The sequence below is a fragment of the Orcinus orca genome, chromosome 5, assembly GCF_937001465.1.
Source record: "Orcinus orca chromosome 5, mOrcOrc1.1, whole genome shotgun sequence".
NCBI lineage: Eukaryota > Metazoa > Chordata > Mammalia > Artiodactyla > Delphinidae > Orcinus > Orcinus orca.
Genome location: NC_064563.1, coordinates 78,280,226 through 78,504,747, shown reverse-complemented (window position 1 = coordinate 78,504,747; position 224,522 = coordinate 78,280,226). Strand labels below are relative to the sequence as shown.

Here is a 224,522-nt window from a genome sequence, read left to right as displayed (position 1 = left end):
TGGCGCAGTGGTTGAGAGTCCGCCTGCCGATGCAGGGGACACGGGTTCGTGCCCCGGTCCGGGAAGATCCCACATGCCACGGAGTGGCTGGGCCCGTGAGCCATGGCCGCTTAGCCTGCACGTCCGGAGCCTGTGCTCCGCAACGGGAAAGGCCACAACAGAGAGACGCCCGCGTACCTCAAAAAAAAAAAAAAAAAAGTGCATATATATATATATATATATATATATATATATATATGTATAACTGAGTCACTTTGCTATACAGAAGAAATTAACACAACATTGTAAATCAACTATACTTCAATGAAAAAAAAGAAACAGACTCACAGATATAGAGAACAAACTAGTGGTTACCAGTGGGGAGAGGTAAGATACAGGTAGGGGATTAAGAGGCACAACTATTAAGTATAAAATAAATAAGCTACAAGGATATATTGTACAGCACAGGGAATATAGCCAGTATTAATAACTTTAAATGGAGTATAATCTTTAAAAATTGTGAATCACTATATTGTACACCTGAAACTTTCATAATATGGTAAATCAACTATACTCAATAAAAAAGAAAAGGAGAAACAAAACAAAAATTTGTTAGTTGGTTTTTGAAAAAAAATTCTCTTTAACTTTAGATATAATAGTAGTCCTTATAAAAATTTACTTCATTGTATTAACACATATTCAAATTATCAGATAAATATTTCTTATAGAATGTGGCCTGAACAGAAAAGAATGAAGCCTAAGTTGTGATGGGACAGCTACTTCTGGTTTTGTCACGTAATGCAGGTTGTCATGGAGGGTCTATCAGATTCAGCGGGAAGTGGAAGGTCAAGGGGCACCGCTGTCAGGCTGCATTCTTTCTTATTTCACCCAAGAAGTCATAGGTCTGCTCTGAAATGCCGAAAGGTTCATGGAGCCCGGCTGGCGACAGCAGAGCCTGGAGGGCGCCCTCGTTTTCTTGGTTTTGCTTGAGGAAGTTGGCGATGACCTTCCAACCAGGCAGCCTCTGTCTCCTCCTCTGCCCACCTGAACGGGGGCAGGACCACGGAGTGGAGGAGGGGGTCGTGGTAAACCAGGAGGAACACGGTCTTCAGTAGCTCCTTGTCTCTCTTCTCTGATCTTTTTAATGTACTCTCTTTCTCAGCCCAGGAACTGCTGAGTGCATCCATTATGTCAGGCTGCTCCAAGAGCTTGGGGAAGGTGGCCAGCACTGGATTACTAATTAAATCAGCACTGCGCATGCTCATCCTGTCTTTCAGGAGCACATCTCCAAGAATCTGGCGATAAAATATCAACAAATGAACGGAGCACATACTTCCCATTAATGTTTCCGGCAGTAGACTTAGCATGTTCCTTGATCTTCTGTTCAAAGATCTCAGTTTTACTAGAAGTTGAGGCTGCCTTCTCACTGTCATCATCTGATGGAAAACACTACCATGTGCCCTTCTGGATACTGAAGGGTCCACTTCAACACCTTTTTCATATGGGGTGCCTCCATTCAAGAAGAGTTCATAAGGTTTTGCTGGAATAGGAATTCCACTGGCATGAAAAAGTTTAAGAAACACCCAGCCACAACTTAATTCTCCTCTTTCACCAGTTGAATTGTGAATATAAGAAATTCCAAGTTCAAATAATATTCCAAGATCTGGAGAAGAAGAATTGGACCTGATGAAACAGTCACCATCAAGCAAGCAGGGCAAGATGCCAGTAACCTGGGAGAAAAGGTCCATGTTTTGGGTTTCTTAGGTTGCCACGTGGCCCTGACTGTATGAATGTTGCTCAGAACCTTATTGCCGTCAAACAGACAGAAGCGCACGTGTCTGCTCAGAACCTGGATGCTCACTCCTGGGAGAGGAATCATCTTACAGCTCCAGAGGGTCAGAATCAAAGAAACACAACTTGGTCTTGACCTAATAGAGCCTGTTTTAGCATCCCACATTAGATCTCTGAAGGCCAGTTGTGAAGTAGTGAGCTCTGGTTGTAAGAAGTAACTTGCTCGAAATTGATCCCCTTGCTCTAGAAGCTGGAAGGGGGTGGAAGGCCTGAACCCGGCAGGAATAGCTCCCATCGTGGTCAATACGTCGACGGTGTTAATCTGCTCTGAGATGGCTTTTCGGACTGCACTCCGATGAGAATCGGTTCTTTGTTTAACTTCTGCTCCTTCTGCCATTTCTACCTCTACATCTTCTTCACTGCCTTCTTCACTAGACTCCTGGCCTTATTCTTTATTACAGGGCTCCAAGTCTGTTCTGGGAATAAGACCTTTGTTTCCTTTGGCATTCTAGCCATCCACCAACCATCAGGGTTTTTTTCAATTATAAGGAGAATTTCCCCTTTCTTAAATGTAAGGTCTCCGACTTGCTGAGCCATAAAATCTCCAACAGCAATGTATTCTCCACTTGTGGCCTCTTCTTCTTCTTCTTCTTCATCTTCTTCAGCAGAATTGTCATCGTCCTCTCCTTCAGTAAGCGCCCCAGTTTCAGCGACATTTTCTCTACTTATGGACACAGCAAGTTCCTGCAGTTGGTGGGTAAGCTTATCCAAAAGATTGTGTTCCTCCTCTTTCGTCTGATTGTAACTCCCAACAGGGGCAGGTTCATCAGCCTGTGAGAGAATATAAGTTTTGCTTAATTTTTGAAGAGCATTTTTATTTTCATCTATTGCCTGTTTTAATTGGATACATCTTTGGTAAATATCTCGCCTTTTACTGGCTTCTAGAGCTCCTTTCAGTCGGCTCTCAGAAAGCAAATCATCAAGCTGCTGCTTCAGCTCCTGACTGCGACGCTGCAGGAACTGGAGGGGATCGCGCTGCCGCCTCGCCAGCATCTCCTTCGCCTCGGCCTCAGTCCCTTTTTGACCAGTGCTGCAGCAGGAGGCTCAGCCAGAGCCGCTACATGAAAATCCTCACAGGGCAACCCTTTCATAGATAACCAAGAGCTGACTTTTCCTTGTGAAGCACATGCTCAAACTGGAATTAGAACATGAAGTTCACTCAACGTCATTGGAAATACACTATGTACCATTTTATGTAGGATATAAAACTTTATTTTGAAAAATTCCCACCAAGTTTATCTTACAGACGTACTCTTACATGAGCATAAAGATGAGGAAATTCATTGCATCATTTATAATGGTCCCAGACTGGAACCCACTCTCATTTCCACCAATGTGAGGCTAATAAATTATGGTCTATGTGGAATACCACATGGCCAAAAAGAGATAAAGGTATATGTATTGACATGGAGCCCTCTTCGAGCTATAGTAAGTATGCGTGGTATGCTCCCCTTTGTGTGTGTGCAGGGGTGTATGCACATGCGTGTGACAATTTCTGGAAGGATACACAGGAACCCAACAAGAGTGGTTACCTCTGTGGAGAAGAACAGGGAGACTGAGGGATGGGAAATGAGAGAGAACGACCCAACTTTTCATGTATAGGCCTTTAGCACCATTCTAAAAAATTTTTTAACCATCTCCATATATTAACTTAAAAAAACATTTTAACATTCTCTTGAAATGTCAAATATGAATTTCACAATCTACAAGAAACTTTGATATGTCCTTTAACATTTACATTTATAATACTATGGGATCCTTGATTTTAATACAGTCTTTGATTTGACCTCTTTTACTTCCCTGAGTGGGGATGGGGAAACAGAATTTGGCTTTTTTTTTTGCCTTTATGTGCCTATTGTGTATTCTCTGCCTTTTTCTCTGCTTATTATATATTAGGAGGAAGAAGGAATTATTTTTACATTTTTATTACACATATTCTGAATTAGCTACTGCCTCACACTATTTCTCCTTTCTTCATCTTGTCACATAAAGGAGCACAGCATTTACACCCCATGCAGTGTTCCTCACTGTGGTTACTGGAAACCATCACTTTAAGACATTATCTATTAATAAGTGGTGAAGGGCAGATGTGGACACTGCCCTTTCATTTCAGTATGCTGTAGCCATATTTTGCTGATAGCCTAATTCCTGATACTTATTTGTTTTAATCTTCTGACTTTTAGTTAAAATTCTTTTGGGAGCCACATTTGGAGGGAAGATGTGTGCTTCTGTCCATATTCATTCCCAGTGTATTGTGCTGTCTAGTACATGTACCAACTTTTTTAAAAAAATTGGTGTATAGTTGATTTACTATGCTATGCCAATCTCTGCTGTACAGCAAAGTGGCTCAGTTATACACATACATTCTTTTTTCTAATATTCTTTCCCATTACGGTTTATCCCAGGAGACTGGATATAGTTCCCTGTGCTGTACAGTAGGACCTTGTTTATCCATTCTAAATGTAATAGTTTGCACCTACCAACCCCAAACTCCCAGTTCATCCTTCTCCATCCTCCCCTCCCCCTTGGCAACCACAAGTCTGATCTGTGTGTCTGTGAGCCTGTTTCTGTTTTGTAGGTAGATTCATTTGTGCCATATTTTAGACTCCACATAAAAGTGATATCATACGGTATTTGTCTTTCTCTTTCTGACTTACTTCACTTAGTATGATAATCTCCAGTTGCATCCGTGTTGCTGCAAATGGCATTATTTTGTTCTATTTTATAGCTGAGTAGTATTCCATTGTATATCTGTAGTACATGTACCAACTTTGATAAAGTTCCTATTGGGCCATGTTGTCTGAGGTAGTGATTACTGTTATTTTTCTTTTGGTTGCAAAGCAGTTTGGTGTATAGTGATATCTTTTCACAAATATTATTCCTATCATCTGCAGGTATTTAATTAACAATTAAAAATTAAATAGTATATACTTACATTCAATTTCCTGTGATAAACCATAATGGAAAAGAATATGAAAAAGAATGTATATATAACTGAATCACTTTGCTGTACAGTACAAACTAATACAACATTGTAAACTATACTTCAATAAAATAAATTTTAAAAAAATTAAATAGTACTTAAAGGTTCATGGTATAAAATAAAATAAGATGGGATAGTGAGTGAGAGTATGGATGAAATGCGATTGGCCATGTCAGTAATTGTTGGGGCTGGAGGAGGGGTACATGGAGATTCGTTGTATTTTTCTCTACACTTTTGAATATGTTTGAGAATTTCCATAATAAAATGTTAAAAGATTTATCGTATAAAATAGCTGCCCCTTGCCTCACTTCCACCTATTCCCCATTCCTCAGTCCCTTCAATTCTTTTTGCCATTTCTTTGGACATTTATCTTCCTATTTCTTAACAATGCTTCTGGTAGTATGTTGTGATTTATCAAGACATAATAGATGAGTATTGGCTCTCTTAACCTGCCCTCCCAAACAACTGCTATAGTTGTTAGCACCATGTTTGGATAAGCTGAGTGTCCTATTTCCATTATTATAATCATGTAAATATTTTAACTTCAGAGCCAGGTAGTATATTGATTATGATTCTCTTCTTACAAAACATTTCTTTTTCTCCTGAATATTACAATAGACTTGTTTTTATTGCTTAGTTTTCTTTCTAGCTATGGCTAAAACATCCCACTCCAGTAGCCTCCAAATACAACACTCCACACTTGCCAAATCTATACAGAAGCCTACAATTCCAACTTTTCTCAGGTGTTCTGCCTCCTGGAGCTCCCCATCTCTAGCTCACCTTTGGACACTGCCTTCCCAGGACTCCTTCTGACCTTATCCTGGGTGTACCTGGCATCTCCCTTCTATGCTGGATCTTCTTTTTCTGTATCCCATGTTGTCCTGATTTTTCATCAATGCTCCTGCTTTGGTGAACCACATCCTTCAATAGCTTCTTTTTTTTTTCACATCTTGATTGGACTATAAATGCTTTACAATGTTGTGTTAGTTTCTGCTTTATAACAAAGTGAATCAGCTATATATATACATATATCCCATTATCCCCTCGCTCTTGCGCCTCCCTCCCACCCTCCCTACCCCACCCCTCTAGGTGGTCACAAAGCACCGAGCTGATCTCCCTGTGCTATGCAGCAGTTTCCCACTGTTTTACATTTGGTAGTATAGATACGTCAATGCTACTCTCTCACTTCATCCCAGCTTCCCCGTCCCCCCCCGCCACCCCGTGCCCTCAAATCTGTTCTCTACATCTGCATCTTTATTCCTGCCCTGCCACTAAGTTCATCAGTACCGCTTTTTAAAATTCCATATATATGTGTTAGCATATGGTATTTGTTTTTCTCTTTCTGACTTACTTCACTCTGTATGACAGATTCTAGGCCCATCCACCTCACTACAAATAACTCAATTTCATTCCTTTTTATGGCTGAGTAATATTCCATTGTATGTATGTGCCACATCTTCTTTATTCATTCATCTGTCAATGGACACTTAGGTTGCTTCCATGTCCTGGCTATTGCAAATAGACCTGCAATGAACATTGTCCTACATGTATTTTTTGAATTATGGTTTTCTCAGGGTATATGCCCCGTAGTGGGATTGCTGGGTCATATGGTAGTTCTATTTTTAGTTTTTTAAGGAACCTCCATACTGTTCTCCAGAGTGGCTGTATCAATCTACATTCCCACCAACAGTGCAGGACGGCTGCCTTTTCTCCACACCCTCCCCAGCATTTGTTGTTTGTAGATTTTTTGATGATGGCCATTCTGACCTGTGTGAGCTGATACCTCACTGTGGTTTTGATTTGCATTTCTCTAATGATTAGTGATGTTGAGCATCTTTTCATGCATTTGTTGGCCATCTGTATATCTTCTTTGGAGAAATGTCTATTTAGGTCTTCTGCCCATTTTTGGATTGCGTTGTTTGTTTTCTTGATATTGAGCTGCATGAGCTGTTTGTATATTTTGGAGATTAACCCTTTGTCAGTTGCTTCATTTGCAAATATTTTCTCCTATTTGTAGGGTTGTCATTTCATCTTGTTTATGGTTTTCGTTACTGTGCAAAAGCTTTTAAGTTTCATTAGGTCCCATTTGTTCATTTTTGTTTTTATTTCCCTTACTCTAGGAGCTGGGTCAAAAAGGATCTTGCTGTGATTTATGTCATAGAGTGTTCTGCCTATGTTTTCCTCTAAGAGTTTTATAGTGTCTGGCCTTACATTTAGGTCTTTAATCCATTTTGAGTTTATTTTTGTGTATGGTGTTAGAGAGTGTTCTAATTTCATTCTTTTACATGTAGCTGTCCAGTTTTCCCAGCACCACTATTGAAGAGACAGTCTTTTCTCCATTGTATATCCTTGCCTCCTTTGTCATAGATTAGTTGACCATAGGTGCGTGGGTTTATATCTGGGCTTTCTATCTTGTTCCATTGATCTATGTTTCTGTTTTTGTGCCAGTACCATATTGTCTTGATTACTGTAGCTTTGTAGTATAGTCAGAAGTCAGGGAGCTGGATTCCTCCAGCTCCGTGTTTTTCCCTCAAGACTGCTTTGGCTATTTGGGGTCTTTTGTGTCTCCATACACATTTTAAGATTTTTTGTTCTAGTTCTGTAAAAAATGCCATTGGTAATTTGATAGGGATTGCATTGAACCTGTAGATTGCTTTGGGTAGTATAGTCATTTTTACAATAGTGATTCTTCCAATTCAAGAACGTGGTATATCTCTCCATCTGTTGGTACCATCTTTAATTTCTTTCATCAGTGTCTTATAGTTTTCTGCATACAGTTCTTTTTTCTCCCTAGGTAGGTTTATTCCTAGGTATTTTATTCTTTTTGTTGCAGTGGTAAATGGGAGTGTTTCCTTAATTTCTCTTTCAGATTTTTCATCATTAGTGTATAGGAATGCAAGAGATTTCTGTGCATTAATTTTGTATCCTGCAACTTTGCCAAATTCATTGATTAGCTCTAGTAGTTTTCTGGTGGCATCTTTAGGATTCTCTATGTATAGTATCCTGTCATCTGCAAACAGTGAGAGTTTTACTTCTTCTTTTCCAATTTGTATACCTTTTATTTCTTTTTCTTCTCTGATTGCCATGGCTAGGACTTCCAAAACTATGTTGAATAATAGTGATGAGAGTGGACATCCTTGTCTTGTTCCTGATCTTAGGGGAAATGTTTTCAGTTTTTCACCATTGAGAATGTTTGCTGTGGGTTTATCGTATATGGCCTTTATTATGTTGAGGTAGGTTCCCTCTATGCCCGCTTTCTGGAGAGATTTTATCATAAATGGGTGTTGAATTTTGTCAAAAGCTTCTTCTGCATCTATTGAGATGATCATATGGTTTTTATTCTTCAATTTGTTAACATGGTGTATCACATTGATTGATTTGCATATATTGAAGAATCCTTGCATCCCTGGGATAAATCCCACTTGATCGTGGTGTATGATCCTTTTAATGTGTTGCTGTATTCTGTTTGCTAATATTTTGTTGAGGATTTTTGTATCTATATTCATCAGTGATATTGGTCTGTCATTTTCTTTTTTTGTAGTATCTTTGTCTGGTTTGGCTATCAGGGTGATGGTGGCCTCATAGAATGAGTTTGGGAGTGGTCCTTCCTCTGCAGTTTTTGGAAGAGTTTGAGAAGGATGGGTGTTAACTCTTCTCTAAATGTTTGATAGAATTCGCCTGTGAAGCCATCTGGTCCTGGACTTTTGTTGGAAGCTTTTTAATCACAGTTTCAATTTCATTACTTGTGATTGGTCTGTTCATATTTTCTATTTCTTCCTGGTTCAGTCTTGGAAGGTTATACCTTTCTCAGAATTTGTCCATTTCTTCCAGGTTGTCCATTTTATTGGCATAGAGTTGCTTGTAGTAGTCTCTTAGGATGCTTTGTATTTGTGGTGTCCGTTGTAACTTCTCCTTTTTCACTTCTAATTTTACTGATTTGAGTCCTCTCCCTCTTTTTCTTGATGAGTCTGGCTAATGGTTTATCAGTTTTGTTTATCTTCTCAAAGAACCAGCTTTTAGTTTTATTGATCTTTGCTATTGTTTTTTTTTGTTTCTATTTCATTTATTTCTGATCTGATCTTTATGATTTCTTTCCTTCTGCTAACTTTGGGTTTTGTTTGTTCTTCTTTCTCTAGTTCCTTTAGGTGTAAGGTTAGATTGTTTATTTGAGATTTTTCTTGTTTCTTGAGGTAGGCTTGTATAGCTATAATCTTCCCTCTTAGAACTACTTTTGCTGCATCCCATAGGTTTTGGATCGTCGTGTTTTTGTTGTCATTTGTCCTTCTAGAGAACTTTTAATTTCAGTTATTGTGTTGTTCATCAGTTTGTTTGCTCTTTAGTTCTTCTAGATCCTTGTTAAATGTTTCTTGTATTTTCTCCATTCTGTTTCTGAGATTTTGGATCATCTTTACTAACATTACTCTGAATTCTTTTTCAGGTAGGTTGCCTATTTCGTCTTCATTTATTTGGTCTTGTAGGTTTTTACCTTGCTGCTTCGTCTGTAACATATTTTTTTGTCATTGCATTTTTTTTTTTTTTTTGATGGATGGGGCTGTATTCCTGTCTTACTGGTTCTTTGGCCTGAGGCATCCAGCACTGGAGTTTGCAGACAGTTGGATAGAGCTGGGTCTTGGTGCTGAGATGAGGACCTCTGGGAGGCCTCACTCTAATTAATATTCCCTGGGGTCTGAGGTTCTCAGTCCAGCAGTTTGGACTCAGAGCTCCCACCACAGAAGCTCAGGCCCAATCTCTGGCCTGGGAACCAAGACCCCACAAACCGTGTGGCATGGAAAAAAAAAAAAAGACCCCACAAACCGTGTGGCATGGAAAAAAGAAAAGAAGAAAAAAGGAACAATACAATAACAAGAATAAAAAACAAAATTAGAAAGCTAAAAAAAAATTAGGAAAAATAAAAATATAATTGAAACAACTGCAACAAGGTAAAATAAAACCAGAACAGAAAAAAAAAATGGGGGGTGCGGGAACAAGCCAAAAGGATCAGAAATATAACAAATTATAAAGAATAAAATAAAATTAGAATAAAAGATTAGAAAAAATAAAAATATAAATGAGTCAACAACAATGAATCAACAAGGTAAAACAGAACCCCAGTCTAAAAGAGGAAAAAAGAAAAAAAGAAAAAAAGAAAAAGAAAAGTTTTGGCTATGGGGGGTGGAGTTTAGGTGGGGGGAGGGAACAGGCAGGGGCAGGGTTTATGATGGGTGGGACCTAGGCGGGTGGGGGGTGACGTTGGAGCATGGGGCGGGGCCTAGGCTCAGGACCTAAGCAGCCGGAAAAGGCCTTGGGGCTGGGGGCTTAGGCAGGGCAATGTTTAAGTGTGGGGCGGGGCCTCTGTTTAGGACCTACGCCAAAGCAGATAGGCAGCACTAGGCAGCACGTCCAAAGGAGGGCCTCTGGAGTGTGGAGTTCTGGAGTTTGGACGTAGGGCCCTGCCTGAGGGTGTGTGGGTGGGGTTTAGGGCCAGCACGGTTGGAGGGGGTCTCCGAGGGGGTCTCCGAGTGTAGAGGTAGGGCTCTGGGTGCGGGTGTAGGGGTGGAGCTTGGGCTCTGCGCAGCAGGAGGGAGGCTCCAAGGGTAGAGCATTAGGCCCAGGAGCCCAACAGGCTCCCCAGTGCCTAAGGGGACAGGGAAAGCACTGGCCCCGTTCCCTTCCATTCCTTCGCACCCCTCCCCCACTGTCTCCCCATCCCCACTGGACCCCTAACCGTGGGTGGGTCCCGCTGGGTGTAGGAACTCCTCCTCTCCCCCAGCCACCTGTCAGGGTGCCAGTCCCGTAGGTCCGGCCTTTACTTTTGCTCCCCATCCCTCCCTCTCCTTCAGGACCCGTGGGCAGAGGATCAGGCCCGGGATCTCAGCAGACTCCCGGGGGCCCAAGTGGGCAGGGGAAACCTGGCCACGCTCCCTTTTGATCCTCTGCCCTCCCAATGGTCCCCCAATTTCCCCCTTTGGACGTGGGATCCCTTCCCCTCCCCCAGCCACCCCTCAGGGGCGCCAGTCCTGTCCTGCCTCCACTTCGCCTCCCCCTCACTCCGCCCCACCCCACCCATCCTACCCAGTTGCTAGGGGTTCCTCCCGTCCCCTTAGGTGTCTGTGGTCCCCCGCCGGTGCCTGGTAGGTGCCCTAGTTGTGCCGAGAGGCGAATTCCGCGTCCTCCTAGTCTGCCATCTTGACTCCGCCCCTCCAATAGCTTCTTGAGACAGAGTGTATAGGAAGAGAAATTTTTGAGACTGCATATCCAAAAAAGTCTTTGTTCTGCCTCACACTTGATTGACAGTTTGGCTGTCAAGTTGGAAATAATTTTTCTCCAGAATTCTGAAGGGATTACTCTATTCTCTTCTGGCATCCAAGAAATTTTGCTATTGAGAAGCCTAATGCTGTTCTGATGGCAATTTTCTGTATATTAAATGTTTTCCTGACGACTTTTATTCATCTGAAATTTCATGGTAATGTGCAATGGTGGTCTCCTAAGCATATGGAGAAAGGGTCAGGACCCGGGCATCTAACTGCTCTTGGTATAGACTTTCCACCAGCCCCTCCCCACACCCAACTCCACACTTGCTCCTTCTTACCAGTGTACCTGTTTCCTCTAATTCCTGAGTCTTTCTTGGATTCTGCTGTGCAAATTTGCTTTCTCATTAGTAGCCCCAGCTATAGGCACGTAAGTTTGAGCTGCCACCGTGTTGCTTACTCAATTAATACTCCTCCATCTTTTTATCTTCCAAAATTTTGTGAACATTTCTTGTACACAGTGTCTCTTGTTTCCTTTGTCCTTAATGGTACTCAAAAAAATATTTTTTTCCTTACTGCCATTTTAGAGGAATTTTGAGAAGGTACAAAGATAAACCCAAAGCACTGTCTAAATCACTATAGTATTTAATAGGAAATCTTCTACAATATTTGATGAAAGCCTCATTAATGCTATTTTTGTTATTACCATATTATTGAATTTCCATCTTAATTTCTGCATAATTATCCATATACTCATCTTTATATTAAAGCTTAACATAAAATTTGCTTTTGATATAAACTTGCAAACTTGAAATTGTACTAAGAAATTGGTATTACCTAATTCCCTCCCTTCCTTCCCTTTTTTTGTGTAACTGCTGAATTTTTGTATATTTTCTAAATAACTGTACCAAAATAGATGTTTGGCCAGGCCACTGGCTTAATAGCTAGTAATATTCCACATTATATAAATATATATATTTCGTTAACACCTCACTACTCAAAGTGTAACCAGTAGCAGTGACAGTATCTGGGAACTAGTTAGAAATGCAGACTCTGAGGCTCCACTCTATCAAACCAGAATCTGTGTTTTAACTAGATCTCCACGTGATTCACAAACACATTAAAGTTGGAAAACTAATCTAGTATTTCACCATAGCGTGCCCCTCTCTCAGGTTTCCCCTTCTTACTCCCATTCCCAGAAGTACCCAAGACATTTTCCTTTCAAATGTCTTACAACTTGAGTATGATGAAAGTTACCTTTTCTATCCCTCCCCCATCCTCACGGGTCTGTCCCAGAGGGTCTCCTCCAGGTCTCTGCTCCTCCGAAAGGGAAAAGCCTCGAAAAGTACACGCTCTAGAGCCATGTTACTTGGGTTCATTTAAACTCCAGCTCTAGTTAGTTACAAGCTGTGGGACCTTGGGCAAGCACATCACTGCACTGTACCTCAGTTTCAGGTGTAGTAGTAATAAGGATTTAATGCATGTTAGCTACCATCCTCTGAAATCAAGGCCTTAACAACTGAATATTTAGGAATTTCTCCGTATCTTCTGCTGATGGTGCTTCTATCACACAGGTGTGTGAAAGGATGTTTTATTCATTTGGACTTTTGCTACTGAATCAACTGGTTCCACCTTCATCTGGGTATGATTTTATAATATTTGCTGAATCAACAGATTCCCCAAACCTTTTGGACTTGTGGAGTGCCCAGGAAGTGAACATACTTCCTGTTAGAGCTTTAAGAATGAGGGATCCATCTTCTTCAAGGTTCAACAAATATTCTGAGAAAAATGAGCACAGGGAACAATAGGGGAGGGAGATAGGTGAAGGGAGAAAGCCAGAGGAATTTCAGCATTGGTGGGAGGAGAGGGGGAAATGGGGACAGATATTGTCTAGAGGGCAATTGTCTAGTGATGGACTTAACTTTCCCAACTTTAAGTATGATGATGGCTGGAGGTTTTCCACAGATGCCCTTCATCAGACTGTTTCCTTCCATTCCTAGTTTCCTGAGTTTTATCATGAATCAGTGTTGAATCTTGTCAAATGCTTTGTCTACATGTATTGAAATGATCATGAAGTATTTCCTTTATTCTGTTAATATGGTGCTTATAGTTATTGACTTTTAATTTTAAACTAACCTTTCATTCTGCAATAAACTCTACTTGCTCATAAGGTATTATGCTCTTTACATACTGCTGGATTCAATTAGCTAATAGTTTAATGATTTTTGCATCTATGTTCATGATATATATTGATACGTCACTTTCTTTCCTTGAAATGTCTTTCACCAGTTTTGGTATTAGAGTAATACTTGTTCTCATTTTTTCAAAAAGTTGGGAAAAGTATTCCCTTTTCCCTATTTTCTGAAAAGTTATGTAGAATTAAAGCTTTTCTTCCTTAAATATTTGATAGAATTCACCAATAAAGCCATGTGGACCTGAAGTTCTTTTGCAGGAAAATTTCTGATAATAAATTTCTTTGATATAAGGCTATTTACATTTTCTGTCTCATATCAGTTTTAGAAAGCTATTATTTTCCAAGAAATTTGATGACTTCATCCAATTTATTGGTTAAAATTTGTCCATTATTATCCTTTTAACGACTGTAAGATCTATAATAACATCCCCAATTTCATTCCTGATAGGGATAATCTGTGCTTTTTCTTTTTCCACTGAGTTTTGCTAGAGGTTTAACTTTATTACTCTTCTCAAAGAACGAACTTTTGGCTGTGTTAACTCTATGATTTACCTGTTTTCAGTATCACTGATTTTTGCTCTTACTTTTAATATTTCTTTCTTCTACTTACTTTGAATTTATTTATTTATTTAATTTTGGCTGCGTCGGGTCTTCATTGCTGTGCGCAGGCGCTCTCTAGCTGTGGCGAGCAGGGGCTACTCTTCGTTGAGGTGTGTGGGCTTATTGCAGTGGCTTCTCGTTGCAAATCATGGGTTCTAAGCGTTTGGGCTTCAGTAGCTGTGATGTGTGAGCTCGGTAGTTGTGGCTCGCGGGCTCTAGAGCGCAGGCCCAGTAGTTGTGGCACACGGGCTTAGCTGCTCCGCGGCATGTGGGATCTTCCCAGACCAGGGATCGAAACCTGTGTCCCCTGCATTGGCAGGTGGATTCTTAACCACTGCACCACCAGGGAAGTCCTTACTTTGAATTTAATTTGCTCCTTTCCCCCCTAGTCCCTATATAGTTTAGGAAGCAAGTACAATTTTTCTGATTTGGTCTTTTGTTATTTTAATTTTCGGGGTTACTAAACCTTGAAAGAAACTCCTAAATTTTTTCAGGGAAAAATTTTCAGGAGAATCAGTAAATTCTACCCTGGAGGAGAGTAAGCATATATATCTAAAAAATGATTATAAGGCTATAAAAAGCCTAGCATTCCTCTTACATAACTCTTGGTTTTTCATTCCATTCCAAGCTGGGTGTGTGTTTATTCTAAAGACGCTTGAATTTTAAGAACCCCCAGTTCCTTTGTTGGATGCTACGCTGTAATTACCAGTGACTCATTCATCAAGTTTTTGGATGTAAATGAAGGCTAGGTATAACTTCAGTTAATTTTAATGCTTTGACCACACTAACTGCATCACTAGTACACCGTCAAGATGAAATTTTCCTCTGTTACTAAGTATTTACATTTATGTAATGAGTCTTCTTTCTTTAGTTATTGCTTATATTATCTTTTTATAGTTATCTTTGGAGATCTAACTCACCCTTTAAATAATTCATTTTGAGTTCTGGTTTTTAAATACAGAAAAGGGTTAATGCATATAGATTTTCTTTATACTTATTATGAATAGTACTAAAAATGATTTCCATCATAAAATTTCATTAAGAGTTCTTTTTTAAGGAATTATTGTGCTATCAAATGAAACTTTTTCAAAATCAACCCATCAAGAAATTCCTACTTAAATATACATACAACCAAGTGAATATTTGTATATTTCAGAGAAGATCATCTTTTAAAACATAGGTATCAGTGGCCTTTTCAAATTAAGTTAGCTAGTAGAAAAAAAATCTAATACATTTTATACTTAGTCTAAGGTTAGGCTGGAGGAAAAGGCTTTTGATTTTTAAAGGCCAAGCTACTTTATTTCATGAGCCAAGAGATGATACAATTCAATGGAATGAAATGTGTACCTATCAAGATGACTTTTGCTTCTAACAATTTTATCTTTTTTTTGAAAAAAAAAAGGTAGAATTTTAAAAATCATACATCATTTCAGCATCTTATTTTTAAAAAACCCAACACTTTGGCATAAGACAAATTTATACAATTAAACACTTCAAAATATAATATGGCATATATTATTTTTCCATAGGGCATCAGATACTAATAGGTACAGGCCACTTTGTTAAAATAACAAAAATCATATGAAAATCAACACAATACTTCATTTATTTATTGTATAAGTTTGGCAAAGAGCACAAAACTTCAGCAACATTTTAAACATGTAAAAAAGTCAAATGCTGAACAGTACTGGAAATCTTTTTTTACATAATTAGTAATAATGAGTACACATGTAGGGTTCTGCAAAGCTAGCAAAATACCAAGGGTGCTTGGCTTCTAAACATATACCACAAAAACACACACACAAAAGCAATATAATTTATCTTTACAAAAATTACAGCCAAGCAATAAAAAAGGATGTTAATAATGAAGATACTAACACGTATGTTCACTACATATATCTTATACAATGAAATGCTACACTTTGTACCCTGAAATGCCATGTGTAGAGAGCCAAGCAGAGTCAATCAATTTAGGCTCATCACTGAGGTTAAGAATTATCTGAGAATTTAATGCTTGTATGTAACATACTCAATGAAACCTTGCTATATACCAATTCCTAGATCACAACAATGTATTTTACTATGTATCTGAGAAGTTGTGTCTTCTTTGTTGGCAGTGTAAAATTTTTGACTAGTATCAAAATTCTGGTAAAACACACATTGAAGGCATTTTCTAGTGTATGCAATGTTTGGGGGCATTAAAGAATGTGGAAGAAATTCTTAGATTACACACTAAGTTTCTGCTGAGGTTTGTCAAACCAAACAGCTCAACTATAAGGCAAGGAAAATTAACCCCCTATAACAGATTAGTGGGTCTTACCAAATAAAGATAAGAATTCAATCTTAGGAAAAAACTCCCTACATAAGCAGATCTGAAACAGTGGGCACTAAAACGAACATCTAAAAATTACCTAACATCTTAATATTCAGTCATTGGTTCAGAAGCCTGACAATTTGTTGGTGTATTTTATCTAATTAACATTTTTAGAATCAGCACCAGTCCCCAAAACCTCAAATTATAATATTTAATCTTCACTAAAATACACCCTTTTGTGCTATATTAACACTACAATCAAATTAAAGAAAGCTGAATTTACTCAACTTATTATATATTTTTGTGTATACTGGTAGCAACTTAAATTTTTTTATTTACTTGTGCTTCTGTTTTGGGGCACTTTGATTGAAGAGAAACTCATTTCACAGGATTACATCTTGCTAAAGCATTCCTTAGCATTGGTCCAAACTTGAATTCCCTTTAAAAACAAACAAATCAAAAAAAACAAAAACAAAAAAAAAACTTTTAAAATGTGATTTTGGAAGGATTCTGAAAGCCCAAGTATTTGGCTTACTGGTATGCTAAGTTTTACTTTTTGGGATAATTAACAAGTCCAGCAAATAGGACACTTCTTCTGGCAATAGCTAATATAAGTCAATGTCAAATACTTTTGAAAAAAGTAATAGAATCATTTGTTTGAGCCTATCTTCAAAACAGAAAGAACTCCTACAACTTCTTTTTGAAAAACTCATTTACTCTATTCATATCATTTCTATTTATAAACCAAACAAGTTCTGTAATATTTGAAACAAAAGAAAAAACTTATTAGTCTAACAATTAAATATAAATTAATGAATTATTAATTTATTAGTCTAATAATCAATATTTTGATAATTAAGTACTAAGTTATCAACTCCCTTTCAATGGTTATAGCAGGCAATTTAGCAAAAAACTAATATGCTATAATATAACTAACATGCTTAAACAAAAATGCATGTTTGAAACTGGGAAAAAGTGCATGTTCGTAAAAATGTAACAGTAAAATCTAGAAAGTGGTAGAAATAAAGGTATGTTTTCAATAAACAAGATATATATTTGCCAATAACTGCTAATTCATGAAGAAAGAATATTTTCTTTAATATTAAAGTTTGTCAATATTTATTGAGGCTTCAAACAATAGGAAAAAAAATTAATCTTTTTAGCTTTTCTTCCTCCCTGATGGAACATTAAAAAAAAAAAAAAACCCACAAAAATCTTTTAAAATGTCCCAGATTGCCTGGATAAAGTAGTATCTAATGGAGTATTCGTTGGTAGAATGGATAAGATAGATCTCATATGCACTGTCCTAGTAAGACATCCATAAGACAGCAAATGAAAAAACAAAAGCTACACACTAGCACATATAATGCAATCCTGTTTTTGTGGGAAAGGAAAGTGTATATTTTCTAAATGACTGTATATGTACAAATGAGTCTGAAAAGATAAACATGAAGATGTAACAGTGTTGGGTTTTCAAAAAGGGATTTGGGGAAGGAGGAGGAGAATTTTTACTTAATATGCTTCTGGCTTATTTGAAATTTTTATAATGAGCATATATGTTATTTTTATAATTTTTTTAATTTAAAAAGATAAAATAACGTGAAATATATAGATACCCACATTTACCAAAAAAAGATGACTTGACTTCTCGTACTTAATTTTAAGTTTCTAAAGAAAATAGCACTGTAGATTTTCAAATATAAGAATCTACTCCACTTAGGCAAGAAAATAAAACATGAAACACTGTTCCTAAGAAATAAGGTAAACATACACTCTTACTAATCTCATGTGAGTAAACTCTTGTTTACTCTAGTTATTATCTTAGGATACACCAGATACCCAACAGTGTGTCCGCACATACCTACAGTAATATCTTGTTTATCCAGAGATTACTTTTTAGCACCCCTCAACCCGCTCACCCTAAGCAAAGTGGCAGGGGGAAAGTCCTTTGAGCCATTACACAAAATCTGCCTTCTTGGAAAAGAAGCAAATGGGAGATCACAGGAACCTATTAATGAATCTTTTATAGGAATAAAACAAAACAAAACCAACTCTAAAAACCTTTGTTTTCTGATCTTTCAGACCACCAAAGAGTTAAAAAGGCAGATTAGAAAGACGGTAAACGTGAAGCAGCAGAAGGAGCTGATGGGATGACAGCAGCAGAGACAAAAACACCCCAAACTACAATATATTCAACCATCAGCATTTGCAGATTGATCAGTCATGGTTTTAACTTCTCTCAAGTGACCCCAAAGATCTACAACATGAAGTAACTTACAATTTCGTTGAGGCATAACTATAAATTTGGCCCAATGACTAATGTGTGAGTCTGTTGTTTCTGTCTCAAAACATCTTTGTTGTCTACTGCTATTTCTCGTCATACAAGTAAAAAGGGCTAAGAAAGTGACGGTTCCAAGCCAGAAAATACAAACTTTGGACAAATTAAAGCATAAGAGTGTTTGTATGAGTGTGATTTTTTTCCCTCTAAGAATGTCTTAATAAATATGGGAATCCATCTTACTATGTGATATACTGAGATAAAGCATGTTAAATCAATCAATAAATTGCGAAGTGCTAGAGAAATGCAAAGCGCGGGAATGACTGGTGGTCGCACAGGCAGATCCTGGGTTATGAAGAAGAGGTTAAGGAATATTTTGTATTTTGTTCTTACAACAGCGTTTTAGAAAGATCTCCATCACTGCCAAAACATTTATTTTAACCAGAATAAGCTTCAACGTCCTTGCCTTCTACTGAGATGTCAACTACGTGAAGGGTTTACTCTGACAACAAACCATAACGCAGCCACGGTTTCCCAAAATAATGCTGAAACCATTTTCCAGTCGAAGTATCTATCACTGTTAGGAATGGTACTGTACTGCCCTGTCCAAGGGCAGTAACCCTGGGACATATAACCAAAGTACTGTTGTTAGTACATATTTTCACATACAAGTTATAAACGGGGCATACAAATTTGGAACTTTAGATGAGTAGAGACTCGGTAATTGATATTTTGATTATGACCCTTCTTTCAAAATTAAGTAGAGAAACTGGGAAACATTCTGGAAGAGGAGAAGAATGGACTTAAAAATGAAAATGATAAATACGTTGGTCCAAATAAGAAATCAAGTTTAAAGAAATTTGCAGGCACTTCTGAATATACTTGCACCGTCACTGAAACCAAAACCTACCTTTTTGCACATACTGATCTGCATGACTGCATAGCTTATGAGGGCCTCCTTTAAATCATGGTTCTTTTGTTCTTTGAAGCGTTCAATATCAGCCCAAGCATTTTTGACAAATTCTCTGAAATAAAAGGTACAGTCATTATTATTATTCTTATTTAAATTAAGTAAACTACATATTATAAATTTGAATAACCACTTCTCATTTGAGTTGGGTTTTTGTCTATATAGAGGAAAAAGCTATTGCGTGTATAAGATAGTTCTATTTTTTCTCGTCCTAAAAATTACAGTGGGAGAAAAAGCATACAGTCATACACTCATCTACATTTTAATAATCTCTATTTTGCCACAAGAATTCCAGCTTCAAATTATACCCATAAAACAGATGTAAATGGCTCCCTGAACCAGCTCATAAGCTAACAGATGCCACATGAAGTTGCCTTCCTGGGGTCACTGGAAAACATACATTCTTTTCAACAAGATGGATTATGTATCACATTTATCATGTGCTTACTTTAAATGACAACTAGAGTTTTTAAAATTCTGAGAGCAATTTGTCTTTTTTTTTTTTTTTTTTTTGGCTGCACCGCCTGGCATGCAAAACTTCCCTGACCAGGGATCAAACCCACACACCCTGCAGTGGAAGTGTGGAATCTTAACCACTGTCTCTTTAACTCTATTCATGAGAGTTTAGTTTGACTTACTTGATGCCGGAAGTTCTAAAAATTAAGAAAATCACCTCCAAATCAGTGACACACTCTTGGTCTGCCTTGGTCTACTCAACAACTATCAGATGAAAACAACAATATGAAAAATGAGCCCAACAGTCATGGCAGACCTTTGAGAACTGAATTTCTAAAAATATTTATGGAATAATTACATTCCAAGCCCTATGCAAGGTGTTGGGACATAAAGATGAAAGAGACATAGTCACTGACTTTGAAGGGTTTGTAATTTAGCCAGGGACAGTCACACTGTACAACCAACCACCCAATACAAAACTGCCATGCAATAGTGGCATGAACCAAGTGCTATGACAGCCTGTGAGGATAAGAGAAAGCTTCACAAGAGAAGTAATGCAAAAGCTTGGCACTGGAGAATGATCAGGCTTTTAACTGACAGAAAAGGGCAGAGGGAATGTGCAAAGGATAGAAATCATGAAAAGTACAGGAAAATAATATTATGAAGCTTAGATACTTTCTTCTTCCTCTTTCCCTGACACTAAAACAACTGTTTCTATGCAACATGATCTTAGAAATACTCAATCACTGCATTTTAGAAGAACAGGCTACATCCAGGGACACTGGTGAAGCTGGGAATGGTTATAAACAATCTGTCACAGAGTCTACATGTCTAGCCATGTTAAAACACCACAGCATTTTTACCTGCCTTCCTGATTTTTAGACTTAAGTTGTTGTTCTCCTTCATTTATTTGTTCTTCTAGCACCTTTATTCTGGCTTCTCTCTGCTCTGGAGTTTCTTGACCAAAGAGCTTGGTAGTCATTCCCTTCAAAGAAAATGTTCTTACGGTCTAAAATGAAATAGAAACAGATGAATGGATAAACTACACACATACACCGAAATATTTTTCAGCCTTAAAAAGGAAGAAAATTCTGACACATGCTACACAACATAGATGAACCTTGAGGACATTGTGGTAAGTGAAATAAGCCAGTCACAAAAAGACAAATACTGTATGAGTCTACTTATATGAGGTATCCAAAGTAGTGAAATTCACAGAGACAGAAAGTAGAATGGTGACTGCCAGGGGCTGGGTGGAGAGGGAAACTGAGTTGATATTTAATAGGTACAGAGTTTCAATCTTGCAAGATGAAACAGTTCTGCAGGTTGGTTACACAACAACGTAAATGTACTTACTACTACTGAACTTTACCATTAAAAATGGTTAAGATAAAGATCTTATGTTCTGGATATGTTACCACAATTATTATTTTTTTTTAAAAGAGGAAATAGCCATTTCCTCCCTAGCTCGGACAGAAAACACCACAAGCCTTACAACCAGGGGGCTACTAATAAGATTTCTAACACTGGAAAATATGGAAGAATCAAAAAGGGAAAAATTTTAACTGAGCTTCTTCATCATATGGAAAACTTCTAGGTGACGTATTAGGCAAGTTACTTCTTTATGTTAGTGATCATATTTTTTCTAATTACTCTGTGATATAAAAAATAGATAAAATTCAACAGGCAACACTGAAAAAAAACTAAATAAACTTTAAAATCTGTGTAACTCACACTAAAACTTGGTATCTATTAATAAAACAGGATGCCTAAATCCAAGCCTCAAGCTTCACTGCTTTACCATTTCCTTATTCTCCAGAGTTTACTGAGGGAAACACATTTAGGAGTAGAGAACCAAGCTCCCTGAAAATGGACTGGGAATTTCCCCTGGATTTTAAAAATAAATCAAGACAGTGTCTACCTGTTTCATGGTCAGAGATCTTTTCCCACATATCTCTATGTGAGTAGCCCACAAGCACTTTCACAAGTAAAGTACTTGTTAACTATGAAATGATTCATAAATGGTGGCATTGTAACTGCTTTTTTTTTTTTTTGCGGTATGTGGGCCCCTCACCGCTGTGGCCTCTCCCGCTGCGGAGCACAGGCTCCGGACGCGCAGGCCCAGAGCGGCCATGGCCCACGGGCCCAGCCGCTCTGCGGCATGTGGGATCTTCCCGGACCAGGGGCACGAACCCATGTGCCCTGCATCGGCAGGCGGACTCTCAACCACTGCGCCACCAGGGAAGCCCTGTAACTGCTTCTTTACTTCCAGATTGTGTGCTCTCACCATGACAGCTTTCTTATTCCAATGAAATAGCTGGGCAGTAGAAAGCTGATTATAAAAATGATCTAAGTCCAATACAATAAGATAAGGAATTTTCTTCACAAGTATTCACTGTAAGCATTCAAGAATAAAGTACACAAAAAGCTCCCTGTTAGGAGAGAGGCACTGATTCTAAAACGGCAAAGTTAACTAAAATTTCTATAATATACCAGGTAAAATTAAACCTGGCAAAGGTTATTATTTCAATCCCAAAGAATAATGTTTTTTCACTTGGACTTAATCAGAGAAGAGATGGTTCTTATTACACACAGCAATGTTGGCAAAATTTCTTACAACACTATATAATACGTGTTTTAATGGCTTACATCCTTTTATATCAAGATCACAAACAAAAGAATTATAAAGTTGCCCACAAATTATTTCCCTGTAAAAGCTACGGGCATCCTGCAGCCCATTCCACTTAAGGTTTGCTGTAATAATACCAGAGACCTAAATGGAAAACCACTCACCCCAGTTGCCAGTTCCTCACACTGCTGCTTCTTGGATGCTAAGTCCTGAGCAGCCATCTCCAAATCATACTGCATAAGTTCATGTTTCCTGCACACAGCCCTAGGGATGAAAGAAAGTGCTGCCATTTAATTTTTGTGGCTTCTCCATTAATATGTTAAAAAAATTTTTTTCAAGGGTAAAGGGGAGGCATTCACGTCTTACTACAGTCGGAACTTTTATATACAGAATTTTCAAGTTTAAAATGTAGTAGCCCAACATTAAAAATTTAATCTAGCAGAACCTAAACATAAAAACTTTATATATACTTAAAACAAAAAAGGTTGTTTTCCAGATACTTGCAACATTTTTTTCAATAAACGTACCATTATCACATACATTTAAAAAAAGCTTTTGTATAACATAGGAACTAATGCTATAATCTCACATTACAACTGAGTATTGTTTAAAAAGACATTATCTCAAAGCTTTCTTCTTTTTATTTAGAAACCTCTATTAGTTTTTATTTTCCTAAAAGTAATCCATGCTCACTGAAAAGAAAAAAAAGGATTCTAATACAGGAATGCACAAAATAAGTTTCAAGAACGCTCTCTTTTCCCCAGTTCCACTATCCAGACATAATTCATGTTAATAGATAGTATATATCATTCCAGACTTTACCTAGGAATTTACAAATACACATATCCACCCACCCCCAGTAATTCTACATCTTTTCTGTCTCAACTATTTATATACCAAAGACACATATGTTTCTGTATCAATACACATTAACCTTTTCTATAACTTAAGAGCTGCAGAGAATTCCACTGTGTTCAGCAACTTTCTTTTGGTCTGTAACTTGAAAACACCTTGTTGTAACGTCTTCTTTTTTTATTTAATTATTTATTTATTTTATTTATTATTTATTTTTGGCTGCGCTGGGTCTTCATTGCTGCATGCAGGCTTTCTCTAGTTGCGGTGAGCGGAGACTACTCTTCGTTGCGGTGCATGGGCTTCAGTAGTTGTGGCACGTGGGCTTAGTTGCTCTGTGGCATGTGGGATCTTCCCGGACCAGGGCTTGAACCTATGTCCCCTGCATTGGCAGGCGGATTCTTAACCACTGCGCCACCAGGGAAGTCCTTAGTGTAACTTCTTACTACTCAAAACTCTAGAAGGAAAAAGGCTAACAATGTGATGTTTTCATACCAGCTACTGAACAACTAAAGGAATATTGCTCCTCTGTTTTATTAACAGAATTCTTAGGCTGATTTTAAAAGTGATAGGGGACCGTTGGTAGTGCCAAGACTCGTCAGGACATGCATACGGTCTCTCGCTGTCTGGTGTGGGGTTTGCCATGGGCTGGCAGCCGCCCACTTCCAGTTGGCTTTTTACTGAGTTATGAGGTGCCCGGTGTGGGGCGCCAGTCCAACTGGGGCGCTGCTCCTCGCCGGGCCAACCTACTTAGCTGTACTTTTCAACTTCGAAAGTTGGCAGGAGCGACAGCAGAGCTGTTGCCTCTTTGAAGCGATAACTTCTCTGTGCTAGTCTATCAGATGAACGGCATTTACTGTTTAACTATTCCCACTGTATACTGTGCCAGGCTTTCTTAATGGAGGGTAGTTTTATTACTTGTGTCCAGAATGATGAAGTTTTCGAAAGAAAAGTTACCAATTGAATTGATGACATGCTGCCCAGTTGCTACTGGACTAGAATAAAACTGATTAAAACTTAAACCGTACTAAGTCACTATATTACTTAAAGTAACCTTTATATCAAAATAAAACATTTTGACTTTAATTTCAAAAACCTTCATAATACTAGTGAAAATAAGTTACTGACATCTGTTGAAAGAATAATGGTTTGAGAGATTTGCAGCTTATCTAGCTGTGCCTTGCAAAAAATTAAATTTGTCCACCATGATTACTTAAATTTTGTATAGATTCCTTTCAATTCCATGGCTCTCCTGTAATATTAGTGATAATGTAAAAGCGAGCTTTTGTACTTGTTTCCTAGTAAGGTTCCTTTATTTTCTAGAACTTTATTAAAACCAGGGAGCTGTGTTGGCAGTTACCCTTTTTGACATGGATTATGTTACCTTGTGCTCTGGCTTTCTATTTGTGTCCTGCTTCCCTACCATATTACAAGTGTTGAAAGGGCAGTGATCTAATAGATTACCTTGCCTTTCCATCTCCTCATGGCTTCCTATAAGGATCACTTGAGCTAGGAAAGTGACTGGAATTAAGGCAGTAAAGTTCTTGAAGCAGTTGTTAAAACAAAGTAGGGGGCAGGCAGAAACCATTTTCTTCTATGTATTATATGTATAACTGGACAAGATGATAGAAAGTACTTTTAAAATCAAAGAAGGGAAAATCGGAGAAAACTGCCATTCCCCACAGCCAGTTTGTTCATGGTATACACTTGTGTGAACAACCAAAGATAAACAGACAGAAAAGCAAATGTAACTTACCACTTACCAAGATCACCTCTGCAAAAAGAAATGAAAATAACTTTTGGCAGGATTCTGTTTCATCTGATATAATTCAGAAGCAGGAAAAAAAAAGCCTTTTAAAAATACTGAGAATATTAAAAATAAGCATTTGAAGAAAGCATCATTTCTAACTGAAGTGAGCCAAAAGGAGAATTATGCTGGGGTAAAGTTTAGTGATCCACTTTCTCCTAGTGTTCTTCCACAGCCTCCTAGTCACTGGATGGGAAGCACCATTGAAAATTCCAACCAAAATAGGGAGTTGATGGCAGTACACTTTAAAACTCTTCTAAAAGTTCAAACTTACATCTCAGATTCCAGTACGTATGTAAAACATAGCTTTTCCAAAATCCCTGGACTCTTGAAAAGCAGTGGTACAGAAATGGAAAATTACCTTGTTGCAATATACAAGGGCAAAAGATGAGTTTAAAAAGTTACAGCTTGTATTATATTTTATATTTTGTAAATACTGTATACCATGTATTACGTGTATATTGTTCATACTTGAGAGGTACATTATAGTTTTGTTATGAAAGTATGCATTTTGCCCTGCCCAAATGGTAGGTGTTCTGTATATATACAATGGAGAAATTTTAAGCGTGCTAAGGCACATGAAAGGCCAATTTATTTGCAGAAGGTACTGAGATATTTTTTCAAGAAACAGCTGTCAAATCTCAAGGTGAAGATCTCAGTGTGAACAGTTTACTAATGCACTACTGCAGTTTAAATCTGTGGCACAATCATTGTAAACATGGGGTTTGTCTATGTTCCTCTAAATTGATTTCTGCCTTCTAATCTGTAATTACCGGAAAACTCCTATTCCCATTTTTACCAAACTTAATTTCTGGTTTTTGGTTTATATCCATTCAAATTTAAAATTTTAATGCCAACAAAATCGGTTGTAATCAAATTTTAAAATAATAATAATTTGGCCCCCCAAAAAAGTGATAGGAAAACAATTCATTTTTCTAAACTGGACTATCTCCCAGAGAATTGTTTGGCTCTGTAGAAGATACTATAAAAAGAGAAGACAAAGTCCTGACATTAAGAAGTTTTACAACCTTACTAAGGAGATAAAATATGCAGGTATGGAAAAAATTACAGAATTTAAATGGTAATATACAACCTAGCGACAGATTATGCTACACACTCTCAATCTGTACTTTGCTTCCAATCTTCAAACTGGAAAAAGCAGAACAACATACAGACAGACCTGAAGTCTGAGACTAACAGGTTTTATCAACATAATGCTTCAAGCAGAGGGCTCATCTCAGCTATGTCTAGCACTCTGTAACACACAGGAATACAATGAGACCTCATTCAATATCTGGGGGAATTAACTCATTTAAAAATCTTTATTTTAGAGTAGTATATGAGTGGTGTCCAGTCACAGGGCTGCATCTGGAACATGTATTATACTTACCTCAGTGCTTCTGCATAAAAAAGATACTCCTTTAACTGATCTGCATAATGTTCTTCATCTTCTAAAATATCATCAATAGAAGACGCATACCTATTTAAAAAACATTGCAAATGTATATCTCAGAAATAACTAAATTTCCTTGTCAATTGCATTATTATGAACTTTCATCAAATCTTTAACTGTGGTCACTTTTAAGTCTTTTGTCATTTACAGATAGTTCTGGGTGTATTCTGATGCTTTTGCAAAAATGTTCCCATAAAAGGGTTTCATCTTCAAGGAATTCATGGAAAAGACTGACAAGTACAGGTTTCTGGTAACTGACTATACTACTGAACTGAATGAATAAGCATTTTCAGAACTCTAATGGAAAACTGATGAATTCATAAAATTGCTAACAAAAGATCAAGATAAAAAAATTAATTACATGGGACTGAGTGAACTGATCAGGATGATTATAATTTTTTTGACTTTCTGTTTGAATAAAAAAAATGTGATGTAAAAAAAAATTTTTAATAAATAAATAAAAATAAAAAACATTGCATAGAGTAACCTTTATCAGGACACAAAGTATTGAAGTTCTAAAGAAGGGCTATTCAAAGCGTGGTCCACAGACCATTTGCTACCCATGAGTGACAAAAGCAAGTACAGAAAGTGAGAATAAGCATTTAGAAACATTTAACAACTTTTTAAAATTGAAGTACAGTTGATTTACAATATTATGTTAGTTAGTTTCAGGTGTACAGCAAAGTGATTCAGTTATATATATATATTTCTTTCAGATTTTCCATTATAGATTATTATAAGATACTGAATATAGTTCCCTGTGCTATACAGTAAACCCTTGTTGCTTACCTATTTTATGTACAGTAGTTTGTATCTGTTAATCCCACACTCCTAATTTATCCCTCCCCCCACAGCAATCTTTAACTACCATGACAATGTTATTTTATTTACCTAATGTTCTGATCAGCAAGGTCTTAGAAATAGAAAAACAAAGCAAACAAAAAACGGTCCTTCTTAAGGTAGCTTAAGAAGCACTGCAATATCTTTTGTTCAAATATATTACAAAAAGGGCTACAAAATCTGTAGAAAGAGTAAGAGTTTAGTATAATTGGTACATTAGTGTTCCTGGTAGCAACTACATACAGTAATGCCAAAAAGTTACAAAAGGAAAAGTCGAGCAAATAAAGATTACAGAAAATTTTACAAGCCTTATTTTATTCTAATTCTCAATAGCAACCTCTGCTTTGATCTGGACAAGCCCTTCACGGTTGTGCCACTCGTTCCTGGCCTTGAGTCTTTCGTTGCACAGAAATGTGATGGCTTTCCACACTACTTCTCCAAATCCTACCATACGTATCTCAACACCTCTAGAAATCTTCCCAGACTTCTTTAGTCCTAGTCATCACTCTACTTCTGATCTCTTATCAAAAATTGAGGACTTAAATTTTATCAAAGAAATGTCTCTTGTGTTGGTTTTCTCTGATCACATTATAAATTCCCTAATGACATGGGCTATGTCATTTCCTACTTCTGTATGGTATAAGAAGCATCCTTTTTTCAAATTAATTCTGATTCCCTAGCATGGGCATAAAAGAAAAATATATTTTATGTCTCCAAGTCCACTTCCTGTAGACAAGTAAACAAGTTTACTGAATTCTAAAAACAAACAAAAATCTACCTTAATGCTCACTGAAAAGTGATGTGTTTACAGTATTTATAAAAGTAGGCAAAATATGTATTCTGTAAATATAAATTTACATTTGTTAGAGTGTGGAATTTCCCCTATGTGACTGAAAGACATCTTGAGAATCATTGTTAACAGTAGGAAAAACTGCCTTTAGTTCATAAATCTACAATTCTGGAAAAGTTAATGTTAAGAAAACAAAAAAGAAGATAGGTAGCTGGTGGCTTGAAGATAGGAAACATAGTGTAGGGATAAGCAGCACATCTTTGGGTAGAAAAGGGTAAATGGTAAAGATTTTTTAGATATCATTACTAAAATTAATTTTATTTAACATTTTAAATAAACCAAGTAAAGGGATAATCCCAAATTCTTGCAAATACTAAAAATATCCAGTCAACAGAATGCAGGAAGACTTAACAAAATGGTTGAAAAGCAGCTGGTCAGCTTATATAACAGCCCCCCAAAAAATAATACTTAGATAAAATAAATATATTTTTGTCTTTTTATTATTCAGTTATAGGAGTTCTTTATATATTATGGTTGGAAATGTTTACTCCCAGTGTGTGGCCTGCCTCTTCATTATCTTAATGGTGCATTTGTGTGTGTTTGTGGTAAAATATAATGTAAAATTCACCTTTTTAACAATTTATTGATGTACAGTTCAGCGGCAGTAAGTACATTCATATGGTTGTGCAACCATTACCACCATTCATCTCCAGAACTTTTTATCTTCCCCAACTGAAACTGTACTCCCACATTCCTTCCACCTCCAATGGTGTCTTTTGACAAGCAAAATTTTTAATTTTGATGAAGAACAATTTATCATTTTAAAAATATTTTTTCTTTTCATATCCGCTTTAAAAAATCTTTGCTTACTCGAAGGTTGCAACAATATTCTCCTATGTTTTCTACTAAAACCTGCAATTTTAGCTTTTACACTTATGTGTATCATCCAAACTGAATTAGTTTTTACATAAGGTGTGAGATATAGCTCAAGGTTCATTTTTTTCCATGAAGATATCCAGTTATTCCAGAACCATTTCTTGAAATGAACTATGTAAATGTGGATCTATTTCTGGACTCCACCCTATTCCACTGATCTCTTTATCTCAATACCTCCTGGTAACTATAGCTGTATACTAAGTCTTGAAATCAGGTAATATATTCCAGGCTTGTCCTTTTTCAAGACTGTTTTGGCTATTCTACGTTCTTTGAATTTACATATAAATTTTAGAATCAGCTTATCAATTTCTATTAAAAAGTCACTGGAGTTTTGATTGGGACTGTGATTTAGGAAGAATGGTCATATTAACACTACTGAGTCTTCCAATCAATCTATGAACATGGTTTAGTCTCGCCATTTATTTAGGTCTTTACTTTCTCTCAGCAATGTTTATACATAAAGTTTTCAGTGTAGAGGTCTTTCACATATTTCATTAAATTAATCTGTAAGTATTCTGTTTTGATGCTATCATAAATGGCATTTTTAAGTTTTTATTTTCCAATTGTTACTAGTATGTAAAAACAACTTTTTATATATATTCATTGCATATCATGCATTCTCATTAAATTCAGCTATTCCATAATATTTTTGGTTGATTCTTTATGATTTTCTACATAAAAGATCCTGTTAACTGCAAATAAAGAGAGTTTTACTTCTTCCTTTCTAGGATGTATGCCCCTTATTTGATTTTCTTGTCTTACTGCACTGACCAGGACCTCTACTACCATTTTTACTAGTTGTGGTGGAAGCAGACAACCTCGCCTTGATCCTAATGTTAGGAGAAAACACCAATATTTCACTATTAAGTACAGTATTACCTGTAAGTTTTAGACTGAGGAAATTCTTTATATTCCTAGTTTGATGAAAATTTTTACTGTGAGTAGATGTTGATATGCTTTTTCTACATGTACTGAAATGAACACATGGGTTTTCTTCTTTACTCTGCTAATATGTGAATTGAACGGAAAGATTTTTGAATGTTAAATTAATCTTGCATTCCTGAGATAAACTTCTTTAAGTCAAATCTATATACAGAGAGTACAATATAAATGCCAGCAAACTTTATAAAAACAGAAGAACAGAAGAATCACTAACACTTCACCACTAATGTCACCTCAGGTTCTACCTTAAATTCTCTGGGTACTTACACATCCATATGATGACCAGCACTCTGCAGTCCATCACCCATTTCTTTTTCTATGGCACTCCACTCACTAAGAAGAAAAAGATAAAACCAAAAACATCATGAATTAGATATGGAATATTATTAAATGGACTCTTTTACAAGGTTGTTTTCTAGCTAGCTTTTAAACAATGTATAGTATCTATTTTGGATTTATTTTCTGTGACTCAAATATGCTCCTTTCCCCGAAGTTTAACAACTAAATGCAAGTGAAGGCTTTAAAATATTAGTTCAAAAGTTTGTATCTGCTGCTGTTAAACGTGCAAAGAAAGTATCATACAAAACAGTTTCTGCTTACAGACAACTTTCTCAGCTAGGGTGCCTATTTAAATCAACTGTGGCGCTTTTAGAAACTATGAATGCTTACCCTGCTCTTGATCTACTTAATTAGAATCTCAGGGACAGAGCTGAGGCGTGCATATTTTTAATTACTACATGGATGAGTCTGATAAACACACATGATTACATGTCACTAACTTAATAGGTAACAGAAAAAGACAACTGTACAGAAATAGTAGGTGTACCATAAAACTTTGATAACTTGCACTAAAGTTGCATGACAGTCTACTTAAAACCACAGATCATTTTGTTGTCATTTCAGTGAAAATTCTTGAAATAAAAATTCCTTTTTATGGAAGATACATATGTATATTATAATAAAGGGGGAAATAAATCTATAATCCTAAATACTAAGAGATGACATAATTTGATATATTTCCTTCTAGTTCTTTTTATTTGCTCATTTTAATATGGCTAAGATCATGCAGTATATGCAATTTTGTATTATGCTTTTTCTATTAATAGTATTTCCCCACATTATTAAAATAACTTGTTCTCAGCATTATTTCAGATGGCAACTCATAATTTTTTAACATTTTCCTGACCATTCAAGATTGTTTCCAATTTTTCTGCTATGTATAATAAACACCTTCAATTGCATATATCATAAAAGGGAAAAAATTAAAACACTATGATTCTGTTAATCTGTAGTTTTTATACACTGTTCTTGAAATATCAGATTATACGCTTATAATACTAGAAGGGTAAAACCGTACATGGTTTTTAAAACTGTCAAGGAAGGAAAACAAACATAAATAAACATATCTCCTTCCGACAATTTTTACTCATATGTTTACCCTCAAAATAGTAATAGCAACAGTTAACCTTTTTTTAGTGCTTTGCTGTTTATAAAATGAATTTTTAACATCTCTAGCTATATTATCTAAAGCCACACTTCCAATGCCTACAAGACAATTCTGCTTTTATATACCTCTGTCACTTCAAATTCAACATACCTAAAGCCCAGCCTTCACATGAAAAACAAAGTCTAGGGGTTTTGGCAGATTACAGGCATAACCAGCCAAATCTGTAATGTAGCAATCACAGTTAACGCAGCTATAGGTCACGTCAACAGAATTAATGGACAGTCCAGATCAACTATCTATTGGATGTTCCACAGGTACTTCATCCATCTAATCTTTGAGCACCTTTTAATGTGCTACCAACTCAAGGTCAATATAACCAAATTTAATTCTTTTGTTTACCAAACAAGACTAAAAACTAGTTCAAGAAAGGTAAGACTTACACTTAATCATCTATTTACTCCTATTAAGTCATTTAGTGCCTGATAAATACTTGGCATTTATAGGTTGTCGGTAAAATGAAAGAATGAACCCATAAATGAATAAATGTGAGGAGGGAAACATGTACTGGGTTCTATGTATCAGCCACTACTACTAGGCACAAGACCTCTCCCCTCAAGATATACATAGTCTAGCCCTTGACTACTCAAACTGTGGTCTATGAACAGCATCACACCTGGAACTTGTTGGAAATGCATACTTGCAGGACTCATTCCAGATCTACTGACTCAGAATATTCATTTTAACAGTTCTCCAGGTGACTTGTATGCCTATTACAATTTAAGAAGCATCTGCTAAACAAAAGGTTCTAACTGGGGTCCAGGTATATGCCGAGGATTGGAACTAGAAAATGTTAACCAGTTTAGGGAGGGAGAGGAGGGAGAGGAGGGAGAGGAGGGAGAGGAGGGAGAGGAGGGAGAGGAGGGAGAGGAGGGAGAGGAGGGAGAGGAGGGAGAGGAGGGTGAGGAGGGAGAGGAGGGAGAGGAGGGAGAGGAGGGAGAGGAGGGAGAGGAGGGAGAGGAGGGAGAGGAGGGTGAGGAGGGAGAGGAGGGTGAGGAGGGAGAGGAGGGTGAGGAGGGAGAGGAGGGATCCATTAACAAGGAACTATTAAAGTATAGAAGGAGGGACTTCCCTGGTAGCGCAGTGGTTAATAACCCTCCTGCCAATGCAGGGGACATGGATTCAATCCCTGATCCGGGAAGATTCCACACACTGCAGAGCAACTAAGCCCGTGCACCACAACTACTGAGCCTGAGCTCTAGAGCCCGCATGCCACAACTACTGAAGCCCGCGTGCCCTAAAGCCTGCAAGCCACAACTACTGAGACCATAAGCCACAACTACTGAAGCCCGCATGCTCTAGGGCCTGCATACCTCCAACTACTGAAGCCTGCATGCCTAGAGCCCATGCTCCGCAACAAGAGAAGCCACAGCAATGAGGAGCCTGCGCACCACAATGAAGAGTAGCCCCTGCTCACCGGAACTAGAGAAAAGCCCGTGCACAGCAACAAAGACCCAACACAGCCAAAAAATAAAATAAATAAAATAAAAAGTATAGCAGGATTTAACATCAACTTTAGAAGAGGCATTACTGCTATCATAAAGTACTTAATGGATGGATAACTGTCACAGATGAACCAGCTCCAAGAGGGTAATAAATCTTTTGTAGCATCTGATGAAGACTATGGACCTTTTCCACTAAGGAGGGAAAATCACAAACAAAATTTTGCATGTAATTTCAGAGACTTCATGGATTAAAGACCTAAATGTAAGACAGGAAATCATAAAACTTCTAGAAGAAAATATAGGCAGAGCACTGACATAAATGGTAGCAATATTTTTTTGGATCTGTCTCCTAAAGCAATGGAAACAAAAGCAAAAATAAACAAATGAGATCTAATTCAACTTAAAAGCTTTTGCACAGCAAACGAAACCATCAGCAAAATGAAAAGACAGCCCATGCAATGGGAGAAAATAGCTGCAAATGATATGACTGATAATATCCAAAATATATAAATAGCTCATACAACTCAATATCAAAAAACCCGAACTCAATTAAAAAATGGACTGAAGACCTGAATAGACATTTTTCCAAAGACATAAAGATGCTCAGTATGCAAATCAAAACCACAATGAGGGACTTCCCTGGTGGTACAGTGGTTAAGAATCTACCTGCCAATGCAGGGGACACAGGTTCGAGCCCTGGTCCCACATGCCGTGGAGCAACTAAGCCCGTGTGCCACAACTACTGAAGCCCGCGTGCCTAGAGCCTGTGCTCCGCAACAAGAGAAGCCACTACAATGAGAAGCCTGCGCACCGCAACAAAGAGTAGCCCCCACTCACCACAACTAGAGAAAGCCACATGCAGCAACGAAGACCCAACACAGCCAAAAATAAATAAACTTATTTTTTTAAAAAAGATTATTAAAAAAAAAAACCCCACAATGAGATACCACCTCACACCTGTCAGAATGGCTATCATCAAAAAGAGCACAAACACCCAATGTTGGCAAGGATGTGGAGAAAGGGAAACCTTGTACACTTGTTGGTGGGAATGTAAACTGGTGCAGCCACCGTGGAAAACAATATGGAGAGCCCTCAAAAAACTAAAAACAAAACTACCATATGATCCAGCAATTCTGTTGCCGGAGGGTAGGTTCTTGTTTTGTCACAGAAATAATTCAGAGACGAGACACAGAGGCCAAGTAAGCGACGTGAAGATTCACTGAGCAACAGTATACTCTCAGGAGGGAGAGCTGGCAAGCTCAGAAGAGCAGCTGCCCCGAGCTCCTTTTGGCAAGCTGGTTATATGGGGTGTGAAAACGTGTGGAATATTCATCAAGGAGGGAGGGACTTTGGGGTAACTTCCTGGCTTTCACCCAAGTTCCACCTTTCTGAGAGGAGGGGCTGTTTTTGTCCTTGGTCTTCTCGGATCTGCCATGGTGTCAGGTGCAAGATGGGTACTGCTCTGGCTGCAATGTTAATTCTATTGTAATGAGGGTATAATGAGCAAAAAGTTACATTCAGACATAAGAGGTTCCCACCTTTCTTTGCCTCTAGGACCCTGTCATTGCAAGATGTATGGTTTCCTGTCATATGACCCATGCCTCTCTTCTCTGCTCATATCTGGCTAACTGCCTGCTCTAACAATTCCACTCCTGGGTTATAAATATGAAGAAAATGAAAACACTGACTCGAAAAGATACATGCACCCCAATGTTCACAGCAGCATTATTTACAATTTCCAAGATATGGAAGAAACCTAACAGACGTCAACAGGTGAATGGATAAAGAAGTGTGGTATATATATGTGCATGTATACACATACACACACACACACACACACACACACACACACACACACACACAAAATGGAATATTACTCAGCCACAAAAAAGAAATTTTGCCATCTGCAACAACATGGATGGACTTGGAAAGTATTATGCTTAGTGAAATAAATCAGACAGAGAACTGTATGTTATCACTTATACATGGAATCTAAAAAAAAACAAACTAGTGAATATAATAAAAAGAAACAAACTCACAGATATAGAGAACGAATAAGTGGTTACCAGTGGGAAGAGGGAAGGAGGGAGGGGCAAGATAGGGATAGGAAATTAAGAGGTACAAACTATTATGTGTAAAATAAACAAGCTATAAGGATACATTGTACAGCACAGGGAATATAGCCAATATTTCATAATAACTTTAAGTAATTTCAGAGACTTCAGAGAATCTGAAGTCCATCCTTATCTCCTAGCTTAAGGAATCTGAACTATAAAACCACAAAGGTCCCTCCTGCTCTAGTATTTTACAGTTCCATTAAGAAAGAAAGGAAAGAACTCCAAGAATGCCCAAGGGTCAAGACTCTGGAAAGGAATAAAAATATTATTACAACAAAAATAGAGGTACAGGTTCAGCCACTATGGAGAACAGTATGGAGGTTCCTTAAAAAACTACAAATAGAACTACCATATGACCCAGCAATCCCACTACTGGGCATATACCCCGAGAAAACCGAAATTCAAAAAGAGTCATGTACCAAAATGTTCATTGCAGCTCTATTTACAATAGCCCGGAGATGGAAACAACCTAAGTGCCCATCATCGGATGAATGGATAAAGAAGATGTGGCACATATATACAATGGAATATTACTCAGCCATAAAAAGAAACGAAATTGAGCTATTTGTAATGAGGTGGATAGACCTAGAGTCTGTCATACACAGTGAAGTAAGTCAGAAAGAAAAAGACAAATACCGTATGCTAACACATATATATGGAATTTAAGAAAAAAAAAAATGTCATGAAGAACCTAGGGGTAAGGCAGGAATAAAGACGCAGACCTCCTAGAGAACGGACTTGAGGTTATGGGGAGGGGGAGGGGTGAGCTGTGACAGGGCGAGAGAGAGTCATGGACATATACACACTAACAAACGTAGTAAGGTAGATAGCTAGTGGGAAGCAGCCGCATGGCACAGGGATATTGGCTCGGTGCTTTGTGACAGCCTGGAGGGGTGGGATAGGGAGGGTGGGAGGGAGGGAGACGCAAGAGGGAAGAGATATGGGAACATATGTATATGTATAACTGATTCACTTTGTTATAAAGCAGAAACTAACACACCATTGTAAAGCAATTATACCCCAATAAAGATACTAAAAAAAAAAAAAAAAAATAGAGGTACAGAACTAAATTTAGCTGCCCAATCTGGTGTTCATCAGGGATAGAGGCATGGGAGGCAAAGTCTCCAGCCCCAAGCAAGTCTGTAGTAATAAGTTTTATTTGTTTATACTTCCGTATATCGTTTCATTTAAACAAAGTTCCATGCTAAAAAAGGGTTTGGAAACCACTCTCCCCATTTAACCCCACAATTGAACAGATATTTAAAATCGGGCTCAGAGATCTAACGTGGTTTACTCAAAAGTCAGGCATCCAATGAGAGGCAGAGCTGAGATTAGAATCAACTGCCATCAGAGTATTCTACCTACTAATCCCAACCTTCACTTCCTTTTTTTGGCTTTCTTCATCAAATGAGCTCTTTAGGGAATTCCCTGGCGGTCTAGTGGTTAGGGTTCCGCACTTCTACTGCAGGGTACACGGGTTCAGTCCCTGGTCACGGAACTAAGATCCCACAAGCTGCATGTTACGGCCAAAAGAAAAAAAAAAAAAAAAAAGAGCTCTTCACCGCCACTCATCAACCATATGACCAAAAAATAAAAAATAAATTACAGAATCCTTCAGCAAAATACATCCTGTGCGTCTTTGAGCTCTGAGGTATATGACAAGGTTTGTATACCCCTGATCATGTTTACACATGACTCTGAAAAAATTTTCTTTTGCAGTTTCCTGGAATCCCTTGAAAGGAATTATACCATCTGAATCTGGGAAAGATGTTTTTCCTTGGTTGCTTCTATATGGATTCACAATCTATGAATTAAGATGAGTATTTTAAAATGTTCAATTAACAGAATATAACATTTTAGGCTATTAGCTCCTGACAGCTTTCATTCGCTTCAAAAACTTTAGTTACTGGCACTTAAAACTCTCTTTTTTCTAAGTCTTTTGCAGAGTGAATCCTGCCTGTGTATTGTAAAAAATAAACAGAAACCTCAATTAAATAGAGTTGGAAGACCAAAAGGGGGAGCTCTCATGCCCTGTGTCCACAGCAGAGCCCAAGAAGAAAGATTCCTCTTCTTTCCTGGCCAGGTCTCAGCCAATGAAAAGCCACGGAGACTGTTTACTCTAGCCCTCCCAACTTCCTTTTCCTCTCTATGAAAGCCTTCTCCTTCCCCTGCCCTGTGGGAACTTGCATGAGCCTTGCCATTGTTGCAGCCTGGAACTGCAATTCTCTGCTAAACTTTGCTGGAGAAATATCTGGCAGTCTATTTGTTTCAAGTCAACAGTGTTTGGTCCAATTCTTGACAGGCAGATCTTAAAAGTTCCTGAAACTAGTGAACATATAGACAAGTCCTATAAGCACCTACATGGAATGACCCTTTGGCCTGTCCTAAATTGAATCAGGTGCTATATCCAGGAGGAAGCTGCAAAAAGCCTAGGAACTCAAGAAGAGCAAAAAATGAACTCCCATACTTTAAAAAACAAAAACAAAAAACCCCAGCAACACGCAACATGAACATATTACAAAAATCTTCCCTGTTTCTTCTCTGTGCATCTAATTCCTGCTAATTTCTTACTTACAAGTAAGTTTAAGTCTTGTCACCTTTCCTTCCCTCTTTGACAGTCTTTTTCTACTCATAGCTCAATCATTTTCTTAATCCATTCTCTCACTTCAATCTCTCATTTAGCAAAAAGGCATAATTTTACAAAGTTATTGGATATATATAGAAAACATTTAAATTAAGAGACAAAGCTGATAAAATCAGCTTTATATTTCTTCCCCTCTCAAATTCCAAACCAAAGAACAGAAACACATTGAACTTTTTTCCAGTTATGTGACTCTCAAGCTCTGGATTTTTTCATTACTCTTTTTTTTGGCTGCGCCGCGAGGCTTGCGGGATCTTAATCCCCAGGCCCCGGCAGTGAAAATGCGAGTCCTAACCACTGGACCACCAGGGAATTCCCTGGATTTTTTCATTACTCTTATGGTCAGTGTAGTGCCACTGACCATAAGAGTAATGAAAAAATAAAAAGGAAACAAAAAGAAAAGATAAAAAACACTCATTACCAATTGGTACTACTCTGCAATCCTTTCCCACATTCCTAAATGATACCCTCATCAGTGCTTCTCAAACTGGGATACTTCATCTTGGATATCTGAAGCCATCTAAGCATGGCACAGTTTTTCTGAAGAACGAATTTTAAGTTTGAGGCAGGGAAAGTTATATATATGCTTAAATAACCATGGATGCTCTACAGAGTAAAATGTAAAATTTGAATAAACTGACAGAACTCAAGTCTTCAAAGAGATTCTGCACTTGCCACAGCTGCTTCCAGCCAATCCCCCAGGGAGTTGGTAAGGGGAGATAAAGGAGGATATGCAGTAGGATCAGTTTAAGAACTCTCTTCTCCATTAGTTTGAGACAGACTGCCCTATATCACTCCCCTCAAGCTTCCTAACCACAGAATCACCCCACCTGTTCTCAGCAGAGACACCTGCTTTACTAAGACAGGGGCCAGCTAAAGTGGCCTCCTGCCACATACTGCTCCTCTCCTTTAAGACAGCTCTGTGCCTTCCTCTCTATCTTCTCTCCCATCCACCCTCCTACCCTTGCTCCCCCTGCAAAAAGCCACCACCACCACCACAAAGAGGCCCTATACCCCTTCAAGAATAACCTCAGAGACTTTTCTTAACAGACTTATCAGTAACTTGCTGTCTTTCCTTCCTTAACCCTTTCCTGTCATCCCTAGGACCACTGCATTATATCACTCAAACCAAACTGCTCTCCAAATTAACACCGAAGATTTACCCACCCATTTCCCCTCGTTTCGACTAAATTCAATTCCTCTACAGTATAACTCCAACTTCTTGAAGTGCTCCCTTCACTTGCTTGACACTGCGCACTCCTCATCAATTTCCCAATGTCTCCCTCACGTTCTTTTTCTTTGCCTGACCCCTGAACACAGATATTCCCCAAGGTTCCGCCCTTGAGTCTCTCACAGACTTACCCTAACCCTCTAACATTATCACCTTAACCCTACATTAAATATCATTCTATTAGGATGTAACTTTTATATACAACTCATATTCTCACCAGCCTCTTACACTGCAGATCCAAATTTCCAATTGCTTAATAAAAATCTTTAAATCAAATGCAATCTATTCAAAACAGAACCCTTTAATTCATTCCTCAAACCTGTTATTTTTCCTACATTCTCTATCACAATCCTCCTAATCATTCAGCTGCCTGCAAATTAAATTTTGGTATCTTTAGCACCTACCATGGTAGCAGGAGATCAGCAAATGTGTGCTGAATGACTGAAAGAATCAATTGATAAATCTTGTCATTTATGTCTCCTTAATAGTCCCTACTGGCAATTGCTCTGGTTCAGGCTCTTGATTACCTGCTTAAATTACTTCAACCACCTGTGGTCTCCTTGGCTCACTTTTTATGAAATATTTTAGATGTAAAATGGCTTTCTGTTAATTTACTGAGTTAGCAGAAAGGCGAATCTGTATAATACTTATCATGAGACATTAATGCAAATAATTTTCTTTACAATTTGATTCAGCCAAGTGACCTTTCATCCACTTGCCTCTCAAATTAACACAAGTCCATTTATTATTTACAATAAATGTACTACTTTTGAGAGTGTCTGATTTACGTTAATTATCATATGAGCATATTCCCAAGCTTAACTAGAGTTCCAGTTTGAGTAGTAGTCTTAAAATCAGGGCTGACTCACGCATAGATCTAAAAGCAGGTAAGTCGCTCTTCATGCAGCTGACTTGAATTTGCCTTTCTTCCCATTATTCCTGTTTAGACATATACTCCTATCGTAGTTATGAAGAGTCTACATGTTTACAATATTAATAGGCTTCTCTTCATTAAAAACATCATATAATGCTGATATTGTCCCATCTTCCATTTGATCGACCAAGACATATAGATAACCTGTTACTCAAATTAAGTAAATATGTAGCCATATCTCGCACCTGACATTCAAATAAATTTCATATGAATCAAAAATTTATAAAACCACAAAAATGTAGAAGAAATGAAAAATCTATTTTTTTATAATCCATAGTGGGGAAGACCTTATTAAGATATACACAAAAGTCAGAGGCTATTACTTTATAAAGGAGAAAATCTAACCACTTACATGTTAACTGAATTTAACAAATTGAGTATTTCTGTATATCAAAAACCACCAGAAGGGCTTCGCTGGAGGTGCGGTGGTTAAGAATCCACCTGCCAATGCAGGGGACACGGGTTCGAGCCCTGGTCCAAATGCCATGGAACAACTAAGCCCATGTGCCACAACTACTGTGCCTGCGCTCTAGAGCCCATGAGCCACAACTACTGAGCCCACGCTCTAGAGCCCATGAGCCACAACTACTGAGCCCACGTGCTGCAACTACTGAAGCCCGCACACCTAGAGCCCATGCTCCTCAACAAGAGAAGCCACCGCAGTGAGAAGCCCATGCACCACAACAGGGAGAAGCTCACGCACCACCGCAGTGAGAAGCCGGCTCACCGCAACTAGAGAAAGGCCGCACATAGCAATGAAGATCCAATGCAGCCAAAAAATTAAAAAAAAAAAAAAAAAAAAGCCCCATACAGTTATTTACTGATAACAATATATATTGGAGAGCTGTTTTTAAGTAAGAAAAAAGCAAAGTAAAACAAGTGAACATAGCAATGTATAAAACATGCTCCCTTTCCATGTTTAAAAAAATGGGGGTGGGGGGGACTTCTCTGGTGGTCCAGTGGTTAAGAATCCATCTTGCAATGCAGGGGACACCTGCTCGATCCCTGGTCAAGGAACTAAGATCCCACATACCAAGGGGCAACTGAGCCCGTCCGCTGCAACTACTGAGCCCATGCGCCACAACTACAGAGCCCATACGCTCTGGAGCCTGTGTGCCACAACTAGAGAGAAGCCCACGTGCCACAACTAGAGAGAGAAGCCCGCACGCCGCAATGAAAGATCCCGTGTGCCACAACTAAGACCCGATGCAGCCGAAAAATAAATAAATAAATATTTTTTTAGAAAGGGGGGAGGGAGAAATGAATTTGTTTGTGTGTTAATATATACATTAATGGTGCTACATGTTACTAGAAGGATACACAAGTAACTCAGAAACTGCTATTAGTTGCCTCAGAGGAGGAGACCGGGGTGGTTGGCAGGCAGGAGGGAAGAGACTTTTCACTATATAAGCTTTTGTTCCTGTTGAATTTTGTGCTATATGAATGTCTTACCTATTCAAATATGTTAAATGAATTATTTTGATTAATTCAATCAAAAGGACTTAGAACATTAGCAAGGACATTTTTCTTACAAGAAGATTTGGATAATTAACTTCTAAAATGTCACAACTAAAATAATTAACACACACAAAAATTCACAAAAGAAAAAGCTCAAAAATAACCAAGATATGCAAGTTATCTACACAAGTAAATATTCTAATTTACACTAATATTACCTCAAGACTGAAAAATTCATCTTGCAAAAGCCTTCAGAAATTATAAAGTGACACAAAGAAAGAAAAGAAAAAGAAAATCGCTAACTCTATATGACAGTGATTTCCAAAGGAATCTTCTTGGGCATTCTGCCAAGAAAGTAAAAGACACCGCTCACTGCTTCAGAGCAGTTTATCTTTTATCTGCTCAATATACTGGACTCCCTTATTATTTTTTATTTAAACAAAGGCTTTACAGTGAAAAGTCTGAAGACTGCTACTACAGGACATCATTTAAAAATTAATCTTTTGCTTTCCAGAATCATATATTTTCAAGAATTATAGTTCTTAGGCAAAAAGCTAATTAGAGCTAGTTGTTGTTTATTATAAAAGTTTGCATAATGCTTACCTGAAAACTCGCCCATAATTCCCATGTACTTTATATACACCATACAGTCGGTCTGCTACTCTCTGGAATAAACAGTCGAAAGAAATTGCTATGAAGTCAAAGTTACATAAAGATTACTTAAAAAAAAGATTTTATCCTCATTTAAAATACATATATATATATATATATATGTATATATATATATACATGCTTAGCACAATAACCTTGAAAAATATGGAAAAGAAGCTTAAATCTCCCAAAGTTTCATCATGGGAGATAATTGTATTTTTTTAATTAACGTTTTAAAATTTCCTATACCAAGAGTGCTAATATTTTTAACCAGCAGGTTATTATTACTTTTATTTTATAAATTTATTTATTTATTTATTATTTATGGCTGTGTTGGGTCTTTGTTGCTGCACGTGGGCTTTCTCTAGTTGTGGCGAGCAGGGGCTACTCTTTGCTGTGGTGCACGGGTTTCTCATTGCGGTGGCTTCTCTTGTTGTAGAGCATGGGCTCTAGGCACGTGTGCTTCATTAGTTGCAGCACCCGGGTTCTAGGGCACGTAGGCTCAGTAGTTATGACTCGCGGGTTCTAGAGCGCAGCCTCAGTAGTTGTGGTGCACAGGCTTAGTTGCTCATGCGGGATCTTCCCAGACCAGGGTTTGAACCTGTGTCCCCTGAATTGGCAGGAGGATTCTTAACCCCTGCACCACCAGGGAAGTTCCCAGGCAATATACCTCTGTGCTACTTTATCAAGTTAATGCCTTCTAACCAACTAACATTAGATATTTCAGTAACAGTAGAATTACAATTTAGGTCACTGAGATAAAATATGTACTGCCTAGAGACTTCCCTCATGATCCAGTGGTAAAGAATCTGCCTTCCAATGAAGGGGACGTGGGTTCTATCCCTGGTTGGGAAACTAAGATCCCATGTGCCGTGGGGCAACTAAGCCCACGCGCCACAACTACTGAGCCCAAGTGCCTCAACTAGAGAGCCTGCATGCCGCAAACTACAGAGCCCACGCACCACAACTAGAGAAAGAAAAAAAAAAAACCCACGCGCCACAACTAGAGAGAAGCCCACGTGCCACAACAATGAGCCCAAGTGCTGCAACTAAGACCCGACGCAGCCAAACATTAAAATAAATGAAATAAATATTTTTAAAAACTACAAAAACAAAATAATGTACTGCCTAGCCATTCACACAAATTTTACAAAAGACAAAACAAAACACCATATGCAGTAATCTCCTTTACTTTCCCCCAAAGTATTATGGACATGAACTAGAAGATCAAAAGTCAATCCCACATAAAACCCTAAAAAAGAATTCCTAGTATATAATTTCCAAATGTAAACCCTGAATTTACATTCAACCCCTCTAGTTCCTTACTCAAACATGAGTAATTTGAGGAATTAGGCATTAACCATACAATAATTCTTAAACCTTTCAATACTTCAGCTTAAACTGAATGAACCACATTGTAAAAACCTGGAGCAGGCGTAGGAGGATCATAAAATGTTTTCCATCTCTCCTTGACCTGCTAGACTAGAGGGTAGCACACTACAGGTCCGCAGCTTGTTTTTGTAGTCTTACTGGAACACAGTCATACTCACTCATATTAGCACTGTCTATGGCTGCTTTCATAGCAGGGTTGAATAGCTTCAACAGGGACCATATGACCCAAACAGCTGAAAATATTTACTATCTGGCCTTCAGAAAAAGTTTGCCGACCCCTGTACTAGACTCCAATTTCAGGACAAAGTTCATAGTCTTTACTATGCTTGAAACTTTCCAGGGCTGTCCACAGACCTCTAAACTAATTTCTCTGGGATGTTATTTCCCAATTATTTTTTGAGAGCCCTACAGAGTGTCAAAGGTTGGTTGGTTGTTTAAAGTGGTTCCATTGTCAAGTAAGTCTGGGAAATACTGAGATTAAAATGTTTAACAGGTTTTTTTTCTGCAGGACTTTTTTGAACTTTAACACTATATACGAATCAGGACTATTGAGAGAGAGTTGGTTTGCAGTAGGGAACATGTTACAGGAATGGCATTCCAAAGAATATAAAATGGAAAATGTCACTCTAGAGTACTAACTTTTGCAGATCCTCGTACTTTTTTTTTTTTTTTTTTTGCGGTATGCGGGCCTCTCACTGTTGTGGCCTCTCCCATTGCAGAGCACAGGCTCCGGACGCACAGGCTCAGCGGCCATGGCTCACAGGCCCAGCCACTCCGTGGCATGTGGGATCTTCCCAGACCGGGGCACGAACCCGCGTCCCCTGCATCGGCAGGCGGACTCTCAACCACTGCGCCACCAGGGAAGCCCCGTACCTTTTTTTTTTGGCCGCGCTGCATGGCATGCAGGATCTTAGTTCCCCAAACAGGGAGTGAACCCCGCCCCCTGCAGTGGAAATGCGGAGTCTTAACCACTGGACCGCCAGGGAAATCCCTAGATCCTCATACTTTTAAAGATCAAACGTTCTCCTGACAGCTGAGCATTTTATCATCTACCTACGATATTAAGTATAGAAGAGAGGGAAAGAACTTGTTAAATAACCACATAAGAATAAAAACTAGAACAACTTAAATACAAAATGCATACACAAAATAAATGTTCAAAGAAAGTTTCTGAATCACCGGTATTTAAGTGGTTTTTTTTTCTTTAAATTTTATCACTCCTGGCAGCTGATACAAAAGGAACTTTTACCATGATAATTAGAGTTCTGGAAAATACTTTGGTCCATAGAACATGACAAAAAGAGGCAAGAGTTCTCATACTCCAGAAAGGTGAGCAACCACACAAGGAACTACTCTATTGGTGAATGAGGCAACAAAGAGCCACTCAGCAGTTGTTACTGGACCAGCAATGTTTCTGGCATGAACTACTCATGGAAACAAATTGTTCTAGCCAACCGAGACATGAGATGATTAGTATCTAGATCATCAGGCAGTGAGAGAAAAGATGAAGTGAGGAAAAATTATAAACTATAGACCAAAAAATATCATTTCTAGAGAAAAGTAAAGACAAAAATGGCAGGTAAATAAATCATGAATTATTAAAACCTGAAACCAGATTAATTCAGTGGTCATTGGTAAGCAAGAATCATGGTTCCAGGTAAAGGGGGCTATACACAATGATTTAGTCTACACTGCCACTCAATTTCAATTCTGTTGACAAGCCTTTCTTTTTGAAAAGTGATCGTCTGACAACTGACAGGGGAGGACTGACACCTAGCAAATAATATGACAACAGAAGAAATTTGACAGACTCATCTTATCATCCTCCCCAGTTCTGAATCATTTGCAACTATGGTAAGAATGTCTTCTCTATCCTCACTGAAGCAGTAGGGGATTAAATGTTAAAAAGGACACAAAGTCTTATGACAGTCTATTAGATAATCTTATTTGAAAAATCTGGACACATAGCTTTTCTTTTGAAGTATCTCCTAAGGAGGCAATGATTATGAGATTTAGGACTCCTGATACTACTGCCAAATTCTTTCCCAAAGGACCTGTATGTAATACTTTACACAATGCCACTGTCACCAAATATTTCACAAACACTAGATATTACCATCTTTATATATGACTACAAATTAAATGTTAAATAGTGCCTCAATAATTTCAATTTACATTTTTTGAGTATTAGCAAAGTTAAACACTCCTCCCTCCCTTTTAAATTTGATTTCCCCTAGAGAGGCAGCAAATATGGTTGTAGGAAGTAAGGGATTTGGAGTAAGACAAATGTGAATTCAAATTCCAGCCCCTGGGACTTCCCTGGTGGTCCCGTGGTTAAGAATATGCCTTCCAATGCAGGGGACGTGGGTTCAATCCCAGGTCAGGGAACTAAGATCCCACATGCCAAGGGACCACACATAGAAAGAAGCCCATGAGCCACAACAAAGAGCCAGCATGCCACAACAAAAGATTCCACGTGCCGCAACGAAGACCAGTGCTGCAACTAAGACCCAGTGCAGCCAAAATAAATAAATAAATATTAAAAAAAAAAAGATTCAGCTCCTTCTTACTTTAGGGTTTGACTTTTGAGAATTTATTAAACTACTCTTAGCCTTAGTATTATATCATTCTCTTGGAAATGTGGAAATGAACCTCATCATATGACTGAGGATTAAAGAAGATGACATTTGTAAGGTACCTGGCAATAAGCAAGGTGGCTCAATGAAAATCAATTCTCTTCTCCCTCAATCTACCTGAATTCACGTCCTCTGTCAATATACCATTTGTAGGTGGTTAAGAGCATGGGTTCTGGAGTCAGACAAAGGTTTGAATTCTGGCTTCATCATATCTATTTATAGTATAATATGAGGCAAGTTACTTAATTCATTTGCCTCTGCTTCCTAATCTATAAAATGGGGACAGTTAGAGCACCTACCTTCAAAGGGCTACTATCGGAATTAGTTAAGAATAACACAATATGTTTGGCTGATATACAACAGTAAATAAATATTAGATTAGCATTATTTTCCTTTTGTCTTCGTTTACGAAACATAGATTATCTCATCTGAGTCTCACAACTCTATGAATAACACACTCATTCATATAACAAATATTTATGTAGTACCTACTATGTGCCAGGCAGATATTCCCATTTTCCAGCAAAGAAAACAAACTCTGAAAGGTTAGTGGATTTGCCTGAAGGACCTGGTAAATGCCAGAGACAAGTTCTAAATCCAGCTCCTCTCAGTTTAAGGCCACCTGCCCTTTCTGGTTGTTCTGTTTTGACGTCTTAAATATTAACTCTTTAACCTGTTAGTCATTTATTTTTTGCCTTTTCTACTTTCAAAAGAATTCTCCTTGTCAGAAAAGATAGCCAAATAATTCTATTTTCTCTTCGTCTGTTAACAATTCATCATCTGTATCAAACAGTGTCTAAGCCTTCTTCTCCTGACACTCTGAATGCTACAAAAAAGCCCTCACTGTGGTGATTTCTGTGTTGCTCGCAGGCTTCTGTCAGTGTTGGGCTATAACCTTCCATTTTTAACTGTTATGTCACTGTCTATGACTAAACAGCCTTTCTCCTAATTTTAGAACAATCAAGATTTTAGCTATTCTGTATTTTCCATTGGCATTTATCTCATTTATACAGTCAGAATTTCAATTTCACTCACAGAACAAGTGCTGCCTTTCCTTTGAAGAGCTCAAACTGTCTTTTATGTCAATTAAGTTTCTGAAGCCTGTTTTCATAAAGTTTAGGGTAAATATATCAATACCCAGAATTCTCTTGTGTATTGTAAGCTCTCTGATGACAAGGTCATTTTTCTTTAAAGGTCATATTTCTTGTCAAATATACATTACTAACCAGTTCTCCCTGGCTGGTTATAATTAAATTCAAGAAGTAATTTATGTTACTGCTTTTTAAGATTTTTTAAACATAAAACTGTCAGCACGTACATCCATTTATTCATCCATTCAGTGAATATGTAGTGGGTGCCTACTCTGAGTCAGGCATTATTCTAGGGATTTGACAGTGAGAAAACAAACTCCTGCTCTTGGGAGCTCACATACACTAGTAGAGGAGATAATTAACAAATGAGTACAGAATACAATGTCAGTGTTGCTATAAAGACAACAGTGATGACAGAAAATGACAGACCGCTGAGCCTGCGCGTCCGGAGCCTGTGCTCCGCAACGGGAGAGGCCACAACAGTGAGAGGCCCGTGTACCACAAAAAAGAAAAAAACAAAAAACAAAAACCTTGAAAGAATAGGATATTATATGTAGATCTAAAATCCCACACTTAATTATATTCCAACAGTGAAATGGTAGGCCCTTCAATAAGATGTCAAAACAACCATATACAGACTACAGAGAAAACTATAGGCTAAAATTCTTCAAGTTATTTACACCAGAAAACATTTCACGTTTTTTTAAAAAATGCAATTTAGGTGATGAACACACCAAATTTGAATATAAAAATCAGTTATTCATCATAAATATCTTCCATTACTTAAAAACATAACGATTAAATGAGAAGCACTTCCTTTTTTTTTTTTTTTTTTTTTGTGGTACGTGGGCCTCTCACCACTGTGGCATCTCCCGCCGCAGAGCACAGGCTCCGGACGCGCAGGCCCAGCGGCCATGGCTCACGGGTCCAGCCACTCCGCGGCATGTGGGATCTTCCCAGACTGGGGCACGAACCTGTGTCCCCTGCATCGGTAGGCGGACTCTCAACCACTGTGCCACCAGGGAAGCCCAAGCACTTCCTTTTTAATGTCTGTCAAAAAGTTCTTGGGGACCACTTACAGCTCTGACTCGAAGAAGATGTGAGATGACAGACTGTAGTTCATCACTGTAGTGTTTTAGTTCTGTAAATCTCCTGAAACAGGAAACAAAACATCATTTTTCTCATGAAAAGTCAAAAACTGAAAGACAAAATAGCAGTTCCTGAGAATAATAAAACTGATTCTATTTAAATATTTGCTAGCCTTAAACATTTACACACCGATGCAAACTCAGAAAGTTCTAAAACAAAATAACCATATTTTCTCTAAATATTTTTAAAGCCAAGAAAAGACTTTATAATTTACACTGTGGAAATGAGATAGAGATAATATTTGTTAGTTTGAAAACAAAAAAACAGGAAAAAATTTATGGTGCTAAGAAAATCTTATGGTGCAACCATAAACTCATTGTCTCTAACAATCTTCATGCTGCTCAGTAATCTTTGTTTCTATAATCTGATGTCTGCCGTTCTCCATAAGACCTGAAACTTCTATTACCACCGTTCTTCCAGCAATGTAACACCTGACCTCACCCTCCTCAAAAATTTGTTTCCCTGACATCAGTGTTAATTTCTCATGATTTTCCTTTTACTCTCTGGTCATTCCTAAAGTCTCCTTTGCAGGACTCACTCCCTTCACTCATCTCTTATACCGCCAACTTTAGTGTGCAAAGGACTCCTGAAGTGTTTGCTAAGAGCACTACTGAGGGCCTCTCAGTAAAAGAGGGCATGAGTAACCACCACAACTGTACACAGGAATAAATTCAGGAATCTGAATTTATAACAAACGCATTCACAGGATTCAGATGCTGGCAATCCTCAGATTACACTTTGGAAAACGCCCTTCAAGCACTGGCTTCTTTAGGATTCAGCCCTAGGTCCTCAACCATTTTACAACCAATCTTGCAATCTACACACTCTGTGTGACTTATTCACAAAGCTTCACAATTATGATCTACATGCTGCTGAACTCCAAATATGTAACTCCAGCCCAAATCTCTCCTAAAAGCCATATCTGTGAAGCCAACTAACTAGCAGACATTTGTACCTGTTTACATATCCAAAGCTCAACTTATCTTCCCCTATCCCATCAAATCTCTCTCCTCTATTCCCTAGCAGTTTAAACAATGAAACCTAGGTGCCACCTGTATTTCCTTCTCCTCTCTTTCATCCCATACATTCTACCACTCACTCAGTCTACCTCCTAAATATTAGCCAAGTATTGCCACAAAAAGTAGAGACTCAAGGTCCTCCTCCTCACTGCTTTTAACAGTCTAGTTTGAACAAAAATAAACATGCATGAAGAGGTATCTTTGAAACCTCTGAAACAATCTTTCTGGTTTTCTACATTTTAAGAAAGAATGGAATTAAAGTATTTTAGTGATATAAACTATTTCAGTAATGGTATGAATAATAATTAGTCTATTGGGCCAGACAGACCTAGAACAGGGATTCTGTATATTAAAAATCTGTTACAACAATGACTGATATAGATAATTCTCTTATCTAAAACTTAAGGCAAACAAATTCTATTACCAATTATACATTAATTATATACTTGAACAAGAACTTAGGAGCAAAAAATTACCTTGTTTATGTTATTGGTCATATCACATTTAAAATTCTATATATAATGTAGAATATTAAACAAAATTTAGCAATCTAGAAAAGCTGGTAGGTCAGAAAAGGGAAGACAAACATTCAGTTGACAAAATATTTTTCATTAAATTAAAAAACATTCAACTGACAAAACAATAATATTAAATATTAATTTAAAAACTGTCTCATCTACATGCTCCTCTAATGAATGTACATTCACCAATGTCATAAACTTTGCTGCTTAGGTTTTCCAAAGCTTTTTTTGGAGGGTGACATAATTTAGTTCTTAACCTAGAGAACATCTCATATACCATGGATGTCATTATAGCCCTTATAAAAACTGCAGTGGAACCTTAAATGCATATTACAAAGCAAAAGCCTTTCTGAGAATGCTCCGTATTGTATGATACAACATTCTGGAAAAGGCAAAACTATGGGAACAGTAAAAAGATCAGTGGTTGCCAGGGCTATGGGGAGGGAAGGATAAATAGGCAGAGCAAAGAGGATTTTTAGGGCAGTGAAAATACTTTTTATGATACTGTAATGACACATACATGTCATTATACATTAGTCAAAACCCATAGAACATATAACACCAAGAGTAAACCCTAATGTAAACTATGGACTTCGAGAGGGTAACAATGAGTCAATGTAGGTTCGTCAATCATAACAAATGTACCACTTTGGTAAGGGATAATGGGGGCGGCTCTGTATCTCTAGGGGCAGCTGTGTAAGTGTAGGGGCAGAGGGTACCTGGGAGCTCTGTCCTTTCCACTTAATTTTGCTAGGAACCTAAAACTACTCTAAGAAATAAAGTCTATTAAAAAAATAAAATAAAAACCTCAATGGTTACCATCACTATTTCTTAATTACCAAACTTTAAAATATTTATTTATATTTTATATTCAAAATGTATAATAAAAACCAGAGGCACAATGTTAATGTGTTATGGTTTATAAAGTCCAGCACAATAGGCTATCAGACTATGCAGACTTGGCCTTTGTCTGCTAAGAATTTACACTATGTAGAAGTTAACGCTGAAGGCCTGACTAGAGAAATTCTAACAGACCTCATAAACTTGGTCACCAAATATGGAAAAGCCTCATCTACCTAAGCACATTTCTACCTGGAAAGTATAGCTGAAGCAAGCTTCAGGTAAAGGTCCATATAATGAAGAGCCTGAATTATCCACCAAATTCAGAGAATGAACAAAACCAAATGTTAAATACCTAGATCCCACCCTAAGGAAAGTTATTTCTGAATACACCAGTTTTCTTTAATACAGAAATGCTCTCACAAACACCAAAGTGACACTGATGAAGTCAGGTAACTGTCATATAAATACATCTCCACGAAATTATTATACTAGTATGCAACTATCAAGTTTTTTTGCTATTCAAAGTAGATAGTTTATTATTAAAATAAATAATATATTATCTTGAGTTTTGTACATATCTGACAAGCAAAGTCTAATAAGAAAAACTATTTTATATGAAATTAAAATTATTTTTCTCATTTTTCTGATACCTTAAGCAACACTCAATAAATCCTTCTAGGAAAAAGCAGTGGTTTAATTTTCTAAAACTTCAGTTACTTACAACCTTAATCCCAATTAAATTACCAAATTTCAAAATCAGTTTTAGACTGTAAAAGGATTTCACTAACGTGAATTACTATTTAAAATATTTAGCAAATAAAGTGCATACATTCAGAAATGAAAAATTAAATAGATTGATAGGCACCATTCAAAACAACATTGTAACTGTTATTAAAACAAAACCTTACTTGTCTGGGTTTTTCACTCTGAATGTTGCATTAAGCGCTTTTAACCTGGAGTCTGCCTGGAAAAAATAATTTATTCACTTAATACAATTACATTTCAGGGTTTAAATCCAAACAGTTTTATTTTCCCTTTAGAATTAAGATGCTCAAGTACAGTTTTCTTCGTATCATTTGTGTCAAACACATTAAACATACCCCAAAAAACAGCTTAGTAGTTATTTTTTAAAACACTACAAAAATATTTATAAATTAAACTGAACACATGGCATTCAGTAATACCAAAGTAAAACAACTGTAAACACCAATACACTAGCAACCATATACCTCTGCATTATTATAACAAAATAGGTCTCATGTGAAAAAAGTAGTTTACTTTTTCTCTAAATCAAGAAAAACAATGATCTATATATATAAACTAAATAAAACTACTGCTTTGAAGCCTGTGCATTACTGAGAGTCGTTCTCAGATGGAATGTAAACCAAATGTACATTGGTTTTTCTCATTTTCATAATCAGTATTTTAGAAAATAAAGAAATATGGAAATGCCTGTACTAAATTAAAACTAGCTAGATGAGGACTTCCCTGGTGGTACAGGTTTGATCCCTGGTCAGGGAACTAAGATCCCACATACTTGAGGTACGGCCAAAAAAAAACAAGCTAGATGACATCAAATTAATTCCTTTCTAGCTGGCAGGAAATGTTACAACTTTTTAACTACCTTTACTTATTTCTAGATATTTCAACACAACTATTTAACTACCTTTACTTATTTCTACCCTAACTTATTTCAAAGGAGAGACAGAAGGATCAACATGAAATAATAATTTCATTGTATAAATTTATACTTAATATAGCCAAATCCTCTCCTCTTATCATATGTTCTCATTAAAATAAAAAAATTATAAATAAATAAATATATATATATATTTTTTTTTTCTGACCAAGGCACAAAAATGATACAGTTCATAAAAGGTAGCTCAATCAGTAATCAATTTCATGATGTGGTTTGGTTTTGAAAATCCCAATCAGCTTGAATATTTTATATTATTCCAACTTATAAGCCCTAATTACAAATACTCCCAAAATAATAAACAAACAAAAGCAAAACTACTAGGGCTCCCCAGATTACATGGCTGAAGAAATAAAAACAAATGCAACAAATACACCACTCCATAAACCCAGCCTCCTAAACCTTCAGACCAAAAGCAATTCAAACAGCTATCAAGAATATCTAAAGCTTAATTTGTCATTGAATTCAGGGGATTCTCTTATTTCTAAAATGGGTATTTTATCAATTCTTGACCCTTCTTACATCTCAAGGGCAAAGGAGCTAATGCATGTGAAAGTCCTTACAATTAAAGCAACTATGAATTTAAGGCATATAATATTACTCCCTTATGTTCTTTAAGTGAATTCAAATCACGCAACATCAACGTGTTAATGACTTTATAGTCACATGCAAATGAGATTCTTTAAATAAGGATGAAATTACATAAAAACCATCAGTAAAAAAAGAAAATTTTCATGTGTATCTTTTTCTGAATCTCATACTTAATACTACAAATTATTTTTTACTTTTAATATTACCATCTTACCACTATAGAAGGCATATAAAATGTAAACCATCACCATCCTAACCTTTGCTTACCAAGCATTCTGTCAGGTCAGTCCATCATAACACCCCACTCAACCTGCTCATCATTTCACAAGATTCCATAATAAGAGAAATTGCTTAAAATGTCATCAAATCAGAAACTTCTCCCCAAAGCTAGATCTCTAAACACCTACCTAGGCTGTTCCAAATCTGACGGTTACCATTCATCCATCTTATCAGGTTCCTCACTAAATATCTAAAGAAGCCCTTATATAATTGTTTCATACCACCCTACTTTATCTCCTTTAATACAGCACTATCTGAAATCCGCTGAGTTGTTTTCTTGTTTCCTAGCTGTCCACTAGAATATAAGAGCCACAAGAAAAGCACAATGTGAATGGGGCTCCTAGAGTTGCACAATGGCTGCCACGGCAATACTTTAATCTTCTTTGTTCATTCCTGTAACCCCAATGCCTCCCAATGCCTGGCACAAGAAAAACATGCGATAAGTATTGGCTGAATGAAAAAAATAACCCCGACTATTCTACAGCCCCAACTTAACTTCCTTTCCCATGTTCTTTAATCCCCACCTCTCCTTCCCTTTCCAATTACTATTACATACTTTACTTTCCTTGTCCTAGACCTTGTCTTTCCTTTATTTCATTTTCAGGTTCTTCCCCCAAACCTTGCCTAGTAAACCATTACCAGCTTGCCCTCTCTCTAACATTCTTCCTTTACCCGCTAGGTTGACTCCACTGCAGGTTCCTCACTATTCAGGTCTCAGCTCAAATGTTCTCTCTTCAACCATGTGATGCAGTTTGCCCAGGACAGTCCTGGCTTACACCTGTTGTCCCTAATCTAATTATTAGCAGACCCCCTTTTTATTCTCAAAAGTGTCCCCATTTGAACAATAAATTTTATTGTCACCTATCTCAAAATAACCCCTAGAAAAAAATCCCTGCTGTCATAATCTCTCACAGTAATGTTTCACTTTATATCACCTATAACTTTCAAAGTATCTTAAATAAATGTTAACTTAAAGTCTCCAACTACTTACAATACAAACTCCATAAGAACATGGGGATAATGAATGTTTCCAGCGTATTCGCTGTTGTATCCACAGCACCTAGAAGGGTACCTGACAGTCTGTAGGCACCCAGCATTTGGAATCTCCAGGATTAGCAGAGATCCTAAAGGCCCAGATCTCTCTGGCAGTCCCTGCTCCAAGCAACAGACAGGGTTCTGGATTCTTCTGAGTCAGCCTAAAATCATTTAAGGTTTGGGCATACGGATGACACTTACTTTCATGTAAGTAACTTACTGAGAGAATTGAGTTAAAATGATATTACTTTAAACTAAAGTATTGGGTGGAGGACTTCCCTGGTGGCACAGTGATTAAGAATCCGCCTGCCAATGCAGGAGACATGGGTTCGAGCCCTGGTCTGGGAAGATCCCACATGCCACAGAGCAACTAAGCCTGTGTGCCACAACTACTGAGCCTGTGCTCTAGAGCCCGACGAGCGACAACTACTGAGCCCGCGAGCCACAACTACTGAAGCCTGCATGCCTAGAGCCCATTCTGTGCAACAAAGAGAAGCCACCACAATGAGAAGCCCTCACACTGCAACGAAGAGTAGCCCCTGCTTGCCGCAATTAGAGAAAGCCTGCGCACAGCAACAAAGACCCAACGCAGCCAAAAATAAAATTAATTAATTTTTTTAAAAAGAGGGAACTGAAAACAGACAAATACCATATGATTTTTTAAAATACATAAATAAATAATAAAGTACTGGGTGGGCCAAAAGTTTTCTTCGGTCTTTTCCGTAAGATGGCTCTAGTAGCACTTAGCAGTCTTTTAACTTCATTCGAAACAATTTTGTTAGACTGTATGTGACGGCTGTCATATCAGCAAGCATTTAAAAAAAGACTTAACAAAATTGGTGAATTTTTGTGTAGCAATTTTAATACTGAAGATGGAAGAAAAAAAGCATTTTCGGCATATTATGCTTTATTATTTCAAGAAAGGTAAAAACGCAACTGAAACGCACAGAAAGTTTTGTGCAGTGTATGGAGAAGGTGCTGTGACTAATCGAACATGTCAAAAGTGGTTTGTGAAGTTGTGTGCTGGAGATTTCTTGCTGGACAGTGCTCCACGGTCGGGCAGACCAGTTCAAGTAGACAGCAATCAAATTGAAACGATAATTGACAACAATCAACATCATACCACCATGAAGTCACTTTCTCGAGTTCCTCATCTAAAAAACTGGAATAATATTAAACTAACCTCAAAGGTACTGAGGCAACTGTCAGCAAAAAAACATGACCGTGTATTAGAGTACAGTGCTTAAGCACATAGTAAACATTTAATGTTAATGATATTCAGATAAGATACTGCTTTAGGTTCTAACTTTCTTTTTCTTTTTTTTTTTTACCAATTTTGATAATCTTCTAAAATTATCTTCCCTAAAAATATTCTTATCTGTCATCTTACAGCAATGGTTCTTAAGTTTTAGGCTCGTGGGAATCATATGTCTGGAATGAACTCTAGGATTCAGTATTTTGAACAAACAATCCCAGCAAATTGAGACTCATGAAGCCAACTGACCACATTTTAAGAAACACTGAATTAAAAAAAATTTTTTTTAATCAAAAAACTAGTTCCACGCTAAAAAAAAGAAGAAAGAAACACTGAATTATGAGTACTCAGCCAGCAATTCAACCTTTTCTTGAAGCCTCAAGGTAACCACTATAAACAACTAATACTGAATCCACCTGTGACACAGTGAAGCCCTAGGGGTTACATAGGTGTGTGGGGATTTGGCCCCATGCCAGAGGCCTCCATACTGCAGTGTCTGACTCTCAGATCACTGTTATCCTTTACTAGCAGGCTCAGCTGTCAATTTCACTATCGTAACAGTGTGCCTGTCTCCGGCAGTATTCACTTTTAGACCTCTTAAATTTTCTTCTAATATGCTGTAGCCTAGAAAACAGATAGCCAAGTTTATTTGAATAACTATAATAAAATTAAGTGGGGGGCTTCCCTGGTGGCGCAGTGGTTGAGAGTCCGCCTGCCGATGCAGGGGACACGGGTTCGTGCCCCGGTCTGGGAGGATCCCGCATGCAGTGGAGCAGCTGGGCCCGTGAGCCATGGCCGCTGAGCCTGCGCGTCTGGAGCCTGTGCTCCGCAGTGGGAGAGGCCACAGCAGTGAGAGGCCCGTGTTCGGCAAAAAAAAAAAAAAAAAAAAAAAAAAAAAAAAAAAGTGGGTACTATCTGAAAGGACCAAAGTATATCTGTAAGTACTATAGTAAGTTATGTTACATCCATTTGAACATCTCAGAAGTCAGTTCTAAATACCCCCTTTCAACTGTGATTGGGTTAGTTGTAACTGCCAAATACATGACCTCCAGATAAGTGAAGTGTGTGTCTTTCTCTCTCTATCTCTCGGACACCCTCACATACGTTTGTATGTATGCATGCACGTACGGGTGTGTATGTGTAGTCCTAAAAGGTCCCATTTCACTTCCCTGGTGCCGCAGTGGTTAAGACTCCATGCTCCCAACGCAGGGGCCACAAGTTTATTCCCTGGTCAGGGAACTAGATCCCACATGCATGCCACAACTAACAGTTCACATGACACAACTAAGGGGCCGGCGAGCCACAATTGAGGAGCCCGTGAGACACAACTAAGGAGCCCACGGTCCACAACTAAGGAGCCCATGTGCCACAACTAAGACCCAGCACAACCAAATAAATAAATAAATATTTTTTTTAAAAACCCTGCTTCTTTAAAAATAAGTCCCAATTCCTTGCATGGGTCTCCGAATTCTCCCCATACATTTTATGTCTGGTTCATTTCATTTAAATTCTGACTTTTCAAATTATTGTGTACAGAGTATTACCTTTCAAAGATTTTATGAAAGTGAAACTAAGATTTCACCGTAAGGCTACCCAAATACAAAACATTGTATCTAAACACTTAAATAGCACCTACACACAAGATTCAAAGCACTCTGTAAAGAGCATAGTCTATATGGATGGAGAAATTTAGGAGTTTTCTCAAGGCCACCCAAGTTATGGCCAAAAACTGAGTTAAGGACAAACAACTGATAACTAGTTACTAAACTAATGACTAAATCAACGACGAAAATTTTTAAAATTTTCTTTTTATATAAAGAGATATCACTAAAAAATATATATTTTAGTTTGCTCTTTTCTTTATTACTGGCTCCTAAGAAATCTTGGACTAGTTCTCAGAAAATTCTATCAAAATATAAATAATTTTTTAAAGTTTAGAGTTATTTCAAACCATCTCTAAACCAAAATTCCAGCATTCTCTCTGAGCACCATAATGAATTATAGCCAAGAAAATACTAATTTTTTCATGTTATCTGCCAACAATATATTTATAAGTTAAAATTGGTTTATGACAGAATTAGATACTTGATTATATTTTTTGTGCAGACAAAAAATTTTCTCTTTTTTATGTTAAAATTAAAATACCTATATACCAATGCATAAATCTCTAGGGGGTGTTCTTAAAATTACTGTAAAGACATTTTGTTCTTGTTGCCTAGACCTACTGAATTTTGTTACTGCATTATCATGTGAATTGTTTATCAATTTATATATTATATCAATTTATATTACTTTTTCTTCTTACCTATTCAGTTTACACAAGAGATGAAAACTTTAAAAAATTTGCAAGCACCAGTGTTAAATTACTTTTGGGAACAAGAGGGAGAGCAGACTGGAGTTAGAGTGGCCATCTTATGACCAACATGCTCTTTAATTTTTAGATAACAGTTCCATTCCCAGACACTAATTCTAATGAACGAATATGAAAAGCTGTCAAAATCTAATTAGGCCTGTATTACTAACAGATGCTAATACAAAATGAATCCTATGCCCACTCAAAACTGGCCATGTCCCAGTAGACAGAAGAAGCATGACTGATGGTTCATCTTCTAGTCTGCTAAGACTGGAAAACCCAAGATCAATTCTTCAGAAGTGTCTTTCCTATTTAATAGAGTGAGCAATTTTGGGGGCACCACCGATAGTGGCAGTGATAAGGACAGAGGGAAGAAAAAAATATACAATGTATAACATGACTAAACTGTGGGAAAAATCTATAGCCTGTATCTAAATTACTGCTTCAAAATCTTCTTTCCCAATAGAATTAAACTCATAAATATGCCCATTACAGTCTCACTATTAACAAAAATTACACCAATCAAAAATACACTGCATTGTTTCTTTAAAAACTTTACCAATGATATTAGATGCAAGGCCAATTTCCAACATTCGCTCATTCAATAAACAGCAAGTACCCATTAAGTGCATGGCACTAGGAACTGTAAAGCAATGTAACAAATTATTTCAGGCAATTATCCTTACCTTCAGCTGAAATCCGGTTTCATTCACAGTCTCCTTCCAGTTACCTTCCTAAAAATTAAAGTTAATTTTAGATATCATAGCAAAATAGCCCGTAAGGAATATTCCAAATTAAATATCTATCGTTCTGTTCTTCTTTCAGGGGAGATGGGAGAGAAAGGTTAAAAAAGAATTCCTTTCACTGCAAAATTAAACATACAATCCAGATTCCAAAAGATTACCAAAGATGGACTCAAGATTTTATAGACCTGGGCTTCAAAAAACTAAAGGCTAATTCTGATACCATTTAAGTGATACCAAAAAGTACCATCTTTAGTATCTTTAAGTATAAAAACATTAGCCAAAAGAATGATGTAGTTTACTTTGGAAATTCAAAACAGAACAAACCACGAAATGCATATAAATTAACAAAGCTGCTCCAAAAGGATCCTTAAGAATAAGCATTCCACAATTTAAAAGATCCCAAGTCAAATGAATTTTTTTAGAAGACTAAATAAAAGAAAAATACCTGTGTTAAAAACAAATAGAAGATTTTGTCTCTACAAAGGATGGGATGTGAAGCAACTCTCAAGAGGAAGTTTTCTAAACCAATTCGACGTCTTTCCACAAAATCCGGGTCCATGTTGTCAGCAGAGAGTTTATGCCAAACAAATTCTGCCTAGATAAACAAAACAACCATGAAGAATAGTCTCAATGCTAAATACTTCTGAACTATACTGCCATTTCACTTCTTACCCTTTTTTCTGGTAAAGGTGGCACAACAATATGCGGATAGTAAACTAAAAGGTAGTTTCTCAACAACTCAAATTCACTATACCGCCTCCATAGTGAGTCTGTTAGGACACTCTGACCATCAATATGTTCAACTGACCTGAAAAAGACAGAATAAGATTTCTAGTGTTTTTTAAAAATACAAATGCATGCACACGACCTCCTTTAAAACTGATAACTCCATTCCTTTAAAACTGATAACTCCCTTTACTGAATGAACCAGACACTGAGTAGAGAATTTTTCATGTATTATTTAATCCCTACAACAAACCTGGTGAAGCAGGGATTACTGTCCCCATTTCGCAGATGAGGAAGCAGCTGCACAGTATATGCTCTTCCTACAATCACAAAGATCTGTGGGTAGAGCACTCAGATCCATCTGATTACCAAGCTTTCACTCCTAACCACTTTCTTCTATTATAGAAAACCTATTTGAACTCAAGAGAAATAGTCATATTAGGAACATTCTAAAAGCCTCAATATAAAATAATTTGGTTAATGTATAACAGCTGGCTTTCTAATATAGTAAAGTCTGGCTTAGCCAGTGTTTCATTAAAGAAAAAGTATTTTTCACTGCCACAATGAGAACAACTCCTGCCACAATGAGGGAATAATATTCATGTCAAAGACGATGACACCAAAAAAACCCTCGATTCAACGTTATAAATGAATCAGATGCATCCAAGTACCTGAAAAAACCCACAAAAGCAAAATGTCAGTTAACTCTGAAACAGTGGGGAGAAGGGATGTAAAAATCCAATTCTAGTCTTATCTTTAATATAAAGAGCTGCAGGCAACGCCATGTCTCATCCATATAAAAGTTCAAGTTGGGGGAAAGCTGGGTACAATCATATAAAGAATATTTGAAATTATTTTGACTATTTACAATTTCTGCTAGCATAATCACTGTTAGAAAACATTAGTCTTCTAAACATTATCAGAACCTTCCCATTTTCTAATTGTTTGCTTGAAAATAACTTATAGGCCCTCCAAGAAACACGCATATAACCAAAGTGTGCATCTGTACATTATGGCATAAAGGCACAGAGGCTAAATCAGTCTTAGAATAAAGTAAAGTCTTGAGAAGATATATATACTGTGTCATGCTCCACAGAAGCATTTTAATAATAAATAAATAAAATTATTTATTATAATTAAAAAATAATTTTTATATTAAGTTTGCCACTAAATTTATTCATTGCATTATATATTAGAAAAGGAAACATAATAGAAAGGAAACAGAAAAGGAAGCATAATATGAAATTCAAAATGTACAAATGGCTCCCATGGCAAAGATATAGGATTATTAAATCATAATTCATTTTAAAGAGTTGACCTAACCATTAGCTATGACTAATACTATTCTAATTCAGATGTTCAACTTCAGCTGAAAAAATATCTTAGGTTAATATCAAGTTTCAAATTATTTAAAATCATGACCAACAGAACCCACATCTTGCTAATAAGCAAATAAATACAGCCTATAAGCAGTACACCTAAAGGCTGTTAGAAGATCTTTTACAAGTTGATTTTGGTTTTTGTTTTGTTTTAAAGGCCACAAAAGGCAGGGTCTAACAACTGGAAACCACCTAAAAGCATAGGGAAGACTTTCTTTGGACCACAAAACTACCCCATTTATCCAATCATTTAACAAATACTTAATAGCACATAATTGGTTTTACATGCAACATTTAATTTAACCCTCACAATAAAGTAGATAGGATCATCAGCCCTGTTTTACAAATTAGAGGAATTAAGCGAAGACATCACATAGCCTCCCAAGACAATGAGGAATTCTTACCTATTACTATGTACAGTATATTTTAAAAGGGTTCATACTCTATGAACAGGAAAGCATAAAAACCTCTGGAGAAATTAAAATCAATGACTTTAGCTTCATTCATTCTTAGCCTATTAAACTGTAACACTATAGGCAATTGCTAAATGGACTTTCTACTTGTGTCCAAAGAGTAGGTAGATAAGCTATATGTTAAAGTTCAACTTTTAGTCAATATCAAGGCTCAATAATACTCATATTGTCCAAGACTATCGGAATAATACTGAATTACAGCAAGAATCCTACATGATTAAATTAATAAATTCCAGGGTTCTGTGGTTGTTGAATGAAAGTTAGCCTTAGGGGTACAGTACTTTCAAAATAATCTATCTAAAAGCAGTGTTTCTCAAAGTGGATATGTACACGATGTGGGGTAGGCAAGAATTTAAGAGAGGGAAAACACAAATCATAAAAGAAAAAAGACAGATAAATATAACTATCTTAAAATGTAAAGCCTTTATACTTGATAAAACTATGGTCCATGGTCCATCTGCTTCAAAAACACCTGGAATTTTGCTTAAAATGTGTCAATTCCTGGACCCCATCCAAAACTCTGCAGCTTAACAAAATTTCCAAGTGATTCCTATACATTTTAAAGTTTGAGAATCACTGTTTTAAAATAAATGAAATACAATTGTGAAAGTCAACTCAATAATCCTTTTGTGCACCACACATTTACTGATGATCCACTTAAATATTTATCCAGAGTCTAGCTATATTACTCGTGTATGGTCACTTCTAACTCCAAGTTTCAAATTATAATACTCTCTTCATTTCAGTCAAGAGTAAACTATAAATCATTCCAGATTATTCAAATCAAGTCTCTTCCAGCAGTAAAACGAGTCAACAGCTAATTTCATTGTTCAATTGGGTGAAGAAATAGGCACATACTAAAAATGTCCTTTTTCGGCGAGCCACAACTAAGAAGCCCAACGAGCCGCAACTAAGGAGCCTGCTTCCCACAACTCAGGAGCCTGCCTGCCGCAACTAAGAGACCTGGGGCAACCAAATAAATAAATAAAATAGAATAAAATAAAAATATCCTTTACAGTTTTAAATTTAAGAATTTACTTAGAAAGCTAGAGCCATGAATTTCTGAAGTATGATTTATTTATTTATTTATTTAGGCTGCACTGGGTCTTAGTTGCGGCATGCAGCCTCTTTAGTTGCGGCATGCAGAATCTTTAGTTGTGGCATGTAAACTCTTAGTTGCAGCATGACTGTGGGATCTAGGTCTCTGACCAGGGATCAAACCTGGGCCCCCTGCATTGGGAGCTCAGAGTGTTAGCCACTAGACCACCAGGGCAGTCCCCTAAAGTATGATTTTTTAAAGTGGCTAATTTAACTTAAAAAAAAAACTCTCTCATGGGACCATAATTTTTTTTAATTACCTTAAAAAATCTCTCTGATACATACATGTATATATGCATGCCCCAAAACAACCTATTTTTTAAAAGACCCACCTTAGCTCTTTTCCCCAAATTCCTATCGTACACAAATTTTCTCTTCTTTTTAGAAGATTCTTTTTTTCTTTTCTTGTTTTGTTTTCTTTGCTTGTTGTGTGTGTATGTGTGTGTGTGTAAGAAGGAAGACTATAGTTAAAGAAAGGATTATCAGAATTATTTGTAAACTAAATAACCTTCACCATGACTTTAACTTTCATTTTGGGTAGAACCACAGATCTAGAGAAAACCCTGAAAATGGAACAGGGTTCAGCCCTAAGGCTAGTTTGGTGACAGTGTGGTAAAGCCAATGAAAATGACTAAAAAAACTTTTAATGTATTCATATTAAAACATGGTTGTAACACTTTATCAACTAGGTCTGGTAGTTCTATTGTTTTATTTTAGAAGTTATCAGAAAGTTCTCTCATATCTACTTGTTATTTATTTATTTTATTTATTTATTTTTTTCTGCTGTGCCACACAGCATGCAGGATCTTAGTTCCCTGACCAGGGTTCAAACCCACACCCCCTGCACCAGAAGCAGGGAGTCTTAACCACTGGACTGCCAGGGAAGTCCCTCTACTTGTTTTATTTATTTATTTAAATAGATTTATTTATTTATTTATTTTTGGCTGTGTTGGGTCTTCATTGCTACACACAGGCTTTCTTTAGTTGAGGCGAGCGGGGGCTACTCTTCATCGCGGTGCGCAGGCTTCTCATTGTGGTGGCTTCTCTTTGTTGTGGAGCAAGAGCTCCAGGCATGCAGGCTTCAGGAGTTGTGGCACACAGGCTCAGTAGCTGTGGCTCGCAGGCTCTAGAGCACAGGCTCAGTAGTTATGGCACATGGGTCCAGCCGCTCCACGGCGTGTGGGATCTTCCCGAACCAGAGCTCGAACCCATGTCTCCTGCACCGGCAGGTGGATTCTTAACCACTGCACCACCAGGCAAGATCCCCCTCTACTTGCTTTAATTGAAAGTATTTCTGCTCAGTCCACAGAGAGAAAAGAACTTGTCAGTATAGTCTTTACATAAACTGTTTATAATTGGCAAAATAAATTGACTCTTCCCTTGCTTTGCTCTAGACAAAACAATCTAATTCCTTTAACTTCTTCCTTATGAGGTAAGACTTTTCTGGTGAGTTGTGATTATACCATGAGCTACTTTATCTTCTTCCTTTTTTTTTTTTTTGATTACACCATGATTTATTTTATCTTTTCAATTTTACCCCAAGGTCTAAAGCTCCAGTCTCAATCAATTTTTAACTGACTTTAATTTCTTGCCAAAAAAAAAAAAAAGATTAAAAATGGGGAATTCCTTGGGAGTCCAGTGGTTAGGACTCCATGCTTCCACTGCAGGGGTCATGGGTTCCATCCCTGGTCAGGGAACTAAGGTCCTGCATGCTGCACAGCTGGCAGGGGCAAAGGGGGGATTTTAATTTCTCTGTAACTCCCAACTCTCCTAAACTGACTTAGACTGTATTCTCTCCTCCTAGACTTCTTTGTTACCCATCTCCACTTACTTAAGTCCGCTTAATACTTCATACACCTCTGAGAACCTGGTATCTTTTCCCCAAATCACAAAAGGGCTGTATCTAACAAGAACTCCACTAAAGCATGTGTCAAGTAACATTCCAGATCCCAAAAGTATTCCAATAACCTTCCCTCTCCCTCCAAAACAAGTACATTAGAACTTAGCTACTAAGAGTACCAGAGTAAAAGACACACCTGTTAACTTGTTAAAAAGTAAAACAGCAAAAATCCCTAAAAAGACAATGACCTGTAAACAATTCCATTATACAACAGAATTTGCATCAATAGCTACCAAAGCTTTTTCTATCTAAACCTAGACCTAATTCTCGTCACTCACCTTGTTTCAATGAGGTAAGCAGTATATGTTTCTTGCATGTTCATGGCATTCCTCCCAGTTCGCTTTTCTGCTTCTGAAACACTAATTTCTATCTTCTTCAACCAAAAATTATTTTCCATCATCTGAATAAAAACAATGGAAGAACAACAACAAAAAACCTTTAAAATTATATTGAAAACACCCTAGCTATTTTAATAAAATCCATTATTAGTACATATTTCGGGCTACTTTTTTATATCTCTTAAGTTGCTAGGGGCTGCTAAATGATATCAGCAAATGCCATGCCTCTTTTTATCAGCATACTGTAGCACATTAAACTTTTCCAGAAGCTATTTTAACAAGTGCCATATTAATTATTAAAATGTAGGCAAGATTATAAGAAAAAAAATTAAGATAAAATGTAGACATTTCACACAGTAACCAAGAATAAACCTATATAGAAATACACATGAAAAAAATCTAAAAACACTATATACAAAGACAAGTGATGCTCAATACGGATATCTAATCTTTTTTTTAATATTTATTTATTTATTTGGCTGCGTCGGGTCTTCATTGAGCCATGTGGGATCTTTTGTTGAGGTGCTCATTGTGGTGTGTGGGCCCTTCCTTGAGGTGCATGGGCTCTTCCTTGCGATGCACAGGCTTCTCTCTAGTTTTGCTCTCTCGTTGTTGCGTGGGCTCCAGAGCACGTGGGCTCTGTAGTTTGCAGCATGCAGGCTAAGTTGAGGCGCGCAAGCTCAGCAGTTGTGGCGCACAGACTTAGTTGCCCTGCGTCCCCGGTACTGGAAGGCAGACTCTTTACCACTGGACCACCAGGGAAGTCCCTGATATCTAATCTTTTTATTTTACCAAAGTCAAATCTCTATCTCAAATATAAAATACTACATATATGGCAAAATGTGAGATTTTTAGCAGGCAGCTTAAAAAAAAAAGCAGGAGTCGTCACATATTTAACCATAAATTTGCCTAAACTTTTTTTTTTTTTAATTTATTTTTGGCTGTATTGGGTCTTCATTGTTGCGTGCGGGCTTTCTCTAGTTGCAGCGAGCAGGCGCTACTCTTTGTTGCAGTGCCCGGGCTTCTCACTGAGGTGGCTTCTCTTTGTTGCGGAGCATGGGCTCTAGGTGCGCGGGCTTCAGCAGTTGTAGCATACAGGCTCAGTAGTTGGGGCGCACGGGCTTAGTTGCTCCATGGCATGTGGGAGCTTCCTGGACCAGGGCTCGAACCCGTGTCCCCTGCATTGGCAGGTGGATTCTTAACCACTGCACCACCAGGGAAGTCCCTGCCTAAACTTCTTGGCAGTGATTAACAGGCTCCACTGTGAGAAAGCAGGTTTTCCTATTTTTTTTTAAATATTGCTTTTATTTATTTATTCATTTTTTTATTGAAGTATAGTTGATTCACAAACTTGTTTTAGTTTCTGGTGTACAGCAAAGTGATTCAGTTATATATATATTCTTTTTCATACTCTTTTCCACTATGGTTTATTAGAGAATAATGAATATAGTTCCCTGTGCTATATACAGTAGGACCTTGTTTAGCTGAGACAGCAGGTTTTAAGAACAGGAGACTTCTTTCTTTTCTGCTAGATCATCCCAAGGTCTGTATCAAAGCACCGAAGAAAATGACAAAGACATCACAGGTGGTTCACAGGCTCTTTCTGTAGGAAGTGTGCCACTGAAGAAGGGTCTTGAATATATCCAAAGTAACTCCAAATTAAACAAGAAAGACACAGTGAGACCATGCGATAACTGCTATGCTTTGGTTTTTTTCTCCCTTGCTCACTTTTAAAGTTCAGTTGGTTTTCACTAAAAACTCTGTACTATATTATAACTGGGGTTAGTCTGTGAAGAAGAAATATAAGTAAAAAGATGGATACAGCAAAAGTTTAAAGAAAAAGATGCATGCAGTAAAACCCATGATGATACTCTATACAGAAAATTAAACCTGTGTACTATGAAGAGAAAATAAGCTATGTGACAGTACACAAAATTAAATCAGTGATGAATAAAGATGACACACTTAGGACGTACCGCCAAAAATGTTAAAGAAAAATGGAGGAGGTAAAAATGCTAAAATTAGGACAGAGAAGAGCCAACCCAAAACAGAACAAAAATGAAAACAAAAACCACTCTGCTGTCAAACAAGACACTTTTATAAAATATAAGTTTTATGTTTATGTACTAAAGGAGAAAATAAGACAGGAGAAAATCATTCAATTAAAAGAAAGCTCAAAAAAATTACATAAGCACAAACCACTCAACGTCAGGGTTATGAAGCCCTCACTGGTTGAGATTATACATATAAAAAATTGGGGCCCACAGCCAAGCACTCATTTACCATCACGTGCTCCAGTGAAAAATTCTCTGAATTCTGGAAGCACATAACTGATAAAGCAAATTATTTCCCAGCCAAACATATAATGCATATGAGTCATAAATTTACCCCATTATGCCATCCAATTACACAGAAGGAAAAAATAAAAGAATAAAATCAACTATCATAAAAACTAAAGACTGGCATACGAAAATACCAGCACAGTTTGGGAGATGATATAAAACTGCTTATCCTGTCATACTAAAGTACAAACAATGCCAAGAATAACACAACTAATACCATAATTGTTAAAAGGGCACATTCAAAATATTGAGAAATGGATAAACTTGGTAACTGGAAGATGGGACCAGGAGTGTGTTTTAAAGAGAGACATAATATATTATTTTTTTTAATTGAAGTATAGTTGATTTACAATGTGTGCTAGTGAGACATGACATTTTAGATGTATTAAAAGTGGACTTCTCATTAAAGAACATCACTAAAGAGTGATGCTACACTCACATCCTTACACTTACATTCAAAGGAATAACATCCCAAATGTAGATGCTTGATATGTGAATCACTACTTTCTACCTAACTTAAGACCAAATAAATATAGAAGAGGGAGATATTTAAAAGGCTGATGAAATTCTTTACTTTCAATTCAGTGAGTAAAAATGAATATAATCTACTTTAAGTTTTAAAAATGTTGCAAACAGTGAAACAGTACAAGCAAGCATAAAACAGATAACAGTGATAAAAGGAACAATAAGAAATTATTAATTCAATAACTGAATATTTACTGAGTATCTATCAATACAATGACAGTCCTTAGGAATGGGAAGATAACTGAGAAAAGGTGCCTGAGTTCAGTGGTTCACTGCTTGCCTGAGGAATTCTCACCATCTAGTAGCTAATGTTCATCTGTGGCGTCCTTTAGGATTAAAGACAAAATGAAGACAAATGACAACCTTAATATAACAACTTTCAGGACTGTAGATGAAAAGAGTTGGTGTATCTATAGCACTCATTTAGTTAATCTTATTTAAATCACACAAGAAAGAAAATATATCACATTCATTGTTATACTACAAATTATGGGGAAAAGATAAAATTAAAACAGTCCAAAAAACAAAAAACAGGCAGATGGAGATGAGCATGGAGCTAACTCAGACGAATAAGAATGCAAAGAAAGAAAAATAAATAGCAAAAAATAAAATAGAATTCTAGGCTGTAAGACTGACACTGCAAAAAAATCAAAACAGTAAGATGGTAAGCTCTCCCAAAATGGTAATGAAGAAAAGACCCACAAAAAGTGAAAATGATGAAAGATGATCTTAAAAAAAGGAAAACTAAGAACCAATGCTTAAATAATAGAAGTTCTTGAAGAAGAAATCAGAAGAAACAGAACAGAGATAATAATCTGTATAACTAAAAAGGAAACCAACAAAAATCCTTTCTGGATTGAAAAAATTTTTTCTACAGCTCCAAACTGAAAGGCATGTGGTCCACGTATAATGATTTAGAAAATTAAATATCTTCAGCATACAGAAAAAAATCCTAGATCATTCCAATAGATGCAGAAAAAGCTGTCAACAAAATTCAATACCCACTTATGATAAAAACCCTCCAGAAAGTAGGCAGAGAGGGAACCTCCCTCAACATAATAAAGGCCATATATGACAAAGCCACAGCAAACATCGTTCTCAATGGTGAAAAACTGAAAGCATTTCCTCTAAGATCAGGAAAAAGACAAGGTTGCCCACTCTCACCACTATTATTCAACATAGTTTTGGAAGTTTTAGCCACAGCAATCAGAGAAGAAAAAGAAATAAAAGGAATCCAAATCGGAAAAGAAGAAGTAAAACTGTCACTGTTTGCAGATGACAGGATACCATACATAGAGAATCCTAAAGATGCTACCAGAAAACTACTAGAGCTAATCAATGAATTTGGTAAAGTAGCAGGATATAAAATTAATGCACAGAAATCTCTTGCATTCCTATACACTAATGATGAAAAATCTGAAAGAGAAATTAAGGAAACACTCCCATTTATCACTGCAACAAAAAGAATAAAATACCTAGGAATAAAACTACCTAAGGAGACAAAAGACCTGTATGCAGAAAATGATAAGACACTGATGAAAGAAATTAAAGATGATACAAACAGATGGAGAGATATACCATGTTCTTGGATTGGAAGAATCAATATTGTGAAAATGACTATACTACCCAAAGCAATCTACAGATTCAATGCAATCCCTATCAAACTACCAATGGCATTTTTCACAGAACTAGAATCAAAAAATTTCACAATTTGTATGGAAACACAAAAGACCCCGAATAGCCAAAGCAATCTTGAGAAAGAAAAACAGAGCTGGAGGAATCAGGCTCTCTGACTTCAGACTATACTACAAAGCTACAGTAATCAAGACAGTATGGTACTGGCAGAAAAACAGAAATGTAGATCAATGGAACAAGACAGAAAGCCCAGAGATAAACCCACGCACATATGGTCACTTTATTTTTCATAAAGGAGGCAAGAATATACAATGGAGACAAGACAGCCTCTTCAGTAAGTGGTGCTGGGAAAACTGGACAGCTACATGTAAAAGAATGAAATTAGAACACTCCCTAACACCATACACAAAAAAAAACTTCAAATGGATTAAAGACCTAAATATAAGGCCAGACACTATAAAACTCTTAGAGGAAAACATAGGCAGAACACTCTGACATAAATCACAGCGAGATACTTTTTGACCCACCTCCTAGAGAAATGGAAATAAAAACAAAAATAAACAAATGGGACCTAATGAAACTTACAAGCTTTTGCACAGCAAAGGAAACCATAAACAAGACAAAAAGACAACCCTCAGAATGGGAGAAAATATTTGCAAACAAAGCAACTGACAAAGGATTAATCTCCAAAATTTACAAGCAGCTCATGCAGCTCAATATCAAAAAAAAAAAAAACACCCAATCCAAAAATGGGCAGAAGACCTAAACAGATATTTCTCCAAAGAAGATATACAGATTGCCAACAAACACATGAAAGGATGCTCAACATCACTAACCATTGGAGAAATGCAAAATCAAAACTACAATGAGGTATCACCTCACACCGGTCAGAATGGCTATCATCAAAAAATCTACAAACAATAAATGCTGGAGAGGGTGTGGAGAAAAGGGAACCCTCTAGCACTGTTGGTGGGAATGTAAATTGATACAGCCACTATGGAGAACAGTATGAAGCTTCTTTAAAAAACTAAAAATATGGGCTTCCCCGGTGGCGCAGTGGTTCAGAGTCCGCCTGCCGATGCAGGGGACACGGGTTCGTGCCCTGGTCCGGGAAGATCCCACATGCCGCGGAGCGGCTGGGCCCATGAGCCATGGCCACTGAGCCTGCGCGTCCGGAGCCTGTGCTCCACAACAGGAGAGGCCACCACAGCAGTGAGAGGCCCGCGTACCGCAAAAATCAAAACAAACAAACAAAAAACTAAAAATAGAACTACCACACGGCCCAGCAATCCTAGTACTGGGCATATACCCTGAGAAAACCATAATTAAATAAGAGTCATGTACCACAATGTTCACTGCAGCTCTATTTACAATAGCCAGGACATGGAAGCAACCTAAGTGTCCATCGACAGATGAATGGATAAAGAAGATGTGGCACACATATACAATGGAATATTACTCGGCCATAAAAGGAAACGAAACTGAGTTATTTGTAGTGAGGTGGATGAACCTAGAGTCTGTCATACAGAGTGAAGTAAGTCAGAAAGAGAAAAACAAATTCCATATGCTAACACATATATATGGAATCTAAAAAAAAAAAATTGTTCTGACGAGCCTAGGGGCAGGACAGGAATAAAGACGCAGACATAGAGAATGGACTTGAGGACATGGGGAGGGGGAAGGGTAAGCTGGGACAAAGTGAGAGAGTGGTATGGACATATATACACTACCAAATGTAAAATAGCTAGCTAGTGGGAAGCAGTTTCATAGCACAGGGAGATCAGCTTGGTGCTTTGTGACCACCTAGAGGGGAAGGATAGGGAGGGTGGGAGGGAGACGCAAGAGGGAGGGGATATGGGGATATATGTATACGTATAGCTGATTTACTCTGTTATACAGCAGAAACTAACACAACATTGTAAAGCAATTATACTCCAATAAAGATGTTAAAAAAAATCCTAAGAAGATTAAGGCAGAAAAATAAAAAACAAGACCACTATAAAAGAATAAAGACCAGATTTGTCCTAGATTTCACAGTAATAAAGTCCAAATGACAAAGAAGCATCACGCATACAGGACATGCTTGAAATATTACAAAACACACTAACATATTGTTCCTTTAAAAATACTTTACCCCAGCAGGGGTTTTTTTTGTAGAAGCTGATACTGTTCCTAAAACTTATAAGGAAATACAAAGGACCTAGAATAGTCAAAACAATTTTGAACAATAACAAGTTGCAGGACCTACACTATTCAAAATTTATTAAAAAGCTAAACTAATCAAGACAGTGAGGTATTGGCAGGACAGACATAGAGATCAATGGGTCAATGCAACAGAACTGAGAATCCAGAAATAAACCCTTACATTTAAGATCAACTGATTTTAATAAACACACCAAGGCAAGTCAACAGCGAATGGAGAGTCTTTTCAACATACAGTGCAGGGACAACTGAATAGCCACAGGCAAAAAAAAAAAAAAAGTAGACCCTTTACTCACACAGTACACAGAAATTAACTCAAAATGGCTTACATACTCAGATATAAAAGCTAAAACTGGGCAATTCCCTGGTGGTCCAGTGGTTAGGACTCTGCACTTTCGCTGTTGAGGGCCCAGGTTCAATCCCTGGTCGGGGAACTAAGATCCTGCAAGCTGCTCGGCATGGCCAAAAAGCTAAAACTGAAATTTCTAGAAGAAAACAAAGGAGAAAATCATCATGATCTTGGGATAAGCAAAGAGTTCTCAGATACAATACCAAAACAACAACCTATAAAAGAAAAAAAATTGATATACTGGACTTTGTCAAAATTAAAAATTTTTGCTCTTGTAAAGACACCATTAAGAAAAAGAAAAAAGCCACAGCCTAGGGGGGAAAAGAATCTCATTAGCAGATTAAAAAAAGAAAAAACTTGTATCCAGAATACCTGAACAACACGTATATACAACTCAGTAAAAAGGAAAACCACCCAATTTTAAAATAAGCAAAAGATCTGAATAGAATTTCACCAGAGAAGATATACAAATGGCAATAAGCACATGAGAAGATGCTCAACACCAGGAGTCATTAGAAAAATGCAAATTAAAACCACTTCACACCCACTAAAATGGCCATAATCAGAAAGATAGACAATGCCAAGTGCTGGCAAGGATGTGGAGAAATGTGAGCCTCATAATTGCTGGTGGTAATGTTAAATGGTACAGCCACTTTGGAAAACAGTGGCAGTTTCTTAAAAAGTAAACATAAACTTACCATATAACCCAGCAATTACGCTCCTACAAGTCTAACTCAAGAGAACTGTAAACATATATCCCCACAAAGACTTGCAAAGGAATAAATATTCATCATAGCAGTAATATTCATAATAGCTAAAAACTGAAAATAACCCCACTTCCATCAAATGGTGAATACACAAAATGTGATGTATCTATACAATCGACTATTATTCAGTAACAAAAAGAAATGACTAATACATGCTATAATATGGATGAACCTCAAAAACATTATAAGAAGGCAGACTCAAAAGACAACAGAGTGTATGATTCCATTTATATGAAATACCCAAAAGACAAACTGATAAAGAAAGCAGACAGTGGTTGCCTAGGGCTAAGGGTGGTAAGGGGGATTAACTACAAAGGGGAACGAAGGAATTTGGGGGAATGACAGAAATGTTCTAAAACTAGGTTGCAGTGATGGTTGTGCAACTCTGCAAATTTACTAAAAATTACTGAATTTATATACTTATAATGACTGAATTTTACGGTATATAAACTATACCTTAATAAAGTTTAAAAAATAAAATAAAATCCATGAGTCCATAATGAAACAGACAAATAAACAGAAATTTTGATGAGGAACAAGATATTTTCATAGTTTCAAAGTATGTCCCCACAAAAAGAGATCAGATTTGTGGTACCAGAGGCGAGGTATGGGGGGAAAAAGAACTGGATGAAAGCAGTCAAAAGGTACAAACTTCCAGTTATAAGATAAATAAGTACTACAGATGGAATATACAACATGATAAATATAATTAACACTGCTGTATGTTATTTATGAGGGTTGTTTTCTTTTTTTGGTTGCGTTGGGTCTTCCTTGCTGCACGTGGGCTTTCCCTAGTTGCTGCAAGCAGCGGCTTCTCTTGTTGCGGAGCACAGCCTCTAAGCACACGGGCTTCTGTAATTGCAGCACGCAGGCTCAGTAGTTGCGGCATGCGGGTCCCTAGAGTGCATGGGCTTCAGTAGTTGCGGCGGGTGGGCTCAGTAGCTGTGGCTCACGGGCTTACTTGCTCTGCGGCATGTGGGATCTTCCCAGACCAGGGCTCAAACCCGGGTCCCTTGCATTGGCAGGCAGATCCTTAACCACTGCACCACCAGAGAAGCCCCTATGAGAGTCGTTAAGAGAGTAAATCCTATGAGTTCTCATCACAAGAAAAAAAAATTCTTTTCTATTTATTAAATTTTCTATCTATATGAGCTGATCGATGTTCATTTCATGAATACTGCAAGTCAAATCATTATGCTGTATGCCTTAAACATATATAGTGCTGTATGCCAATTATATCTCAATAAAACTGGAAGAAAATAAATTATGTCCACAAAAAATTAATTACAAAGGGAAAAAGAGTAAGTTTATATTGGAGAAGACTGGCAGAAAAAGTGACCAAATCTAATAGTGTACAAACTGGTAAGAAGCAATTAGAAGAACACAGCATCACTTTAGTGGCAATTTCTGCCAAAGAAGCATAACCTGAATTTAATCATGAGAAAACATCAGGCAAACCCAAACTGAAGGGACTTCCCTAGTGGCGCAGTGGTTGAGAATCCGCCTGCCAATGCAAGAGACACGGGTTCGAGCCCTGGTCCGGGAAGATCCCATATGCCGCGGAGCAACTAAGCCCATGTGCCACAAATACTGAGCCTGCGTTCTAGAGCACACAAGCCACAACTACTGAGCCCATGCGCCACAACTACTGAAGCCTGCGTGCCTAGAGCCCATGTTCCGCAACAAGAGAAGCCACTGCACTGCAACGAAGAGTAGCCCCCACTTGCCACAACTTGAGAAAGCCCACACACAGCAACGAAGACCCAATGCAGCCAAAAATAATAATAATAATAATTAATTAATTTAAAGAAGAAAAAGAAGAGAGAAATGTAAGAGGGCACTACATGAAGCAATGGTTAAGTATTGTTTCCTGAAACAACGCTTATGTATATAAGTATATGTATACTGACTATGACTAAAAATGTATTTTGTACTGTGAGTTGCCTTCAAAAAAAAATCTGAGAGCGCTGAGGTAGAAAATGAGGAAAACATTCTTGAGAATGACTTAATTATCTGCTACTAAACTGATAAATTCTGTAACTATGCCTATACATTTTCTTTTCCTTTTTCATGTTATCTTCACCCACAAACGCTTATCTTCACCCACAAACGCCTCAAACCTTCCCCACAGTTCTGGCCTCCTCCACTCAGCTCTGTGCTGCCAATCTGTGAAGGTGCTAATTGTGTATAGGCATTTTCAAGCATCGGTTGCTCCAGCAGTCTTAGCCGCGACCAGCACTGCTAGGCCTAGACCCCTCTCCCTACAAAAATCATTATGCATCCCTCAGGCAGTGGTTCTTCTCTGAGCAAATACTGTTAACTGCCAACTCAATGGAATCTTCCAGCCTAAAAAAGTATTTTTACGTCCATTCCCTTGCTATTTCCTCTCTCTTCTGCCAGGACTAATTACTACTCTCTTGGAGACTGAATTCATCTCTCATTTTTCATATTCTAAACTACTTTAAATAAAACTGACAATACTTAAAAAAAAATACACTCTTCCTTATAAGGAAAAAGTATGAAAAGAAAGGAGACTTCTAATTAGACAATGGAAAGAAAGAGGATGAAGACTCACAGAAAGAAAAATAAGAGAATACAGAAAAAGAGTTTACAACAGAATTTAAAGAACCTTAATTAGTGACATTTAAAACCAGAAAAGATTTGCAACCCTTAGACAGTGCTTGTTTCCACTACCCCTAGGTGTAGGGCAACTGGTACAATTTCCTCTCCAACCAAAATGTGCAGTCAAAAGTAAGGCTGATGAGGCTTTTTGCCATCTCTGCCCACTATCTGCATAGGTATCTTTGTGGTGAAAAACTGATTGATAAATCAACACTTCGTTCAGGCCTCTTTTTCTTAACATAACAACTTAACCTTAACTAAAGGAAAAAATTTTAAGTACAGTATTTTACAATTTACAAGACTATTTTTAACTTTTTTTTTTGGAATGAAGCTGCATGCCATAATGAACAAAGCACTGATATCAACGCCAGGCAGACCTGGTCTCAAATCCCAGCCATGCCAGTGACTAGCTTGTGACTTTGGCCAAATCACTTCTCTCTGAGCCTCTGCTTCCTCATCTTTATATGTCTTTTGGGGGTAATTCTGAAAATTAAATGAAAAGTAGAGCCTTACTGTGCCTAGCACAAACAACAAATGTAACTTACATGTCTGCCCAGACCACATTCCTATCTACCAGTAACAGTAGCAGCCTGGCTGTGGTTACTGCAATACTTCTCAACTGGGGATGGACTGGAGTGGAAGAGAGGATACGAAGAGGGACCAGCAGACCTTCTAAGGAGGAGACTGGGGAATCTTTTAGGAGGAGGGGACAACGTACACAGTGCACAACGTACACACATGTGAATGTGTGTTTTTAAACTCCTGGTGATTCTGAAATATTTGTCCAAATGGCTTCTATCTCTATAAATTACAGAGTTGTTTGAGGAAAACTCTTAAGTTTGGGCAATAACGAATGGTCTCCTGCAACACATATTTACTGAAGAGTCAGGTAATACTGTGTAACTACAGCTTTTACTGTACGATGGCATATTTGGGTTTTCAAATATCTTAAACTGAACACATAGGAGTATTTTTAATGAGATATTTATAATCACTTTTAAATAAACATAAATGGATTTTATATTATAGTTGCAACTTCATATTAGTTATTAAGTATCCAAAGGCTTTCACAAAAAAATTACCAAAATGTTCATCGTCATAATCAAAACTAAACTCATGATGTAGATAACAAAAGATATGACTCTTACCTTTTGAAACAATCTAAAATTGCTTTAACACATATCCACAAGACTGGCAAATAATTTAAAGTCTGAAAATATTAAGTGTTGATAAGGACAGAGAGCATGAGGCACTACCAATGGGAATACAAATTGGTATACTCACTCTAAAAAACAATTTGGCACTACCTACTACCCTATATCCTATGCTACCACCCTATAATCCAGCAATTCCACTGTTAAGTTTATATGAGACATTTGCGCCAAGAATATGCAGGAAGAAGTTCATGGTAGTAATAACTTTTAGAAATAGCAAGAATCTTGTAACAACACCAGTGTCTGTAAACAGAAGAAAAGAGAAATCAACTGTATAATATCTATAAAATGGCATACTATAGAGCCATGAGTATAAATGAACTAAACTACATTTTCAATGAATCCCCAAAACATTATAGAGCAAAGAAAGGAAGTCATAGTAAAACTAGTCCACTTATGTAAATTTCAAAATCAAGTAAAACTAAACAACATATTGTTTAGGGACACTTACCATAAGATTGTTTTTAAAAATCTAGAGAATTGATAATACAAAATTCAGAATATAGATTACTTCTGTGGTGGAGGGAGTGGATGTAACACAGGAGAATATATGGAGGCTTCAAAGGAACTGATAATTATTTTGTGAGACCGTTCTCTGCATTAAAGGTATACTTCACGATAAAAGTTCCTTCCTTCCTTCCTCCCTCCCTCCCTCCCTTCCTTTCTTTTTAAGAGAACAGAAAAACTAAGTCACAGATGGGAACCTTCATTAAAAAAGCAAATCATTTAAGAGCCAAGTTTATGCACTACAGAATACACACACTTTTCTCACATTTCGTATGAGATACTGACTTCTCCACAAATAATTCTAGAATTTGGGAAGAAATTAAATGAAAAAGTTAAAATTCACCCATAAAAGTCTTCATGCTATCCTATATATCTCGACATTTCCCCCAAGTAGGCAAAACGTTCAACTCCAATGTTGAAGTTCCTAGCCAGTTAAGTCTTTCTAGCTTCAGTCAGCAAACAACTTTAACTTTTCTTTATCCATTGATCATAAGGATGGGCAGTTTTGCATTAGCACTAACACCTGTTTCAGAAAAAAAAGCAAAATGGACGAGCAATGCACACTCTGATTAGGGTGGTCTGATGAGAAGTATTCCACTGAGTTTCTGAATCGCTTCAGTTCAACCTGGTCTACCCATCCTGCATTATGCATGAAAATACTTCGGAATGAAAGCAATTACAAATATAAAATGATGCATTTTCTCCTTTCCTCAAGCAAATGAAAATCACTAATTACCAAAGGAGCTTCGCAAAGCAGATACATGGGATATCCACGTCACGTCTCCACTGGGAGATACAGCACCGACCCCAAATAAAGAAATTACAGTCAAACAAGGAGGTTTTTTTTTAATCTTCTTCACTTGTACTTTTTCATGACTCTAACACTTTGCTCCATCTCCTGATGGTGACACCAAGCCAACCACCCTTACTGCCCCAGACTTGTTCTGCAAGTCCCCCATTCTCTTCCTTCTCAAACACCGCTGCCACTGCCCACGGTGCCTCCGTTAAGCCTTCTACTCCGCACACCCCCTTACAAGATGCCAGAAACATCAGCGTTCCTCTTCAGGTCCAAACTCCCAGGCTCCCCGACCCTGAAAACCGCACCTACGCCAGTCTGGCGCTTCCCGGGCCCCATCTCCACGCCCGCCGAGCCGCACCCACAGAAAGCCCTCCGCTCCCTTCGCCGCGCCCCCTCCACCCTTCCCGTAGTCCTGCAGCGCCCGGCGCTCGCCCCCTACTCAGAACCCTCATTTTCCACTGAGCCTGCCCCCCGCTCTGCACCTGTGGCCCGGTCCTTCCACCCCGCTTCCCAGTCACCGCGGGGCCTCTCGGCCGAGCCCACCAGCCCCGGCCAGGCTAGACCAGCCCAGCCTTGCCCGCTAGGCCCCGACCCAGGCCGGGCGACCTCTGCCGCCTCTTCTCCTCACCGTGCCGTCCCCGGGGCCCTCGTTCCGGGCCCCCTCCGCTTCCTCACCGACCGCAGACTCCAGCCCAGCGTCAGGGTGGCCCAGCGGCTCTAGGGGCGCAGGCTGCAAACGCCGCTCGGGGTCGGGAAGCGCCTGCTCCATAGCTGCGGTTCGGTACGGCGGACACAGTGCGCCTGCGCCGCCTCGCCCAGCTGAGCCCGCCCCTCCACCCGCGGCCGCTGCCAGGCCCCGCCCCCTGGGCCTGCTGCCTCCCCACCTGGCCTGGCCTCGCTCGCGGCTGCTGCTGAGGCAGAGAGGGCTCCTGGGCGAGGGCTGAAATTGGGGATGGGGCTAGGAAAGAAGGGCGGACCTACAAGGGAAGTGGTCAGCTGCTAAGCCAGGAGACCCAGGAATCCGGGAGAACTGGTTGAGAGAGAGAAAGAGAGAAAGGCAAGAGGAAGGTTAAGATCAGAGTAGGTACTGGAACTATTCAGGTCGGTGATCACATAAAGAAAAATTGAAACTCAAAAGAAATAGGAGGTTGGGACTTCCCTGGTGGCGCAGTGGTTAAGAATCCGCCTGCCAGCGCAGGGGACACGGGTTTGAGCCCTGGTCCGAGCAACTAAGTCCGTGAGCCACAACTACTGAGTCTGCGTTCTAGAGCCTGTAGCCACAACTACTTAGACCTTGTGCCACTACTACTGAAGCCCGCCTGCCTAGAGCCGGGGCTGGGCAACAAGAGAAGCCACTGCAATGAGAAGCCCGCACTCCGCAAGGAAGAGTAGCCCCTGATCGTGGCAACTAGAGAAAGCCCAGGCAGCAGGAAAGACGCAACGCAGCCAAAAATAAATAAATAAATAAAAAGAAATTGGAGGTCGCAATCAGACGTCTCCCTCTTGGCCTCTATCTTGCCTGCCATTATTGGTTCCATTCCTCGCCCCACCTACCCCCACACACACCCGGAAAGATCCGAGCCGCATAAATTATCATCAGCAGGTTGAGTAACACAATTAGCAAAAGGTAACACTTTTAAGTGTTTGAGAAAAGTTAAGCGCTTGGCTGAAGCCGTACTTGAGTTCTATCTTAAGTGTTTCTTGAAGCCCTGGAGATATCTGATAATTTTCTACAAACACCTCAGTTGAATTTTCGAACGTGCTTCCTAGACAAGCATTCACTATGGTACCCTGATGGGAAGCGCTCACTGGGTGTACCAGACTGTGGTACCTTGAAGTACCCTGTACACAAAGTCTGGTCATCAATTTTTCAAGGAGAGAAACTGATCTTTCTGCCCAAATAACTTGGCCGTTCAAAGCTGTGATACACAATTTTCTCCTCCTCCTGATACTTCCTCTGGCTTGGTAGCGATTTTTCCCATTCATCCCTAAAACCTCAAGTTATCATGTCCAAGTGCTATTATCACTTTGTTCAAAAATCGGTTATGACCTTTCTCATATTTTTTTTTACAGTTATTTACTTATATGTCGGTCTGCCCCAACTAGGCTTCAGACTCCTTTAAGGTAAGGATCCTATTTTATTATTTTTTTTCTTACCAAACCTAGGACATTTACTCAATAAATGTTTAAAGGCATTTAATCAGTTTTTCAGGGAATATCCGTGCTAGGCAAATTCTCAGGAATTTTTTTTTTTCTTAGTTCCCCCACCAGGGATTGAACCCGGGTCCTCGGCAGTGAGAGTACAGAGTCCTAACCACTAGACCATCAGGTAATTCCCAGGAACCATTTTTAAATCAGAAGACTATTTTATTAATTTACTATAGGAGAAATAGATATCTTCTTTCCAGGGACAGATATGTTATCTGTTATCCTGTGCCCTTTTCCCAGTTTTGAGATACCCAGGAAACTAAGTCCTAGAGCCATTGGGATAAGTGCTCTGTGCTGGTGACGTGAGCATCTCACCCTGCAGTGAGTAGTGTTAGAAAACAATATTCAACTGAGTAAACTTTGAAGATCTTGTTGGCTTTATTCAACAATTCATGGAGCAGGCAGCATCCCATGTAGCAGATAGAAAGGCATTCCAATGAGCTGTACAAAATGAAAAACATTTATAGGAGGGAATGGGGGCAAGGAAGTTATACTAGCAAAAAGTGGATTGGCTGTGGCAAGGACACTTTCCTTTAGGGGACGGCAGGGCTCTAACGAACAGATTACCTCACTAGTGCTGACCAAGTAGTTCCTGGTTGACTGGTTTAAGATTCCATTTCGGGGAGAGCTGAAACTATAATTAAGTTAAATATTAAGTCCCGGTTTGGTGATGTGTGGTTAGCATAAGTGACTCCATTTGGGGCCTGTTGTCTTGTTTTAAACAACTGGAACAAGGAAAAGGACTCGGGGCTTTACAAAGCAATCACCTGAGGGGAGGCCACAGTGCTATCTGTGGTTTCTAAAAAAAACCAAACAAACAAAATACTGAAAGAGTAGGGACATCTGTTTCCCCTTCATTCACACCTCTTTTTTTGTGTGAAAAAAAAATTCAAGACTGCCTTTGAGGGGCTTCCCTGGTGGCGCAGGGGTTAAGAATCCACCTGCCAATGCAGGGGACACAGGTTCAAGCCCTGGTCCGGGAAGATCCCACATGCCGCGGAGCAACTAAGCCCATGCGCCACAACTACTGAGCCTGCGCTGCAGAGCCCACGAGCCACAACTACTGAAGGCTGCGTGCTTAGAGCCCGTGCCCTGCAACAAGAGAAGCCACTTTAGTGAGAAGCCCATGCACCACAACGAATAGCCCCTGCTCGGCACAACTAGAGAAAGCCCACGTGCAGCAACAAAGACCCAACACAGCCAGAAATAAATAAATAAATAAGTTAAAAAAAAAAAAATACAGTGCTTCCCTGGTGGCGCAGTGGTTGAGAGTCCGCAGGCTGATGCAGGGAACATGGGTTCGTGCCCCGGTCCGGGAGGATCCCACATGCCGCGGAGCGGCTGGGCCCGTGAGCCATGGCCGCTGAGCCTGCGCGTCTGGAGCCTGTGCTCCGCAACGGGAGAGGCCACAACGGTGAGAGGCCTGCGTACCGCAAAAAAAAAAAACAAAAAAAACAATATCTAACAAGATATTTTTTTAAAAAGACTGCCTTTGATATCCATTTTAAGTCGTTCACCTAGATATAACTTTGTTCCTGTATCTTCTTAAGAGATGGCCTTGAAGAAACCAAATTTGAAAACTCAAAAGGGTGTTGAAGTGTCTAAAATAAGGATAAAAAGGATTGCATGTTCATTTTCCCTTATCTCATATACATATAATACATGTTCATTGTGGGAAAATTAGAAGATAGTTATGCATAAAAATAAAAGCTATCCATGCTCCCACACCCAGAGATAAACACTTCACATTTAACATATATCCATTCAAATATCATGCACACATATAATAAAAATGGAACCACACTACAATGCTAATTTATAATTTATTTTATCCACTTAGTACAGTAAGAACACCTTTCCATACAATTAAATATATTTCTACAGAATCTTCTTAAAGGCTACACTTTTGTAAAAAATTGTAAAAAATTTTGTATTGTAAAAAATTACTATAACTTATTTAATCTTATAATCCTCAATAGTTATAATTTGATTCTAAGCTTGACTTTTACAAACAACACTGCAGTGACCATCCTTTTATATAACACCTTTGAGTACCCAACCAGTTATTTCCTTAGGCTAAATAGGCATTGGAAGATTTAAAGAAAATTTCATTTAAGCTCTGATAGTACCTGAGGAATTATCTCTGCTCTATTACAAAATAATATATTTCTTAAAAATTGATATTTGTGGGACTTCCCTGGTGGTCCAGTGGTTGGGACTCCTCGCTCCCAATGCAGGGGGACCAGGTTCGATCCCTGGTCAGGGAACTAGATCCTGCATGCTGCAACTAAAAAAAAGAGATCCCAAACGCGGCAGCAAGGATCCCACATGCCGCAGCTAAGACCTGGCATAGGCAAATATTTTTTTTAATTATTAAAAAAATTGATATTTGTATCCACTAGATAATACATCTTACCCTTGGGGCTGCCTATAAGCTAACTTTTTTTTTTTTTCCTGGCCGGCTGCTCTGCCCAGCTTGCAGGATCTTAGTCCTCCGACCAGGGACTGAACCTGGGCCCCTGGCAGTGAGAGCACCAAGTCCTAATCAGTGGACCACCATGGAATTCCCAAGAAATTCTTTTTAATAAAGAGACAAAACTAGTGTTTATGTTAAGAGCCTGGGGTGGGAGAAGAAATGGTATCTCGAGCTTTTTAATGGGTCCATCTTTTGGACACCCTATCTTGAAGTTTTTATGTGCTTGGCACTTTACATACATTTTCATGAAATGCCCCTGCAAGGCAGGCATTATTTTCCCCATTTCACAGAGGAAGAAGCAGGCTTGGGTAATATTTGACAAGGTCACATAGCCAGCAAATAAGGGGAAGACCTGAGATTCAAACCCAGATTTACAGGATACCCAGTATCCAAGCTCTTGGGCCATGCTGCTCTGGATGGGGGAGAGGAAAAAGAGAGATTCTTCTGGAAAAGGAGGCAATTGGCAGAAATCGAGGGTTCATTCCTCACCTGAAAACCCAGAGAAGCACATTTCCTTGGATTATGAAGGCAAAGTCACTTCACTGGCTAAAGTCTGGGAAAGCCCAAAGCCAACTCCATGGAGATTTCCAATAGATGCTCTCTGTTCTTCTGATTCAGACAGGAGAAGGATACCCACTCCAGCATCCCCCTGGGGGAGGGCCTCGATGGGAAAAAATCTCAGGAGCAGGGGTGACCGGCCAGGGCGGCTCTAAGGCTGAGTCGCCTTCTGGGTGGACACTTTCCCCACCTCATCCAGCCAGAGGAACTTCAGTCTCTTATATATGAATAGCATGATTTAGGCTTCCATTTTGTCATGAGTTTAACAAATATTTACTGAGCTCCTGTGTTAGCCTAGAAACTCCATGTAACACCCATTCTCTGCTCTCCATCACCCAGGTTCTGTCTCCCCTCCCCAGGATTCTCCTCCTGTGTCTGGCCGGCCCCCCAGGGTCTGGGAAGGTCACGTTCTTGCTCTGAAACTACACCCTTCGCCGTGACCAGCAACCAGCCCCAACCCCACCCCGTCTCTCATTTTAGTGTCGGTGTGGGTGACATCTGCTTCATGTATTTTGAAGATGTATATTAGGTACATACACACTCATGACTGTTAAGACTTTCTAATGGAATTGGTATTTTATCATTGTGAAGCGTCTCGGTCTGTCTGCTGATACTTTTTTTCTTAAAGCCCATTTTGTCTGATATCAATATGGCCACACCAGCTATATAGTGCTTATTGTTTTGTTCGCATGGTAGATCTTTTTCCATTTTGTTATCTTCAACCTATCTGTGTCTTTATTTAAAGTTTCTCTTATAGACAGTATAAGTGGAGGGGGGAGAGGAAGGCTGCATTTGTGAGAAAATTGAAATTACCATCAATCAGTTTAAAACATTTATGTCTTGCGTGGAATCTTCTACTTGGAACTTCTGGTATCATTTGCCCCATGCTGTGTGGACTGCCACACGGGAACGCTTTGCTGTCACTTAGCAGAGGCACAGCCCTCCTAAGGGGGATCCTATTCTTCTTCAGCCAACTGGCCAACCACCCCTCAGAGAGCAGCGGTTCCCAGGGTAGCAAAGCAAGGGGAGGGGCATGGCTGTGAATGCGGACACTCAGGAGCAGAATTAAGGGAGGGCAGGACACAGGAGACAGGGAGCAGCATCTGGGATCTTCCCTCTGCCTGAGAAGCATCCTGTCCAACACACGTTCAGAAAGGTGAGCAAGAAACAGGCAAGAGATGTAAGCTTTTGTGACTGATGACCTTTGGGTAGCTTTTAAATTGTTTCTCCCTAAACTATTTTGCCCTTTTTATTGAATCTACAGAACAATAAAGGACCTTCCAAATACGAGAAATAACTGTAAGTAAGTAAATTTATACTGAATGTACTTTGCCCTGTGTTTAGACTGGTTGTTTTCTCGACTTGGGATTTTTCCATGACCTCCTTCCCACATACTCATTAACCCTCTTCATCGAAGGCTGTCTTTTTTCTGTTCTGGCACGTCTCATCTTGTTTACTAGCTCTGTCTCCTCTTCTGGGCTAATGAACTCAGCAGTAAGAATGGGGTGGGACATGCCTCACGTCTCTGTGTCCCCTGCACTCAGCATATAGGTCTGCTGAACTAGTGAATGAGTGGGAGGGGCGCAGCATACAAGGCAAAACAAGCAAACAAATAATAGCCAAGCACACTTTTACTTATGAAAGCCAGCCAGGCCTGCCTACCCTAGCTCTCACTGTACCCAGCAGGCCAAAAGAAAGCCCATCCAGCTTCTGCAGGCAACTCCTCACACAGGAATTCTCCCTGAAACCGCAAGGAAGGGGGGAGGTAAGAATGGTAGAATGGTTACGGTGGAATGCTGGCCAGTGCTGTCTCCTCTTGCATCCCTTCCCCAATCCCAAGGTGGGCCCTCCTCCCTAGCCCCTTCCCCACGGGCTTGGTCCTGTGAGGACCCCAGCTTGGACCCTGAGAATCATTTCCTTGAGATTGAGAGGCAAGCAGCAGGAGTCACTGTGTCCCTGTCTGCAGCTGGGCCCTAATCAGTCAGATCTCTGCTTCTACCAGGAGTGTCTCTGAGCCGCCCTACCATCCTCACCTCTCCCCTTTGTTAGGAAGGAAAAGCGCTGACACTGCAGAGATCTGAGTCAACTGATTAATCCCAGAAACCACCAACTTCAGCCCTGAGGGGAATGGCAGAGGAGGGTTTTTTTTTTTTCTTTTTTTTCTGTGTAAATAACCCAAACTGGAGATCATAGGTAAGATATTATCTCAGAGATCCTCTAATCCAACCCCATCATTTTTCTGATGAGGACAGAGAAGCCCAGAGAAGCAGTTCAACTTGCCCACAGTCACTGCTAACAACCAGTTAGTAGCAGAAGGTGGTTGGGACACAGCTCTGGTCCCAAACTCTGATTGAGGGGCAGAGAGTGCCTGATTCAGCTTCTTCTGAAGGCCAGGTGAACTCTCTCACAGGAATAGCCATTTCCTTGCCTGGAGGGGTGGAGGAGGGGGGAGTTTTTTCTTTTCCACTTGAGGAGGGATGAGGTGCTGGGGACACAGCCACAGGTATCTATCAGCCAGTGAATGAATGAACAAATTGTGGTATATTCCAAACAATGAATTCCTATTCAGCAATAAAAAAGAATAAACTATTGATACACGAATCAACATGGATAAATCGCAGAATAATTATATTGAATGGAATAAGCCAGACGCCCTCCCAAAAGACCATATTGTTTGATTGTTTATATAAAATTCTAGAAAACTCGAATTAATTTATGTGACATAAAGCAGATTAGTGAGGTAGTGGGTTGAATGGTGATCTCCAAAAATCACCACTGGTGATTGGTGACGTCCTGATTTCTGGAACCTGTGAATGTTACTTTACTTAGAAAAAGCGTCTTTGCAAATGTAATTAAGGATATTGAGATGAGATCATTGTCTTGGATTATCCTGGTGGGCCTTAAATCCAGTGTCAAGTGTCCTTATAAGAGGATACCAATACAAGTAGTCCCTGGAAATGGGAAAGAGGTGGAGAGAGGGGAGAGGTGGGAAGGAGAGATTACAAAGGTGTAAGAGTAAACTTTTGGGAATGATAAATATTTTCATTATCATGATTGTGATGATGTTTCATGGATGGAGACGTATGTCAAAACTTGTCAAATTGTATACTTTAAGTCCATTATACATTAACAAAACTGTTAAAAAGATGAAAGATCCATGGGTCTAAAACAAGATTCCACTCGCAATATTCTGGCTTTTTGGAAGTAGTCCACATAACGTTGATATGTGGTGCATTCTCAGAAAACTGATCATGAGATGAAACACCAACATATGAAGAACAGCTGAATAACCCCAGAATATTAAAATTCGGATAACTGATATATATATTAATATATAAAGTAATCAAATATATTAAGTATTGCAATGTACAAAACATTCTCATCTTATATGGACTTCATTAGAACTGAGACCAATGACATCCTTGTAGTGAGATAGATTTTGATGCCCCTCTTTGACTTCTTCTGTTGGATCTTCTGTTTTTCATGATCTCTTATCTTCTCCAATTCCTGTTGTTGTTGCTTTTTTTCTCCCTCTTCTTATGTTTTGCTGGAGCATGTACTTTAATAGCTTCCAGAAAAGGAAATGCTGGCATAAACGTTTTTTGAAATCTTGCATGTCAGATTTGTCTTTTGGCTGGGGACAAAATGCTAGGCAAAATTGCTCTTTTGTCTTTTAGCTTTCAGGGATATTATTGAGAAGGCTGATGCCATTCTCTTTTTAGAATCTTCTCTTTATCTCTAGTGTTATGAAATTTCACCATGATGTGCTTTGGCTTGGGCTTTTATTTTTTCTCTGTTGTGCAGGGTATTCATGGCATTTCAAATGGATTCACATCATTTACTCTGGGAAATTTTCATAAATATATACATACACATCATACACACATATACATATATCAAAATAGTATCATCCCTTCCATTGGTTTTCTTTCCCTGGAATCCCCACTAGTTACATGTCAAGACTTCCTGGATTGCTTCTCTCATTTCCGTATCATTTCTCTCCTATTGTCCATTGTTCATTCTTTTGTTCTGTTTGCTGAGAGCTTTTTCTCACTTAACTTCTAGACCATGTATTAAGTATTTAATTTGAACTATCATATTTTAAATTTCCAAGACCTGTGCTTGTTCTCTGAACAGTCCATTTTAAAAATAGCATTTTGTTCATGTTTCGTGGAAACAATATCATCTCATCTGCCTGAAGATTTAATTTTTTCTGAAGTTACTTCCCCTGACTTCCTGAATTATCTGCTTCCTCTAATTTCTTTTCTCCTGTTTGTTTTGCTCTCTCTTTTATTTATGTTGGAAGCTTTCCTCAAATGTCTGCTGATCCTTAGCTATTAAAACGAGCCATGATATGTTGTCTATATATACAGTGTGGTGGACGATGGATATGTGTAATGTATTGGTGAGAGGGTGGAGGGTTATGTTGGAGGAACTGCTGACTTGGCTTTACTGTAAAGTACTTAACAGGGTTGTCAGCTGAGCTTTTTGCTGGTGGACCCTTCAAATATATTCTAGGACTTTTTTTTTTCTGGAGTTGTTCTCCTAAAAGGGATCTTTTAATCTCTCACCTAAGGGTATAAGTCTGACTGCCAATATTTTGGGAATGGGATAGGGGAAGGGGCTGAAAGATCTGAATTGGTTCAATCAGAACCAGTTTGTTCTGGTTCAATCTCTCCAGAGTCTCTTGTAGGGTGGAACAAGGGTTAGTCACCTGGATGCATTGTTTGGGGCTTCTTATGCAGACTTTGAACCAACCCTGTTGTTTTCAGCTCACTGCTCAACTCTGCCTTCCACATTACCTAGGTACACTGCTGCTTTTCTGGGATTTGGAAAGGCCAATAGCCTTGCCTGTGTCAACATCCCATTCTCAGGAATTAAGTTTTAGCTTCTTCCCTCATCCAAGTCTCTGAGGATAGGGAGAGTATTTGCCACCTCAGAGTCCAATGCACCACCCAGCCCCAAAGGAATACTCAGCAGATACCTGTTGAATGAATGAAGGTCTAGCTAAGTGACTTGAAGTGAGCACTAAACTTTCTGAGCAATAATTTCTTCATCTGTAAAGTTTGAACAGCCATCCGTGACTTTCCAATTTCACAGGGCTGTTGTGGAGTGAAGGGACTCAATACTTTTCTTCTTCTTCTTCTTCTTATTTTTGGCGACAAGTAGGTATTAGAGGTGATGTTGGTTACAACTTGCAGAATTCAGTGAATCAATATGTAGATCCCATACCTTTCCCAAAACACAATCTAAAGGTCAGAATTTTCTCTTCTTTTCACTTCTAGTCTTGGACTTCTTAACATACAATTCCTAATAGCCAGAAGGAAAGTGTACATTTAAAACTTTGGCCCAAAAGAGAGAGATACAATTGCTACAAAGACTTGTTTCCCTGGCCAAATATTAACAAGGTGTAGATTAAAAAACAAAACGAAACAAAAACAAAAACAAAAACCAGAAAAGGCCTGTACCTTTTGTTAAGTGAATAAGCTGCAGCAGATGTCAAGAAGAGGACAAGGTAAAACAGTTACCCTAAAGTGGTATTATTTCACTCCTGTCAAGGGGGGGGGAGATTTCAATTACTCAGAAATATACTTTTAATAAGAATTTAAAAAAATCATATTTCAGTAATTCTTAAAATGGTTCAAAAATTCAAAGAAATAAATGGGCATTCAAACGGTTCAAAGAACAAAACAAAAACCTCTAGTTTCATTTCATATTCTTGCTCTATTTCCAGTTTATTTAAAAGTCGTAAAATTATAACATTTTAATTTTAAAAAATTGTTATTAAATTTACTCCCTTATTTCCCTAAGAGATTCCTGAAGGTAAGGATTTAAAATCAATGTCCTTCTCGAATGAACAGGGCAACAACTCGGCTAAATATAAACTTTCTGTTTCTCTCCATTCACAAAACAGACAAAGGCATCATTGTTCTCTAGTTTTATTATTTTTGAATCTTCCCAACACATGAACTATAACTCATTTTGAGATTTTTCAGTGCATTTCACAGCAAAAATGAACAAGGGAATCATTAAAATGGTTGTACATTAACCAATTAGCTTCTTATAATTTACAATTTGTTGAAAAAAATTATTATTTTGCTGTTTTCATCCTATTAGCCCCCTTCAATAAAATACAGTTTATCAGAGCACAAAGCTTAAGCTTCTTATGATGATGCAACAGATACAGCCACTTACAATGGCTGATGAATAACAGGTATATGTTACACACACCGATTGGAAGACCACATCAGAAGAAACAGAGTAAGGCACCACTCTTGGAAAATTAAGGTAGCTTGAAGTAACAAGTGTTGAGCACCATAAGTAGGTGCTAAATAAATACTTGAATGAATGACGAAAGCCATAATTAGCACTATTCTTTTAATTGCCAGCAATTCTTCAACCTCAATAAAATACTTATTTAAAAAAAAGACTGTACCTGAATATAACTTCCTGATATCTTTTTTCCTGACACCTTTTTATTTCATACTGTTTCTTCAGCATTTGCGTTTCCTTGAAAAAACAAAACATACCATACATGCACTTAGTCACATATATAACTTCTGAATTACTGACAAATATGAATAGTTGTTTTAAATTTTGAGTGAACAGAGGTAAGATAAAGCATACTTATCCAGAGGGATAGCACGTAATATTGAATATTAACCTACAAGTGAAAAAAAGGTAAGGAAAACAGTAAGTCTTATTTTTTAATATTTGCTTGTTCTTTAATGCCTCAGTTCTTGAGAAGGGCCAAAATCTCATCATACTGACATGACCACATTTTAAAAAACTGTCTCTCAAGTATAATATTTAATAAAACTAGGTATTGAAAAAATGCTCTGAAATTTTTCAAGTCAATGTTGTTTTCAAGTATATTAAAACGCTCAGAAGAAAAAATTCTCCATGGTTATAATTCTAATCAATTTATAAATATACTTTTTAAAAGAGAGTTCTAACAGAGGTGGATAATGGATAAGTTCCTCAGACACAGGCACACAGTCTCTTTGAAGGAACAGAATGCCTTGTTATGACAACCTGGTTGACTTTTTTTTTAACACTGATTTCAGGCACAATGGCTGAAGCCACTTCTGGGTCATCTTCTTCCTCCTCTTGATTTGTTGTAAGAGTAGTGAATACTTCAGTTACTGACAGAAAGCAAAGCACAAACTCTGAAAGAGACTTCAATTTTCACTACAAAGAAATCAAAATCACTGAGTTCTCACTGTTGTGTTTATCTGCTGCCCCCATGCAAAAAGAGGGGATTCAAACTTAGCTTTTGGAGCAGGAACTGGATAAAAGATTAATCATCTAATAATTCAGGTGAAAGGGCTTCAGATGATATTGCTCACATCACATGAACGGCTTGGTGAGAGGTCCATCGTGCTTCTTCAACACTTTGGTCTTGCTGCAGTTCTATGGTGCCCTAATTGGTACATTCGTGTGTAGTTAGTTTCAGTCTGTGCAATCAGGAAGCAGGTCACTCAGTGCAATGACTCCATTCTGAGAGAGTTTAGGGTAAATAGAGAAGTTCATTTGGTCGAGTCTTAGATAGTGTGTGTCACTCTGCGGGTTGTACTGTTGGAATTGTTTTCCAAAGCGGTTTGTGATAAACCCAGGCATCTCCCTGAAACAAGTAGAAAAATAAATTAAAGAACCATTCCTTTATTATTTTCAGAATCAGTAACCAAAACTAGATGCAATGCCTTCATTGAAATGGAATTCTGTTCTCACATTTAAAAACAAGAGTTTGTGAAGAAAAAGCCTCGGTGCTTAAGACACCAAAAAATATGTGTGGTTTAGCTAGGATTAGGTGAGAAGTTCTGGTCTGGGAAGACCTAGTTTGTGCTCCACGAATATTTTACTTTGCAGAAGTCATTTGTAGCAATTCTGCCAATTTTGCCAAGATGCTGCAGATTGAGCCCCACTGATGGAGTGACAGGCAGCAGGTGGAGCATAGGAAATGGTCACCAAGGTACGAACTGTTCTCTGCATCTCAGCTGGCATCTCTAGGATCTGAGTATTGTTTCCTAGTTCTTTTCTGACTCTACCCTATTAGTTTTCCCTGGTTCCTGTGAATAGAAGGATACCAAAAGGAGATAAAGTCAGTCAAAGAGTGAAAGAAAGAAAGGAGAAGACCCAGTGAGGAAAAAAGTGCTGCAGCAAATGCATGAAGCAGCATACTGGGGTGAGATCTTGGCAGAGCTGAGGTCACAGTAGCTAAGACTGTAGTTCGGTGTTTATGTGACTAGGTGAAGGAAGTCAGGTTTGAACCTCTGTCCATAACCCCTATATCGCCCTCAATTGATTTGCATTAAAAAAATTTTTTTAGGGACTTCCCTGGTGGTCCAGTGGTTAAGACTTCACCTTCCAATGTAGGGGGTGTGGGTTCAATCCCTGGTCAGGGAGCTAAGATCCCACATGCTTCATGGCCAAAAAACCAAAACATAAAACAGAAGCAATATTGTAACAAATTCAATAAAGACTTTAAAAATGGTCCACATCAAAAAAAAAATCTTCAAATAAATATTTAAAAATATATATTTACCCTACCTTACTCCAAAAATGGCTTACACCCAGCAATTATGTGGGTCATAGTGACGAGGACTCTCTCCTTGACCAAACTTTAAAAGTTAGACTCCTCTGTCTCTCTTCTTGACTAAGTCTCATCCTAGGCCTGCTAAACTCAGTTTTAGCAAAAAAAAATCCTGATGAACTAGTTTATCAAGAATTCTCTCATCTTTGATATCCAATGAAACTCTTCTCCTCACACTTTTGATCTAATCATGTGCCTCCCCTGACCCACCATCCTTGACATCTGACCAAGTTCCTCTTAGTAATCTTCCATCTACTCCCTCATCCTGCCCATTGGCTATAAATTCCCACTTATCAACACATACAGAGTTGAATTCAATCTTTTTCCTCTACTGCAATATTCTTGAATAAAGTCGTCCTTTTCATTTTTAATAAGTGTCAGAATAATTTCTCTTTAACAACAGAAACCATTATGTTGTTTAAATTAAATCACCTGGTTGATAATTATCACAAAACACAAAAGATGTCTCCTAACCACATTACAGAATGCTAGGTTTAGAAGTTAAGATGTGCCACCTGACCATCTCACTTCACAGATGAAGAAACTGAGGCTCCGAGAAGTGAAATGAGTTGTCCAACTTCACCCAGGAAGGGGCAGAGTTCTTTTCAGTGCACCTTCTATATAATTACCTACATTTTACAGATGAGGAAACCGAAGTTAGAAGTGGTAAATAAACTATCCAAGGTATGACTGAGGTTCAAGCTTAGCACATCTGACTCCAATGTGGTCCACTATTCTGCAAAAGCCTTCCTGATTGCATTTATATACATCTTAAGCAATTTTAAACATCCACTCAAGAGGATATGACCAATAGATCCTGATGGACCAATTATCCTGATGGATAATCGCAAAAGGGAGGAAATGGAAGATCTAATAAATTAAACGTCAATGAGAAATGGTCAGGAAAAGAAGGTAGGTATTATCAAATGATACTAGAAACACTTTAAGTTCATCTATACTTTCTCAGGTTACTCCTCTTTTTATATCAAGTGACTCTACTCCTCCATCTAACTAAAGCCAACTCCAAACTGGTCTGTTGGTTTGACAGCAATAATGAAAGTACCAAACAAGTGGAAAAGCTCTTGTCACTCATAACAATATGTATGAAATATCTACTAAGTGCCCAGCACTGTGTTCAGGACCACAGGGGAGACAAAATTGACTTTTCAATAACATATGATTCTTCTTAGCAAAGAGCCATACCTGATGGCAATAGCGCCAAAGTTGTTATGAACTTCGTGGTACCAGTGTCAGCTAACTACCATCCTCGTCAGCCTCACCTCTACTCTGTAGTGCTTCTTACAGCACAGTCCATGGTCCTGCCACACACAGGATGTGACGCGACGGCCCCATGGGCTTAGGCAATCAGTATATGACACAAATCTAACCCATCTATTGTTGTACCACTGTGTCATGGCACACCATTTAGAAAGCCATCTTACATCTTACCAACTAAAGAGGCCCAAACCTGAGCCAGCATCTCCAATCTACTGTTTCATCAGGCAGTTAGTGAAGACTATCTAGGCAGAAAGAAATTCACTACTTTATTAGACAACTGCCATGTCTTGCTATCACTTTCTACATCTGTCTATCCAACATCACAAAGTATAATAAAGGGATTAAGTGGTAGGTTCTTAATAATATCTGTCAAATAAAGAATACACGAGAAGTAGCATGTTTACATGTCATGTTAGTTGCAAGAAACAGGGGGCCTATCTTTTAAAATTGGTTGCATCTTTTACCCATTACAGCTTCTTGCTCTCAGCCCCTAGAGTTCATTTTTAATGATTTATAGAAGCCTTCCCTTAGAAAAATTCTCCTCTTTAGAATCTGCTTCTGGTATACTATCTTAGTGAGCTTGAAATGAAAAAAAATCTAAGGTTACAAGACTATAATTTCGCATAGTAGTTACAAAGGTTTATCTTTTCATATAAAAATGAAGAGATGTAAAGTACTTTTCCTTGAATTCCTATCCATGTAAACATTTGGGGGACTTCCCTGGTGGTGCAGTGGTTAAAAATCCACCTGCCAATGCAGGCGACACGTGTTTAAGCCGTGGTCCGGGAAGATCCCACATGCCGCGGAGCAACTAAGCCCGTGTGCCACAACTACTGAGCCTGTGCTCCAGAGCCTGTGAGCCACAACTACTGAGCCCATGTGCCACAACTACTGAAGCCCATGCGCCTAGAGCCCATGCTCCAAAACAAGAGAAGCCATCGCAATGAGAAGCCCGTGCACCACAACAAAGAGTAGCCCCCGCTCACTACAACTAGAGAAAGCCCGCATGCAGCAACGAAGACCCAATGCAGCCAAAAAGAAAGAAAGAAAGAAAGAAAAAGAAAGAAAGAAAGGAGGGAGGGAGGGAGGGAGGGAGGGAAGGAAGGAAGGAAGAAAGAAAGAAAACAGTTGGCATTTTATATTTCATACCCAAAGATGAGAAAAATTAAAGCAATGAAACTACTACAATAAACTGTGGGCTTTTAAGGGTAATAACTATGCAAAATTCACAAACTGTTTTTCTAGATTCTTCCTGACAGACCAATATTAAAATTCAATGAGTTTCCTTAGACTTGGCTATGGACAAGAAAACTTTTCTTGGCATCAGCTCTGGTCCATTATTCACCTTACTCTGAGTTCTATCAGAAATTAATAAACAAAATAAAACAAAACCTTTAAATTTAGAAAAGACTTTTAGGAATCATTTTGTCTTACCTGTAAAACTAGTGAATTAAACACTTCTACATAAGCCATGGTCTCTTACATGAGTCTAGTGATGGGGAACACATTACTATAAAATGTACACTGGTCATTATTGGATTTTTAAAAAATTTTTATTGTTTTATTTATTTATTTTTTTGCGGTACACAGGCCTCTCACTGTTGTGGCTCTTCCGTTGCAGAGCACAGGCTCCGGACGCGCAGGCTCAGCAGCCATGGCTCACAGGCCTAGCCGCTCTGTGGCATGTGGGATATTCCCGGACCGGGACATGAACCCGAATATTTTTTATTGTTATACATTCCTTCTTATGTTAAGCTCAAAATGCTTCCTGGTAGTCTGGGCCTAGCTCAAGTCTGCTATTGGAGCTGATAAGAAACTTCTATGTGATAAGCCTAACCTATATTTGAAGAAAGTTATAATGAATGGCTCCAATTATCTGTTTTCCAGCCTAAGTACCCCCCACATCACCCTCTTTTCCTTAAACAATGCAAAGATTCTAGTCACTTCTCACTATCCTCTGTGTAGCCATTTAAGTTTTTCATGCATCCTTAAAATGTGGTCTCTGGAAGTGAACAAAGAGTTTCACTGTGGTACAAAAGGCAACAAATTGTCAATTGCATATTCTGTTATTGAGATTAAAGATTAATGTCGGTATTTTGTGGCCAATTTAAATCCCCAAATCTATTTCATCTGAACTGCTGGTAAACTATTCTACTTTGACAAACTGTGAAAAGCTCATGAAAAAGCTCATGGTTAAGCTGGACTATTTTTAGAAATAAAGCTATATAAGTGATAATTCAAGAAAGCCTACTAAGCTAAAGTTTTCACTAAGTAGATAATGAGTTTTAGTCTGAAGACATGTAGGACATGTACCTCTTTAATAAAATATTTGGTTTTCCAAGGTGTGCCTGTTTCAGTACGATGCCTTTCTTCAGTCCTCTGGCGTTCTTCCAGGGTACGTTTATGCTCTGTGGCCTTATCAATATCAGATTCCCTCAGAGAGTCTGTCACATTTCTCCACAATCGCCTGAAATCCGAAAACCACACATTTTACATTCTTCAAAAAAGATAATTAAATAGAACAGATACCCTCAAAATTAACAGTAATTTTAATAAATTACATTTCCTGAATCAGATCTAGAATTTCATGCCTATGAGTTACAAGAATGCTGACACTATGTTGCTGATGTTAATGTCCAAGATGCTGCTGCTTCTACTTCTTTTTAAATTAAAAATAATTGATATTTTCCCAAGTTATATAACCAAGATTTTTATTTTTAAGAAACTTAGGAAACAATACGCAAAAGGAGAAATAAATTTTTTTAAAATAAATTTATTTATTTATTTTTGGCTGTGCTGGGTCTTCGTTTCTGTGCGAGGGCTTTCTCCAGTTGCGGCGAGCGGGGGCCACTCTTCATCGCAGTGCGCGGGGCTCTCACTGTCGTGGACTCTCCCGTTGCGGAGCACAGGCTCCAGACGCACAGGCTCAGTAGTTGTGGCTCATGGGCTTAGTGGTTCCGCGACATGTGGGATCTTCCCAGACCAGGGCTCAAACCCGTGTCCCCTGCATTGGCAGGCAGATTCCCAACCACTGCGCCACCAGGGAAGCCCGAGAAATAAATTTTTAAAAAGCTGAAATAGAAGAGACCACTTGTGCTTCTGGACGTGATTCAATAATGGGCACCAGATTTACCCTCCTGCTTTTAATCAACTATAGAACCAGACAAAATATAATGAAACAATGGTTTTCAGATGTCAAACAAAAGGCAGCACAGGACAGTGACTCCTGAGAGCAGGCAAACAAATGAGGGGGTCCTATGAGTGCTCCAACTGACGAGTTAGAGAGCTTGCAGGCACAGCACGGGGGCAGGGCGGGGGGAGCTCAACAAACACCAAGCCAAAGAAATCTGCCAAGACAATTCTTTGGGGAAAGTATAGTCTGTTCAACAAATGGTGCTGGGACAGCTGGATATCCACGTGCAAAAAGGTGACTTTAGGCTCTCACCTCACAATAAAACTTAGAAGAAGATAAAAAAACACTGATAATCTCACCTCATCAAATAAAAACTGATCACTGAAATAAACACCATTAAGAAAATGAAAAGATGAGCAAGAGACCAGGAGACAATATTTATGAAACACATACCCAATAAAGGATCTGTGTCCAGAATTTACAAAGAACTCCTATAACACAATAAGACAACAAACAATTCAATTTAAAAAATGGGTGAAATTTATAAGCAAACATTTTAACAAAGAAGATATACATTTGGCTAATTAGAACATAAAAACATGCTCAACATCACTAGCCATTAGGGAAATGCAAATTAAAATCACAATGAGATACTATTTCACACCAGCTAGAATGGGCATACTAAGTAAGACAGGCAATAACAAACGTTGATGAAGATGAAGAGAACTGGAACTTTCATAGGTTTCTGGCAGGAATGTAAAATGGTGCAGCCAGTTTTGAAAATAGTTTGGCAGTTTCTTGAAAAGTTAGACATAAAACTACCACACAAACCAGGAATCCCACTCGTAGGTATTTACCCAAGAGAAGTGAAAACATGTCCACACAAAGATCTGCACAAGAATGTTCACTGCAGTATTAATCATCATAGTCCAATACTGCAAATGTCCATCAGTTGGTGAAGGGATATAGACAAAATGTAGTATCACATAATGGAGTACTATTCAGTAATAAAAAGGAATGAAATATTGATACATGTTGTACCACGAATGAACCTCAAAAACGTGCTAAGTGAAAAAAGCTAGGCATAAGGGATCACATACTGTATGATTCCATTTATCTGAAATGTCCAGACAAAGTAAAATTATAGAGACAGAAAGTAGGTTCCCTGGGACTGGGGGCAGGAACAGGGATTAACTATCAATGGGCATGAAGGATCTTATGGGAGGATCAAAGGATTCTAAAACTAATTAATGGTAAAAACTGTAGCACTAAGGAAAGCTACCAAAAATCACTGAACTGTACACTTAAAACAGGTGAATTTTATGATATGTAAAATATATCTCAATAATATGTTTAAGTGGCAATTTTAATATTAAAGTAGAATTCAAAGCAAGAACTATGACCACGGATGGAGGATCATCTCATAATGGCCAAGGGCTGGGGGCAATGCAGCAAGAGGATGTGCAATCTTTTCAGGGTCAGCATTCTGGAGAAACAGAGTGTTGTTCCTATTTGCCAGGAAGCTTGAGGATGTTTCCAACAACTGTGTTACCATTCCTGAGAAAAGGACATATAATCTTAAATGTGTATGGCCCAAACAACAGAGGTCCAAATAACATGACACAAAAACTTATCGAACTATAAAGAGAAATATTCCATTAAAATTGGTAATTTCAGTAACTGATCTCAATACCTCTTCTCAACTGATAGAGTGCACAGAAAATCAGTAAAGATACAGAGGACTAGAAAAATACTATTAATCCACTTGATCTAATTGACATTTACAGAATACTCTCACCTAACATCAACAGAATACACATTCCTGTCAAGTGCACACAAAACATTTACCAAGATAGAATGCATTCAGTGCTATAAAACAAATATCAATAAATTTAAAGGATTAAAACCACACAAAGCATATTCTTTTACCAAAATGAAATTAAATTAGAAATGAATACTGAGAAGATATCTGGAAAAGCTCCAAATATTTGGAAATTAAACAACACATTACTAAATAAGTTCAAGTCCAAAAAAAAAAAAAGAGAGAAAGAAAAAAGAAAAACCCACAAGGGAAATCAGAAAACACATATCAAAAAGTTCAAAAGGTAGAGGCCAGATCAAGATGGCAGAAAAGAAGGACATGGAGGTCACCTCCCCCGACAAAGACATCAAAAATACACCTATATGTGGAGAAATTCTCACAAAATACCTGTTGAATGCTGGCAGAGATCTCATACAACCAAAGCTGCAAAAAAGATCACTAAGTAGTTGGGATTGACATGTATACACTGATGTGTATAAAATTGATGACTAATAAGAACCTGCTGTATAAAAAAATAAAATAAAATTTAAAAATTAAAAAAAAAAAGGATCATTAAGTAACTGGGCAGGACGAAAGGAAAAAAAAAAAAAAAAAAGGAATCAGGACAAGACCTGTGCCCCTGGGAGGGAGTTGTGAAACAGGAAATGTTCCCTCACCCTGGGAAACTTCTTCACTGGCAGGGAGATCAGCCGGGATGAAAAGAGAGTTTCAGAGGCTTGAAGGAGAGTGCAGTAGCCAGCTTGTGGCATGCAGAACAGAGAGAGACCTGCACAGAAGGTCCTGGCCAACTCCATGCACTCCCTAGCCCAAGACGCATGGCTGCTGGTGTGTGCAGGGGCTGGGTGCTGAAACTCAGGCTTCAGAGGACAGACCAGGGGAGCGGATTGCGGATGGCTACACGGAGACAGCGTGAAGGGGCAGGAGTGAGGCCCGAGCCACAACCAGGGGTGTGCAGAGGAAGGACCCTGGGTCTGCCACTGAAGTCCCATTGTTAACATATGCGTGCAAAGGAAGGGGTGGGGCCCGTCATAGCAGCCTCATTCTCAGTGTGCTCACAGCAGGATGGATCTGCCTCTATGAGTTCTGGGAGCACATAAACACACACGGAGGTGGGGCTGAAATCTGAGCCAATCCCCAGGGACTGCATGACTTTAGAAGCAGAGCTGAGATCTGAGCGTCCCAGCAGCTGTGTGATCTGCAGATTTATGTGCTATGGGTAGCTTTGTAAACTCAGTGCCTGTGGGACATCTGAGAAGATTACTGGTGCACCCATGGCCAGGGTGGGTCTGGTGACAGCAGCTGCAGGCTCTGCAGGTACACACCAGGGGTGGGGCCAGGGATCTGGGCTGACTCAGTAGCTCCCACGGTGGGTCTAGGTGTGCGACTATGGCAGTGCTGGTGCCTGACTTCAGCAGTTCTGCACCAATGGATCTGTGCTAGTGGCTTTGTGAGCACAGAGCCTGAGGGACCGACTGGCCTGGATGGCCGACTGCCTGAATCCCCATGGTTAAGGCAGGGCTTGAGGGCAGTGCCAAAAACAGTGTACTCTGTGAGCCTGCACAATGGGTGACAGGCAACACCACAGAGCTCACTTCCTAGTGGACAGCTCCAACGGAGGAATTCAGTGGCTCCTCTCCCAGAGGAAGTGCTCCAGTCCTTCCTACCTCATAACACAGATCAGAAACAGATATGGGGGTGTCTACTCCAACAACTGGGGAGCAGGCCCTGCCCCCAACAGGGCTGTGACAAAGAGGAGACCCTGCTCAACGTCCACTGCAGGCTCTGGTCACCACAACAATCACACACCCTATCAATGGGAAACAGCCAACGCACGCTGAGGAAAGATGTGGCAGTCATACATACTAAAGACAGCCCTTATCCCCAAAATATTAGACTCACAGAGGCTACACCAGGACACTCCCACATAAAAACAGCCCTTCAAGACCACAGTTGATTAACTGTTTCTCCTAAACTCACAGTCAGAGAAATACAAGTAAAATGAAGAAGCAGAGGAACCGCTCTCAATTAAAAGATCAAGGGAATTCCCCTAAAGATGACCGACATCTCCAGTACACCCGATTCTGAATTCAAAAAGGAGATAATGAAAATACTGAAGGAATTAAGAAAGGCTATAGATAGAAGTGCAGATTACTGTAAGAAGGAGCTAGAAACTATTAAAGAGGTACCAATTAAAATTAGAAAACTCATTTGCCAAGACAAAAGCTGAGCTTAAAGGCAATGAATAGCAAACTGGATAACTCAGAAGAACGAATAAGTGATCTGGAGGGTAGAATAATGGAAATCACCCAATCAGAAGAGCAGACAGAAAGACAAATTAAAAAAAAAAATGAAAGCAATATACGAGACCTATAGGATAATATAAAGCATGCCAATCTACGCGTAATAAGGATCCCAGAAGGAGAAGAAAGAGAAAAGGGGATCGAGTGCAATTTCAGTGCAATCCCTATCAAACTACCAATGGCATTTTTCACAGAACTAGAACAAAAAACTTTACAATTCGTATGGAAACACAAAAGACCCCAAATAGCCAAAGCAATTTTGAGAAAGAAAAACGGAGCTGGGGGAATCAGGCTACCTGACTTGAAACTATATTACAAAGCTACAGTAATCAAGACAATATGATATTGGCACAAAAACAGAAATATAGATCAATGGTACAGGATAGAAAGCCCAGAGATAAACCCATGCACATATGGTCACCTAATTTATGACAAATGAGGCAAGAACATACAATGGAGAAAAGACAGCCTCTTCAATAAGTGATGTTGGGGGACTTCCCTGGTGGCACAGTGCTTAAGAATCTGCCTGCCAATGCAGGGGACATGGGTTCGAGCCTTGGTCCGGGAAGATCCCACATGTTATGGAGCAACTAAGCCCGTGAGCCACAACTACTGAGCCTGCGCTCTAGAGCCCATGAGCCACAAGTACTGGGCCTGTGTGCCGCACCTACTGAAACCCGTGCGCCTAGAGCCCGTGCTCCACAACAAGACAAGCCACCGCAATGAGAAGCCCGTGCACTGCAATGAAGAGTAGGCCCTGCTTGCCACAACTAGATAAAGCCCGTGCACATAAACGAAGCCCCAACGCAGCCAAAAAAAAAAAAAGTGGTGCTGGACAAGCTGGGCAGCTACATGTAAAAGAATGAAATTAGAACACCACCTAACACCACACACAAAAATATACTCCAAATGGATTAAAGACCTAAATGTAAGACTGGACACTATAAAACCCTTAGAGGAAAACAGGAAAAATACTCGTTGACATAAACCACAGCAAGATCTTTTTTGACCCACCTCCTAATGAAAATAAAACCAAAAATAAACAAATGGGATCTAATTAAACTTAAAAGCTTTTGCAGAGCAAAGGAAACCATAAACAAGATGAAAAGACAGCCCTCAGAGTGGGAGAAAATATTTGCAAATAAAGCAATGGACAAAGGATTAATCTCCAAAATATACAAACAGCTCATGGAGCACAATATCAAAACAACAAACAACCCAATTAAAAAATGGGCAGAAGACCTAAATAGACATTTCACCAAAGAAGAAATACAGATGGCTAAGAAGCACATGAAAAGATGCTCAGCATCACTAATTATTAGAGAACTGTAAATCAAAACTACAACGAGGTATCACCTCACACTGGTCAGAATGCCCATCAAGAAAAAATCTACAAACAGGACTTCCCTGGTGGAGCAGTGGTTAAAAATCTGCTTGCCAATGCAGGGGACATGGGTTTGATCCCTGGTCCGGGAATATCCCACATGCTGTGGAGCAATCAAGCCTGTGCACCACAACTACCGTGCCTGAGCTCTAGAGCCCACAAGCCAAAACTACTGAGCGCACATGTCACAACTACTGAAGCCCGCGCACCTAGAGCCCATGCTCCGCAACAAGAGAAGCCACTGCAATGAGAAGCCCGCACACTGCAACAAAGAGTAGCCCTTGCTCACTGCAACTAGAGAAAGCCCGCATGAAGCAACGAAGACCAAACGCAGCCAAAAATAAATAAATAAATTTCTTTTAAAAAAATCTACAAACAATAAATGCTGGAGAGGGTGTGGAGGAAAGTGAACCATTCTGCACTGTTGGTGGGAATATAAATTGATACAGCCATTATGGAGAACAGTATGGACGTTCCTTAAAAAACTAAAAATAGAACTACCATATGACCCAGCAATCCCACTACTGGGCATATACCCTAAGAAAACCATAATTCAAAGGGACACATGTACCCCAATGTTCACTGCAGCACTATTTACAATAACCAGGACATGGAAACAACCTAAATGTCCAACAGTAGATGAATGGATAAAGAAGATGTGCTACATATATACAGTAGAGTATTACTCAGCCATAAAGAGGAGTGAAATTGGGTCATTTGTAGAGATGTGGATGGACAAAGAGTCTGTCATAGAGAGTGAAGTAAGCCAGAAAGAAAAACAAATGTTGTATATTAACACATATATGTGGAATCTAGAAAAATGGTACAGATGAACCTATTTTTAGGGCAGGAATAGAGACAGAGATGTAGAGAATGGACATGTGGACACAGTGGGGGAAGGGGAGGGTAGGACGAACTGGGAGATTAGGTTTGACATAAATACACTACCATGTGCAAAATAGATAGCTAGTGGGAACCTGCTGTAAAGCACAGGGAGCTCAGCTCAGTGCTCTGTGATGACCTAGATGTGGAGGAAGGCGGGGACGGAGGTCCAAGAGGGAGGGGATATAGGTATACACATAGCTGATTCACTTCATTGCACAGCAGAAACTAACACAACATTGTAAAGCAATTTTACTCCAATAAAAAAGAAAAAGAAAAAAGAAACCAATGGGTCAATGATGAAATCAGAGAGGAAATTAAAAAACACCTTGAGACAAATGACAATAAAAACACAACCATACAAAATCTATGGGACGCAGCAAAAGCAGTTCTTAGAGGGAAGTTCACAGTAATAGAGGACTTCCTCAAAAAACAAGAAAAATCTCAAATAAATAACCTAACCTACTATCTAAAGAATTAGAAAAAGAACAAACAAAACCTAAAATCAGCAGAAGGAAGGAAATAATAAAGGTCAGAGCAGAAATAAACAAAATAGAGATTAAAAAAACAATAGAGAAAAATCAATAAAACCAAGAGCTGGCTCTTTGAAAGGGCAAACAAACTCGACAATCCTCTGGCCAGGCTCACCAAGAAGAAAAGAGAGAGGACCCAAATAAACAAAATAAGAAATGAAAGAGGAGAAATAACAACTGATACCACAGAATAAAAAAAACCATAAGAGAATACCATAAATAATTATATGCCAACAAACTGGACAACCTAGAAAAAACAGACAAGTTTCTTTTTTTTTTATTCAAACAGAAAGTCACAAAAATTATAATCATCCTCATCAGTTCACTCAGTCCCATGTAATTAATTTTTTTTTCATCTTGATGTTTTGTTAGTACTTTTATGAATTCATCAGTTTTCCATTAGAGTTCTGAAAATGCTTATTCATTCAGTTCAGCAGTATCAGACAAGTTTCTAAAAACATTCAGCCCACCAAAACTGAATCAAGAAACAGATAATTTGAACACAGCAATCACTAGAAGTAAAATAGAGTCTGTAATTTAAAAAAAAAAAATCCCAGCAAACGAAAGTCCAGGGCCAGATGGCTTCACTGGGAAATTCCACCAAACATTCAAAGAAGAACTTATACTGATCCTTCTCAAACTCTTCCAAAAGATGGAAGAGGAGGGAACACTCCCAGTCATTCTATGAAGTCACCATCACCCTGATACCAAAACCAGACAAAACTAACAAAAAAGAAAATTACAAGCCAGGCCAGTATCTTTGATGAAGACCTAAACAGACATTTCTCCAAAGACAAACAGATGGCCAATAGGGACATGAAAAGATGCTCAACATCACTAATTATTAGAGAAATGAAAATCAAAACTACAATGAGGTATCACCTCACACTGGTCAGAATGGCCATCATCAAAAAGTCTACAAATAATAAATGTTGGAGAGGGTGTAGAGAAAAGGGAACCCTCCTATACTGTTGGTCGGAATGTAAACTGGTGCTGCAACTATGGAAAACAATATCAAGGGTTTTTTTTATGTGGACCATTTTTAAAGTCTTTATTGAATTTGTTACAATATTGCTTCTGTTTTATGTTTTGGTTTTTTGGCCCCAAGGCACGTGGGATATTAGCTCCCTGACCAGGGACCGAACCTCTGCCCCCTGCATTGGAATGTGAAGTCTTACCACTAGACCACCAGGGAAGTCCCCTGAGATCTTAAAAAACAAAAAATAGAGTTGTCATATGTTCCAGCAATCTTACTCCTGGGCATATATCCAGAGAAAACTATAATTCAAAAATTGGATGCACTCCAATGTTCATAGCAGCACTATATACAGTAGCCAAGACATGGAAGCAGGGGACTTCCCTGGTGGTCCAGTGGTTAAGACTCCATGCTCCCAGTGCAGGGGGCACGGGTTCAATTCCTGGTCGGGGATCTAAGATCCCGCACGCCGCAGGGCATGGCCAAAAAACAAAAAAACCCACAAGTGTGAATAAAAAAAAAAAAAGACATGGAAGCAACTTAAATGTCATCTACAGATGAATGGATAAAGAAGATGTAGTATGTATATACAATGGAATACTACTTAGCCATAAAAAAGCATGAAACAATGCCATTTGCAACAACATGGATGGGCCTAGAGATTATCATACTAAGTGAAACAAGTCAGACAGAGAAAGACAAATACCACATGGTATCACTTATACGTGGAATCTAAATAAAAAATGATACAAATGAACTTATTTACAAAACAGAAACAGACTCACAAACTTAGAGAACTACTTATGGTTACCAAAGGGGAAAAGGAATGGAGGAGGGATAAATTAAGAGTTTGGGATTAGCAGATGAAATTAATATATAGGGCTTCCCTGGTGGCACAGTGGTTGGGAGTCCGCCTGCCGATGCAGGGGACGTGGGTTTGTGCCCCAGTCCGGGAGGATCCCACATGACGCGGAGCGAGCCATGGCCGCTGGGCCTGTGCGTCCGGGGCCTGTGCTCCGCAGCGGGGTAGGCCACAGCGGTGAGAGGCCCGTGTACCGCAAAAAAAAACCCCAAAAAAACAAAAAAACAGAAAAACCCCTAATATATATAAGATAGATACAAGGTCCTACTGTCTAGCACAGGGAACTATATTTGATATCCTGTAATAATCCATAATGGAGAAAAATATGAAAAACAATATGTATATACTATATGTATAAACTGAATCACTCTGCTGTACACCAGAAACTAACACAACACCGTATATCAACTATACTTCAATAAACAAATAAATAAATAAATGTTCAAAAGTTGCAGGATATAGATAAAGCAGACCTAGAGGGAAATATATAGCATTAAACATTTATATTATGAATGAAGAAAAATCAGTGATGTAAACCAGGGGTCAAACTATGGTCTGATGCTCATTTTTGTAAATAGGCTTTTATTTTAATATAACAACATCTATCCGTTTCCTGTCTGGCTGTTTTCACATTACAAAGGCTGAATTGAGTAGCTGTGGTAGAGACTATCTGGCCCATTAAACTTAAGATATTTATTCTCTGGCCTTTTACAAAAAGAAGTTTGCTGACTCTGACCTAACTTCTATTTTAAATTTGTTTATTTTAGGCTGTGTTGAGTCTTTGCTGCTGAGCGTAGGCTTTCTCTAGTTGCGATTAGCAGGGGCTACTCTTCGTTGTGTTGCACAGGCTTCTCATTGTGGTGGCTTCTCTTGTTGCGGAGCATGGGCTCTAGGTATGCAGGCTTCAGTAGTTGTGGCACGCGGGCTCAAGAGCACAGGCTCAGTAGTTGTGGCGCACAGGCTTAGTTGTTCTGCGGCATGTGGGATCTTCCCGGACCAGGGATCGAACCCGTGTCTCTGCATTGGCAGGCGGATTCTTAACCACTGTGCCACCAGGGAAGTCCCTAACTGCTATTTTAAGAAACTAGAGGAAGGAATAGCAAATGATGCAAAAAATAAGCAGAGAAAAGGAATTAAGAACAGAAATCAATGGAAAAGAAAACAGAAATATAGAGAAAAGTCAATGAAACCAAAAACTAGTTCTTTAAGTAAAATTAATAAACCTTTAATCACACTGATCAGGAAAAGAAGTTATCACCAATACAAGGAATGAGTGTGGGGCAACTACAGATCCTACACATATTAAAAGAATAAGGAAATATTATGAAATACACACCAATAAATTTGAAAAATTAAAGGAACCAACTCCTTGAAAGACACAAACTACCAAAACTTGCTCAAGAAGAAACCGATAGGGCTTCCCTGGTGGCACAGTGGTTAAGAATCTGCCTGCCAATGCAGGGGACACGGGTTCGAGCCCTGGTCCGGGAAGATCCCACATGCCGCGGAGCAATTAAGCCCGTGTGCCACAACTACTGAGTCTGTGCTCTAGAGCCTGAGAGCCACAACTACTGAGCCTGTGTGCCAAGAGCCCGCACACTGCAACGAAGAGTAGCCCCCGCTCGCCGCAACTAGAGAAAGCCCGCGTGCAGCAACAAAGACCCAACGCAGCCAAAAATAAATAAATAAAATAAATTTATTTAAAAAAAAAAGAAGAAACCGATAACATCAATAGCCCTAGGTACTACAGATACTAAATTTGTGGTTAAAAACTTTCTTCCAAAGAAAACAAAACACCAATAACCCCCAGGAATGTAGACAAAAATCTATAATAAAAGTTTAGCAAAGAGAATACAGCAGCATCTCTTAAACATCTGATTCAATAATAGCCAGATTCTTATATCTGCTTCTACATTCAATCTATTGTGATACATATTGTTTTAGTTAAAGTATATAAGGAAAATATGGCTTCACACAGACATATAGCTGGAAAGTGGAAGAATATTTTAATAGATATTTCAAATAACTCAGTTCTTTGATACCATATTAAAACTCAGCAAATGGTAGTTTTTAAAAGATTAGCTGCAATGTGGAAACTGAAAAATGTCAATGAATTTTTCATGCTCTGCGACATGGAAATCCATTGGTCTAATTTGCACCTTGAATGGAATTTTTACCCATGCATAATTTTGTAATAACATGCATTGGTCATCTGAAAAATGATCTTCCAGATGTTGACATATTTTATCATATTTTAAAGATCACATTAATTAGTTTCACCAATTTCATCAGAAAACTCTTTACTAGGGAAGTTTTCAGTTTATTGTGACAGATACAAGTTTTCCAAAATTTTGATTTCTGTCTTTAAACCTCCACTTTTTTCTCCAGTTTTTTTTTTTTTTTGGGCCGCGTCAGGTGGCACTTGAGATCTTAGCTTCCCAACCAGGGATTGAACCCGCACCCCCCTGCATTGGAAGCGCAGAGTCCTAACCTCTGGACCTCTGGACCACCAGCGAAGTCTCTTTTTCTCCAGTTTTACTGAGATATAATCGACATACAGCTCTGTGTAAGTTTCAGGTGTACAGCATAATGACCTGACTTACATATATTGTGAAATGATTACCACAGTAAGTTTAGTTAATCATCATTCATCCTCTCATATAGATGCAAAATTAAAGAAATAAAAAAAAAATTCTTTTCCTTGTGATGAGAACTCTTAAGATCTACTCCCTCAACAAATTTCAAACATACCATACAGTAGTGTTAACTACAATCATCATGTTGTACATTACAACCCCAGCACTTATTTATCTTATAACTGGAAGTTCATTCAATTCCTTCACTCCTTACCCCACACTTCTGGTAACCACATTCCGATCTCCTTTTCTGTGAATTTTTTAAATTAATTTTTTTGTTAAGGTATAGTTGACATGTAACATTATATTAGTTTCAGGTGTACAACATAATGATTTAATATTTGTATTACTGTGAAATGATCATCACAATAAGACTAGTCAACATCCATCACCGTACATAATTACCAAAAAAGTTCTTTTTCTTGTGATGAAGAATTTTAAGAACTACTCTCTGAGCAACTTTCAATTATGCAATACAGTATTATTAACTATAGCCACCATGCTGTACATTACATCCCCATGACATTTATTTTAAAACTGGAAGTCTGCACCTTTTGACCTACTTCATTCATTTCACCCACTCCCCAGCTGCCCACCTCTGGCATTTCAGAAATACACCAATCTCTGTTCTCTGTATCTATGAGCTGTTTGGTTTTGGTTTTGGTTTTTTTAAGATTCCATATATAAGTGAGGTCATACAGTATTTGTCTTTATCTGTCTGACTTAATTCACTTGGTATAATGCTCTCAAGGTCCATCCATGTTGTCTCAAATGGCAAGATTTCATTCTTTTTATGGCTGAGTAATATTCCATTGTGTGTGTGTGTGTGTGTGTGTATATATATATATATACATACATATATACATATATATATATATATATATGACATTTCCTTTATTCATTAATCCATTTATGGACATAAATGGATTATGGCATTAATCCTTAATTCATTAATCCATTTATGGACACTTAGGTTGTTTCCATATCTTGGCTATTATAAATAATGCTGCAGTGAACATAGGAGTACATAGTTTTTTGAGGAACCTCCATACTATTTTCCATAGCAGCTGCACCAATTTATATTCCCATCAACAGTGCAGTGTTTTTTATTTTTCCCTTGGATTCCATATGTAAATGAGATCATACAGTATTTGTTCTTTCTCTGAGACTTGACTTCACATAAAGCATCCATCCATGTTATCACAAATGGCAGGATTTCCATCTTTTTTTTTTTTTTTTTTTGCGGTACGCGGGCCTCTCTCTGTTGTGGCCTTTCCCTTTGCGGAGCACAGGCTCCGGACGTGCAGGCCCAGCGGCCATGGCTCATGGGCCTAGCTGCTCCGCAGCATGTGGGATCTTCCCGGACCAGGGCACGAACCCGTGTCCCCTGCATCGGCAGGCGGACTCTCAACCACTGTGCCACCAGGGAAGCCCAGGATTTCCATCTTTTTAAGGACTGGATAATAGTCCATTATACATATATATATATATAAAATATATACCTCACAACTTCCTTATCCATTTATCTGTGAATGGGCACTTAGGTTGTTTCCGTTTAAATTTTATTATTAGCAAAAACTACTGCCAGGCTTCCCTGGTGGCGCAGTGGTTGAGAATCTGCCTGCTAATGCAGGGGACACGGGTTCGAGCCCTGGTCTGGGAGGATCCCACATGCCGCGGAGCAACTAAGCCCGTGAGCCACAACGACTGAGCCTGCGCGTCTGGAGCCTGTGCTCTGCAACAAGAGAGGCCGCGATGGTGAGAGGCCCGCGCACCGCGATGAAGAGTGGTCCCCGCTTGCCACAACTAGAGAAAGCACTTGCACAGAAACGAAAGACGCAGCACAGCAAAAATAAATAAATTAATAAACTCCTACCCCCAACATCTTAGAAAAAAAAAATACTGCCAATTGTTTTCCTTGAAGTGCCATGTTCACATCGTTCATTTATAAGGAAAATGTCTGCCCAATATTAAAATTAGGACAGCCTTACTTTGTCGATCATTTAAGTAAAAATAGTGTTTCAAGAAAGGGTAATTTGCTTGTAACTCAAACAACTGAACAAGTGCTCTTCCTCCAGATAACCACTGTACTTCTTTATTATCTAACACAAGTGCTTTATGTATACTCCAAATCTGTCATGCAGAATATTAAAAAAGACAGGTAATCAATGTTCCAGATTTAATAAAACTAATAATCTGTACTGCTTTTCAAGCAGATTTTTAAAAGAAAATGGTATTTAAAAAAATTGCAAGGCCGAAAAGAAAAAAATTGCATGGCAGTGAGGAATACCACGACTACTTGTACAGTTTGGTGCCACTGCTTGATTGGTGCTAAGGCCCAGCAGTGCCACCCACCATTGCTTTTGTATCACCAATGCACGTGCAAACAGAGAGAAAAAGACAAATAATATCTTAGCATTATTATGAAAGTTTTTTCAACTTGAAGACCCCCTGTACAGGTCTCAAGGGCCCCAGGGGTCCACAGACCAAACCTTGACAAACTCTCCTAAATAAATCCTAAATACACCCATAGAAGAATTTTTTTCAATCATTGCTGTTTTATTTTTTGACTGAACCTGAGTTTTTGGTTAAAAGGTATTAAATCCCTTTACACATCTACTTATAAATTGTTTGGTTTCATTTATGTGTTCTTAAGATGTTTAATGCTTCCTTGTATTTGATACAGTAATACTTCCATGTGACATAAAATTTAAACAGTACAAAAGGGCATTCTGTGAAGAGTAAGTCTCTTTGTTTTTTTTTTGCGGTACGCAGGCCTCTCACTGTTGTGGCCTCTCCCACTGCGGAGCACAGGCTCCGGACGCGCAGGCTCAGCGGCCATGGCTCACGGGCCCAGCTGCTCTGCGGCATGTGGGATCTTCCCGGACCGGGGCACGAACCCGTGTCCCCTGCATCGGCAGGCGGACTCTTAACCACTGCGCCACCAGGGAAGCCCGTTAAGTCTCTTTCTTATCCCAGACCCCAGTATTCCTCTCTGGAAGCAACCACTGCCAATACATTTTGGAGACTACCTTGTTAACACATATAGATCCACTTCATTTACTTTTAAAGGCCTATGACATATATTGACAAAATACCCTCTAGGAAGGCTGTAGCAATTTACCTCTCTAACCAGCAATGTGAAAATGTCTATTCGCTCATACTTTTTCCAAAAGAGATACCATTTTAAAAAATGAATTTGTCTTATTGTTTAATTTACATTTCTTTAAATTCTAATTACACTAAACAATTTTTCATTTTCTTAGTGGGCATTTCTTTTTTTCTATTTTTGTGAACTACCTCTTTGTGTCTTTGCCTATTTTTCTACTGGGGTACCCATCTTTTTGTTAATAATTTGGAAGAGTTTTTATGATAAGGATAGTAATCCTTTGACTACAAAATGTTAATATTTTTGCCCAGTTAATGTTTTATTTTTACTAAAATGTGACTATGTATCACATAATGTCATAGCTGGTACGGGGTTTAAGAGCATCAGATCAGACCAATACTTTCAATTTATAGATGAGGAAGCTGATGCAAAGCAGTGAAGTGACTTGCCCAGGGCTGGAAGTTAGTGAAAAGGCTTAGATTAAGATCCAGAGTTTCTGACTCTTTCCTGGATGGATGCAAGGATGACATACCTGGATTCAAATGGGTCCTGCTTCTCCAGAGGTCTTACTCTTTTCTTTGTCACTACCAATTTAGTCAAGTCCACACACTTTGTCTCTCCATTGCTGTAAGTGAACTCAAGAACACTATTCCATTCCCCTTGTACTCTGCATACAACAGTGTTGGTGATGTTGTGCTTTACTTCACCTGTAACCCTAGAAGCAGACAGAAAAAAAAAAAAGATATGCTCTAGTAAGTAATATTGCTTATTTCTTAGGAATTCTGAAACCCAGAATGTACTTTGTGAATTCTGTTTAAATTAGTTACACATATCACTTCAATTTGTCAGCGCCAAATTCAGCTACAATTACAAGTCAATTTGTCAGTTACAAAGTCTTTGTAAATCCCTGGTAGTTTCTTAGATAATTTTTTCAAATAACATCAATTTAATCTGAGAAAGAATACTAGGAATCAAACTGGAGACTCAGTTACCATATGTGATCACAAAGTGTGGTATTTTAAATGCTTGCTATAAACAACCATTATAATATTAAAACTAGGAATATGAAAAATATTAACATTTCTTTTTTATTGCAGAATAAAAATGTTACAACACTACAGTCTATTCAACTTTTTTTTCAAACTAGTCCTATTTAAAAGTTTAGAGTCCCTATATTTTAAATTCTGGATATACAGATTCTGTATAAAACCACATAAGCTTAATTTTAAATTAAATATAGAAACCAGACAAATCAGTAAGAGGTAGAAAAAAATAAAAGATACATTAAACATTTGTTAATTCTCTTGACAAAAAGAGCACTGGTATACAAAAATTATCACTATCTACACAAAACTCAGAGAACTCAAGCACTAATGTTGTTGAAAGTTTAATGAAGAGTTATCTGGCTGGACACAGACAGGATGCAGCTCAAATGAAGGCTGGAATAGAAACAGGTCTAATTATTTTTAATGAAGTACTTTATGTTCACTGTCGGACACAAGCAACAACAGGGTCAGATTCGACAGAGGTTCAGAACTCAAAGAATAGTGGGCAAATGTTAGGTTCTGGTCAGTGTGCCAGAGATTACGGTTTATCTGGATTCAAAAGAGAATCCAGGGACTTCCCTGGTAGTCCAGTGGGTAAGACTCCATGCTCTCAATGCAAGGGACCCAGGTTCGATACTTGGTCAGGGAACTAGATCCCACCCACATGCAAGCCGCAACTAAGAAGTCCGCATGCCACAACTAAAACGAGGCTCAGCCAAAATAAAAATGAATGAATGAATATTTAAAAAGCTGGGGGGGGGGCGGAATCCAAAGGACCAAAGCCCAGGTTCAGGTGACAGCTCAGGAACCATAAATAGCATTTGCCAGATATAAGCCAAGGGCCTGGGAACCAGAAGGTTGTAGTTGAATTTAGGGAGTCCGTAGTTTTTAAGCAGGAGAAGTGAATGGTCTACAAATTCAGAGTTCAAGGCAGAGGTGTAGGAGCCAATAAGCAAATGAGCCAGATCTTAAAGATCAAGGTGTACGAGGGTTTGGAATCAAGAGCACACCAAACATCCCAAATTAAACGTTAGGCATAATTGTAGCTCACTGGACACAAAGAACAGCGTGACTACAAGTCTGCTTGATTACAGCAGGAGTGGGAACTCTAGGTTATACCTCAAAGCGTTTGAACTTAAATAACTACACTGCTAAGGGTTTTTGCCTGACTGAATGTTTTTTGTGACATCCATGTTTCCTCTCTGATCCCACTTGCCAACATTGTTTCCTTCCTTGAAAATTTATCTGTAACCAAACATGATATGAAGAGATGACACTGAACACTTACCTCTTCCATCTTCCAACCACATATACCCAGAACTATATTCTGTGAACTGAGGAATAATAATCCGTTTCTCACTTGATCTTTCTTTTACTGCCACAATCTCTCAAGTTATCATTATCTCCTTCACAAGCCTTTCCACTTAAAAAGTAACAAACCCTAGGTCCCTGTCCATGCATGCTGGGTTACACGGGGTCTTTGCTGCTTAGTGCAGCTACACACAGCAAGAGCATCGTGATGAGAACTGGGGCAGGGAACAAGAATTGCACATGCTAGAGGCAGGCCATGAGGAACTTGCAAAAGGAGCATAAGGAGGAAGAAGGGCCTCGCCTCATTTTGCTTATAACAATTCTTCTTAACAGTCTAATGCAGGGTTAGTGAACGTCTATAAAGGACCGGAAAGTAAATATCTTAGGATTCGTGGGCCAGGCTGTCTCTGTCACAACTTGACTCTTTCACTGTAGCAGGAAAGCAATCACAGACAATATGTAAATGAATATCTAAATATCTAAAGCATATAAATCTAGGTCTTGTATCAAATAATGATATGGAATACGCTGCCTTTAAAATACTTACCAAAGAGTTAAATTTTAAGTTGCCATCCTACTCATCTCTAAAGTGAGGATAACTGATAACCGATAAGGCATTTACTGTCTCACTTTCTAAGAATGACATCAAGTTTTTTTTTTTTCCATATTTACTTATTTATTTGGCTACGCAAAGTAAGTCCTAGTTGCAGCACGCAGGATCTTTGTTGCCGCGTGCAGGATCTTCGTTTCGACATGCAGGATCTAGTTCCCTGACTAGGGATCGAACCTGGGCCCCCTGCATCGGGAGCGTGGAGTCTATCCACTGGACCACGAGGGAAGTCCTCAAGTTGACTTTTTAGATTATCTAGACCCTGTCTCTATAGCTATTTAGAATACCAGAAAATCACTGGATATATTAACTTGGCTTCATACAGAAAAATTTTATTTAAAGATTGAAAGTTAAGACTTCAGCTTTGGATTTTACTGATGTATATGTAAGAAATACCACATGAAGGGAATTACATCTTATGCAGAACTAAAGACATTGTTCTATTATGTTACTCAATGCCACTACATAAGAATACTTGATACAAATCCCTTCAAAATTTAATACCAGGAAAGTAGTTTATCTCTCCTGAAAAAAGTGATAGGCGTCCTTTATCAGACAATAAGAAGTACGTTGAGTATCATGTTGCTCTTTTTACTTTAGCAGAAGAGTATTTTCGGGTACAATAATTACCTAATCCCAGGTTCACAGCATTATTGTCCTTTTCCATCACTATGGTTACTATAATAACAGACTTTATTTTTAATTGTCTATTATACATGAGTTTTTCCTAAAAGCCTTATAAATGCTTTCCAAAGATAGGGTCCTGCATTCTAATATTAGACTAAAACCTTAAGCAGAGATCGTCTTTTTACTTTTCTATATCTTCAGTGTGCAGAAAAGTATGCCACTTAGCAGTTAGTTAACATAAATCTTAATGACATTATACTGCTACATATATTTAAAAAATCACCATCCTAAAGTGAGTGTGGAAAATGGGATCAGGAGATGGACAAGGACATGAGGAATAGTTAACTAGGCCTGTTTGGCTCCATCAGAGAGAGTTGTGGAAAATGAGGGAGTAAGGAAAGACAAGTGGAAGATAATATATTTATATCAAATGCAGACAGCAGATAATGTGTCTGGCTTGATTGCAGACAGCAGTGGAAAAACTAGGCTATGTCTGAGGAGGGAGGCATGGTTATTAATAAAGACATGAAAGAGAGTCTTAGTTAAAATATTCTGTAAAATTGAAAAAGAAAAGATATCAAAATAGAGAAGTCTGTTTCAAATATGAATCTTTTAAACGAGAAATTAGGTAAAACCATTGGTCTTAAGGGAAATCAGAGTGGAAAAAATGAGGAAACTTTGGAGTCAACCAAAAGTATACTTCCAAGTAACAAAAAGATCCAATACTTGTGGCCTTATGGATAGGTAAAAAAGTATGAAGGGAGAAAAGAAGCCAATTTAAATAAGAAATTCAAAGAAATAAGATGGCAAATATAATGACTGATCACTAACAAACCAAGGATATCTATCTAAAATTATTAGGAGTCTTAAAAAAGTCAAAGTATGAAAACCAAGAGAAAATTTCTATGCAGGATATTTGCAGCAAGGAACCATCTAAATGTCATGGCAACGGTAAGATTTGGAGGATGAATTTTGATTCTCTAAATTAAGGTAGTCCTGGCAGTATGATAAATTATAGCTTATATTTATTATTATAATTTAAGGCAAGATAAAGCACTGATTCAGGACAAAGGTTTGGATATTTTGCATTTGACAAAAAAATTAACCTGAGCTCAAAACTATAATGAGCTTTTATAAAAGGACATTTGAAACTTAATCAAGACTTAAAAATTAATCAGAATAGCTATCATATAGTTGAGCTGTTACAAAATTTGAAGAAAATTCTGAACATGCAAGTGAGGTAACATTATGTGTACTAGATACGAAATAGGTGTTAACTGAAAACTCAGAAAATTCATATGTAGAAATACAAATGAACGTTATGTGGGAAAGCCTTTAACAGCCTCTTATTTCCTTCTAGGTAGCAAAGATTTAATAATGGAAAGGAACCCACTGAATCATAATAAATATGGGAAAGTTCCCACTCATGGCTCAACATGTGATAACGCATATGGATAGAATAAATATGGGAAATCCTTAAAAGGGATTTTATCTCTTAATCAACCCAAGAAAGTTCACAGAGGAGAGGAACCTTATGATGAATAATAATGATTTCAAAAAAGTCCACAGTCGTGGACTTCCCTGGTGGCCCAGTGGGTAAGACTCCACGCTCCCAATACAGGGGGCCAAGGTTTGATCCCTGGTTGGGGAACTAGATCCTACGTGCATGCTGCAACTAAGAGTTTGCATGCCACAACTAAGAGTCTGCATGACGCAACGAAGATCCCACATGCCACAACTAAGACCCGGAGCAGCCAAATAAATAAATATATATATATATATATTTTTTTTTTTTTAAAAAGATGTGATATATATCTTTAAAAAACAGAATATTACTCAGCCATAAAAAAGAATGAAATATTTCCATTTGCAACAACATGGATGGACCTAGAGAATATTATGCTTAGTGAAGTAAGTCAGATAAAGACCAATACTATATGATATCACTTATATGTGGAATCTAAGAAATAATATAAATGAATGTATATGCAAAACAGAAACAAGACTCACAGATATAGAAAACAAACTTGTAGTTAAAAGGGAGAAGGAGGGGGGAGGGGCAAATTAGGGGTATGGGATTAACAAACTATTGATACTACATATAAAATAGATAAGCAACAAAGATATATTATATAGCACAGGGAATTATACCCATTATCTTGTAATAACCTATAACGGAATATAATCTGCAAAAATACTGAATTACTATGCTATATAGCTGAAACACAATATTGTAAATCAAATATACTTCATTTAAAAAAAAGAAAAGAAATTCATCAATATCATTGTCAATAAAAAGTGCTGGACTTGGCAAATTTTTCACTGTAGTTGTGTCCCCTAAGCATTTGACTCAATTATATACTTTGAAGAATGGTTTCACCAATGCAGGAATGTTACAGGGATATAGATTTCAACTTTAACTTCATATAAATAAGGGGTGTCTGAAAATGGAATAGGCTGCCTCATGCATTATGAGTTCTGTACTAATGATAAGGTACCAACACAATGAACAAATCAGTTATCGGGTATGATGCAAAAGGATTTAGACACCTAGCAAATGTTGGTGTAGTGACTTCTAAAGTCCCTTCTAAATGTAAAGTTTGAATCCTGTGATCACTATGGTGAGAGGAGTAAGTAGAAGCACATATAACAAAGTGTGAACCATATTAAAACCTTCTCTAAGGATAAAAGGCGACTATTCTGACAATCTCCAGTGATTCTGTTTGGGTGATCTGTAATTTTTTTTTTAATTCTCTGCTTCAGTGTTTTTGAAATCTGTGTTTTTTAAGGCCATTCAATGCCTGGGAGCCAATAAATCTTTCTTTCCACTTCTAAGATTGTTGAGTACCAGTTGTCCGGTGAAGAAGTAAAATAGCTATATGCACTGAAAGTCTCATACGTGACTGAAGAGAGTGCATTTTGGTATAACCACGTAAGAAAACTGTTTGGCAGTAATAAAGTTAAAGTTTCATTCCCTACAGCCCAGCAATTCCACTCCTAGGTATCTACCAAACAGAAATTCATACATACATTCACAATGTTCTAGCAGCACTATTTGAAATGGCCCCAAATCAACTTCTATACTTTTGTATGTATGTTATTCTTCAATAAAAGCTCTGTAGAAAAAGAAAACTATCCCTACTTCAGGACAGACAGAATAGACATCAAAAGCTTAAGGAAAGAGTCAGTATCCTTTTGAGGATCCTATTAGAAAACTTATCTTCATGGAGTTGGGTGATCTGGACGAGTGCTGAAAAGACCAACAAGCCACTAAAGGGGTATAATAACTGGCCGATTCATAGATGGAATTAGAACAAAGCCACATTCAATACTGGTGCCTAAAGATATTGGCTTCCATCATTGTGCTTCTTGAACTATTTCTTAATGATTAGATGTATTTTCATCCTAACTTGTAGCGACACTACCTCTACTGAGGTCTGGATCCAAGTCTGAGTCCCTTTAAAGGCAGAAATTGGGCCAGAAGCTACATGTCCATTTGTTAGGAGTTCTAGTTTACAAGAGAAGATAGATCTGTCACTATTTTAAAACCAGATCGTGATTTCCAGAATGCCTTCAAAGATCAAATATATTAAACAAAAAATAAACATGAATAAAAATCCAATCCCATTTCACATAAAACAAAGCAGAAAAAGAATAAAGAGTTATAATACAAGATCAAACTGATAGAATAAGAGCCAGGTATCACTAAAATATTCTTACCGGTGCAGTTTGCCTCCATAAAATGGCTTAGTATGAAAAGTGATGCTGGCTGAATACCCAGTTTTTGCACAGTTGACACTGACTTTGCCACCCAGTTCTACCCAAGGAACAGTTAAAATTGACCGGGCATATGCACAAGGTAGAGAAAACGTATACTCTTCTCCATGCTCTAGTAGACTGAGGATTCCTGAATGTGAAAACATAAAAGTGGTTAATATCTTTTAAAAAAAAAAAAAAAAGACAGCTATGAAAAATCCATATTAAGTTTTTCTCCTGCCTGGTAAATGAACATCATAATTTTGCTTAATTTTCTTTTAGCTTTGGATGAAATTGGCTTCATTTACAATTGTATTTGACAACAATTCCTAGTAATAGTGAATCGAGGTTACTTTCATTATGACTTTATTATCCCTTTGGGGTTCATGGGACCAGAAAATGTTGCAGTGGAAACTGTTTAAGAGTTCTCTCTAATGCTCCTAAAAGTAAAATAAAACCTTAAGTCAGAATTTAAGTCCATGCTATACTGTATCATCATAAGATCTGATCATTAGTTAGTACTAATAATTTAAGCAGTTTTTGGAATAACTAAATATCTAACATTATAGAGTCACAGACCTTAATCTCAGATGGTATGATGGGGGGGCGAGGGCGGGGAGAAAGTGTTCTTCATTCTATTCTATGCATATTAAGAAAGAAAAAAAGTAATTTTATGATATAAACTAAGGTCCTCATAATAATTTTGTTTGCCAAATTCTGAAGTATTTAAGGTGAAGCTACAAGAGTTAGAAGTGGTAGTTTTCAAACAAATATTATTCTGATGGGGCTTGTTCCATATTAAGTGATGCTATAAAGATGGCTTTAAAAAACATATAAAAAAGGGAATTACAAAAAAAAGGGGAATTACATAAATGAATAATCAATCTATCCTAGATAATTAAGAGACATTAAGGAGACTTGAGCTACATTACTAACCTAAGCTCATTACCTAGTTCACCATAAAAACAAATACCAAACTGGATGTGTACTACTAGTCTGAACTATGATGGCATGTCTCTCTTAATGAATGCTCGTTAACTACTGTGTTCTTAATGTTCACAAATAAGGGCAAAAATTATGATAAATATTTTAATATAGTCTATTTTTAGGATAAACAAATAGACAGACTGAGATTCTAAAGTAGTCTACTTTACATAAAGCAACGCCAACTATTAATTTGTATTGCCCTTAACAGTTTTCACAATGGGCAACAATTAATATTGAGCCATTTGAAAAGGAACATGGCTCTGTATGTGATATATTTATATATAATGGGAGCTGTCAGAAGACATACATAACATACTTGGTTATATTTCAAGTATTTAATAATAACTGTTGATTAATTCTAAGTTGGAAAGGATATCACATACTTTTCTAAAAACATTTGGCCTTATAAACTAGATTCATGATCTTTGATTTCTAGGAAGATAGTTACCATAAGTAATATTCACTATGGAATTTAACGTTTAATAAATATATAATCAGTTTCTACTGAATGGGAAAATAAGACTAGTTAGGATAACTGAGATTCAAAGTATTCTAAAATCTCATTTATCTGATAATTAAACAGAATTTTCCCCTACTTTTCAATAAAAACATGGCTGCTGACAGAAGCAAAATAAACTCTCAGAAGTTCCATTCTCTGATTTAATTTACTTTCTGTTGAGAGTGTCAATAGCAATTTAATTTAAAAAAGACAAATCCATGAATATATAACTAGCAAATCAAAAAATAACTACCATATACATCCTTCTCAATGCATGGTTAAGATATTAATGCTTTTCCTCATTTCTTGAGGTATTTCCTTTCTTGGAGTGGGAGAGGATACTATCACCAGATATTCTCTGTTCCATGAACTGTTAAGAGTAACTGTCCTCAGGGAGAGTGTGTCAAAGAATGAGGGTCTAAATCCGACTATGCCTTAACCTCTATGATCCTGGACACATCCCATCACCTCTAGGCTTCAGGTTTTTCATTTCTAAAGTAAGTAAACTGATTTGTGAAGAGCCTAGGGTTAATGTGATGCAGCTTATAACTGGAGATAACAAACTTTTTTTTTTAACTAATAAAATATCTTCTAATGTTATAAAAGTTTTGATTAGTTTGAAACATTTGGAAATTGGTAAGACAGCACAACAGGAGTTAAAGATGAGGAAAGCTTAAAAAGGGGATAATATATTTTCTTCAAGGCTAAAATAACACAATTTCAAAATGTTAGGGTCATAAGCTTAATTATGCCATGCTTACACTGTAAGTTTATATTTAGAACAAATTTTCCTATGCACGAGAGTGTTCCTTAACATTAAAATGGCAGACCATTATATTTTCATTAACTCTGCAATGATTTCTGTGGAGATATTTTTGTTATTGTTAATTTGTTTTTTCTATTCTTAGCCAAAAAATATTGTATTTCCTTAAATTGTTTTTTCATAATCATTTGCTGGAGTAGATATAAAGTTTGGCAATATATTTTAAAATATTCTATGAATATCTCCTATGAAATACAAAAGATGTAGATATAGATTTACCTAGAAAATATTTCTTGAGTGCTGTTTATAATAACAAAAACATGTTTTAAAGCATTATTAATAACTTGGGAAAATGAATATTCAGTGCAAAAAAGGAGGACAAAAAACTACATAGAGAGAATCCTAATTTTATAAAACTAAAAGTATGAACATACACACATAGAAAAAATACAAAATACTAGTTAAATTTATCTATCTCTGGATGAAGAGATTAGAGATACTTGTAGTTTCTCCTTGATACTTCTAAGTTTTCTAAATTTTCTATAATAAAAATAATTTACATTTAAAATCAGAAAAAAAAGTTAAAAAAAAAGAATTCATATTTGTTGACAGATATGCCCCCTCCCCCCGCCACCAGTATTCTGAAACATACTAGGAGTTGGGGAAAAAAGTAGTACACATAGCAGTTCAAATTTATAACTAATATTTCTCTAGCTTCCCCAAATTTAAGGTTATAGTTTGATAATAAAAATTGGAGAATAATTTTTCTACTTACCTTCCCCAACCATTGTCACACCTATCGACATGCCTAAGAATTTGCTCTTAGTCCAGACGTGCACATTTACACACATCTTCTTCTCTGCACATTCTGCATAAAATCCTGAGACTGGAGGATGATGGGAAACCTGCTCAGCAACAAATCTGACTGTGTAACAGTCTGATCCCACCTGGCTCAAAGCCTCCTCTGATGGAGGAGCATGATTTGTGACAGCCTGGGTGGAAGAGCTGCTAATGACACTGGATGCTACATCGCGTTTTGGTATCCTCCAGGAACAGTGAAACGTTTCTCCAATAATAGGATTGTATGGTTTCTTAGCAATGGCTCCCTTACGGCCTTCATGAAATGAGGTAAGGTAGTATTCAACAAAACGAATCATTCTGTCCTCAGCTGTAGCTCCATTAGAGATGGCTATAAACAGGTCTGGATGAGACATAAAGTCTGCATACATTTCCAACAGGGAACGCTTCTCTAGGATAAATGTAGGCAGCACCACCTAAAACAACAACCACAACAACAACAACAAATCAACCAGAGAGAGCAATACAAAAAAACAGTAATTAGTATCTTCAGATAATTGAGGGGCTACTCTTTGTTTCGGTGCACAGGCTTCTCATTGCGGTGGCTTCTCTTGTGGTGGAGCACGGACTCTAGGCACACGGGCTTCAGTAGTTGTGGCACGTGGGCTCAGCAGTTGTGGCTCACAGGCTCTAGAGCGCAGGCTCAGTAGTTGCAGCACACGGGCTTTGTTGCTCCGCGGCATGTGGGATCTTCCCGGACCAGGGATTAAACCTGTGTCCCCTGCATTAACAGGGGAATTCTTAACCACTGCATCACCAGGGAAGTCCCTATAATATTACTTTTAAAAGAACAAAATAATGGGGAAAATGGCTATTACTTATTCACAACATGCAAGCCAGGACCACAATTACCTTCTTGGTTGCTGTAGCCCCAGCACCTAGCACAGTGTCTGGAATATAAGAGGGGCTTAATAAACATCTGTTGTATCAGTGTCATTGTTAGACAGGAGGTATATGTGACTGCAGTTTAGTCACCAGGTTCTTAAATGTTGCTCAGAAAGTACCATTCTTTTAAATGTTATACGGCTGTTCATAATTTGTGATCAGTTAATGCTAATGATTTTATATATAAACACAATACATATGTATTTCTTCAATTAACAATGCACAAATGTGGGGAAACGATATTAAATTCATTATTCATGTCAAGAGAGACTTTACCATCTGGATTATTATCACAGAACATTCTTTTCAAATGTTCTTATGCCTCATAAACCCCAACACTGTTCTTATGCCTTACAAACCTAAATCTACTAAGGGACAGCAAATACCATAATAACCAAATAAACTCCTTACCTGACTGCTCATTTTAACCTATTTTACAACTAATAGTCTTTTCTGAAACACTAATATAAAAAATATTTCTAGAATAAAAATGATACCTGGGCTTTCCTGGTGGCGTCCGCCTGCCGATGCAGGGGACACGGGTTCGTGTCCCAGTCTGGGAAGATCCCACATGCCACGGAGCGGCTGGGCCCATGAGCCATGGCCGCTGAGCCCGCGCATCCGGAGCCTGTGCTCCGCAACGGGAGAGGCCACAACAGTGAGAAGCCCACGTACCGCAAAAAAAAAAAAAAAAAAAAAAAAAAAGATACCCAGTTGAATACTAAGTTTAGATGAAATATGAATGTTTAAATGGGTTTCTTTATTCCTAAAACGTCTGCTTCTTAGTAGGCTATTAATTCAATCAATTTACTTAAAAACCCTCCTATAATTACTATAAGTCAAAGTAAAGAAAGAACTGTGTTTTTGATTTTGAAATGCTTCAAAGTGAATGCTAAAGGAAAAATGCTTTCTATATTTAAGTTGCATTTTCAGGTGAGTAACTCACTGGAATCAAACAACCTTTTAATATACACTTCCACTACCTTCAAAAACCTCAATTTGAAATATACCTTGTGAAGTCAATTTTGAAATCCCACACTAATGCAAAGTAGTGTCAATAGTAACTCAAAGTATGTAATTCCACAGTAGTAAATGTTTGACATACATAGGTTTTAAACCTTACTGGCTTTTTAAATCAATGTCATGGATTAATTGTTAAAACAAATTAAGGCACACTAATTTGATAAACTGGGAATGGAGAAGATGGGCCTAAAATTAAAAACTATAGATCAGTGCTTCTCAAACTTTAATGTATATATACATATTACTGAAATGAAGATTCTGGTTCTCTAACTTTGAGATTGGGGGCCGAGATTATGCGTTTCTAACAAGTTCTCAGGTGATGGTGATGCTACTGATCTTCAGACCACACTTTTTTCTTCTTTCAGTTTTATTAAGGCATAATTGACAAATAAAACTAAGATATTTAAAGTGTACACTGTAGTGATTTGATATACACATATATAGTGAAAGGGCTCTCACTATCAAATTAATTCAGGCCACACTTTTAAAGTAGCAAGGCTGTAGACCAGGGGTTTGCAAACTATGGCCTTTGGGCCAAATCTGGCATCCTGTTTGTGTAAATAAACTTTTGCTGAAATACATCCATGCCCATCCAACATATTATCTATGGCTGCTTTCACACTACAAAGGCTGAGTTGAGTACTGCTGATCCTTAAACAATATGGGTTTGAACTGCAGGTCCACTTATACATGGATTTTTTCCAATAAATATACAGAAATATACATGTAGAACATCATGTGCAAGACTTGTATTGAAGTGGATAGTCTATTCTTACACAGGATTAAGGTGAGTAGTATGTAATATAAAATGAATAATATGTTAGTTTTCTTACTGTTTTATAACCTCGTTTTCTTACTGTTTTACAACCTCGCTCTCAAAGAATTACATTAAAGTACTGTACCTCTCTCACAATGAGAGAAAAACTGTGTATTATCACAGGTATGTGGGTTTTTTTAAAAAATGTAACAATGTTTCCAATATTGTTTTATGAATATGACTGCAATACTGTATGTCATAAAAATTTTATAACAATTCATTCATTAGTGTATAGGCTAGGCTACCATGAAGCTGATTACACTAGGCTACCATAAAGCAATCATATTGCTGCTTCTTCATTATCAATGCATGAATCATTATATCTGTAAAAAAATTTTTTCACATTATCTTTTCATTTTTGATATCTAGTATATACTAGTAATACATATACATAGAAACAAAATTTGCATTAATTGAGTGTTTATGTTATTGATAAGGCTTCCAGTCAACAACAGATTATTAGTAGTTAAGTTTTGGGGGAGTCAAAAGTAATATGCGGATTTTCAACTACATGGGGGGTTGGCTACCCTAACCCCTACATTGTTCAAGAGTCAAGTATAGTTCCAACAGAGATCTATGTCCACATAGCTAAAAATATCTACTATCTGGTCCTTTACAGAAAATGTTTGCTGATCTCTGTTATAGATTAATACCCAAAACACTATCCAAAATGGGAAGTAAGAATAAAGTAGAAGTATCAATGACTTTAATGGTTTTGTGGGATTATATCCTTTTCTTTAGATTTTCCAATTCTGTATCCCAATGGATCCCTTTTATTTTGTACAGAAACAAGACTATAGGTCTTTATTTGCCATGTGACTTAATGCTGCACAAAAAACCTATCACATTTTTTATGAAAATAAATGCTGATCAAGCAACTAAGAAACCAACTCATAAAGATTAAAAAGCCCTGACAACATTAACAATCATAGGTATAGTCCTAATCGAATGATCTCCTTAGACTGTTTATCCCATTACTTACTCTTGTTAAGTCCATGCCCAGCTTGAGCTGTGATAAGAGATGTAGAATAACACTGCGTTGCTCTTCCACAGCTCCCAGGTCATCCTCCTTGTTGTCACAAGTATCCTGCACCTCATCATCTGCATTTATTTCTTCAGGTTCCTTGATGCAAAATAAAGCAAAAGTCTATTGTTACTAGTGCTTATTGAGAGAGTTGCATGGACATATATACACTACCAAATGTAAAATAGATAGCTAGTGGGAAGCAGCCGCATAGCACAGGCAGATCAGCTCGGTGCTTTGTGACCACCTGGAGGGGTGGGATAGGGAGGGTGGGAGGGAGACGCAAGAGGGAAGAGATATGGGAACATATGTATATGTATAACTGATTCACTTTGTTATAAAGCAGAAACTAACACACCATTGTAAAGCAATTATACTCCAATAATGATGTTAAAAAAAGAATAAAAGTATAAACATCAGATGAAGACATTTATATTGGGCCTAAATGAATCTGAGAACAGACAAAAATCTTTCTGAAAATACAACTTCCATCACTTGGCCATGGAACAGATTTCCTTCAATGAACCCATTATCACTGACATTGAACATATTGTGGTTTTGTCATAAATATCACACATAAAACACACAATATTTTGTGAAAACAGGATTTTTCAGAAAGAGTGAAAATGTCTCACCTGAAACTTAGGCTTTGCAGGCTTTGACTACCTGCCAGGGGACCCTACCACTACCTATATTTAAGATGTTTTGAGAATTAAATATTTGCCCTATTTCTAAGCTAACACTATAAAAGTAAAATTTTAAAGTGACTATACATGTCAAGTCTAACTTCTGTAATCTATATTTAGATATTCACGCATCCTTGGAGTTGTCAGGAAGAAACTTTGGGGATGAAGAGAATTCTAGGTGCAGGTACAGAAAACTTGTGGTTGTTTATGCAGTCTTAATGCCACAAAATGTTCTCTGCATAGTTCTTCAATCAATAAAACAACTCCTTGATAAACCAAAAATGTTTACTCTCATCTCAATAGGGTCTTCGCTCCAAATAACTGGTTAAGAGAAACCTAATTTCTTATTTCTATTTAAGCAACAAATAAAAGTTTCAAATCCCAAGATTCTATAATCTTATCAGATGTCACTTTCTGGGCTTCCCTGGTGGCGCAGTGGTTGAGAGTCCACCTGCCGATGCAGGGGACGCGGGTTTGTGCCCCGGTCCGGGAGGATCCCACATGCCACGGAGCGGCTGGGCCCGTGAGCCATGGCCGCTGAGCCTGCGCGTCCGAGCCTGTGCTCCGCGGCGGGAGAGGCCACAGCAGTGAGAGGCCCGCGTACCGCAAAAAAAAAAAAAAAAAAAAGATGTGACTTTCCATGTTTATGTGGGGATGGTGTCCCATCTCTCTCAGTGGTACCTCTTTTCATTACCTTTGTGCAAGACAGACTTCATGAGTATATTATCTTTGGTATTGTATCAAATTTTAAGTTATGAGGATTTTAAAAAGAAAATGGTTCTTCTAATGTCTCTGCCTTTAACTTTCTCTTCCCATAACCAAATCCTGTCAAACAAGAAGCCCATCTGTTCTATATAGCTAGGCAAAGAAAACCAATCCTAATCAGGTATAAAATCAAGAACTTAATGTTCCCAAAATATTAAAAACAAAGTACAAAACTTGGTGACACAGTTAAAGAATAATGGGTTTCTGGTTATTCTTTTGCCTTTGTTTTTCTCCTTTTTCTTCTCTCTCCTTCGAACAAAGAAATCTTTACTAGCTCAAATTCTGATAAATCAATTAATGGTCTAGTTCATTTCTTCAGAGACCAAACACAACAACTGTGTATATCAGAATTATTTCCGTTTTTATGACCTTGAAGAAAGATCCCAAAGGCAAGTTTTTCAATTCCCCTTTTCAATGGCTAGTAAGTCTGTCAGGAACTATTTCCTGTTTTCTACCCTAAGTCAGATGCACAATATAGTTTAAGTATACCAGTGAATGTTTACTCATTATGAAACAGGGGAAAACCTGATCATCCCTCTTTATATATATGAATTCCAAATATAACAATTTTTCATTTGAGAAATGTTGAGGGGAAAAAAACTAACAGATCTTAATTAAATAATGTTCTCCAACCTTCTGAAAGGTACCATTACATTTGAGGTCAGAACCTAGGACACAGATTAATAATGCAAATACAGCCTTAAATATTATTATACACAAAGTTATACACAAAGTTTACTTTGTGGTTTCCTCTAATGAAAATAATATTAAACTAATGAGATAAAATATAATCTGGTATGGGGATGTATGTATACGTATAGCTGATTCACTTTGTTAAAAAGCAGAAACTAACACACCATTGTAAAGCAATTATACTCCAATAAAGATGTTAAAAAAAAATCTGGTAGAAAAACTGAAAGAATACAGTTTTTGTTGTTTTTATAAAAATAGTCAAACCACTTACTAAAATAGAAAAAAAAGGAATTCTATTCACTATTAAATACTGATTCTAAAGCATGATGTGAATGGAAGAATTTGGAAGCTCTCTTTTCTTTTTGAAATGGCCCTCCTTAGAGATTGTCATACCTTTCTTAAAGAAAAGCTTAAGGTTAGGGCTTCCCTGGTGGCGCAGTGGTTGAGAATCTGCCTGCTAATGCAGGGGACATGGGTTCAAGCCCTGGTCTGGGAGGATCTCACATGCCGCGGAGCAACTAGGCCCATGAGCCACAACTACTGAGCCTGCGCGTCTGGAGCCTGTGCTCCGCAACAAGAGAGGCCGCGATAGTGACAGGCCTGTGCCCCACGATGAAGAGTGGCCCCCGCATGCTACAACTAGAGAAAGCCCTCACACAGAAATGAAGACCCAACACAGCAGAAATTAATTAATTAATTAATAAACTCCTACCCCCAACATCTTCTTAAAAAAAAAAATCTGGCAGAAAAACTAAAAGAATAGTTTTTGTTGTTTTTATAAAAATAGTCAAACCACTTACTAAAATAGAAAAAAAAGGAATTCTATTCACGATTAAATACTGATTCTAAAGCATGATGTGAACGGAAGAATTTGGAAGCTCTCTTTTCTTTTTGAAATGGCCCTTCTTAGAGATTGTCATGCCTTTCTTAAAGAAAAGCTTAATAAGGTAGGGCTTCCCTGGTGGCGCAGTGGTTAAGAATCTGCCTGCCAATGCAGGGGACACAGGTTCGAGCCCTGATCTGGGAAGATCCCACATGCTGCAAAGCAACTAAGCCCGTGTGCCACAACTACTGAGCCTGCGCTCTAGAGCCCGTGAGCCACAACTACTGAGCCCACGTGCCACAACTACTGAAGCCCGCTCCTAGAGCCTGTGCTCCGCAACAAAAGAAGACACCGCAATGAGAAGCCTGCGCACCACAACAAAGAGTAGCCCCCGCTCACCACGACTATAGAAAGCCCATGTGCAGCAATGAAGACCCAATGCAGCCAAAAATAAATAAAATATAAAATAAAATAAGGAAAGCTTAAGGTTAAAAAAAAAGCATTACAAAAATTCAAATAAACATGCTCAAACATATAAAATCCCTAAAAACCCAGAATGCTTAGCAAATACAGTGGCAAGGCCTGTTGAATTTCTAGGAATTCATACTATTTGGAGATTGCATGGCAGAGGGAAACCCCAATATTCTGCAAAACTCATACTAATCCCATTTTTTTGTCTTCCTGATTTCTGACTTGGACACTAAGGAACTGTGAGCTTCATTCTAGCCTCACTGAGGTTTACCTCCTCTATCACTTGACAGCAAAATTTCCACTACTGTAATGTACGTTTCGAGCTTGCATTGACACTCATATTCCAAAGAAGGCATATGTGAAATTTTTGAAAAATTCAGGTCTTTTCTGGTATGCTTGAGTGGAGTCTAATGTCTTTTGTAATTTAAAAAATAAAAAAATCTATGCACTTATTTTTTTCTATTTGCACTAGGTCATATACTTGGTCTACTCAACATTTCAAAAGATTTGGAAATTCAACGATCTTCTCCTCCCCACCTCTGTGCCCCATCTCTAACATATGCCTCTATCCTGACCTCCAACATGCTTTGTACTCTCATTTAGAAGTATGAAAATGTTGGAGTGTATGACCTATAGTTTATAACTTTTCACTTGTAAATTACATCTCTAGTCCTGATCTCTCTCCAAAGCTTTGGTTACATCATTTCCAGTTGCTTTTCATATACATTAACAATCATATGTCCTCTTCTCAAATAAAATTCAACATGTTCATAAACCATACTAAACCTTTTCTTGCAAAAAGCTCTTTCTTCCTAATTTTGCTAGCTTTGCGAATGGCACCACAATTTTAATCATTTAGTCTCAAAAACTTGGAGTCATCTTTGATCCAACCCTATATCCAGTCAATCACAAGCTCAATTGATTTTTCGTTTGAAATGCACATTACCTATTCATTTGTCTTCATTTCTACTTCCATAGCTTTCTATCCACACTTTAATTCCAAGTCATATCTATAACAATCTTTTTAAAAATATCGCATCCCTCTCCATGCTCATGATCTCATTATGTATCACATTAAGACTAAATTCTTCTGCATGGGTTTTATGTTCCTTGGGGGCACAGTTTACACTGTATTCTATGGAGCAGTGCTCAGGGGATTATCATTCCACACAGCATGCAACATGAATGGTCATTTGGATTTGTAAAATCCAACAACCCTGGGGTCATTTTCCATAAACCCGGTACTCTGCTGAATTTATTTTATCTAAATAACAATCTTATAAGGTATTACTACCCCTGCTTTACAGATGAGGAAGCTAAGCATGGTTAATCAATTGGCCCACATGTTAGTAAATGACAGGACCTGGGTTCAAAATCATCAGGCAAGCCTTTTCTGCAATAAGTACACACGCCTTAGTATCCCTGCTTGTGTTACTCCCCCATCTTGAGATTCCCTTACTACTATTCTTCTCTTCAAACCTTGTCTCCTTTCAAAGCCCAGTTTCAATTCCACTTTCTCTCCAAAGCATTCCTCATCCACTCTACTCATATACCTCTCTTCTTTCCCTGAATGCCCACATCCCAAGAATCTAAGTGATATCTATTAAGATGAAAAAAAATAAAAAATACTGCTTTATGTTATCATCTCATTGTTTCAGTATATATGTGTTGTGACTCTAAATAGATTTTAAGTCTCTTCAGTGAAAGAACTGTCTTCTATTTTTGTGTCTCCTCTAATTCTTAATGTTGGACTTGTCACATATTAGCTAACTTAATGAATACTTACTACCTTCTTGACTCCACAGATGAATTAGTCAAAAAGCTATAGGAAAAAAAGGATTTTTTTTCTTTCTTCTCCCCCACCCACCCTACTGCTACTGCCTGCCTCACTGAGTCAAGACCTTTGCCAGCTTTGGAAGTCCCTGTGTCATATGTTTCTCTTAAGAAGTAATTTGCTGTTATAAAAATAACCATAAACCGTGCATTACTCTTGACTCAGTAATTCTAGTTGGGAATATAACCTAAAGAAATAATCCAAATAAAGGGGAGAAAAAAAAATAAAGCAGTAGACAAAATGATAGAGCATTATTTATAAGAACAAAAAATAACAAACAACCTAGACATTCAATAGCCTACTTCAACCTAAAAACTTTTATTATATAGGCCAGAATAACATATAAGAATACCTATGAGAAGTAGCAAGTAAAAAGAGCTTAAAACAAAACTATCTATGTAATTATGATAACCTAAATATAACAGATGTAAACTCAAAAGGCAAAAAACCAGTATGATTTGTTACAGTGGTGGAACTATGAATAGAAGAAAACACTGTTTAGCTTCTGAGAAATGTGGACTTAATATTACTTTATAAAAATATTAAACCCTAAGACTGTGTGCTATTTTAAGTAGACTAACACTTTTAAAAATTGGTTTGGTAAAGTGCTTACTATCAACAAAACCTTAATGTTAAACTTTTAAACTTATGAACTTAATAGTAAACACCTAGTAAATAATGTTAAATTAAGAAATGTAAGAGATAAATATCATGCGAATAATTTTCTATTAGAAAAGCGATTTTCCAGAAAAAGAAAAACATGCAAATTTCATTTTTTAAATACATTTATATGAAGCAAAAGTAAACTAAAACTAAAAAGGCCACATAATTTAACCTGGAAAACTATGTACAAGTTTTACACAATAGACCCCTTCCAAAGCCAGTGCAGTTTAAAGTAGAACAACGTCTAGAGTATGCTCTCATTATGTTGATTTACATGTCCTGACAATGAAAAGATGCTTTTCAGTGATTTCTAATTTTTACTCCAAAACTCTATGTTCATATTACCTTACCCTTGCTAATAGTCCAGATTCTGCAACGCACTGCTCTTCTGGGACTGCCACTGGTTTACTCTGCTCAGTTGCAAAGGGCTGATCAGCTCCATTTTTATAGTGGTTTGATAAAGGTATCTTTGGTTCTAACCACTCGATTGTCGTTCCTGATGAAGTAAGAGAAAACTTTCGCTGAAACTTGCTCATAATCTGGAAAGTTCAGCAAATGTGGATTTTATTAAACAATTTTCTTTTGAGCCTACAAGACTAAAAGCAATTCAACCTGTTAAGAGACTCTGCAAGACAGTGACTTGTAGCTCATTAGCATGAGCATCACGATTGGGTATTTCACAACACAGCAACCTGCAACTTGAAATCAGATACCATTTAAATGAATCAACCCTGAATAGGACTAAACTCACTTCTTATGCAAATCTATGAATCATAAAGTGTATTCCTACCCTAACAGTTGATTTGCTGGCCTTTCTGCATGAACCCTGTCCCTCTAGTATGACTACGCAGTTAGGCTAAAGGAAGTCACCATTACAGGAGGAACCTGGGACTGTGAAACAATAAAATCTGCTTCAATTTGGGGTTGAACCTTACTCTCAGTAGCAATTTTCTAACTAATCAAGATCTTGATCTAATTTAAGAATTGCAAATACATGCCCATTATGTTTTTTCCAATCATATAAAAAAGCTCCATATACTTTTAAACTGAAAGGCTCTCCTACTGAATAAATAATAGCTGACCTAGTGAAAGATAGTGGTCACATTTAGAGACCTGTCATCTTCTCAATTAATGACTCAATGTCTCTTATTACCCTCAACTAGTTTAACAAAGTGGATTCTATGCCTAATCAATAATGGAAAATGTTCCATTTGATTTCAGAGGCTGATCTAGGTTTCACAGGAAACTTGGTTATATAGTGCTACGTTAAGGGATGCTCAGACTACCACAGCAGAAATTAAAAGGAGTATGGAATTTACTTAGTCTATAACAAAATCCCAGACTTGAGTAGAGGAATTAATTACAAAGTACCTATCAGGCTACCAGAGCATCTTGCCTTGCCACTCAGTTCAGTTTCACTTGGCACTGGCGGGGGGATTCATAATTAGGGGAATGCCCTCATGGGGTCTCTTTCAAAATTCCAAAGAAATGAAACCACTTTGTTCCTACCTTGAAATGTTTATTTTTAATATCAATATCTAGATTTCCTTACTTCTCGAAATAAAATGCACACAAACACCAGACTTAAGAGATCTGTTTTAAGAGATCACTCAACTGATAAACCATAACAAAACTCTTAATCAAACCAATCATTTGGTCTCAGGACCCTTCTACATCAATAATCACTGCTGTGCTTTTGTATAATATACATTAAGACCTCATGGGACTAAACACTAATTTTTATTCAGATTTCATTGCTTGGATCATTTCAAAATTTGAGTGGGAAGGTAATTCAGTTTTTTTTCTTCACAGTTTTATCTTCATTCTCAACTGACAAGAATAAATTTCTACCTACTTAATTTGGAAAATATGACAATTTATGGTGAGAAATACCAGTATTAGTTAATTCTCTCAAATACCCATAAATCTGTGCTCCAAAAAATAGTGATATGGGAGAATACCTTTTATTTCAAACACTTCTATAAAGTTTACAGTGTGTTTCGCATTTTTAATTAAAAAAATACAAATTTATATTGGGCATGCTTCATTAATCACAAAGCAATCATTTAAAAAATAAGACTATTAATTTAAACTACACAAATGAAATTCTAAGAATTTTAAAAATTACACAGTATTTAATTAATCAAGTATTTATTTTTTTAACTGAAGTATAGTTGATTTACAATATTATATTAGTTTCAGGTGTACAGCATAGTGATTCAGTATTTTTATAGCTTATACTCCATTAAGAGTCATTATAAGATAATGGCTATAATTCCCTGTGCTATACAATATATCCTTGTTGGTTATCTATTTTACAAACACCTATCTTCAAACAACTATGAGGTAAAACAAAAATTAAAAAGAAAGAAAGAAAAGCCTGGTGGGGAATGTACTAATATATTCACGGGGGCAACTTCTGCTTGGTAAGATAACATATGATTTTTCTTTCAATTGCATGGTAGTTTCTAAATTTTTTATAATGAGTGCTTTATAACAGGAGAAAATTTATATTGGACTACTTATAATTCCTCTAAGACAACAGTCCATGCTCACAATGCACAATTTAGGCTTTTCTATCTCTTTGGAATGCCCTCTCCCCTACCTCCCACTCCTGAACTAATTGGTTTTCTTAGCTTTTCTGTGCCTTTCCCAGACTTTTTTTCTACCAGAAGTGTTAGTCCATTCACATGTTCTCCCACAGTACTTTGTTCCCATTGTAAGTGGCACTTTACATATTATAGTTAACTATTTACATGTTTCTTCCCCAAGTGGACCATGAGTTCCTTAAGTGGAACATACATAACTTATTGGCCTCTGTAATACTGCCCTGACCTATATCTACAATTGCCATTAGCTTGTTATTGTTAGCTTGAAATATTGAATTTAGGCACACGTGAGGATGGGATTCATACCCTATCCATATCAAGATCTGACTTGGTAAACTTTTTCCTGCACAAAGTCTCAACATCTTCCTCAAATATCTTTCTTCCACAAGCAAGGGGAGTTCCTTGGATAAGAAAACAATGAGTATTGGGAAATACTAAGTTACTACTATTAATACAATGTGATGGGAGTGGGGGAGTTGGGGAGATGTTGTTAAAAGGGTACAAACCTGCAACTAGAAGATGAATAAGTCCTGGAGATCTAATGCACAGCACAGAGAATGTAGTCAACAATACTATATTAAATATTTCAAAGCTGCTAAGAGACTAGATCCTAAATGTTCTCACTACAAAAATGACAGGAAATTCCCTGGTGGTCCAGTGGTTAGAACTTGGCACTTTTACTGCCCAGCCCTGGGAAACTAAGGTCCCGCAAGCTTCACGACATGGCCAAGGAAAAAAAGGAAGAAATAAATAACAATTATGCGATGTGACTGAGGCATTGTGTACCACTTTGGTGGTACACAAATATATAAATGTATTAAATCAACATTTTAAACTTACACAATGTTATATGTCAATTATATCTCAATTTTTTAAATGATGAGCTTATTCATCTCACTTAATAGAAAAACTCATTTTTTGTTATCCCATGCAATAACATTCTTTTCCCCAGTAAATTAATTTCAACAAATAGGTGCTCTCAAATACTAGATGTACATCTTATTTTTCAAACTGAAAGGTGACTGACAGACTTTATTTTTTAAAATTATTTATTTATTTTTGGCTGCGTTGGGTCTTCGTTGCTGTGCGCAGGCTTTTCACTGCGGTGGTTTCTCTTGTTGCAGAGCATGGGCTCTAGGCGTCCGGGCTTCAGTAGTTGTGTCTCACAGGCTCTAGAGCGCAGGCTCAGTAGTTGTGGCACACGGGCTTAGCTGCTCCGCGGCATGTGGGATCTTCCCGGACCAGGGCTTGAATCCGTGTCCCCTGCATTGGCAGGTGGATTCTTAACCACCGTGCCACCAGGGAAGTTCTAGACTTTAATATATATATATCTCAATATGGAAATAATGAATAGTGGACTAAAGCAAAACTCAAGGAATCATTCCAACGTTTCTACTTTGATTGTCAAGAGAGAGTGATGCCACCAACTTTAACAGAAATATAGAAGACGTGAGTTTTGAGTTCAGTTTTTGACATGTTGAGTTTGAGGTTTCTAAAGGGATATGTAATTATATGAGACCTAAAATGGTTTTAGATTTGAAAAAGGACACAGTTAAAAAGACTTTGTATAACATTAGTGATAATTAAAAACCCAAGAGGCTTGCTGGTTTTCTATTCGTTTCGTTTTGATTAAGATTTTCTGGAGTAGAATTACAAAGGATACAGTTGGTCCTTTCCATGTTTTGACCTGCAATGTTAAGTCCTACCTTTAAGCAATAACTTACCTGAAGGCAATGAGCCCTTCTGATGTGATGCATGCTGCAACTGGAGAATATGAAAGCAGTCGTTTAAGCAGTTCATAGTTGCCATGGAAGTAGCCTTGAGCATTAAGAGATCCTGGTCCAAGGAACTAAGATGGCCAGAAGCAGGAAGGCATTCAATTCCTCTAATTAAGTCTCTTTGTTGTCCTTCAGCATGAGACATCATCTAAGGAAAACAACAATTCTGTGTGTCCCACTCAATTTCTGTGTAACATGTATACATACAGTTGCCATTTTAATAACAATATTCTGTATAACATGTAAACATACAGTTGCCATTTTTAGGGCATATTATGCCTAGAAATCTATTTTCAATTTGTTTGGCATTTAATAGTGCTTCTCAAAAGATGGTAACTTTTGTTGGCAGCTACACTTTTTCTTTGGCAGAAACAAAGATCAAAAGACTTCCACCTTTATATAAATTTCTTTAACAGTATACATTTATATAAGTCATCAGAAAGAACATTCCAGATCATTTTTCATAGCAGCATTAGATATTTCACTCCAAAGTAAAAATAATTCCCAGTCTGGGCTCTCAACCACTTTATTCACAGCACATCTGGACAGGCTCAATTTGAACCTACAGTGAAATCATGATAGTTTACATGCTTCTGCTTTCCCAGTCTAACTTTCTGGTCCCATTAGGTTGATTTTAAGCAAATACTGGATATAAGCTTTTCAAGTTAAAAGAGTTCAATACGCTTTTTGATAGGAGGCCTATCTATACAGTTCCTAACAGAGTCAGTGGAATAACAACGACGATGAGCAACCCAATTTTTAAAAATGAAAACTGAATTTAGGGGCTTCCCTGGTGGTCCAGTGGTTACGATTCCATGCTTCCACTGCAGGGGGTTCAGGTTTGATCCCTGGTGGGGGAACTAAGATCCCGCATGCTGCCACATGGTGCGGCAAAACAAACAAACAAACAAACAAAACCCCGGAATTTATTATGCTTAATTATTTTCAATTGTGAGCAGGAGGTTCTCAGATTGTCCACCCTTTGGAAATTATTTTAACTCAAGAAACTCTATAGTGGAGAGACTCCTTTAGATTTCAGAGACTCTGTTCCAGACAATTTTTAATACAGTTCACTGGAGGGCTAGTGAAAGAGAGATGTGAAATGATCCTACCAAGCAAATTAAATGTGTCATATATGAAACAGCCCCTGAAAACACATGCGTAATACTGGATCAAACAGTCACCCTTACCAGAAAAAAGGGTTGTTAAATGAAAAGTGTGGGTATGAAGGTATCTATACAGATCTTCCTCCACTTACAATGGTGTTACACCCCAATAAACCCATTATTAAGTTGAAAATATCGTATGTTGAAAATATCTTAAGTCAAAAATACATTTAATACACTTAACCTACAGAACATCATAGCTTAGCCTAGCCTAGCCTACCTTAAGTATGCTCAGAACTTTTACATTAGTCTACAGTTGGGCAAAATCATCTAACATAAAGCCTATTTTATAATAAAGTCTTCAATATCTCATTTAATTTATTGACTATTGTGCTGAAAGTGAAAAACGAATGGCTATATGGGTACAGGAAGGTTACAAGTGTATTAGTTATTTACCCTCATGATCACATGCCTGATGGAGAGCTGTGGCTTGCTGCCTAGCATCAGGAGACAATATCCTACCACACATCACTAGCCCAAGAAAAGATCAAAATTCAAAGACCGGTTTCTACCGAATGTGTATCACTTTCGCACCATTGTAAAGTCAAAAAATCGTACGTTGAACTATGGTAAGTTGGGGACTGTTTGTGTGTGTGTAAATGTTTTTGTATATAAATGCTAGGACTAACTCCCAATAATCCAAAATTATGAATAAGTACAAACACTTTGGAAAATAGTTTGGTAATATCTACTAGAGTTAAATATATAGAGCTAAATAAATATAATCCATGATCCAACATTCTTAGTTACATAACCAACAGATATGTATGTATATATGTTCATCAACTCAAATGTCTATCAACACTGGAACGAATTAAAAATGTTAAAGTATATCCATATAATAAATACCGTGCAGCAGTGAAAAGAAAGGAACTGCTACACTCAATACGTAAGTAAATCTCCAACATATGCTGACTAAAAAGAAGTCATACCCAAAGGAGCACATACTTTTTTTTTTCCATCTTTTTTTTTCATCTTTTTTTCATCTTTATTTTTCATCTTCATCATTTATTAGAGTACAATTGCCTTACAATGGTGTGCTAGTTTCTGCTTTATAACCAAGTTAATCAGCTATACATATACACATGTTCCCATATCTCTTCCCTCTTGCATCTCCCTCCCTCCTACCCTCCCCATCCCACCTCTCCAGGCAGTCACAAAGCACCGAGCTGATCTCCCTGTGCCATGAGGAGCACATACTTTTTGATTCCAGTTTTAGAAATTACAAAAACGGGCAAAATAAATCTATGGTATTAGAAGTCAGGATAGTGAGGAGGATGTAATGATGGAGAGGCATGAGAGGGTCTTCTAGGGTGTTGGTAATATTTAATTTTTTGATCCAGGAGGTAGTTACATGAAAATTACAAGATGCACACCTGTGTGTCAGGTTCTTTTATACCTGGATACATACTTAGAAGGTTAATTAAGAACTGGGATGAAGATCAAGGGAAGGGGGTCAAACAGATCCATTAGGTTTACCTCTGGTCTAATGAAAAGAACTTCTATGGCTAATTAAACGGAGCAGAAAGCCAGATAAGAAACTGTAGACAAAATTCTATAATTAGTTGAGGCATAAGCTCCAAATTTCTAGAGACAGTCTTGGTTTATGCTTAGAGTCCACTGTAATTATATCTAAACCTGTTCCAGTTTGAAGACCAAATTACATACTTACCCTATTTCTTCATTCTAAAAGAACTTCTTGGTATGTAATTAGAAATGGGAAGCTTGTATTATGCCTCTTTTGTATTTCTCACTGGTCTAGGGGTCTTTAATATAATTGCTCTTCCCCTCTGCTTCTAGCAATGTTATAAGCAAATACTAACTTTTACACTTGTCAGATTTCTTAAACAAGTCACAGTAAGAGCTAGTATTGCTGAAGGAAAAAAATACTGCTCAACTATATCTGAAACCAAACTGAATTTATTACTTTCCAGGCAAGGAAGAACTGTTCTTCCAGAACAAATCAAAGAGCTAATCTTATACAGGTTTTTTGGGGAATTACAACATTCAAGGATGGGTTGACTTTAAAAACAAAAGTAACAGAGTGGAGGAAGTATGGCCCTTAGGGATTAACATTCAGAAGTAAGTATACTAAAACAGGGCTGTTAATGACTGAATTGAGCTGGTTAAACAGGCTCCATGTTACTTGCTAAGAGCTTCAATCTAGAGCCAAACAAGAGGCTGTTTTACGCTTTCTTTCTTTTTTTAAAATTATTTATTTATTTTTGGCCATGTTGGGTCCTCGTTGCTGCGTGTGGGCTTTCTCTAGTCGTGGTGAGTGGGGGCTACTCTTCATTGCAGTGTGTGGGCTTCTCATTGCAGTGGCTTCTCTTGTTGTGGAGCACAGGCTCTAGGCGTGCGGGCATCAGTAGTTGTGGCACGCGGGCTCAGTAGCTGTGGTGCACAGGCTTAGCGGCTCTGCAGCAATGTAGGATCTTCCCAGACTAGGGATTAAACCCGTGTCCCCTGCATTGGTAGGCAGATTCTTTTTTTTTTTTTTTTTTTTTTTTTGCGGTACACGGGCCTCTCACTGTTGTGGCCTCTCCCATTGCGGAGCACAGGCTCCAGACGTGCAGGCTCAGCGGCCATGGCTCACGGGCCTAGCCGCTCCGCAGCATGTGTGATCTTCCCGGACTGGGGCATGAACCTGTGTCCCCTGCATCGGTAGGCGGACTCTCAACCACTGCACCAACAGGGAAGCCCCAGGCAGATTCTTAACCACTGCGCCACCAGGGAAATCCCCTCACTTTCTTTCTTGAACTTAGAGAATATAACTTCTTATTCTCACCATAAGAAAAACATTTGAAAAACTGGACATTTAAATTAAAAACACCTGTTCACTTGACTACACTCTTCAGAGAGCATAAAGGAAAAAAGGAAAGATGTACACTTATTATCTGTATACTTTTCTATATTATGTTATAAGCCAATAAAAGTTTAATAAAGGAAAAATCATAAGCAGGATACTGACAACATAAATAATCAGCTATCACAACATAACACTTTAGAGAAGAAAGTGTTTCCTTGTGCAAATGGCCCAAAAAAGCCACTTGCTAGTTCTGATGTTAGAAGTCAAGATGCCTAAGAAAGTGATGTTCTCAACTAGAAAAAATAAACTAAATTATAATTATAGTGCAAATGTTAAAATTTGGTTATGGTTCTTTCCAAAGCAAACAAATGAGTTGATCATATATTTACAATGAAATAGAACTGATTGTGTGAAGCTGTTTTAGTGATTGTTCCTGACATTATGAAACCAGTTCCTCAAGAAAGAAAAAATGTCAGGAAAGCTGAAAACTTGCTTAATCTGTGTTTTGTAGCTAGATATGGCAAATATGGTGATAGTGTACATCACTTAAGTGGCATCTAGTTTGTCTGAAAACCAGATGAGAATCATGATTTTATTGCTTGTATTTTAAATGTCTCCCTTACTAGATTGATCATGTTAGCTCCTCCCAGGGTACAGCATAGTACCAGCATGAAGTATGCACTGATTAATGGAGTGCTTGATAAACTGTACTAATAATAAACAGTAAATACTAAAATAGATCACTTTAACACTTTAGTAATAAATCTATGTTCAAGCACAAGATGACTCTATTCTCAATAGTCAGTTGCTTTTGCCAACTGTTACTTTAACTATTGCTGGACTTACCCATGGACTTTGATTAAAATACTCCTTTCAAACTCACTTTGAATTATATCTTTGCATTACAACCTCCTGGAGCTGGATCACTCTAGAACAGCATCTCAAACAGTGCTCTGCAGATTCTTGTTGGACTCTTGTCGGGCGGTCTATGGAGTCAAAACTATTTTCACAATAATTTTAGGAAATTAATTTGCCTTTTTCACTTGGTGGCATTTGCACTGATGGTGTGAAAGCAATGGTGGGTAAAACTGCTGGTGTCTTAGTTAGAATGAAGGCAGTGTCATCATCATCAACAGTACTAGTCATCATTGTATTCTTCACTTCCATGCACTTAAGGGGGGGGCGGGGAGCTGGGGGTGAGCCAGTTTTACTTAAGAATGTTCTTGAAAAATTAGTAAAAATTATTAGTTTTACTATATCTTGACTCTTGAGTACACATTTTTTAATAGTCTATGAAAAATGATAAGTACACTTCCGTTGCATATCAAAAAAAGTGCACTTCTGCTGCATACCAAAGTACTGTGGTGGCCTAAGGAAAAGCACTTATGAGACTGAGCTGCAAGCTGAACTAGCTGTTTTTTCCACAGATCACCATCTGACATGAAAGAATCCCACCTCTTCCTGGCACACAGCTCTTAAAACTGTTGTAATTTCCTAAGTGATCAGAGCATAGGGGCATCTTCTGTTACAATATTTGGTTTCCTGTAATAGCTTCAGAGCATAAAGGTGAAATGTGTTCTTTGTTATTCATAACAAACCGCTTTCAACCACAGTAGAGTTAACGGAGTGATTTTTGCAGAATCCCTCGATGGGGGCTGATTGCCAGGGGACTCAACCCTGTAGATTAGAGGGTTGGAACTTTCAGCCTCACCCCCCAACCTCTAGGGAGGAGAGAGGAGCTGAGGTTGAATTAATTACCAATGGCCAGTGATGGAGTCAATCATGTCTAAGTAATAAAGCCTCCATAAAAACCCATAAGGAGGAGGTTCAGAGAGCTTCTGGTTGGTGAACACATGGAGGTGCTGGGAGGGTGTGCAACCAGAGAGGGCATGGAAGCTCTGCATCCCCTCCCCAATATCTTGCCCTATGGATCTCCTCCTCTGGCTGTTCCTGAGTTACAGTCCTTTATAATATACTGGTAATATAGTAAGTACACTGTTTTCCCAAGTTCTGTGAGCTGTTTTAGCAAATGACCCAACCTGAAGAAGGGTTAATGGAAACCTCCCATTTATAGGTGGGGTTACAAACACAGGTGACAACCTGGACTTGCGAATAGCATCTGAAGTGGGGTCAGATACTATCTCAGATAAATAGTGTCAGAACTGAAATGAATTGTAGAACACCTAGGTGGAGTCTGCAGAGGGTCAGAGAACTGCTTAGTGTGGAGGAAGCCTCCACACATTTGGTGACCGGAGGACAGAAGTATAGGGTGTTGCAGTAGAAAAAAGGAGGAACACAGGGATGGTCCTCCTTGACATAAATAACGACTGTTAGAAACTATGGCTCTTCAGGCTTGGGGGTATGTGGTAGACATCTCAAATTAAACAAAATGACTTGCCACTTCAAGAAAAACAACTGACAGTATTTGTGGCCAATTATAAAATCTGAGCTTTAAAATGAAATTACAATCTTGGAAAACCTATGTCAGTTACCATGAGCTTGACAGGTTTCCCATACTAAAAGCCTTTTCTGATGAGATTAGTGGGGATCTTAATGAATGTGAATTTTTGATATTGTATACCAACATCTGTAAGACCTGCATAACTCTGAACTAATATTTTCCAAATGACTAATGCGTAGTGTTACAAAATTGTGCATAGGTTAAAGATCCATTCAAAGTGCAAGACGAACCAATGTATTTTCATGAAACAGAATATGAAAAGTTCACTGATATATATTAGATTCCACACTGCATCTAACACTTAAGAAACTGCCACTGTCAAGTTTTGGTGGCGTATCAGAGAAGAATAGCCACAATTAAAAAGCTATTAAAATATTCCTCTTTTTTTCCAACCACGTATCTGTGTGAGGCCAAATTTTTTTTCATATATTTCAATCAAAACTACATATGGCAATAAATTGAGTGCAATTATTTTGTTTGTTTTGGGAAAAAATAGTTGACATAAAAATACGTTATTTATATTAACATGTATGAATTTATTAATTTTTATTTTAAAATAAAACATTTAAAATAAAATTTTAAAACAAGTATTTTTGAAATACCTGTTTTTATGTAGAGATAACTAATAAAAAATAATAATAAATAAAATACCTGTTTTAATTTCTAATAAATTTCTAGTAAATATTGGTAAATTTAACCCATGTAAAACAAAAGCTCTTTGAGGTCCTCAATCATTTTTAAGACTGAAAGGGATCCCAAGACCACAAAAAGCTTGAGAACTCTTACCTGGAACCATAGGTCAGCGTGGTATCAAAAGTTTTCTCAATGTCTTTGAAGAGAAAAAGGATCTGCATAGTCTCAAAGTACCTCCCCAAGATATTTATTAACTACAGAGGGAAAGACAGCAACTTTACAGTGGAGAAATCCAGTAGAAGCTACCCTAACCAAGTGATCAAGGCCAACATCACCAGTAATACAACATACTGACATCATGAACTCCTTGATATAGGTACTAAGGATACATATCTTCTAGGGTATTTTTCCCAAAAATGTATAATCTCACTCAAATACTAAGAAAACATCAGATAAATGCAAATTGGGAACATTAAATAAATATAACTGGATCTTCATAGGTGTCAAGGTCATGAAGGATAAGGAAAGACTGAGAAACAATTACAGACAGGAGACTAAGTAGTAATAACAACAACTAAATGCAACATTTTAGGACAGGATCCCAAAACAGAAAAAGAATGTCAGTGGAAAAACTGTTAAAATTTGAATAAGGATTATAGTTAACAGTATTGTATCTATATAATTTCCTGGTTTTGATACTATGTTATGAAAGATGGTAACATTACAAAAAGTTAGGTGGGGGATATATATAGAAACCCAGTACTACTTTTGCAACTTTTCTGTAATTTAAAATTAGTCCAAAGTAAGCATTTAAAACATGTTCTTGGACTTCCCTGGTGGCCCAGTGATTAAGAATCCACCTGCCAATGCAGGGGACATGGGTTCCATCCCTGGTCCGGGAAGATCCCACATGCTGCAGAGCAACTAAGCCCGTGCGCCACAACTACTGAGCCTGCACTCTAGAGCCCGCACGCCACAAGTACTGAGCCCGAATGCCACAACTACTGAAGCCCACGCACCTAGAGCCGTGCTCCACAACAAGAGAAGCCACCACAATGAGAAGCCCACGCAACGCAACAAAGAGTAGTCTCCACTCGCTGCAACTAGAGAAAGCCCGTGCATAGCAACAAAGACCCAACGCAGCCAAAAATAAATAAATAAAATAAATAAATTTATTAAAAAATTTTGTCTGAAGGACAAAAAATGGTATAAACTCTCCAAATGCACTATTTTCTCACAAATAGAATTATTCCATTGGAATTCAGAATGTTCCTAATAGAGTTATAATTTTATCATTTGACCTGTTGAGTTCTTAAAAGCAAAAACATCAACCTAGTGAAAACACAGACACTCAACTAAAACTTTTTTTTTTGGATGTGGCATTGGCACAGAGATTGCCAAACAATGGTCAACCCTCAAATCCTAGGATATTTACTGGTGCCATAATTCAGGAAAGCTGCCATTAAATTAGTCAGTTCTGTAAGTAAATACCTGTCCTTCCTAAAGAGGTAGTTGTGAAACTTTGGGGACACACACTCTCTACATACAAGTGTCAGAGTTACATGCTAAACATTAACATGCTATCACAATGATATGAAAGGTATATTTAAAATCACAGAACATTATAGTGTGGGTACTGTAAGAAATTACCCCTGAGTGTGAGAATAACAAAAGAACCATTAGAGCAAGAAAGAGAAGCGTGGGTGATTAAAGTCATCACAGTAGAAGAGAAGCTGAGATATGACAACAGTCTCAGTACAGCAGGTCCTAAAGATCCAAGCACAGACAAGCAGAGGTCTCCACAGATAGCTAAAATCTCAAATACAAAAAGGTTCCTTTTCCGTGAAAATGTGCACCAAAATTCATGACAACTTCAACAACATGCGTTTTGCTTGTTTTGAATTTTTTACTGAAGTATATATACTGATATACAGTATTACAGATAGAAAAGTACACTTCTCACAAGTATATAGGCTTGATGAATTTTCATAAACCAAACACACCCATGTAACCAACACCCAGATCAAGAAACAGAACATTATCAGCATCTCTGAAGAACCCTCAAGCTCCCATCACTAGCCATGATCAAAGATTTCCAAAAATTTCATGGCAGCCTAATTTTTAAGGGTTAAGGAACATACTATGATACAAGTCTGCCCCTAGATATTTTTCTTTATTCTATCCCTTATCTTAACCACTTTTAATATTTCCTTTTCTTTCACTGTAGATTAATATATCAGTACCTTGATTTCCTTAAGACACAAACACCAATATTTATCAACAGATTGAATATCATCAACATAAATACTAAAAATGTATTGTTTTATGAAAAAAGGTATTTATAATTGTCACTTATTTATAACAGGACTAGAAAGTGAGTCAAAGCTATTGTTTGTTTATCTCAAGGATGTTACTTCATCTCTTTAAATCTCAATTTCTTCATCTATAAATACAAACCAAAATAACTTGATAGAGGGAACATCCTCCCCAGCTTCCTGCCTTAAATCATTTGGGTGTGATTTATAATATTATTTTCACAGTTCACTAAACAGATATTTATAAGCTCTACCAAAATTAACTCAGTAAAATACACCCAGATTATTAAGAACCTAACAACTGCATTCTTTATTAACTAGAATTATTTGGTACTCAGTTTGAAAGAGAATGAAGAAAATGGTGAGATAAGGCAACATCAAGGATTTAACTATTCTATTTTTTTGTGTGTGTGGAATTCTCTATTTACATGTACCAGTTAAAGAAGATAGTCAGTTGCTTGACCATATAGTCTTTCCACTAGGCTTAATAACCCTTTTGATCATAAATTTTACATTAAAGGAATCTGTACTCTTACTTGAGAAATGAAAGATGCAGACTTTTGAAAGATGACACTGTACACAGAACCTAGTTGACAGACTTGAGGAAACTTAGGACACCTAAAGAATCAGGGACTCTTTAAGACTTAAACATTGAGGGCCCCAGAAGACACAGGATTTAAAATTTTTGTGTGTCAAAACCAAGCAGTTAAGATTATTTTATGCATTTTAACTTGATTTCAATTCATACTTACTTCTCTGACTTCCACAAGATGGTCTGGAGGTAAGTTAGTTCTTTTGTTCACTGATTGTAGTTTGGAATGTCCAACATTAAAAAAGGAAATGGCATTTTGACTGGGTCTCCTCTGGGATATAGGAGAATTACCACTAGATGCAAGTGAGAAGCTCCGTGATTTCAGAGGAGGATTATTCTATTAGACAAACAAAGAAAATCATTCCTTTTTTAAACTTCAGGTTAACCCTCAACCTATACTAAACTAGAGTCTTTTACACACAGACAGTTTTAAAAATAAATTAACCTCAAAATTCACTACAAGAATAGCTCTGAAGATGATAAAATTTAAATCCTTCAAAGTTTAAGTATTTCACACATCCCATAGTAAACTGGTAACACAGTTAGAAAATTAATTCCAGGTCTGTGCTGTCAAGAACTTTTTTTATCCACGTTAGAATGTATTAGAATAACAATAAATTTCTAATTTCAGATCTTTAAACATCACGATTGAAGCAAAAAATATACTCAGCAATACTCAATATAATGTTCTAATGTAACATTCAAGTATCTTTGAAACAAACTAGCACTTTCTGGTCACTGCCAATGCTTAGAATCTTGTAGCACAAATAAAGCTTTTATGCTGGATTTCAGACTATAGGCCTAAATCACAACTTTAAAAAATTTAGCTATGGGGAAAAACCACTAGGAAGAAAAAGAAAAGTAGGTATGGAATCCTTTAACTATGCTTCCCTATATTATTTTGTAGACATTTCTAACCTCAGATTTCAAGTACTGAGACCCTCCTTTTCATCTTAAAAAATAAAACACCCCAAAGGAGATACACAAATGGTCTATAAGCACATGAAAAGATGCTCAACATTATTAGTCATTAGAGAAATGAAATCAAAACCACAATGAAATTCTACTTCACACTCATTAGGATGGCCATAATAATTGTAAAAAAGGACAGTAACAAGTATTGGTAAGGATGTGGAGAAATTGGAACCCTCATGTATTGCTGGTGAGAACATGAAATAGCTTGACCGCTTTGAAAACCAGTTTGGCAGTTCCTCAAATAGTTAAACAGAGAACTACCATATAACCCAGTAATTCTACTCCTGGGCATAACCTAGAGAACTGAAATCATGTGTTTACACAAAAACTTGAACACAAATGTTCACAGAAGTATTATTCATAACAGCCACAAAATGTAAGCAATCCAGGGAACTCCCTGGCGGTCCAGTGGTTAGGACTTGGCGCTTTCACTGCCATGGGCCCGGGTTCAATCCCTGGTTGGGGAACTAAGATCCCGCAAGCCACTCAGCATGGCCAAAAAAAAATAAAGCAGGGCTTCCCTGGTGGCGCAGTGGTTGAGAGTCCGCCTGCCGATGCAGGGGACACGGGTTTGTGCCCCAGTCCGGGAAGATCCCACATGACACGGAGCGGCTGGGCCCGTGAGCCATGGCCGCTGAGCCTGCACGTCTGGAGCCTGTGCTCCGCAACAGGAGAGGCCACAACAGTGAGAGGCCCACGTACCGCAAAAAAATAATAATAAAATAAAATAAAACAATCCAAATGTCCATCAACTGATGCATAAACAAAATGTGGTACATCCATACAACAGAGTATTATTTGGCCTTAAAAAGGAATAAAGTATGATACATGCAATGACATGGATGAACCTTGAAAACATTGTGCTTATTGTAAGAAGCCAGACCAAAAAAGCACATATTGTATGATTCCACTTACATGAAATGTCCAGAATAAACAAATCCACTGAAACAAATTATATTAGTGTTTGTCAGGGGACTGGGAAGCGGGGACTAGGGAGTGACTGTTGATGGATATGGGTTTTCTGGAAGGTGATGAAAACGTTCAGGAATCAGACAGTTGCAACAGTTGTACAATCTTATGAATATACTAAAAACCATGAAATTGTACACTTTAAAAGGATAAATTTTACGGTATGTGAATACTATCTCAATTTTAAAATGTAAAAAAATAAGTTAAAAATCTTTTCCCATTTTTGTGCATTAATATCATATATGAATCCACATACCTTGCCAATAGCTTCAGTGTGGTGTTGTGTACATATCTGAAGTCTGCTAACCCAATGCTGTCGCTCTTTAGCATCTGTGGCTGATAAAAAGTATCTACAAGTTATTCACTTTTATATTTATTTTTAGAATACAATTAATTGTCTATAGCATGAAGAACAGATCACTGAAAATCAGGGATTGGTCTTACTCTCCCTAGAGCAAATGTCCCTGACCAGAGGGAGGTAGGAAAGAGGCCAAAGCATCAACCTTGTTAGGTAACACCATAGCTGGATGTGGATACATTAGGAGGATAAATTACATGCAGCTAGGTGGGCATATGACATGTCTTAACTTTCTCATAAAAATATGCTCTTCCTTAAAGAAATAACCTTTATTAAGCATTTAATGTATCCTCAGTATATTCCTTCAGATCTCTAGAAGCATGCTCAATTAGGGTTATCATTATACTTTATATGTATTAATTAAATAAAAACAGAAACTTTATATATACAAATTAAATGTATCTAAACAGAAGTTATACTTTATTTTAATGAATATGAGCATTTTAATAAATCTCAATTATGTACATTAGTCACTAAAAACCACAGAGCATACCAACCAAATCAAGAAAGGGGGTGAAATACAAATCTATGGAAGACATAAAAAAAAATTTAAAGAAGTCTATGTTTTTAGAGTTTTCAGTAATCAGGATTTCCTCTACACAAATTTCTTAGAGGGCCCAATTTTAAACAGACTTGTTCACTGTGCCACTTAAAAAAAGTCATAAATTAAAACAGATTTCATAAATCCTTAAAGCAATTCCAAGGTTTAAAATATTGTATCTATATCATCAATGACAGCAGTTTCTACTTCCAAAACCTAAATGAAAGCAGGGAAGTATACCAACTTCTCAAGGAAGAAGAAAATCACACTATTAATTCTCATATTTCAGTCATACCTCTGAGTTTATACTGTTCCCCACTGGCAGCATTTACAGTGAAGGTGTGAGAGTCCTCATCACTGGGTGATATTACAGCTCCTGCAAGCTGCAAAGTACCTCTGGGTTTTTGATTTCTAGACTGTTCATTCACAAAGTACTCCAATAGCCCAGCTTCATTGTTTAAAACAAAAAACCTGTAATGATTTTTAAAAAGGTCACAATTTTAAAATATTTCCCCTAGTCAAACTAAAGCAAACCAAATTTTAATCACACATTTTTGAGTTTTTGCTATAAATAAAATTCAAAAGCATCTCAAGAAGTACTTGGAAATACTAGATTGAATTTCCTAGCAGTAAATGTTATTGAAAAATTGAATGAATTTAATAAAAGATATAAAACCTTCAGCTGTGAAAGAGGCATTTAATAGGGAAGAGGCATACTAGACAATGCAAAAAGGAAACAAAGATACAGTATCCTTTCAGAGGAAGATTTCTCTCCAGAATTCATTAACAGGGAGGGTAAGTTGCCCAAGACAAATGGTAGTGCAAATTTTTATTTAAAATTCACTGGAAACAAATCAAAGCATGAGCTCTGAAGTTAACAAATGCTAGGTAAGAAATGAATCTGATTTAAGATTTAATCAGTGAAATAAACAATAAGAATAATGCCAAGGTATTAAGATTTTGTGAACATAACATTAAATAGGTCACAACTAAAGATTACTTATCCTCTTTAAAAATGAAAAAGCTGCAACTGGAGATGCAGAAACAAGGAACTTGAAACTAAATGATGAAATACTGATACACTTTGGAAAAGAATTTGATGTTCTGATTTGGTTTTAGATTAACTACTTTAGGAAATATGTTAATTCGGATTCCAATTTAAGTAGTGCAATAGTTCTTTTCTTTAGGGAAAAAAACCTAAAAAGTTTCTATTTCAAAAAGTTAATGTTTGGGTTTAGAGCAATTTGGCATTCGACATGTTAGTGTGTTCTGTAATAGAACCAGGTAGACAATTTAATCCAGTTCAAGTTCCTAGAAGATACTGTCTTAAGCAACATGGCAACCATATCAACCATACCAAACTGGAAGAGAATGGGATCAGCCTTTTATTCAGGGAAAGAAAAAGAAACAATGAGAAGAAAATACAAGTCGAAAGCGGATGCCTGAAAAGGGAGATGGGAAAGCAAGACTATTTCTCATTCGTCTTTTAGCATGCTTGTGATTTTAAAAATTATGTTCACATATTCTGATGATATTTGATAAATTAATTTTAATATTTTTGAGAGCTTTAAACCTCCATTTCTTTAATTACTAGAGGAGTTAAACATTTTTCAATGTGTTTATTGACCATCTGTAGTTCTACTTAGTGAACTGCCCCTCACATTTCTGCCTATTTTTAAAAGGGTTGTTTAACATTATTTTCCCTAAGAGTTGAAGAGATTATTTTAATTAACACAAAAATAGCCACTGAAATCATCTTAAATTCCTAAAACATATGAAGTGTCCTTAGTAATCTGCCATGGTCTGAATGTGTCCCTGCCAAAATTCACACGTGGAAATCCTAACTGCTAAGGTAATGATATTAAGAGATGGGGCCTTTTGAGAAGAGATCAGGTCATAAGGGCGTAACACCCTCATGAATGGGATCAGTGCCTTTATAAAAGAGACCCAAGGGACTTCCCTGGTGGTCCAGCAGTTAGGACTCGGTGCTTTCACTGCCATGGGCAGGGGTTCAGTCACTGGTTGGGGAATTAAGATCCCCGCAAGCCATGCAGTGAGGCCAGAAAACAAGAAAAAGAGAGAGACCCAAGAGAGCTCCCTTGGCCCTTTACAGCCATGTGAGAATACAATGTGAAGTCTGCGATCCAAAAGAGGATCCTTTCCTGACCATGCTGGCACCATAATCATGGACTTCCAACCTCTGGAACTGTGAGAAATAAATTTCTGTTGTTTATAAGTTATCCAGTCGGTGACATTTTGTTATAGCAGCCTGAACAGACTAAGTCATGAATCTACTACAAAAAATTCAGCAAGCAAATGGAAGGGGTCTGTTAGCAAGAAAGCAGTCTCTTGAATATACTAAAAATCATTGAGTTGTACACTTCAAATGGGCACTACATCTCCATAAAGCTGTGAACAAAGGAACAAATGAACAAACAAACAAACAAGCAATAAGGAAAGGAACAAACGAAGGAAACGAGAAAAGAAAGAAATCTCTTCTGACTGCTCTAAGCAATAAGCACAATTCATTTCAAACAGTCAAAGGAAAAAGACTGGTCTCTTCTCTTACAAGCAGTCACTTCAAAGAAAATTTAGAGAATAACATGTTTGGAAATCTCAAGTTTGCTGTGAACACATATTTCTTATCCCAAAAGCATTACCATAAATTTACAACATGGGAGGTACTCACCTAGATATACAAAAGGAGGGATTGGTAAAATGATAGAAATGAGCCAATAACTGAACCTTTCTAACACCAAGATGATGTTATGGACCCACTGGCAATAACAGAGCCCTTTGGGCTGTCTTTCATCATACATGAATTAATTCAAATGTTCTTCCTTCACCACTTCTCTGGAGATATTTTACAAGATGTATAGATTGGGGACAGAGAGACAATCCACATAGTGAGGAAACTTAATAAAGCTATTTTGCCCAGAAGGGTACGAGACTCTTGATTATAGTATTTTTATCAAGTTGGCCTAACCAAAAAGCTAAAGAAATGCAGAAACAAAGACTTAAGATTCAGCATCTATCTTTACATGCAGAAAAGTCACCTACGTTGTTAAAAGGAAAATTAAATAATTGTTTATTTTTTGCAACTTCAAAACAACAGACTGTCAGTTTGAGAAAATGACTAATCTTCAGAATAGCCCACAACTTAAGGTGAAGTATCATCAAACGGAACTTTAATCTAAAAAATATTCTGACTTGGAAGTATGTCTTATGATGGCAAAAATCAACGTTAGTGAAGATTCTGGATGGAAGGGCACCCATGTGCTTTGCTCTGACCATCCTAGACTTCAGTGCTGAGCATGTATAGAACTCCTAAGCCAACTGGGAAGTGATCTCATCTTCAAGAATTAGAGTTGAAAGTGAAAGGAAGTGGGTTCAAGAGAGGGTCTTGCTCATTCCTAGGGCACTACATTCCAAAGCAAGCAGTTATTTATAGAGTACGCCCATGCTGGATTTCTCCAAGCTGCTCTAAGTTGCCCTTAGTCAAACAGAAATGGATTGCAGGGAAACTGCCTTGAATATCTGGCACAGGTGCAGTGCTTTTGTTACTTAAGCTTTATCTGCAGCACAGGTACAAAGTGGCTAGGCCTGCCAAAGGAACTGAGCTCTAAGCCTAAGGCCCTTTAACATGGTCTTAAACTTTCTGTTCCTCTTTTATCATTCAATCTGCACATTCCAGCCTGAGAACCCAGTATATCTCTGCTGTGCCACAAGCCTCCAGCCACGTTGGCAGAAAATGGAAGTTTTTTCTAAAGTGGTCTTGCAGCAATCAAGTTGACAAGCTGAGACCTCTCTGATGGGGCAAGTTGGTAAAAGATTCTGTGTTCTCAGTGGCAAACAGGGATGGGTTGTCTTCATCCCCACTTCCTGCTGCTGCTAAAACTGGCCTTTTAGACAGCTGGAGGGATCACATGGGCAGAGGCAGTGCCCCTCCCTAAACTGGAACTTTGGCTTGGATCTCTTAGCTAACTCCTCAGGCAACCAGTGGCCAATGGATCTTTCTGGAAGGCTCCCTCATGTAATGACACAAACACCTGCCCCTTCTCCCCATGGTCTCAAGTTGCCACTGACCTGAAATGTCATCATTAACATATATTAAATCTTATAAGCTTGGGTATATTTTGGAGCTTTCTTACTCTGTTCCACTTCTGAGACTTTCTCAATAATATAATATGAATGAAAGTTGTTGAATGTCATGGTGGAGAAAAGTTAACCTATTTCCCTTTTTAAAAAGAGAACAAAGAATAGTGCTAAAAGCAGAGTGACATAAATTTTTTAAAATATATATTTTATATGTCATTTAAATGTATAAGCTTTTAAAAAATTACATAAAAACTGAGGTGGGAAAATGCAAAATGAAAAGGCTCCCTTGACTTTGCTCTTTTTTTAAAAAAAAAAAACTGAGAACCTTAGGGAACTACCCTTTTCACTTCAACAGGAATGATTCCCTTCTATGTGTTCACATCCAGCTTTGACCTCTCATATGACCTCCAACTTCCTGCATATCACTCCTATTTGAAAGCCCTACTGTTACTTCAAACTAAACATGGCCCAAACTGCCTTCTCTTTTAATAAATCACATGTTCATCACAGCGCTTCAACTATTTTTTGAAAGTCTGAAAACCATTCTTTCATATACTATGTCCCATTTTCTAGTTGTTTAAGGTAAAATGCAAATTCAGCTCCAGTTATTCCATCATGCTTTTGACCTAGCCGAAAGCAGAGGTCTCCAAATGACATGTGAATAACAAGCAGCATGTTATAATGCCAAGAACATAGACTTCAGAGTCAGAACTATTTGGGTTCAAATTCTAGCTTTAACATTTGTAAATTTAAAATCCACAATGAGATACCACTTAACACCCATTAGGATGGCTATTATTAAAATAACAAAACAAAACAAAAAAACCCACAGAAAACAGAAAGTAACAAGTGTTGGGAAGATGTACAGAAATTGCAAGTCCTGTGCATTGCTGGTGGGAATGTAAAATGGTGCAGCTGCTATGGAAAACAATATGGAGATTCGCCAAAAAGTTAAACACAGAATTACCATGTGATCCAGCAATTCTATTTCTGGGTATATACACAAAAGAATGAGAGCAGGAACTCCAACAGATATTTTGTACACCAATGCTCACAGCAACATTATTCACGATTAGCCAAAAGGTAGAAGTAACCCAAATGTCCACTGACAGATAACTGGATAAACAAAATGTGGTATATACATACAAGGGACTACAATTCAGCCCTAAAAAGCTAGGAATCCTGACACACTACATAGGTGAAACTTGAGGACATTATACTAAGTGAAATAAGCCCATCACAAAAGGACAAATATTGTATGATTCCACTTTCATAAGGTACCTAGAGTAGTCAAATTCATAGAGAGAGAAAGTAGAATAGTGGTTGCCAAGGACTCAGGGCAGGGGGAAATGTGGAATTATTGTTTAATGGATACAGAGTTTTAGTCTGAGAAGATGCAAAAAGTTCTGAGACGAATGAAAGTGATAGCTGCATAACAATGTGCATGTATTTAATGCCACTGAACTGTATACTAAAAAATGTTTAAAATGGTAAATTTTATGTTATTTTTATTTTACCACAATTAAAAAAAAGGTTTAATACCCTGCCCTACAACTACCAATTCCACACAGTATTTAAGATAGCTGGCTTTGCTACTTATTGAGTGCTTGTCTGACCTTCGGCTGGTTACTTAAACTCTCCAAGGTCCCAGAGGACTTTTGAGAATCCTGAACAGGCACCTAATACAAATCTCTTTGCCATCTCCAAACCACCCTAAAAGCCTCACCACTGCAAGTATGCATAAGGCAAGTGGACAAATGATTCTAACTTCTGAGGCATTTGGAGGCTGCAATTTGGACAGATGTTAACTCTTCCTACCCCTTAAAAAGGAGAAGAAAGTCATCAGACTTTTAGAAAAAACATGGTAAATCTTTCTCTAACATGTTTCCCAGCCATATTTGTACTGAAGTAATACCAGAATATAAAATTATCAGCCCCATTTCTGGTCTCTTGGGAGAGAGATGTGACAGAATAATCACACTTACCTGTACTGCCACCCAGTGACAAGGTTGGTGTACTTCATTAAATAGCCATACACACTTTCCATGTGATCACTGTTTCAAAAAGATCAGAAAGGGCCAAAGTCAGTGAAAATTAGAAGAAATTCCAGGAAGTTAACTGTACAGTTTAAAAAATAGCTATAGGGACTTGCCTGGTGGCACAGTGGTTAAGAATCTGCCAGACAATGCAGGGGACATGGGTTTGAGCCCTGGTCCGGGAAGATCCCACATGCCATGGAGCAACTAAGCACGTGCGCCACAACTACTGAGCCTACGCTCTAGAGTCCGTGAGCCACAGCTACTGGGCCTGAGCGCCACAACTACTGAAGCCCACGTGCTTAGAGCCCATGCTCTGCAACAAGAGAAGCCACTGCAATGAGAAGCCCACGCACTGCAACCAAGAGTAGCCCCCGCTCACCGCAACTAGAGAAAGCCTGCGCGCAGCAACGAAGACCCAATGCAGCCAAAAGTAAATAAATAAATTAATTAATTAAAGAAAAAAAGCTGTAGACACATACTTTTCTACAAATACTTCAAACTTACTTCAGAAGTAAAATTTATAGGTTAACAAATAGAGCTATTTAATCCCCCATATTTCATACCCATAGGACTTTACCAGAGTTCTTCAAAGCAAGTGTAATCCCCCATAAATCACTATACAATATTCATATATAAAGTCATTATATACGTATAAAATTACATAAATATGAAACAAATATACTATACATATAATTATAAATAAAAATATTTTATAACTTAATTCAATACTAAACAAAGAAAATCCAGTTTTATGGTTCTAGAATAAACTAAAGAAGGTCTCCAGGTTGAATAGTTCTTCCTCAATCTGGTGGGACATGTTATGTCTTTGATTCTTTGGGCTTTCAAAATGAAGATCCTGTTTTTGATGAGTATGACACCTCACTCCCACTCCCCCACCCCAGATAGGCATGCGGCAAAGTGCTCATTGCAAGTCTTACCACTGGAAAGATTTATTTGGGACCTGTATCGTTAGCCTTACTGAAAGTGAGTTTCTTTACCTCCTGCCCCCTTTTTCTATTTATCAGAAATGTTCTGTTACAGTGGTTCATAGAAAATGCAGTATCTTATTGATACTTTGTTTCCAATATTTTAAGGTTCCTTATACTTATGAAAAGATATTAAAGCTTCACCTACATTGATGTATCTTTTTGATATATGGGCTTCATTTTTCATTTTGTAACTTACATTAAGAATTCTTTTTAAACTCATCTACTCTAAAGTTTTAACTTTAAACTATAAGATGCAAACGATATTAAACATTTATTTTCTCTACTATCCCTGAATCACAGAGCTTACTTGGTAAAATTTCAGCTAACCAGCATCTAGGAAATGGAAAGTATAAGACAACTGGCAACCTTTAAAACATGGATATCAAAAGCAAAATCAAGAGAGAGCTGACACAACCAACAGAACAAAAATTTTTTAAGACTTAGGTTGATCTGAATGACAAATGAAAAGAGATGAAGATAAAGATACTCTCTTACACAAACACACAACAAAATGCCCAAACTGACTATAAGATTCTAGTAGCTATTATTACTGGAGAGCAAGTAGGAGAATGCCTCAGGGATAAACTCAATGTTGGGTGCCCTTCTAATCTCATTTCTTCAAAGTGCTTGGAAGTTGGGTGCCCTTCTAATCTCATTTCTTCAAAGTGCTTGGAAATAAAGAACTGATCCCATGACTGAGTATATGTTACTTTTTTTTCTGTATTTTTCTTCCATTCTAAGGCTAGCAAACAACACTGTTTACTAATATTAAGTGAAACGGCTCATGTCCTTTTGGTTTCATACAGTCACTAATCTCAAGAAGACAAAGGCTGTCAACCTCTAAACTGCCAACCCAAAGTTATGATAATTATACATGTATTCTGTCATGTTAAAACTGACAGTACCATTTGAATTCTCATTTCAGTAATTTCTAAAACCCCCATCTAGAGGAAGGATTCTTCTCTAGAAACCCAACCCATTGGATTTTTGCCCTACTTCCAGCCCTATGTCACAGCAAAGCTATTTCTTTCAGTTCCACTGGTACTTGAAAAGGCAGAGATTTCTAGTCTGGCACTCATGTTTTCCCCAGGCTTCAGGCTTAAACAGCTTTTGGGGGCCAGAGGAATCCCAATGCCCCTGGACTTTGCCCAAAAATAATTTCCCAAAGAGTTCCTCATCTGTTTTAGATATTTAACATAGAGCTTAGCTGTCTTGAACTGTTCTTGTCCTCAAAACTTATTCCTTCACTTATATATGGAATCTAAAAATAAAAACAAAAAAACCCCAAAACTCATAGAACAGATTAGTGGCTGCCAGTGGTGGGGGTGGGAGGTGAACAAAATGGGTGAAGGTGATCAAAAGACACAAACTTGCAGTTATAAAATAAGTCAGTCCTGGGAATGTTATTTATAGCATGGTGACTATAGTTGATAATATTGTATATTTGAAAGTTGCTAAGAGAATAGATCTTAAAAGTTCTCATCATAAGAAAAACAAAGTGTAACTGTGTAGTGATGAATGTTTTTTAAAATTTTTATTTATTTTTTATTTATTTATTTTCGGCTACGTTGGGTCTTCATTGCTGTGCACGGGCTTTCTATAGTTGCGGCGAGCAGAGGCTATTCTTCGTTGCAGTGCGCGGGCCTCTCACTGCAGTGGCTTCTCTTGTTGCAGAGCACAGGCTCTAGGTGCGCAGGCTTCAGTAGCTGTGGCACGTGGTCTTGGTAGTTGTGGCTCGTGAGCTCTAGAGCGCAGGCTCAGTAGTTGTGGCGCATGGGCTTAGTTGCTCCACGGCATGTGGGATCTTCCGGGACCAGGGCTCGAACCCGTGTCCTCTGCATTGGCAGGCGGATTCTTAACCACTGCGCCACCAGAGAAGCCCAGTGATGCATGTTAACTAGACTTATTGTCATCATTTTGCAACATATAAAAAAAATTACATTGTGCACCTAAAACTAATGTTATATATCAATAATACCTAAATTTTTAAAAAATCTTATTCTTGGTCTATTTTGTCCTGTAGCTTCATAACCTGAATATTTATTTACACTCTGTACCAATCCACAAAAGGCCTAGGGTGTCACATAACCTAAATTAAATATTTCCCCAAAGTACCCAGATATTCCATAATTCAGCATTTTTAATTTTCCCCTTTAATCTAGGTTTTCTACACCAAGCTTTCATTCCTAGATAAGAATCATTTCATAGCTATTAGCATGCTATAAAAACATTACAACTCAGTTATAGTTCAATTCCTCTGGTTCTAGGACTATATATATTCTTCAAATGGATATGTGAACTGTGCAGAGAATGTTTATTAAACTTCAAATAAACTATCTACAACTGAGAAAAACAAAATCTTCATTTCAAAGCAATCAAAGATTATGCCTCATGTCCCTTATTTTTGTTTAGTCCCTCATATTATTAAAGGTATTCCTCATTTTGGTCATATCTAAGTTATTTATATCAGTCATTTAATGACTATCAATGAATTTTTAAGAGTATAATTTCAGTAGCATCATTCATTAAATAAAATGAACGTGTATCCTCATATTCCACAGTACAGTAATGTTTTATGTTTAATTTTTAGTGTTTTAATATTTTTGATACTTGCATCTAAAGAGTTAACCTTCTCACAAAAATCACAAGAGGGATACTGACATGGTTCATTTGGTAGTAGCATAAAGCCAGCTTCAAAAGAAACAAATTCAAATATGTACTTATAAACTGCTGGCCTGCTTTTACTACAGAAAACAGACATCTGAGGTTACAAAGAACCAACTGAAGAGCAATCCATTCTTGGAACAGCTGGTTGCACTGTCCCTCTCTCATCCTTCCCCTTCTCTAGTCAGTGCAACCAGCTGATGTGGAACCACTGTGCCATCTGGTGGCCAGCATAAAAAGCTCTGTGAGTGAACATCTTTCGTTCCCTCTCCTTTCTTCTCTCTACTTCCTTATAGTTATTATGTAGTACTTCTAACACTCATGCTTTGCTCCTATTTAAAATGTGTAAATTTAAAAGAAGATTTACCTGTTAATATGAATAAAACCTAGTTGTTAAAGTGGGAATATACCATATATCTGATTATATCATACTAATATTCTGTGTTCTATGAATTAGAGATGACGGTCCAAAAGACTAATACACAGAAAAATAAGCTATGAATAAGTTAATTTCTTCTTCAGTCCTTCAGCAACTCCACCACTCAACAAATTGCGTATATTCTGATCTTGTTAACATTTTATTGAAATTAGCGCTAGAAGCTGATAGTCTATAAATACAGTTGATTAACTGAACTATATGCCAAGTGGCATTATTCTGTTTAATTTGAGGTTCATCACCGCCTAGGTATCTTAACAGTGACTGCTTCAATTCCTAACTCTTCATTACTATAACACACATTTCTTAACCCTTCTTTATCAGACTTAAGGAAGATATGCAGAAGCTTTTAAAATTAAACTACTTTTTCACCAACATTGAATTCAGTTAAAAAAGTCTGTTTCCATGGTTAGACCCCGGTAGACTAAACCCTGTATTTTGAGAACAGAGGTTCCGATCAATATTATATGTAGAGAAACGGCAAGAACCTTGGAAGCCACAGAGACTGTTCTATTCTTCACTGATTTTCTTTCTTCATTTATTTTTAAATGTTAAGCATTTATTTGTATTTTAATAAAAACAAAATTAAATAATATATAAAATTAAATATGTGAAAATTAAACATAGTTTTAAAATGAAAAAATAAAATAAAATTAAGCCACTTTTTTTAACAGTTTCACATCCTTTTATTTCAGTTCAACACTATTGCTCAGTACCTTCTAAATGAAAAGCACTCTGAAAATCCACAGAAGAGGATGGGGAAGTAAAAAAGGCGATTCCTCTCCATCCCAAATCCATTACCTAATATAAAAAAAATGTACCTCCTTGAAGAAAAAGACAATGACCCACTGGGACTCTCTGCTTTTAGCTGTCATACAAATGAAAAGGGTAGTTTTTCATTTGTAGAAAGGGTAGAATCCTGTGTTAAAGACACAGGATTCATTAAACAAAGACACAGGATTCAATAGTGATTAGGTTGAAACGATGGACAGGACTTGACTTATCAGATGTGGAATGAGAGTGAGAGAGAAGGGACAAGGGGAACACCCAGATTTCCAGCTGGCACAACTGTGTAGATACGAACAAACGCCTTTATGGGGATCATAAAGGAAGTTTTGGATTTGTTCCAATTTAACATGTTGAATTTAAGGGACCTGTGGGACATAACACAGGGAGATATGCAATAAGGTAGCACAATTTGGACTGAACATACAGATTTTAGTAGTGATCAGCATATAAGCATGTAACTGGTATTTGAAACGATGAGAGTAAAGAAAATCACCTAGGAAATATTATAAAATGACAAGAGAAGGGACAGAGTCTAAGAGAGAACCCTAAGGAAAAGTTTTAAAGCAAGAGGAGTACAGAGAGGAGATAAGTAGATAAGTAGTAGGAAGAAAATCAGGAATATTTCAAGTAAGTTTTTGGTCAAGAATGTTTAATACTATTGAGGGGTGAAGGAAGATGAAGACTGAGAAGTTTCTATTAGAGTTAACAACCAAGGGAATCCCCTGGCAGTCCAGAGGTTGGGACTCGGTGCTTTCACTGCTGTGGCCCCTAGGACCCCACAAGCCGTGAGGCACAGCCAGAAAAAAAAAAAAAAAGATTTAACAATCAAGAGATAACAGTTCCAATTTAATGATGAAGGCAGAGCCAGATGGCAATAACTGAAGAGAGACTGGGAGAAAGAGAAGTGGTTAAGGTGATATTATGGGCTTAAGGCAACGGTAGCTGTAAGTGCCTGACAGGCAGGATATAGTAACGAGAAAAAGGCTCACCACAACTCAGGAGAGTGATAGAGGGAAATGGGGGAGAGGTGGGCTCCAGAGCCCAGGTAGAGGAATTAGAGATGGATACCTTAAGGCATTTAATTACAGGCAGAAATTTATGCAAGCTGTAGTAAAGGAGGTGCCAGTCAAGCCACAGTTCAAAATTCCTACTTTCTACTAGGCAAGAACTATCCTCCAAAAAGGCTTAGTTTTGGTTCATTACCTTGTAACATAAATAGCATGAAGGGAGGGAGCAGTCTGCTTAGCTGAGGAAAAAGCAACTGACAACAGATGGGAATGACTGCAACACATGTACCTCCTGGTGCTGTAAAAAGATATTCCACAGAGCAGTGACTGCTTCTTACTCATCCTAGCAGTCCACGCAGCACCTAGTGTATAGCCTGGGATATAAACAGGTGCTCAATACATCTCCACTGAATGAATTAGGCAATAGGAAGACCGAAGCAGAATTTTTCTATAAAACCACAAGACAGCTGAGTAGCCTGCAAAAAAACCCAAAACAACAAAAAAACAAAAACAGCAACAACAACTCAATTCACAGCCTGTATACTCAAATAAATCCCAGCTAAAACTAATTCTAATTTCAACTGTGTCTTAATCTATACCAAAAAGTATACAAGTCAAGGGAGACTCCCTCCCTTCTGCTAAGAGTCTTAAAAATGTTAATGCTCTTTGGTCCAAGAACTTCACTTCTAGGTATCCAGACAGACGATTAGAAATGTAGACAAACATAATATGCAAACATGTCCAATGTAGCACTATTTATAATAGTAAAAAAATTAAGTGGAGAGACAAGGAAATGAATGGAGAGGAAAGGAAGAAAAACAAATAAGCTAAATGAATGGCATTAAGAAAATGATTAAGAAATATGATAGAATAGTATTCACCAATTAAAATGTTTATGAGTTTCTAACAACATGGGGAAACGCTTATTAATAGCACTAAAAGTACAGGTTACAGAATTTTATATAGTGTGTAAAATATATGCACAGAACAAAAGTACACAAAACAGTTAACTGTGGTTATCACTGGATGGAAGAATTATGAATGATTTAATTTGCTCCCTTTACTGTTTCACATTTTCCAATTTTAATATATTATTTTTATAATCAAACAAAACATTTTTTAAATGTTCAATTACATTGACTAGGTGGGACAGTCCAGGCACAGAGCTATTTACACTTATTAATAGGTATGGATTAAATTTTTTAAAACTTTCCCATGTGACTATATGAGCATTGCTCTTTTGGGATGTAGAACTGTGTTTCCTGAAAACCCTTACTTCTCAAATTAGGTTACATATATCCAAAACTGGGCTAGGTGGCTAGGAGAACAGGGTAAAACTAGACTATCTTTCTAAAGCAAATTTACTTGACTACAAGAAGTTAAAGGCTTTTTAATGTCAAAACTCACATAAATGTTAAGAAACTTGCTCCCTCCTCACATATTTCCATGAGGAGGACTTCTCCAGAGAGCTCCTGTCCTTCTCTCCCCAGCCTTCCCCTCACTCTTTCCATAGCTGGGTATGAATGAATGGCTCAGCCCGTTCTGGGCTCTCTTCTTTGTATCTGCCTGCCTACCCAGAGAAGATATTTTCATCTGCTCTGATGGAAATAAGACCTGAGTATTCCAAGCTGCTTGTGACGAGGTAGATAGGCATGACTAATTACAGGGTGAAATATTAGCTAACCTATTTAACCCATGTTAAAGGCACTTTCTTCAGTGAGTTTTTCCAGTAATAAAACAATTTCTTCACACCCATTAGTATGGCTATTATCAAAACCAAAACCAAACCAAACAAAACAAAACAGAAAATAACAAGTGTTGGTAAAGATGTAGAGAAATTAGAACTCTTGTGCATTGCCGGTGCAACTGTAAAATGGTGCTGCCACTGTGGAGAACAGCATCACGGCTCCTCAAAAAGTTAAACATAGAACTACTATATGATCCAGCAATTCCAATTCTGGGTATATACACAAAAGAATGAAAGCAAGAACTCCAACAGATAAAAATGTTCACAGAAACATTATTCACAACAGCCAAAAGGTAGAAACAACACTGGATAGTCCCATGTAAATCAATGAAGCTAGAACACACCCTCACACCATACACACAAATAAACTCAAAATGGCTTAAAGACTTAAATATAACACAAGACACCACAAAACTCCTAGAAGAGAACATAGGCTAAACATTCTGATATAAATTATACCAATGTTTCCTTAGGTCAGTCTCCCAAGGCAACAGAAATAAAAGCAAAAACAAACAAATGGGACCTAATCAAACTTACAAGCTTTTGCACAGCAAAGGAAACCATAAGCAGACTGCTCCCTCCCTTCATGCTATTTATGTTACAAGGTAATGAACCCAAACTAAGCCTTTTTGGAGGATAGTTCTTGACTAGTAGACAACCTACGGACTGGGAGAAAATATTTGCAAATGACACAAATGACGAGGGCTTAATTTCCAAAATATACAAACAGCTCCTACAATTCAATAACAAAGAAACAAACAACCCAATCAAAAAATGGGCAGAAGACCTAAAAAGACATTTGTCCAAAGAAAACATACAGATGGCCAATAAGCACATGAAAAGATGCTCATCATCGCTAATTATTAGAGAAATGCAAATCAAAACACCACTTCATACCAGTCAGAACGGACATCAGCAAAAAGTCTACAAATAATAAATGCTGAAGAGGGTGTGGAGAAAAGGGAACCCTTTTACACTGTTAGTGGGAATGTAAATTGGTGCTGCCACTATGGAAAATAGTACAGTGGTTCCTCAAAAAACTAAAAATAGAGTTGTCATATGATCCAGCAATCCCACTCCTGGGCATATATCCAGAGAAAACTATAATTCGAAAAGATACATGCACCCCTTATGTTCTGTTTCTCAACTGGTCCTGAACTCATGATATTATTTATAGACCTCTGAAAAACCCAATAACAAATATATTACAGAGTAGAATATAAAATCCTCATGAATTTTGAAGATACTACAGATAACTCCCAAGAAAGTGATATCAGCCATGGACTGCTTTAAATCACAAACTGCATCCACTGGGGGTACCTACTGTCTTATGCAGTTAAGAGAGATTTCATGAAGAAAGTTCGAGAAGCACAGCTGTAAAATGGTTGCCTATACAGACCAAAAACAGAAGAAGTCCAATATATAATCTGATTGTTACAGACAACTAAATTTGAGAAATCCCTCATGCAGATAATTGGCCATGTGAAGATGGGACAGAAGAAACTTCTACATGGAAAAGCAGAAAGTCAATTCTAACGCTTCCAGAAAGTTAGGAAGTGGTTTATTATAATGGGAAAAGCATGAGCTTAACACACACACAGGTTTGAATCCCAGTGTGACTTTACGCAAGTAACACATCCGGTCCTATGTGTCTTTATCTGTAAATGCGGATAAGAACATCTAACTTTAGATTTATAATGAGGAAATAGGAAGAGATAATATATTTCAACCCAAATATATTTGAAGTACCTTTCAACACGGTAAATGCTCAGCAAGTATTGGTTTTCTCCCACTCCAGGGAGTCGATTCCTCTGTGGGGAAAGGGCTCATTTTCTAGATCAGTTCTTTGGATCTCTCTTACCTTGTCAGCCTGACATTTTCAAGTCAGAATGATGGGACCTAAAAAGCCCTGAGTCTCCCACTTCTTTATTTAAAAAAATAATTATTGTATTTTTCCAGTAAGTATTTTGTCAAGAACTATGAAGGGTCTGAGATGTCACCCTATTTGTAAGCTAACAAGTTAGCTTGTCAGTTTCACGGATGCTGGCAGGATACATGAAACTCGTAAGTCAGAGACAAAAGACTTCAGTAGTCACAGCAATATTAGCAGACAGATCATAAGCCCAATCACACAGGGCAATGCAGAAAGGGCAGGAGATGCCTGCACATGTGGTAGGTTGTGGTACAGAAAAGGAACCCTGAGTGTAGGGAACCCAAATCTTTTAAGGACAGTAAGTCTACCTGACCTCCATGGCAAGGAGACATTATGTTTATTATATTGGACAGTAAACAAACCTGACTTTTGCTCAGGAGGGAAATACTATCTCTAACCTTCAAGACTGTTTGCTATACAAATATTTTGGAAAAAACAGTAAAGAACAAAGGAGAGTCAGTACCTCTGCTAACAACACAGGCAGAAACATGAGAGACCCATTAAGAACTGTCTCCTAATGAGTATTACATACATATACTGAAAAGTTTCTTTCCTTTTTTTTTTCAATAAATTTATTTATTTATTTATTTATTTTGGCTGCATTGGGTCTGTGTTGCTGTGCGTGGATTTTCTCTCATTGCAGCGAGCGGAGGCTACTCTTCGTTGTGGTGCGCAGGCTTCTCATTGCGGTGGCTTCTCTTGTTGCAGAGCACAGGCTCTAGGTGCACAGGCTTCAGCAGTTGTGGCATGCGGGCTCAGTGGTTGTGGCTCACAGGCCCTAGGCACGCAGGCTTCACTAATTGTGGTGCACGGGCTTAGTTGCCAGGGAAGTCCCTACAGTCAAAAGTTTCTTATCCAACCTTGTCTTCCAGCCACCAGTTCCCCTCCTCAGAGACAAGCACTTCTCTCAACTTTTTATGTATCTCTTCAGAGATATTCTATGTACCTACAAGTGTGGACGTGTGCACACGAGCACACATACACACGTTTTTTTTTAAATGGTTGTGATTAGGGATTTCCCTGGTGGTCCAGTGGCTAAGACTCCGTGCTCCCAAAGCAGGGGGCCCAGGTTTGATACCTGGTCAGGGAACTAGATCGCACATGCCGCAGTAAGAGTTCACATGCCGCAACTGAAGATCCCACACGCTTCAACAAAGATCCCACGTGCTGCAACTAAGACCCAGGGCAGCCAAAAAAAAAAATGGTTGAGATTACATACACTGTACCTTGCTTTTTTCAGTTTTCTTAGGGATGATTTCATTTTGGTCTAATTCATTCTGGCATCTGCATAGTAATCCATTGCAAAGCAGTATTACTAGTCCCCCTAGTGATGGACATTTGCTTCCAGGCTTTTATTATTACAAATAATACTGTAACAAAACAAGTTACACATATATCTTTGAGTACATCTGTGAAAAATGAAATTACTAGGTGAAAAGTACATGCATTTTTAATATTTATAGATATTGCCAACCTGCTCTCCAAAGGCTACAACTAATATAACTCCCACCTTTCAATATAAAAAAAGGGCCAGTTTTCTCATACCAGCCTATAGCACCATTGTTGGCCAACAAAAATAGGGTGAATTTTTACCTATAAACAGGACTTCCAGACATTACTAGTGGACTTTTCAATACCGCTTATGTTCAAAATTAAGTTTCTAAAGCTTAAGTGTGAGGTAGTGTTATACTGTGGAATGCACACCTAAAAGGGATGGATAAAGGACCTAGTTCTGACTTTCCCACTGACTAACACCATGAATGAGGCTGACCAAATCATTTAATTTCTCTGGGCCTCAGTTTTCTCATGCTTTAGTTAGATGACCCTTTAAATCTAAAATGTGTGTACATTACTCATTACTCAAAATTCTAAAGGTTTTTTTTCTCAAAAGAAAATTATTTCAAAAGGAAAGTTTGCAAATAAGAACAACATCATATTTCACATTTAAAATTTTTAGAGAAAAGTAGGACATTTTTTCTTGTTCACATAGCAGCATTTACTTCTCCCCCATATACTCTCAAAAGGTCTTCGCAGTAAGCCATTTCAATGAGACCAAGACAGCACAGACCAAGAGAACAGCAGGGTACTAAAGTCCACTGCCACCCTCCCTATCTGTATGTCTATTTTCTCTTTCTCTTTTTGTATGTACCTCTCTCTGGTTTTAAACCATACTTGGTTCCAAAAACACATTTAGAGTAACATTTAATTTCTGTATAATTCAAGAAAGAATGTTTTCTTCCCTTGTGCTAATTCTTTCAAAATTGAAAGTATAAAGAAAAAGCAGAAAACCATTTCCCTTCCTCCACATTTGAATAAAAAAGGGGGAAAAAAGGTGACAATCACACAAGAAGCACCAAGCAATGTTTATTTTCATATATATATACATATATATATATAACCTGACTAAAGAGTTGATTCTTCTTTTGAAAATTTTACACTTATTGCCTAAGTAACAACAAATTCAAACGCTCAAGTTTTTTTCCTTAAAGAACCTATAAATATTAATTATTCAAAAAACAACACAAAATTGTAAAAGTTCATTCTACTACTTAAATAAAAGAAAAATCTGGGCATTCCCTGGCAGTTCAGTGGTTAGGACTCTGCGCTCTCACTGCCAAGGGCCCAGGCTCGACCCCTGGTCAGGGATCTAAGATCCTGCATGTTGCCTGGTACAACCAAAAAACTAAATAAATAATCTTTTTAAATAATAGTTTCATCATAATTTTTGGTGGAGATACATATATATATATATATATATATATAATCTTCAAACTCTCTATTACTACTAGGAAGTGGATTACCTCCCAATTACAAATCTGTATAATCAAATGATTGCATATCTTGTATAACTATAAAATCACATGAAATTTTAAAAATATGACTTCAAAACATACAATGTATACTCTAAGATGAAGCCATGTCTCTGAGCTACCAAGAGTATAATAAGAAAAAAAAATTTTAAAGGCATAAGTATATTTTGTATAGACTTTTCCCAATTGCTGATTTAAACTAATTCACGATTTACCATGATAGCAAAACAGGATAAAATCCCACTCAGAGGCCGTCGCTCTCCAACACCAGTGCCAGCTCTAGCTTGTTGAGCACCAGCCAAAGGAGAAGGTGGGTAAGTAAGAGGTCTCTATACCATGGCTCATACAAAGCTGCCTGCCTGCAAATCCACCAGTGGTAAAGCACCCAGGAAGCAGGACTACAAAAGCCGCTCGCAAGAGTGCGCCCTCTACTGGAGGTGTGAAGAAACCTCATCGTTACAAGCCTGGTACCGTGGCACTTGGTGAAATCAGACATTATCTGAAGTCCAGTGAACTTCTGATTGGCAAACTTCCCTTCCAGCCTCTGGTGCGGGAAATTGCTCAGGACTTCAAAGCAGATCTGCACTTCCAGAGTGCAGCTACTGGTGCTTTGCAGGAGGCAAGTTAGGCCTATCTGGTTGGCCTTTTTGGAAACACAAACCTGTGTGCTATCCATGCCATAACAATTATGCCAAAAGACATCCAGGGCTTCCCTGGTGGCACAGTGGTTAAGAATCCACCTGCCAATGCAGGGGACATGGGTTCGAGCCCTGGTCCGGGAAGATCCCACATGCCCGGGAGCAACTAAGCCCGTGTGCCACAACTACTGAGCCTGCGCTCTAGAGCCTGTGAGCCACAACTACAGAACCTTGCATGCATAGAGCCCATGCTCCGCAACAAGAGAAGCCACTGCAATGAGAAGCCCGCTCACAGCAAGGAAGACCCAACACAGTCGAAAATAAAATAAATTTATTTAAAAAAAAAACTTAGCTGTTAATTGCAGAAAGGATTTATTCATTAAAAAAAAAGACGACATCCAGCTAGCATGCCGCATATATGCAGAATACATGCTTAAGAATTCACTATGATGGGAAACCTTTCATTCTTCTAAAAAAAAAAAATCCTCTTCTTCCTGTCACTGGTAGTTCTGAACATTAGATATTTTTTTCCCATGGGGTCCAAAGGTACTTAAGTATATGATTGCTAGTGGAAAAATAGGGGACAGTAATCAGGTATTGGCAGTTTTTCCATTTTCATTTGTGTGTGATTTTTTTTAATGATTTAATTTTATTTATTTTTGGCTGCATTGGGTCTTCGTTGCTGCACACAGGCTTTCTCTATTTGTGGCGACCAGGGGGGCTACTCTTTGTTGCGGTGGGCGGGCTTCTCCTTGCAGTGGCTTCTGTTGTGGAGCATGGGCTCTAGGCGTGTGGCCTTCAGTAGTTGTGGCACATGGGCACTAGAGTACAGGCTCAGTAGTTGTGGCACGAGGGCTCAATATTCGTGGCTGACGGGCTCTAGAATGCAGGCTCAGTAGTTGCAGCGCATGGGCTTAGTTGCCCCACTGCATGTGGGATCTTCCCAGACCAGGGCTCGAACCCATGTACCCTGCATTGGCAGGCGGATTCTTATCCACTGAGCCACCAGGGAAGTCCCTGAATTTTTAATATAAATGTGGGGACATAAAGCATTAATGCAACTCAGAATGTTTCAGTGAACAAGTTTCAGCAGTTCAACTTTATTATAATCATAAATAAACCTGTTAAATTTTTCTGCAAAAAAAATCTCATTCAGAATTTAATACTAAAACCTCACTCATAATAAAAAAAGAGAATCAAAATAAAACTACACTGAAGTACCATTTTTTAACCTATTAAACTTTTAGATTTTTGCCAATCTAATAACACATTACACTGAAGAGGCTGATGGGAAATAAGCACTCAATCATTGCCACTGTACACCCCAATGAGGAGAAATCTGACGATAACTACTATCAAAATTACAAATTGACTCAGTAATTCCAACGCCTGCGTATTTTTCCCACAGATATATTCATATGCTTGTGAAATGTGCAGAAGGTTATTCACTGCATCATTATTTATAATAGCAAAATTTTGGAAACAAATTAAATGTCCATAGATAGGGAACTTATTAAAGGTGGACTGAATTGTGTCCCTACAAAATTCATATGTTGAAGTCCTAACGCCCAATGCGATGGTATTTAGAGATGGGGCCTTTGGGAGATGCTTAGGTACAGACTGGGGCCCTTATGATGAGATGTGCCCTTACAAGAAAAACCAGAGAGCTCTCTCACACCTCTCTCTCAACCTCTCTCTCTCTCCCCCACGTTCCCCCCACCGCCATGTGAGCCCACAGTGAGAAGCCCCCCCAGCCCACCCCTCTGCCATGTGAGGATACAGTGAAAAGAAGGTCATCTGCACACCTGGAAGACACCCTCACCAGAACCTGACAATGCTGGCACCCTGATCTCAAAACTTCCAGCCTCCACAACTGTGAGAAAATAAATTTGTTGTTTAAGCCATCCAGAGTACAGTATTTTGTTATGGCAGCCTGAACTAATATTACATACATATATGTGTATGTGTGTATGTATGTATATACATACATACACACACACACATAGTATGATATCATTTGTGATACAGTTAAAAGTGGGGCAAATGTATACTGTATTTACTTAATTCTTTTTAAAAAAATCTCTGAAAGCACACACAGGAAGCCAAGAGTGTGTACCCTCTATTTTTAGGCGGAAGGAGTCCTGAGCAGGTGGAGGATCGGGTGGAAGGAAGATTTTCATTACACACCTTTTAATATTTTTTTGGATCAAGTGAACATATTACCTATTCCCCAAAATTAAATTAAAAATACTTTTCATTTATGTTAGTTATAATGTGAAACATCTACAAAATTGTTAAACAAGTAATTCTTTATAGAATTGAGGGTATAGGCTCAGGCAGTATATTAAAAAGGCCTCTATCAAGGTTAGGAAACCTGTTCCAGAAGCAACATTGGTGGCATTTCATCTCACCATTAATATCATTTTCATTCTGTCCCTTTCTTCCCTCCCTCACTCCCTCTCTCTCCCTCTGTCTCTCTTTGCTATGTCCTTTTTCTGTCCCTGTTTTCCCTCCTGCTCCTTTTCTTTTTCTCTCCCTTCGATACCTCTGACTAAGGTTTCCAGCTACAGCCAGTAGCAACCATAGACTTCAGTCTACCCCTCCAGGGACCCTCCAGTCAACCTCAATAGTAGCAATGGAAGCAAACCGCAATGGCAGCCAAACTCAAGTACAGGGAAACTCCAGGTGGGAAATCATGTTTTGTTACAATACCTTATTAACCAAAAAGAAAATCCTTTCTTTCACCAGCAAACTAAACTACTCTATAAATTGTCCTAAAACCCAGATGGTAATGCCAAAACACTAATGTGACTGTTTAATCAGGCAATTTCGTTTTAAGTTAAACCTGAACAAGTCTGGACACAAATCATTTTATTAAACAAAATCAGTACAGTGCAAGATTCTTAGCTAGGAAAGATTTTCCCTCTCTCAAAGTAGTATAATTTACATCAAGAATATTCTCCACTATTTCCAGAGTTCAGAGTGCTAATAACCATTACACCATGGGCCCTGCTATCTCTACTATATTCAAAACCAAAAACAAAAGACATAATTTCCCACAAGTCTATTTGATGGACAATTACCTCTGGGACCTAAATTACGTGACTTATTCAGAAAATACTAAAAAAACCCCTAATTTGTATGTTCTAACATTAAGTTGTTTGCATAGTTTTTTGTTTTTTTAAATATTTATTTATTTAGGCTGCACATGGGATCTTCATTGCAGCATGTGGGATCTTTTAGTTGTGGGCATGCGGACTCCTTAGTTGCGACATGCATGTGGGATCTAGTTCCCCAACCAGGGATCGAACCCGGGCCCCATGCATTGGGAGCGCGGAGTCTTACCCACTGGACCACGAGGGACTCCCCTCTTTGTATAGTTTTAATACAGTATCACTTCTAGGAAAATATGAACTCAAATGGATTATATTTAAACTCGTAAAGCAAAAATATAAGAAATCACAGTATACCATAACAAACCAAAATCTTGTTCAAGGCTTGGTAGAGTTCTCACTAGATTTCTGGAACAGTATTTTACTGTTTTCAGTTTCATGCCTGTAAGTTGTCTTTCCCTTGTTTTTATTATCATCTGTAGCAGATTTCAGATAGGAAAACAAATCTAGGGTACAAAAATATATATCCAACTTCCCTTTAACCCCTACAGAGAAAAAAGCAAACATTTACGACTTTTTCTTCAAATCAACCTCAAAAGAAGTGGTAAAATCTCAAAGACAGCAAACATTAGGTTATATTTAGGCAAATGTCATTTCCCCATTTGCAAATGGGTACTTTTCCCTGTAACAGAGTATTTAGAGTGGAAGATACCAGGTCTGACCACAAAAATTATTTCTATACTATACATTTGCAGACTTCTACCCATTTACTGAAATGCATACTATCTGATGATGAGGAAAAGAGATCTGTCTGTTTGTTAACAGAGGTTAGCTAGCACAGAGCCCCAAAGAGGAAAAAGCAGGCCCATCATACACCCCAATTTGCTTCCCGGTTCCTCCTCTGGGTAGTTCTCATCTGTCCATTTTAAATAAACAAGTGGCAGATTTGCAGATTTGAAAATTTTTCTGAAAGCTGACATGAAGAAAAATAATGGAAACACACACATTTTATAAACTTTGAACGTTACTATGAAAAAGGAAGGAAGGATCTAGAATTAAGGAATCGAAAAAGAAAAAGAAATCTATTTTTATTTTAAATGGTGAATATAAATCGTATGAGTATAAATTACTCTGGAAAGAAGAAAATGTAAGGCTAATCTAATAAATTCACATCTCAGCTTTGGTTTTTTAAAAGTCTGTCATGACATATTTTGCAAATGTAGTTGAGGCTCTTCCCTTTTCTGATTCTTTTTCATGACCCTCCCAAACCAAGCCTTGGGGTCCCTACTTTCATTGTTCTGAGAGCACACGTTAATTTGGAATTAACTAACAGAGGGCTTCACACATGGTAAACACTCAAAAGTATTTGCTGCATGAGTTAAAACACTAGTAAATGATGAAACCACCATGTTCTAAACTAATTATTTATCAATAATTATTCATTCCTTTAGAGAGCTCATCTATTTTTAATACCTTTATGCAAATAACTACCTAGGAATAAAAGTTCTTTCACTTACTAGGTATATAACCCTGGCCAACTCATTTTGATTTCCGTTTTCTTCAACTGTAAAATGGGGATAACAACACCCTAGATGCCCTACCTTCGTCCAAGAGGATTAAATGTGATAACAGAAGTGAAAACATTCTGGATACTACAAAGGCAATTATCTACATTTCTAATGCACCATATCTCTAAGGTCACTTAAACATTCTGGCAACTTAAGCTGAACATACCTAGAAACAAATGCATCATTTGACTCCCCCAAATCTGTTTCTCCTTCAGACTTTTCAAAGTTTTATATCTGGATAACTGAAGTCAATTTTTACTTCCTTCCCTCACTACTACCTTCTACCCAATCACCTAATCAACCACCAAGGTCTGTCACTCTTCCTCTAATGATTTCCTTCTTTTCCAGCCTACTAACACCTTCCCTTTATTAGCTCATGTCTAGGTCACTGCAACTAATCTCCAAGTAACTCCTCTTATTCCCCAACAGTCAAATTCAGCCTCCAACTCTCCGCTTTACTTCCAACTGTGTACTTGTCAAATCTATCTCAATCATAGATGACAATCTTGAGTCCATTCATACTAACATTTACGACCGGCACCTTCTTGCATGGCTTGCATTGATCCCTACCTGCTGGTATTCACACCTTTGTGTGGGCTGAACCTCATCTTTCTTCTAATGATTAGTGAAAAGTGATGTGACTTCACTTCCATGCCTAGGTTACGAAATACTGTGACTTCCTTCTTGCTAGCACTCTCTTCTCACTTCCTCACTCTGAGGAAACAAGCTGCCAAGTAGTAAGATGCTACGTGGAGAGGCCCATGTGGCCAGGAACCAAAGGAGGCCACCAGTGGTCAGTTCATGAGGAACTGAGGTCTGTTTCCAACAGGCCAAAAGAACTGAATTGTGCCAAGAGCCACAAGAATGAGCCAGGAAGTGGATCCTTCCCAGCTGAGCCTCAAGATGACTGTAGCCTTGTGGAAGACCCAGAGCCAGACCACCCAGCAGTGCTGCACAGACATTACTGACCCACAGACACTGTGAGACAAAAAAACGCTGCTGTTTAATTTGGGGATAATTTGTAACACAATAATAGATAACACACTATCTCATATATTTCTAAATAAACTCTAGGTGGATTAAAATTAAACATAATTAATTATAATTAAACATAAAAACCACTAAATCATCTTAAAACTAAATGAAAACAAATATTCATAAAAATAATTTTCTATTATTTCTAATATTTTATATTATTCTGTGCTGAAAGTAATTTCATCAAGAAATTGAAAAGATGGGAGTTCCCTGGCAGCCCAGTGGTTAGGACTCAGTGCTTTCACTGCCATGGGCCCGGGTTCAATCCCTGGTTGGGGAACTAAGATCCGGCAAACCACATGGCATGGCAAAAAAAAAAAAAAAGTGAAAAGACAACCCACAGAACAGGAGAAAATATTTGCAAATCATATATCTGATAAGGAAATTGTATGCAGAATACATAAAGAACCCTTACAACTCAAAAAAAAAACCCCCAAAATCCAAATTAAACATGGCCAAAGGACATCAACAAAAAGTCTACAAATAATAAATGCTGGAGAGGGTGTGGAGAAAAGGGAACTACACTGTTGGTGGCAATGTACGTTGGTGTAGCAACTATGGAGTACAGTACAGAGGTTCCTTAAAAAACTAAAAATAGGGGCTTCCCTGGTAGCACGGTGGTTAAGAATCCACCTGCTGGGACTTCCCTGGTGGTGCAGTGGTTAAGAATCCATCTGCCTCCTGGGTTTCGGCACCAAAAAAACAAAAAAAAACAAAAAACAAAAAAAGAATCCACCTGCCAAGGCAGGGGACACGGGTTCGAGCCCTGGCCCGGGAAGATCCCACATACTATGGAGCAACTAAGCCCATGTGCTACAACTACTGGGCCTGTGCTCTACAGCCCGCGAGCCACAACTACTGAACCCACGTGCTACAACTACTGAAGTCCATGCACCTAGAGCCTGTGCTCCGCAACAAAAGAAGCCACCGCAATGAGAAGCCCGCGCACCACAAAGAAGAGTAGCCCCCACTCGCCACAACTAGAGAAAGCCCGCGCACAGCAACGAAGACCCAACACAGCCAAAAATAAATAAAAATAAAATAAAATAAATTTATTTTTTAAAAAACTAAAAGTAGAGTTATCATATGATCCAGCAATTTCACTCCTGTGCATATATCCGGAAAAGACGAAACTCTAACTCAAAAAGATACATGCACCCCAATGTTCACAGCAGCACTATTTACAATAGCCAAGACATGGATGCAACCTAAATGTTCATCAACAGATGAATGGATAAAGAAGATGTCGTATATATATATACACAATGGAATACTACTCAGCCATAGCCATACAAAAAAATAATGCCATTTGCAGCAACATGGATGGACTTAGAGATTATCATACTAAGTGAAGTAAGTCAGGCAGAGAAGAACAAATATCATATGATATCACTTATATGTGAAATCTAAAAAAAGATACAAATTAACTTATTTACAAAACAGAAATAGACTCACATAGAAAACAAAGTTATGATTATCAAAGGGGAAGTGGGTAGGGATAAATTAGGAGTTTGGGATTAACAGATACAAATTACTATATATAAAATAAACAACAAGGACCTACTGCATAGCACAGGGAACTATATTCAATGTTTTATAATAACCTATAATGGAAAAGAATCTGATATATATATATATATATATATATATATATGACATTTGCTGTATACCTGAAACTAGCACAATATTGTAAACCAACTATAGTTCAATTAAAAAAAAAATGGCCAAAACCTCTGAACAGACATTTCTCCAAAGAAGATAAGACACATGACCAATAAGTACATGAAGATACTCAACATTATTATTCATCAGGGAAATGCAATTCAAAACCACAATGCACCACCACCACCATTTCATACCCACTAGGATGGCTAAAACCAAAAAGACAGGCAATAACAAGTGTTGATGAGAAGGTGAAGAGATTAAAACCCTAACACACTGCTGATAAGAAGGTAAAATGGTGCAGCAGCTTTGGAAGATGGTCTGACAGTTCCTCAAAAAGTTAAACAGGGGCTTCCCTGGTGGCGCAGTGGTTGGGAATCCGCCTGCCAATGCAGGGGACACAGGTTTGAGCTCTGGTCCAGGAAGATCCCACATGTCATGGAGCGACTAAGCCTGTGCACCACAACTGCCAAGCCTACGCTCTAGAGCCCGTCAGCCACAACGGCTGAGCCCATGTGCCACAACTACTGAGGCCTGCACACCTAGAGCCTATGCTCCACAACAAGAGAAGCCACCTCAATGAGAAGCCCGCGCACAGCAACGAAGAGTAGCCCCCGCTCACCGCAACCAGAGAAAAGCCTGCGTGCAGCAACAAAGACCCCAAAATAAAATAAATTAAAAAAAAAAAAGTTAAACGGTTACCATATGACCCAGTAATTCCACTCCCAGGTATATATCCAAGAGAAATGAAAACACATGTCCACACAAAACTAGAACACAAATGTTCAAAGCAGCATTATTCATAATAACCACAAAATGGAAACAACCCAAATGTTCATCAACTGATGAAGAGATAAGCAAAACATGGTATATACATAAGTGGAGTATTATTCAGCCACAAAAAGGAATAAAGTAACGATATATGTGACAACATTTATAAACCTTGAAAACATTATGCTAATTAATTTTCTAAGTCTGCAAAGCCAAAGCCCAGGGTTTGAACCACAGTCGTTACTAAATTTCAACCACTCCCTAAGACATAACCTGAAATCTCCATTTTTTAAAACAGGATAGTAGAAAATTACAGGTAAGCAGTTGAATTTACAGCTCTCAAGTTCCAGAGAGAGCTGCTGAGGCCATGGAAAAGACTGACATAACAAACAGAAAACATGAGCTTAAGAACAGAAGATGATGAAGTATCACACCAGCTTCTAAAGGAAAAGAGCCAACCAAAGAAATGAAAAAGGAGCAATTAGACGACAGAGCAATAAAGGAGAAACCAAGAGAAAGTAATGTCCAAAAAGTCAAGAAAAGAATAATAACAGATACACTTACAGAGGTATCAACTGGAATAGGAATCTAAAAACATTCATCATTTTTTACTCATATCCTTGGTAAGGACAGAGCCAACTGTCATGGGTTGAGCAATAAATGAGGGCTAAGGAAATGGAGGCAGTTTGAGTGTAAACTGTTTTTAAGGGGAAAGGATTTAGGTTAGTTTTCATTATTGTTGTTGCTTTTAAAGTCTAGAGCTTTGGGCCTCACAGGAAAAAGCCAGGGAAGAAGGAGCAATGCAGGACAATGGATAAAATTGTTTGATCAGTGTCATAGAGGACAAGGGGATAAATTCGATTGAGAGGTAGGCTGAAGGATTAGCTTCGAACAAGCCTCATTTAAGTAAAGAGATATGTCAGTATGTAAATGCAGTAATGCGTTATATATCTGCATCCTTGGGGAAGAGTTCCACATAACTGAATTTTCCAGATACTTAAGCATTTAAAAAAAACTTTTAGCTATTTTCCTTGAAATTGTTCACCACTGTATCTTACAGTTCTTTGCTTAAACAGACTGTGCTTTCCTGGATGACTTAAGGTCATTGTAACTATGATTATATTACTAGGAAGTAATACAGCTTAGTCTGCATGTTAACTTTTCAAACCTTTGACTGTCCTATGCTGTCAGTTGCCATTTCCTGTTACACTTCCCCTGATAACTTTTTTCATTTGTGCGTCCAACAGATTCTAGTTTGAAAATTATATAACCAGTAAATAATACCCTAAGTAAGGGATAATAGGGTCCTGAATCAAAGTATAGGAGTAAAGTATATGGCTTTATGACAGTGTTAAGAAACCTGTTTCACTTTTTAATTCAATTAAGACTGGGTTTCAAAGAGTTGAGGATGTCAGAAGACTCACCTCTGGCTACATGAAATATTATTTTATCTTGCTTCCTTAAGTCATATCAAAATAACCCTGCTAAGTTATTGATAATTTTATATGGTTAGTCTTAAACCACAAAAGAAAAAGCATCATGCATTCCAAAAGTGAGCCTAGACATCTCACAGTAACTAAATATACTTTCCTGTCATATAATCACTTATCAATAAAAAGTTATAATCTTCTACACTTTGTTTCTGTGTGTTAATATAGTCCTGCATATTTCACATATATGGATATTATTTGTGATAAATGTATATCCTTCATGAAATCTTGACTTTAATCCCTTTCAAATTTCACAACTACAAACAGCACAAAAGCTAAAAAGAACCGAGAGCTAAGCACACAGGCAGTCAGTTAACCAAAATTTAAGAATTCATTCCTATAGTTCCAATACCATGAGATATTCCAATTTCATTCATTCTTAAGATTCTGAATAATCCAGCAATTCCACTTCCAGGTATTTATCTGAAGGAAAGGAAAACACTAACTCAAAAAGATATCTGGACCCCCATGTTCATTGCAGTGTTATTTACAATAGCCAAAACATGGAAGCAACCTAAGTGTCCATCAGATGGACAGTGATCATTGGACAAAGAAAATGTGGTATATATACACAATGGAATATTATCCAGCCATAAAAAAAGAAGGAAATCTAGCCATGTGCACCAACATGGATGAACTTTGAGGCCATTATGCTAAGTGAAATAAGTCACAGAGAAGAGACAAATACTGTGTTATCTCTCTTACATATGGGATCTAAAAAACAAAACAAAATTCATAAATATAGAGAACAGATTGAGGGTAGCCAGAGGGAGGGGTGGGTGAAATGGGTGAAGGTGATGAAAAGGTACAAACTTCCAGTTATAAAATAAATAAGTCCTGGAAATGTAATGTACAGCATGGTGACTACAGATACCATATAGATACCGTATACTATATCAAACATTTGAAAGTTGCTGGGACTTCCTTGTGGTCCAGTGGTAAAGAATCCACCTTACAACGCAGGGGACGCGGGTTCGATTCCTGGTCAGGGAACTAAGATCCCACATGCCGTGTGGCAACTAAGCCCACATGCCACAACTACTGAGCTGGTGTGCCTCAACTAGAGAGCCTGCGTGCTGCAAACTACAGAGCCCACGCACTCTGGAACCCACACACCACAACTACAGAGCCCATGCGCCCTGGAGCCTGCGCACCACAACTAGAGAAAGGAAGCCCCACGCACCACAACTAGAGAGAAGCCTGTGTGCTGCAACGAAGAGCCCGCACGCCTCAATGAAGGCCCCGCGTGCTGCAACTAAGACCCGACGCAGACAAAAATAAATAAAATAATAAATAAATAATAAATAAATATTTTTTAAAAATAAGAAAGTTGCTAAGAGAATTCTCATTAAAAAAAAATTAACTCCGTGTGGTGACAGATGTTAACTAGATCTATTGGGGTGATCATTCCACAATACATACAAATATCAAATATTTATGTTATACACCTGAACCTAATATGTTACATGTCAAATATTTCTCAATTTGGAAAAAAAGATTCTGGATGGTTATACCCACCTATCCTTTACATATCAAAAACAAAAAATAAAACTGCCATTGCTTCTCCAGTACTCACTTCCTGTTCCTTCAGTTTTTCATTCATATCAATAAAAATTAATAAACGTAGAATCTCTCAAAGACAGAGAGGTGTGAGTGGCTTGATCGAGTCAAACTGAAACATCTCACTAGTTTAGAGTTTCGGAGGCACTAGCAGTTGTACTTTTGCCTCTGTATTCAGATTATTTATGTACATCTCTCCTTCTAAATCGCAAACACCATGAGGGCAAGAATCTTTTCTGACTGAATGATTCCATCCATCACTGGATAAACATGTTTTGAGCACCTAGCATTTGCTAGCCTCCGGAGAGAGCTGAGTTCAACAGTCCCTACCCTCAACAAGCAAGGGAGGCAAACTTATTGTAAACAAATTACAATATAGGAAAAACAAAAGTGAGTATAGAATCAAATCAGAGAAAAAATTAGCTCTAGAGTCGTGGAGGAAGTTCAGGGATACATTTATGTGTTCTCCAAAAGGCCTTCAATAAATACCTGTTGAATGAATGGACAAATGAATGAATTAAATATTGCTAATAAAGATGAGACCACAGGTCCAAATGAAATGTTATTAGTTACTTCTGAAGTTAGTGAAAAAACGTCATCCTTCAGCAACTGTAGGAATGCAGACTCCAGCACACCCCGACCTCAGGCTATCACCGTGGAGAAAGAGCCGTACCTGTACTGCCAGCCTTTGGCACTGCCGCCTCGGCTGCTGCCGCTGCTGCTGTTTCCACCCCCACAGCTGCTGTTGCTGCTGCTCTTGTTCGGGGTCACCGCGGTGGCCAGGCCCTCCAGCCTTCCTTCGCTCTCGGAGACTTTCATTGTTGACACTGGTTCACCCCCCTGCATCTTAACTCCAAGGTCCATTTGCCCTTCTTGGGCGGGAGAGAACAACTCTGTAATTTTGTAAGTGATAAGATTTAAGATCTGATCTGAAGGTGATCCCAGTTGCTAAACCAGACGGCGGCTGGAGTAGTAATCATCAAATGGTCCAGGGGAGGAATGCAAGCATTCCCCCTGAAGGAAAACTTTTAAGAGGAGAGGGGTAGCGATGAGGACAGATGTCCTTTCAATATATATCTCCTTCCGGGCAAAAGCAAGGAGAAAAAAAATCACCCTGCCAGAGGATTTGGTGGCATGCTCAAAGGAGAAGCAGGAGCAGCGTGGGGAGGTCGCGGACTCTAGCCAGGAGTGCTGGGCGAAGGACGGACCACGGACGGGTACCCGCGGCCTGACCTCTGCGCTGACGGACTGACCCGCCGCGCTCCCTCTGCTCCTCCGGCCGGTCCTCAGCGGGAGGGTTCGGTGCAGCCCGCTCGGCGGTTCCCACCACAGCCCTCGAGAAAGAGCTGGATCCGCCCGCGGGCAGCCCGGGAGGAGGGTCGGAGAAGGAGGCCGCCGAGGGCGGGACGCCGGCTCCCAGGGTCGCCTAGCCTCCAGGTAGAGGCGAGCTGCTCGGGGCGACTTCCTCCAACGCCCCCGGGCCTGGGCCCTCGACTGGGTTCCCGGGGTCGGGACGAGTCCCTTGCCCTCGCTCTAGCCCGAATGTGAAAGCCACAGCTGCAGCCACCACCCCACCCACTGCCCCCCGTCTGGTCACCCGCCCGGCTGCTCTCTCCCCCCCACTTCCCTTCCGGAGTAGCGTGAGCTCACTTCCCCCAGAGCAGAAGCCCCTGGCGCCATCTTGGAGCAGGGCACGGGGCCCTGAAGGAGGCGGAGCCTCGGCGATGGCTGTACTGGGGCGGCGGACTTCGAAGAAAGGGAGGCGGTGGGCAGCAGAGGGAGGAGGCGGTGGGACAACCAAGGAGGGAGAAACAAAGGAGTTAGTGCCCTACTGGAGGGTGACTTCCGGCCTTCCTAACCCGGGCCAGGCCGTCCATTTGAGGGCCCATTTCAGTCATTTTAGGAAGAAAGCTTAGTAAAATAATATCATTTCTATAAGGAATTACAAAACCATTTCTTCATTTTAGTTATTTCGAAAAAAAAAAAAAAGCATGATATTGGCATAAGGCAAATCAGTGTTATAAATGAAAAAGAAACTGTCCTGGAAATTAGAGCTCTCGGTATCAAAGTATCAAAGTATTCCTTCTAACCTCAGACAACTCATTCACCCTCCTTAGACCTAGATTTTTGCATTTGTAAAATAAGAGTGTTTAGGTGATTTCTAAAGTCCCTTCTAATTGTAAATAATAGTTTCTAACAATTGAATGTACACCATATGTGAAACACTATGGCAGAGGCAAAGAAGTATTACTCAAAGAAAGTAAATAAAGTAATAAAGTAGATACAGATATATAGGTAATTAAGGCCATGAGGAAAATAAAAGGAGATGATATAGAAAATAAGCAAGATGGAATAGAGAACTTACTTTAGAAAGAACAGTTGAGGAAAGTCATCTATGAGGAGATGGCATTTAAAGTGAGAGAATAAAGAAACGTGAGGAAGCTAAGGGAATAGCAAGCTTTACTTATTTTGGGAGATGAGAGACCTGGGACCTGGAGCATGGTGAATAAGAGAGTGGTGTGAAATGAAAGTGAAGAGATAGGCAGAGAAATTTGGATTTAATTGTAAGTGCAATGGAAAATCATTGAAAATTTTAATAAAGGAGAATTGTGATCTGACCTATGTTTTTAAAAGATCTCTCTGTTCTTTTCAGCAGATGGTGCTGGGACACTGGCTATTCACATACAGAAGAATGAAATTGGACCCCTACCTCACACCATACACAAAAGTTAACTCCAAGTGTATGAAAGACATAAATGTAAGAGCTAAAACAATAAAACCCTTAAAAGAAAAACATAGGTGTAAATGTCCACAACCTGGGGTCAGGCAAAGCCTTTTGAATACAACATCAAAGCATAAAAGAAAAAATAGATTGGGTTTCATGAAAATTAAAAACATTTGTTCTGTAAACCATACCATCAAGGAAGTAAAAAGGCAATCCATAAAATGGGAGAAAAATATTTGCAAACCATATATTTGACAAGCGACTTATATCCAGAATATGTAAAGAGCTCTTACAACTCATTAATAAAAAGATAAATAACTAAATTTTAAAATGGACAATGGAACTGAATAAATATTTCTCCAAAGAAGATATAGCAAAGGTCAATAACTACATTAAGAAGTTCTTAACATAGTTACTAACCAAGGAAACAGAGGTCAAAACCACAATGAGGTCTTCCCTGGTGGCGCAGTGGTTGAGAGTCCGCCTGCCGATGAAGGGGACACGGGTTCGTGCCCCGGTCCAGGAAGATCCCACGTGCCGCAGAGCGGCTGGGCACGTGAGCCATGGCCGCTGAGACTGCACGTCCGGAGCCTGTGCTCCACAGCGGGAGAGCCCACAGCAGTGAGAGGCCTGCGTACCGCAAAACAAACAAACAAACAAAAAAACCACAATGAAAGAGAGCTTCACACCCACTAGGATGGCTACAATCACAAAGGTAGAGAAGGGAATTCCCTGGCAGTCCCATGGTTAGGACTCCGTGCTTTCACTGCCGAGGGTGCGGGTTCAATCCCTGGTCGGGGAATTAAGATCCTGTAAGCCATGTGCTGTGGCAAAAAAAAAAAAAAAAAAAATATATATATATATATATATATATATATATAAAATATGTGTGTGTGTGTGTATATATATATACCTTTACATATATAAATATATACCATTTATATATATAAATTTATATATATAAAAGGTAGAGAACAACCAAACCAATGTTGATGAGGGATGTGGAGAAATTGGACCCCTCATACACTGCTAGTGGAAATGTAAAATGTGGTTATATCCACACAATGGAATATTGGTTGGCTATAAAAGGAATGGAGTGCTAACATATGCTACAACAAAGATTGACTTCAAAAGCATTATGCTAAGTGAGAGAAGCAAGAAAGCAAAAGCCACATATTGTGTGATTCCATTTATATGAAATGTCCAGAATAGGCAAATCTGTAGAGGCAGAAGGTAGATTAGTGGTTGCCAGGCCTGGGAGGAAGGAGGAATTGTGAGTGACTGCTAATGTGTATGAGGTTTTTGAGGGGTAATAAAAATGTTTTAAAATTAGATTAGTGGTGATGGTTGCACAATCTTGTGAATATACTAAGACCCATTTAACTGTACACTTTATTTTTTTAAAATATTTATTTGGCTGCACTGGGTCTTAGTTGTGGCATGCGGGATCTTTAGTTGCAGCATGCGGACTCTTAGTTGCAGCATGTGGGATCTAGTTCCCTGACCAGGGATTGAACCTGGGCCCCCTGCATTGGGAGTCTTAGCCACTGGACCACCAGGGAAATCCCTAGCTGTATGCTTTAAACAGGTGAATTCATGGTAGGTGAATTAAATCAAAATAAAGGTATGTTTTAAAAAACAAACTCTCTACCTGCCACATAAAGAATTAATTGTAGTGGGAGAAAAAGAGGAAGTAGGGAGACTAGTCAGGAGGCTATTACAGGAAATGAAGTGAGAAGCGATGCTAGTGATAAGACTAGGGTGATGGCAGTCAGGATAGAAAAAAGTAAGTCCATCTAAACTGTATGGAGGTAGGAGTGGCTACGGTGCTGTAAACAGATTGGATTTGCAAAGGTGCAGTAATATTCTTACAGGTCTTTCCAATTCTGGTCTTTTCTACACTTTTCACAGATCACAACTCTGATCATGCCCCTTTGAAACTCAGAACCTTCCAAAGACTTTTCATTATTTATGGAATAAATTCCAAACTCCTCTATCCAAGAAAAAAATAGCATGAAGGTTGTTGTAATAGCTATAGGATTTAAAGTTATCCTTTTATAGTCCAATACTGACTGAGATAAAGATCTCTAAATAAGCAATAAATTCAGCCAGCTATAGAAGTAAGCCACACTTGGACTTCCCTGGCGGCACAGCGGTTAAGAATCCACCTGTCAACGAAGGGACACGGTTCAATCCCTGGTCCGGGAAGAACCCACATGCCGCGGAGCAACTAAGCCCGTGCACCACAACTACTAAACCTGCGCCCTAGAGCCCGCATGCCGCAACTACTGAGCCTGCGTGCTGCAACTACTGAGGCCCATGTGCCTAGAGCCAGTGCTCTGCAACAAGAGAAGCTACCGCAATGAGAAGCCTGTGCACCGCAACGAAGAGGAGCCCCCGCTCGCCGCAACTAGAGAAAGCCCACGTGCAGCAACGAAGACCCAATGCAGCCAAAATTTAAAAAAATAAAAAAGAATTAACTAATTCCACTACTGATGAAATAAACAAATCCTGAAATAATTTATTAAAAAAAAAAAGTAAGCCACCCTCGACCAAGATCATCCAGGCTCCAATCAAGGAAAAGAATCCTTATGAGTGTACACCTTCACTGGAGAAATGGCAGGTGTGAAGGATGAACATGCCAACCCAAGGATAAGGGACAACATAGAGTCTGGAAAAGGCTTCAGCTTTAGAGAACCAGAAACTATTTTGTCATTGCTCCTAGTGGTGATGAGACTTGGGGACTAGCCCATGCTAACCAAATGCACAACAGACTGATGTGTAGCAACTGCAAAGATAAGTGTTACTTAATATTGAAAAATACAGTACGGAGTACTCAAGTTTGGTGTCAGCACTTTCCATGCAAGAAACTCAACAGGATAAGCTAAATTATTACCAGAAGTTTACATGACGGTCATGGAATCAGAGCCAGGAGAGTTGATTGATAGATGGGGTTTTTTTTGTTTGATTTGTTTTGGTTTTTTTGGCGGTACGCGGGCCTCTCACTGTTGTGGCCTCTCCTGTTACAGAGCACAGGCTCCGGATGCGCAGGCTCGGCGGCCATGGCTCATGGGCCCAGCCGCTCCGCGGCATGTGGGATCTTCCCGGACCGGGGCACAAACCCGTGTCCCTTGCATCGGCAGGCGGACTCTCAACCACTGCGCCACCAGGGAAGCCCCCATTAAAAAAAATTTTTTTTTAAGTAAAAACTTTTTGTTGTTGTACAGTAGGGTCTGAGTCTGACTTTCATTCAATGTCTAAGGAGAAAAGAGGGCATACAATTTGAACAAGGGAAATAAAGAAAGGCACTTTTTTTTTAATGCCTTCAAAGAAGGATATGTTCATCTTTTTGAAGAGTTTAACGTGCATTCCCCGGTATTCCAGCTGGATGATGGATCAATGCATCCTTCCACATGGAAAGAAGCTGCATAGCATAGTGGTCAAGAACATGGGCTTATGTGTCCATGCACATGGATACTGATTGCATGCATGTGACCTTAGGCAAGTTACCTAAACTCTTAGTACTTGTTTCCTTGCCTGAAAATGGGAGTAATAACATTTCTGCTATGGATTGAATTGTGTCTCCCGAAAATTCATCTAATCTCCAATCAATGTGATGATATTCAGAGATGGGACCTTAGGAGATAATTAGGTTTTGATGAGGTCATGAGCTTGGGGCCCCCATGATGAGATTAGTGCCCTTGTAAGAAGAGACACCAGAGTGCGCTCTCTCTCTCTCTCTCTCTCTCTCTCTCTCACGGCCCCCTGCCATGTGAGGACACAGGGAGAAAAAGGCCATCCGCAAGCCTAGAAGACAGTTCTCACCAGAAACTGGTGAGTTTGATCTTGGACTTCTAGCTTTCAGAACTGAGAAAATCAATGTCTGTTGTTTAAGCCATCCAGTCTATGGTATTTTGTTATGACAGCTGAAGGTAAGACAATCTCCCTTTTGAGTGATTATCAGCATTAAATGAAATGACACATGTAAAGTCTGACACATGACATGCTACGTACTTAGCAAGTGTTAGCCATGGTTACTAGAAGAATAGGGTTTACCAAGTAAAATGAATGGTTGTGTTTGGTGAGGGCACCTTTCCCCTGGACATCTCTGAAGACATCCGACATATTTCTATGGTAGAATACCAGCTTTGCCTCCCAGATGAAATGGAGTTTTCCAGAGGTAACAAAAGAGATCTGTCAGGGTCAGGATACGTAAATGAAGAGTCCTAAGAACGTTGCCTGGAATCACCAGCTTGTGGGTGTCTGGGTGAAAACGCAGGTGCACAGGGTGATCCCTGCTTCAGTGTCACCCCCTCACAGAGGCCTTCCCTGACCACTCACTCTGTACAGAGTAGCAGCCCTCCCCATTTCTCCACACTTTTACCCTGCTTTAGTTATCTTAAAAGCACCTGACATTATATGATTTGTTGTGCATTTTTTGTCTGCTCACTAGAATGTAAGCTGCACAAGGAGGAAAGAGTCAATTCTTTTTTTTTTTTTTTTGAAAGAGTCGATTCTTTTTTCCCCACCTCTGTCTCCCCAGTACTCAAACATCGCCTGGTACATGTGTTGAATGAATGAATGAATTTATGATAGTGGTTAAGGACACGAAACTTGGCATCAGTCTTCAAATCTTGGCTCTGTCACTTAGGACATGTGATCTTGGGCAAGTTACTTACCTTGATGAACCTGAGTTTTCTCATCTGTAAAACGGAAATAGGATGAAATAAGAAAATATATAGAAAGTGCTTAGCACAGTGCCTGGCATCTAGTTAGCACTGAACCAATGCTGGCCACGTTTTCTCTTTCTCACCCTGATGGGCAGAGGAGGGAAGAGTAATTTATTTCCCTGAAGCACAGGAGACCTGCTTTCTCTATGAGCCTGCAGCTGTGGCAGCTGGAATGAAGAGCTGGACAGGCTGCAGAGAAACTGGAGACAGGAGGGGAGTGGGAAGCAGTACTTAATCCCACGAGAGCTGCTGTGAGAATAAGGCTGTGGACCCGCAATTTCTATTTTTTAAAAAATGAAGGAAGGAAAAGAGAAAAACAGAAATTCTGAGAAGACAAAATGTTCACATTCACAGCAGATGTTACTACTACTGTGGTGAAACAAAATTTCAATGAACCAGGAGCCCCATCCTCCCTGCTTCCAGCTTAGACTGAAATCCTTAGCCATTTCCCAGTCCAATGGGGTGATTCAGCCGAAGGGCTCTAAGCTAGCGAGTGTTTCACTGGAAACACTCCCCTGCCAAGCTCAAGGCTCCTTGTGGGAGTAAAAGAAGCAGACACTCTCAGGGCTTTTGTTTGAGAGGAGGAAGGAACCTTGACAAAGAGAGACTGGAGCTGTGCTCAGAGTTTGAAAAAATGATTTTTTTTCCTCCCTTTCTTTGCCTCCCCCAGCACCTCTCCCCTGAATCCCTATTGAACCTGAAAGTATTTTGCTTAAATAAACAGTAGACAGTGACATTAGCTCTTCAAACTGTTATAAAATGAGAACACGTGTTCCTTCAATGTGATGTGCTCAGCCTGTCTGTTTTTAGACTCATTTGGCTATAGTGCAGGTAGTGTTTTGCTGACAGAAGCCCATAAAAATGCAAAGTCAATGGGAGCCACATGACCTTTCCATCATCAACTGGTGAATACCCTCGGAAAGGAGAGAAAGGAAAGCCAGCTAATGCTTTATCATGAAACCACATGGGTGTGAATTCTGGGGGTCAGCATGCGAATTTACTGTTCCCATCAAGTAAGTCAGCTGACAAGAGAACATTGATTTACTTCACAGGATATGTGCCAACGTCTCTTTTGAAAACACCGCATCCCATCACCAAAACAACAACAACAACAACAACAACAAAGTAAATACTAGGGTAGCATTTTTCAATGTGTGCTCCACACATTATTGCAGGATATTAATAGGTGTTACTTGATTTAAATTTTTTCTTGCTGTGATTAGATACATTTGAAAAACACTGATTTTTTTTTTTTTTACACCGGTTCCTTTTTTGCAGGACTTCTTGGAGGATTTAATATGCTGATGTACGTCATATATCTTTCTAAGAGAGATAGAAGGTGCACTATTTCCCAAAATTATTTGACCACAGAACTCCTTTTACATAGAACATCTCCCAGGAAGAGTATCCACAAAGTTTATAGGTTGGGATACCCCTAGAAAGCAAGTAGAATCTTATGAGGAAAGCCATCCAGATTAAATTTACCTTATTTTGCAAGTTTTAGCATCATTTCTCTCCACAACCTCCCCTGATTCTGCATGGCTTAGAATTCTTAGCATGAGAATAGTTCCCCTGGGTGGTGATTTTAGGATCAAGGTCTCAGATGCGGCCATAAAGCCCCTGGCAGGGAAAGAGTTGCAACTTCAAGGCTCTAAGCATTGAAAAGATGGTGTTTCTCATATATAATTCCAAATAAAAATAATACTAACCTGTGAAACAAATGAAAAAGAGCCCAACAAAGTTTGGATTTCCCCCATCAAACTCTGGAAATACTTGGAAGGGCGGGGCTTTATGGTGTGCCAAGCAGCTACCTAGTCTGCTCATTGGGTGGCCCAGCACTGCCCTGGAGAGACGCCCTCCCGCCTGGGAGAAGGGAGATCCTAAGGATCCTCTTACTGGTCTACCCTTGTACAAATGGACTTAATTCAATCTCTTTCCCATCTGTGAAAGGAGACTCAGGAAGGTGAAGTGGTAGAAAGCTTGTAACAGGAAGGGAGCTAGAGATATCAGCCCACTGACAGGCCTGGGGCAACAGGGAATTGGTCCTAGTTCAGCTAAGTGGATAGTGGATTGTGTATTGGATGGTTTTGCCTTGGGCCTTCTTTTTTTGTCTTTTTAAAAATTTTTTCGGTCTTTTTTTAGTCTTTTGGTCTGAATAACTATCATAGATTCTACACTTAAGGTCTCTGTGGGGCTATGTTTGCATTTACATGAAGTCTTTAATGTAAATCTTTGATAAGCAAGACCAGACATAATCTCTTTCATATAAGAACTCCTCCATTCCCACCCCCACTCCCAGACTGTGAGCACCTCGAGGGCAGATTGCTAGATCCTGAGCACTTATGGTATATTAACGAATATATGTGGAATCTAGAAAAATGGTACAGATGAACTGGTTTGCAAGGCAGAAATAGAGACACAGATGTAGAGAACAAACGAACGGATGCCAAGGGGGGAAACCGGGGGTGTGGGGTGGTGGTGGGATGAATTGGGAGATTGGGACTGACATATATACACTAATATGTATAAAATAGATAACTAATAAGAGCCTGCTGTATAAAAAAAAAAAATAAAATTCAAAAAAAAAATAGTGATGGTTTCTCCTTTTCCTCATCTTCTTGACCTAAAATGAGGTCTGCTTAGAGAAAAGGAGATTAAATGGTCTCAGATTTTCAAAGCCAATGAATATTGTTTCTTATTTCTTCTCTGAAAGCCTTCATTATAGTCACTAATTGAACAAATATTCATTGCACATGAATTATATACCAGGTACTCTACTAATTGCAAAGGTAACAACCATAAATAAGACATAGTTTCTGCCCCCAAAGTCTATGTATAGAACTGGGAAGGCAGATCTTAAACAAGAAATTTAAAATAAGTGAGAAGTGTCAAGATAGATGTATCGGGATTTCCCTGGTGGCACAGTGGTTAAGAATCCGCCTGCCAATGCAGGGGACACGTGTTCAAGCCCTGGTCCGGGAAGATCTCACATGCCATGGAGCAACTAAGCCTGTGCGCCACAACTACTGAAGCCTGTGCGCCTAGAGCCCGTGCTCCGCAACAAAAGACGCCACTGCAATGAGAAGCCCACGCACCGCAACAAAGAGTAGCCCCCGCTCACCGTAACTAGAGAAAGCCCGTGTGCAGCAATGAAGACCCAAAGCAGCCAAAAAATAAATTAAAAAAAAAAACAAAACTCACTTACTTAACAACAACAACAACAAAAAAAGATAGATGTATCAATAGTATGGAGCCTGAGGAGAAATAGATTGGTGGGTGGGTGGGTTTTTTTTTAACCTAATGTAGCAATCAGAGAACGGCTTCTTTTTTTTTTTTTTAATATATTTATTTACTTATTTAATTTTTGGCTGTGTTGGGTCTTCGTTGCTGCGCGCAGGCTTTCTCTACCTGCGGCGATCTGGGGCTACTCTTTGTTGCAGTGCGCGGGCTTCTCATTGCGGTGGCTTCTCTTGTTGCAGAGCATGGGCTCTAGGTGCGCGGGCTTCAGTAGTTGTGGCACATGGGATTAGTTGCTCCGCGGCCTGTGGGATCTTCTGGGACCAGGGCTCGAACCCGTGTCCCCTGCATTGGCAGGAGGATTCTTAACCACTGTGCCACCAGGGAAGTCCCAGAGATGGCTTTCTTGAGAAAAGTGATATGTAAGCTTATAACTGGAAGGATGAATTGAAGACAGAGTGAAGCAATATTCCAGGTAGAGGGAAGAACATGTTCAAAGATGAGAGGGAAGAGATATAAGAGGAACTTAAAGGCCAGGATGGCCAGGTATCAAAAGGAATATAACAGAAGATGAGTCTAGGGAGGTAGTGAAGGATCAGATGCCAGGCCAAGGAGAAATTTGGACTTTTTCTAAAACACAAGAGGAGCCATTGAATGATTCCAAGCAAAAGAATTAATTACATGATGAGATTTAGATTGTTTAATATAGAATAACATTCTTTCTAGACCTATCTTCTACTTGGACCTAAGTACACCCTTGCCCTGAATTAGGTTCTTAGGAAGGCTTCTGTTCCCATTCATTGCTGGATTTTAAGTAGAAAAATGACACCTGGCTCCACTGCCAGGTCTTGCAAGCCATAAGATACAAAAAGAAACTTCCAGCAAGGAAGTCTTCTTCCCCAGATGACTGTGAGAGAGGTAAGTGATGGATCTTTACTACCTGTTTGCATTTCTCTATTTTCTGACTCTCATTTGGCCAGAAAAAAGGCATGAGAATTCTCTCCTAATTGTCCCTTTCTTTTCCTCCTACCATCGCTATAGATTTTCAAGTGGTATTGGGCAACCATACAACCCTGTGAAAAGTTGCTCAACAGCATCAAGGGACATTCTGCTCCTTCTTTCTTTCAAAACAACTCTGGCTTTGTCATAAGCCGTACTTTTTATGGCAATTATAGTTGTTGATGACACTTTCACCTGCAACAAAACCTATTTTAGCTCTTCTGAACCATTCCAAATGTTTTAGAATTTAACTGATCAGATCTTAAACCAAGTTCTCATCTGTTCTCAGAACAGAACAGGTTGAAGGCATTTCACACAGACCGCAGCCCAATAGTATCAATTCATCTCAAAGAAGCATAGCAGAGAGACAGTGTCCTCAGCCATGCAAGATGTCTGATTCAATGTGCTTTCAATCCTGCAGAGCTTGTGGCAACAATTTCCTTGTTGTTCTTGGCAATTTAAGTTACCCTTTGTGAAATCAGTAGTGTTGGTAGGCCACGCTGCTAATTATTTGGAGTGCCTGGTCAGGCTTCCAGAGGACAAGATCAGCTAGTTCTCTAATCTGTCTCCAGCCCTCCCTAAGCCTGAGCTCTTCAGGCTTCTATGATCCTTTCTCACTGCACCATGTTATTTCATGCTCAGCTTTTTTTTTTTTTTTTTTTTTTTTTTTTGCGGTACGCGGGCTCCGGACGCGCAGGCTCAGCGGCCATGGCTCACGGGCCCAGTCGCTCTGCAGCATGTGGGATCTTCCCGGACCGGGGCACGAATCAGTGTCCCTTGCATCGGCAGGCGGACTCTCAACCACTGCACCACCAGGGAAGCCCTCATGCTCAGCTTTTAATCAAGATCCAAAGAGCCAAACATGATATAGGCTTTGCTAGTTGAACAAAAGGCAAAGAAAATATCACACTTGGAATTGTATGTATCTTGCTATTGAGGGCAAATTCTGTGATGACTCTCTGCAGGGTAGAGAGTAACAGATTCTTTTTTTTTTTGGCCTTTTTAGTTAACAAGAGTCACAGACACAGATGCTGAACAGGGTCAGATAAATGAATTCAGTAGGCCAGGTGGAGACTGTAGTAAGTGGGGAGTGTGTGCCCCACCTAAGGAGAGGAGCACTACTTCATTCCAACAGACTGTTGCCAGAAAGGCCCAGTGAAGCAAAATCTTCTGATTTTCTAAGAGAAGCCAGAAATATGAGCTTTAATGTGAAAGCTCCTCAAGTTTTACATGTTCACCACTATTTCAAAAAATTGTTTAATATGTAGGAATCAAAACAAAAAGTGTTTGTGACCAGAGTCGACCCATAGGCCACCAGTTTGGCTTCATGTCCTTTGCAGATTCATCAGGTTGTCACCTGTACTCATTCAAGTCATGGGCAAAATTTTGACCAGGACAGAGCCTGGTAGAGTCTTCCCTCTGGATTCACATGTATCCAATCAATCAGAACCGTTTGGTGTGGTGGAGTCCCTCCATTCTCACCCAGCTTATATTTCTCCACCTAATTTGAAAGGCTGTTACAAAAGAGATTCGGCTGAAATCCTGTGGCTACAGCATTTCTCTATCCTATGTTCTAGCAGCCTTAATCTTAAAGAATTACCCAAATTAAAAAAGAAAAAAAGGGCTTCCCTGGTGGCGCAGTGGTTGAGAGTCCGCCTGCCAATGCAGGGGACGCGGGTTTGTGCCCTGGTCCGGGAGGATCCCACATGCCGCGGAGTGGCTGGGCCCGTGGGCCATGGCCGCTAAGCCTGTGCATCCGGAGCCTGTGCTCCACAACGGGAGAGGCCACAACAGTGAGAGGCCCATGTACTGCCAAAAAAAAAAATTATCCAACAAGTTAGTGGCTGAGCTGAAACAGTGTGGTCTCTGCTATCCCAAATCTCCCAATCTATTTGGAGACGTGAGAACACACACCTGAAACACAGTCAAGAGGACTGGGCTCTTCTCTTCTCCAACAGTAGAGAGAAAATGGGATAAGACAAGGGAGGGCCTTAGAGGGACCCATCCATGATCCAAACTTAATAACAGAGCTGCAGGTAGGTAAAAACCTCTTTGGCTGAATCTACTTTGACCATGTCATGTGCTTTCCTGTGACTTTTCCCTTCTGCAAATTGGAGGAAATGAAATTTTCTTTAAGTGTGGGCTGTTAGTCATTTGAAACAGTTTTCCTCAGCGTTTGTGGAACCTCCTTCTTACAAAAGGTTGTTATAGTTGGCACAGACTGGCTGTAAGGAAGATCTGGCAGGAGATGTGGGCCAGATGGTAATTATAGTCCCTATAGCCATAATTCTTTAGCAATGAGGACCAAGAAGGAAGGCATTTGTTTCAAGTATCCATGACGAGGAAAATTTCATACTTAAGTGTTGCTTGGTCCCAGGTCAAAGAGGTTCCAGCCACATCTCCCCAACTTATGCCTGTGTCGTGCTTTCACATCACTTGTGTGTAGCTTAAGAAGTGAGGAAAGGGACGTCCCTGGCAGTCCAGTGGTTGGGACTTCACCTTCTAGTGTGGGGGGGTGAGGGTTGGATGCCTGGTTGGGGAGCTGGGAGCCTCAGGGTCAAGGAACCAAGGCATAGAACAGGAGCAATATTGTGACAAATTCAATAAAGACTTTGAAGATGGTCTACAACAAAAAAAACTTTAAAAAAAAAAAAGGGCAGAAAAGAGAATTCAAAAATGGATCCACCACTACAGTTTTAAGACACTTCCTAGGAATCCTTTGTTCTCTCGAGTGAAATAATTTTTTACTATATGACTAAAGAACTAACCATTATTAAATCTGCACATACTCAGAGCTTCAGACAGTTTAGCCTAGAGCAGTGCTCAAAAGCTTCTCTGCCCATCTTGAGTTCCAGCCTCCTGTGATGCCATAACTCTAATATCACAACTGACCTCCTGTCCTCATCCTTGTTTCTAAAATCTGAACAAAGAACCCTGAGCTCAGCTTTAGGTGGGAGACATGGGGTGTCTCCCTGACTATGAAAGTATGGGAGACCCTGAGATGAGTCTACAGGGAAGATACTGGGAAATCTTGATCCTTGCAGGGCTTTCAGCAAAGAATTAACACCGATCTGTTAGGTACAGAAACTGAGGAAGATGTGACCCCAAACAAACCTGACCCAGACCTTGGAAGGGTTTCAGTTGTTTCGAGTGTTAACAAGAAGCCACTAGGAAGAGAGTTGCCACAGAGAGGGAAAAGTGGAGAGTACTTGTTTTAAGCCTCAAATGTCCAAATGACCTTCCAGGACCCAGTGGGACATTACCTCCTGGGTGCTGCGTGGTCCATCAGCTTCATGTGTGAGCTCTGAAAAGTCTCTTCCATTCAGCCCAATTTCTCCCCTTTGTCACCAGCTTCTTCTTTAGGTCCAGGCCTCAGAGGAAAAATAAATCACATTTTCATCCTATTCACCTTTGCTTCCCAAGCATGTCCATGAGAGCTGTCTTAGTCTGTCTGGACTGCTATAACAAAAATACCATAGACTGGGTGGCTTAAACAACAAACATTTATTTCTCACAGTTCTAGAGGCTGGAAGTCCAAGATTCAGTGTCTGGTGAGAGCTCTCTTCCTGGTTCATAGACACCAGCTTCTTTCTTGCTGTGCCCTCACATGGTGGAAAGGGCAAGAGAGCTCTGCAGTCCCTTTCATAAGGACACTAATCCCATTCATGAGGGCTCCATCCTCAAGACCTAATCACCTCCCAAAGGCCCAGCCTCCTAATATCATCACATTGGGGGTCAGGATTTAAACATATGAATTTGAGGAAGACACAAGCATTCAGACCAGAATCAGAGCTGTGAGAGTTCTTCCCTACATCAAACTGGATTCTGATGGACTGAGTATTGTTCTCCATAATCCTGGTCTCAGTCCTGAAGTAATCTTAAAGAGTTACCTTACCATCTTATACATCCCTTAACTCCTGGAAAAATCAGTTTAGCCATGACAAGATGATGGTTATCTAGCTTTTTAAAGACACAGTGTTTTTCATAAGCAATTTATTGAACAACTATCTGTACAAGCATGTTCATAGTTTATAATAAGAAAATTAGTAACAGCCTAAATATCCATTAGTAGGATAATGTGTTGTTCCTGGAAGAGCTTCTGTAACATTTAAATTTTTGAGAATGAAAATGCTTTCATATTACTTGTGTCAAGTCATTGCTGTAGCCTTCTAAGTGGTCCCCTACCTTTGTTCTCGCCCTTTGTAATCGTTCTCACTGCTTCTTCAGTGATCTATTAAAATGCAAATGTGACTGTGGAACTCCTGGGCTTAAACATTTCTTACGGTTTGTGCCTCTTTGTCTACCCATCACGTTCCGAGCTCCTCAATGTAAGAGCCCTCATGATCTGTCCCTGCTCTCCTCTGCAGCCTCGGCTCCTGTGCCTGTGCTCTGCTTTTCCTACCACACATGACTTGTCGCCATCCCTGAACGCATCAGTTTCTTTCACAGCTACATGGCTTTGCACTTACTCTTGCTCTTTTTTAAAAAATAAATTTATTTATTTTATTTATTTATTTTTTTGGCTGTGTTGGGTCTTCGTTGCTGTGCATGGGCTTTCTCTAGTTGCCGCGAGCGGGTGCCACTCTTCGTTGCGGTGCCTGTGCTTCTCATTGCGGTGGCTTCTCTTGTTGTGGAGCACCGGCTCTAGGCGCGCAGACTTCAGTAGTTGTGGTGCACGGGCTTAGTTGCTCCGTGGCATGTGGGATCTTCCCGGACCGGGGGTCTAACCCATGTCCCCTGCCTTGGCAGGCAGATTCTTAACCACTGTGCCACCAGGGAAGTCCCTCTGCTCTCTGCTTTTAGTACCTTCCTCCTCCTTCTCCAAAATCAAATTCTAACATAACGTCCTGCTCTACTCTCAGAAAAAGAAGCCCACCTGTTCCAACAGCCACTATGGGCTCTTAGCTTGCTCTGCACAAAGTGTCCGTGTTCACGATTCGCCTGCCCCTCTAGAGTGCGTGCTCTTGGGAGCTGAGACGTGTGTTCATCTCATATTCCCCACTGAAGCACAGGCCCTGTTGGACGCTAAATATTGAATGAATGAAGACATTAATGAATGAACAAGTGTATGATTCTTCTAGTGCTTATATCTATTAATTCCTGGTGTTTGTTTTAGGCTATACCCAATTATTTAAATCATGTTCACATATATAAAAGTATTGGGCTGGGGAAAGAGAGGTCCCATGCAAAGTGTTCATTCTCAGCCTCAAACCCTCTGACAGATGGCCCTGCTCACAACAAGAAAGCTCATTTGTGATCCTTAGCTACCCAAAATCTTCTGTGACACTTGGAACACATCTGGGGACTTAGCTGGGATATACTATGTCTTTGGGGGGATCAGAATCATCTTAGGATTTGAGCCAAACTTAGCCTACGCCACTCATTTGGTTTTTTTGTGCCAGGACAGCACAGGTATGGGGGTCCTTTTTTTTCTTTGGCCACGCCTTGAGGCTTGCAGGATCTTAGTTCCCAGACTAGGATTGAACCCGTACCCTCAGCGGTGAAAGTGCGGAGTCCTAACCATTGGACCTCCAGGGAATTCCCTAGGGGTGTTTATTGTCTAAACCTGTTGCCAGAACAATTTTGAAGTCTGAAAGTATTCCAAACATAGTTAAAATGAATTCCCCAAGATGACTTATTTGCATATGTGTGTGAATTTGCCTTAGGAATAATTGCTGACACTGACAAAAGCACTGACCTCTCAAAGCACCCCACGCTTGTAGTACAGCACTTATAGTGCACTTAACGATTGGTCCTCTACAGCCTCACTGGAAAGGAAGTTCCACAGGGCAAGTAGGTTCATTTTTTCCATAATTATTGATACACAGAAAAGAATATATATAACATACATGTAAGTTATGGAGCATAGCACTATTTATCTTTCTATCCCTACTGCCTAGAAAAATGCTTGGTACAATAAATGTATGTTGCATAAACAAATGATTCTTCTATGAATAAGTGAACCAGATAGAACAGCATCTCCCAGATTAAATACCCATCAGTTGTCAGATAGCTAAAGGCATTATTCCAAGGTGGACTTAACTCCCTACTATATGTATGAGAACCAAATTTTACTTTCCAGACTGATCCTCTTCCTGTCTACCGTTTGCAAGTTCGGTAGTATGAGATCTCTATCATAGGGCTACATGGTGGAGACAACATGGCATGATTAAAAGACCACTGACTAAAGGCAGACAATTCTTTAGCCAGAGCTCTACCATTTTATAATTGTATGACCTTGGGCAAACTATACACCATTCCTAGGAATCAGTTCTTTAACCTATTAACAGTGGGTTATTAATACTTACCTGCTGGAGTTTCAGGGAGTGTAAATGAAATAACATCTGATGTTAATTACCTTCTCACATTATTTCAGGTAAAGAAACCTGTCTAAATATTTCTAGACAGAAATCATTGACCTCTGCTATTGATGGCGTACTGGAAAGTAGCTTAAAAGCTGTATTTACAGAGTTGCCATCAACCTGGGGGTTTCTGCTTCCCTCTTAAATTCATGGGCCATATTGGACTTCCTCCTTATTACCTTGCAGTTGCATCTTTCCTTGGTGGCTTTATATTGCTTTTTGCCCTTCGTGGTAGCTAAATCCTACACATGGCATCCATGGAGTTTTTGTCTTTCACATATTCCTGAGGAGTCACTTTGGTTTTTTCCCCTTGATTTAACCTTAGAGACAAATCAATAGGTAACTATGGTTCTCTCCTGAACAGTAAAAGAAAATGGAAAAAAAAAAAAAAAAAAGAGAGAGAGCGAGAGAGAAAGAAAAGGGAATTTTCTGTGCGGTAATTCTCACAGTTTATGGTAATGCCATGGCTTTGTACTTTTTTCTGATGGACACACCATAGTTCAAGCAGTTCGATTTGGTTCTGCATAAGCAGTCCCCTCTTCTGGAATAGGTTATGTATTGTGAAGTGTAATTACAAAGCCAGTCATTTAAAACTCACAATGCCAGTGCCCACAGGAATGAGGTTACCCTGGGTCACTGGGTTCTCAGGGCAGTCCACAAAAGTCTATCTAACCCTGAATGTTGCTGGCCTGGAGCACAAGATGCAGCTACTCCCAATAACTCTGTACGTCCTTGGCTCTGCAAGAGGAGAGAGGGCACTCTGTGTTCCAGCCCCAGGTGCCAGGGACACAGCTCTCCCTTACTCCCTACTTGGCTGGGCCCTCAGCTAGGGGTTGGGCTGTGCCAGGGAGGGGACTGGGGAGAAGGGCAGAAAACCCTGGGCACCAGTGCCAGAAATTTGACTCTCTTAGAACCTCATTCTAGTCCTTCAATAATAGTAATAATAATGACATTTGTATGGTGCTTTATGATTTACAAACGACATATTTTCATCCTTATATCTCACTGGTCTCATTTGGTTCTTACAAGTCTGTTGAATTTGTAATTGTTATAATTTCATTTAACAAGCAAGAAAACTGAGGTTCAGAAGTGAAAGATTTTTTCTAAGGTCAGTGGGGAAGGGTGTGAAAAAAAGACCAATTGCCACCCAAGCATGGGTGCTTTTGACTAGGTCTTCCTCCACGGCCACGTTTGTATTTCATTTATTTACAAAACACTTCATGTTTACTAGGTGCCAGGCACTGTTCTAGAGTTCTACAAATATCAGCCCACTTAATATGGCTCAGTCCTGAGTTAAGTTTTGCCTTATTTTCTTTTTTACTTTTAAACTTGTGCCTTGATCACCGTGGATTCGTCTTAGAAATGGGTGGTGACTTTAACAATGTTCCCCAGAGGCACATGTTTTAGTCAGATGGGCTTGGACTACTGTGTCAAGTGATCTCTGACTCTCATATTTCTGTTATCAGGTGAATTGTTTTCAAGAGTCAGACTCTGCCACATAGTTTAAATATGACGTGAGCCTTTATATTCGCAAATCCAGCAGGCCTCTCCATCATAGCCTTTTTTATTTGAAGACAAAAGAAACTGTCTCCAACCAGAGCTAATGTCTCAGCCAATGGAATATTGCCCTTAATAAACCCTCTACTGAATATTTCATCCGAGTCTGGCAGTTCTGTGCTTCTTGGCACCTAGAGAGTATTTGACCAGCCTAAGAGGAGAGTAGCCCAGCAGCTACCAGAACAGGATCTGAAATAGACCTCTGGCTTTGAATTCTGGCTCTCCTTCTTTCTATTTTTGATCTTCAGCAAGTTATTTACCCTATCTGTGCCTCAGTTTTCTCATCTTTAAAATGGGGACAGTAATAGTGCCAACCTCACAGTGTTGTTGTGAAGCCTGTCCCATTCTACAGACGAGAAAATTGAAGCTCAAGGAACGGTAAGGAATTTTCCCAAGACCACACAATTAGTATGTGCTGGAGCTGGGGTTTGAATTTAGAGTAGCCTGTTTCCAAAGCACATACTTTACCAGCTGTAGGGATAGATTCAACTCCTGGCCAGGTGGTCAATCAGATGTTGAGAACAATTCTGAGACTGCATTGGAGCTGAATGGGAATGAGTGTAGGCACAGGCGGGGAGATGGCATATGTCATTCCCACTCGGCACATCCACTGATAGACCTGGATATCATTTAGGAAGGGGGCCCCAGCCTGGGAGCTCCTGTAGGGTAGGTGCCACATCTTATTGGTATCTGTCTCCCCAGCTCTTAGCACAGTGCCTGGCCCAAAGTAGGTAGTAAATATGCGTTGAATTAGATTGAATCAAGCTGTCCAAAGACTTGCACCCTGAGGATAGGTCCTCTGCATTCTGGATTTGGGCAGCTTCCTTCTGTTTGCCTTAAAAAAGGCAAACTTCTAGTCCTAAAAGAGACTTGGGGAGGCTCATACGTCCATATGTTAAGACCTTCTATAGCCTCCACCCTTATTTCAAGGGCAAATTTAAGTGTAAAAGTGATACAAACAAGATATGTTGATTTTATTTTACTTCAGTCACTACAATGAAACAACAGCCAGTTTATCCAGCCAATTTATCTTCCTCTCCACTATGCCTACTCACTCTTCCTCCACTCCCAATTACAAAGGCAAATGGATGCTATCTTAAGTGTGGGAAGTAAGAAGGACTGATGGGTTAGAGTTTGGAAGTAACACCCTATCTGTGGAACATAGTCAGCCTGGGACCATTGATTCTGTTTCATTTTTCCTTCCTGATTTAAAGAGTAGTGGAAGTCTGGAATGTTTATTGTTCCATGAGAGTCTGGGTAAAAGGAGTATTTGACTTGGTTTCATATGCAAACCCTGCTCATCTACTTAGGTGTGACCCAGGCACAGTGCAGTCTGGAAAACTTGCCCTTCAGAGTGTTGTTCTTTGAAACCCAATCTAGTGTGTATCCCTAGAAGGAGGCATGTGGTTACCATCTTCTTCCTTTAAACTAAAATGGTATTTAGATCCTGCAGCATGAGGAGACAGGCTTAATGAAAGCAAGAAGCTGGAACAGATGACTTCTTCAATCTTCTTTTAGCTTAAAAAATATTATTGGTCACTTCCTCTTAGCCAGGTGCTATGCTAAATGCTTTTATGTACATTATCTCACTTAATTCTCATAACAGCTGTAGGGGGGAGGTATCATTACCTTACTGTACAGATAAAATCTTAGACTCCAGAAGGTTAAGTGATTTGCTAAGATTGCACAGTTCCCAAGTGGTTAAACCTCATTTATTCAGTAAATGTTTGTTGAGCCCCTGCTTGTTGCCAGGCACTGGAATAAACTCTAGAAATACTGAAATGAATAAGAAGTAGCCCTGCACTCAAGAGCTCCCAGTCCAAAGACAAAGATGGATCTCCAAATGGATTATATAATCAAATGTAGTAAAGGAGTGATAACTGTATGGAAAGGGCATCACGGGAGCATAGACAGAGGAACTCGACCAGCCTGGTAGTCAGGAGGGTCTTAGATGATGAAAGAGTAAGCACTGAACTGGTGAAGGAGGGTTAAAAAGGGACAGACTGCATCCCAGGCATTGGGAGGGGGCAGCACAAGCAAAAGCATGGAGATGAGAAACAGCAGTAAGTGTGAGATCCACAAATGTGGGGATTGCTGGACTAGTGTAGGTGTGGAGATGGGGCTGGCATGGTAAGCAGGGGCCAGGTCAAGGTTGTCCCTGTAGTTTTGCTTTTCCAATGACCTATACTCTTCCCCTTGAAACTTATGCTCTGTGAAGAAGCCTGTCCCCTGCTGAGAATCCAGAAATGGCCCCAGGGACTTCCCTGGCGGTCCAGTGGTTAAAACTCCACACTTCCACTGCAGGGGGCACAGGTTCGATCCCTGGTTGGGGAACTAAGATCCTGCGTGCCGCGCGGTGCAGCCAAAATAAATAAATTAATTAATTAATTAAATTAAATTAAAATGGCCCCAAACAGTTACTCTTAGGTGAAAGTTTAAATCAGATAGTCTACTGGGAGGGAGGGTGTTGCTGCAACCCAGAGAATCATTTCTCCTCTAGGAGGCTCCTGGGCCATCTCTTAGCAGATCACATATCTAGCCAGATAAGCAATTGAAGAGCTAGGGACAGAGATTAGAGTCACTGTGTAACAGTGGGTGACTCTTCTGAAGCCCACACCCTCAGTGAATTGTTGCGATGCAGCAGTTAACTTCGACCTCTCCCCTCCCACCCTGGCTTTCTCTCTGTCTCCATCCTCCTACAAACTATCTATACACCTCTGCCCTTTTCCTGTGTTTGTCTTTGCTGTTCCTTCTTTGAGCTTGCATGGGATGCTTGTCATCACTGACATGAACTGAATGTATAAGGCTTGGCCTCCACAACAGCGTTTCCTAACTGAACTGCAGTACAGTCAAATCAGTGGCATGAATCCTCTGGGACCCAAGATTAAGAGGATGAGATGAAAGCTTCTAAGTGGGAAACACAACAGCCAGATCAGAGTTTCCCAAAGTGTGGTCTGTGGACCACCTGCATCAGAAGTGTTTCTGTTGAGTGGAGATTAAAGGGTCCCAACCCAGGCCTATCGATTCCAAATACGTTGGAATATAGCCAAGAATTCTGTATTTTTAACAAGCCCACTGGAAGATCCTTTATATATATATGTGTGTGTGTGTGTGTGTGTGTGTGTGTGTGTGTGTGTATGCATATATATATGTGTGTGTATATATATATAAAACAATTGCCTAGAACAGGAATCACAAAATGGCAGCCATAGATCAAACTCACTTGCAGATCTATCTTGTTTGGCCCTTACCGTGTTTTAAAAATCAGAACATTTTACTCAAAAATCTAGATTTCTGGCTTCTCTCTATAGAGGCAACCTGGAGCCTATATTCACACAATGATCATCTGAAGCTAGCTACGTAAGGACCATCCTGTTTCACTCACCATGCTGTCAGTCCCCAGAGCCACCAGGGCCTCCCATGGCCTAATATCCTCACCTTTGACTTGGGCTCCTCCAGGACAGGTACTAGGTTTTTGTCATTCATGAATCCTCAGTCTCTAAAACCAAATTTACAGAAGACAGTGAATAAATGATGTTGACTAAATGAATGGGCACAAGCTTGATGAGAAACTCCTCTTGGTTTGGATAACTTAACTGCAAGCTAAAAAAAAAAGCCCTGATCTTGGGTGCAGGACACACAAGTTCTCATCCTGGTTCTACTGCTGATATCTTTGGCTATATCACCTCACTTCTCAGAGTCTAAGTTATCTTAACCATAAAAAGAGCTATAAGGATAGATTTGACTCTAAATTCTTCAATCTCGAACAGCATCTCTAAGTTGCGGGTAGTTTCCATTTTAAAACTGTGCGTGGTAGAAGAGGATATTGTGAAACTCAGCCCCAGCCAGCGTCTCTCTCTGAAGCTCCACACTCACAATGCCATCTGTTCACAAGGCAGTTTGGAATCTTAGTCTGACCTGAGGAGGTAGCTGACTCTCTGCATAGTCACAGAATGGTCGGTATTTATGGAGAGAGACTGGGCTAAGGCCTTCAGTTATGCACAGATGAAGTCCAAACACCTCAGCACAGTGCAGAAGGCTCTTCATACTCAGCTCCCTGCCAGATATCCCTGTGACGCCCCTCCTTTCACCAGCAGTACTCAGTTACCTAGCTGCCCCCAAACCCATGTTGTTTCTCCCCTCTCTGCCTTTGTATATAGTCTTTTCCTCACCCCATTCAGCCATCTAGTGAATTCTACTTGGCCTTTAATACCCGGTGGAAAGACCCCTCTGGGAAGTTTTCTAGCCACTGCCCCTGAACCCCTTCTCCAGGCCTAACTTCACTCTCTCTCCTCAGTACCTTTAACTTTGCCTTGTACATGTCCCTGTCATTACATCATCACAGTTCTCCTTTATGTGCTGGCTCCCCTACTAGACTGTGATCTCCTTGACAGCAAGGATCTAGGACATGTCTCAGAAGCACAACCAATGCATGTTGAATGGAGGCTCACCAGCCCTAAATCCCATATGCTGGAAGGACTGCACCTCGGCGAAGAGCTGACAATTAGCCGTGGTCTTGCCCACATTCCCCCTCCCCCAACACACACACTTACGCATTTTCAGATGCACAGCTCATGGCTGAGCTTTAGAATGACAGGTGATGTTTGCCACGGGTTGATTATCCTGTGTTTCAGCATCAGTGCTGCATAATGTTAATTGTAGGGATTATGTGTAAATAATTACTTTCTGTAGCACTTAGCAATAACGGCATGGCATAGGTAGCATTTCCTAAATTGTTATGAGGAATCCTCTAATCCTCTTTTGGAGAATGTAAATAGACACTGTATTAAAACAGTAATCCTGGGCTTCCCTGGTGGCGCAGTGGTTGAGAGTTTGCCTGCTGATGCAGGGAACGCGGTTCGTGCCCTGGTCCGGGAAGATCCCACATGCCGCGGAGCGGCTAGGCCCGTGAGCCATGGCTGCTGAGCCTGCGCGTCCTGTGCTCTGCAAAGGGAGAGGCCACAACAGTGAGAGGCCCTGCGTACTGTTGGGAAAGTCTGAAGACTTTATTAGCATATTAAAGGCTCAGATGTCTGGCGATAAAGAACAAAGTTTAATTTTGTTTCACTCAGTGTTTCCAAAGCTCAGTGTTGAGGAATTAATACTGAATTAGAAGTCAGAAGACTTGAGTTCTCATTTCCCCTCTGCCAATAATGCAAACGTGTGATCTTGAACCAGACACTTCCCCTTTTGGAGCCTCAAATTCCTCATTTGTAAATTGAATGGATTGAAAAAAAAATCTAAAATGACATGTCTGGATTAGATTATTTCTAGCAGCCCTTCTAATCCCCATTTTCTATCCTGCTCAGAAGGGATGAACAACTCTGGTTTTGATACCTTTGCTGGGCTAAAAGGCTTACACAATGAGTACTTAGCTACATGCTTTCAGTTCTCCTCTGCCCCACCCCCCGGAACAGCTGGGCAGGACCTAGGATGTTCCCTTAATGCAGCTGTTTCCTGTGGAAGGCCAGATCTGATGGGAAATTATCTGGCAATTCTGAGCTGGCTGTGCCAACTCCGGGATGACCTTTTTATTTATTTTTTTTCTGGGACAATCTTTAACATTGTAAGAATCAGCCATCCACTTTTCTTCTGCTTTGCAAGGAATTCCCCATTGCAGGAATCATTGCCCCGAATATCCAGAAAACAATAAATTTGATAGTAAAGTGAAATTCTGGGTTAAGGAGGAGCTGGTGGGTAGGAGAGATTTGATAGCAATCATCAACCAGGACCATAAAAACCCCAAGTACCTGCCAGGAGACCAGATCCCCGAGAATGTAGTGAGGAGAGTAAGGCCCAAAGTTCCCCTGGTCTTGAGAGAAAATATAGCCAAACTGGTTCCGTTTAAAAGTACATCTGGCTGGGCTTCCCTGGTGGCGCAGTAGTTAAGAATCCACCTGCCAGTGCAGGGGACATGGGTTCAAGCCCTGGTCCGGGAAGATCCCACATGCCGCGGAGCAACTAAGCCTGTGCTCCACAACTACTGAGCCTGTGCTCTAGAGCCCACTAGCCACAACTACTGAGCCCATGTGCCACAACTACTGAAGCCCGTGTGCCTAGAGCCCGTGCTCCGTAACAAAGAGTAGCCCCCACTCGCCACAACTAGAGAAAGCCCACATGCAGCAGCAAAGACCCAACGCAGCCAAAAATAAATTAATTAAATAAATTTAAAAATAAATAAATAAAAGTACATCTGGCTGAAGTCAGATTTTGGAATCACAGAATTCATGTGGACAGGGGTCATTGGTATTTCCTGCTGATGGAGGCCCTATTAGCGTGACGTCATATTCAGAACAGAAAGTCCGCATTTGCTGCTCTGAAGGGTAGCCCCCAAATGGCCACTGTTTAAGACTCACATTACACATAAGCAGAATGGTGGTTCCCTCTGGATATCATCTCGGCAAAGTCAGAAATACCATTACTCAGAATAATCTGTAGCCAGGATTTTCTTCTTTCGTAAGGTACCACCACTCCAAGATCGTTCCTTCTTTCCTTTCCTCTGTCCTAAAAAGTTACAGAGCATTCATCCTAGAGTCATATGACAAAACTAAAACAATTTAGTGTGATGCTCTTTATTCCAGGGAAAGCATGGACTGGGGAAGTACAGGGCCTCACCAGCAGTGGACTGCTCTTCCCAGGGATTTTGGGCAAGAGCAAGTTTTGCATTAGAAGTGGCAACACGAAACAGGGCATGACTGGCTAGGAGGCCCTATTTTCTAGGGTCAGGTAAACCAGCTAAAGCTGAGCTGGAGGACTGAGATTGGTGTTAGGCTTCCTTGACAGTGAGGCATTTCCCGTAAGTGCTGCTGACTTAGGTTTAGATTTGGCGGTGAGGGGGTGGGGTGGGGGTGGGGCGGGCACTGGGCTGCCTCCATTTTGTGGGTCCCGATAGAGGAATTAACTTTATGGCTGTATTACAGATTTTGCACTGGGCACCATGGTATGTCACGGAGCCCGCGTGGGTGTATGTAGTACAACTCTTATAGGGATTGGGTCCAAAAGTTAATGTCTAAGGCAAAAATCAAGTATTATCAGAAATACCCTTGAAAATATTTAAAATCATCCCCAAGGGTGGTGAAATGGTCACACTATGAGAAGCACCAGGACAGCTGAGGGACCTGAGTTTAACTGAGGGATTCTGTCATTCATCCCACACTTCTCCAGGCCATTGACTCAGTGTGTGGAATGGTACTAGTTAAATCACAATGTCTCTCTCAGAGTTTTATTTGTTTTGTTCTGTTTTGGCTGAAATTGAACTTGTGTAAGCTACATATGTGTATGTCACTCATTCGGTGAAATACATAGAAAAATACCTACACTCATCCTGCTAAGTAAGGTTACTCCCCAGGAGAGGACTGGGATTGGGGATGCTAAACAAAAAGAGGGTCAAAGAGGACCTCAGGCTTCTCTATAATGTTTTTATTTTTATTTAACACAGAAAATGCATTCACATTTTTCTTGTGTAACATGAAAAGATCCCTGACTACAAGTTGCTCACTATCAGAGGGAGACAGGCATGAAAATAAACAATAAGATAGATAGTTATAAGTGCTATAATAGCATTTATGGGAGGCCACAGGGGAGGGGAGCAATTAATTTTTCCCTGCTACTTAATCTCATCCCTGTCCTTTTATTCTGTGTTCAAGGAAATACAGTTGCTTGTCTTGCTTCAAGGTGACCTAGATAAGGCTTGGACATTTTTGCTTGTCTTGCTAGGTCCCTCCCCTGCCCCAGGGAAGGGCAGCTCTTATAGTATGTAGGGCTAGGAGAAGCACATAGACATTAGAGGAGGCATCTGCTTGAGTTTTCTAATCTGCCACGTTTTTTTCTGCCATCACAGGGATCTTGCTAAGGGTGAGAGGGGACCTTGGACATTGGACCTCAGTGTGTTGGCCCACTGGTGGGCTCACTCTTGGCAGTGACTTCTCTTCTTCTTTGTCCTTTGTGAGGCAGAATGGACAAGAATTATTATTTCCTTGTTATGGACTTGGAATCAAAGGCACAGGAATCAGAAGCAGAGATGAGAACCCCACACTGGGTTGCTCCCCAGCCCAAGGCCTTGTCCATCTAACCCTTCACGCTCTCACTGACCACTAAAGAAGGCAGTTATAATAAGCTCTGAAAGTAGAACCCTTGTGAGAATTAATAAAGGGGAACCTCAATAAAATGGAGTTGGGAGGCCAGAAAGGGGAGCTCTTGTGCATGTTCCACTCGACATCAACACAGATCCTAACAGGAAGAGACGTACCTTGCATCTCAGGCAGGAAGTTACACTACTTTAGTACCACCATTAGGAGGAAGATTTTCTCCTTGCATGGCAACAAGTCAGCCAATGAAAAGCCACTATACTTAGAACACCAAGTTTCTTCCAATGGGCTTTTTGTTTTTAATAGTCCCTCTCAACTTCCCTTCTCCTCTATAAAAGAGTTTCCTCTCCTTCGCTTTACAAGACTTACATGTGGTTCACCATAGTTGCATTTCCCAAATTGCAATTCTTTGCTGTTCCTGAATAAACTTGTTTTGCTGGTAAAATAACCAGCAGTTTTATTGTTTTAGGTTAACACCTAGAATCCATAGCAACAGAACCATAGGAAGTCCATTGGATATATGTTCAGAGTACTTTCCTGACACAGGCTAAATAGCGTGAGCTCTGTTCCAGACCTAGTGGGAAAACTCTACAACTCTTTTCCTGGGAATGAGGTCCTTCTCAAGTTGTGCTTGGTATACTAAGAATTGCAGACCTGCCACAACTAGGACCTGATGCAATCAAATAAATAAATACATATATATTAAAAAAAATTTTGCAGGCCCTAGACTGAGATGGAATTCACCACATTTTATCTGTGAGATCCTGAACAGATTACTTGACCACCCTGAACCTCAGCTCTCTACCTGTAATATGGGAAAAAACACCACCCTCCTCACTGGATAACTGTGAGGAATGAATAGAAGTCAGATGCCTGGCCCAAGGCAGGCATTCAGCATATTCCCACTCAATCTTTGGATCTTTCCTACAGGGGGTATTGGCTGCACAAACACATGGTAGGACTTGCCTGGTTTGGTGAGTTAGCTTAGTGTGAAAAATCAAACCTACAAGGTATTCGAAACATTAATGTCTGCACCCATGGAGAGGATCTTCGTTCAAAAGTGCCTCTTTTCAGGCTAACTTGGGCCTGAAAGAATAGAGAAAGAAAGAAAGAAGGAAAGAAGGAAAGAAAGAAGGAAGGGAGGAAGGGAAAGAAAGAAAGAAGGAAACTTTGAATGCGTCATTTTTATTGCTTCTTTTTTTTCCACACACAGAGAAATTGAGATCAGTTGGCCAGGGCTGTGGACATCCTGAACTCATCTTATCTCTTTATACATTTCAAGAAGCGATAAAATGCTTTTATCAGTGTTCGATGTTGGTAATGACTGCATTGTGTGGTTTTCCAAAGACTTTCTCTTGGATGAAGGCATTTGATGATGGAGGACATTGGCCATTAAAGTTTTTAGGCTTCTGTCTCAGCAATAAAATAAGATGAGGATGTATGGCAGCATTTATACATGGTTTTCCTCTAGGATTAATTCTAGGGCTCACTGTCCCCAAAGATCTTTACTTTTAAATTAGCTGAAACACTTTGGTTGCCATAACAGAATTCATTTAAAGTTGGCTGAAGGGAAAAGTGAGAAATATATATTAAAAATGATTAAAGAAGACAATTTAGGTGATACAAACAAACCTTATTTAACACTTCATGAAGCAGGCAGCCTCCATTCCCAAGGGTCCAGAGAACTGCAAAACGGGGCAGAAGGCAGATAACTTTCATAGGATAAAGAACAAAGAAGAGAAAAATAGAAAATATCTGATGAACTGGGGCCACACAGTCAACCTTGTTCGGGGTGAGAAGGAAGAAGGAAATAAGTATAGAGCCCAGAGCTGGATTGGCACTTGGGGGTTGGCTGACTGGATATGCTGCATCTGATCACATGGAGCATTTACGGGGCCATGAAAGTTATCTAAATTTCCATTTGCTGACATGGTACCCTGGGAAGGAGTGGCCCAGAAATTTATTTCAATATGTATTTGTATATGCTATATACATGTTCATGGATATGCATATTTATGTATATGTATATTCTATGCATGTACACTATGTATAATGTATAAGGATATGTATAGTCCTTTCTTATGGAATCTGAAGACAGAAATACAGTAAAGCTGTAGAAGACGAAACTGCAGAGGCATTGGGCCATCTTGCATGTCTGTTGAGCTCTTCTTTCCTCCCCTCCCCCTCCCCTGGTGTTATATAGCTGTTACCACTCTCCTGAGAGAGTAATTGATAGATATGGTTCCAATTAGTTCTGAGTCAGGGCTGATTAGATCACAAATTCTAATTCCTGGCTTGGGTAAGGTGTCCATCCTGGCCAATGAGCTACTATAGGCAGAGAAAATGAGATACCCAGTGCAGAACTGGCTGCTGGAGCCTGTCCTTTATGAGAAGGAAGACACACTCATTACAATTTATGACCAAGGACTGGAGATCAATCTGGACTGTGTATCAACATGGCATAAAGAAAGCAAACATGACCAAATATGAACAAATATAACCAAAATGACCTGAATCATGACTGAGAAGGATAAACAAAACAAGGGCCTGCCTTGTGGGTGGGTTTAGATGGAGAAAAGGAAGCAGGGTTTGATGGCAGTAAAAAAAAAAAAAAGGGATGAAGAGAATCCTTGTGTATGATACCTGGAGGCAGAGCAGCAGGATAGTGTCACTAAGAGAGAGGAAAAGTGAGCAGGAAGGGCAGCTGGGGCCACTGCCTTGCTCCCTAGAAGAGAATCTCGCCTAATTACCCCCACGTAAGCATTTTGTAATCCCTTCCCCTTCCAACATCCTAATTCTAAATAAGGTCCATGTCTTTGATTTCCCATCTTCTTCCCTAATTAAAGGAAAGCATTTGGGGCTTCCCTGGTGGCACAGTGGTTAAGAGTCCGCCTGCCGATGCAGGGGACACGGGTTCGTGCCCCAGTCTGGGAAGATCCCACATGCCGCGGAGCGGCTGGGCCCGTGAGCCATGGCCGCTGAGACTGCGCGTCCGGAGCCTGTACTCCGCAACAGGAGAGGCCACAGCAGTGAGAGGCCCACGTAGCGCAAAAAAAAAAAAAAAAAAAAAGGAAAGCATTTAAAAGAAAATAAACAGTGATGGCAAAAATAATAGCTTCCGCTTACTAAGAGCCTACTAAATGCCCACTGTTTTACATAACTTATCTCTACTTCTTACAACAACTTTGTGAGGCAGACATTGCTATCCCCATTTTATAGACATGGAAAATGAGTCTCAGTGTGATAAAGGAACTTTCCCCCAAGTCACACGGCTACTAGACACTGACACGAGTCAGACCCAGGTGTGCTGATTGCTGCCCACCACACCTCAGTGTCCTGTATGGGGGGGGGGGATGAGGAACTGTGTCAGCTTCCTACTGCTGCTATAACAAATTATCACAAACTTAGTGCCTAGAAAAAGGCAAATCCATTATCTTACAGTTCTAGAAGTCAGAAGTCCTAAAGTCAAGGGGTTGGCAGGACTGCATTCCTTCCAGGGGCTCTGGGAGAATGTGCTTCCTTGCCTTTTCCAGCTTTGATAAGCGACCTTGCATTCCTTGGCTCATGGCCTCTTCTTCCACCTTCAAAGCCAGCAGCATTGTGTCTTCGAATCTCTAACTCTGCTTCCATCTTCTCCCACTCTGATCCTCCTGCCTCTCTCTTCTAAGGACACTTATAATTACACTGGGCCCACCAAGATAATTCAGAATAACCTCTCCACCTCAAAATCCTTAACTTAATCACATCTGCAAAGTCCCTTTTGCCATGTAAGGTGACATATTTCACAGGTTCCAGGATTAGGATGTGGACAGCTTTGGGGACGATTATCCTGCCTCCCACATGACCCACATCTGTGTCACTGACCACTGTACCCCCAGTACCTAGCACAGTGCCTGTTGCTTATAAAGTTCTCAAGAAATATTTGTTAAACTGATGAATGAGGAACAGTAAAATAGACTAATTTCAAATCCTATCCTCTGCTTCTGTCTGCTTTTATATTTTATTTTTATTTATTTATTTATTTATTGGCCATGCCATGCTGCTTGCAGGATCTTAGTTCCCCGACCAGGGATTGAACCCGGGCCCCCGGCAGTGTAAGCAGAGTCCTAACCACTGGACCACCAGGGAATTCCCTGTTTGTTTTTATTTTAATTTTACTTTTGGTTCATCTATCTTATGATATGATAGGACCAGAGGGACAAACTCTATGGCTGAGCGATCAGTTCCTCCAGTGAGCCCCGAATTTAAAAATGGACAAACCTTGATACCAGAGTCTATCTTCTTAGGTTGCGAGTAACTCTAGGTTGTAAATAAACTCTTCAAAGTGCAGACTGACTGCCTGTGACCTACAGCGGTGAGGCCTTCAAAACCCTTAAGTTCAAAATAAACCACAAACAAACAACCCGATTTTAAAATGATCAAAGGACTTGAATAGACATTTCTACAAAGAAGATAGACAAATGACCAATAAACATATGAAAAGATGCTCAACATCATTAGCCATCAAGAAATACAAATCAAAATGTCAATGAGATATCACTTTACACCCATTAGAAGAGCTACAATAAAATTAAAAAAAATAGGGCTTCCCTGGTGGCGCAGTGGTTGAGAGTCCGCCTGCTGATGCAGGGGACATGGGTTCATGCCCCGGTCTGGGAAGATCCCACATGCCGCGGAGCGGCTGGGCCCGTGAGCCATGGCCGCTGAGCCTGCGCGTCCGGAGCCTGTGCTCCGCAACGGGAGAGGTCACAGCAGTGAGAGGCCCGCGTACCGAAAAACAAAAAAAATTATAAAAAATAAATGTCAGGGAAGATGTGGAGAGAGTGGAAACCTCATGTATTGCTGGGAATGTAAAATGGTACAGCTGCTGTGGAAAACAGTTTGGCGATTCCTTGAAAAGTTAAACATAGAAGTATCATATGGCCCAGTAATTCCATTCCTAAGTATAAACCCATAAGAATTGAAATCAGGGACTCAGTGCCAATGTTCATAGCAGCATTATTCACAATTGTCAAAACGTAGAAACAATCCAAATGTTCATTAACAAACGAATGGATTAACAAAATGTGATATATACATTTAATGTGATATACAATTAAATATCTTACAGCCATAAAAACGAATGAACTTCTGACACATGCCACAGTATTGGTGAACCTTGAAAACATTATACTAAGTGAAATAAGCCAGACACAAAATAACATATATTGTATGATTTCACTTATATGAAATAACTAGAATAGGCAAATTCATAGAGACAGAAAGTAGATTAGAAGTTACCAGGGGCTGGGGGAGTAGGGAAAGGGAATTACTGTTTAATGGGTACAGAATTTCTTTTTGGAGAGATGAAAAATTTTGGAAACAGATAGTGGTGATGGTTGCACAACATTGTGAATACACTTAATGCCACTGAACTGTACACATAAAAATATTTAAAATGACAAAACTGAGGATATACATATTTTACCACAATTTTTAAAAAAAATAGTAAAAAGGGCTTCCCTGGTGGCACAGTGGTTGGGAGTCTGCCTGCCAATGCAGGGGACACGGGTTCGTGCCCCGGTCCGGGAAGATCCCACGTGCCGCGGAGCGGCTGGGCCCGTGAGCCATGGCCGCTGAGCTTGCGCGTCCGGAGCCTGTGCTCCGCAACGGGAGAGGCCATGACAGTGAGAGGCCCGCGTACCGCAAAAAAAAAAAAAAAAGTAAAAAGTAAATACATGAAGAAACCATGAACATTTTCTGTCAGGGAAAGAAGAGCTTTCAGTGAAACAACACTGCCACAGTGTAAAAAGCATCAGTCCTCAGACTTAGAAAACAAAATTATGGTTACCAAAGGGGAAAGGTGACGGGGGAGGGATAAATTAGGAGGTTGTCATTAACATATACACACTACTGTATATAAAATAGATAATCAACAAGGACCTACTGTATAGCACAGGAAACTCTACTCAATACTCTGTAATAACCTATATGGGAAAAGAATCTGAAAAAGAATAGATATATTTATATGTATAACTGAATCACTTTGCTGTACACCTGAAACTAACACAACATTGGAAATCAACTATACTTCAATATAAAATAAAAATTAAAAAAAAGTATAAGGGGACTCCCCTAGTGGCGCAGTGGTTAAGAATCTGCCTGCCAATGCAGGGGACACAGGTTTGATCCCTGGTCTGGGAAAATCCCACACACCGCGGAACAACTAAGCCCATGCACCTCAACTACTGAGCCTGCACTCTAGAGCCCGTGTGCCACAACTACTGAAGCCTGCACGCCACAACTACTGAAGCCCACACGCCTATAGCCCGTGCTCCGCAACAAGAGAAGCCACCCCAATGAGAAGCACGCGTACTGCAACGAAGAGTAGTCCCCGCTCACCGCAACTAGAGAAAGTCTGCGGGCCACAATGAAGACCTAACGCAGCAACGAAGACCTAATGCAGTCAAAAATAAATAAATTAATTAAAAAGAAAAAAGCATAAGTCCTATAAATCCCAAGATTCATAAAGGACAAATGTTTAATTACCGGGGCTTGGGGGAGACAAATACTCTGAGGCCTTTGTAGTATAACATAGGGTGCAGCTAAACTAGTTTTATCAAATCTTATCAGCCTTAGGGAAAGACCTGGGACTGATATATGTGAAGTTGTTTAACAATATGCTGATTTTAGGGTTTAACGAAACAAAGCAGGAAAGACAAGAATTGGCAGGTGTTGTATCTTCCATCTGCCTGGGATTTAAGACAGTGGGAACAGAGTGTACTTGTGATGATAGGACATATTAGAAAGTACAAGGGGGAATTTTGATGAGGATGTGGCAAAAAGAATCGCAAAGGTCTTTAAGGCAAACAATAGAACCAATTATATACAGAAAATTTTAATATGTAATCATAAAAGAGTTCAAAGCCATGGAACCACCAGATATATTTGGTCTATGCAGTGTTTAAATTAGTTGCTAATGGGAATTCCCTGGAGGTCCAGTGGTTAGGACTCAGTGCTTTCACTGCCATGGCCCGAGTTCAATCCCCCGTCAGGGAACTAAGGTCCTGCAAGCCACGCGGTGTGGCCAAAAAAAAAAAAGTTGCTAATATTTAAAAATAAAAAGATTTTATATCAAATTATGTTTTATAGCTTCTCTTGAAAAATTGGAAGATCTGTCAAAACTGGGTCCACAGCCTTTCCTGGAAACAGGACTGGTGCTGAGAGGCAGCTGTGCCCTTAGAAGGGTGGGGTGGTCTCCATTTTGTCCCCGGAGCTTCAGCCATACCATGGGCATTGGAATACCACACTGCCTCCAGGACCAGTCCTTTCTGAAATATCTGGTTCTTTAAAATGGAAACTGTGTTTTTGCTCTTATTTCTTTTGCCTTAGGAGATAGAGCCAAAAAAAATATTGCTATGACTTATGTCAAAAAGTGTTCTGCCTACGTTTTCTTCTAGGAGTTTTATGGTTTCAGGTCTTACACTTAGATCTTTAATCCATTTTGAGTTTATTTTTGTATATGGTGTGAGGAAATGTTCTGATTTCTTTATTTTTTTTCCTACTCTTATTTTTTTTAATTTTTATTTATTTTTTATACAGCAGGTTCTTATTAGTTATCCATTTTACACACATCAGTGAATACATGTCAATCACAGTCTCCCAATTCATCCCACCACCACCACCCCTCCCACCACTATCCCCCTTTGGTGTCCATACGTTTGTTCTCTACATCTGTGTCTCTATTTATGCTCTGCAAACTGGTTCATCTGTACCATTTTTCTAGGTTCCACATATATGCGTTAATATATAATATGTTTTTCTCTTTCTGACTTACTTCACTCTGTATGACAGTCTCTAGATCCATCCACGTCTCTACAAATGGCCCAATTTCGTTCCTTTTTATGGCTGAGTAATATTCCATTGTATATATGTACCACAACTTCTTTATCCATTCGTCTGTCGATGGGCATGTAGGTTGCTTCCATGACCTGGCTATTGTAAGTAGTGCTGCAATGAACATTGGGGTGCATATGTCTTTTTGAATTATGGTTTTCTCTGGGTATATGCCCAGTAGTGGGATTGCTGGGTCATATGGTAATTCTATTTTTAGGTTTCTTTTGGCTGCGTTGGGTCTTTGTTGCTGCGCGTGGGCTTTCTCTAGTTGCGGCAAGCGGGGGCTACTCATCGTTGCAGTACGTGGGCTTCTCATCGTGGTGGCTTCTCTTGTTGTGGAGCACAGGCTCTAGGCATGTGGGCTTCAGTAGTTGTGGCTTAGGGCTCTAGAGCGCGGGCTTAGTAGTTGTGGCGCATGGGCTTAGTTGCTTCACAGCATGTGGGATCTGACCAGGGCTTGAACCCTTGTCCCCTGCATTGGCAGGCTGATTCTTAACCACTGCGCTACCGGGGATGTCCTTATTTTTAGTTTTTTAAGCAACCACCATACTGTCTTCCATAGTGGCTGTATCAATTTACATTCCTACCAACAGTGCAAGAGGGTTCCCTTTTCTCCTCACCCTCTCCAGCTTTTGTTGTTTGCAGATTTTCTGATGATGTCCATTCTAACTGGTGTGAGGTGATACCTCATTGTAGTTTTGATTTGCATTTCTCTAATAATTAGTGATGTTGAGCAGCTTTTCATGTGCTGCTTGGCCATCTGTATGTCTTCTTTGGAGAAATGCCTATTTAGGTCTTCTGCCCATTTTTGGATTGAGTTGTTTGTTTTTTTAATATTGAGCTGCTTGAGCTGTTTATATATTTTGGAGATTAATCCTTTGTCCATTGATTCATTTGCAAATATTTTCTCCCATTCTGAGGGTTGTCTTTTCATCTTCTTTGTAGTTTCCTTTGCTTTACAAAAGCTTTTAAGTTTCATTAGGTCCCATTTGTTTATTTTTGTTTTTAGTTCCATTACTCTAGGAGGTGGACCAAAAAAGATCTTGCTGTGATTTATGTCAAAGAGTGTTCTTCCTACATTTTCCTCTAAGAGTTTTATAGTGTCCGGTCTTACATTTAGGTCTCTAATCCATTTTGAGTTTATTTTTGTATATGGTGTGAGGAAATGTTCTAATTTCATTGTTTTACATGTGGCTGTCCAGTTTTCCCATCACCATTTGTTGAAGAGACTGTCTTTTCTCCATTGTACATCCTTGCCTCCTTTGTCGTAGATTAATTGACCATAGGTGCATGCGTTTTTTTCTGTTCCATTGATCTACATGTGTGTTTTTGTGCCAGTACCATGTGGTTGTTGTTGTTGTTTTTAAATACTTATTTCTTTATTTATCTTTGGCTGCATTGGGTCTTTGTTGCTGTGCTCAGGCTTTCTCTAGTTGCGGTGAAGGGGGGCTACAGGCCACAAATGCTGGCGAGGATGTGGAGGAAAGGGAACATTTGTAAACTGTTGGTGGGAGTATAAATCGGTGCAGCCACTATGGAAAATAGTATGGAGTTTCCTCAAAAAACTAGAAATAGAACTACCTTATTACCCAGCAATTCCACTCCTGAGTATATATCTGAAAAAAATGAAAACACTAATTCAAAAAGATATAACCACCTCAACGTTCATAGCAGCATTATTTACAATAGTCAAGATATGGAAGCAACCTAAGTGATGCCCATTAATACAGGAGGAGGGAATGAAAGTACACTGTGGCATGCACTGACTAACCAAAACATTCGTAGGCAAAAGAGAGAAAGCTTGCCCTGAGGGGAAGATGTGTGAAGAAAGAAAAAATTCAGAAGCACTAGGCTTTATGATGGATGCCACTGATGTGGGGGCAGAAGCAAGCAGAGATGAGAAAATTGGGCAGCAATCATGATAGAAACATGTCGGACAAAGAGGTGAACTTTTTGTCTGTGAGACAAGGGGGATTCAGAGATGTGTGACACTCTTACCCAGAGATGAAGTACTTGGAGAAGCAGACTAAAAAGAAAAGGGAAAAACTGAAACTCTGAGCTGGACCTAGAACTCACTGCTGACTAAAGAACTGTGGCGAATAATAAGATTTAGTTTTTCCAAGAGGAATTTTGTTTATGTGGGAGAAAAAATATAAATCAGTAAAATGATTCCATAAGCTTGTATGTTGTATAAAATATCTCTGGGGATCTCTGGTAATGGAGATATCTAAATGTTTCTCTTGGATTATTTAGCAGTGAGCTGCCAGGAGGCAAGGGGCTGAATGGAATGAGCTTGGAATGGGTTCTGTGATTAAGAACCCTCATAGAGAAGCTGAGGCAGAAGCTCAGTCAATTGAGCACAGTGTACCTGTGACCCTGGCAAGTGAGCAGCTAGGTTCCCAATCCCTAGCCCAACTTCACAGTACCAAGGAAATACTTCCAGCCAGGTTTCATATTGGGGGGCAGGGGGGGATGGGGAAGGGTAACCTGGCAGAAGTCACAGGTAAAGCCTGCTTTTTCTGATTCCAGGAAGCAGGTCCATATGTGTACAAGAACATAGCCGACAGCTATATGCCTGTGTGAATTACATCTGGGCTGTATGCACAGAGCTGAATGATGACTCATGTGAGGCCTGGAGCCTTTGGTAGTCAAGATTTGCTCTTGCTTTGCTAAACTGAGTGGTAACTGTGATTGCACACAATTTTGGTGAGGTGTGTTTTGGGGACTAGGGAGAGAACGCTGCTTTGCAAACCCTAAGACAACATCAACCCTTCTCCAAAGACTGTTAAGTAAATCCCCATGCCAATTTCTATGTACTGGGTTAGTACCTGTTTTTTGAGCTTCTCAGTGAGATCAGAGGGGAAAATTCCAATGAGAAATCAAAAGACTCTTGGGTAAAAGCATCCTTGGGCAGCTAGGGTGAAACTCTTCATGTCCTCATGCTGGTGCCTTGCCCCTATTCCTAGCTGGTTTATCAAGTCTTACGCTACTGCTTCAGGCCTCAAAACCCAGCCTCCCATGGTTAAGAGAAGATTAAGGAGCTGCCCTGGGGATTAAGGTCTTGGGCACCAGGCTCAGACACAAACAGAATCCTAGGTTCACAGTGGAGTCTTTCCTAGCACCCAGGATGCTCTCAAAAGTCTGGACTAGGGGTGTAGATCAATTCTAGAAGGTATTGGTCGTTGAGAACAGGCATCATAAAACAAGAGCATCTTGCTCATTTTTTTTTTCCCCAAAAGTTCAAGAATTATTTATTGAGTATCTACTATTGGCTGGAAATGTTTTCAGCTCTGGAAGACATCAAAGAGAATAAAAGAAATCTGTGCCTCAGAGAGCTTACATTCTAATAGGAAGGGGTGAGCCCCATGACATTTTTCACAATGTTTCTGTCTCTGCCTGTCCTGCTACAGAGGTAGAGTGGGAAAAAACATTTGAGACTTGTCATATATTCATTTTGAGCTACCTTGCAGAGCAGGCATATGATGGGGAAGGGCTACTGTGGGTTTGAGATTATCCACAATTGTCTAGCATCCTTTTTTTTTTTTTTTTTACTGCTTGCTGTTCTCATTGACTGAATAGTACTGTTATCACCAAGACTATAACACAAGTTTCACTTTGACTGAGCTTAGGGTTTGAGGCATAATATGGCCAACCTTTTACAAGCCTATAGGCCAACTATCACTCCCAGACTTTTTCAGATCACCCTCCTTGCACTTGCAAAGCTGAACCAAGAAATCAGCTCCACAGGGGGCCTTCCTTTCCACACCCACAAGACTCACCCTTGTAATGTTAATAGTTGCCAGAGTCCACCCTGAGAGTCTGCTGCTCACTCCAGAGTGAAGACACAGAACTTAAGGAGAAGAGTTTGGTTAATTTCTAAACTTTCTTGAATAATTATTTATTAATCACTCACTCTGTGCCAAATGCTCTCTAGGTACTAGGGGTGTAAGGGTGAGCTTAAATGGGTAAAGGGTCTGTTGTCATAGAGCTGATAATGCTATTGAGGGTGGAGAGAGGGAGAAAAAAATTAACAATGTCCGTCAATGTCTTCTACACATAGCACTTTTCAAATTTTAATGTGCATTCCCTAAAGGGAAGTTTCTCAGCAAATGGGAATGAGAAGGCATTAACCAATATAAAAATGAAAAGAGGGCTTCCCTGGTGGCGCAGTGGAAGCCAGGTTTCAAACAGGCCCCAAATGGGTAGCGTATGATGCCAGTGTGTCTAAAATCATTCAGCAGAGGTGCTGGTATGCACATACTTGAAACTTAGCAAGCTCTTTCCGTAAGATTCTTACAGCAGAAGGTGACTATGTCTTTTTTGCTTAAATCTTCCTCCTCCCCGCAGAGAATGGAAGGAGCAAGCAGATGAAACAGAGACAGAGAACCCCAAATGGCCATAACCCACCTCAGTGGCAGAGACTCAAGTCCTCAAAATTTCCTTGTGTTGAGCAGAAATTCACTTCCTGTGGATCAGGTCTGTACTTTGAAGCCCACAGAGAAAGAACTTTCTCTTCCCAATGACAACCCTTAGGCTTCTGTTCTAACGGAGGAAGCTCCCTATTTCCTTGATATACATATGTTCATTCTAGTATGCCAGTTTCCAGGCCCCCATCATCATGATCATTTTGTTCTGATTTACTCAAGTTTGCTAATGTACTTTTTTTCACAGTATGATTTTTTAAATGAGGTACAATTGACATATAACATTATATTAGTTTCAGATGATAAAATAATGATTTGATATTTGTATATAGTGTGAAATGATCACCACAATAAGTCAACATCTGTCACCATACATAGTTACAAAAACATTTTTTTTCTTGTGATGAGAACTTTTAAGATCTACCCTCTTGGCAACTATCAAACATAATTTGCTAATATACTTTTTAAAATATGGCACTAGGAGTTGAAATATTTTTTCTTGGGAAAGAGTAGTTATGCTGCACACGTAATGTCTGACAAGGTAGAAGGAGAGAGAGATGGAGGTAATTTTAAAGAAGTGAGCTCAAGGACCAGAAAGATGGTATTGAAGATGGCACTGATGGTATTCGGTATTGAAAAACTGGGAATAATTGCTCAAGTGTAAGATGATTTGGAGTTGGTTATGCTTCCCGGTGGGAAACAGGAAATACAGATCTAGAGGAAGAATAAGAGATTAGGATTGAAGGTATAGATTAAAAGGTCTTTAGCCTAGACATAGGCAATAATAGCTAGTCCATTGAGAAAGGCGGAGAACTCCCATTTGGGTATGAAGGCAGAGATGAAGGCGGAGACTCCCATTTGTCTAGGATGATCAGGCTGTGCCAGATGTTCTCCTAGGATTAGCATTACCTAGCTTTACAGTTTTGTAAGGTGGGAATTACTGCCTTCATGAGGAGAGTAAAAGGTGAAGTAACTTGCCCAAGGCCACCCAATTACTAAGTGAAAGGGCTGGGAATCCAACTCAGGTGACTTCTCAGGGAGTGTGATGAGTGCCTCAGGAACTTTTCCCCAAACTAGTGGTGTCAAGGATCAGTCACTGAGCACTAGGGCATGAAGGTTTCCCAGGTGGTCTGTAGACTGCGTGCAGATTTAGTGCTTATGAAATAACAAAGTCCACAGTTTATTGGGAGGCTGGGTAGCACAGAACTTAATGGTTAGGAACACAGGCTTTAGAGAGATCTGGCTTCAATCAAGCTCTGCCCCTTGCTTGATGTATGTTCATGGGAAAATGTCTCCAATCTTAGTTTCTTCACCCATGAAATGGTATTAGTAATACCAATTTTATAGCATTGTTATAAGGACTAAATGAGATCATGTTTGTAATGGATGTATTCACATATCCATGTAAGTAAAATGTGTATAAGGAGTAGTTATAGTGGAATCTAAAAAATAAAACAAACACATGAATATAACAAAACAGAAACAGACTCACAGATATAGACAATAAACTAGTGGTTACCAGATGGGGGAGGGGCAAAATGGGGTAGGGGATTTAGAGGTACAACCTACTAGGTATAAAATAAATAAGATACAAGGGGGCTTCCCTGGTGGTGCAGTGGTTGAGAGTCCGCCTGCCGATGCAGGGGACACGGGTTCGTGCCCCAGTCCGGGAAAATCCCATGTGCCGCGGAGCGGCTGGGCTCGTGAGCCATGGCCGCTGAGCCTGCGCGTCCGGAGCCTGTGGTCCGCAACGGGAGAAGCCACAACAGTGAGAGGCCCGCGTAATGCAAAAAAAAAAAAAAAAAAGATACAAGGATGCATTGTACAACAGAGGGAATATAGCCAATATTGTCTAATGACTTTAAATGGAGTATAATCTATAAAAATATCGAATCACTATGTCGCACACCTGAAACTAATATAATATTGTAAATCAACTGTACTTTAATAAAAAAGAGTATGAGAAGTGCTAAAATAGCAAGCATTCGACAAAATGTAGCTATTTCTTTTCTTTTTTTTGGTCTTCTCTTGTACTTTATTATATGTCTTTTCATGATTTTTTATATTTTATGGAGGTAACACTGGTTTATAACATTACATATTTCATGTATACAACACTGCATTTCGACTTCTGTATTCACTACAGCATGCTCACCACCAAAAATTCAGTTTGCTTCCATCACCATACAGTTGATCCCCTTTATTCATTTTGCCTTCCCCCTGGTCTCTTCCTCTCTGGTAACCGCTACTCTGTTCTCTATATTCTGTGTGTATTTTTGTTTGGTTTGGTTTGTTCATTTATTTTTATTTTTATTTTTAAATATTCCATTTATGAATGAAATCACATTATATTTGTCTTTCTCTATGTGACTTATTTCACTTAGCATAATGCTCTCAAGGTCCCTCCATGTTGTCACAAATGGCAAGATTTCACCTTTCTTAAGTCTGGGTAATATTCCATTTTATATACATCTGTATATCACATATTCTTTATCCATTCATCCATTGATGGGTACTTAGGTTGTTTCCATATCTTGGTTATTATAAATAATGCTGCAATGAACATAAGGGTGCATATATATTTTCAAATTAGTGTTTTCATATTCTTTGGATAAATACCCAGAAGTGCAATAGCTAGATCATATGGTAGTTCTAGTCTTCAGTTTTTGAGGAGCTTCCATTCTGTACTCCACAGTAGCTATGCCAATTTATATCCCTACCAACAGTATATGTCACCAATGTCCTTGGGATATTGATAGCGATTACAATGAATCTGTAGATTGCTTTAGGTAATATAGACATTTTAACAATGTTAATTCTTTCAATCTATGAGCACGAAATAGTTTTCCATTTATATGTAAGTTGCCTTTTCTCCACATCCTCACCAACACTTGTTATTTCTTGCCTTTTTGATAATAACCATTCTGACAGGTGTGAGGAGATATCTCATTGTGGTTCTGATTTGCATTTGCCTAATGATTAGTGACGTTAAACATCTTTTCATGTTCGTGTTGGTTGTCTGTATGTGTTCTTTGGGAAAATGTCTATTCAGCCCCTCTGCCAGTGCATGTGAAACAGGGAGCACCTTTCTATTTGATTCTAACAATTCAACAGATTAGAAATTAGAGGCCTTTCTTTTCTTTTCCAGTAGGTGGCGCCATAGCACAAGTTTTTGGTTTCTCTTGTCTGAGCTGCCTCAGGTAAGAGACAAAACTTTTCACCCTCCACTGCCTCCATCAGAGGTGTGGGCCCATGTGGTCCTTATCCCTGCTTTTGCCTCCAGGGTTGTTGGTGCCTTTGCTGCTGCCAGTGACCACCTGAAGCACCAGGATGGTGGGTGCTTCCTCTGCAACTCATCTTATGAGTTGCAGGCTCTGTGGCTCTCAGCGGAAGGGCAGGGTGGAGAGGGGAGCCAAGGTCATTAAGGCACCTCTGCTGTGTCTGGTGTTAGGTTCCTGGGCTCTGCCACTGCCACTGTGGTGTAGGGTGCTGGAGTCATGGGTGCTTCCACAGCTGGAGGGACAGGGTCCAAGGCCCCACTATCACTGCTGCCCAGTTACCTGTGGCCATGAGTGCCACTGTGGCCAAGAGGCTGGAGTGGTGTGCACTGCCTCTCCTGCTGCTAATGGGTTCTCTGGGGCTTTGGGCTCAACTGCCACAGCCAGAGGGCCAGGACTGTAGGCACTGCCTCTGCTGTTCCCCCAGTTCTACCTCCTCTATGTGTTCCAGTCCACCCACCCTTAGTTGTACAGATGTGTGGAATTCTCTGGCATCCTGGTATGTTGAACAGAGGCACCTTGTTGAGTTGTGGATGTTTTACTGGTTGTAGATTGAAGGGGAATGACAAAGATGGTATCTTCTTCTACCATGTTGCTCTCCCAAAGGGTAGCTATTTCTTCCTGGGCAAATTTTCATCTGTCCCTGGCACTTAATATCAAGCCTCTTTCTAAACTGGAGAATGGGCGTGGTGGATTGTAATGTGTCACCTTGGCTAGGTTAAGCTACTTTTCCCAAAATTCCCTTCCCTGTGTATTTCCAGTTAGGATTGTTCACAGAGACATTCTTGCTGGACATTGAGGGCAGAAGTAAAGCAATAGCCATTTTGCAGTTCACACACACTGTTATTTATTTGCTGGCTCACCTTGCTGGTGTGAGGCATCAGCCAGGCCTACAACTGCGCTATCTTCCTTTGGATCCTCCTACAGAATCTCTGGCTTTTGGACCAGGTGTGTGTGTTTAGTTCTGTGATGAAGGGTCCCAGCTTCTCCAGGACATCTGTACCATCAAGGTCAGAGGCAACAAGGACTGACATGGTTTTATTGTGGGCTCCATCCTGTGTTTGCTCTCTTCCACTTTACATCCAGGCTCTCTTTCCAACTGCCTGTCTATTGACTATATATATCTCCTAGTTAGGGTTGATAGATTTAGCAAATAAAAATACAAGTTGCTCAGTGAAATGTGAATTTCAGATAAACAACAAATAATTTCTTAGTATATCATTATTTGAAATTAAAATTTGTGTGTCCTGTTTTTGGTTTTTCTTTGCTAATTCTGGCAACCCTAAGGGTGGGAGAGAAAGTGACTAGAGAAAGATAAGCTGCTGTGCAGAACCCACTTGAGTGTACACACATTCAACTGAGTACTTTACCCTAGCAGGGCTCAACTGCCCAGGTATAAGTTAAGGCCAAGGCTGATAACTGAGTTCATCCAAAGTTGGAATTTTACCAAGTGGATCTTGGTAAGAAGCACAAGACAGTTTAGGGCAGTAGTTTGCAAATTTGAGTTTTCAAGAGCATCACTTAGAGGACTTGATAGAACACAGATTGCAGGGCCCTACCCCTAGAGTTTTGGTTTTTTTAAAAAATTAATTTACTAATTTATTTATTTTTGGCTGCGCTGGGTCTTTTTTGCTGCTCATGGGCTTTCTCTAGTTGCACTGAGCAGGGGCTACTCTTCGTGGTGGTGAGCGGGCTTCTCATTGTGGTGGCTTCTTTTGTTTCAGAGTATGGGCTCTAGGCACGTAGGCTTCAGCAGTTGTGGCTCGTGGGCTCTAGAGTGCAGGCTCAGTAGTTGCAGCACACAGGCTTAGTTGCACTGCGGCATGTGGGATCTTCCCGGACCAGGGCTCAAACCCGTGTCCCCTACATTGGTAGGCGGATTCTTAACCACTGCGCCACCAGGGAAGCCCCACCCCTAGAGTTTTTGATTCAGGAGATCTAGAATGGGGCCCAAGAATCTGCATTTCTATGGGAATTCCCTGGTGGTCCAGTGGTTAGGATTCCAGGCTTTCACTGCCAGGGGGCCAGGTTTGATCCCTAGTCAGGGAACTATGATCCCCAAGCTGTGAGGCATGGCCAGAAAAAAAAAAAAAGAATTGCATTTCTCATGAATGCAGCTGGTCCAGGGGACCATACTTTGAGATCCACTGCAGTAGACTGAAATGGGAGAACATGAGATCTAATGTAGATAAGGGGGGAGAGTAAGGATGGAGGAGGCTGAGGGGGCACAGAGGGTATAAGAAAGAAAGTTTGTATTCCTTGTCTTCACAGTGAGCAGAAGACTGTGATGGCTCCCTCCAAACGGTTAGCTGTTCTACTTCCTTCTAGCTTTTCTTTCCTCTAATTTTGGACTATGTACTGTTCCTGTCTTTCCTCTAATGCTGGCATCTGCCTCCTTTTAACCAGGGAATTTCTGAAAACTCTGGTGTCCAGTCTGATCTATGGGAAGCTGGGCATGAAAACAAATGCACTGATGGAGGCAACACTGCCACAGAGGTGCAGAAGTGAAGGGGAAAAGCCTGTGACTGGTAAAAACTGTTCCAGGGAAAGCATCCAAATTAACTAGTTTTTCTTCCCTCTGAGAAGGTTAGGAATTGGGAAAATCCAAAGAAGGAAAGCTGGGTGAAATGAGGAAAGTAGCTAAGATTTTGTTTCCAGGTGAAGCTCTTCAGGAGCCAAAATATTCCCCATAGGAATCTTCACTACCAAGTCCTTTCTAAATCCTTAGCTATGTCATGGAATAACACATTTTAACCAGCTCTTCAAGGAATGTGGCCTTTAATGAAAAGGATCTAGATTTTAGTAAGTATATACATATATGTAACATGCTGGACTTACAATTTCCAAAATTTACAAATAGCTCATACAATGCAACAACAACAAAATAACCCAATCAAAAAATGGACAGAAGACCCAACTAGACATTTCTCCAAAGAAGATGTACAGATGGCCAACAGGCACATGAAAAGATGCTCAATACTGCTAATTATTAGAGAAATGCAAATCAAAACTACACTGAGACATTCACAGAAAGACAGACAAAATGAAAAGGCAAAAGACTTTGTACCAGATGAAGGAACAAGATAAAACCCCAGAAAAACAACTAAATGAAGTGGAGATAGGCAACCTTCCACAAAAAGAATTCAGAATAATGATAGTGAAGATAATCCAGGACCTCGGAAAAAGAATGGAAGCAAACATCAAGAAAATGCAAGAA

General features: G+C 38.9%; 3 protein-coding genes, 1 long non-coding RNA gene and 1 pseudogene across 6 annotated transcripts; 1 reads left to right on the top strand and 4 right to left on the bottom strand.

Annotated features, from left to right (window-relative positions):
- Nucleotides 1-332: 332 nt before the first annotated feature.
- On the bottom strand, nucleotides 333-4,545 carry LOC101289014 (nephrocystin-1-like). Its single transcript, XM_033403855.2, is given in 4 exon segments — nucleotides 333-994; nucleotides 996-1,711; nucleotides 1,714-2,277; nucleotides 2,280-4,545. Coding segments are annotated over 4 exon segments (1,977 nt in total). The 5' UTR covers nucleotides 2,824-4,545; the 3' UTR covers nucleotides 333-841.
- A 10,892-nt stretch (nucleotides 4,546-15,437) lies between these two features.
- On the bottom strand, nucleotides 15,438-78,391 carry SNX4 (sorting nexin 4). Its single transcript, XM_004278808.3, has 14 exons — nucleotides 78,214-78,391; nucleotides 64,564-64,685; nucleotides 59,382-59,517; nucleotides 59,155-59,304; nucleotides 58,650-58,697; nucleotides 51,663-51,718; nucleotides 48,302-48,374; nucleotides 42,056-42,117; nucleotides 30,390-30,455; nucleotides 26,552-26,641; nucleotides 22,667-22,766; nucleotides 20,737-20,882; nucleotides 19,358-19,472; nucleotides 15,438-16,608 (listed from the first exon to the last, which is right to left on the bottom strand). The coding sequence occupies exons 1-14, from the start codon at nucleotides 78,352-78,354 to the stop codon at nucleotides 16,561-16,563; spliced, it is 1,353 nt and encodes a 450-aa protein (XP_004278856.1). The 5' UTR covers nucleotides 78,355-78,391; the 3' UTR covers nucleotides 15,438-16,560.
- A 10,359-nt stretch (nucleotides 78,392-88,750) lies between these two features.
- OSBPL11 (oxysterol binding protein like 11) lies at nucleotides 88,751-179,642 on the bottom strand. 2 transcript variants are annotated; one of them, XM_004278807.3, is made up of 13 exons: nucleotides 178,705-179,642; nucleotides 153,766-153,834; nucleotides 147,978-148,153; nucleotides 147,040-147,119; nucleotides 145,000-145,176; nucleotides 134,810-135,011; nucleotides 130,827-130,972; nucleotides 124,500-124,640; nucleotides 120,710-121,208; nucleotides 117,650-117,836; nucleotides 110,868-111,050; nucleotides 95,012-95,165; nucleotides 88,751-90,451 (listed from the first exon to the last, which is right to left on the bottom strand). In XM_004278807.3, exons 1-13 carry the CDS (start codon nucleotides 178,893-178,895, stop codon nucleotides 90,386-90,388), a joined length of 2,271 nt encoding a protein of 756 aa, XP_004278855.1. In that variant the 5' UTR covers nucleotides 178,896-179,642; the 3' UTR covers nucleotides 88,751-90,385. The 2 variants fall into 2 exon arrangements, with proteins under 2 accessions (XP_004278855.1, XP_033259745.1); XM_033403854.2 differs by having other exon boundaries at nucleotides 147,040-147,113; nucleotides 178,705-178,924.
- LOC105748461 (histone H3.3A-like) lies at nucleotides 166,414-172,114 on the top strand (annotated as a pseudogene).
- A 5,702-nt stretch (nucleotides 179,643-185,344) lies between the features above and the next one.
- LOC117196217 (uncharacterized) lies at nucleotides 185,345-217,405 on the bottom strand. 2 transcript variants are annotated; one of them, XR_007477602.1, is made up of 4 exons: nucleotides 203,998-217,405; nucleotides 202,195-202,585; nucleotides 201,080-201,140; nucleotides 190,993-194,747 (listed from the first exon to the last, which is right to left on the bottom strand). It is a non-coding gene; the product is annotated as an uncharacterized LOC117196217 (long non-coding RNA). The 2 variants fall into 2 exon arrangements; XR_007477601.1 differs by lacking the exons at nucleotides 202,195-202,585; nucleotides 203,998-217,405 and adding an exon at nucleotides 185,345-186,921 and having other exon boundaries at nucleotides 192,986-194,747; nucleotides 201,080-202,172.
- Nucleotides 217,406-224,522: the final 7,117 nt, after the last annotated feature.

What these genes read in the sequence shown, in the direction of transcription:
- SNX4 (XM_004278808.3), bottom strand. Translation starts at nt 78,354, where the DNA reads ATGGAGCAGGCGCTTCCCGACCCCGAGCGGCGTTTGCAGCCTGCGCCC. An exon ending in TCTAAAAATCAGGAAGGCAG is followed by an intron (nt 19,473 to 20,736) that starts GTAAAAATGCTG and finishes CTTTTATTTCAG; the next exon opens with AGAATTTGTCAAAAATGCTT. An exon ending in AGATCAGTATGTGCAAAAAG is followed by an intron (nt 16,609 to 19,357) that starts GTAGGTTTTGGT and finishes TTGTTTTTAAAG; the next exon opens with GGAATTCAAGTTTGGACCAA.
- OSBPL11 (XM_004278807.3), bottom strand. Translation starts at nt 178,895, where the DNA reads ATGGACCTTGGAGTTAAGATGCAGGGGGGTGAACCAGTGTCAACAATG. An exon ending in GCCAAAGGCTGGCAGTACAG is followed by an intron (nt 153,835 to 178,704) that starts GTACGGCTCTTT and finishes TTTTTGAAACAG; the next exon opens with TGATCACATGGAAAGTGTGT. An exon ending in TGTGACAATGGTTGGGGAAG is followed by an intron (nt 117,837 to 120,709) that starts GTAAGTAGAAAA and finishes TTTCACATTCAG; the next exon opens with GAATCCTCAGTCTACTAGAG.